The 288358-nt window shown below is 30.6% G+C and overlaps 22 protein-coding genes across 26 annotated transcripts in view; 11 read left to right on the top strand and 11 right to left on the bottom strand.

Annotated features, from left to right (window-relative positions):
• LOC129914293 (paired box pox-meso protein) overlaps positions 1-12727 on the top strand; it is a 33352-nt gene extending 20625 nt beyond the window's left edge. The window contains exon 2 of the mRNA XM_055993464.1: positions 11449-12727. Within this exon, the coding sequence (XP_055849439.1) occupies positions 11449-12242 (794 nt within the window). The 3' untranslated portion in view covers positions 12243-12727. The remainder of the gene's footprint in view (positions 1-11448) is intronic.
• Positions 12728-15670: 2943 nt separating this feature from the next.
• LOC129914295 (uncharacterized) lies at positions 15671-16284 on the top strand. The gene is made up of 2 exons (XM_055993466.1): positions 15671-15786; positions 15851-16284. The coding sequence occupies exons 1-2, from the start codon at positions 15774-15776 to the stop codon at positions 16129-16131; spliced, it is 294 nt and encodes a 97-aa protein (XP_055849441.1). The 5' UTR covers positions 15671-15773; the 3' UTR covers positions 16132-16284.
• Positions 16285-19144: 2860 nt separating this feature from the next.
• On the bottom strand, positions 19145-23760 carry LOC129914294 (high affinity copper uptake protein 1). The gene is made up of 2 exons (XM_055993465.1): positions 23328-23760; positions 19145-20170 (listed from the first exon to the last, which is right to left on the bottom strand). Exons 1-2 carry the CDS (start codon positions 23448-23450, stop codon positions 19712-19714), a joined length of 582 nt encoding a protein of 193 aa, XP_055849440.1. The 5' UTR covers positions 23451-23760; the 3' UTR covers positions 19145-19711.
• Positions 23761-29145: 5385 nt separating this feature from the next.
• LOC129916597 (uncharacterized) lies at positions 29146-30024 on the bottom strand. The gene is made up of 2 exons (XM_055996626.1): positions 29711-30024; positions 29146-29655 (listed from the first exon to the last, which is right to left on the bottom strand). Exons 1-2 carry the CDS (start codon positions 29889-29891, stop codon positions 29162-29164), a joined length of 675 nt encoding a protein of 224 aa, XP_055852601.1. The 5' UTR covers positions 29892-30024; the 3' UTR covers positions 29146-29161.
• A 5915-nt stretch (positions 30025-35939) lies between these two features.
• Positions 35940-41609, top strand: LOC129916142 (STAM-binding protein). The gene is made up of 6 exons (XM_055995938.1): positions 35940-36233; positions 36328-36852; positions 39497-39809; positions 41138-41250; positions 41318-41420; positions 41486-41609. Exons 1-6 carry the CDS (start codon positions 36118-36120, stop codon positions 41546-41548), a joined length of 1233 nt encoding a protein of 410 aa, XP_055851913.1. The 5' UTR covers positions 35940-36117; the 3' UTR covers positions 41549-41609.
• A 4703-nt stretch (positions 41610-46312) lies between these two features.
• On the top strand, positions 46313-89212 carry LOC129913156 (calcium-binding mitochondrial carrier protein Aralar1). 2 transcript variants are annotated; one of them, XM_055991696.1, is made up of 13 exons: positions 46313-46917; positions 74021-74173; positions 75362-75524; positions 77202-77293; positions 77358-77552; positions 77612-77835; positions 78468-78634; positions 78702-78820; positions 78880-79050; positions 79228-79306; positions 87718-87874; positions 87936-88138; positions 88205-89212. In XM_055991696.1, exons 1-13 carry the CDS (start codon positions 46861-46863, stop codon positions 88471-88473), a joined length of 2049 nt encoding a protein of 682 aa, XP_055847671.1. In that variant the 5' UTR covers positions 46313-46860; the 3' UTR covers positions 88474-89212. The 2 variants fall into 2 exon arrangements, with proteins under 2 accessions (XP_055847671.1, XP_055847672.1); XM_055991697.1 differs by lacking the exon at positions 46313-46917 and adding an exon at positions 67120-67695.
• A 123-nt stretch (positions 89213-89335) lies between these two features.
• On the top strand, positions 89336-103009 carry LOC129913157 (uncharacterized). Its single transcript, XM_055991698.1, has 5 exons — positions 89336-89953; positions 102076-102224; positions 102308-102444; positions 102582-102781; positions 102844-103009. Exons 1-5 carry the CDS (start codon positions 89852-89854, stop codon positions 102985-102987), a joined length of 732 nt encoding a protein of 243 aa, XP_055847673.1. The 5' UTR covers positions 89336-89851; the 3' UTR covers positions 102988-103009.
• A 3096-nt stretch (positions 103010-106105) lies between these two features.
• Positions 106106-165320, top strand: LOC129915440 (corticotropin-releasing factor-binding protein). Its single transcript, XM_055994982.1, has 7 exons — positions 106106-106681; positions 143967-144033; positions 163801-164003; positions 164068-164174; positions 164242-164360; positions 164418-164578; positions 164634-165320. The coding sequence occupies exons 1-7, from the start codon at positions 106631-106633 to the stop codon at positions 164871-164873; spliced, it is 948 nt and encodes a 315-aa protein (XP_055850957.1). The 5' UTR covers positions 106106-106630; the 3' UTR covers positions 164874-165320.
• A 9061-nt stretch (positions 165321-174381) lies between these two features.
• On the bottom strand, positions 174382-177960 carry LOC129915619 (sphingomyelin phosphodiesterase-like). The gene is made up of 8 exons (XM_055995239.1): positions 177819-177960; positions 176531-176682; positions 176295-176471; positions 175667-176235; positions 175047-175599; positions 174810-174992; positions 174598-174747; positions 174382-174527 (listed from the first exon to the last, which is right to left on the bottom strand). Exons 1-8 carry the CDS (start codon positions 177928-177930, stop codon positions 174396-174398), a joined length of 2028 nt encoding a protein of 675 aa, XP_055851214.1. The 5' UTR covers positions 177931-177960; the 3' UTR covers positions 174382-174395.
• A 476-nt stretch (positions 177961-178436) lies between these two features.
• Positions 178437-189984, bottom strand: LOC129916124 (sphingomyelin phosphodiesterase). Of its 2 annotated transcripts, none has more exons than XM_055995918.1 (7): positions 189832-189984; positions 184007-184341; positions 183377-183945; positions 182777-183317; positions 182530-182712; positions 182310-182459; positions 178437-178626 (listed from the first exon to the last, which is right to left on the bottom strand). In XM_055995918.1, the coding sequence occupies exons 1-7, from the start codon at positions 189911-189913 to the stop codon at positions 178489-178491; spliced, it is 1998 nt and encodes a 665-aa protein (XP_055851893.1). In that variant the 5' UTR covers positions 189914-189984; the 3' UTR covers positions 178437-178488. The 2 variants fall into 2 exon arrangements, with proteins under 2 accessions (XP_055851893.1, XP_055851892.1); XM_055995917.1 differs by lacking the exon at positions 189832-189984 and adding an exon at positions 187727-187895.
• A 3705-nt stretch (positions 189985-193689) lies between these two features.
• LOC129915885 (RING finger protein 37) lies at positions 193690-195660 on the top strand. The gene has a single exon (XM_055995583.1). It carries the CDS (start codon positions 193925-193927, stop codon positions 195206-195208), a length of 1284 nt encoding a protein of 427 aa, XP_055851558.1. The 5' UTR covers positions 193690-193924; the 3' UTR covers positions 195209-195660.
• Positions 195661-199557: 3897 nt separating this feature from the next.
• On the top strand, positions 199558-200154 carry LOC129914591 (uncharacterized). The gene has a single exon (XM_055993910.1). It carries the CDS (start codon positions 199562-199564, stop codon positions 200090-200092), a length of 531 nt encoding a protein of 176 aa, XP_055849885.1. The 5' UTR covers positions 199558-199561; the 3' UTR covers positions 200093-200154.
• LOC129914592 (28S ribosomal protein S18c, mitochondrial) lies at positions 200112-200763 on the bottom strand. The gene is made up of 2 exons (XM_055993911.1): positions 200607-200763; positions 200112-200553 (listed from the first exon to the last, which is right to left on the bottom strand). Exons 1-2 carry the CDS (start codon positions 200638-200640, stop codon positions 200159-200161), a joined length of 429 nt encoding a protein of 142 aa, XP_055849886.1. The 5' UTR covers positions 200641-200763; the 3' UTR covers positions 200112-200158.
• Positions 200764-205584: 4821 nt separating this feature from the next.
• On the bottom strand, positions 205585-208032 carry LOC129915870 (probable cytochrome P450 304a1). The gene is made up of 6 exons (XM_055995567.1): positions 207939-208032; positions 207606-207857; positions 206383-206949; positions 206021-206319; positions 205824-205968; positions 205585-205766 (listed from the first exon to the last, which is right to left on the bottom strand). The coding sequence occupies exons 1-6, from the start codon at positions 208030-208032 to the stop codon at positions 205585-205587; spliced, it is 1539 nt and encodes a 512-aa protein (XP_055851542.1).
• A 631-nt stretch (positions 208033-208663) lies between these two features.
• On the bottom strand, positions 208664-213844 carry LOC129914887 (probable cytochrome P450 304a1). Its single transcript, XM_055994334.1, has 6 exons — positions 213745-213844; positions 213406-213657; positions 209466-210032; positions 209108-209406; positions 208909-209053; positions 208664-208845 (listed from the first exon to the last, which is right to left on the bottom strand). The coding sequence occupies exons 1-6, from the start codon at positions 213842-213844 to the stop codon at positions 208664-208666; spliced, it is 1545 nt and encodes a 514-aa protein (XP_055850309.1).
• Positions 213845-216881: 3037 nt separating this feature from the next.
• On the bottom strand, positions 216882-220592 carry LOC129916257 (probable cytochrome P450 304a1). Its single transcript, XM_055996106.1, has 6 exons — positions 220280-220592; positions 219958-220209; positions 217839-218405; positions 217469-217767; positions 217264-217408; positions 216882-217197 (listed from the first exon to the last, which is right to left on the bottom strand). Exons 1-6 carry the CDS (start codon positions 220377-220379, stop codon positions 217016-217018), a joined length of 1545 nt encoding a protein of 514 aa, XP_055852081.1. The 5' UTR covers positions 220380-220592; the 3' UTR covers positions 216882-217015.
• Positions 220593-221037: 445 nt separating this feature from the next.
• On the bottom strand, positions 221038-223857 carry LOC129914886 (probable cytochrome P450 304a1). Its single transcript, XM_055994333.1, has 5 exons — positions 223632-223857; positions 221930-222534; positions 221575-221873; positions 221366-221510; positions 221038-221293 (listed from the first exon to the last, which is right to left on the bottom strand). The coding sequence occupies exons 1-5, from the start codon at positions 223847-223849 to the stop codon at positions 221112-221114; spliced, it is 1449 nt and encodes a 482-aa protein (XP_055850308.1). The 5' UTR covers positions 223850-223857; the 3' UTR covers positions 221038-221111.
• An 11000-nt stretch (positions 223858-234857) lies between these two features.
• LOC129915705 (chorion peroxidase) lies at positions 234858-237543 on the top strand. Its single transcript, XM_055995359.1, has 2 exons — positions 234858-236334; positions 236393-237543. The coding sequence occupies exons 1-2, from the start codon at positions 234990-234992 to the stop codon at positions 237436-237438; spliced, it is 2391 nt and encodes a 796-aa protein (XP_055851334.1). The 5' UTR covers positions 234858-234989; the 3' UTR covers positions 237439-237543.
• Positions 237544-240141: 2598 nt separating this feature from the next.
• LOC129915947 (signal peptidase complex catalytic subunit SEC11A) lies at positions 240142-245191 on the bottom strand. The gene is made up of 4 exons (XM_055995674.1): positions 244936-245191; positions 244543-244802; positions 240321-240498; positions 240142-240254 (listed from the first exon to the last, which is right to left on the bottom strand). The coding sequence occupies exons 1-4, from the start codon at positions 245002-245004 to the stop codon at positions 240204-240206; spliced, it is 558 nt and encodes a 185-aa protein (XP_055851649.1). The 5' UTR covers positions 245005-245191; the 3' UTR covers positions 240142-240203.
• Positions 245192-246425: 1234 nt separating this feature from the next.
• On the top strand, positions 246426-252037 carry LOC129914885 (uncharacterized). The gene is made up of 8 exons (XM_055994332.1): positions 246426-246770; positions 246836-247072; positions 247126-247286; positions 247633-247909; positions 250847-251041; positions 251104-251421; positions 251473-251616; positions 251685-252037. The coding sequence occupies exons 1-8, from the start codon at positions 246561-246563 to the stop codon at positions 251805-251807; spliced, it is 1665 nt and encodes a 554-aa protein (XP_055850307.1). The 5' UTR covers positions 246426-246560; the 3' UTR covers positions 251808-252037.
• Positions 252038-257079: 5042 nt separating this feature from the next.
• Positions 257080-258341, bottom strand: LOC129914667 (uncharacterized). 2 transcript variants are annotated; one of them, XM_055993997.1, is made up of 4 exons: positions 258158-258341; positions 257878-258083; positions 257647-257817; positions 257080-257590 (listed from the first exon to the last, which is right to left on the bottom strand). In XM_055993997.1, exons 1-4 carry the CDS (start codon positions 258192-258194, stop codon positions 257177-257179), a joined length of 828 nt encoding a protein of 275 aa, XP_055849972.1. In that variant the 5' UTR covers positions 258195-258341; the 3' UTR covers positions 257080-257176. The 2 variants fall into 2 exon arrangements, with proteins under 2 accessions (XP_055849972.1, XP_055849973.1); XM_055993998.1 differs by having other exon boundaries at positions 257650-257817; positions 258158-258338.
• Positions 258342-276768: 18427 nt separating this feature from the next.
• LOC129915639 (parkin coregulated gene protein homolog) lies at positions 276769-287982 on the top strand. 2 transcript variants are annotated; one of them, XM_055995276.1, is made up of 6 exons: positions 276769-276982; positions 277070-277140; positions 281389-281580; positions 281721-281799; positions 287470-287581; positions 287635-287982. In XM_055995276.1, the coding sequence occupies exons 1-6, from the start codon at positions 276923-276925 to the stop codon at positions 287895-287897; spliced, it is 777 nt and encodes a 258-aa protein (XP_055851251.1). In that variant the 5' UTR covers positions 276769-276922; the 3' UTR covers positions 287898-287982. The 2 variants fall into 2 exon arrangements, with proteins under 2 accessions (XP_055851251.1, XP_055851252.1); XM_055995277.1 differs by having other exon boundaries at positions 276772-276982; positions 287665-287982.
• The last annotated feature ends 376 nt before the right edge of the window (positions 287983-288358 follow it).

Genomic DNA, 288358 nt, shown 5'->3' with positions numbered 1-288358 from the left:
CTTAAATTTTTAAGACTTTTTATATAGAAATTTGAAAAAAAAAAATAAAATTCGTTTAAAAAAAAAAAAATAAAATAAAATCTGAAATTAAGTTGCCCTCCAAAACAAGTATGCAGTTTTGATTGATATATTAAGATGCATTTTTAGAAAAAAAATTTTAAAAATCGTTAGAGCCGTTTTTTAAAAAACTAATTTTTTATAAATAATTTTTTGGAAAAAAAGTTTTAAAATAATATTGGTATGCCATTCTTTAGAAATCACTAATCAACATCTAAAAACAAAATTTCAAAAAAATTCAATGTCCCGTTTTCGAAAATTTGATTTTTCAAAAAAAAATTTTCAAAATTTTTTTAAAAATCCAAAAATTATTTTTTTCAAAATCTTATTTTTGGTTTATATTAAAATTATATAAATGCTTCTTCACAAAAAGTTTGGTTGAAATCGAATAAGCAGTTTCGAAAATAATCGGATTTGAAAAAAACGGTTCTATGGCCGGTACCGTTAATAATGATTTTCAAAAAAAATTTTTTCATTAGAAGATAGACCTTAGCTCAAAACTAACATTTGAATTTTTTAAACAAAATCGTTAGAGCCGTTTTTGAGATATTTCAATTTTACTTAAATCGGTATATGACAAGTACCGTTATTTTTGGTCCAAAAAAATTAATTCCAAAAACCCCTCTAGAGAGTCGCCAAATAACGCTACATACCAAGTTTGGCATTAATCAGTCCATCCGTTTAGGCTGTAGGTCCTTATACAGACAGACAGACAGACAGACTGACAGACAGACTGACAGACAGACTGACAGACAGACTGACAGACAGACTGACAGACAGACAGACAGACAGACGGACTTCCGGGACCCACTTTTTTGGCATTGTCTACCATCGTAATGTCATGGAAAAATGTTATCTCAACTTTTTTTTTTTTGTACGAATGCATAACTTGATATATAGTACATATAGGTACTATATATCAAGTTATGCAAGTAAAAATACTGAAAATATTATGTGTAGAAGTGATAGTGACATCAAATTGTGAATAAACTTGTTACAAATTTGAAACAATATCCATTCAACACTTATTTGTTTGTTAAAATTCGATCACTTTTATTTGATATTTATTAATCGATTTTAACAAACATTTACCAAGATTACAATAAAGTATATCTTAAATAAAATGCACGACTGGGTCGCACGTACTTGCTCTTGTAGTTCAAAGCATCTTTATCTTAAATATCTATTGGAAATTTAAGATTTTGTGAAGAAAAAAAAAAAATAAAAACAAAAAAAAAAATCGAAAGTTAAAAAAAATCAATTTTTTAAAAATTGTTTGAAAAACTTTTTTTTTTAATTTTTTTTTACATTTTACACTTCAATACCTATGATGTCTGTAAATTTTGAAAAAATTGACTTATGCTTTGATGAAATATATGGACTTAAAAAACATGTCAATTTTTGAAAAACGGCAACGCCATATTTCCGCTCTTGGCATTTTTTGAGAAAAACTAAAAACGCAGTTTTGTTGGAATCAATAAGAGTACTGTGCACACCAAATTTAAACGAAATCGTTAGAGCCGTTTTCGAGAAATTTGAAATACCTCGAAAACGTTATATGGGAGATATGCGTTAAATTGGAGATATTAAAAAAATAAAAAAAACGGACCTAGGGAATTACGTAAAAATCATCTGTACCAAGTTTCAAGCAAATCCATCCACCCGTTTAGGCCTTAGCTCGATGTACAGATGGACGCACAGACGCACAGACCGACGGACGGCATGACGAAAACCACTTTTTTGATATTCTCCATCATCGTAATGTTGGTTTTGATTAAAACCTCGATTTTTTTTTTCTACACGAAACCAATACTTGACCTATAGAGCAAGTAAAAACGTAAATGTGATTTTTGAAAGTAGTTACAGTTAAATTTTAACGATTTAAATAATTAAACAATTTGGTTGATTTGAGTTAAAGTTCAAGTTAAATAATTTAAGAAAAGAATTTAAGAAAACAATTAAGATTACAACAATTAAAACAAAATTTTAACCAATTTAATTGAGGCTATGAGAGCAATAGTGGCGTAACCGGTTTTTTTTTCAAAAATGAGTTTTTCATAAGAACTTGGTCTCTTAATATATCTACTTTATTACAAAAATAGATTTATGCAGCTAGATACACTCAGAACTAGATGGCACTCAAAAAAGTGTTGTTTTGAAAAACCCTGTATCTTAAATCACTCGTAGCTCAAAACTTCCTCTTTGTGGCTTACGCCACTATTGTTCTCATAGCCTCAATTAAAGAATTAAGAAGTCCTAACGCGTATAGATTACAGTTGCCAAAATCTTAATCTATTCAACTAGTATGCATACCTTCAAGATCATCGCGACCCAAGTTGGAAAAACTATATCCATTAAAATTTAAAAGGAATCTTAGTAAATTTTTTAAAAATATTTAAAATTGAAATAGATCTTTTTTAGAAATTTCTCAGCTCTTTTTATTGATATGTACAAGAATAACCGAAAATTTTTGTCAATTTTCAAAACGGTATCGAACGGTATTAAACGGTAATCGAAAATGCAGTTTTATTACAATCATTAAAGGTCACTTAATGCACTTTTTTTTTTAAATTGTACTAAAAGAGTTGGATGTCTAGTTTTAGGACAAATAATAACAATTAGCTATATTAAACAATATATTTTTACAAAAACTCATAACTTCATCAGATAGATTTATGCATACCACATATAAGAATCAAAAGAAAACAAGAAAAAAACACAAGAAAAACAATTACAATTCGTTCCACAAGTAAATGAGTGACTGTTTGATGTAAACGCGCCCTAGTCCCGGAATAATAAGTCAGTTTAAACGGTCCGTACAAATCCTATTTTAATTTTCTTTTTCAATTTAATGCATTGTGCTTGAGCACAACAAACTATGTATCTACTATGTATTATGTTTGTTTTAGGAGCATACATCTGATCTGCATTTCTCGTGAAATCTAAAAATTTCATTGGAGTCGCGCCCTCATATTACTCAAGTCCACAGAATGGGATGTCAACGATAGCAAAAGACAGCAGAGTGACGTTGTGCGGCGGCAACATTTCTTTTTTTTTTCTCATACCAGAAATAACATATTTTGTGGGTTGTTCTGCTGTTTAATTTGTATACATATTTTTAAAAATCTTATTGTGATCTTGTTTTGATAGGTATGACTGAATGAAAACATATGATAGACACAAAATATAAAAAAAAAATCTCACACTCGGAACTTTTTTTTTTGGCTTACAAGGAATTAATCTTTTTTGATTGATCATCAAAAAATGTCTCTAGACGCTTCCTTATCATGGTTATTTGTTTGGTTGTTTGTTTAGATGCTTAGAAATGATGGCCACACGCATTCAGAATTTGACATTTTGTCTTTAAAAATTTAGTATTTGAGTGGCGCTATCTACCATTTATAACTGTTTTGTTCGTTCTTGTTGATTCTCATCATTTCGAGGGATGGGTTTTTAGGGAAAACGAGTTTTAAATTTTGTCAAGGGTATTTTCAAAGTATTAGTATAAGTATGAAATTTTATTTGAAAAGTCAGAAGCATTATACATAGCTTTTCAATTCTTTGCATAATTCATTATTTTTTTTAGACTTAAAGTGACTTTGTCACCAACAAGTGTCAAGAGTTTTTTCCTGCCTCTATCACAACTATATTTTATTTAACCAGAAAATGTGGTGAAGAATTCTTCAAAAGACTTTAAAAGTATAAAAGTAAAACACGCATACCATTCGAAACAAAAAATATATATGTCACATGAACAAATTGCCAGTGACATGCTTTCTATAGCAAAAAGAACATTCAGCCATCCGAACAAAACGCGAACCTATCAACTGTGGCATTTGTGCACTTTTTGTTTATTTATGTAACATTCACGTCACTAAGTTGTACAAATGAATTGCCGCCTATGGCGAATACTTGACATTTTTTTCTTAAACAAAAAAAAATAATAAAAAAGCATGAGACATCAGTGTTCCTTGTGGTTTCTTCATCCTAGACACTTCTATATTTTAGAGTAAGAGTTTTTGTTTAAGTTGGCGCTTGAACTGTCTACCATTCGATCTTCGAAACGTCATGAATAATTTTTGCCAACATGACTAGGAAAATATATAATTAATTTTTCATGTTTAAGAGTTCTTTCGGGTGGGCAACATAGCACTCGAGTAGCTGGTGTACAAAATATGAAACGAAGAGTAGATTTCTTGTACGATCAATGTCAACTTCATGTTGACATCCAAATCATGTTCGCACATTGTGCGGTATAAGCACTACATGAATCCTAACTGCGTCTTGGTGGCATGTATCGTTACCAGAAAACAAACAAAATTTAGTTTGTCGTCTGACATTAATCAAAATAAGTTGACATATTTTTTGACTTGTATAATCTAGTGATCGTTAATTTGAGAAGATTGACTCTTTGTTTAGAAGTAAATATGTTGTTATGAGTTAAACGCTTAAATAATATAAATGTGTTTTTAAGTGATTTCGTTTGATATTCAACCACACTTCAACTACGTGTTATAAAAGTAGTGAAAGAAGATAATCCTTATTCAAATGATTTGATTTGATCTGTGTCGGATTTTTCAATATCTAAGCTTTTGACCGAAAGTTTTGCAAGTTTATCAAGTGAGGATAGCAGTGCAGTGGTATCCTGTAATCCATTGAAAGCAAACGCGCACTCTATAGTCACCGAAGGGACACTTGTACAGTGATTTTTTTGTTTTCCTTAAAAAAAAATTAGACATAATTCCACATAAAATAATTTTTAACGTCAAGTTAATTTTTTTTTTGAAAGTGTTTTACCAATAATGTTTTGTTAAGTTTAGTGTTCTTAACACTATATAATGAAATGTCATTCTTAAAAGTATAAACGTGACTATTAAAGGGAAAAAAATATTTGAATTTGGATCACTGTGGTGTATGCGTAATATTTAGTTCAGTATGAAAATTTAAGAAATTAATATACATTTTATACCCTAGAACGCTTACAAAAAAGGTGGATTGCTCTAAAAGAAACGAAATTATAGGTATTTCTATTGGGTGCAAAGTTGCAAAAATAAAATGAAATATTGATCGACACATAAAAACAAAGTTTTAACAAAATTCATTGATCAGTTTTCAAAAAAATTATTTTTCAAAAGAAAAAAAAACACTAAAGGGCCACTTAAAGGTTTTAAAAAAAAATTTCATTGAGAGGATTGTTTTTGTGTCACGTGTTGTACGAAAAAAGAAGTAATTTTGATGTAGGGTTGTTCTTATTAGCTCAGGGAAATTAGTCAAAATATGGGCATGAAATCGCATTTTTCGCGGGACAAAATTTTTTTCATGGAATGTGTTCGGGTGGTTGTCCTTATCATAAAAGTCAATTTGTTGGGATAATTGGAGGTTGGGAACAGCCGCCATCTTGGAAAAGAGATTGGTATCGTTTTTAATGAATAGCTCCATTGTTATTCATTTTAACAAAAACTGACAAAGGTAAGACTTATTAACAATAAAATTATCTAAAAAATCATATACAAAACAATTCCGTGAGTTGATTAAATAAAATTTTATAGTTGGTCAAAGTGCGTGTTTGTATCGCAAGGTTGGGGCAAAATGATATTTGTTCATATATCTGACGAACTTTTGATTTGTTTGGATAATTCTTCAAAAATGAACTATAGTATTTATAATTATCTATAAAATGAGACCACAATCGTTATTGTGACCATCATATTGTAGAAGTAATCTAACTCCGAAACTCTCCATGTACTAGTCAAAAGTGAGAAAAAAGCTAGTTTTTTGCAAGTAGGCCGAGCAAATTTTGGGAGTAGAGGTACAACCAAAATATAAGTACGCAGTTTTGCAGCCATACGCGTCTTAATATCGATTTCAAATGTCTGACAACTCTAATTTTGTGCTTTATACGGTTTTCGGGGGGGTTAAATAACTTAAGTTTTCCACTTAATGTGAATGGGCTAAATTTATACTTTTTGAAATTATAAATATACAAGCTGGTGCTTTATTATTTTTCCTAAATCTGGAGATCTCAATCTCTGCGATCGGGTTAATAGAACTCACGATATAAGCTTTTTTAACTAACCATATCACGCTTTTCAATTCAAATAAACAAACAAAATCTAAACAAAAAAGCCTCTAAAACATAATCGCATCAACGGCTTATATCTTGAGTTCTATTGGTCACATCCTCAAGATTGGGGTGTCTAGATTTAGGAAAAATAATAAAGCACCAGCTTGTATATTTATAATTTCAAAAAGTATAAATTTAGCCCATTCACATTAAGTGGAAAACTTAATTTATTTAACCCCCCGAAAACCGTATAAAGCACAAAATTAGAGTTGTCAGACATTTGAAATCGATATTAAGACGCGTATGGCTGCAAAACTGCGTACTTATATTTTGGTTGTACCTCTACTCCCAAAATTTGCTCGGCCTACTTGCAAAAAACTAGCTTTTTTCTCACTTTTGACTAGTACATGGAGAGTTTCGGAGTTAGATTACTTCTACAATATAATGGTCACAATAACGATTGTGGTCTCATTTTATAGATAATTATAAATACTATAGTTCATTTTTGAAGAATTATCCAAACAAATCAAAAGTTCGTCAGATATATGAACAAATATCATTTTGCCCCAACCTTGCGATACAAACACGCACTTTGACCAACTATAAAATTTTATTTAATCAACTCACGGAATTGTTATGTATATGATTTTTTAGATAATTTTATTGTTAATAAGTCTTACCTTTGTCAGTTTTTGTTAAAATGAATAACAATGGAGCTATTCATTAAAAACGATACCAATCTCTTTTCCAAGATGGCGGCTGTTCCCAACCTCCAATTATCCCAACAAATTGACTTTACCATCCGAACACATTCCATGAAAAAAATTTTGTCCCGCGAAAAATGCGATTTAATTTACTAATTTCCCTGGGCTATATCAAGTTTCTGCCAGTTTATTCAAATTTGTATTTAAATTCTTTTGTTTCTGATCCAAAATATTCTTATCTTGTAAGTAATATTTTTTATATTGAAACAATTAGTGTATCATGGATCCGACAATGTTTTGTTTCTAATTACTCAACAAGACAAGAGTTTTTTTTAAAACAATTTGAAACAAATTCTTAAAACCTATGTTGTTATAAGAGTTAAACATTACTTTGAATAAAAGAGAGTAAAGATTTGTAATCTCACAGTTTTTTCTTTATATTCTTATTTTTCTTCTCTGTTTTTTTCACTTTTTTCCGTGTACTAAACATTGACAGGTAAAAAATTTAAATCTGGGATACATTTTTTTTTGTTAGAATTTTATATGGGACCTAGATCTTTTTTGATCTGCAAACTATAGACTTTAAGAACCAAACCAATTATAGATTGCAAATATTAAGAATCATATGCTTAGTATATCCAAAATAGAAATGTTTGCATTATTTTTTCGAGGTTCACTATCTCATTTGCATTAGTATAGTTTTAGAGGTACTTTTGTCGTTTTTTATTGGATTTGAAAAAGTAACGGCATAGTTATGTTGGATGTTTCCATTTAGAAAAAAAATTATTTTTCTCACATTTTGTTTCCTGAATTCAAGCTCAGATATCTTAAAAATTACAAGACAGATTTTGAAAGTATTCTGATCATATAACACAACACAATACCATCTTTTTTTTTATATCAATCCTAAGCTGCATAATGCAATATTTATTGACAATAAACTTCGACATGCACTATTTCCAACTGCACCTAATTAAACACGTCAATATTCAAACCTTTAATTAAAGTGTTTTAGTTTTTTTTTTTCTTCTTCTGAGTCATTCCTACTCAGTTCAAAAGCAGCTATCGATATCCGATTTCATTTTTACATAGAAAATGTTCCGCGTATTATTATTCGATTAGTTCCACACACTTGTCAGTAATAAACTTGGAATTGTTGATTTTAATAACCAAACTCTAAAAGGCAATGTGTGGAAGCAAAAATAATGAGTGGTGTTTCGAACAAAGAGAAAAAATAAATAAGTTTAAAAAAAAAAAATCACACATTGTTCAAACGTGAGAAATAAGAAGAAGTTGCGTCCGTGACTAAGATGCATTGTAATAGCAAGTGGCCCTTTAACAATGTTCAATAGTTCTTACAGTGTTATATGCATATAGAGATGTGTAACAAGTTGTAGTAAAAGGTATAGTACAAGCTCATGAATGAGAGACCTTAGTACGCGTCATGTTATTGTTTTGTTTTATTTTTGTTTAACCATGCCAGATGGATAGAATTAGAGTATCTGGATCAAGAAAATAAACTATTTTGTATATTTGTATGCATATTTTGAGAAATTTACGAGATAGCTTCTGTTTGCATCTACAGAATTATGCTCGATGACTTGTGAAACAATAGAAAAAAATCAAACAAAATGTTGTGGTTTAGTGATTTATTTTACTTGGTGACAAATTCAGTTGTGACACAGAGACAGAAATCTTTGAAGTTACCAGCACCCCCAACAACCAACATCGTAATCGGCGGAGCGATCCAAGGACTTGGGAGTCTAGTGAACAATGCTTTGGAAAAATTGAATTTCACTATTTCCCTATTGTGAGTTCCTGGCTTTTTTTTTGGATAATTTTTGAAGTGATGGACAGCTAGTATAAATGTAAAATCTCTTCGGCTGAAACTTTCAAGAAAATTTTAAAATTCTAGGCGAACAAAAATATTTCGGGAATTTCCACTTGAAACTCTCAATATATGTATGGCTGAATAAAAAAAATTAAAAAAAACTAAAACTATTGAACCACATAAAAGTGACACCGGCGAAAATATACGTTATGAATGAGTTGTGGTATTACAGTCGCCTTACATGATTGTTTATGCGATAGCCAAAAATCCCTGCAAAGGACTTTTTTGCTACTAGTAACCAAAATTGTAAAAAATAAAATGCACGACTGGGTCGCACGTACTTGCTCTTGTAGTTCACAGTATCCTTATCTTAAATATCTATTGGAAATTTAAGATTTTGTAGAAAAAAAATCAAAAAAAAAAAAAAAAAAAAGTTTAAAAAATAAATTAAAATTTTTTTTTTTTCAAAAATGTTTTTAAAAATATTTTTTTTTAACATTTTATACTTAATGATCTCTGTAAATTTTAAATAAAATAACTCATGCTTTGATGAAATATTATGAACTTAAAAAATATGTCAATTTTTGAAAAACGGCAACGCCATATTTGATCAAAATCGTTAGAGCGGTTTTCGAGAAATTTGCAATACCTCGAAAGCGTTATATGGGAGGTATGCGTTAAAATGGAGATATTAAAAAAATAAAAAAAACGGGTCTAGGGAATTACGTAAAAATCATCTGTACCAAGTTTCAAGCAAATCCATCCATCCGTTTAGGCCCTAGCTCGATGTACAGATGGACGCACAGACCGACGGATGGCATGACGAAAACCACTTTTTTGATCTTCTCCATCATCGTAATGTTGGTTTTAATTAAAACCTCGATATTTTTTTTCTACACGAAACCAATACTTGCCCTATAGAGCAAGTAAAAATGCTATTTGTACTAGTTTTGTTTGTTTATATTGTTATATCATTTGGGCCAAAATACTATTTAGTGCCTAAAAAATTGTTCCTTTGGACAGTGAATTTTGAAAAAAAAAAATATGGACATTTTTGTCAATATATTTTCATATATTTTAGTTGACATAGAATTGTTATGCTTTAATCTATTATAAAATAACATTTGCACCGATATGTTTGAAATGATATTTCTATATTTATGACCAGTTTAAACAGAAAGTGATCAAAACCAAAAATTCTGCGTTACTTCACTGCAAATTTCAGTTGTATTTGTAAAATCATATAATTAAGCTCTCTGTTATTCCTGTTTGACACTATAGGAACAACGTAAGTCTTCTATGAAGTTAAATCACAGAAAAATTAATTTCAACTAAATATTCTTAATAGTTTATTACCAAAAATCAGCTTTAAAACTTTAAATACCACTGCGTTACCAAGATAACCCACAATGTTACCGTGATTTTTAAACAATTCGATCCAAATTTGGGTTTCAAACTTGTAAAAGAAAATAATGTTAATTTTATAACTCAATTATAGTTTTTCTACTAATTTGTAATTTTTCTTCAAGAAAAATGAAATTCAAAAAAGGGACATTTTTTTAGGCACTAAACAGTATTTTGGCCCATTTTTTATTTACGAGGCTGAAGAAATATTTTTAAATTTTTGATTTGTATTTGAAAGGTGTTTTTTGTGTTTATTTTTTAACATTGACGACTGATGAACATTTTTTTTAATTATTGAGTGCAAATGTTTATTTAATTTGGATTAGAGTTTGTTAGCAACTTGGCCAAAGGTGTAATTCACATATTTTGCACGTTTTCCAACATACACTAGGGCGTATACGTATTATTTTTTTTCTTTATCTTTTTTTAACCGCATAATGCAAGAATAGGGGAGAAGAAGACGTTTCATCCAATTAAAAAATTTAGATTCATGTAATCATTAAAACTAATTTTAAAGAATTTAATTATGCTGAATGTAATGAGACCCCAAACGACCACTCTAAAAAGATGAATATTTTTTGAGTAGGGGTAAGCTTAAACAAACACTGTACCTCTTAGAATTAAGAATGCCGTAAAAGATAAAAATATTCGGCTTTTCCATAGTTATCGGTCAATCTTCTTCAGTTGCAAGTTAGATGATATTTAAGGAAGTGCTAAGAGCAGTGCGAAGAGAGATACATTTTTGATTCCCGGGGTAAATTATAAAATTTTTCCGGGGTAAATTGTAACTTGATTTTATGGGTGAAATATGGTTTGTTGATTTCATTAAAAAAATAGATTTCTTTGTAACCTATCATTATTTTGAAATAGTTAAAGTATCTTATTTGGGGAGGGTTACCTCTATTATTAGATTCAAATTGCAACCTTAGCTTGAAACCGTAGGATGAGGTCATTATCCGATAGAATCATAGCCCTATATGAATTTGTTTAACGAAACTTAATTAAGAAGTTGATTTTTGATAAAATTAAAAATTGATATTAAAGTATTTCTCTTATTTAAAATTGAGAAGTAACAACAACCAAACGCAAAAATCTAACAATAACAAAAAAAAAAATGCAAATCAACACAATAAGTTTGAACTTTGCACGTTTGTGCATTTCTGCTATTATGACGTAACTTCCTCATCTATTTCACATCCGTGATTCCTAGAATCATCATGCCATACTCTGTTCTAACAATCGGAAACAAAGATCATTTATACAAACTATGTTAGACATGTGCGCTTGTTTAACATGTTGCTAAACTAATTATAAACAAAACCACTCACTCTCTATGGACTTCTATTAATTTACTTTTGTTTTCTTTTTTTTTGTTTCTTTCATTGCAGAAAATCAGTGCCCTCAATATGGTGAGGTCAACCAGCTGGGTGGAGTGTTTGTGAATGGACGTCCCTTGCCGAACAATATACGATTGCAAATAGTAGAATTGGCCAGACGGGGAACTAGACCCTGTGATATTTCTCGTCATCTACGAGTCAGTCATGGTTGTGTGTCGAAGATTCTTGCACGATATCATGAAACTGGATCGATTTTACCTGGAGCTATTGGAGGCTCGAAGCCGAGGGTGACAACCCCAAAAGTTGTCAACTATATTCGAGATTTGAAGCAACGTGATCCGGGTATTTTTGCATGGGAAATACGTGATCGTCTACTGAGCGAAGGTGTTTGTGATAAGACCAATGTGCCAAGTGTGAGTTCGATTTCGAGAATTCTTCGAAACAAATTAGGTTCGATGCCACATCATTCGCCGACAACGCCATCAGCGGCACACCATCATCATCACACGCACCTGTACAATTCGCTCTATCAAAGCTACCCGCCTTATGCCATGAGATCGGTGCCCTGTAATTCTCCATCCCCACCTCAAGGTCAACTTAGGCCCTCACACTGTTGGCCATCATCACATTCTGTCCAGGATATTCTTGCCCATCAAGCTCAAGCGGCCAATAATGCCTTGAGAAACAGTTGCAATGGGAATGTAGGTGCTCTTCCAGCCATGCCAACGGCCGGATCACCCGTAGCAACGCATCTTGGCGTAGACGAAACCAACTACTACATGTACATCCAAAATGCAAGTATGATGCATCATGGCGGAATGATGACGACTGCGACGGGATTGTGAAGAAGTTAAATCATGTTTAAATTTAGATTAAATATTATTATTTTTTTGTTTTCCATAATTATTAATAAATTCGGTATATAAAATAGGATAAGAGTAATATATTTTTTTTTAGACTTTAAGTTGATAAAGGAATTATTTTGAGTATTGGTTCCGTTTAAGTTATTTCCTTAATGTGCAAGTTTTTTTTTAAACAAAAAAAAAGTATTATGTTGAGAATTTTGTTTTTAATAGGGAAAATGTACATTATAATTAAGAATAAATAAATAAATAATAATAAATAAATAGACATTACACTAAGATTAAGGTAAACCTTCTTTTTGTTTATTGGTTAAAAAAAAAATACCAACAGTGAAGCATTGAAAATACGTAATATTATAAATTATTAAATATGCCCACATCTAATGTGAATTTATTATTTTAAGGACCTATTTGCAAAAACTTTACCTATCAGATATGAGAAATAAAATGTTTACATGAAATTTATATTGATTTTGTTGTTTTTATAATAGCTGCGTTCCTTTGGAAATATTTATCTACTTTTTAGTACTTAAAACTACTTTGATCTACTTTGCTATACTGAAAAAGTAGTTCAAAGCAGCTTTAAGTACTAAAAAGTAGAAAAATATTTCCAAAGGAACGCAGCTAATATGATTTCTAAAACTAATGGAACTTTTAAAAGAAACAAGTACAAGTTCATAAAGTTCGTAATGTCACGCCTCATTGTTATCTAGTGTTCGATTTTTTTGAAAACTTGCCTATAGTAGGTACCTTTATCGCATTACTCGGCAAAACTACTCAAATTCTTAAAACACTTATTTTCCAATCAAAATAAATAATATACACTAACCCAAAAAACTAAAGGAGTGAAAAAAATTCGTTATTTTCCTAGTGAATTTCGATAAGGCTGCGTCGTATAGTGATTAAAATAAAATGCACGACTGGAGTCGCACGTACTTGCTCTTGCAGTTTAAACACTTTTATGTTAGTTTACTTTTAGATTTTAAGAGCTGCCTCTATATAAAATTAAAGAAATTTTTTTGATAGGAAGAGCCGACATTTAGGGAACAATTTTGTTAAATGAAAAAAAATGTTTTTTTATTTGACTTTTTTTTTGAAAAAAAAAAATAAAAATGCAGTCTTATTGCAATTGCTTTGAATACTACGTTTGCAAAGTTTAATCAAAATCGTTAGAGCCTTTTTCGAGTTATTTGGTATAATTTGAAAAATTTGTATGGGAGGTACACTTTTCTGAATTTTTTTGAGAAAAACTAAAAATGCAGTTTTGTTGCAATCGCTTTAAATATTACGTCTGCAAAGTTTAATCAAAATCGTTAGAGCCGTTTTCGAGTTATTTGGTTTGAATTGAAAAATTTGTATGGGAGGTACACTTTCTAATCGAGATATAAAAAAAAAAACAACTTTCAGAATTCTATAAAAATCATCTGTACCAAATTTGAAGAAAATCCGTCCACCCGTTTAGGCTGTGGAAATGTGTACAGATGTGTACAGATGGTTTTATTTTCCTTCATTTGTTCTGGTTATGAATTTTAGAAACAATATTTATTGAGCTTAATTTTTTTTACTCTTTGACGTTTTTTTTTTAGACTGCAATTAAGTTATCAAATCAAAAACCCTACTTTTGATTTAAACTTTTAATACCTCAACAACGTAATATTTTATAGAAAATTCTGAGAATATCTTCAAATAAAATGTAACGGGTGTGACTTTCTAACATCAAACCAGTTACATCTTATTTGAAGATATTCTCAGACAGCACAATAGTTAGAATACTTTTATAATTAGAAACAATGAAGCAAATTAATATACGAAGTGTTAATTTAGGTATTAAAATATGTACTTAATTTAGTTAATAGGTAAATAAATAAGAGTGAAAACATATGCCCAAAATATGCTCTCATGGAATTACCCTAACCTAAAACAAAGAAAAATTAAAAGTTTTCAAAAAATAGTAAAATTTTGAAGTAAAAAAAAAAAAACATTCCATATAATCCAGTCAAATAAGGGTTTGACCTCGGAATGAATGCTAATAGAAATTTTTTTGCTCAATACCTACGTTTTGGAATTCTATAACATACCTCAAAAGTTTAGAAAAATCTCATGTCCGCAAGTCACGATTTTCAAGGTCAAAGCGCGAAATGTAGATTTTCAAAATTAGCAAAAATAGACGATGGCATTATATACACATATGGTACATGATATCAAATAATTTTTTAATGCTGATTGCAAAAAAATCTAAAATCAAGGCAATCTGAAAAAAGTTATACCTGTTTTTCATCTGTCAACCCATATTATTATAACAGTTGCAAACTTACTACCGAAAAACCCTTAAAAGTTATGGTATCGGAACCAAATTTTGCATGAAGGTTTTGATATCCAATTTCATTAAGAATCAAAACAATGCAAAAAACATTCATATCTATGAAAAAATGGTATTTTTTGAGAAAAGGGGAAATTTTGGGATATGCACTAAAAATCATCCTGGTACAATCTTGGAATTAGTGCTAATAGGCTAATGTTTTTGTTTCTATCTTTGTTTGGATATTCTACAACTTATTTAAAAAATCTAAAAAAATCTCATGTCCGCAAGTTCTAACAAATGCTTAAAATCTTACGAAAAGTTAATGAATTAGTTCAAATTTGATATCAGATATCAGACAATATTTCAAATTCTAAAATTTGAATCAGATTAGTCCAACAACAACAAAAGCCAGGATCTCTCTTTGTTATTGTAACGCTAACAAATACAATGATCTAGGCTGGATCACGGGAATAATAAAACACAGCTATTATAAGAAAGTCGAATCTTAATGAGATCTATTCTTAAAGTTATTCAAATTTTTTTTTAAATCAATTTTTAAAAATCTTATCGAGATATACTTTTTCTGAAATTAAATATCGATTTAGTTTTTAGACACTCCCAATTGAAGGATAAACAATGGATGTAACTAAAGCAGGAACGGAATTATCTTGCTGATTCTTACTGTGATAATCTGTCCACTATCGTATCACTCAAAATATTTCCACTAAATGAAATGACTTAAAGTCTAGTTGTACTTATAAAATCATTTTTCAGGAAATGACGAAGTAAGTAACGAAGATACAACCATTCTTGTCTAATTGCAACTGATGTAAACTCTCCGCTATTGCATGTATTACAAAAATCATTAAATAAGTTGTAAAATGAAATGTACCACTCAAGGTTTTGTTTTAATTAAAATATAATAATTGCCTTGCAAGTAATCAGTAAACATCAACAGAGTCTTAAATAAATATATCTATTTATAAGTAATAAATTGATTCATTTGGATTCGATATTATCAGTTGTTTTTTTCAAGTGCATCAGGGGTTTACGCGCTAATGTTATCATTTTATAAGGAAATTGGTTATTACAAGAGGTGTTTCAATGATAAAACGTTTAATCAATTTTACTATAAATTGTGACTCTCTTCAATTATTGTCATCTTTATAAAGTTGAAACCAATCTGTGCAGTAATAACAGAGCTTACTATAATGAAATTCATTGGTAAAAAATATTTGTGTCCTTAAATTTTTTTATTAAATTAATTTGTTTTGTTTTCAATCTGTAGTTGTTAGCGCTTTCTTGTTAGTCTTGGCAGTAAGCTCGCTGGCTGCACCTTCGGGTAATGGTCAACCGGGATGTGCTACAAGCCAGGAAATTGAAACTGTATTATACAGGAATCTTTGGGATCCAACTGCCTACTGGAAGTGTACAGAACTTAAAGTACCTGCTTCAGCTGGAAGATGTCCAGATGAAGAAGCATTCCAGGATAGTGTTAAAAAGTGTGTTCCATGGGACCAATGGACTTGGGAACCTCTTAAAGCTCCACCAAGTGTACCAAAAGCTTAAAGAAAAAAAAAACGTTAATGATCTTTATACAAAAATTGAGGTTTCATTTTAAATAAATTTTAGTTGAGCATTTAATACATTATAATTATAAAATCTCCTTTAATATCCATATCCATATTTTTAATAAAGATGAAATTTTTTAACTAAATTCAATTTAATGTTTTTTTTGTGTAATCCGTTCTGCTCATGTATTGAAAAAGTACATGGTGCAAAAATGTTTCCAGGTTTTAAATTTATTAACGCAATTTGTTTAAATACTCGACCCCGTCAAATCTGTCTGGCTATGTAGTAAACCTTTCTAGAACTTTCTAGGTGATTTTGAATAAATAAGGAGTAACTAAAAGTAAAGTAAACAAACAGAAAAATTTTAATTTTTCATATTATGATTTCAAATTCTCATTAATACAGTCAAATAAGGTGAAAAAAGGGGTAAACCTCGGAATGAATACTAATAGATTTTTTGGCATCAGCACTAAAAATTCCTCTAAGTCATGTACCATATGTGTATATAATACCATTGTCTATTGCTAATTTTGAAAATCTCCATTTCGCGCTTTGACCTTGAAAATCGCGACTTGCGGACATGAGATTTTTCTATAGATTTTTGAGTTTTGAGGCATGTTATAGAAAGCCAAAACGAAGCTATTGAGCAAAAAAAATTTCTATTAGCATTCAATCCGAGGTGAAACCCTTATTTGACTGGATTACATCTGTTTTCGATAGGTAACAATTTCCAGAGTATGTTTTTTATTTTAAACTTAACTTTGGAGTGTCGAGAACAAAACGACATACGAATTTAAAAAAAGGTGAAAATTGATTGTACCCCCTTTTGAAAAGTCTCTCCTCAATAAGAATAAATTAATAAAATTGAATTGAGTACAGAAACCCCAAAAAACGATCATCAAATAAGTTTCACTTTTCGAAAGAATACATTTAGGCGTTTTTGTTTTTTTTTTTCGTTAAAATTAATTTTTTAGTTGAAAGGAAATGGTTTGAAAGAACGAATTAGGTTAAAAATATTATTTTTTCGATTCATATAATTTTGAAAGATTAAAAGCTTTCGAGAAGTAAAACATATAAACTTGAAGATAGGTTTAATTCTGTACAAGAAATGTTTCAAACATTTTTTAAGGGCAAGTATTATTTTCATGTAACAAATCGAGGTTTTAATCAAAACCAACATTTTGCCGATGGAGGAATGTGGTTTTTGTCATGACGTCCGTCGTCTTCGGTCTGTGCGTCCGTCTAAACACATTTCCACTGCTTAAACGTGTAACGGATTTTCTTCAAATTTGCTACAGATGATTTTTATACAGTGGTTGCAAAATAATTAGAAACAGCCTCATTAGTTTACAAAATGTCATTTTTTTCTTAAGTTCAAAAAAAAAAAAAAAACAAAATAAAACGTCCTTCAAATATTTATATATATTAAAAACATATGTAGGTACATACATTTTCGAATTATTTTTCCACCACTGTATACAGTAATTTGAATACCTCTTCCTTTTTGGAAGTCGGTAAAAATATCTCGTGTAAACAAATGTTTGAGTAACAAAAATTAAAACATTCATCTCGGTAGTAATTTACTAAAAACAAAAAATGGGAAATATCATCAAGTCTCAATTTGACAACGAGTAAAATTTCTAAGAGTACGAATGTAGCTCAACAAACTAGTATGGAATTTAAAAAAATATGCACAGTGAGACCGGGACTACCTGTAGACAGAAAGACTCATAGGGAGGCCAAAAAAACACGACCCCATCAATGGAAGATTGTGTTTTGGTACTGTATACAGTCGGCATTTTTTCAAAATTTCGGTGGATCTTAAAAGCGATCTACATATGTATGTAGATTTACAGGAAAAGTAAAAGGAAAGTAATCACGTCAAGATGATTAAGAAAAAGGCTCGTGAAAGACCTACAAAACTTATTTATCTGGACCTGCAGCTCGACGACACCTGTATCCACGTAGAAAAACCTGTCTGAGTCAAAGGATGGTATGCAAAAAAACTTTTTAGAATATTTTCTTGAGATCTAGTAATACATATATGGAGTCCAAAACAACGGTTAACAGGAAAACTATAAGAAATAATTTCGAAACGTTCTGTTGTCACATTCTCCAACGTAATTTGTTTAGTTCTTAATGGAGCTGTTTCCTGGATAATGCTGTGTTTTTTTGCGGGTTGGTGATGAATGACCAAAACCCATAATCCCAAAGAGAAAATCCCCAAAGCCAAAATCCCCAAGACAAGCCTGGGTATAGACAAAATCTCCAGGAAAAAATCTCAAAAAAAAAAATCTCCGAGCGAAAATCCCAAAATTTCAGATGCGCAAGTTGAGTATCAAGCAATCAAATCGCGCGCGCGATTTGATTGCTTGATACACAACTTGCGCATCTGAAATTTTGGAAAGACCTATTTTTACTCATATTTAATTGTATGCTGTGATAACTTGCCTCAAAAGATTATGCTTAGTTCAACTCGCTGTATAATTCCAGTATATTAGAATCATTGTTAAGGCACACGAATGGTAGGTCAAACAAGGAAGGTTCAAGTCACGGTTGTTTACACAATTTATTTTTTCTATTCCATTTTAAAAGAAGAACCTTTATGATTATAAAATTGTCGTGTTTAGTTCTGATTTTACTTTGACTTAGTGTTTTTTTTTTTATCATTCTATTACGTTTTTGTTTTTGTTAATTGGAGATTTTTGGAGATTTGGAGAAAATGGGAGAAAAAATTATTTATTGGAGATTTTGTCCATTGGATGCCTTTCCCCATGGAGATTTTGTCCATTGGGTCAAAAATTTTCTGGAGATTTTATCCGATTGAGATTTTATTTTTTGGAGATAGTGTAGGTTTCCCTTTTTTTGCAGCTGTAGGTACTTTAAAAAAGTAAGTTAATGGTACCTACCCTTTATTTTCTGCAAAGATTTTTAACTTCCTTGCGGTCAGAAAGTAAATGAAATTGCATCATCTCATCTACCGTAGTTTATTAAAAAAAAAAAACATATCTTCATTAAAACAATACAAAAATTAATATATTGGTACCACTTCATACATTTTACCATGGATAGTTTAGAAATCTGTTTAAAAATAAATAACAGATCACCCTTCAATGTGTTTTTCAGTTCGATTTATGTGTCTTCCTCTCTTGACAGTGCAGTGGTATCTCATTTCAAAAGTCAACCGCTTAAACATTAATCAACCATAGCAAGAAATTTCACAGAACATACTTTTCCATGGGTGTCACATTTTTGGTGTCCTTTCAATGAACTGCTTCGTCCTTTGTATAGTAGCATATTCAAAAAGGCGTATCAAGTTGACTCCTCCTATATTCCTTTTCTGATTTTATTTTTTACAGGATAACAAGTAATTTTGACACAGAATTTAAAAATATAATATTTTTTTTGAATTTTAAATTTATTTTTACTAAAATCTACAGTAAAAGAAAAAAATTAAGGTAATTATCGTTGGTATTTGAAAAATGTACTAAACTGGCTTTAGTACCTATAAAGTTTTTTTTGAAATATAATTTGTTCTGCAAATTTTGTTAGTTTTTGCTGTCTGTTCACTTCAACGTCAATGACAACATTCAGTTTCGTAAACATCTTGTTTTATCCAACCGAATACAAAATAGCCCAATCCTAGGCCTAGAACAACTGCAAGACACAACCAGTAGTTGAATGTCATGAAGATCAACATCAAAAGATAGGATATAACAATCTGAAGAAGATTGAGTAAAGTCTGCATTATGTGAGGAGTATTAAAGATTCGTTGGCAATAGTTCAATTCGGTTCCAGCATGAAGTGGAGTATTAGAAGAGGATCCTTCGTTGGACATGCAATTTTTCGAACTCAATGCACGCTGACGATCACTTTCTTCTTTGAGTACTTTGCGCAGATGATATTCCCTGATGAATTTAATTCCTTCATAGGCGAATGCAACAGCAAATATTGCTAGTGCTGAGAAAATAAATTCGGTTAAGGTGTATGCTAGCCATTCTTTCCATAGAATTCTTTCACAATGACCACCGTGAAACTGTCAAAAAAAAAAAAAAGAAATAGGTTATAATTTTGTTTAAATTAGGATATTCAAAATTCGATTTATAAACAAGAAATTAGATGAAATTAAGAGAAATACTTATCCAGACATCTTAAGTTATGTGTAGGTATAGATTTTGAACATATTTCTATTGGTTTTGTTTTTAAACTAAAAACTGTTGCCGTTTATGATAAGATTATTCCAAGAACGCCAGTTAAACTTTGTAATAATGTAAAAGTCTACAAAAGTAGGGGTTTAATTTAGTTTAGCTGACGTAGAGGTGAATACTGAAAAATGTGATTGGTTTTAATCAGACTGCGAATGATATTTTAAATATTTAGGTAGCAAGATCATACATTATTTATTAAATTTATTTTTAAGTTAAAAACTCTTTTATCTACAAAATTATGCGGACGTGTTCGACCTGTGACATTAATAATAAATGTTTTGTACACATAATTTGTCCAACAGCGTTCCAATAACTTAACTTTAGACCTTGGAAACAAAACAATGACACAAGTTTATAGTTTACCGTGTCTTGTATTACGAAATGGAACTTAATTTTAACAAATTTTCAATTTGATAACAAGTCGTTTTATTTTCAGCAGTTAAACAATATACAGGGTGTCCCACAGTCACCGCCCCAAATGAAAACCATAAATTCCTGAGGTCGTTTTAAGTCGAAAATCCGACTTAGTTTGGCAAAGCTAAAGCCAGTTAAAGGAAAAGAGGGCAAAAATCATAAAAACCGTCTTAAACTAGAAAACGGGACGAAAGCGAGAAAATTGCCACTTAAGTTTTTCGACTTAAAATGACTTCAGCAATCTATGGTTTTCATTTGGGACGGTGACTGTGGAACACCCTGTATATTTTACTTTAAAAAAAAAACAACATTGAAATTGAACCACAGAGAATACTGCGCTTAATATTAATATCTATGCAACTCGGTGGACTAAAAAATTTGCGGTTAAAAATGACTTAATTTTGTTTTATCCTATACTCACATAGACAATGAATATACCACCTAATAGACCAAGACCAAGGGCCAACCACCGGCTGACCTAAGTCGTTTTTCAAGGTTAAATTTTAGTTTTGATTTTAACAGTAAAGTGAAGATAAGAATTTGTAAATTCATTCTTTTACCCGATGTAATGACGTAAATCTATTTTATATATTAAAGTTTGGTTTTGTGTACGTTCGCTAACCGGCCACACCGACTGACTTATTTTCTTAAATTTTTTTTTTAAATCAAAGAGACATAAGAGGAGAAGGTTTAAGGCAAAAAAAATTTAAGATTTTATAGGGTAAATAGGCTTAACACGACATTGAAAAAAGAGGCTATTTTCTAAACGGTAAGTCGTAAAGAGTTGACTTTTTTTTTAAATGATAGACAAATTTTTTCAATAGTTAAAAACGGTATTGAAAAAATTCAAAAAAATTTCAGAACCAAGATGTGAAGGTTTCTTTGCAGTCATAGACCTTCGACAAAACACTAATTACAGGTACGCAAAATTTTGCACAGAAATTTGAGTTACACCATTAGAAAGATATTAAAAAAAATTAGGGGTCTAATACGGATTTTTTTCTAGGCCCTGTATTTTGAAATAAAAATTTTTGAAAAACAACTAATTTTTAGGGAAATTTTTGAGTAGTCTTTATTTTTTTGGAATTTTTAAAAGTCTGCAAAAAATCTCAAACTTATAGGAAATATAGGTTTTAATCATGCGCATGCATGAGTATTTTGCATAGGCCACTTTTGCTAAAAGTTTAAAAGTTAATATTTTTAAACTCATTTTATGATCTTTTCAAGTTTGTATCCTCTTTTTCATTTGAAAGAGTCGAAAATTAGTCAGCTAGTATTAATATAAGTTTAAAGAAAAATCTATAACCAAGATTCATCGTTGTGCATTGTGAACATTAAATTGCAAAATGCTCTAAATAATATTAATTTATTACAGGAGACAGGATTCGCTTTTAAAATACAGACGTATCCTTTAAAACACAGTATAAATAGGACCTTAAGCTAAAGAATAATCATTTTAATTCAAAAACAAAACCGACTTTCATGGATCATGAAGTCGGTAAAAATTCAAATTAGAATTGAAAGAGTGCTATTAGTAGTTACGAAAACCACAGGTCTTTCCTTCCGTATTCTGCCACGATAGGAGTGGTAAGGTGCTATGTGCATGTCAAAGAACTTAAAGACGATATTGGTGTCAAATTAAAGGTAATATTGTAAAAATTCAAAGGTCTTCGGGGTCAAGTCCTGGCAGTTTTGTCATGCAGCCCGTTTTAAGGTTAGAAGTGCTGAACTTGAGTTTTTTGCTAAAGTCCTGTTTTTTGTTATGTTGGTACACGAGTAAAGAGTTTTGTTGGTATCAAATCAAAGGAAATGCTAAGCACCTACAAAGTATTTAAAAATTATCAAAATACGAGAAAACGTAACGTAGGTACCTAATTAATATTGGAACTATAGCAAGTGAAAAGGGGTGTTAAATGGCAGTTGTTTATTTTAAGTGTATTTAGGCAGAAACTAATAAAGGAAAAATTCGCAAGTTTTTCAATGAAAAGGAAAATGCGATGTGGATAAAAAAGAGTGAGTTTGCCTTGGAGTTAGAAGAACAGAACCTGAAAATGTTTTCTTCTTTAAACAGGTGCCTTAAAAAATGTGTCAGAATCGTCTCTTTACCTACTGATCTAATAAAGAAATAGTATAATGTGTGATAAATTCGAAAAAAAAAAATATAAATTAAAAAAAAATAATGATGTCTTTATTAACAAACATTTGTGCTACACTCGTTAAAAAAAAGAACATTAATTTCAATATTTGTTCACAACCTTCAAATTAATTAAGAGTTTACCTTAAAGTCCGTTAAAATTTAAATTTAATAAACTTTGCATCGAACAACTGTGTAAACTCGTCTCACATAAAATTAAACAAATAAAAAAATAAAATCACCGGAAGAGCATTGACACTTTCCCTTTCGTAAAAATGCGTTGAGATATTACTGTAAATAACAGATATTGTGATATACAAAAGATAAATATACCCAAACTCAAATGATAAATTCTATATCGTCCATACCAAGTCGTTTTGTTATCATTTAATGTTTAAAATGAAAATTTAAAACAAAGTAACCTCTTTTTTACTCACAGTCATTATCATTGGGCAAGTTCTAGATTCAGATGACCCACCACCACCGTGGTCATGATCCATACCGCCGTGATCCATACCATGATCCATTCCATGATCTATACCATGATCACCGTGATTCATAATTAAAATTTAATAACAAAAACAAAAAACAACAACAACAAACAAAAAATAATTTGAATTTTTTTTAGAATGGAAATTCCAAAACTACGTAAATATTTGTCGCGGTTCAAACTGCACTCCAAGCGTGTTATTTCTCGCGACTAAATTAAATTAATGTTCAGAACCTTCTATAAATATTAAATACAACATAAAATTGTGTTATCACAAACTCCAACAAAGTGTTATCGCAAATGATATGTAGGTAAGCTATAAAAATGGGAGATTCACTGTAGCGAGTGTTGTGTGTTTCTTATCACCAATTTTGGATTACTAAAAACCTCAAAATTTCGTTTTAAGGAAATAACTGTATGCATTTTTGAAAGACAGACAGAAAAACAGGTGAAAATAGATCGAGACGATTAATATATTATTTTCCCAATCAAATGCATTTGCAATCTTTGATATATATATATATATATTTTTTTATTTATATAAGTGGGTTGTTATCTATACATATAAAAAGTAAAATAAAAAAAAAAAATATGCAAGTATCGATATAAAACAAAAACAAATTTATATAAATATGGGTAATAAAGAAATTAAGCTGATGCATTATAATTTTTAACGATCGGTTATCATTCATATTGGTAGAGGTTTAAAGGTAAACTTTATTTTTTTTTTTTGTTTAGGTTTTGTTTTTGCAAACTCATTTGAGGTAGCAACTGTTGGAGTACAAAGACTTGTGTACCTAAAATACCATACGTTTTAAACAATTTTGGGCCTTCTTCAGCTTTACTTTCAATGAGAACGCTGAATATAAGACGTGTGCAAAAAAGCTTATTAAAAAATCAATTTAAAAGGTATCGGGTGCAAAATGAAATGAGACGAATTTGGAACAATATAAGGTATAATAATACTAAGAGTTAGATCAAAGCTTTCCTATGGAAAGTTCTGTTAAAGAATAAATTATTATTGTTTATAGGGTTTCATATAACTGAAGATAGAACAACTTTATCAAACGCTTAACAAGATAAATCGAAGTAATATAATATCAAGTGTAGGTGCTTAAGTTATTTCGATGGGTTATTCTTTTTTTTTTAATTATGTATGTTTCATTTATATGAATGAAGACAAATAACAATAAAAACAAAATTCTTTTTATACATACATATCTTTTAAGATCGGTTTCTAAATTAAACCATATAATCATACCAAGAGATCTGTTTGTAAAATTAAATTTGATAAGTGTGTGTTGTACGTACATACAGCTATGGACAAAGAAATAGCACACTTTTGATTTTTCTTACAAAAATTGGATTTATTTGGGACCTTTTAACTTATATATTATAATTTTTATATCAGGGCATGCATTAGCTTATGGGAATTCATAAAATTAATAATTATAAATTATTTTATTTCAATTCAATTTTTAAAAATATAATTTCTAGAGAATACCCTTTTTTCTTGTGGACAAAGAAATAGCCCACATTCCGAAAATCATAAAAATAATCATTTCTAAGCAAAAATTCTTACAATTTCCAATAAATTCAATACAACTAAGTTAGTAACTTGTTAGTAGACCACAGTTTTTCAAAGTTCTTTCGCACCTCTTTGGTAAACTTTCAACTAACGTCTGGTATCCACTTTGTGGAGTACGGCACCACGCTTCTTTGATTCTGGCCCAAAGATCGTTTGAATTTTTGAATTTCCTTTTCCCACGCTTAACCTTGACATCAATTTATAAGTTTTCTATGGGGTTAAGATTGTGAATTTGAGATGGCTAGGTGCAAACATCGATTTTTTCGTATGAAAACCTATCTTGTACTATTTCTGATGCATGTTTGGGTGATTGTCATGTATGAATATCTAATTAACTGGCGAGAAATATGGTTCCTCGGTATTCTAATGTAATATTAAGACAAAAGAATTTATCAATTTTGCCATCCACCTAACCAATGGGTCCTTACCATGCCAGGAAAATGCGCCCCAGACCATCAAATCCTATCCTCTTAGTTTCATCGTCTTGAGATAATACTTTGGCTTGTCCTTTTAACATTTTAGGCGATGGACAAATGTTTTGTCATCGGTTCCAATGCGGTTAACCTTTATTTCATCACTCCAAAAGACTCTCATTCAAAACAGCATGTTTTTATTCAGATGTTTTATAGCTAATGTTAGGTGATCTTTCATGTGTCTTTTTATATCATTGGATTTTTCTTGCTTACCTGTCTGTACAACTCAGCATCATTAAGTATCCTTCTTAAAAGTCTGCTTGACACTTTTTTCGCCGAATTCTATATTTACTTCGGGCAAAATCGTGCGAGATGACTTAAAAGGCCCACATTTGCGTTTCTTTGTGATCGCTCTATCCACTTGTATGGAAGTTTTGCGGGGAAGAAGTTAACGCAATTTAATTTCAGAGTTTAAATTTCTATTTGCTCTTTCCAAATAAATGGCTTTATCCATCATTTATTCGAAAAATTTAGAGTTTAAGCTAATTAAGAAGGATTTTTCCCTTGACTATGAGGCTCGAAAGTAATTCTCCCTTTTTTCGCAGTTTAATGATGTTTTCTGCCTATTTTTTTTTTTCAAAAATACTTGTTAATTAAATAGTAGCAATAAAATGAATGCATTTTCGTCTACAACTTTTGAACGCGGAATAAAAACTTAACGGTTAAACAAATGTGTGCTATTTCTGTGTCCACTAGCGAAAGAGACAGAAAAAGCATTATATTGCTAGTGCAAATAAATATAGAAAATAACGGTACTTTTAAGATATTTTTGTCTCCATCACTTTATTTCGATAATATACCAAAAGAAAAAAATTTATAAAAAGCATTCCTAATATCTAAAATTCGATTCGCATGATTTTTCTCAATAGTGTGCTATTTCTCTGTCCATGGCTGTAGGTATCACTTTTGGGAAAAACCTTATCGTATGACTGCATTTACACAATAAGGGGAAGAAAACCGCGAATGATAAAATATTTATCAAGCTTGAGGTTTGCAAAAAAATATACATAATATAAAAATATAAAACGTTTTATTATGACAGCATTTCAATCATTCTTTAAATATTTTTGTTTACAAAGTGGGAGAGATACCTTTTTGGGTATTGACATTGAGGTATTTGATTTAAATTTGGCTGTTTTTTTTTTGTATAAGAGTCTGGGTTTCTAACTTTACCTAAAGGTAGGTATCAGTAAAAACGCGCAATAAAAAATTATGTTTTGAATAAATGTAGGTTTTGTAGGTTTGAAGGAAATTTATTAATTTTACTGATGAAAAATCGTTAGAAAAAATCAAAATATAAATACTATAAATCGGAAATAATAAGGAAAATGTCCTATATCTCGAAAAACAGTAACATTCAGACTTAAATGCTATAAACTTTTCAAAGTTTAATATATTCCTCTCACATATTTTTCTTTTACGAGTTAAAAAAATTGTAAAAATTATTTAATTTTATTAATTTTCAAGACATCTACAAATTTCACTGATCAAATTTACCCGGGTAAAATGGCACACTGTCCAAATATACGTGATTTTAAATGCAAAATTGAGTCAAAGGGCTCCTTTTCCATTTTCTTGGAACAAGTGGTGCTTAATCCCCCCAGATCTTTCTACGAGTCATTCAAAACCCAGTTGATGTTGGTTGCTCGTCTCGTTACTGTAGTTTTTGCAACTTTGAATGTTTTTGATGCTTTTTTCCAGGTTTTTGACATAATCATGGGCTTTCCGCTCATCTCTGTACATCGTTTATATTTAGCAACTATTTTCACTTAAAAAAAATCAAAAAGTGCAAGAAAGTATAAAATAGTATGTGAAAGTAAGTATGCCATTTTACCCGAGCACTAAGTGGGCCATTTTCCCATTTTGAGTTTTTTCAATTTAATTTTTACTACAAAAAAAATAAAATCGTTTTAAACCACTTATTTCAGTTTACAGTTTACTACATGTTTACATACATTAACTTCTTTCTGAAAAATACAATGTTTTTCATACTTTTTTTTTGCAAAAAAAATTTCATAAAACTTTAACGAGTGTACTTTATGAGGTGGATAGAGACAGTTTGACCTTTTAAATTTCAAATAAAGGCTTGAAGTTTCTGAAATTTCGTATATGTTGGTTTTGCTAGATAAACTAAAGAATCGCGTTCACAAAACTTTCTAATTATTTTCGATTCTACGATTTCTAGCAAGGGGGCCATTTTACCACGGGGTGCCATTTTAGGTCACTTTCCCCTACGTTTATTGAAAATATTTTACCTTTGTTATAATTTTTTTGCTCTAAAAAAAAACGCTGTTTGTTGCATTCAAATGGCAATATCTTTTGTTTTAGCTTCAACTTTGCAAGCTTTTTGAAGCTTTTTGACTTTTTTTAAAACTACAACAACAGGGAAAGATTTTAAAATCAAAACCAGTATCAAACCACAAGAATTTCTAAAATAAAGGTAGAAACTGAGTTTTATTAAAGCTTCGAATTGTTGATTAATTTGTAGCAAAATGGCGAATGGCATTAAAAAAAATGTTTTGCTAAATAAATTTTTTCCTAACTCTTAACCAATGTTAGATTGGAAGAATTGTAAAAAAAAAAAAAACAAAAATCAATTATGAATATTAGACTGATTCAAAAAAAAATTTTTGTTTTTTTGTTCAAAGTAATACCGAAAATATTGTTGGAAATGACGAAAAAAAATACCTACTGTAAAAGTTTCAGCCCTTAATATTAACATTAAGTACCGCCGCTGCCGCATCGCAAATTTCTATTTCCCATATGTATGATTTACATGGGAAAGATTGTGTTTTTGAGTTTGGAATTTTATAACTTTTTAATGGTTCATCAAAAAAGCTAGATGTAATCATTTTCTTGTATTAAATTGAACGCTCTACAAATTTTTTTTTAAATCAGTCTAATGAATATGGTAAGCAAAATACTAGTGTAAAGTAGAGGTTTTCAGAACAAGTTACCAAATTCTGAAAGCCGGTACCTAATTTATTCCTTTGAGAGAACATCTGTGCAAACACTTGAAAGTTACAAAACGAGAAGATTGATTAACACATTAGTTACAAAGTTTCGTATTTATCATTTTGAAAAAAAATCCCACTGGGCCCCAGTAGGTAATACTCCGTACCCCACTCTCCCCTACTATTCAATTCTGAGTCTCTTACGCCCAGTTTTTCAGTGCCTGATTATGCTCGTGTCAGGATTAACCTCATAAGGTGCACAATTTTTTGACAACTCAAAGATAAGTTTATCCCGTAGTGAAAAACTGACATTGAGTAAACTCTGGGAGCAGAGTTAACTCAGGTTAACTCTTTACGAAAAACTGCCCTCCAATAAATTTATTGGACGACCGTCATTATGATGATATTTATTTTAAATTTTGAACCATTGGGTGTAGTACTTAAAAAACGATCTTAAATTGTCGTCAACAATCAAATGAAATCCGTATAGAATTGAGATGAACATAAGTTACCTAATTCTAAGAGCCCTTTAAGTGGGTATTTTATCATATTTCATTTATTGGACGACTACGTTTGGGACCTATTTTTTTTTGTCTGTTTATAAGAGCTAATGTCTAAATGGATGGGTAGATTTATTATTCCAAAATGCTTTTTTTTTTTGGTAGGTAACTAATTTTTGTAACTAAGAAAATTTATTTCTTATGGTTTTCTTTTTGGAATAATTGAAAATCAAATTAAAATAATACGAACAACATTTAAAAACATTTTAATCCTTTATATAACGAGAAAATACATTTTTTACCAATGCTTTGGGAGCTGGTTTTTTTAGAATTTCAAAAGTTTTTAAGAAAACATAAATTAACATTTGTAACACATAATACAATCCACTTATTGGGCTGTACAGACATTTCTTTGCCATAGATGTTTCTTGTCTATAAAATTCTCGTATTGATTTTCCTCCGAATAAATGCAATTTCAATTCATTTAATATTAATTGAAACCATTTTAAAAATATTTCAATTTTGTTGAAAACGTATCCAAAAGCTATGACCATTGAAAATCCAATAACCATAACCATATTAATGCCATTTCGATCGGATTCTCTTCTCGTGGAATTTCGAATGCTTCGAAAACTTCCCAAAGGACTGTGACGTGAAAAGTTTCTTGAGCCTCTAGAGACGAGGCTATCCGATGAAAGTGTATGTTTCAAGGCGAGATTTTGTGTTTCATATTCTATTTCGTCTGTTGTATTTAATAGGCCTAGAAATAAGATTTTCAAAATAAAATGTATTGTTAAATTATTTGTCGTTTTCACTGTTGCTTCGACTTCTTCTTTTGAAAAGTGAATCATCCAATGAGTTAAATTTTGGAATTGCATCGATTCCATTAGTCCTTGCAGTGGTTGGGAAAAACGATTCATCGTCTGTTTTGATAAAACTCCTCTTCCGGCTAATAGGAGTATTTTTGCGTGAGCTATCTTCAAATTCTTCTTCCATTTTTAACAATGATGAAGAAAGAAAATTTATTGAAATTGAACAAACAAAAATGTTCAAAGAAAAATTAATTTCAAATAGTCTTTCAGAAACAAAACATTCAAGGAGAGCTTAAACCCGTTTTGATTGGAGTGAGTTTAGAGTATAAAAAGCTTAAATCAATTACCTACATAAGAAGATCCTGCCATATGATAACTAATAAATGGCTTGTTTCGAGTGGGGCAGATGAAATAATTTCCGATTTGAAGTGAGAAGTTTTCGCCTCATTTGCATTTAGGAAATAATAGTCGAAACTCATTTCATGCTCTAATCGCTTTCTCTTCTTGTTCTTGCTTTTCTCGGAGCTGTTATGATCTAGAAATTTAGATGTCGAGGGGGTCATAACTGTCCCTAGTATCTGCTTCACACAAGTGATTCGCCTGGGGGGTTCGCCGGGTTGAACTCAGAAATCGTAGGTCAGTTTCCCGTATAGCGAATACAGTATAAGTAGTGAAATATACAACCATATACACTAGGGTGGGTAAAAAAAATCGAAATTCTTTTTTTTGATTTGTTACTCCGAAAAATCGATTGCTAGACCCCTCTAGAATATACACACCAAATATGAGCTCTTTATATTAATGGGAAGGTCCTTCGCTTGCAATTTTCCATTTTTACATCAAGCTTCTACTAAAAAAAAATATTTTTTTTATTAATTGACTTTTTAGCAAATTTCTTTTCATATTCTTGTAGGAAATTGAACGCTCTACAAAAAAGGCCTTATAAACCTTTTTTTGTTTATCTAACCGTTTAATAGATATTTGAGGTCCAAAAATCGAGAAAATCTTTAAAAATTCGTTTTTTGTTCTTAATTTTGTAACAAATTGAAAAATTACAATAATCAAACGCCCAAGACATATTCTTGTTGGATATTGATGGCTCCACAAAAAAGGTCTTGTTAACTTTTTTTATTAATCTAACCATTCTAAAGATATTCGAGGTCAAAGTTAAAAAAAATTATAAAAACATTTTTTTTTTTTTAATTTTCCAGTTCACTGAAAATTCATTATTTTCAATTAAGCAAGATATATTCTTGTAGGGGCTTAAACGTTCTACAAAAAATTCCTTGGCATCAAATTGATTGCTTTAACCGTTTAGGAGATATTCGTATCCAAATCAGCGCTGCCACCCCAGAGATAATTGAGCGCAGTATATTTCAAGAAAAAGCGTAGTAGATTGCAATATATCGCAGTAGATTTTTAAATATACAAACAACATTCAAATCACAAAAATATATTTTGCTACAACACAAATTAAATAAAATGCACGACTGCGGTCGCACGTACTTGCTCTTATGGTAAAAGAAGATCTTATCTTAAAGCTTTTTATGAAAAAATGAGGCAAAATTATGATAAGATTTAATTAAACTATTTCCCATTATGTAAAAAAGTACATAATATCTGTTTTTATAATTAATAAAACACCGTTTTTAAAGGTTTTGGTTACAAATCGAAGTAGGTATGCTTTCTGATTTCTTGTATGAAAAGGAATTTTGAGAAAAAAAATTTTGAAAATCGTTAGAGCCATTTTTTAAAAAAATAATTTTTTATATACATATAAAAACTTTCTAGCATTAAAAAAAAAGTTGGCATGCCATTTTGAAGAAATAATTAATTTACATTAAAAACAAAATTTCGAATCATTTCAAAAACCCGTTTTCAAAAAATTGATTTTTCAAAAAATAATTTTGAAATATTTTTTTAAAAATCCAAAAACGTGTTTTTTGAAAATGTTTACATTTTAATATTACGGTTAACTAAACGCTTTAGTATGAAAATTTTAGTTGAAATCGAGTTAGTCTTGTAAGAGATATTTTGAAACCAAAAAAACGGTTCTATGGCAGGTACCGTTAGTAACCTTCCAAAAAATATTTTTTTTAATCAAAAGTTGGGTCTTGTTTGTAAAATTATACACAAAATTTTTTATCAAAATCGTTAGAGCCATTTGATATAACTTGAACAATTTCTATGGGAGGTACACTTTCTACATAAGTGAGATATAAAAAAAACAAAAAAAAAACCAACTTTCAGAATTCTATAAAAATCATCTGAACCAAATTTGAATAAAATCCGTCCACCCGTTTAGGCTGTGGAAATGTGTACAGATGGACGTACAGACGCACAGACGCATAGACGCACAGACGCACAGACGCACGGACGGAATTGCGAGACCCACTTTTTCGGAATTCTCCATCATCGTAATGTTGGTTTTTATTAAAACCTTAAATTTTTTTCCGACACGAAACCCATACTTGCCCTATAGAGCAAGTAAAAATGAGCTCAACAGTAAAAAATACAAAACAGCTCTATCTTCGGTTCCACGTCGTTTCACATCATTTTGTTGGTCCGAAATCTTATTAGGTATTGCGATTTTAACTTTTCACCAGTAGCCAAAATATAACTGAGCAAAAATATGTCGGTAGCTTCTCAAATTACCTGAAAAAGAGTTAAAAATACATCTTGTTTCCCGAACATGAACAACTTTTCGGCCGGAACTCACAAGTAACAAGTGAAATTCAATTTTTCGTTTGGAATTTTGTTCACGCAAAACTCGCATTTTAATTTTTTAGTGAATACATTTAGAGTGAGTGAACGTGTCTCAGTATTTAAAATTTTGAAATGGACAACAATCAAAACTTTGGTTAGGAACTATTAAAATTGTTAAAAGGGGAGTAGATTCGTTTGGCTGCGCAGTAGATTTTCATTTGAGCTAAAACGCAGTAGATCTACTGCTAAAGGAGTAAGGTGGCAGCCCTGATCCAAATCGCAATGCATACGGGTCATAAGAAAACTATTGAAATCAGTGAGCATTGGTTTGGATACGAATATTTTCTAAACGGTTAAAGCAATCAATTTGATTCCAAGGAATTTTTTGTAGAACGTTTAAGCCCCTACAAGAATATATCTTGCTAAATTGAAAATAATGAATTTTCAGTGAACTGGAAAATTTTTAAAAAAATAAAATGTTTTTATAATTTTTTTTAACTTTGACCTCGAATATCTTTAGAATGGTTAGATTAATGAAAAATGTTAACAAGACCTTTTTTTTTGGAGCAATCAGTGCTGTGCAAAACATACATACATGGCCTGTAATTTTTTTAGATGATTGTCAAATGCATGACTTAAAATTGTGGTTCTATCCTTATTAAGTTTTAATAACTAAACACTTTTATTTGAACCCAAAAACCATAAAGGCGCGACTTTGTCCGTTGGTCCAACATGTTTTTTGACACACAAAGTTGCATATGTTTTGCACAGACAAAATAAATGATTTTTTGTTATTTTATTTTTAAAACCCATTGAAGAATTATTTTTTTTTTTTATATAAAACATTGAGAGACACAAAGTATATCCCTAGAGCATTCCCCATTATAAATTGCATTTTTCTTCTCTAAAACTTTAAACTCTAGAGCAATTCTGATCCAGATTCGAATTCAGAACGTCAACGATTAGACAAATTACATTTACATGTAATGTAATGTAGAAAAATTAAAATTTTGCTGTAAAAACATTAAAAAAGGTAAAAAAAAAAACAAAGAGATGTAAGTTTTTTATGTTAAAATCTAACTTTTTTTGCAAAATATAAAAATAAAAAAAAAAAACAAAAACTAAAAATCGTGTTTTTTCTCACTATTTTTAAGGTTATATAAAAAAATAATTTGAGTGAAACTTGTTGATCTTTCTGTTATTTATATTTACGTTTTTTTCGATAGGAGGTCTAATTTTTACAGAAATCGTAAAAAACACGATTTAGAACACCCATCACACTTTTTTGGCCCTAACAATTTCGCTTCAGAATTTTGAATCTTAGGCCGTGTGTGAATTGCGTTAAATAGTTAACACCGTTTAAAATTTTTGACACTATTGAGGTGAATAAAAAAATTTCAGCTGTTAAAAATTTATTGGGCTCTGGGACCTGTGCCCATATTCTGTAACTTTTATCACTGGCGATAAAATATTTAGTCTAAGAGCCGGGAGCAGATTTCTTGCGTGAGAGGTAACCGATTCATATGAATGTCAGAGGTAGTCTGGGTCATAAACAAAAAATACCAAGACTGGAAACTCGGCGGTCAACTGACGTTTGCCTACAAGCTGCGCGGTGTGGTGAATGTCGTGAACCTATCGTTGTGTTCGTGTCCGATGTGTGGTGAATGTCGTGAATCTATAAATGTGTGCGTGTTAACGTCATTTATCAACGTGGTGGCTTTCACATATATTCACAGACAGCACTGTCCACAAAAGGGTTTTGGGGGGAAAGACGTACGAAATTTTCCAGTCTTGGTATTTTTTGTTTATGGTCTGGGTCATGGTGATGACGAATAGTCTGCATTTATTTGGGGCGTTGTCGAGAAAAAGCGCATCAAAAGTACCATTTTTCTGAAAATCGATTTAGTGAGGGTAACCACTTAAAATTTATAGATAACCAACGCCACATACTCACTGATAACAAATATACCAATGGCAGACATTTTAAGTGCGGCCAAACCCCCGGCAGACTGACCCGAAAATGCGTTTTTTTTGCGTTTTTAGACTTTGGGGTAACCAACTAAAATTAATCGCATCCAGTAGCGGTGGACTCCCTGATAACAAAAATACCCATGGCAGACATTTTAAGTGGGGCCAAACCCTCGACAGACGGTTTCAAAAATGAAGTTTTTCTGAAAATTGATTCATTTAGGGTAACCACTTGAAATCAGTCGCATCCTGTAGCGGTGGACTCCCTGTTAACGAAAACACCCATGGCAGACATTTTTAGTGCGGCCAAACCCCCGGCAGACGGTCCCGAAAATGCAGTTTTTCTGAAAACTGATTTATTTAGGGTATCCACTTAAAGCTAGTCGCATCCTGTAGCGGTGGACTCCCTGATGACAAAAATACCCATGGCAGACATTTTAAGTGCGGCCAAACCCCCGGTAGACGCTCCCGAAAATGAAGTTTTTCTGAAAATTTATTTATTTTACTTTTTCACATAACTCGCGTATTATTGGACCTAGCAGAAAAAATTGTATAGCAATCTTAAAGATAATTTAATTTCCTACAGAATATGTTAAATAAATTTTTTTCGATTAAACCTTCGGTTTAAGAGTTAGGGTGGTTTTTTTGAAGCAAGTCAAAGGGTGATTTTCTTATTTTCGTCATATCTCTTTTATTTGAGGTTTTCTTAAAATTAATTTGAAGTAAAAGTTGCAGATCTTTTTATTACCTTCATTTATTACTTTAACGGTTTTTCGATTTGACAGACCGTTTTCGATCTTTAGGAAAAAAACTTCAAAAAGATTGCTATTTTTTACACACCAACAACCTTCACCTCAAGAAGAACCCCAACAAAAACAAAAACAACCAGAGTTAGAACAGCCTAAGCACAAATACAACTTGCAGAGCCGATCTAACCAATTATAACATTTTACGGCATGGCAGTTTCCCGGTGAACACGCTCAATGAAACTTGATGCGAAACGTTCGAAGTGAGTACAAAAGTACTTTCTTTGTTAAAAAAACTCGGCTAATCCGAGAATATTAAAATTATGTCTGTAAGAAACCGTGCAAGCCTTAAAAGTTATATTGTTCCATAATTGTTTTCGATTATTTTTTCAATATGATAACTTTGTTATGGTTTTATCTTTTGTGTTTTATTTTCCAGTTTCAGAAACTCTACTTACGTTTATTTTTTTTTCCACTGAGTTTTCGTATCCAATTATTTGTCTTATTGAAAATAGGAGCAGAATTTGGATTCCCATCATACTAATAAAGTTATTAGTTGCTTAAATTGTTACAGTTACCGTAAATAATTGTTATCGTTACCTATTCTCTGAAAGCATTTCCGTTTCCTGTAAAAAAGTAACGATTTTTTACTTATTGTTACAAACTCAACATTTCAAATTTAAAACTCACCATTAAACTCAACTCACCATATCTAATACACAAACCAATTCACCACCATCTCCCCCATAACTCCGAAATCACTTCGATTCTCGGACTATATTAACAAAACAAAACGTCAAAACCACTTGTGTCATCCATCATTTTTGTTTTGAATCAATCAGCTGTCTTCGAGGTCAAAGAAAGAAAAAAAAAATCGTAAAAAATAGTAAAATCCACACTGAAAAATTCAAAGGAGAAAAAAAATCATAACTCCTTTGCATTCATTAAAAATCTAATCAAAAACCGAGAACACAAAAAAAAAACCCAATCATGTCTAAAGTAGCCAACTACATGGGCATGAGCATAGTCGAGCCACAAGCTCGAATAAAACATTTGGCCAACTATGGTAACATGATCGAAGTTGATCCAAATATGCCTGTACAACGGTGAGTCACAAGAAAAAAAACTCTTCCAAATTCTATAGAAATTAACCTTGAGGAGAATTCTATTATTATTCCATTTTTGTACACTATTTTGTAGTTATTTTCGTTCAGGGACAGAAATCCTTCGAATGGCCAATGTCTATCTTACCGAAGGCAATCACGAAAATGCTTATATACTTTATATTAAATTCATGACCTTGTTCATTGAGAAAATCCGCACTCATCCGGATTATAATAGTGTGCCTGCTGCTGTCAAGCAACCAATTCGGGTGAAACTTAAAGAAATCATTCCCGTCACTGAAAAACTCAAAGACAAGTTACTTGTTCGTTATCAAAAAGAATATGAACAATTTCTGGCCAATAAGGAGGCCGAGAAGGCCCGCGAATTGGAAAGAGAAAAACAACGTTTGCAACAGGAGCAAAAAGACAAATCGAATAGAGGAGGCAGCATGCCGATGGGTTTGCAAGTGCAAATAAACAGTAAAGTGCAACCGAGTGCACCTGATTTGAGTTTATTGGATCAAGTGGTGTATCCTAATGATTTTCCAAGCGGAACTGGTGGCAGATCGAATCTCCCTTCATCGGGATTACTCTTACCAGATTCTGATAAGAAACCAGTCAAGTAAGTAAAATTGAGTAGTTTTTGTTACAGAAACCAAAATATACTTTTCTATAATTTTTTGTATGCTGAGCTCGAATCCGAAGTCAGATAAATTCTGTCACATCACGTTTCTGAGATATTCCCGTTCGAAAATCGAAATTGCCGCTTTTTACCAGTTTTCGAGGTTATTTCTTAGCGTTTGGTTAATTCCTGAACTTGTAGCGGTTTCTAAAAGAACTATTTTTTGCCTTTCTAAATCCGTTTTAATATTTTTAATATCTCTTTTCCTCTTCGAGAAATCTTTAGTCGAAATCAACGTGTTTGGTATATCTCAAATTCTTTTCCAATCGCTTTCAAATTTTGACACAACGTCTCATTTACATTCCTGTATTTTTAAACATTGTTTTAACAAGCAAAAAGTTATAACTTTCTGACTAGTAGGTCTTTAGTACAACTACCTGTCACGGTCACGCTTTTCTGCATCTCACCGCGATTCACCAATTTTGCCAATATAAAAACTTACGGAATTGTAAATGGAAAGTTGTGTCAAAATTTGAAAGCAAATGGTAAATAACTTTTCGAGATTTGCTATTAAAAGCAAACGCACATGAAATATACGAAACACGTTGATTTCAACTTAAAATTTCTCGAAGAAATTAATGAGATATTAAAAAGATTAAAACGGATTCAGAAAGACAAAAATTTGTTCTTTTAGAAACCGTTACAAATTTAATTCAAGAAAATAACCAAACGCTAAGACATAACCTCGAAAACTGGTAAAAAGCGGCAATTTCGATTTTCTAACAGGAATATCTGAAAAACGTGATGTGACAGAATTTTTCTGACTTCGGATTCGAGCTCTGCATACAAAAACCTATAGAAAAGTATATTTTGGTTTCTGTAACAAAAAAAAGTTTAATTTTGTTGACCAGTGTTATTAGGAAACAGCTCCGATTTCGATGATCTTTTTTTTCAAACGTTGGTAATTAAAAATACTTTTACCTCTATAGATTAATTATTGTTTTTTTTTTAATTAAAATTAATATTTTACAAACCCAATTTTGTCCCTTAAATTTCTGCACTAAATGATACCAAAAAAATTTCTAGGTAAAGCCTAGTACGCAGCTGAAGCGAAACGAAATTTTCAATACAAAATTTCGTTAACGAAATCTTGAACAAAATTTAATTTGTTTTGTTTTTGCTTTAAAACTTATTTTCTGATGGTTTTTCTTGATTTTTTTTATTTGTATTTTTATTATTTTTACCGAACTATAATATCCGATGGTATTTTTTCTTTAAAATGTTCGCTGTTGACTTTGGAGACTACAAAATTTTTTTTTTCGCTTCAGCTGCGTACTAGGCTTAATTTAAGGGAAACAAATATATAAGAGTAAGGGACAATCTTAAATCGTTTAAGCGATAGAGCATTTTTCTCAAACTGACTTCAAACAAAAAAAAAATATTTTGACATTACGGCAACACCTACAATATTTAAAAGCGAATTTTTAAAAAAGCTTATTCCTTTCTGTAAAGCTCATTCCTATCTGTAAAATTTAAATTCACTAAATTTAATGAAAAGTTAAAAAAAAAAAACGGTTCTCAAACTCAGATTTTGAAAAAAAAAATGTTATAATAAAAATTTAAAATAACTTTTTTCCAAACTTTTTCGTAATAAAATATGATTTTATTTTTAAAAATTTTTTGGTCACAGATATTATTAGTTAAATTTCGAAGAAGAAAAGGTAATTTTTATCAAAGTTTTGAAACAAAAATTAAAAATTACTTCAATTTCATTGAATTTTTTTGATAAAAACTGAATTTTTGTTTCGAAATAATGGATTTTCTCTAAGACTTTGACAAATAAAACCTTCAAACTTTCGCTATTTAACCTTCAAAAATAACAGCTGTTGAATGAAGAAAGAATAACTTTATATGTAAATGTAAATGAAAAAAAAAAATAAGTTACATAATTTGTTTTCAAAAAATTCTATTAAAAAAAGTTCTTGGAAAATGAAATACTTTTTAACTTTTTTTCATAAACATATTGATATTTCCCTTTATGAATTCAAATAAAATTTAATATGGCCAAACATTTTTTTTTTTTTAATAAATGCATATTTTATTACGAACAAATTTTAAAAACGACACGTTAAAATTTGTTCAATAATTTTTTTCAAAATTCTGAGTTTGAGGACTAGTTTTTCAAAAACGCTGCATTCAATTAACTTAATTTTAATTTTACAAATAGTAATAAGTTTTTAGGTGCTACCGTTGTGGTCAAATAATTTGTTTTTTTTTGTGTTTGAAGTCAATTTGTGAGAAAATTGCATCTATCGCTTAAACGATGGAAGACTGTCCCTCCCATTATTATTTTTACTTTAATTTTCTAAACAATCTTTTGGCATCAATTATGAAATTTCAGCAACATTTTTGAAAACAAAAATGTTCAATTAAATTTAAAAAATCAATACGGCAATAGCGGAAATTTTTAATCTAGGTATAATGGTTAAAGTATTTTCAATTACTTATGATTGAAAAAAATCATCAAAATCGTAGCCTTCGCCTGGGTTCCCTAATATTTCCATTTTATGAGCTTTGGTTATTCCACTAGAGTGTTTTATTCTTGTTTGAACTTTGTTTATCCTTTTTTTGTTTTACATTTTAGACCAATTTTCGATAGAAGCCAAAAGCCATCTAATGAATCTTCAGAATCACTTTTGGCTTCAGGCTCTTTACGGACAGTTGTCATTCCGCATAATACAATGTCACTGTTTTTGAGCTTAGCAAGTAAAAACACTGCGAATAATGTAGAGACATGTGGAATTCTAGCTGGACGGCTGGCTCATAATCGTTTGCTTATTACTCATGTTATTATACCGAAACAACAAGGAACAGCAGATAGTTGTAATACAATGAAGGAAGAGGAAATCTTCGATGTACAAGATCAACAAAATCTCATTACTTTAGGTTGGATTCATGTGAGTTTGTCTTCTATGCTTTGTAATTTTTCTTATAATCTCATATTGCATACATATATCCATTAGTAGAATCAATTGTATATTTAAAAAACTCAACAGTTCCCGTTATTGGTAAACAATGAAATATATTTTCCATTTTTTTTTTTTCATACGATAGCACCTTTTGAATTCTTGGAATAGATAAAATATAGAAAAAACAACTATTATCAACTATTCAATAGTTGAAATCCTTGTTTTGGCATTATATATTTTTAGATTCCTCTCGAACTCGATTAATGTCTGGATTGGCTTCAAATCCCTCGTCATGAATTTTACCTCGCGTTTTCCGCGAAATTTTTAATATGGAATAAAGACATTGACTGAATAGAAAAAATATTTCTAATAGTATTGTAGTAGTGCTAGGAGGAATTCATTAAAGATGTGTTTAAGACAGTTGAGCATACAAAAGCAGCTTGGGTGCGTGGTATTTTTAAAAAGTGGGACAACTGAGATCTGTTTCGTTCCTTTAAGGTTGATTTCTCAAGCTTATAAAATAAACTACAGTTTTTTAAAACTAGAATTTATAGATACTTGGCCAAAAGCATCAATGATAATTAACTTCAGTTTTATCTTCCCGTCGAAATGGCGACTTTTAAAGAACCTACTCATAAAGTCCAATTCGTGGTGGTTAATGCCTTTTGTCCTACTCTTAAATTCAAATTCAAAGATACGAATGTTTTCTAGAGCAAAACCATGTTTTGTGCATTTTCGAATTTGGACGTCGAGTAAAATGTTATAACCTTTCAATTTCTGTGGCATAGTTATTTGTTTAGTTAGAGCAGCAACTAAATTTGTATAATTTTGAAAGTTTAAAATTAACGTTCACTGTGTAACCTTTAACGGTGTATATGCAATCTTTTTAACAGATTTTTGTTGCTCAAGAAATTAGTTTTCATTGCTAAACACATGACGTAGCCAGTGGACATTCGTACTACTTCCGATTTGTAAGAATTTTTTATAACCAATTAAGAATTTATTACAGTTTTAGTTAGTACAGTTTCATCGCAATTTTGCATCAAACCCAGTTTTTTCGTTTTTTAAGTTGTTTTCTTCAACTTTCATATCATTTTATTAAACAAAAAAATAATTTAAAAAATAAACAAACTGAGTGAATTTAAAAAAAAAACTAATTTTTAAATACCAAATGAATTCAAATGAATTAAAACTTTTTCTGAGCTTTATCTATTTGTTCTTTTCTTAACCACAATAGCTCAGAAAAAGTTTTAATTCATATGAACTAATTAATAATAATAATAATTTTTTAACTATTCATTCTTCTTTATTTGCAGACTCATCCAAGTCAGACGGCTTTTCTCTCTTCGGTAGATCTTCACACTCATTGCTCCTACCAAATGATGATGCCAGAAGCTATAGCTATTGTATGTGCTCCTAAATATCAAGCGTAAGTAATATATTTTTCTTATACTTTGCATTTTTTAAGTGTTTTTATTTTAAAATTTCTTCAACAGATCTGGTTTCTTTTGCCTGACCCCAAATTATGGCTTGGATTATATTGCCCAATGCCGTCAAGCTGGGTTTCACCCCCATCCAAATGATCCTCCACTATTTATGGTCTGTTTAATTTAATTTTTATTGAACCCCATTATTACTTAATATAAACACCTTTTTAATTTTAGGATGCAACTCATATCCACGTAGATGAACATTTAAGCGTAGAATTTGTTGACCTTCGAAGATAGTCTGGTCACACTCTTCAAGATCTCTTTTAAATTTATACCAAAAACAAAAAAAAAAAAACAATGAAGGGACATTAACCATCCCTTTTCATATTTAAATGTTGTTGCTGAGCTGAAGCTAAAAACAATTAACAAAAAAAAAAAAAAACAAAAATTAAGTGCTTTATAAAGGCGGGTTCTACACCAAATATTTAGATAACAGAGTATATGGAGTGGAAAGTAGACGTGGAAATGAGCTTGAATTAGGATATTTTTTTAGAAATGCAGTTGCATTTAAATATTTTTTGTCTCTATATTTTTAGAAAAGCCTTTTGTTTCAAACATCGCATTTTATTTTAATTCTTTAGTTTCTTGTCATTTTAATAATAATTCACTTTAAGTCGTTGTATAATTTTCAACAACAAAAAAAAGACTATTTGGCATTTTATGAAATAAATATTAATTACATTATAATATACAATACATCATATTTTTATCTATACATAAATAAAAAATCAAAATATGTATGAAAAATAAAAGATGTATAGGTCGTTTCAAATCAAAAGTCCTGACTCAGAGTTTATTTTCTCCCTTCCAATAAAATTGAGAGCAAATAAACAAAAAACTCAATTTTATTGGCTCATTGCGACAAATCAACTCAAAAATAACAACAAATCATGCTTGTTTGAATGAAAGAAATGCTAGAGAAAAAAATCAACAAACGAAAAATCTGAATTTGTTTATTAATGATTTCTATGGTGACGACTCCAAAATAATTGAAAAATAAAAATAAGATATTTACTGCCCAATTATACAAATGAAAAGGATGTGAATAGAATTTTATGTTATGAATTGCTATCATACAAACTAGACATTTCTGGTCCATCTTCACCTAGTCCTATACTAATATCTTCGGCAATGTTATTCCAACTGCCTTCAAATGATAAATAATTAAATAATTGTATGTTTTTTTGTATTGTCCGCGGATATCGAGTGATGCAAGCCCAGGAGACTTGCCTCCGCTTTCTGAGGCTAACCCACTGAATCTCACAGACGCACATAGGGGTATTTGCCAATTTTACGCGGACAAAATTATTTTTCCGGTTTATCTTCATCAACAAGGTAAAAGCTTGTATTTAGTACTGGAATAAAGTGTTTTAAGTGTTGATTTCAATGAATACATTTTTCTTCCTAAACCACTTTTTGATCAAACAAAAAAGTTAAGAATGGGTCCCAATGGTTTGTTAAAACGCTTATAAATGGAGTTCTATTAATGATATCGCCAAGATAAAGGTCTTAAAATTTAGGAAAAATCATAAGGATTCAGGTTCTGTAATTCAAAAAGTTGAATCTTTAAAAAAACTTAAAATATGGATGCTGAATACAAGGTAACCATTTTTCAAAACCTAAAACCTTTAAGAAGGGCAAATGTGTCGAAGTTGCACTTAGTTGCACTTATTTTTTACAGATTCAATTAGATAAGAGTTTAACCTTTAGAAAACATTAAATTTTATCACACAATAATGTGAAATTGTATAACTTATCTCCTTACCAACACAGAAATTTACTTTTTTTACGACTAATTTATACAAAGATTTAACATAATCACTTTTTTATTTATAACGTAATACAACATTTAGATACAACATCTAGTAGACAGTTTCGTATCTCCTCATCAATATTCCATAAAAACTTTTCATCTACATCCACTTAAAAAAAAGTACTTACTTAAGCACAGTCGCTAAATTACAAAAAAAAAATTAATTTTATCTTTGGGCTGAAAACTTTGAACTCTAGACCGCTGCTGTTAGTCATCTGAAGGGATAATCAATTTTTAAACTATAAGAAAATGCTAAGCAAGTTATCTACTTTTAGTAGGATGTTGATTTTTTACGTTTGGATCAGTTTAAAATTTCGCGTTTTGTCCGCCTAAATTGACTAAATACCCCTATGTGAGACGGATCTATTAATTAAAATAGGGATATCAAGAACTGTTCTTCATTATTTTATCGTAATTTTAGAAAAAGTTCAGCTGCCTCATAAATGCTTCCTTCCAGTAAGCGAATGAGTTTTTTTTATTTTTGCTCAATTTTCCATGGGACTTTTGATTTGAAACGACCTATAGCTGATTCTATATGGAATATTTTACATACTAAAACGCTGTCGACGACGTTTTGCTGCGAAATCTTCGTAGTAAATTCTAAGTTGATTTTCGTAATAATCGACTCGTGAAAAGTCGATATAAATTTTCGAGGATATTCGACCAATTTTTTTAAAATCAAATCTGCCTTCCTTTTGAAAAATTAGACTACTCATCAGTAGAAATTTATCACTACCAACCAAATTTCCTATCTGCTCGTGCACAACACAAGATCATTTGTTGATTGTAGAGTAGGTACTAGGAACTAGGTCTCCTAATGGTCTACTCATGAGCAGTCTACCACCTTCAAAGGAAAGTGACTATTGTGACAGATGTTTCAAAAATAATGAAAATTGAAAAACAATGCATTAGAAATTAATAAAAAGATATTTATTGCAACTGAAAAAATAATATTTGCATAAAAAAAATTTTGTATAAAAAGAATGTTAATGAATATGTAAGAAAATACATATGTATGTATTTGCATTGAATAAAAAAAAATTTATTGGAAATAAAAATATTTTGCATTAAAAAAATATTTTATTGCAAATAAAAAATTTTCTTCATAAAAAAAAAATTCAATGCAAAATGCATCCATTAAATATATTTTTTTTTAATGTTCGTGGGATTTCGTGCAATTTTGACTATTTGAACCGAATTATAGTTGAAATAGCTTATGTAAGGCCAAATAGTAAAAATTGGAAGAAATTCGACGAATAATAAAAAAAAGCAATACAAATTTTATTTTCAATGCAAATATTTTCAGTCGCAATAACTTTTTTTAATGCAAATTTTTTTTTTTTTCAAAAAATATTTTTTTTTGCAAATATTTTTCAGTTCCAATAAAAATATTTTTCAGTTGCAATAAATGCAAAAAATTTTTAGTTGCAACAAATATTTTTTTAAAAATTTTTTAATGGAAAAAAATGCATTAAAAAATGATTTTTAACAACCCTGCTCCTAAAAGGAGTTTTCAAAATTGAAAAAGGAGTGAATTTTTGGATTGAATTCTTCACTACCAAAATTTTGAAGGAGTGACTAAGTGACATCTACACATTTTGTCTGCATTAGTTGCCGAATTCTTGGGTGTTTGTTTGAATTTTTGTTCTTGTGAAGAAAATTATATTTATTTACCTATAAAGTATTGAAACAAAAGTCAAAAATGAATAGAAAACATTAGGGGTATTAATGAAATGGTATAAACTCTGGTAAATGTGTCAAAATTTTTTAAGGACTTGAAATTTACCATTTTACCATGTTAACCCAGAGTTAACACTTTTGCATAAATAGCCATATTGTGTTATAAATTTTTTGTTTATTATTTATGGCGTTTTTAATTGGCAATCTGGAAAAGGGAGCTAATTGAAACCTCACATAAAAATGCAATGTTTTTTTCTAAAGTGTTACAAACATTGCATATCTGCAGGATAAAAGCTTTGCATACTTATTGGTGCAAAACATTGCATACTTGAGAGATGAAAGCATTGCATACTTACAAGAACTTCTTGGAACAGGTTTTATGAAAGCCTTCTGTCACTTGAAAATAGAAGGCTTCTTTAAAACGGTTCAAACAGTTCTTATGAAGGTCTTCTTTAACTTATATTTACAAGGCTTCTTCTAAACACTTCCATATAGCCTTAAGGAGACCTCCTTTGTTTCCAAAATGGATGATTTGCGTAAGTAAGCCTTAAACTAAACTTATACAAACTATAGCTTGCCGAATCGAAGAAAATGGACCTTATGCAAGTAAAATTGTTACTTGGGAAGGTAATTTATTCCGGAAAATGTCAAAATTTGTTTGTCAAAAAATGGGCACCAATCTGTCAAGCCGGCCTTTAATTTTTATATTTCAATCGCAGTAAACAGGAAATTTTTTTTTGTTTTAATTCATAAAATGTCTTTTTAAAAAAATTATAATTTGAAAAATAACAAATTTTCTTCGTGTTTCGTCTCGGAAAAGGGTAAATAATTGTTAAAAAATTATTTGTGTGCGTGGTTTTTCGGTTTTTGTGCGTTTTTCGTCGGTAATTTAAACAATTAAGAATTACGGTAGCTGACATTGGTCGCCAAATTGTCATGTTTTCACAATTTGGCGACCAATGTCAGTTCGGAATATATTACCTTTTTATGTGTACTGTGACACAAACACACACATGCAAAACAAACGTCTAATCACTGTCACCACCTGTCAAATTTGTTGAGAATAGATTCCAAAATTACAAGAAAAAGGAGTGATTCACTACCATAATTTTGGAAAATAACATACTTTGATACTTTGGAGATGGTAGTTTACTCATGAGCCATGCGTAGATAATCTAGTACATTTACTACTAGAAGTACTCATGCTTTTTGCAGAGTAGAGGGGAATTGCATTGATTCGTTGAAAGTGCGTTCCATTGAAAATCGCTACTAAACTACTAGTAGTACTTTGCTATACAAAAATCAACAATTCATCACTCTTTGAACACACCCACGAAATCTTTTGCATCAGCCATCCCTGTTTATTAACAATTTTTCTTTCGATGACATCTAGATCTACTGTCAACCACCATGCCCATGCCAAAAAAAAAACATGAATTTCGTATCCCCAATATCCCCAACAACAACAACCTATATATTTTCAGCAAATGAAATCAACAAATATATGACGTTCCTTCATTCCACACATCCACCGTGGGGCTTTTATTATATCTTTTTTGCTCCCCAACGAAACGACCGTATTTTCTACCTATTCTTGATTTGTCGTTTTTGCTCAACGTACAGTTCCCTCGCTCATGTTCGTCGTTCTTCGTGGATAAAATCGTGATTCATCTCTTGCCATTATTATATTGGACGCGATTCCTCCAATTCTCCCCACAACATTTAATTTTTTCGCAATAAAAAATTGTGTGGCTTACATGTTTTTCCATATTTCTCCCCAAAAATATTATCAATTTTCATTAAAATTGCAAAGAAAATTATAAATTTAAATCTTTTCTTTTGGTTTGAGTAGATTTTTATTGAATTTTTTTTTTCCAACAAGACAAAAGAATTAAAAACGTGTGCAGGAAAGTGCGATAAAACCAAGAAAACAAGAATCGGATTTCCGTAATTGGTTTTTGCAACAAAAAAAAAAGAAAGAAAGAATTGAAAAAATAAATTAGAAAAAAAGTTAGGTAAAGGTGTTGTTTTTTTTTTTCTTTGCAAAGACGTGATAATGAAAAGTGCATTTTCACCAGTTCAATGGATTTTACCCGTTGTCCAATGTCAAGAGGTGAGTTTCTGTTATAGAATATAATAAATAATTAAGCATTAGGGTCAACTAAGGGAGTTGATTTGTCTACGGCCTCCGGCAGTTAAGAGTCATCGTCATCTATCTGATATAAGTCTTGCATTAGTTTCCTTTTTCGCTTAGAACCTACTTTTTTTCTTCCATACCTTTTGTTTCATTATTTATCAACATAAAGGTACAATAATTATACGTTTGTGGTTCCCCTAAGATTCGAATTGAATCTTAGGGGAATAAATACTTCCAATATACCAACGATTTTCCTACATACGTAACCATTTCGGTATTTCAGCTTAAACATGTGGTTTGAACTTCAATAATTTATATATTCGTATTTGTTCAAAAATTGGATATACCCACATTTTTCAGAAATTACCAGTACCTTATTGTTTGAAAGAGAATACTTATCAGCGGATTAAAGAAAAATAAATTGATATGACCTTGAAACATTTTCTCATCAAGGTCAACAATGTGGCGCTTGAGAGATTCTTGATACTTACTTACTTCTGAATGAAATAAACACTAGTTTTTGTGGTTGCGGTCTAGTTTAATACGGGTTTTCATATAAACTTGCAAAGAAATTGCCACGTTAAGGAAACAACAATAATGAGTATTAAATAGGATGAGTGTTAATATACCTACAAGTTTTGAATGTACCCCAAATAAGTTCCTATGAGATAAAGAATAGAACTGGGGGGGGGGGGGGGGGGGGGGGGGAAACCCTCTGGAATTTTTTAATTTTTGCATTATTATTTTTTTCTTTTAAAAAAATTCATTTATCAACCAAAGAAACAATTTTATTGGTCTTAGCCTTGAATGGAGCCTCAAAAGACCCCAGATAGTCCCGAAACCCATGCGTTCCGAGCCTACCACTGTACAAAAACGAAAACTATAAACGCATTTATCTCGAAACACATTTTTTTCCGCGCCGTGCAACGAAACTCAAAAACTAAAGCTATCGACTTGAAATTTGAAGCAAATTACTCCTTGAATCATTGGCCATTGCATGAACCTAAACTACTTTTTAACTACTTCTTTGTAAGAAAAACACCTTTTTTTTCGTTTTTTCGTTTTTTTGATTTCTAATTTTTATTTTTCATTTTTAAAAAATAATTTTAGGTTCATGCAATTCGTATTAATATCATCTAACAGAAAAAAAAAATCCCCTTTTGATATAAGATGGTTTCCTGGACCTGTGCGTTGCACGGCGCAAACTAGAGGCTCCAACTTTGAAGGGCTCTAGAGCCGCCATTTTGTTATTTTTTGATTTGAAAAAAATTGTATCAATACTTAATAATGTCAGTAAGATCTTGTTCTTTTAAAAATTTTAATTAGTGCTTTCAGTTTTTCATAAAAAATTATTAAAAAAGCTGTCGTCCAGAGGGTTTCCCCCCTTAAAGAAACATTTAAAGGGTCCAGGGAAAATGTCACATGTTCACTTTTTGTAAAAAATAAATTAATAATGAGGTCTTGTAGTATTTACTGAGCACTATCTGATGGCTTCCTTGCTTTTATAAAACAAATTTAAGCCTTGCTGAAAAAATAAATAAATTGTGAGCTTTTAGTACTAAGTTGTATAGAGAATACAATTTTAAAATGCGTTTTTCTCGAAATGAGTTGGAATGGACTAGTGCTGTTTATCTCCTGAACCCTTCATTTGGATTAAGCTGCTGGAATATTGAATTTTAACCAAAAAAATAATTGTTTAACGTAATGCAAACTAATTTACTTGCAGTTTTAGTTTAGTTTAGTTGGTTTTTATTAAATCATTTTTTTTGTATATACAATTTAACAAAAACATATGGGCTTGGCTTTTGCCGTCTGTTAGATTGACAATTATAAAGATAAATTGAACTAATAAAAAGTAATAAAAAGTATTTAGTTTAAAATTTTTTAAAAGTTTCCACTTATAATTCTTTGTCTATATGCAAAGGCGATTTTGGAAAATCGAAAAATTTTCTTCATATCAACTTGGTTCAACACATTAAAGCAGTCTTCTTCCGTTAGAAACCTTTTTCCCAAATACATGCAATCTTGTTTCCTGTAGTATCGGGCATTTTCCAATAAAGTGCATGACATCTTCTCGCTCTTTCAAATTGCACAGTTCGCAAAGGCATGGTAAATCTTCTCTGTGTGGAACATAATTTAAATTTAAAAGTTCTCTTCTCAACCTTATCACTATGGATATTTCTTGTATGCAGTTGTTTTCATGAAAATAGTTTTTCTCTCCCAAATAATGATCTAAACGGCTGTAGATAGATCTGAAAATTGACGATTTAGCTTCTTGTCTATATTTTGAAGCATTATAGTTCATCTACATTCTGGATCAGCCTATACATCATGCTTTTCCAATTTGCTCCATTTTCGATGCTCAAGTCAATGGACTTACCACACTGCAGAGCCAATTCCAACCATTCTGCGTACCACCCTCTTCCATCTGCAACATTTTTTAAAGCTGCTTTTTTTGGTAGTCGCTCAGTAGGCATGTTCATCACTCTCAAGATATATTCTACCTGCAGTTTTAATGTTTTAATAAACAGCGGTGAAAGACTAGTTTCGACCATAAGCAAGTAGTTTGGGGCATTAGTAGGAATGTGGAATATGCGCTTGATATAAAACCTTAGGAGTTTTTCGACCTCTTCGTATTGTTTATGTCCCCGTACCTAAGCAGCATAGAACATCACTGACTCTGCTACAGCTTCAAATACTTTATACTTGCTGCTATTGGAAATGAAACGATTTCCAAAACATCCTTTCCAGACTTTCTAGACTTTGCTAATTTTTCATTAAGGTGCTTTTGCAAACTAAAACTCTGGGTAAGCAAAACACTTAAGTACTTATATTCTCCCACCACTTCAGTTCTATATTATCATAGTATCACCTCTCTTTCCCACTGCGCCTTCCTCCACCTTCCGAACTTATAGGACATTCCTTTTCCATACAGTTTGTAAAACAACGAATTTCGATCTATCAAATCAAATGCTGCCCTGAAATCCACAAAAAATGTATACAGTTTCTTGTTATGTCTTTGGAATCAGGGGCGGACTGGGAGTCAAAGGGCCTTCCGGGACTTTTAGGAAAAGGGCCACAAAATACTTACATAATTATTTACTTACTCGAAATATTTAAAAATAAAAGTTGATATGCAGAAATTGTTTTTTTACAGTGGTCGAAAAATAATTAGAAACAAGCTCTTTTTTTTTCAAAATGTATGTATGTTCTTAATATAAATAAAAAATATTAGAAATATTTTTTAACGTTTTATTAACGATCTCGTCTTTATTGCACCTTCTTTTTCTAAAATATAAGGGGTTGGTCTGTCAGGAATAATTGTTAAGGATGTTTTATCTATTTTTTCGGAACATGTGGCATTTTACGAGGACTGCAACCACACTAACCGACTATAGAAATTAGTCGGTGATAGTCCTTTTTATTAATTGTACCTACTTTTAATTAATTAATTGATATAGAAATTAGTCGGTGATAGTCCTTTTTATTAATTGTACCTACTTTTAATTAATTGACCAAGTTTGGAAAATGTAAATGCTAAAAATCATTTATTTTTTCAAATAAAAGCATTTGTTTTTAAAAGTTTTCGTGAATTTATCCAGTGCTTTTGTTTGTCATGTTAAAGCTTCACAAGAAAAAGTTTTTTGAATAATGAACCCTTTAAAATTTCAAAACTTTTAATTACATGTTAAAAGTTAAATTAAAATTTAAGATTTCACAATTTCAAAATCTTTTAAAATAAAATGATAATGTTAAAAAACAACACTTCACGATTTTCACAAAAAAAAAAAAATAATATTTTTAACAGTTACTAACAGTACCTTTTACTGAACCGGTAAATTAGGTACTTCGATAAATTAATTAAATTTTATATCATTTTTTAAATTGATATTAAAATTCTTATAAAATTAAATTAAAAATATTTTTGTGAGTTATCAGGTACATAAAAAGCTTTGATATTCTAAGCAACATTATCTATGCATTCTATTACGATTTTATAATGTTTTTTGTTCCGGGTTTTGCTCCCAGAAATATGGTCACCGTAATTATACCACAACTCGTGTTTGTTAAAAATTTGTTAAATATTTTGTATACACAGGGTGTCCCAAAAGTAATGGATCAAACGAAATATGCTGATAGGCTAACTTTAGGACTCTCAGAATTTGGTAACTTGTTCATCTCAAATTCTTACGGTTTTCGATTTAATGCAGTTTTTGCGAAATTTCGAAAAGTCCCGACTTTGCAACTGTATTTTGCTCCCTCCGCTCATAATAGATTTTTGTTTTTTACAATTCTTTCACTAAAACATTTCTTAATAATAAGAAATAATTAATAAATCAAAATATTTTTTGCTGCTAATCAATTAAGAGTTCAATATTTTTTAAAAACTTAATTTGTTACTTTTATTTCATATTTTGTCACCTAAATCTCTAATTAGGGGAGATTAGGTACTATTGAAGCAAAGGACGGTTGAAACAATACAAGTAGCTCGAGAATCGTTAGTGATACAGTACGACTTATAGGGAATCGAATGTATTTGAAATTTCAATTGTTTGTCAAAAGAGCTTTTTTTTCGGAAAATGACAGGAACTATGTGATCGAAGAGCTACCTTACGGAAAAGATATAAAATATTGTTTCACTGTATTTGTTTTTTCACAAATCGAAACTTTGTGAAAATCGAAAGCTTGGTCTTGTTCTAGCTTTTTGAACCGAATACTTTTTTTAAAATGAAAGAGAGATATACAAACAAGCTACTAGGGGGAAGAAGAAAAAACATCGTGTTTACTTTTTTGTACTTTTTTGACTTTGTGTTTTGATGTAGTTCAGGCTTAACACAACAAATAAAGTACCTTGGCACCACTGTTTTTATCGAGAGAAAGTAAAATCTGGATAATTATCTGGATTTTTCAAAAATCTATACAGATTAAGTTTTTGTTGTTTTTTGTTTTTTGCCTCGAAAGATTCATATAGGGCCCCCAAACAGAATTCGGTAGGCCTCCAAAGATCCATAGGAGGCCTTCATTGACTTAAAGGCCATAAAGATAATTCTGTGGGCCTCGAAAGATCCATATGGGGCCCACAAACAGAATTAGGTAGGCCCCTAAAGATCCATAGGAGGCCTTCCATAAACATGATTCTGTGGGCCTCGAAAGATCCATATGGGGCCCCCTGAAAATCCATAGGGGGCTAACAAACAGAATTCGGTAGGCCCCTAAAGATCCATAGGAGGCCTTCATTGACTTAAACGCCACAAACATGATTCTGTGGGCCTCGCAAGATCCATATGGGGCCCCCTGAAAATCCATAGGGGGCCCACAAACAGAATTCGGTAGGCCCATTAAGATCCATAGGAGACCCCCTGAAAATCCATAGGGGACCCACAAACAGAATTCGGTATGCCCCTAAAGATCCATAGGAGGCCTTCATTGAATTAAACGCCATAAACATGATTCTGTGGGCCTCGAAAGATCCATATGGGGCCCCCTGAAAATCCATAGGGGGCCCACAAACAGAATTCGGTAGGCCCCTAAAGATCCATAGGAGGCCTTCATTGACTTAAACGCCATAAACATGATTCTGTGGGCCTCGAAAGATCCATATGGGGCCCCCTGAAAATCCATAGGGGGCCCACAAACAGAATTCGGTAGGCCTCTAAAGATCCATAGGAGGCCTTCATTGACTTAAAGGCCACAAAGATAATTCTGTGGGCCTCGAAAGATCCATATGGGGCCCCCTGAAAATCCATAGGGGGCCCACAAACAGAATTCGGTAGGCCTCTAAAGATCCATAGGAGGCCTTCATTGACTTAAAGGCCACAAAGATAATTCTGTGGGCCTCGAAAGATCCATATGGGGCCCCCTGAAAATCCATAGGGGACCCACAAACAGAATTCGGTAGGCCCCTAAAGATCCATAGGAGGCCTTCATTGACTTAAAAGCCATAAACATGATTCTGTGGGCCTCGAAATATCCATATGGGTCCCTTTGAAAATCCATAGAGGGCCCACAAACAGAATTCGGTAGGCCCATTAAGATCCATAGGAGGCCTACGTTGACTTAAATGCCGCAAACATAATTCTGTGGGCCTCGAAACATATATAGGGGGCTCACAAACATAATTCTATAGGTCTCGAAAGATCCATAAGGGGCGCAATAGATTTATACTGACTAAAAAGGCCAGAAACCGATTTGAAGCATGACGTGAGTGAATTTAAAAATTGAATTTCAAGTGCTTTTAAGAAATGTTTTCTTGCCCGAGGGCCTACCGGGAAAAATCCAGAATGCCCGGTGGGCCAGTCCGCCCCTGTTTGGAATTCCTCCGCTATGCTTTTGAGTACAAACATTTGATCTACCTCTTCCTTGTCAGAGCAGGGGGTAGATTCTATACGAAACGAAACGAAAACGATCATTCGTTGAAAAACGAAAGAAAATTTGCGACAGATACAGAACAATTTCTTTCGTTTTTCAAGTTATATGAATCAAACCGTTCGCACAAACGAAAACGATTGTTCGTTTTCGCCATACAGAATCTCCGCCCAGGACATGTGCAGGCAAAGTGAAGAAATGAGAAAGAGTCTTAGCGCTAATACCGGTACTAGTCCTAAAGTTAGTCCTCAAATCGGTATCAACACATTACTTCACTCAAATACTAAGCTTTAAAATTGCCAATTTTATTTTGAGTACTAACTAGGACTAGCTACCTTATCAGCTAGTACGGTCATTATACCAATCGTTAATACTCAAATCCGTACCAAGTGATTACTTCATACGAGTACTAAGACTTAGTCTGCCCCTAATCTCGTAATGGGCCTAACTACATTTTTCTTACTTCTGAGTTATAGAGGGAAACACTAAGGGCGGAATTCATAGTCGCTCATGGAAATCCTTATTCATAGTCATCGCTGGAGTGTGGAGTCGAAATTTTTCTAATATCGCAATTTGCATATAAAAATGAGAAAAATCAAAATTACATTTTGAATTTTCTGACTTATTTGAAGACCTAGGCTAAAAAAATATATCAGAATAAATCAGAGACAATGCCCTAACTCCAAATATGCAAAAATAAAATCAAAATCGAAAATTTTGTAGTTAGGGCCTTTACGAGATTATCTATGGGCAGTAGTATGGATTTGAATGTTTCAAGAGATATTGAATGTTGTTGATTTTAATAATTTGTAATTGATTAGTTAAATAATTGAATAAGTATATCGTCGTTTTTAGCTGTGTTCCTTTGGCCTTAAGTATCTACTGCTAAGTACTTCTGGTTGTATTCAACTCCATTTCTTCTATTGAAAAAATGTCTTTGAATGGATTCAGAAGTACTAAAAAGTACTTTGCTGAGCCCAAAGGAACACAGCCTTTATTAATCTTTAGTCACTTTAATCATCGAAGTCTATTTAACAAATCCCACGAGTCATGTATCTTGTCTAGCTACGCCGGGTACTAGGCTGACTTAGTACTTGTGTGAAGAAAATGACCATTAGACATTTTAAACTTATTCAAATTAAAAATTCGAGGGGTAAAAGATTATGAAAAAAAAGTTGTTAAGGGATCTTTGAAGTGAGAAAACACTGAGGTATAACCCGGCGATGAGTAAGTGTATGAAGGTCGATAAGCTTTAACCGACCTTCATAAGAAAGTAGGATAAATTGATGCGGTAAAAGTAAGGAAAAACTGACATAGCAACGCTGTACTGCTACAATTCTGCAGGAGTATGTAATGTGATATGGATACCAAACTTGACTTAACGTTTTATAACTGTAGCGTGTACCTCTACCTACATCAATATTCACCAACGATTCTGAAATCATCATCAGGAGCTGTTATCTTAAACCATCTAATCAACAATCAATTGAATAGGTTAGGCAAAGCCAATTTAACAAAAAATAATGTAAAATTGTAAGTTTAAAAGAAGTGAATGACCGTATCTTTCGTGACTATTACTTCAAGAAGGCGCAATATTCAACTAAATTTGGGGTTATAAAGCCTTTTAACAACGGGCGAGCAAAACGCTTTCAGGAAGCATGCATAAAGTCTTATAGTTTAATGTCTATCCCACACATGGTCTGGGACTTCGAAATTTGATCAGACATTTTTGAACAAGATCCGGCAGGTGCAGATTCGTAAAATTAAAAAAAAATATATATATATATATTGGTGTGTTTTAAACATGCAACACATCAAATCAAAGTGCTTTTAAAGACAAATTTAAAGAGATCAAAATAAATACAAACATATAACCATTCCTACAAATTTTATGGTCTTTTTGATATACCTATTGTCGTATATTATCAGTACAATAGTTAAATTATTGAAAATTAATTAGATGCGATGGAATATTGATTAAATTTGATATAAATATATAATTAAATTTAGATCATATTTCGACAGAATTCAGTGATTATAAGTTATTTTTTTCCATATACCTACAAAGCAAAAAAAAAAATATAAACTACTCTTCGTGTTCTTCTTTTCCAATATGAATCCGTAAATAAAATAAAACCACAAAAAAAAGTTTAATAAAAACCAAATAAAAAAAAACAGACATTTGACCTCGATTGCTTTGCATGCACGTGATGCCAGGTTATTGATTAAAACAAATGCTGGCATTGAGCTGCATTGTATTGCATAGTCAATTGCCTATTCCAGTGAGAAAAGCCTACAGTGGTGGGTTTTAGCCAACCAAATATTTTTGATTTAATCTTTCATCTTAATTTTTTTATGTTTTTTTTTTGTTTTATCTTTTTTCTGTAGGAATCATCTTTAATGGTTATTAGAAAAATTTGTTTTTTTCAAATGGAACGATTTAAATACAATTTTTATCTATCGATTGAGACTTTTTTTTATAGAATAGAAATTGATAAAAATAATAAACTGTCGCATGTTTCTAGACAAATACAATCAAATAAATTCTTAATTGGCATGACTAGTGCAAATTAAAAAAAAAAAAAATGTAATAAAACAAAACTTATGAACGTGCTGGAAATAAAAGAAAAATATTTCATTCAACAGAGGACAGACTTTGTCATAGTTAGGGAACATGCAATTATTTTTTTGTTCATTTCTTTTCAAACTGATTTTTTATTTATATTTTTTTTAATATAGTCTGCAAATAGAGTTGCCGTTTAAGTAAGAATATTTTATAAAATTTGCAGGTGTTTAATCGGCTAATGTGATTTGTGATAGCTGACAGTCTCATTGGACTACCTACTTTGTTGTTGTATTTTGGGTTTTCAAAGGACACAAAAAAGTGCAAAGTGACTGTTAACTCTCACAAATGACATTATTCGGTTAAGACCCAAAATTCTGCTATATTTTGTATAGGTAAAAGTTATGGACTTAAGTCGCTTAGAAATTCAATTTATTATCAATATCTTTAATAAACAATCAAATTTCTTAAGTAAATAAAATCTTGATTAAATTTTCAAATGAAATATTTCCCAAACTCTGGCAACACTTAATCCATAAAACATGTAGTTTCATATTATATTTTTGCTTATCCCAACTTTTTTTTTTTAGTTTATTATTATTTTTTTTTGTATTGTCAAAGTCAAGGTAATTGAACTCAAATATTATAGAATGCGGCACAGTGTAGGCACCTACTTGTACAGAATGCAAAAGTTTACATAAAACGACGACACGATGTAATGCACTTGGTTCATCGATTACCTTATTGTGTTAATGGGCGTCGGCCGGCTGAATGGTTAAAATAGCAATTGGGGTGATTTCTACTTAAAAAAAAAATAAAATAAACAGGAAAATGTCATAATATTTCGTGCGTGATAATAACATGACTTAACTTTCAAGGTCGTATGAGTACAACATTTGCTATTGTTTTTTTTTTTTATAATTGTATGCATGTACAGATGAATGTCTGCATTCATAATAAATTTTTGTTTTATGTTGGCTTTTCATTTTTTTTTAAATTTATTTTGCTGGTGTCAGTACCAGTTAAAGGAAGCTGATAGGTAATTTCAGTAATTTCTTTACTACAATTAATAGCATAGTCAAATGAGACAAAAATTCTTTTCTTTACATTTACATAATTGTTCCTTGTACAAATGGAAGTATTCGTCTCTGATCTTCTCCTCCATTTCCCTTTTTTAAATCGACTTATTTCATTTCCAATAGATCAGTGTTTTCCAACCTTTTTTTTGTTTCCTTGGAAATATATTTTTTCTCCGAAAGTTATTGAGCGATCGTGAATCTCTCTCGAAATGTATTTCCAGGGAACAAAAAACATTCCTTGATAAAATTTTATTCACCGATAACCTCAAATAAATATCAGCCTTATCACCAATTCTATTGAAATCGGTACGAGTCCCGAAAAAAATCACAAAATCCATTCGTATGCCGATTTGTTTGAAATTTTCCATTACAAACGGATATTGTGACTGTTTTTTTTTCGGAATTCGTAGCTAGTTTGCTAATGGATTACGTAAAATCAAATTGCCCCTCTGGAGAACACTGGTACAGATAGAAGAAGAAAAAGTCTCAGAGCAACAAATATTCACCTCCTTTTTTTTTTTTGATGTTTTAACATTAAAGATGTAATGAATTCATACAAATTTGAATGCAACAGGCAGTTTTTTTTTGCCTAAGCTACCCGCAATATTACATGTATTACATAAACAACATGAAACTGCCGATAAAAGCAGAAGTAGAATCCAGCTGAAGATAGAATTCTTGCTATAAATTACAAATAAAAAGAGAGATGTGTTGGTAACACTTCCCAAATCAAATAAATGAATGCGATTAAGGGTAAGCTTACCAACCTTAAACCAATAATGATTTTCATGTTAGCTGACGATTTCGGACTAGGTGTTGTAGTTCATGTATGCAATTTGGAAGCAGACTTTTCAGTCAGGGTATAGTAAATGTTAATATTGCTAAATACCTGAGTGGATGGAAAGGAGGTAAAGTAATTCCTTCTGATTGTCCATCAGACAGTTACAGTGGGTGTTCTGATTTATTGACTTGTTTGAGTTTACTTCCACAGTGTTGTTTTTTAGATTGTAAAAAAAGAAGAACAACACCATGCATTCCTTTTAACGATTTTGAATTTTAGAAATTTTGTTTCCAGTCAAGTTTAATTGATGTTGGTAGGTTGAATTCAAGCCTTTGTTAAAGAATGATCAGACTGTTGAAACGTGGTATGAATATGCAATTTATAAACGCTAAACGCATCATCCAACAGTTAGTTTTATTTATACATTAAATCATTAATTAGTTAAACCTGCATTTGTATATTATTCGTATTTGAATTGAATATGTTTTTTCAAGTGAGTCTTTCTTAGAAAATTCAATGAAAAAAATTTCAAAAAAAAGTTCATCTTCATCATTCCATATTCTTACTCAAGTCAAAATTAAATAGAAAAGGAAAACTCACATAACTACTTGGCACCCAACCAAAATATTTCTTTTTTTTTTTTACAAAAATGTGTAAAGAGATAACTTTGCAACCAAATACGTGCTCTTGTAGGCCCTTATTCAATCAACATAAATGCTTTTAAAGTAGTTTCGAGGAGACTCCAGAGTGCCAAAGAATTGTGTATAGTTTCGCGAAGAGGGTACTTGAAAATTTTCATAGAAGTGCTAATTGATTGCGCTCTCGCTAGACAAGTGGAAAAGCTTAATTTTTTTTTCACGGAAATCGTCGACGTTAATGGGTAGCTACAAACTATAACCAACATAAGAGGTTAAAAAAGTTTGTTTTCATTTTGGCGGGAGGAAATAATAAGTGACAAATAAAAATGTTTTATGACAACTTTTTATTACTTTTTTTTAACTGGTTTTTGATATAAATATTGATATTTTTAAAAATGCATAAATGAACTTGGTTGTACGAAACACTTTGGTTTAAATCTTTATTTCAAAAAGTTTGAAGTGTCGAAAATATAATTTTTTTTGCGTATAGCTCACAAACCGTCAGTGTTTTTGAAAATATTTCAATGCAAGTTTTTACATTATTTAATCTTCTATAAAGAAATATATACATATTTTGTATTGATTTTTAGTTGATCTAAATAAAACTTTCTTGCTAAAATATTCTTTAAATTATTATTTCAATGATTTTTAAGCATCAGATAATTTAATGAAATGCCAATAAATAAGTGGAAATCTGATTTGATTTTTATTGTATACTAAACAACTTTTCAATTTTTTGTTATAAATTAAACAAGAGAACGATTAATTCTTATTGATATCATTTTTTATTATATCCGATTATTCATTTTTCATAAAGCTAAGTCAACGTCATTTAATTATGAGCGATAATAACGTAGCAGGAAATTATAATAAATTCAAGCAAACTCTTTCTATGTATATTGATTTAATGTATTCCAAGTTAATTTTGTCTTATGGAACTCGGTACCTATACAAAAAAAACGTTTTCATGGTCCTTGTATAAGTAATTTTTTTTTTTGCTTTGCTTAAATATCATTGTAGTGACAAATAACCGTGAATATCATTGTGAGCTGTGCAAAATTTTTAATTAAAAAAAATATGTTTTGAATTCCATTACTCTGAGTCTGACATGGAATATTTAAAATAGAACTTCACCATGCAAGCACGTCATGCTTATGCCTGACATTTATGTCTTCTTTCAACATGAAGTTCACGACAATAAATGATAAGGAGAGAACGAATATATAGAGTCCCAGTGATAGTGAGTATTAATATAGACATGTATACGGTGTACAAGTACGTTCAATGCACATTATTTACAATCAAAAATGAAAATCTATTAAAGAAATCACTTGTTGGGAACGTGATTCTAAGCTTCAAGAGTGATAAGGGACGGTACTGATATGTTCAAGGTTTTTGTTTCAATTTTTCTGTTTAGAATACAAATAAATATTTAAACCTATCTCTCTAGGTTTATCTTGTTCTGATAACTTGAATCACTTTGGTTTCATCGATTTGTGTTACGTGAACTTAACTGTATTCATTGTATATAGAAACTATAGTACTATCATGAAAGTGAATTTATTAGGTCCGCTTCCTTTAACTAGGGTGCGCTGCGGTAGCTTTATTCCAATTTTTGGAAAGTAGAATGAAGGAATAAAATACGTGTGTAAGAAAGAGAAAAATACTTTCATCTTTTTAAAAGGATAAAGAGAAAAAACCGAAATCATATGTTAGAAATTTGAATTTCGACTGCTTGGGAATAGGGAAGGAGAAATGTAAACAAAATATTGTTTGTTTACAACGCTTTGTTTATTTCTTGTTTCCTAGGTGATAGTAATTTGAGTATTTTTGAATCAAATAATTTATTTTTGCGAATTTGAATAGATTTTTGTTTTGGGACTTTTATTTGTTATATTCTAAGGCAATGTTGCAACATTTAACTTATCTTGTATTGCTTATTATTTTTTAGGTATAGTTTTTACTTTATAGTTCAAATTGATAATATAAAAACAAGTTTTAAACTGCATCATTTTGAATTATAAAGTAAATAAAGTTAAAAACTAAATAATTAAGCGTCATCGAGGCACATAAAATTCAAAGGAAGGTTATTAGTTTTTGACATAACAAAATGCTAAATATTTTTTTAAAGTTTTATGATTTTTGTCAAGTTTGTATTAATTAATAAAAACCTGAAACATTGAACAAAAATCTTAAAATAAAAAAAAAGTTAAAAACTAAATTGTATGTGTACAATGTACATACATATTTTTAATTAAAAAAATCTACTTCTCTAGAATATAATCAGTTGTAGAGCGCCCTGTAATAAGAAAGCAAAAGCTTTTGTTTTTAAGTAGTAAAGTACATAATAATATAGCATTACTCGCTTTATTAATTCATTAATGAATAAATTAGAGTTAAGTTAAATGTTGCAACATTGCGTCAGAAAATATCAAACAAAAATTCAAAAACAAAAATGTATTCAAGTTTTCAAAACAAAATATTCTATTCGGCAACAATCACCTAGGCAACAAGAAAAAAATATTTCAAAAAGAAGAATACAAACAAAAAAAAAAAAAAACATTTCCAAAGAAGAATACAATTTTAAATTTTATTTCAAACGTGATTGCCACATTAGTCAAATTGAACTAAAATATTTAAGCAGATTATTATAAACGCGAAATACATACACTTAAATACAATCATCTCATGCCAAATTCACTGCAATTATTGACGAATTTTTTCGAGACCATGTTTGAAATTTAATGTTTCATTACTTTCTAACAAGTTAAAAATGCTTCTCACTTATTAAAGAGAGAAGATTCAAACAAAATATTCTACAGAATTTACGTTTTGTTATTTTCGCTGTCAAAAAAATGAATCTAAATTAAATTCAAAAATATTAAATGTTTCTGGACATCATTATTTTGATGGAATTTTATAACTCTGTGTTTTATGAAACTTAAATATTTTTGCGATTACTATTTATCATAAGACTTTTTATATTTGTCTTGTTTAAAAAAAAAGTATTTACTATGTATTTATTTCCAAATTTTTTAATTTATTTGAAAACAAAAAATTTTTACTTATGGGCAACCATGGTTGTACGTTTTAGTTTTTTTTTTCAATTTTTAATAAACAACTTCCATTTCTAATTATGCATCTTTCTATCTCCCTCTATCTACAAAGCTAAATATGTAGTCACTTTCCCCCGAATTGAAATTTGAAATAATATTCCAATATCTTAAATAATATTCCAATATTTTGACGACTCCTTCATTATCTGATTATTCTTAGTCCCCACTCCTGCCAAAATCATTCCATGAATAGGTCCGCTCTCTTGAACCAGACGGCGCTTCAGTCGTTGGAACCCATGATAGTACTATAGTTTTTATATACAAGGCTGTATTAAATAATTTAACAAACACACATAAGATACTCTTAGGTTACCATCAAACGCAATTAAAGCCGGTTGAACTAGTTGTAATTATTTAATTGATGTTCGTATAGTAAGCAATAAAAGGTCATCGATTTTAAATCAGTTAAGTCTGTTTTAATTTTGTTTAGTAAATGTACAACTGAAGTATTACCTACAAGATAAGACCGTTTAAGGATTTTTCATTAGATTTGCAGTAGGATGTTTTTTTTTGTTGTTTTCAGTACCTAATTTCTATAATTCATCATGAATAGACTTCGAGAATAAGGTAAGACAAAACAAAAGGGTCAAACTCCGAATAATTGCTTAAATGGCAAAAGTGTTCACCCCCCTGATTGCAACCCTGATTTTTTTTAAACCTTTCGAACCCAGCGTTACTCTCATGTAACATACTTTTTTAAAATTCGTAAAAAATATTCCATTAAATACTTTTTTAAGTTTCGATGACTCAATTTAAAGTTACTGGATTAGTACAAAAAGTTAGTCAAATATCAAATTTTTAAATTTTTTTCATTGATAACACCGGCACACAAAATAAAAAAAGTGTCATGTACCAGGAACCAGACCTATCTTTAGGTCTGGATTCAGCGTGCCCGAAAACATATAGAAAGATAGGTCTGGTTCCTGGTACATGACACTTTTTTTATTTTGTGTGCCAGTGTAATTGCTAAAGTTTTTTTTTTATATATTTTTTTTTAATTTTGAAAAAAAAGATATAAAATATGTAAATGCAGAAAGTGTTTTCTTTTTTAGCTTAGAAGAAGTATTTTATTTCCTCAGTTGTCCGGCTTTTTTTAGTGGTCACAGACAGTGTATGTCACTTACATGTAACATGAGAGTAGCACATTAGTTTTGCTATTTATTATTTTGGAAAATAACTGTTTGCTATTCATATTTCTTAGTTTTAATGTTCTTAACACTATAATAATAAAAAAAATTTAAATATTGATATTGATAGTTTATGTTCGAAAGGGTTTAAAAAAAAAACTTTCTGGTTTCTCAATTATGTCTGTCTGTTTCTCTGTCTGTTTCTATTTTGAACTACAGATCAAATCACTGAGGCGATTTGCTTTAAACTTAGTAGTTTTGTAAGTGCTTTGGGAAATTTAAATTTTGTTTAGAATCAGAAGCTGCTTTAAGGATTTTGATAAAAAATTAAAACACTGTATGCTTTCGAAAATTAGCTAAAGCTGCTACTTTTGAAATAGAAACCAATATTTTTTGAACCGTTTTATCGGTCGTTATTTGTCATAAAACCGTTAATTTCTGGCTTTCTCGTTATATTAACCTTTTCACCGATTTCAATGATTTTTTAAATTTTAATTAAAATTAATAAAAATATTAAAATTGTGAATTTGCAAAAAAAAAAATACAACTATTAGATTTGTGAATTATTAATGTCTAAACACATCTGACTGTTTTCAAAAACAATTGTTCCCAAAAGTCTGCTGATTGTATTAGATATACTTATATTTTTTCGTAAAACAAAAAAAAAAAAATAAAATGCACGACTGGGTCGCACGTACTTGCTCTTGTAGTTCACAGTATCTTTATCTTAAATATCTATTGGAAATTTAAGATTTTGTTTAGTGTCGAGATAAAAAACCGAAAGTTTAAAAATTAAATTCAAATTTTTTTTTTTTCAAAAATGTTTTTAAAAATATTTTTTGTTTTTTTTTTTTATAACTTATACTTCAAAATGATGTCTGTAAATTTTTAATAAAATTGACTTATGCTGAAATGAAGTTTATGAACTTAAAAAATATGTCAATTTTTGAAAAACGGCAATGCCATATTTCCGTTTTTCGCATTTTTTGAGAAAAACTAAAAACGCAGTTTTGTTAGAATCAATAAGTCTATTACGTATACCAAATTTGATCAAAATCGTTAGAGCCGTTTTCGAGAAAGTTGCAATACCTCGAACACGTTATATAGGAGATATGCGTTAAAAAGGCGATATTAAAAAAAAAAAAAAACTGGTCTAGGGAATAGCGTAAAAAGCATCTGTACCAAGTTTCAAGCAAATCCATGCTTTCGTTTAGGCCCTAGCTCGATGTACAGATGGACGCACAGACGCACAGACGCACAGACCGACGGACGGCATGACGAAAACCACTTTTTTGATATTCTCCATCATCGTAATGTTGGTTTTGATTAAAACCTCAATTTTTTTTTCTACACGAAACCAATACATACTTGCACTATAGAGCAAGTAAAAACGAAATCTTTTAACAAGGTAGACGGTGCAGAAATATAATCGGTTTTTCTTTTTCAAAAAAAATTTATAAAATCACCAAACGTTGAGTGGTGCTTTTTGCCCTGTCTTCGTATATGCCATATCGTGGGCACAAAGCCAAAACCACGAATCTGCAAAATTGTAGTTTTGAGAAAAACGGCTTCAAAGTTTTGGAAACACATGCAATCTTATGGAAACTCGTGCAACAAAAAATGATGTTTTAGGCTTCTAGGCAACAGATGGAGGGTTGGGATTGACGCAGTGAATAGAGGGACCGATAACAAGTAAAATGACACACTAAAGTCAAAATGTACAAAAATGCAGATTTGTGGTTTTGGCGTTGTGCCGACGATATGTAGTCCCAATTTGAAGACACTGCGCTCAATTTAAAATCGCGAGATATTTTAAAAATTTGTATGAGATTTGATAGATTTCTCATTTTTAATGGTGACTTTAATTATTTACAATGGACAGTTAATTTAGACTTAAAGCAAAACATAAAAACAAAAATGTAAAGGGGCTATTTAAAAAAATACTATGTTCTGTTTTTGAGAAAAAAAAAACACATTTCTAAGATTAGTAGGTAACTGCACCGTAATTTATTTTATTAATTTATTTCATTCAAATGATCATAGTTTACATACTGTTTACTTCTAACAAAACGATTTCAAAAACTTTCTTGAAAAGTCATCAAAAATCTTTTCATTTTTGAAACCTGACTTATTTATACATTAGGAGAAAGACATACTGCCATCCGCATTTCTTATTATGTGGTTTTCTGAGTAACTTTCCATTGAAAGTGTAATCCCTCGTTGCAAGGAAATTTTCCACAAATGCAACAATTTTTAGTTCCTCAATGCATCCCTTCGTATTGAAAAAAATCTTCTTTCTCGCTTGTTTCATTTTATTGTAAGTTGTATTCATTGTGACACGTGCTACCCTTAAACTATTTCTGATACAAACTTTCATAGTGATCACTGATCTATCACGAAAACTTATAAGTTAAAACACTAACAACAATAAATACATAAATAAACAGGTTGTTAACTTGATTTTCAGATTAAAAGCTTAATTGTCCGTTACTAACTATATTTCCATATCCAATTTAAAATAACACCCCAACACCACATTAACACACCTCTTCTATTGCTAATAATTGTATAAGTTCACTTAGCACGTGAATAATTAAAATAACAAATAAAAAATAAAATTATAAATAAAATTCATATTTTTTTTTTTTTGTTCAGTTTGTTTATTCACAAACAATATAGGTACAACAAGTCTCTTGCTATTTCGAATCGCCGCCGCCGCACAGTGTGTCGTCCCCTTATGATAAATCACTTTTTTTTTGTTAAAAATTAATATTTTTGCTATTAAAATATAATTTAGAAGTGTCAACTCATATGAAAACATATTTATCTTACAAAATAACCCAGGTTATGTATTCAAAATAAGCTCCGAAACATGAGTACCTCGGAAATCGAAAATATTTTGAGGAATTTATGGGAATCTTTGAGAGTATATATTTCACGTTTGGTAATTGTTTGAAAAATTTTGTTAATGTTATTTTGTTTATTTGAGTGTTGTTGTAAAACGTATAACAAAAAAAAATTAAATTTATAAAATTATATATGAGTTATTAAAATTTCTTTGATAAATGGCCAAAAAAAAAAAAAATTTAATTTTTAAACATAATTTAAAAAAATACTTATTAAATCATATCGATAATTTTTTTATATTATTTTGCCATAGGCCTATACTTAATATTGGCAAAGTTTGGTCTGCTTCTGTTTGCGATTACCAGAGATATTCACATTTATGTGCTACGAGTCAAGTACTCAAAATAATTCATTTTTTGATAAACATCTTCAAGGGGATCACAAAAATGAAAAAATCGATGTTTTTAATAATTTTTAGCCATACACAAGTAACAAAAAGCTGTTTATGTAATTAAAAATATTTTAAATATTGTTTTCAACAAGAAAAAAATTATATTTTTCTGCATACTAGATTTTTAATATAATTACTTGACCCGGCCACGCTCTACTGTGTATTATAGCGTATTTACCAACCTCGCCGATATAAGAATTTACGAAAATGCAAATAAAACGTTATTTCAAAATTTGAAAGCGATTGACAAAAAACTATTCGAGATTTGCTATGAAACGCAAATAAACATACGATTTTTTTGTATAGAGAATATAAACAAAACAAGTTGACTTCAACTTAAGATTTCTCAAGGTAGAAAAAAGATATTGAAAAGATTTAAACGGGCTTTAAAAGAAAACATTTAGTTCTTTTAGAAACTGTCACAAATTTATTTAAAATAAATCACCACGTTCAAGAACATAACCTCAAAAACTGTTAAAAAACGACATTTCAGATTTTCTAACGGGAATATTTCGAAAACGTGATATGATAGAATTTTTCTGAGTTCGGATTCGAGATCAGCACACCAAAAACCTTACGAAAAGTATATTTTTGTTTATATATAAAAAAAAAATTAATTTTGCTCACAAGTGGCTTCTTCAATAAATGTTAATTTCATAAATTATACTAAAAAAAAAAGTAATAGGTTGTTTAATTTGTTAACTTGTAATTTTTTTTTCTATTCCTGCCATAAAAACACAAAAAAAGAAATTAAAACTCCAAAAACTTAGCTGCAAGTATTTATGATAAACTTTTGTATGGGCTCGACACACTGTGCGCCGCGACCATGGAATCAGATCATTTACCAAGTTCACAATTCACATGCGTGTCACACTTGTTTGTTTTTTTTTCTTTTTCAAAATTATACCCACTCTCTCCCACACATGCATGCATATTATTACCGTGAAATAAAAAAAAATTACAAGAGCAAATTTGTTTTTCGTAGAAAAACTTAATGAAAAGTCTTAAATAAATTTCATTATCAGTATATCTCTCTGGTTTAGTTCTAAAACAAACAAACAAAATAGAGATACATCACACTTGAATGACATAGTACTAGAAAATGTAACTTCTAGTCACTCGCGTTGCGTTCAATCCAAGGGATGGGTGTTCTATGTCTGTGTATCAAAAAAGTGTGATTACCAAGCTTTCGACTGACGACTAACGTAAACGTCTCAACTAATTCGACGCTGGATCATTTTCGACACGATTATTTTCTCAATTGCAATCAAAACAAAAGCTTTTTTTTTCATACTTTTCTCTCTAAAAAAAAATAAAAATTCTACTGTGTTCATTAGAAAATGAAGAGAAAATCAAATCAGATTTGAATCTCTGCTGGATTTAAGAACAAATTCCTCAATAATGCTTCAGTAGGGGTCTAATAATTCGCAGACAAACAACTACTACCTCGACTCTTCCTAAGATTCTATATAGCCTACATACATTTACCCCGAAATATTTTGCAAGGCCTCCGCGCGTAGATATTTTTAGATTTTCGCGTGATAAAAAGAAAATCGACGAACAAAAAATAGAAATTGTATTTATTTGTTTTACGGGTGAAAATAAACATAAAATTTATACGAGCCCACCTTTTTAGTAAATAAAAAAAATTCGACTTCCTGTGTCATCGTTATTGGTGTGTGTCAAGGATCCGGTTGTTCACTTAATGTGCATTTAAAAAAAAAACTAAAAGCAGGAAGATCATCCCATAAAACTTAAAATCATGCCGGAAAAGGATTCCAAAGAGGTATGTGTTTGTGTGCGCCCACTTATACGCTTAGTATTACAACACTTCCTCTTCCTTCGAATCTATTGAATAGCAGGGTATTTCTCTCAACAGGGGTTGGGTAGAAGGGTGATGAAAAATAAATATAATTCGCACATATTATAACATCTTTTTTTGTTGTTGTTGTTGTTGTTTTTAAAGCTTCATTTCCACTCGTGGTGTGTTTTTATCATCATAATCATAGTCAAAAGCTCCCCCACACTAGATGGTTGACTTTGAAAAAAGTCACCGGAATCGGAATACAAAAATGTAAACATGCATACATACTCATAAAACGTCTCCATAGAGATGATTATACACATACATATACTGCATTTAATATAGAAATAAAAATAAACAACAACAACAAAATGAAGAAAAAAAAAACAGTGTCTCCTGTCAGCATTCTTTCTCTGACTATTTGTCTTGTAAGAAATCCTTTCGAAGGATGTGAATTCCGCTTAGTGTGTCACGTCACGTAATAATGTGTCTGTTTGTCTGTGTGTGTATGACTGTTGTGTTGCGTTTGAATGAAATTCTGAAAATGAATAATATTTATGTCCTTTTGTTTTTCTTTATGTTTGTGTGTTTTCATTTGGAGAAAGCAAAAACAAAAAGAAAAAAAAAAAATGCAGAGGTTCTTAGAGGTCAAAAATTAAAATAGAAACATTTCTGCAGTTATTATTAATTTATTAACCTATGAAGAGGTATTTAGTCTGGTTTTTTTTTCCTTCCAGTACATTAGTTCAGGTTATGTAATAATTATGAATTTTTGTGTTGTTATAATACAATTATAACAGCTAGTGACGATGACTTATAATTGTAACGTTGTTGTTGAAAAAAATGATATAATACAGTCTAATTACTGATATTTTTCTACACGATACGTGTTTTTTGTTTATATAAATTACAGTGGTTATTTTGAAGGAGAATGATAAACTTATTTATACGATTTGTGATTAATAATACACGAAACATACATACACTTTTCGTGATGGAGACTTCGTCTCTTTTCTCAATTTGTTTACTTCCTAGAGGCAAAGCAAAAATGTCATAAAATGTGATTTGAAGGTTGTTCTGTTATTTTTATTTTTATATGAAATGTTTAATTTCATAATAATTTTTTATTTTATTTTAAATCAACAAAATAAGAATTTATAGAAATTAGTAAATTTAAAGCGATGTTATTTCTTCGGTTTTCGAGGTGGAAACGGAGCTTCTTTCGTGTCTCTTATGTTTAAAAAACAATTTTTCTAAATCTAATTTTTAAATTTTCTTTAATTCGGCACTGCTATGATTTTGATGTTCATAACTCTCCCAACTATCTGCCTTACATTCATGAAAAAATTCAAAATTGAAATTTCAGTTTTAGTCCAAGACTTGCAGCAAAATAGCGGGACCTCCAAAGCTATTGTAGTAGCATCGCATTGCTTTCAATTACTTGACCATTTCGAAAATTGATGTTTATATCAAGAACTAGATTTGATCTGATATTGTTTCTGATAATACACTTTTGGATTTTCGTCATTTTTTTTCAATCGCTGAGACAGCCTTTAATACAGTTTGATAAGAGCAACTGCTTATTACAATGTCATCTACATTTCCAAGCAGTTAAAGAGAGTGTTCTAAAATATGGTTGAAGAAATGAATTAATAGCGCATCTCCTTACTAAAACACTGTTTATGTTTTGAATAACACAGACGAGCGATTTTTCAGTCACGACTTTCACTGTCTGTTTGTTTATGTGATCCGATGCATTTGGTTTAGGTTTTTCAAAATATCGCGTTCAGTCGTTGTCGTCTGAAATATTACCTGTCAATTACGGCTATCATATGAGGCTTTAAACCCGAGGAGAAAGGGATTTAGCCGCAACAAAACCGTTACGTTGTTGTAAAGACATTTTCCTCATACGCTACAGGAACCAACTTCTTTAAAAGCTGATTGTATTGAATAACGGTTTGTGGTATGCCCTTTCGGTTGATGGCTCAGTTCTTAAAATATGAAAAAAAAAAAAAAAAATCAAATATAAAGCCTATTACAAAAACCGATCTCCAATTGGGTCACGGTGGTGGCGTATGTGGAATATTTTTTTAAATCAATAAAACAACAATTTTTTAAATATGTATTTTCATTTTCATCAACCTAATACATATTAGTATAATTAATTGGTAATACAAAATTTTAGACAAAAGCAAGAATTAGTTTTTGAACAAGGGGTATCTTTTGTTGGCAAAATAACGACAGCTAGTACTGCTTCGTTTAAATTCTGCAACCTCATATTTTACTGTTGTAATCGATAGAGAAGTCTACTTGGACAAAGAATGTTTCCTTTTCCTTTTTGGTAGTATTGTTTTCGTTAAAGTTCTTTCGAGAACCTATTTAAACAAAATTAAAACAAACAAAAAAAAAACTTATTTTTCTGAACAATTTTCCTAGACGAAAAGAACAATTGCAGAAATCAAGACTGAATACTGTAAATGAGTACATCACACTTTATGAATTAAAGAATATTTTACAACTCAAGCTTTAATCATATTCTGATTTCTGATACATAGAACAAAACTATGTGTCATTTTTATAGTTTTAATTTGAACCGTGACTGGAGAGAACTTTTTTTTTTTTTTTAATTATTCTCTTGGGTTTATACAATTGACATTTTCAAGACATTTTGTTAAGAGTTGATTGTAAAATTTATTTGCTTTTATTGCATACAATCAACTTTATTTTAGCAAATAATTGGATGAATTGTTGATTTAAGAACAAAAAAAAAACACACATTTAACATGTTTTAGTTTTTCTATTTAGGGCCAATTTTTCAACAGTCAGTTAAACAGTCAGTTAGTACTTATTCTCCTGATAGAGAAAAAATCCTTTTTTCAACAGGCAGATATAGCTTATTCCTATGAATAAAACTATCTGCTTCTTTTAGAGACGAATAAAAATTATTCTAATGAATAATATCAATAAAAATACTGTGTCAATTGTCAAAGCTGCTTTGAAATAATTTTGACAAAGAATACAGAGGAACACAAGAAAACAAAAACAATTATAAATAAAAAAGACTTTTAGTTTTGAATATTATTGAATTTGACAATTTTTTTTTTGTTATTCTGTAGAATAAATTATTTTTGATTGAAAAATTCAATGTTGTTATCCGATTGTTTATGAGCCTAATAAATTTATTCGTCGAACAGTTAACTGACTGTTTATTAGACGATGGAAAAATCGGCTCTTAAAAAAAGAAACAAATTTGTATTCAAAATCGTCGAACAAATAAATATAATTGATTCAAATTTGAATAAACAAAATAATTATGTACATAAAAATAAAAAAAATACATACATTGAATATATTTCAAATAAAGACAGTCATCAATCTATCTCGAGAGTAATCATAAGCCACCAATGTTTGTTAAAATTTCCACTTAGCCTTTAAATTCAGGAAAGTTTTACAGTTACAGTTTGCTAATTATTTGAATTTAAAAAACAAATTGAAAAATGCATGCAGAATGAAATTGATACATGTAATAGTAGTGCTGCATTTCTCGACCTAGAGCGTCAAATAGGCTTGATTTTACTCATAAGAAAGCAGTTTTAAGTTAACTTATTGACATTAAAATGTTTGTTGTGACTTTCTATAATTTTTGAACTGAGTTTCTTTAATTTCTTCATTTTCTTATGTTATGACCATAAACCATCGGTCACATGTGGTTTTAATTTAATTGTTGCCGCATGCCTCACCTTTGATTAAAAAATTGATCTATTGAAGAAGATATTAATATTCCACTTTTGCAATGGGAAATGCACCTGATATCTATAATGCCACAGAAGCCAGATTACTAAGCACTACATGAATTAAAAGCCACAACCACGAGTTGCTTACTGAATCTTATATTTTTACTATAGCGACCACAAATGTGTCAGCCTGTCAGACTGTTTTCAAATTAAAAATATGTTTGTTAATTTAACACGAAGAACGTTGGTTTAAAAATAGCAACAACAAAATTAAATAAAATGAAATACATACAACTATCAAGTGATTCTACATATTTCTTAAATTCATTTTTTCACTATTGTTGAAACAGTCACAAAATATAGTTGGAAATTTCATTTAATCTACCGCCATTGGTGGTAATGTAATTAAAAATAATTGCAATGTGTGACAGCAATGAAACTTTTTTTTATTAGAATTTTATACAATGTCATGCTTCTAAAAAGCTTTTTTTATATTTATTTGATTCAGAAAAACATGTGAAAGATACACAAACTTCATTGCTATACTTTCCACATTTTTTTTCTTTTCAAATTAAAAATATTATTTAAGGTAATTTATAACCAGCTTAGTTATTCTGATAGCAAGTTATATTAATCTAGTCATTACTGATGGAAAATAACCTCAACCTCTTATTAAGAAAAGGAACAATGACGTCGCATATAGTGACTTGCCCTTGTTTTTAACTCCGATTAAAGTGTTTTTGTTTCTTTTTTATTGTGTCAGATAAGAATAGAAATTTGCTGGGGGGCTATTTCTCAATAACAAACAAATATGTTTTTGCCTGACAACATCAGCAGACTATAAAATTCCAAGACCCTTATAAAATATAGGAAGAATTATAATCTTATCGATATAGTGTGTTGTTTTCCATTTTGTAAGCTGTTGACGTCATAGCGCTATTAAACAATTGGAGGTAAAAAAAAAAACACTTACACACATCATACTTGAAAATTATTTGTTATTAATTTTAATTGATAAATTCAATAAAATATCAACTTGACTATTTATAGAGAATTATATTAAATCGCCATGATAACACATTTTTAATAGAAAATAATGCCACCTCTATTTATTTGTTCTTATGTATCGAGTCGCTGAGCAAAACAAAACTTTTTGTCCAAATATGTAAGTGCTTCGACATGTAGCATTTTTTTTTTTGTAATTTTTAAATCAAAACAATTTGTTGCTTACAAAAAAACAAAACAGTTTGGGCTGCTTTGTCTCTTTGTTCATGATAATTTTTAATAATAAGAATGAAAATCAGCCAGAAAATTATGAATTAGTAATTAAATACAAAAACAAAAACACTTTTGTTTCTTTTTTGCTAAACACCTGCTAAATGCCAAGCCCCATTTAACATAAAAGACAATTTGGCGACAAGAGTTTTTTTTTTTTCGTTTCTTAATGTCATCTCAATTGAGTCGACAAAATCAAGAATGTTCTATTTATTTTAGCATGGTTTTGACTTTTGTTTTTATATATACAACTTTCATTATTTTTTTTTCTGATGTAATATTCTCGTGCAATAAGTTGGACACATGCCTGAAAGAAACAAAAAAACTTTTTTGTTTTTTTTTTTTAAATACTTAAGTGAAAGTGTTTAAACATTTCTATTTAAAAATAGTACGTATACGCCATACACAATTTTTTTAAATGTCATTTCTATACTATTTTCTTGCAGCTGTCATACTCAAAAATTTTATATGCAGTGAACTATCTCATTGGCAATTGAAAAAATAATTGAAAGTCTTTTATCGGAATTAAAAGACCTTTAATATAATGTTTGCAAATACACAAAAAACATGCATATTTATCACAGTTATCACAAACATTTCATAAATTTTATTATTGTGATTTTTATAATGCCGGATAAATGTTTAAACCCTTTACACCTATGTACATATATTTGTTTTTGAACAACTGAGCAATGCATGTGTGACTGTTTTTTTTTTTTTTTTGTTTTGCGAGATTCTCTTACCCCAAATGTACTTAGGCCGTGTGTGTTTTTGTTTTCATTTAATTTTCAAATTAAACGTGAACAAACAAAAAGAAAAAGCTGTTTATAAGAGTTCTATTGACAATGATTATGGCGCCGAAAACCATTTAATTTTCTGCTCAAATGAGCCGTAAATTCATAGAAATATAACAAAATAGACAATTGAATATATTTATATTTTAATGTATGAGTGGCTTTGAATAAATGAAGAATACTTGACAATTATTTCTTACGTCAACAACAAACTAATTTTTTTTGTCTTCCTAATTAAAAATGTACATTTTGTAGATAAATTAATATTTGACGGAAGTTTATGTTAAGATTTCTTGAACTCTTTCATATCAATGAATTTTGTAGGTTTGTTTTAAAAAATCAATTCATGCAATTATTTGTGAGGTATTAAAAATAACCTGCGATTTTGAATACGATTATTGTTAAAATTTCAAGTGTGATGCGTGACAATAATATGATATTTTATTGTTTAAACTAACTGCGTAAAAAATGTCTTATCATATTTTTTTTATTTTATTATTACAGGGACCGTCACATTTGAAACGTGCCAGTACAGATAAATTAAAAGAAGTCTTCCTTAAGTATGCATCACAACAAAAAGATGGCGAAGCCTACATGACCAGTGAAGATTTTGTGCGAAAATATTTGGGACTTTTTACAGATGCTGCATTTAATGATGTAAGTACCACACACACAAATAAATTACATATTAATATAAACTAAAATATTGGATTTAAACAAAAGTATTTTGATTATCCCCAATACCTACCTTAATTATAAACAAAAAATAAAATAAATAATAAACAAAATTGAGCACTAAGACCCAGTTTTTCAGCCAGTTTATTTTTTTTTTAAAGTACTGGTACTTTTTTTAAACTTGAACTTCGATTTGTATCCGTTTGCTGCATAAAAAAATCTTTTAAAATTAACTTCACGTCGTTTCAATTCCATCTGCAACGGAAAATCATTCCAAACTTCCAAAAACAAAAATACATTAATTTAATTGTTTTTCATTGATTTTTTAAGTTGTTTTTTTTTCTCTGTATATGTTTGAAAAATCTATTGAGAGAAGAAAAAAACTTATCAAATTTTGTTAGTGATACTGAAAAATATCTAAAAAAATCTTCTTAAAAAGTTTTAAGTGCATTTTAAGAAAACCGACACAAAAAAATATCCACCGCATGATAATCCCATTTAATTTTCGATTTTGTACAAATTGTAATTGTTTTAAATGCCTAACCCTCTTCTGACTTTGCTTTAAATTAATTCCAAGCATTAAAGCTTTTTCCAACAGACAAAATCTGGTTCTGGGTCTGGGTCCTACTTGCAAAATTGGTTAAAATTTAAAATAACACAAAATTGATCTTGTTTTGTAGATTAGACTTGAGTACATCAAATTCTTATAATCATTATCTTAAAAATTATTATCGAAATATCTTGTTCATTAAATTTTTGTTTTAAAAGATTATAAAACGTCATTATTTTAATCTGATTGAAACCCATTAAAAGTTAAATTTTTTGTGCATGTTGTTCACGTGTTGAATATTTTTATCATTATCATGAATATATCATAAAAATATTTTTATAACATTTATTTTCATTTTAAAATTTTACTCGATAGGTATCAAAGATTATTAACCCCATTTATTACCTCTTGATATCAATCATATAAAAAAAAAATTATATACATTTATGTACATATATTTGTATTGTATATATGATTATATTTTTAAGTTATAAGTAACCATACGGGTGCTACTGTTACTTTAAAATAATCAATATTCATATCTATTTTCTTATTAAGTAATTCTAAAATTTTTTACACTTATAAGTAATAACTTAAATATTTATTTAATATTTTTATAGGAATCCGTCAGACTGTTAGCTGGTATAGCAGACACAAGCAAAGATGGCCTTATTTCATTTGCTGAATTTCAAGCTTTTGAAGGTCTACTCTGTACTCCAGATGCTTTATACAAAACAGCATTTCAATTGTTTGATCGTAATGGCAATGGATCAGTATCTCATGGTAAGATTTCTATTTTGTTTAGATTTTCAATAAACTTATGTCATTGTCATTAATTAAAATGATTCAGTTTTTGCGGTTGTAAATATTGTGGTTGAACTGAAATTGATATCTTTCTCATTGTCTTTTAAAAAAATTTGTTTACTAATCAATATTCCTACTGTATTCTGTGTTTTTTTGTCAACTTAGATCACCGTCAGAGTTGTTTTTTTTTATATTTAAATTGTAAAGGATGATTATTTAAAGAATCTGCAAAATTGTGGTTTTGAGAAAAACTGCTTCAAAGTGTTGAAAACTCATGCAATCTTATGGAAACTTATGCAACGGAAATTGATAATTTATGCTTCTAGGCAACAGATGGAAGATTGGCATTATGCCGACGATATTATATGAGTATCTTACTTGCTCTCTTCTCTGGTAAAACAAAGAACTCCATTCAATTCGTAACTATAAACAAACTCTGGGTAAAGTTCTAAGATTCTTGTTCCTGACACGACTATTGTAATTATCTTTTATCAACAACTTTTCGGCTCTTTGCGATTCCCTTTATAATAATAATTTTCACGACCACCCATAAAGGAGCAAGGTGACTTACAACTTTCAACCATTCGTGTGTTAGTGTAATTCAATTGCAGAAATAGAACGGACCTATAATTTACAGTCGAGTCCGGACATATAAGCAGAGACGTATGTACTTTTTCATGACAGATGGTCTTTCAGCAACGACCACAGTTTCCCATATTTTTTTTTTCTAAAGAATGATTCTTTTATAATTTCTTTTCGCAAAAAAATAGGCTGGATCCTCTTTCATAATTCCAATCTATTCAAAAATATATGCAAATTAAGAGTCATTTCACTGTAAATCATTTTACCACCAAATAGCACAGAATCCTATAAGAGAGATCCAGAACGATTCTTTCCAAAAAAAAGTTTTCGTCGTGATATTATTTTTATTAAACCAGATTCAGTACCCCTGTTCTGTAATTTTATCATTGTGCCCTGATCCGTTTTAGCCTCGTCGCCGAAATACATTCAGAATCAAGCCGAAAATCGTCGAATATGTGATTATGTTTTTGAGGCAATCGTCCCAATTTTGCCAGTGGCTTTATATGAAATCAACAAGTCTAATTTCTTTTCCGGAGATAAGGTCTTACATGCTGTACCTTCCAACTATGACAAAGATCTGTTCCTTCCAAAATAGTATTGATATCTCCCAAAAAGATTCTTAACTTTTTCTTCTTCAGATAAATGTTATCCAAAAACGGTCAAATAGCGAAATTAATGCTTACACTGACACAAAGAATTCTTCCTTTGTCCTGCTCATTGACGGATTTTTGCTTAGTACAGCAGAATATCTTTCTTTCCCCAAGATGCGAATTGTCAAAGCAGATTCATACCACAGTTCTCGAACTTCGGCTCACCCTGTTTTAAAGGATTCTTAAGTTTATCAACCAGAGAATCATATGTATCAATATTGCAACCCTCCTGAATATGAAATCTTAAATCTGGTGGTTACTACATCCTTTTCCACAACAAGATATTAAAATGAATTATAGGAGACACAGTAACCTTTATAGTATCCCTTATTTGAGTTTTCATATTATAGTGAGAGTTCCTATTGATTATTATAAAATAAACCATATCTTAGCCTTAAAAATAATCGTCAATTTTCTTTTTCAGCTGAATTTGCGGAAGTGGTACAAAAAACCGAACTGCATTCTAAAATTCCTTTCAGCTTAGATGGTCAATTCATTCAACGCTACTTTGGCAGAGTAAGTTTTTTAAAACTTATTTTCAACTACAAAAACTTATCAATTTTTACCTATTTTTTGCTAGGACAAACAAAGAGTTATCAACTACATGGAATTCTCTCAACTCCTTCACGATTTCCACGAAGAATATGCAATGGAAGCATTCCGAAGCAAAGATCCAGCTGGTACTGGATACATTTCACCATTGGACTTTCAAGATATAATGGTTAAAGTGAAAAGGCATTTACTCACAGCAGATGTTAAGGACAATCTTGTTGCAGTAAGTTTAAAGAAATCCTTAAAAAACATTCATATATTGATCTTGCATTTCTTTTTTAGGTGACAGAAGGACACAAAGTTAGTTTCCCCTACTTCATGGCATTCACATCGCTTCTCAATAACATGGAATTGATCAAACGTATCTACCTGTATGCAACTCAAGGCAATCGCGTCGAACCCGTCACAAAAGATGAACTTTTATTGGCCGCACAAACAATGAGCCACATCACACCACTCGAAATTGATATCCTTTTCCAGCTTACCGGTGCACTTCATCAAACGGGGTAGGTTCCACAAAATAATCAGTTTTTATTAAAATTAAAATTTTTGTATTCAGCTCAAGAAATTGTTTTATGTTAGATTCATCTTCTATGTTCACACAACAATGCGCTGAGTGGGCTGGCTACCCGCTCTGCACACTCATAATCAATAATCAATCTATCAATTTAATTAAAAAAAAAAAAAAACACACAAAAATCGCGTTATGTCTTAAGAAGTAAATATAACCGGTCTTTTATTGTCCCGTTTTTCTGTATATTTTTACACGCGTTCTCACTCATAATAAAGGTGGTGGAGGCGTAAAAAGATTGACATCAATAGGCAAGTCTAAAATTTGTATAAAAAAAAACTGCGAGACACCCACCCTTTTTTTCCAGTAAAACCCAGTTAACCCGGAAATACTATGTTTTTTTTTTGTTAATTTTTGAAATCAAAAATCATTTTTGCGTTTGAATTGGTTGATGATATTGTTACCTGCATCTTATTATTAAGGTAAATTTTACCAAGCTTAAAACCAACTTTCGTGGATGCTTTGGTGAAATTTTCCTCCTCCATCTCTCTATCTTGCTAGAACTATCTTATCCTTAAAAATGAGATATCTTAGAATGTTTACTAATTCAATTGATCATCTATTTAGGCGCATTGTCTACGGTGATCTAAGCAATATTGCTCCAGAGCACTACACCAAACATATCACAACGCGCCTGGCTGATATCAAGGCTGTTGATAGTCCTGCTGACAGATCGGCATTCATTCAGATTCTCGAGAGCTCCTACAGGTTTACTCTTGGTTCAATTGCTGGAGGTGAGTTCAATAGAATATTTTTTGTTTAAAGTTCTTTTTCTAATTTAAATCAAATTTATATTCACAGCTGTTGGTGCAACTGTGGTTTATCCAATTGATTTGGTTAAGACGAGAATGCAAAATCAACGTACTGGTTCGTTTATTGGTGAAATTGCTTATAGAAACTCATGGGATTGCTTTAATAAGGTTTAAAATTTGATTTTATGATCTATACACTTGCTTATTTATCTACATGTGTTATTAAGGTCATTCGTCACGAAGGTGTTCTTGGTTTATATCGTGGCTTGTTACCTCAACTTATGGGAGTTGCACCTGAAAAAGCTATTAAGTTGACTGTTAACGATTTTGTTCGTGATAAGTTTACCGACAAACAAGGAGTCATTTCGAAATATGCAGAAGTTTTAGCTGGAGCATGTGTAAGTGGTTATTTGAGTCTTCTATTTTGAAAATGGTATAAAATTAAATAAGTATCACTTTTTTTTGCAAACAATTCAAGGGTTAAAAACATTTAATAAAATGTGACCAATTTCAAAATAGACTCCTCATTTGTTCATTTAACACAACTGATAACAATTTTGATATGATTTTTCTAGGCTGGCGCATCTCAAGTTGTATTTACTAATCCATTAGAAATTGTTAAGATTCGACTTCAAGTTGCCGGAGAAATCGCGGGTAAGCTTTAATTTCAGTTTATTTGTCTTATGTATTTTTACGCCTCGATTGTGGAAAAGTATTTTTTACAGGAAATCAAAAATACTTTGCTTAGTTTAAATTTAGTTTATTTTATTGATTAGAAATGTTTATCATTGAAATCACTTTCATTTAACTATGCGACTAAATTTGTAGTAAAATCTTTTTTTTTTATAATGTTATATTAAAGATCTAATAAAACCCCTGAAGAAATTGCGAATAACGACAAAACGTTGAGATAAGATAAAGTAAAGTTATTTTAGTTCTTTTAAAATATTAAATGCGTATTTTATTCCAATCCAAAGAATTGACTTTAGAATAGGGAGCTATAATTCTTTTAAGAGACAATTTTTCACTAGGAAGATAAACCCTAGTTAGCTTATTCCTATGAATAATTTTTTTGTAAATTGGCATTATTCTTCTGATACTCTAACCTGACGATTAAAAAATCAGGGTTAAACGGAACATGGTAGCATGTTAAATAAATACGATATAATATTAACACCGCTTTAGCGACCCGTTACTTTAACTCATGGATCCGATATTTTAAGATCCCCACATGTAAACATTTTACTGAACAATATACATTATGTTTTATTGAATTGTAATAAAATAAAAAAAGAGTATCTAGTGAGTAATAGAAAAAAAAATCAACTCATCAAACATAAAATAATGTTTCTAATTGTAATCTGAGTAATTCTTGCTGAAGCATTTTTTTTTTTTTCAACAAATCTTAGAAGAAGGCTTATAAGGGTTACAGTTTATTAGTGCAGGGTGGACCCTGGGCCCCGAAATAGTTTTTTTTTTGTTTTAAAATCGACATATGAAAGCCCAAGCCTCTGTTCAACTGCTTTTTATGCCATAGAAAAGTACACACCAATACATGTTCTCAATTTTGAGAAAAGTTTCATGAGTTTCAATGATCCTAACATTTTTATTTGAATGAGGTCGTCAATAAATAAATCCCGACTCTTGTGTAAAGTTATGCCTATTTTGCTTTTTAGCGTCAAATATTATTTGCACTGTCATATCTTGACGAAAATTCATAAAATTTAGTACACTGAATTGGAGTTGGGCACTTTAGTTCATTTGAGTGATCGATCACTTTAGTTCAAATCACGCTACTGAATTTTAGTTCAATTTATTTTAGGTAATCCATTCGGTTTTGTTAGAATTAAAAAACAAAATTAGTTTGTACAAACTGTATCCAAATGTAGAGCAGAAGAACTGATTTCGCTCCACAAGGAATTGGATGCAATTTCTTATGCCCTATTCTTTAAACGTCTGTCGGGCTAAAAGGGCGCTGTCGGCGTATAAGACAAGGAGACAAGGACCAAATTTTAAAATTCCCTATATAGATGGGACTTCCTTTCACCCAAAAAATATATACAAAAAAATGATAATGTAAGGTGAGCGCAAGCTATTTTGTAATGTCATATTACAACTGCTCTAGTTTGCTGTTTAGTTTGTTGAAAAAAATCTTTTTCGCTATTCGTGAACTAAATTGAGTTAATTAAATGAACTAAGTTCACTAGTTCACCAAGATGAACTAGTTCATTGAACTATTTCGTTCGCGAACTACACAAGCCTACACTGAATCATATGAGAATACAAAAAATTTAAAATCGCGATAAGAATAAGCGTTTAAATACAATTGTATTTTCAAAACAGTGTTTAAGCTAGAATACTAGCAACATTGATATTTTATGTTCACTCTAAGATTTGGGTATGCCTGTTAATATTCAATGACAAGTATTTAAAGCAAAGTCCAAAAATTGTCAAATTAGTGAAAAACACTTTTATACCTACCTTTTATTTTGCTATTTCTGGGACTTTAATATTCTTCAGTACACCAAATTTCAAGACTTTTTGTCAAGAAATCATCCTGATTTTTGACATACTACAAAAAATCGACAAGAATTAATATATTAAACTGAAATCGATTGAAAATGTAGATACCTACCTACATACTCTCATATTGTTTTCTTCTCTGGAACCAATTTTCCTTCGCAAATACTGTTCTGTTAATATCATTTTTTGTGTTGTCTCCAAGTTGTTTTATGTATGAAAATAAAAGAAAAAACATAAAAATTTTTTTTTTATTAATATTAAATTTAAATGTTTTTTATTTAATAAAATATTTAATTTTTAACAACTTATTTAGTTTTTATGATTTTAATTATTGTTTATGCGACGCGTTTCGGAAACAATGTTCCATCTTCGGGCGAATAATTACTTTGAAAGCTTTAAAGAAAGTCAAATCAGCTGGCTGAGTCATTGTTGCACATTTACTAGGTGTTAATTGAGACGACTATTGTTTATTTGGTTTTGTCTATTTTCCTTTTTTAACGCGGTGTCATATAGTCCATTCGTTGTAAATATCAATTTGTCATTTAATAATTTGTGTTGTTCGGTTTTGTTAGCTTTATATATTTCATACTCTTCCAACGCATCGAGTAGTCTCCCTTTTTTGCATATGTGCAATGGGGTTAAATTGTTATTAAAGTCTGTATAGTTATGTTTGTTCTGTATTAGATGCAAGGCGAAATTAGATTTAGTGTTAGGTGTAGGTTTATGTTCACAAAATCGTTCGTAGAATGCTCTCCCTGTTTGGCCAATGTAATAGTTGTCGCAGTCATTACACTTGATCTTATACACTCCCGAACAAGACTTTGTTTCTTTTTTTCTTTTTTGTAGAATTTGTTGAATGTTGTTGTTGGTGGTGAATGATACCTGGATGTTTATTTTATTAAATTCATTTTTAATTATTTGTGATAATATATTCGTGTATTCTATTGCTATGAATTTTCTGTCTGTTTGTATGTTGGTTTTGTGTGTGTTGTTTATTTTATTTCTTCTTTTATAAATTAGTTTATCTATTATTTGTGGGTTGAATCCATTCTGTGTTGCTATGTATTTTATGGTATTTAATTCGTCTTCATAATCAGCTTGGTCCATTGGAATATTTAGTAATCTGTTTACAAATGAGTTATATGCAGCCATTTTTTGCGTTTGGGGGTGGTGGGAGTCATTATGAATAGTAATGTCTGTTGTGGTGGGTTTCCTGAATATTTTGAATTTTAGTTTATTGTTTTGTTTTTTAATGTTTAAGTCTAAGAAATTTAAACCTTTCTCGTCTTCCATTTCTGCGGTAAATTTTATTTTAGTATTGATGTTATTTATGTATTTTTTCATTAAGTCAAGTTGTCTGTTTGTTCCATTAAAGATTATGAATGTGTCGTCTACATATCTGGAATATGCTATGATGTTATGATTTTGTGCGTTGAGGTTGGAAAGAAGATATTTGTTTTCATAGTTGTTTAGATATATGTCTGCTAGTTGGCCACTCAAAGGTGAGCCCATAGCTAGACCTTCTTCTTGTATATAGTATTCGTTGTTAAAAGTAAAATAGTTTTGTTTGAGTGTTACTTGTAATATGTTAAGTATTTCTGATATTTGTTTATTGTTCAAGGAACCATTAGTTTTCAATAAATTTGAAAGTATTTCTATTGTTTCTTTGGTGGGTATATTAGTGTACATATTTGTCACATCTAGGGAAACCATCTTAAACTGTGGTAGCATTTCTATGTTTTTAATTTTCTCTATTAATTGTAAGCTGTTATTAATACTGTGGTTATTTTTTATATGTATATTGTTTTTTATCAATTGTTGGAGTTTTTTTGCGACTTTATATGATGGGGCGGTTGTATAGTTGATAAGGGGTCTGATTGGATTTCCGTCTTTATGGATTTTTGGAAGTCCTGTGAATGATGGCGCTTTTGCATTTGGTTGTTTGAGATATGATTTTGTGGAGTTTGTAAAGAGATTGTTGCATTTATTTATTGCGTTATTGATGTCTTTAACGTATTTTTTAGTTGGGTCATCTTTAAGTTGTTTTATTTTATTGTTGGTGATGAATGTATATGTCTTTTCTATGTATTCTTGTTGATTTAAGATTACAACTGTGTTGCCTTTATCAGCCTTAGTTATTATTGCGTTATTTTGCTCTAATTTTTGTTTGATGTTTTTAATATTGATCAAATTGTTATTGGAGTTTGAGGTTCTATTTTGATTGTTGTTGGTTTGTTTTAATATATGTTTGAATTTTTTGTTGATAATAGTTCTTGTTTCATTTTGTAATTCTGTGTTTGGGATCATTTTTATTGCTGCTTCGGCGTTAGTTACTTCACGAACTAGATAGTTTTTGTTCGTTTTTTGTAAGTTAAATTTTAGTCCTTTGCTTAAAACATTTTCTTCAGAGTTTGTGAAAGTTATATTTGTTCGGTTGACGATGCGCGGGTAAAAAGTATGTTTGTTTGTTATTTCTGGTATTTGATTTTGTCGTTCTGAGAGTTTATTTATTTTTAAGGTTTGATTTCTTTCAATTTTTGTGGCTATCGTTTGAATTTGGTGTTCTATTTTTTCAATTATAGACTGTAGAGCTATTGGATGTATACTATTATATATTTGTAGATGTGTTTTGTAAATTTCTTTGTTTAGTATTACTTTTTGGCTATATATATATTTGATTTCTTCTCGTACCCATATTTCTTGGGCGGAGAGTTGTGCTTTAACTGCAGCTTTGGATGTATTTTTGATGTTAATTTGTGCGTATTTTGGTGTTATGTGCATCTTCAGACATTTTTTATTAAATTTAAGATTCATGTTAGCTTTAAGTAATTTCAATTTTGTGTTTTTATATTTAAAGACTAGTTTTGTTTGTTCAACTGATAATATCATTTTTTGTGTTGTCTCCAAGTTGTTTTATGTATGAAAATAAAAGAAAAAACATAAAAATTTTTTTTTTATTAATATTAAATTTAAATGTTTTTTATTTAATAAAATATTTAATTTTTAACAACTTATTTAGTTTTTATGATTTTAATTATTGTTGAAAATAGACAAAACCAAATAAACAATAGTCGTCTCAATTAACACCTAGTAAATGTGCAACAATGACTCAGCCAGCTGATTTGACTTTCTTTAAAGCTTTCAAAGTAATTATTCGCCCGAAGATGGAACATTGTTTCCGAAACGCGTCGCATAAACAATAATTAAAATCATAAAAACTAAATAAGTTGTTAAAAATTAAATATTTTATTAAATAAAAAACATTTAAATTTAATATTAATAAAAAAAAAATTTTTATGTTTTTTCTTTTATTTTCATACATAAAACAACTTGGAGACAACACAAAAAATGATATTATCAGTTGAACAAACAAAACTAGTCTTTAAATATAAAAACACAAAATTGAAATTACTTAAAGCTAACATGAATCTTAAATTTAATAAAAAATGTCTGAAGATGCACATAACACCAAAATACGCACAAATTAACATCAAAAATACATCCAAAGCTGCAGTTAAAGCACAACTCTCCGCCCAAGAAATATGGGTACGAGAAGAAATCAAATATATATATAGCCAAAAAGTAATACTAAACAAAGAAATTTACAAAACACATCTACAAATATATAATAGTATACATCCAATAGCTCTACAGTCTATAATTGAAAAAATAGAACACCAAATTCAAACGATAGCCACAAAAATTGAAAGAAATCAAACCTTAAAAATAAATAAACTCTCAGAACGACAAAATCAAATACCAGAAATAACAAACAAACATACTTTTTACCCGCGCATCGTCAACCGAACAAATATAACTTTCACAAACTCTGAAGAAAATGTTTTAAGCAAAGGACTAAAATTTAACTTACAAAAAACGAACAAAAACTATCTAGTTCGTGAAGTAACTAACGCCGAAGCAGCAATAAAAATGATCCCAAACACAGAATTACAAAATGAAACAAGAACTATTATCAACAAAAAATTCAAACATATATTAAAACAAACCAACAACAATCAAAATAGAACCTCAAACTCCAATAACAATTTGATCAATATTAAAAACATCAAACAAAAATTAGAGCAAAATAACGCAATAATAACTAAGGCTGATAAAGGCAACACAGTTGTAATCTTAAATCAACAAGAATACATAGAAAAGACATATACATTCATCACCAACAATAAAATAAAACAACTTAAAGATGACCCAACTAAAAAATACGTTAAAGACATCAATAACGCAATAAATAAATGCAACAATCTCTTTACAAACTCCACAAAATCATATCTCAAACAACCAAATGCAAAAGCGCCATCATTCACAGGACTTCCAAAAATCCATAAAGACGGAAATCCAATCAGACCCCTTATCAACTATACAACCGCCCCATCATATAAAGTCGCAAAAAAACTCCAACAATTGATAAAAAACAATATACATATAAAAAATAACCACAGTATTAATAACAGCTTACAATTAATAGAGAAAATTAAAAACATAGAAATGCTACCACAGTTTAAGATGGTTTCCCTAGATGTGACAAATATGTACACTAATATACCCACCAAAGAAACAATAGAAATACTTTCAAATTTATTGAAAACTAATGGTTCCTTGAACAATAAACAAATATCAGAAATACTTAACATATTACAAGTAACACTCAAACAAAACTATTTTACTTTTAACAACGAATACTATATACAAGAAGAAGGTCTAGCTATGGGCTCACCTTTGAGTGGCCTACTAGCAGACATATATCTAAACAACTATGAAAACAAATATCTTCTTTCCAACCTCAACGCACAAAATCATAACATCATAGCATATTCCAGATATGTAGACGACACATTCATAATCTTTAATGGAACAAACAGACAACTTGACTTAATGAAAAAATACATAAATAACATCAATACTAAAATAAAATTTACCGCAGAAATGGAAGACGAGAAAGGTTTAAATTTCTTAGACTTAAACATTAAAAAACAAAACAATAAACTAAAATTCAAAATATTCAGGAAACCCACCACAACAGACATTACTATTCATAATGACTCCCACCACCCCCAAACGCAAAAAATGGCTGCATATAACTCATTTGTAAACAGATTACTAAATATTCCAATGGACCAAGCTGATTATGAAGACGAATTAAATACCATAAAATACATAGCAACACAGAATGGATTCAACCCACAAATAATAGATAAACTAATTTATAAAAGAAGAAATAAAATAAACAACACACACAAAACCAACATACAAACAGACAGAAAATTCATAGCAATAGAATACACGAATATATTATCACAAATAATTAAAAATGAATTTAATAAAATAAACATCCAGGTATCATTCACCACCAACAACAACATTCAACAAATTCTACAAAAAAGAAAAAAAGAAACAAAGTCTTGTTCGGGAGTGTATAAGATCAAGTGTAATGACTGCGACAACTATTACATTGGCCAAACAGGGAGAGCATTCTACGAACGATTTTGTGAACATAAACCTACACCTAACACTAAATCTAATTTCGCCTTGCATCTAATACAGAACAAACATAACTATACAGACTTTAATAACAATTTAACCCCATTGCACATATGCAAAAAAGGGAGACTACTCGATGCGTTGGAAGAGTATGAAATATATAAAGCTAACAAAACCGAACAACACAAATTATTAAATGACAAATTGATATTTACAACGAATGGACTATATGACACCGCGTTAAAAAAGGAAAATAGACAAAACCAAATAAACAATAGTCGTCTCAATTAACACCTAGTAAATGTGCAACAATGACTCAGCCAGCTGATTTGACTTTCTTTAAAGCTTTCAAAGTAATTATTCGCCCGAAGATGGAACATTGTTTCCGAAACGCGTCGCATAAACAATAATTAAAATCATAAAAACTAAATAAGTTGTTAAAAATTAAATATTTTATTAAATAAAAAACATTTAAATTTAATATTAATAAAAAAAAAATTTTTATGTTTTTTCTTTTATTTTCTGTTCTGTTAAGTTCCCCAGTCTTTTTTAAATTGTTTACTTGTTGACATGAACTAACGACTTTCCGTTGCACAACAAGATTTCATAATTACCGATCTTCCGCTTTGATTGAACAATAGTTTGAACAATTGTGGCATATGCCACCATTTTCCTGGTGTCATTGATATCAAAAGTCTATCATATTCTGACCAAAATAAACAAAATAGAGTGGCTTCTAAACAATTTCTTGTGTTTGTCGAACAATTGATTGCAATCATGTTTATTGTATTGTATGTTAATTCACGCGGACTCACTCAATGACCAGAATCAATTTTAGAGATAGTAAGCTTTTTTCGTTCAGACTCTTTCCTAGTTTGAACAAATAATAAACATATATGAAGCCGATGTTGTTGACATTCCATTACCGCCATAATATATCAAATCTTATCAAAACCGACTACTTACTACATGGCTTTCTGGTCCCTGGAGAGACCCCTGTCTAAGATATGGTACAAAAATGTAATTTCTTATTCTATTCACAGGTGGCGCAAAAGTTCGTGCCTTATCAGTCGTTCGTGATTTAGGACTTTTTGGCTTATACAAAGGAGCTCGTGCCTGCCTTTTACGTGATGTACCGTTTTCTGCCATTTATTTTCCCACTTATGCTCACACAAAAGCTTTGTTCGCTGACGAGGATGGGTAAGATAATGTTTATGAATTTCAAAAGGATATGTCTTAATGTTAAAATTTCATTCCACAGATACAATCATCCACTTACTTTGCTTGCTGCTGGTGCCATTGCTGGTGTTCCAGCTGCATCTCTGGTTACACCTGCCGATGTCATCAAAACTCGCTTACAAGTCGTTGCTCGAACTGGACAAACTACGTACAAAGGAGTTTGGGATGCGACAAAGAAAATCATGGCCGAAGAAGGACCTCGTGCTTTTTGGAAAGGAACTGCTGGTAAGATTACTCTATATCAAGTTAAATACAAAGAAGTATCTATGATTTAATGGTTTTTATTTTCAGCTCGTGTTCTCCGATCATCACCACAATTTGGTGTAACGCTTGTCACTTATGAATTACTCCAGCGCATGTTCTTTGTCGATTTCGGTGGTTCTCAACCCACGGGCTCAGAGGTGAAGAAATCTAAAGCTATCGACGAAAGTATTCATAGACTAAATCCAGATCATATTGGCGGTTATCGTGCGGCTGTGCCCATGTTGAATGGCATTGAATCCAAATTTGGTCTTTGTTTGCCACGTTTTGGTAGACCAACACCATCCACGGGGTCGTGATTACCCAAAGAAAAATTTAAGAACGCCAGTTAAGGTTTATTTTTCAAAGAATTGTTCAGAATAACGTCTCTTTCCTTATTTTGCTAGGAAAACTTTATGAATTAATTAAGTATAAATATATTGTAGATCTAAACAAATTTACAAAAAAAAACAAAAAAAAAAAAAAATATTGAAATGATTCAACTGTTAACTCAAAAAACAAAAACAAAAAAATGGTTGAACCATAAACTTCAACAGAGATCTTTGTAGGTAATTTATTTTTTTAAAAGTTTATTTTTTCTATAATAAAATAAAAATATTCAAAGTCAAACCGTTTTGCTGCGGACCTAATAAATAATCATAAAACAAAAAATAATTGAATAACTAGATAATATTTTTATTTCTTTATTATTTTTTTTTTTTAACTGAAGAGTGTTCAATAATTTCCTTTCGAGAAATCAAATTAAAAAAAAAAAAAAACAAAATCAACGAAAGTTACACACAAAAATAAAATACACAAAGTGTACTTTCTTAGTACACGAATTTGATTATCCAACAAACTGTTAAGTTTCACAGTCAAGTGTTAAATTTTTGTTAACTTTTTTTATTTTTTGTTTGTAATTGTTGATTGTGCCTAGCATTTATTTCATTGAATTAAGTTTTAAAGATTAATTATATTAAACGAAGCAAAGAGTATGTTAAACACAAACTTGTAAATATCTAGCCGAAAAAAAAAAAAATACATTATGTTGTTCTTGTTCATTGGATTTTTATTTAAATTTTTTTATTTATTATTCTTCATTGCTTGAAAACCCTTTAAGAACTGTTTATTTTCTTTATCAAAAGTTTTAACAGAACTCGAGTTAACTTTAAGGCATGGGTTGTGTCCTGTCGCACCAAGTTGGCAATATTGGCTTCGTCAATTCGCCGCTGGGAACCAGCTGCTTGTGACTCCTGTCTTAAACTTTTTTTTTTGAAAATATTGAAACCCCAAAAATTTGTTCTTTTGATTTCTTAGAACAGAATTGTTACATCAATGAACTTGTTACGGAATTGGAAGCTTTTAGGAAGTATTGTTTAATGGTTAGTTACTACTCAAACCCAATTTGAATTTGGAATTGACAAATTCGTAAATGAGTTTTGACTAATATCGAAATAAACAATTGCTTCGAATTCAATAACCAAACTTCTCGAATCGTTTCTAAATCTGTCACTTTAACTGACAATTTTAGAGTAACTATTGTTATGCATGAACTTATTTAAACATTAGTGTCGCTTAGTATATTTGATCGTTTGTTATATCAACTTCCCTAAAATTAAATTATTTTCTGCCTGCATTTATATCCTGTAAGATCCAAGATCCCCAAAAGTGAATATTAAAGTTTTAAAAGTTTTAGGTATGTTAATAAATTCAATGGTTTATTCTATTTACACAATTCCTACTGTGACAATATTAAGCTTGGAAGATGAAATGCAGAAAAAAGCTATACAGGAAGTAACGGTAAGTATTTATTTCCTTAAATTGTTGTTCGAGAGCACACATGTGTTATGTGCGGTTCTAATATTTATGGGAAACGCAAAACAAGTTATATAACACAAATACATAGTGTATTTCAAGGTAGTTTTCGAAACGATATTGGCTTCAGCTATAATATATGTATTTTGGCCAATTTGTCCAAAAACTTTATTTCGACTTAAATTATAAATGTATATTCTGATTCCTTATTATTATTTTTGATAGCTTAATCCTGGGGCCCAATTCTGCAGGAGTGAATTCCTCTGTGTACACGAAAAAACGTGTTAATTGCCTTAAGAACAAAGCAAAGAAAAACTCACACAAAAAAACTCACTCTTGCGGAATTGGGCCCCTGGTTTGCAGTTTAGCGTGCAAAAACAAAAATTAAAGCATTTTTTTTGTGCAGTATATCCTACCATATTTAAAATTCAATATCTTCAGATAACAGTGAACAAGACTTAAATTAGATTTTTTTCTCATATAATTCGAACAAAAACATTAAATTGGATTATTTTATCCAAATCCAGTTTTCGAAGTAGAAAATAACAATTTTAACTTTTCATTTTACCTTTTAGATTTGAATGATGATCCTTGGTGTATTTTGGTGCGCGTATTACAAATATGTACTTCGATTATTGCTCTCATCCTGTTTTTTTTTTTTCGAAAAATACCGTTATGTGAACTCTCATAAAAAAGGGACAGTAACAGATAAATTAAAAATATTTGATCCTTTTTTAAACCTTGTTTTTCACGGAAGATCCGATTGTGAGATTTTGGTTTTAAATTCCTTCTTGGATATCTCTAAAAGGCCATTAATAGTCTAGCATCATTCTTGTATTCCACTTTTCATAATACCGAGGTTGTATTTCTTTCAAATCGATTAAATCTTTTTTTTTTGCTCTTCACTTACATCTAACAAGTAACAAGTTGTTGAAATGCAAACTAAGAAAAAGTTTAATGACCATCGAACATCCAATTTTGTCCAAATACTTTCCCGATATTTTTGAAGTGAGCTTTTGGAATTGCAAGGAAGTACTAATTTTAAATATAGTTTATTTCGATGTGCTTTTTTGTTCAATAAGAAAAGCTTAAAAAAAATTAAATTACAATGAAGAACTTCGAAGTCTACTAAATTTTGATAAAAAAAAAACAAGCTTAATATCTAAAGATCCTGATCCAAAGCACAGTGTGCAATTTTACATATCTAGTCGAACTTTATTAAAATTCGAAGTCTTCTGAATATAAATGTAGAATGAAAGGTTCCATACAATGAAATGTTAATAAAGAAAAAGAAAACAAAAATTAAAACTGCATGCGGCGTTTTGCAGTGTCATGAACATAAGATTAAAATAAGCAAAAATATATTTAAAGCCAGTTGATTTATTTTGAGTGAAACTAATAGTTGCGTATTTTATTATTTATCAAAGCTAGCTGGACAAAAATTTGTTTGTATTATTTTTTTGGTATTCTATTATGATGTTACCACAAGCAAAAATGTGTTGTTATGTCTTAAAATGGAAGAAAATTTTAGTTTTAAAAATGTATCCGCATGTATCCGTCGTGAAATGGTGCTAAGGACCTCGCTCAATATTCTATTTATCAGAATCCGTTAAGGGTTTTTTTTTTTTGCGGGGGCCCCCATACAATATTTTTTGTTTGTTCAGGTTTATAGGCCAAAAACCTATTTTACTTTTTTAGATTCTTCATGATAATATAAGACAAAAAGATTAAATAAAATTTTTCGATATCTCGCTTCGTTTTCGAGATATAGATAGTTTTGAGAAACAACTCCCAAAATCGATAGGTCGATGTCGGCTCTTCCCCATCTATTTTGTACATAATGGACTTGGATGCCTCATATCGAACTTATAATTAGAAAGCACTTGTAGAAATACATATTTAATATAATTAAACTGGTTTTCATAGCAAAAATTAAGTGTACTTGGAACCACGAATTTAGTTCCGCTAGATTGGCAAAATTGCACACTGTGCAGCGCCCCAAATCGAAATTAAAACCCAATTTTTTTTTTTTAAAAGAGTTTTTAATAATAAACCCCAGAATTGGATAATGGTAAGAATCGGTTGGTTGTTGTATCTGCTTTCAATTTATGCCACAGTTTTAAGCATAGTGAGAGAATATTTAACTAGACCTTATTTTGTGAAAAGTCAAGTCACTGTGGCGTATGTGTATCTTTTTTTTATAGTAAAACTTTAACAGTGCATAATTCTTAATGATGACAAGTGATAACTTAATTAAAGAAGTTTGATTGAAATTGATGAAATCTAATTAGTCCTCATTGATCAGATGCCTGCTAAAAAATTTTACTTGTGGTCAAAGCAGGGTTCCCAGGTTGAGGGGAAAATCACAATTTTTGCTTCCATTTTTTAATTCACTCCTCAAAATATTTCATTAACCCTTTCGAACCCAAGCTATGAAAATCGATACTAAAAAATGTTTTTTCGGTATTATCGGGTCAAAAACATCACAACTAAGAAATATGAATAGCAAAAAGTTATTTTCCAAAATAATAAATAGCAAAACTAATGTGTTATTCTCATGTTCAATGTAAGTAACATGTACTGCCTATGACCACCAAAAAAAGTCGGAGAACTGAGAAAATAACTTTTTATGAAACTATAATGTATGCTACTTCTTCTAAGCAAAAAAAGAAAACACTTTCTGCATTAACATTTTTTATATCTTTTTTTCAAAATTATGACCATATTTTAAAAAAAATTTTTTTGCAAAAAAAAAAATAAAATGTGAATTTCAGTCCCTTTTTCTATAGAAAAAAAATTAAAGGTATGATATTACACTAACTTTTTGTAATAATCCAGTAACTAGGCATTATTATCTTTCAATTAAGCCATCAAAACCTAAAAAATTGTTTAATTTAATATTTTTTACGAATTTTTTAAAAAATGTTACATGAGAGTAACGCTGGGTCCGAAAGGGTTAAGGGAATCTGTACTTTTTTGGGTATATCAAACGAAATTTTCAACCAGCAGCCGCGGCAGTAAAAAAAATAAAAGTAAAAATAAAAATTACTTATGGCGTTTTTAATTGGCAATCCGGAATTGTTCTTCGATTCGGAATCCCAATTGAACATTTTTTTTTTATTCCGAAGAATCTGAAGTTTGGTGTGAATGTATTGTTTGAGTTTAACATGTTTCACATATATGTGTATTCGCGCCAAATTTCATTTGTATTTGTGCTGCAAACATTTTGTACTGCTGACATTTAAATCTATGAATGTGTGAGTGATTCTGCTTCTGATTCTGTTTTTAAAACCAGAAGCGAAATTCTCTTTTTTTTTAGAATCAGAACTGTCAGTTTTGCCCAATTGAACGCATTCAGATTGCTTTTTTTTGCTTCCAGATTGCCAATTAAAAACGCCATTATACATTTTTAAGAAATCGTTGTTAAAAAAGCCTGCCTTAATCGGCATTAATACTCTATGATTTACAAAAATACATTAAATATAGAAAATAATATTAATTTTTTTATTAAATTAGCAATGATATTTTAGATTTCTCCTCAAAATCAGCCCTATCGGCAATAAAGTTTCCCTGGAAAAATTTCTCTATTTCGAAAAATCGGTATCGGCAAAACTTTTTCCATGGAAAAACTTCCTAGGAAAATATTCCCCTACAAAAATACCTATCGGGAATGAAGTTTCTCCCCCGAAGTATTTCTGTCGTTGCTTTGATAGGGAACAGATCTTTTGAAGCTAAAATGTAAGTGTTTTTCTTTCAAAATAGAGTATTAATTTGCAGCAATTTATTGTATTTGCTTATTTATCATCCTAAACAAAAAAACATAGCTTAAAAAACCACGGATGAAGAGTTGGAATTTTTAATGTCTGTGGGCGACGACTCCAGGCAAATAATGGAATAATTAGTGACTCTCATTAAAATAACAGCTAATTCCATGTCCATCTAAAGAAACACACAAAAAGCACTAATCAATTTAAAAAAAAAAAAAAGAGAACTTGAGTCGCCGCGAAATTAGTGATACTGTTTGGTACGTAATAAAAAAAAACTTATTAAATAAAAAGCAAACAATCAAAATCAACCAAATGTATATATTTTATATACTCACACTAACTATTAAACATTTTAATTGTTGTACTTTTTACTTTTTGTACCAAATACAATCAAATTAGAGCTGTCAAAATTTTCGAAGACATATGTTCGAAGGTTTTTTTGTTTTGTTAAGTTGGCTGTACTTCTTTCCCGAAAACGAAATTCCGATGGAGATTCCCGATAAGGAGAAAAATTCCCGGGAAAGAAAACCTACTCCCGGGGAAATTTCTCACGTGAGGTTGCCGATAGGGCTGAATAAAATTTATGAAGTAGTTCCATAAATTTTATTTTGACTGTTTTTTGTTTTGAGCTTCATTTTTGTTAATTTTTTTATTTACTTATGTCCATTATAAAGTTTTTATTCTTATGAATAAATTAAATACAAAATTAATATGTTTAAAAAAAGTTTTAAGTAAAAAAATAAAAAAAAAAATAAATACTTGCATTTTTTTTCTGGAAAAAAGGGGATTTTTTTTACGAAAAAGGGGAAAAATAAACGTTTTGGTGTTAAAAAAAAGGGATTTTTATTTTGAAAACCTGGGAACCCTGGGTCAAAGGTCACAAAAACTGGTTTTCGTGATTCGCGACATAACGGCAAGTTTTATCATAAAACAGCCCTATTCTGCTATTCGATTCACGTGAATCGAATGATTTCCTTCCTTTGTCATGACAAACTGGCTTTGAAAAATCTGTAATTTTCGAAAGCGAAGTGTTGCTTCCGTTTGTTTTAGAAATTCTTAAAAAAAAAATTTGCTTAAGATTAATTTTAACCTCAATTTAAACGCTTCTTATTTAAGACTTTCAAGTGAATCAAATAGCAGAATAGCGCCGAACATTTGCGATGCAAAAATTATAGATTAGGAATTATTTATAAAAAAATGTTAGGTAACACATTCTTTTTCCTGCGGGCCATCGTTTTTTAGATATAACTATTCAAAAAGTTGAAGTTTTGTTATAATGTTCATAGTCAGGTCTACTCCAACCAAATACTACCTGAGTATGCATAAGTAGGTACACTACGTATTTAGAACACTGAAGCTGAAATACAAATAACGAATAACGAACCTTCAAGGGAACAAAAAATTGCTTCGTTATAAAGAAGTTTTATAAAAAATTCGTTATATATGTAGAAGATTTATTTTTTTAACACTGCAAGTGTTTTTTTTTTTATACATATAAAGAGAATTTCATTATAAGGAACTTCGTTATAAAGAAACTAATTCGTATAGGATATTTTTAAGGGGAAGGGGAACGAAATGAAATTCGCTATAAAGAGAATTACGTTATAAGGAAGTTCGTTCTAAAGAATTTTTACTGTAATTAGTTTTGAGTGCCATTCAGTAGTGACAATGAGTGTATATTCTAAATACTTTTTAACGAAATTCGTGCTGTTTGCAGTTTTATCACAAAAATGTAAGAATATTTTTTTATTTGTGGTTAGCTTCTAAATAAAGCACGCTTTTTCGAAGCCTACTCCACTTTAACAGCCCTTTCAATAAGGTAAAAAAATGTACGTTGGATTTCTAATTTTTTGAATAAATGAAATTGAAATTTACGTTCGATACAAAAATTCAATGAAAATTTGCCCCCATTACCTTCATTTTTATGAAATGAATATTTATATACAATACGTGAAAAAAGATAAAGGTCTTTTTCTTTTATTTTCTAAGCCTACAAAACAAAATAAAATTTTCTTTAAATAAACTGATTCTTACTTAGCCTCCTGTATACTCTTACTTATACCTAATAATTTATTCCGAAAATCATAAAACCCAATAACAGATTTATGCGCACTGATACCACCTTTAAAGCTGAATATCAAAATCATTTTCATTTCAAATTCAAATTAGATTGATGCTCTTTATTTTTCATTGGAGCGTAAAATCTTCAGACTGCATACTTAACCTCTTCCCAGTTTCACTCACATTTATTGTAGCTTCAAACTTTAATCTTAAGTTCTTCTTTTTTCCTACAAACAACTCAAATCGAAATTAAACATTAAACAGCAAGTTTCGCCAACTTTGTCGGTCAGCAGGTTGTCGTAGAAGCAAAAATGCTTCTATTCTAATTGCACCCGCAAAGAAAAATAACGAGAAGATAACCATATAGCTGTGACTTGCACAGATCCATTCATGCCATACATGCTCGTTAGAGTGGTCATTGGCCATGGCCATATGGATCATGGCTAGGTCATGGCGATGCGGTTAGGTACTTAAAGCTATACGAATCTGGATGTTCTTCCAGTTCGATGGTCGACAGTGTTGTCAACACCATACCCACAATATTGGCTGGCTAACACAGAGTTAAATCAAGTTCAAAGACGACAAAGTTTCAAAGTGAAATGCATTCAATTTAAACTAAGGATACGGATCCTTAAAGCGTGTTTTTGTTTTTGAAAAAAGCTCAAAGATTTTTGTTTTTTTGAACGTTCGTTGTGATGTTTCTGAAGGGGATTATCCTCCTGGTTCTTTTGAATAATTTATGTGCGTGTAAAAGTGTGAACGACATCGACATCAACGTCGTCAACGACGACGATGACGATACTATAAACAAGGATTCATGGCTAACAAGGATACGAGCGATACGAAGTGGTGTTAAGGATTGTGTGAAGGTATATTCTGAGGAATGGAATTAAAAATTAATATGGATGTTACATATTCATTTTGAAGTTTTCGAATCATGCAGATAGATACATATATATAAGTTTATGGATGATTTAACATGTTATGTGAATTTAAGGTTGTTGCATTATACCACCATCTGCTTTAGTGAAATGTATGGGATTTGTTGCTTAAAATATCGTTGTGTAAATTTATTTAAAGACGCGAATTATTCAAATTCTTAATTGACTCCCGGAAATGACGTCATGAAATCTATATTTTTAGAAATGAAATCTGTGGAAAATTGTTTTTTTTTTTCGGAATAATTTGACAACCCACGGAATTTGGAAATAAAACGGAAATAACTGTAGATTGTCCTTGCTGTTTTAAACATTTCAAATAAGTTAGCAAAGCTTTTATATTTTAATTTACAAGTAAAACAAATTTCTTCAAAGACAAAAAGTCAATGTTAAAACGAAGCGATATACATAGGTTTATCTATGACATATTGCTATGGATCAAATCTCCTTTGAATTATGTGATTGATTGAAATTAAAGATTCTACAAAGTTACTTAATAGCTTCAAAGCACCGTATGATTTTAAATTTAGTAGTGATTAACTTCATAAATGCTATAACTTTTTCTTTTTGTTAGGTATTTACCCAATAAATGAAGCTTGTATCATAAGTACTTGAATATATTTGAGACCTGCAACCAAATCACCTTCTGACACAGTGGTTCCCGCTTTGGAACCATTGGAAAAAACTCTTAAAAACCAAATAGTACATGCGTATAGTAGTTTTGACCTACAAACTAAATATGCTATAAAATTTCTTGCACAACAAAGAATTTTTAGAGATTTTGTTGAGCCGTTTATCAAAAATTTAGTTTGTTTTTTATGAAAATGATCAAAAGATTTTCGAAAAAAAATTTTGTAGGCGAAGAAAATGGAAATATTTTTTTACACATAAAAACAAAGTTTGAAAAAAATTCTTTATCTGTTTTCTAAAAATTTTATTAAAAAAAAAAAAAATAGAGTTTTCAAAAATTATTGTTTTAAAAAATTTCTAACCTTTGACAAAATCTTAACTAAATTGTTTTTGTACATAATGTTTGTTCATACTATTGATTACGTCGTTTAATAGAAAGTCGAAGAGAAGTGTTCTATGGCAAGTACCGTAAATAACGGTGAAAATAGTTTTTTTTTACATCAAAATTATAACCATATTTACCACGGCACGGTAGGTACATAAATATTTGTATTAAAATCCGTTAGAGCCGTTTTTGAGCAAAACAAATTTTTTCATTAAACTAAACTTGCCCTTTACTCATAGTAGGTACCTATAACGCAGGTAAAAATGGCTTGAGGCATAAACAGAACAAGTTATTTACATATTAAAAATATAGCCTAACATGTGAACGCAAATAGCATAAAACGCAAAATTGATATCATCATAGTGTATGCTACGCTGTTCATTCGCCTTTTTTTTATCAGTTGGTATGTGTTCTAAGCATTTAAATTGCTTTCGCATACAGCCGAAATTTTAAAATTAAGCATACATATGTAGTATGTCAATTTGACTGCATTTGTTTAAATGGATAGTCAATCCATTTATTTTATAGTAGTAGAAAATTAGTGATGGCAACGATTCAATTTTAGGGAACTTAGAGGGTCACTATGGTGTATGCGTATTTTTGAAGTTATACTTCTTATGGGAGGGTGAGTATGAAAATTTACTTTTTGACAAGAATGTCAAAGGGATTATGACGCGATCACCCTGGGTAGCAGGGCTGTCGTTTCACCTTTAGAGAAGGCAGTACTTTAGTATTTAAAAATGCAGTACGCCGCAGTACGGCAAACATAAAACACACAACACGTTGCAAGTTACATGTTTCATGTGGCAAAATGCATGTGGCAAGTTGCATGTGGCAAGTTGTATGTGGCAAGTTGCGTGTGGCAAGTTGTATGTGGCAAGTTGCATGTGGCAAGTTGCATGTGGCAAGTTGTATGTGGCAAGCTGCGTGTGGCAAGTTGCATGTGGCAAGCTGCATGTGGCAAGTTGCATGTGGTAATTTAAATGTGGCAAGTTGCCAGGGTTGCAAAAAGCTCACATTTCAGCTCAGCTCAAATTTGAGCTAGCCCCCAACTTCCAATGCCTATATCTCGGAATTTTGAAGAAAATGAAAAAAAAAAATTTTTGATGCCAAAAGGTAGACCTACCTACATTTGGGTACAACTCTCATCCCTGTAGGTCCACGCGTTCTCAAACCGGGAGAACTTAAAAGTAAAAAAAAATAGGCACGATTCTGATAAAATAGGCATGATGTGGCGGTTTAATATGGAAGGACATTTTTTAAAAATCTGATAATGTGCAAAGCGTAGGCCCATGACACAAGCTATCATTTAGCATCACTCCCAAAAATTGCTCTCAAGAGGTTTAGCTTCCAGGAGCGTTCAAAGATTCGGGGATTTTTCGAAAAAAAATTTTACTTCAACTTTCAAAGGCGATTTTCTCGGAATTAAAAAAAAATCGAAAAACCGGATTATACCACTATCGGGTAGCTGAGAATATAAGCTTTCATATGGCACCACTCCCCTGTCTCTAGATCAAAGCGTTCCAAAGCCTATATCGCGGAATTTTGAAGAAAATGAAAAAAAAATTTTGATGCCAAAAGGTAGCGGGGACTCTAACCTACATTTGGGTACAACTCCCATCCCTGTAGGTCCACGCTTTCTCAAACCGGGAGAACTTTAAAGTAAAAAAAAATAGGCACGATTCTGATAAAATAGGCATGATGTGGCAGTTTAACATGGAAGGCGATTTTTTAAAAATCTGATAATGTGCAAAGCGTAGGCCCATGACACAAGCTATCATTTAGCATCACTCCCAAAAATTGCTCTCAAGCGGTTTAGCTTCCAGGAGCGTTCAAAGATTCGGGGATTTTTCGAAAAAAAATTTTACCCCAACTTTCAAACGCAATTTTCTCGGAATTTTGAAAAAAGTCGAAAAACCGGATTGTACCGGAATTTTTTTTTATGATAAAAAAAGAAATATTTTACTAAAAAAATAGAAATATATTTACTATTAAAAAAACCAAGAAAAAAGATCACGAAAAATTATCTGTTTTATTTTATTTATTATTTATGTGTTAAAATAATTCCATTAATAACTAGAACCAACCATCTTAAGTTATTGTGTTTTATAAAAGTTTAAAATATCTTCATATTTCATTATACTTTCCAAATAAAAATCAATGTATCCTCTCACCCATCACAGCTCAGCTCAGCTCACTTTACCTTAGCTCACCCAACAGCTCAGCTCAACCATCAGCTCAGCTCAACCATCAGCTCAGCTCACTTTATTTACTTTCGTTAACCATATACCGTACGTTCTGGACCGCACAACATGAGTAAATTTCACAGAATAAATTGAAAACTACATGGACGCAAGGAGGATGAAAGAATTAATTTATTGTTCACTTGATAAAAATGTAAAAAAACTAAGTGTGGATTAATTACTTCATAATAGAAATTAAAAATATCAAATGAAATTCATTTACATATACTGAATGAGAAGTATAACTTCAGTCGCGTGTACATGTGTACACACACTCTTTTTTTTATTGTTGAAAAAGCTTAGTAAAAATAATTGTTTTTATTATATTATTTTTATTTTTACAGTTTTATTTTTTATTAGTTACATTTGTTGACATTTTTTTTCTCGAAAATGCTCCAACGGCAATCTGGTTGTAAGGCTCCTTTTGTATGGATGTTTCATACATAGTTTGAAATTGGGTTAGGGTAAAAATTCTTCCGGGGTCAAAATTCTTTTGTCAAAGTTCTGCTTTCAAAATTCTGCTTTACAAAATTCTGCTTTACAAAATTCTGCTTTACAAAATTCAGTTCTTCAAAATTCTGTTTTTCAAAATTCTGCAAAAAATTAAAAAAAGGGTTTGGAAAATGTTAAAAAGCGAGCGCTTTTTAACATTTACATTAATGAGGTGTATTTTTCTTTAGTCAGCGCATATGCTATATAAAAAAAAAAAGAATTGGCAGAATTTTTTTGTTTAAGTATAATGCTGGCAGAAATTTGAAAAGCATTTTAAAAAGCAGAATAGAAAAAAAGCAGAATTTTCGTTAAAAATTGCTGTAAAAAATAAAGACAAATCAGGTTCAACTCAGGAGTAAGTAATTAAGAATCGCAAGTGTGATTTCAAGTAAATATAGAAATGCAATGTTTTTGTTTTGAAAAAAAATATAATTTTACAATTAGGATTATGTTGTATTCAACACAGGAAACATTCCGGAAAAATATAAAGTGTACATCTCTTTATAAAAAAAAACTAGTTAAAGCACCTAGCTTTTTATAAAAAATTGTGCTAAAAAAAGTTTTTTCGTATCACAAACGCACTAGAAATTATAACACGTCTATTTTGAGTTTAATAGTTAAATTATCACGGAAACCTCATTAGATGAACTTTAACATTGATAAAATTTGGCATGACTGATTAATTTGTCATGCAAAAGTAGATCTAAAATATTTCATATAAATCTTGAAGATAATATGAATGTATATGTGGATAAAAATAAAAATGTGTTAACAATTGGAGAGGAGTGTTCAGTGCACAAACTGCGTTGTTAAAATCATTAGTGAACAAAATATTACAATTATTGTGAAAATCACTTTTTTGTTATTACGAGCTTTAACCCAACATTTTTCAGACAAAATAGCACCATCCAATATATTAATACAGCCTATTTTGATTTAATTTTTCGGTTTAACTACCTTTTAAAAGAATTTTGTGCACAATTTAACCTGGATTTTCATTTAAGTTCAGATATACATAAATAAAGTTGTAAAAAAAATAATTGGTCACAATATTCAACTTTTTTTCATTATGTGCTACGAATGTTTAATAAACGTATCAAGTACATGATATACAGTTCGTTTTTTAATCTTGCTTAATCCAAACCATTTTTAAAGTTAACATTTATAAATAGGTAGATAATAATCAATGTTTACACACATTGGTGTTATATAACTTTATACCTAGGTATAAAAAAAAAGAACTAACCAAAAAATAACGTGATTGTTATTGGATGTAAAAGTAGGAAAAAACATCACAATAAAGCATGACCACCCATCGATAAAACAATTTGGTGACCGTCATCATCATTATATAACAGGAAATGTCCTTGAAATCAGAAAAAACATAACACATATCCCATATTTTCCTTTAATATCGATTATATTCGTGAATATTCAAATTAACCTTATCGAACATATCCTTTGTAGGCTTTCTCTGAAGGACATTATATATTTTTTTGAACTTGTTAGGTTATGTAAACCTCATTAAAATGTAAAAGTAGAAATTTTTGGTTTCCAAAAAAAACTATACTTAATTCCTTTTCTAACGCAGGCAAACAGTTATACAACATGGAAATGTGTGAAAGTCACATCACTAAAGTTATTTGACGAGATGATATCCTTAAAAGTGATTCCCATATGGCGGGGAATTCGATTAGTTCGGGTTGCCGATTACGTAGATGACAGGATGACTGATCCAAGGTGTTTTTTTTTTGCTTTTGCTAGAGATTATATATTTTTGTTTGTTTTCTATTGTTTTTTTTTTGTCCTTTAACTCTTCACAGTGATGCTGCTCAAAGGGATGTCGAAGGTTTTTTGTATCTGGATCAAATAGCGGAAAGAATGACGAAGATTCTACAAACGCATGCCCTGCAAGTTAGCCTTAAGGACATCTTTGATGGAATTGTGTTAGATGACAAAGGTGAGTAAGTTAATTCGTCTATACGAATATTGAAAGCGTTTCAGTTGGTATGCAATTTAGATTGGAGTTTCTTTTCAATGATTTTTAAAAATTGTTTTATTTTTTTATAAACTTTTTTAAATATCTTAATTTAATAGGACAATCATTCAATGTGTATGGATCTCCACGCCATAGACGTCACAGAAATAACATGATGATGGCAATGGTATTTGGTGTTACAGCTCTGGGAGCTGTTATGGTGCCGGTTGGGTTTCAGGTTTTGTCAGTTATTAGCGGAAAAGCACTCCTACTGGCTAAAATGGCTTTGCTGTTGGCTTCAATTAATGGTTTAAAAAGGGTGTGATTAAAAGCAATGGTTTACTCATTAAAGATTAAAGTTCCTCTATAAATAATTCACAGATTGCCAATAGTGGTGTTCATTATGGACTGTATCAAGTTCCACATGATCCTTATGGCTATCCGCATGGCTATTACGATCGTGGAGATGCCCAACATCCACGGAACGTTCCAAATCCTATGGCGAATCGAATTGATGATGTTTAGATTGTAAAAATAAAAAGTTAATATTAAGTATTTATTGAAATAGCATTATAATTCAATTTTATAGAATAAATTAAAACTAAATACTTGTTGGACTAACAAAAAAAAAGTGGAATATTTAATCTACTATTTGGTAGGTACTTTGGTGTTTGGTTTTACTAAAAATAAATATTAATCAGAGTCAACATTAATTACAAGTACTTAACGCCCCTAAAGGCAATAGACATCAATTAAGTTTAATAACATTATTAAAATGTTTTTCCTGTTATCCTATTTCTTTGCTCTTAAATATGCTCTACTTTTCCTTTTCCTAACTAAAATGTTTTATTCCTTCTCTCCTGCTACTACAGGATTTAAAGGAACGCAAATGTGAAATAGAGTATTGTTTTAGATAAAATTGTTTTCTTCAGTTAATTTTTTTTAAATGAAAAATATATTTCTGTGGTATTTGATTGAAACTTAAGAAAGGTGTTTTCTCATTTAAAGTTCTCAAATGCTTGTAAAACTGTTCTTGAAATTATTGGATTCAATAATGACTTCCATCTCCGATTGTTTGGTTTAAGAAGAGGTAAATCTGCCATCGACGAATTTAGTCTTCAAATATTTAGGAAGTTCATTGCAGCAAAAAAAAAAAAAAATAAAATGCACGACTGGGTCGTACGTACTTGCTCTTCTTGGAATTCAAAATGTTAAATTTTTCAAGACCTATTTAACCAATTTGGTAAATTTATATAAAAATAAAAACAAAACAAAAAAAAACATAGGTACAATTTGTTCTTCAAATGAAAAAAACAACTTTTTAAATGATATCGAGCTTCATGCAGTTTAATATCTTTTATAAAGATGCATTTTTAAAATAAAATTCAAAATCGATAGAGCCGTTTAAAAAAAAAACTAAATTTTTATAAATAATCTTTTGAGAAAAATGTTTTAAAATAAAGTTGGTATTGCATTACAAAAAAAATCAAGGTTTAGTTTTCGAAAACTTGATTTTTCAAACAAAATTCAATTTATTTTTTTAAATCCAAAAATTATTCTTGTTCAAAATTTAATTTTTGATTCATATAAAAATTATAAAATTGCTTTTTTTTAAATTTGGTTAAAATTAAGCAAATAGTTTGGGAGAAAATCAAATAAAAAAAAAAAACGGTTCTATGGGCAGTACGGTTAATAACAATTTTTTAAAAAATCTTTTTTTTTTGAAAAGGTGTACCTTGCTGCAATGAACTGCAATGAGGCGTTTTTGAGAAAATTACACTATTCCAAAATTGGTATATGACAGGTACCGTTATTTTTGGTAAAAGAAATAATTCCAAAAACTCCTCTGTACAGAATCCCAAAATTGCTACATAAAGTTTGAAGTAGATCGGCCCATTAGTTTAGTCTGTAGCTCCTGACCGACGGATATAGCTGTCAGACAAATTGCGGGTTTATTGTCCCAAGTCCGTAACAGGTAGAACCCACCGGTGGCAGGCGCTCCAGGCATAACAAAAAAAAGACAGATCAGTTTTCAAGAGTTATCAGTGACAAAAAAATGATTAATACAGTGTTAATCCAATACTGTTATTCACAATTGTATCCTCATAAGATTCCGATTAAAAAAAAATAATTAAAAACAGTTATTGCTTTATTAATTAATTTCTCAAAAACGATAAGACAATTTAGAGCAAAATAGTTCTAATTTCTTTTTTTCAAATTTTAATTTCGAAAATATAATTTTTCAAAAACTATTGTTACTAACTATTATTATTTATAAATCAAACTAAAGAAAAAGTTTTTGGCTTTACAAAAAGGAATATCACGTTATGGTTAGAGGAACCGTTTTATTGAATTTTTTTTTAAGTTGAGTCAATTTCACCACTAAAGTAGAATTAGAACATTGTAGGAAAACCACAAACAAGATATTAATGATAACATGAAGTAAATGAGGTCCAGTCAAATGCTCTGGAAACTTTGGCACTATACTCTTGTTAAGTTTGTTAAATAAATAGCCTCAGAAAATTCTGTATTCTTGATTTGTCTTTTTGTCCATAAAAAAAGAAAAAAATTTGAAATTTAGATTAGTTTTTTTTAAGAGAAAAAATTAAAAAAAAAAACTAACACTAACTGTTTTTCACTACACTACTTATTGTCATCAATTAGATATAAAAATTTTAAAACTAAAAAATGATTTGTTGTAACCTAACTTTTAAATAATATAATAAATATTATTTTATTTTTATCTTGTATTTTAAACAACAGAATTCACATGTTATGCTTTTAAATTTATTACAAAATATTGTAATAGAATAAATTGTACTTAATTGTACTTAAATTTATTCAATAATAGGTATAAATCTAAGAATTTGGTGGTCTTTTACATTTCAATACTTTTTTGCGCCAGACTTAATTTTAATCCTGTCGATTCTAACACATTTTATGTAAAATTATTTTGCTATAAATATTTTTTACAATATAACAAAATTATGTCACTGATAGAATTCACACTAAATGTTTTTCTATATAAAAAAAAAATAATACGTATACGCTACAGTGACCCAATTTTAAATATTGTTTTTTTCTTGTTTATTAGTGACGTTTCGAGTTTTTTGAATTAAGTTTCTTTATTTGACACTGTTCGGATACTTGTTTCAAAGAATGGTATTATTTCTTATTTTTTGGCTATAAAAATACAAGTAGTTGAATTTTTGTTATTGAAACAAGAAGTGCTTGCGCATTAACACTTTATTTCCGTACGAGTTGGTCACCACGACAATAACTGTCTTCCTTATCCATCATCATTTATTGTCAATTACTTTTAACCATCGTATTCTATACACAAAAAGCACATGTTCACTCAGAACTTGTGGCAAAAAGCCATAATACGAAGGCAACAAGTGCTGTAAGCAACCCAACGACCACCTTTTATATTGCCACTGCCAATTTTCATTTCTGTTTTAACTGCCTTCGAACTCCCCATTTTCATGCCCATTTCGTATGCCTCCTACACTCCATTGCCATCAGAGTCTATACACTCTTCTCGGTAAGTTGCCCTTCATGAGGAGGAAAATCTGTAAGCTTTCAGCAACGACGACGACAACCGAAAGGCATCTCGCATCTGCTATAAAAGGATACGCGCCACTGATAACGACACCATTCTGGCGATGGTCTTCCATGGTTGAATTGGTTTCTCGCAGTCGTCCTTACAAATCGGCTCTGTATAAAGTACTCGTATAGTGTTTTCGTATTATTCAGTCAATAAAATATAAAAGATTGAACCGTTTTTTATTCAAACTGTTTTTTTTTTGCTGGAAATAAAAAAAAGGATCAAAAGTCCAAGAGAATATTTATGTCACTGTGAATTTTTGTTTGTGAGTGTTTTTTTTTCTTCACTTTGAGTTAAGTGAAGAATTCCTGCCAAGAATTCAATTTTTGATGTCCTCTTTCTATTTTTGTGTCTTGGATTAGACTATTCTCCGATTGTGTAGGGGTTTTAGTATCGGCGACGGTGACAGACGTATCCGCAACGACCGGAATTAGCAATAATTACGTATCCTGTGAGTTATCTCGGTTTCGTGTGAGATTCACTTTTGGTGTAAATTTTTCGACAAAAGGATCAAAAAGTGTCAACAACCAACCAACGAACAAAAAAAAAAGGGCAAACATCATGAAGGCTGTGCTGTTTCTTTCGCTATCAATTTTAATCCTTGGTGTTAAGGTGAGTTATTGGGGCGATTACCAGAATCGTGGGTGGTCATTAATATGACCAACAATGACCTGGGCTTCTTATTATGTATATATTAATACTTAGTGACTTCCCTTAATACGAGGCAATTTTTTTCAATTACCTTACAATCGTGACAGTGTTGTTGCTGGGAAGGGTGGTGTTTATCTTAAGTATTATTTTGTGTGTGCATGCAAAGTTGTGGCATATAATATTCATGATGCTGGATTAAGAGCATTTTATTTTTTTTGTTTATCACAAAAGAACACAAAAAAGTGGGGTGTGTTGATAAAAGGATAAATTGATGTCCTGTTGTTTTCTTGTGTTCTTTTTTTTTTCTTTCTTTTGATTATAATTAGGAAATTGTTTTGAAAAGTATAATCGGAAGCGGCGGATGTGAGCAATTTGTTAATTGTTGCTTAGAAATTCTGTGTGTGCTTGGTGTTTTTTTGTGTTTTGTCTACTGATGATTACGAGACGGCATTTTTCTTTAGTGGGCTCTTGAGTTTATTGTATTTAGCGGTTGTTTTAAGTGGAAATAAAAATAAATTTGGCCGTAACCGTGCCGTAATCGTTTAGAAAAGTTTTTTTTTTTTTATTATTATATGTTTATGAAGTAGATGTAAATGGATTTTTTTTTATAAATTTGGTACAGATAATTTTGAATTTAAGTAATTTCTAAGAACCGTGTTTTTATTTTTCATCTGCTTTAGCACTTATACCTCACATATAAATAACTTGAGGAATCACAGTTATTTTCCAAAACGGCAATGAAGATTTGAATTGCATTTCATTTTTTAATAAAATGCGTTTTCAGTGTTTTTCAAAAAAAAAAATGGATAACTGAAAATCGATTTTGTTTCATCGTATACTGGACAAGCCAGCAACAAATAATATTCAAAATTTAGACAGGCACGTATTTTTTATCTACCTTATATGAGTTAATTTTACGGGCACAAGAAAACCATAAATAAATGACTATAGTTTTGTTATTATGTTATGAGAATAATCTAGCACAAGAAGTATTGATGCGCCAGAACTGTGTTTCTCTATCGGACAGTCTTTTATCTTCAAACATAGCTTAAAAATATTTAGTTATTTAATTCGCAAAGTAAATTTTTCGTACTGATCAGTATACAAATGCTCGAAATAAAAACTCATATTAAAATTTCTAGCTCCAGTGTTGCCAGAATATTTAAGAGGCAAGGAGCAGAATTTGAAAAAAATTTGGATGCATAAATCTCTCAAATTAGAGTTAGCCTCAATAGAATTAGAATTTTTCCGTGATTTTGTTCGATTGAACTCATCAGAATGTATAAGTCTGGTAAAAGAAATTGGGGGTCAAACATAGATATTAAAAAATAAACTGTCTCGGAAAATGCTCAAAAGATCTACAGTCGAAGAAGAGTACAAAAAAAAGCAACACACAAAATGTCAGAAGTCAAAGTGGAGAAAAATTGGTTATCAGAAGGCGTTCAATTTGTTTTTTTTTTTTGATATTTGATTAAAAAAACGCTTCTGAGCTTTAGAAACCCTATTTTTTTATGTTATATTCGAAGAGGATAGCTAGAACTTCTTAAGTTTGCGCGTTTACAGTCATCAGTAAAATTAGATCAGCAAATTAATGTCTCTTTGCATTTTCCAAATACAAAAACCCTCTGCCATAACCTTTTTTAAATGATAAAAAATACTTACATACATAAATAGTTTTTTTTACTCCTGAGTGTAAAATTAACGATATTTAACATAAAAAGCTTTTTTGTGAATGGACAAGTAAAATGATATTTCATCAACTAATATAAAGAAATGCTTTTTTGACAAAAAAAATATTCCTTCCTAGGTTTTTTTTGTATAATGGTTTTAATATTTCAAATATTTTCATAATTTATTAAATTTTACAAAAGACAATTTTCTCAATTTCTTTTCGGAAGTAAAAAAAGACAACTTTCGTCAAAGAACACCAATTTTTATTGTAGACCTCAACCAAAATATATAAAAGAAAAATTATAAAATTCGAAGTTTTAATATTCGGTTCCAAAAAAGTCTATTTTTAGTGACTCCACTTTTTCCGACAAGAAGAAATACAAAATTGAGCTCCTCCATTTCTACCACCGAACCAACTCTTTTAATCACTTTTATAGCACGAGCCTCAAACAAAACATTATGAGGAGAAAATTATATTTTTCTGCTTAAATATGCAATATGAAAAGAAGTATGTAAAGAGTAATTAAATCAATTGGATTAAATTTGTTTTTTATTTTAATAGGAAACGTGGTGAAACCCACGTCCACCTTCTGATTATTTCTGAAAACTTTCTTACCGGATCTGATAAAACATATGAGTGTGTACTTTATATTGTCGAAAAAAGACTTTAAACAATAATTATGTATAATCTGTATTAAATTAAAAGCATTTTTGCATGGTTGCTTTCCCAGAAAACTGTTTTTTTTTTTTTTAATTTTTTGACAGTTTAAATTTAAAAGAATTCATTTAATTTTCTAAGAAAATCATTTTATTTTAAGACTTTAAAAAAGTAAATTTATGTATGAGGAGACATTTTAATTTTAAGTGCTATTTTATAAGTACCTAAATGTAATGTAAGAAATAATGTAAGATAAATGTTTGAATTTACCAAAATCTACTTGTTTTGAGTTGGGATTCTAGAAAAAAAAAATCATGTGTGCAATTCACACGTGGTAGAAGTGAAACCTTAAAAAATGATTTTTCTCGCAAAAAAAAAAAAATAGAAAAAATCTACCTATTTGTATTCTATCACCTTCAAATCCATGTTTTTTATATGACAACCTATATAAATTTCATATCATCTGAAAGCTTATTGTCCAACCTCAAAATATATATATCGATCAGGTCTATGAGACATCTACAAAAAGAGCTAAAATTTTTTGAACTCGATCAATTTCCATCAAGAAAAGCGAAAAAACACGTATTTTTATCTTCTCACGTCATTTTTTTTCACTAACAACCTATAAAAAATTTTATACCATCTGAAAACTTATTGTCTTAGCTCAAAATATATATATCGATCAGGTCTATGAAACATCTACAAAAAGAGCTAGAATTTTTTAAACTCGATGAAATTTCATCAAAAAAAGCAAAAAAAAACATTTATTTTTATGTTCTCATGCTATTAATTCAATTTTTTTGTTTGACAACCTATAAAAAATTTTATACCATGTGCAAGCTTATTGTTTCACCTTGTATAATGATGTATAAATCTTATTTCAAAGATCTCTACAAGAGAAGTTAGAATTTTTTAAAGTCAACCATGTCGAATTTCCAGACTGAGATTACGGTACTTCCTACACTGGTAGCTGGTCATCGCCAACAGATCTCCACAGGTGTTTTGAGGTATTTTTAAATTTTTTTCAATTTAAGATTGTGTAACTTGTAGAGAACGTAACGTTATGTGTGATATATCATATAAAAGGTTATGTAATCAGCATCGTATTAAAGTTAAATAAAATTTGTATGTGCACTAGAACAAAAGATATAACGTGTGTAGGAAAAGAACATCTTTTTACCGTTATCTCCTCATTGAATATGAAATTAATTGAAATTTTGTACAATTATAATTTATTTAATTACCTATCTACAGTACAAATTTCATTCATCTATCTTTCAAAACAAAAAAGTTATAACAAGTTGAAGTCGTGTCGCGTTTTCGTTTCATCTTGTTTCAAATCACTACGATACTAAAGAAGTTTTCACTTCAAAAATGTCTAATCTGGAATCTAGAAATTATTTCCATTACAGATTCCTAAAGAGAAAAACTAATAGAAGATAAATAATTCAAAAAAAATGAAACTGAGGTCGAATTTGTTACTTTTATGGCAACTAATAATATTATCTGATACATAAAAAAAAATATTCTTTTCAAAAAAAAAAATCATACATGAATTATAGGACTTCATGTACTTTTTGTGGTTGAGCCACGTTAAATAGAATAAAGATTTTCAGAAAATATATCCTTTAGAGCACTATTTCCGGCCGACAAATGAGGATATATATGTATGTATCTGTTATTCAGAACTAAATTTATCATTCAAATTGCTGCCTTTATCCAAGTCTTACCCATCTTCATTCCCTTTCCTGTTTATTATTGCTTTTAAAAATAGTTCCCAATAAATACTTAAATGGACTAATAAAAGCTACAAAATTGCTGATTTACCACGTGCAGCTGAACCTAAAACATATTTCAATTATTGGTTATTAATTAGAGAGAAGTACGTTTTCATGTTCATGCTAAATTAGTGACAAAATATTGCCTGTGAATTTGGAAAACAAAACATTTATTGCATCGAATAAGTATTTATTTATGATAAAAGCTTACTATATACTCACGATTAACGTGGATATCGATTTTTTAAATGATACTAATTGAATCAATAAATCTCCACGTGAGTGCTTGGTACGAGGTAATTATGTTTCAATTAAATGTAATATCACAAATTTTCAACCAAAATAGAGAGACAGCCTAAAAAGTTCAACTTACTTACATTGATGGGTTTGAGTTCTGTAAATTTGTTTCAATGCTTCACGTCTTTATTAACAAAAAAAAAAATGCCTACAAATGCCTACGTTAAAGTAACTAAAACATAAGAAGACAAATAAATGAATACGTTTTAATGATTTTGTTGAATTTATTAACATACATACAACACAAATTTTTGTTATACAAATTAAAGTAAGTAAGCTGACATCTGAATGGCATTTCAAAAGGTTTAATTTGCTAAACATCTTCCTCCAAATAAATCTTGTCATGAATGACCACGCCAACATTGACTTACTTTTATATATTTTTCCTTAGTTAATTAATTCAAGGAACTTAATTAGTGATTCTCAAGTTGTTCTGCTCTTGATATTATCACCTTTAAACCTTTATTTATTCTCTTATCTCAATTTAATATTCAATAAGTAGGAACACGAGAAAGATTTTTCTCCTTTTTATATTGAATTAATATTTTTATTTTAGTGAAAGTATTGAAAGTTGAATTAAAATAGTACGATATTGTTCTATGATAGCATTTTCAATAAAACGTTATCAATAACTTGGATTTTGTAAGGACCTACTATTTCTTTGAATGCAACCTTCACGAGGAATACTAGAAAATGAATAGTGGAATAGACTGAAACTTTCTGCTCTTCATTAGCAGTCAAGTATTTTACCAAATGCAATTTTACTATCTGCATTATAAATTTTAATGGAATACCACTGAAAACATTAAGTTAAAAATTGTAAGGCGATTAAGATATGGAAGTTCCTATGAAATTTATTATAAAATTAATTTTATTTTTGTAGTCTTTAAAAAAAAGTTAGCTAGTTTTTTTTAATGTCCAGCTTTTTTCATTAGGGATTTCAAACATAACTGAAAGATACGCTAATGTTCTTTTGAAACTTTTTTAACACAGTAATTTTTGAGAATAAAAATATATCAGCCTATCTCCTGGGACATACCTACACAAAGAGTGCTTTCAATTGAGACATTACTTTACTAGAAAAGATATACATTTTTAAGACTTTTGCCATACTTAAGCCTAGAATATAAATGTTTGCATCTATACGTATTTTACTACTATTGGAGTGGATGTGTAATATTTGGTTAACATTCTTCAATTTTTCAAAAGAAATGTCACACAAGGAAAAGTTATGACATTAATTCCTATTCTCTAAGAAAAAACCTTAATAAATGGCTTTTAGAAGTTTTTCCATAAAAAAAAAAACAACAGTCGTATAAAAATTTAAAAAGATAAATGTTTGTCTTTCGCAATTGAAATTAATCAATTTATCTAAAAAACATGGATCCTTCATTTAAATCAATATTTTTTCTCAATAAAGAAGAATGAGAAATGGATATATTTTCGTAATTAGTCTTCATATTAAATTACTCCAAATCATCAAACTTAACGAGACCAATAATTAGCATTTTTAATTTTCTAAAAAAGGGTAAAGTTTATCCAATTAAGTATTGTTTTCAGCTTCATTGTCTCTTCTTGAATTTTTCATTATAAAACTTCTAGTTAATAATATAAAAAGTACATCATTAAGTAGTAAAAAGAAATCACCCTTCCCGCATTCATCTTTTATTTTATTGTCTTAAAAAAAGTAAGTAAATTCATTAAACTTTCTATGCGTGGGAGAAATATTTTTGATAAATTAATTGATATTATCAAATTATAATTTATAATGGGTGTAAGTGGAACGTTTTGCTTAGATAAATGAATTTTTATTCAAAGTCGAGTTTAGCAAGGCTAAAAATTTCCTTTGATCGCCAACGTAGTTGGGCGTTAGTTTTTCGATTCTTCATTAAATGTACTGGCACCGAGTTTTTTTTTTAGTGAAATGAACTTTTGTGCATTTTTGATTCAAATCTGTGAATCGATGATACAAAATTTCAGTCTCATAAGAATCAATATCCAAGCAACATTTACAAAAATTGAGCCGATTTCACCTTTTGAAGAACAAAATTACTTACGAGTCTACTTGTTCTAACTGTTTGGAAAAAGTAATCAATTTCAACAAATGTGACGAGATTCGAAGAGCAATTATTTGGAAACGGTTCAAGGCACAAATTATAGGAAATTTGTTTGAAGAATATTTATGGTTTTATTATTTTGTTGAAAAAGATATTTGAATTAATATTATTTAACACAAATTCGGAACCAAATGTTATGATTGAAATTTAATTTTTTAGATAAGCAGATCAAAATTAATTTATATCTTCGAAACGTGACGTCATAGATTTTTTTTGACTCTGGATTTGAATTTAAAACGCTAAAATCTATTAAAAAAGTATATTTTGGTTTACGGAAAAAAAAATTCTCAGTTTTATAGAACATTGAAACTTTTCATTATATCATGTTTTCTTATATTTACTTAAAAACATAGTTGGCAACCATATAACCCCAATATTTTCAATTTTCTTATTAAACAAAAATAGAAGAGATCTCAAAATTGTGATAAATTAAAAAAAAATGCATGAAATAGCGTAATTAGAGGTCTTAAAGTGTGTTTTACTACATTGGCATTTTTTGGACTTTGTTTTCAAATTTTTTGATTTTTTTGTAATGAATATTAATCTATGAGTCCTAAATCTTAAATCTAACTTCTTTTTGACATGATTTTAGCCCAATTTCTAGCTTATATACTGTTTTGAAAATGAAAATTCTATTTTAACGCTCATTCTTTCCGCCATTTTGGAGCCGTCATTTTGAATAAAAAAAAGTTGGCAGCCTTTTCGTATTCTCCATACTACAATCATTCAGTGTACCAAATTTCATGACTTTTCGTCCAGAAATCGCAGTGCAAATGAATTTTGAAAACGAAGAATGGCACCACTGTGCGTCTGTGCGTCTGTACGTCCATCTGTACACATTTCCACAGCCTAAACGCGTGGACGGATTTTCTTCAAATTTGGTACAGATGATTTTTATAGAATTCTGAAAGTTTGTTTTTTTTTTGTTTTCTTATATCTCACTTATAAAGTGTACCTCCCATACAAATTTTTCAAGTTATACCAAATTACTCGCAAACGGCTCTAACGATTATGATAAAAAAATTTGTGTATAATTTTACAAACAAGACCCAACTTTTGATTAAAAAAAAATATTTTTTGGAAGGTTACTAACGGTACCTGCCATAGAACGGTTTTTTTCGATTCAAAATATCTTTTACAAGAATAACCCGATTTTATTTTTAAACAAAAGTGTTTAATTAACCGTAATATTTAAATGTTAGAAAATTTTCAAAAAACACATTTTTGGATTTTTAAAAAATATTTCAAATTTTTTTTTTGAAAAATCAATTTTGTTTTTCAGTGTAAATTAATTATTTCTTCAAAATGGCATACCAACATTTTTTTATGCTAGAAAATTTTTATATATAAAAAATTAATTTTGTAAAAAACGATTTTTTCTCAAAAGTCCTTTTCCTACAAGAAATCAGATGGCATACTTCGTTTTGTGATCAAAACCTTCAAAAACGGTGTCTTATTAATTATAAAAACAGATTTTATGTAGGTACCTACTTTATTACATTATGGGAAATGGTTTAATTAAATTTAATTATAATTTCGCACCATTTTTTTATGAAAAGCTTTAAGAGAAGATCTTCTTTTACCATAAGAGTAAGTACGTGCGACCCCAGTCGTGCATTTTTTTTTTCATGGACCAACATTTTTGCGTCTTAGAAGGGTACAATTGCATCTAGCTGATGAGCCCTGAGCAAAACAAATTTGTATTATTGGTTTTGTTTCAAATAAATGTGTTATACAAGTTCACCTTGTTAAATGAGTATTTTTATTTACGACAGTATATTTTTCACAAGTTTATCCAAAATGTATTCATTTCCTTTCACACAACACAACAAAGTCTTATCTACACAAGCAAAAGCCCACATCCTTTTTGTTTTTTAACCAGCCTCAATTTGAAAAATAACCGGAGTCAAATAATATAACTTCCGCGGTTGATTGCACAAAAAGGACAGCAGAACCTTAAAGTTTGTTATTGATGCGTTCAAGCGTACATTTCTTATTTTTTTCAACCAAAACACAAAGACTATTGTGAAAAATTGTAACAAACATCCAGAATAATTCTCGGAATTTCCTGATATTTTTCCTTGGGCTTTTGGGAAGATTTTGGGGAGTAGGAACCATATTAGTTAACCAGACATCTGTTTGTCAATTATTATCTTTTAGGAGGAGCAAATGTCATCTATTTCATCAACCTTAAATCTTTTACATGGATATTTGACTGAAATATGTCAAATGTCTGTCAATTAAATTTTGTGCAGCTCCCAATTTCAAAGGAAATGAATAAAAACGAATTTTTGAAAGTTCGCCGCCCTCTATCTTTTTTAAGCTGTTATTACCGAGATTCAACCCTTTGACATAAAAGCTTAAAACATTATAGGTCAATATTTTTTGTACACTTTTTCTCTATGATCCATATAGGAAAAAAAAAACCAATTTGAAAAAAAAGGCGGGAAATGGGGGGGAGGGAGAATACCCAATTTGTACTTTGTACCTCATTTAGACTTCAACAACAAGCCCAAAGAAATCGATGCTTTTTTGTTCTTTACCCCCGAATTTTCGTCTAATTTGACTGAACTATTCACTTAAAGATTTTTATTTCTGAGATAAAGATACATTTTCACTACTTTCTTTAAAAATTTCAAACACGAAAAAAAAAATAAAATATTTACTTAAGAAGCTTTATTTAATACCGAATATTGTTAAAACCCCTTCTTGAAACTTAACAACCAACAGAATGTATTGTATTGTGAATACAAAAGCAATCACTTAAAGTGGTTGGTTATGATAATGCCTCTGACATAAGTTTGTGCCTAGAATTGTATATTTGTCTTTATTCTATACCGCACACTTGAAATGCAAGGATTAGTTCGTGTAAGTCTGTAGTTCACTTGAATTTGTTTGTGACTAAACTTAAATCCCTTTTCTTTTTATATACAACCATGTGGCATTAAGGTACTTATTTTACATTCAACCCAAAAATCTTATAACAAATCTGAGAGATATGATTATATTTTAAATAAACCCCACAGGTGTATAAAACATTATTTCAAACCAGCCAAGTCTTACTCTCATATGTACGAAGTCAATTTCCGGCAGAAAAAAAAATCCTCGCTTAATGAATTCCCACTCATCATAATTACATAAAGACCCGGCATAAAGCTTTTTCATATGTTAACTTCCATGTTCCAATTCAACATCCATTCAAATGTACGTTTTCATACAATTTATTTGCCACCAGAGAGGCAAACGTGGTTAATATTTGTGTTATTTGCATATGATTTATTTTAATCCAAGGCTTTCACTGAATTGATAGCGTGGCGCAAAGGTACGAAAATGAGATTTTTTTTTCTAAATTGATTCACATGTACCTAGTTTGATAACATATGCAGTGTATGTGCGTTGTTGCGCAGGACATATGAACAGCGAACAGCCGTTACAACAGAGGCACCTTTTTACACACAAGCAATAACAGGAAGCAATAAATAAACAAAAATATAAGAACTAAAATATTCGACTGAGTTGTATGTTTTTGCTGCAGAATGAAAGACATTGTTTGAAAAAATTAAGATACTCTAAAATTTTGTATTAGAATTAAAAATAAAATGCTTATTAAATTTTGACTGAATAATATTCTACTTTTGATTTTTTTTTTAATGAAAATTAACAGCAAAAATGTATGAGTATTGTTGAAAAATATCATTTAATTATGTCTTTGAAAATAAATTATGTAAATGAATCCTTCAAAACCATCAGAGCCTTTTAAGAAAATATATAAATTATATTTTTTGAAAATAAAACTGCCACGTTTTAGCAGTAATACAGAGAAAAAGATGTCCGTCAAGTTCTTAAAGAAGTTTAAAAGTTTAAAACTCGAAAGATCAATATGCTTGTCACGGCTGCCAAGATCGTTGAGTAAATTGTATCCAACAAAATTTAAGTGTCTATGAAGGAAAAGCCCAATATGGAAATTAAATAAAAAATTATTTTTTTTGTTCATAGTTATATCGAATATATTTTTGAAAATGAAGAAAAAAATACTGTAAAAGTTACAGCCCTTAATATTAGCTGTGTTATATTTTCCTCGTGATCCGGATCAGATCATTATTTTTATTAGCTTTACAAGAAAAGCAGGATGTTTTGTTATTGTTTCGCAAATAAATAAATGATCTGATCCGGATCATGAAGAAAATAAAACACAGCTATTAATATTAAGTACTGCCGCTTCGCAAATTTCAATTTCCCATAGATATGATTTACATGGGAAAGATTTTGTTTTTGAGTTTGTTATTTTATTATCTCTTATTATTTTTTTTTGATAAACCGCCCCGTTTCGAAGTTATTCAACTTTAAAATATAGAATGTAAATTTTTTCTTCATTTGTTCCAACCAACATAATACAAAAAATTCGAAAAGTTTACCAAATTTTTTGAAAAACCTAATAATTTCTTCAAAAAATTTGGCAAACTTTTCGAAGTTTTTGTATTATGTTGGTTTTTGGTTTCACAGATGACAGATCCTTTTATTTAACTGTCAAACTCCTAATACTATCCTATTAGAATTTTTCAATAAATTCGAGTTATTTTTTTTTTTCAACTAAAAATTATTTTTATTAATTTTTCGTATCGGTTTTTTTTAATTTAAAAAAATTGGAAGTCTAATGTAAAATCATAAATAGCCTCACATTTTGGCATTTGGTCTTTAAGCCGCAACGGAAAATCACATTTGAACTAAGAAAAACTTTTCTAAAGAATTTTCTGATTCTGAATCCAAATTGTCAAAATTGTTGTTAAATACAGTGAAAAACTTTACAGACCAAAGTACTGAGTTTACCAATAAAACATGATTTATTGAAAAAAGTTATGATTAAGATAATGTATTTTATTCAAAAGCTAGAATTATAAACATAATATTAATTTTAAAATGAAGTTATTTTAATCAATTGTTTTTGAAATACCCGATTTCAAAGTAAAAACTTGAGAAAAAAAGTTTAAAAAGCACAATTTTCACAAAGACTGTGGACTTCAATTCGAAATTGACCTACAAAGTATACTGTTTTAATTGATTTCTTATCAAATCATGAAAATCATAATGTTCGGGAAACCGACGAAGTTACGAATACCAGAGTTACGGGCGACAGAGTTACGAGCGTCAAAGTTACGCGAAACCGAAGTTACGAAAAACAAGAGTTACGAATTCTAAAGTTATGTTAAGCTATGACTTGTGATTTTTGGGTTGGCAACGATATGGAATTATGGAAATACAAACAAGAGATTAACATTTTTCTCATTGGTCAGAACTAAATGAGTAAAGCGAAAATGGGTGTTATTTAATCTTGTAAAATTTTGATTGGATAGGTAAAGATTTACATATATGGTTTTGTTTTTTGTGAGAAGATCGCAAAAACGTTGAAATAGAAAAAAGACATAAGTATACTTATGTAAGTTTGGGGGACATAATTGAAATTAACTTCTTATTTGTCTAACTAATATTGCACCTACGTATCGATATTCTCTTATTTATGTTTCCATAATTCCATATCGTTCCTCGCAATTGTTGCCAACCCAAAAATCACATGTCATAGCTTAACATAACTTTAGAATTCGTAACTCTAGTTTTTCGTAACTTCGGTTTCGCGTAACTTTGACGGCCGTAACTCTGTCGCGCGTAACTCTGTTATTCGTAACTCCGTTACCATTTCATAATGTTCCTATGCCTTCTACTTTTTGAGAAAATTGAAAAATAGACAAAAAACTTTCTTTATCGGAATCACTCGCTTATTTCAAAAACAATTGATTAAAATAACTTCATTTTAAAATTAATATTAAGTTTATAATTCTAGCTTTTGAAAAAAGTTTCAATCAAAACTGTAAGTGTTGCCGTTGTTTTTTGATAATTTTTTTTTTATTTTAAGTATTTTTTTAAAGAAAATTGCCCCTCCCACCAAAACGGGGGGACATAGACCCCCCTTCCATAGTAAACAATGATTTTATTTAACCCCTCTACAAAATCTCAAAATCAGTTCTTGGTGCTTAAGTTATCGTATTTTACCCTCAAATGTTTCTGTTTTACTTGAGTAAAACTAAAAATGCGAAAAAAAAGATAGATTAAAATGGCCATACTTCGGTTAATTTTCAATGAAAAAATTTAGTGAGTACAGAAAATTTAATCTTCTTTTTTTCTTTAGAGCAATGTTTATGTCTATCTCAACCCAAAAAAAATGTACAACTAAAAAAGCAAAAAACTCAAAAAATCGATTTTTTTTTATGATTGTTTAGACTATTTTGGTATGGAAATTTTTTTTTCAATTTTTAAAAAATATTATTCCAATAGGAAATTTAATTCTCTACAAAACGTTTTCCGTGCAATATATCAAAATTTTGCTTGGTTTACGAGATATATAGAAAAAACCAAAAAGGGGGCTTTTGTACCCCTATCTTCAGTTTCCACCCTCTCATTTAATAGCACTCCGCGGTTTTATCTTCTCTTACAACCCATTGAACGATTCCTGCAATAAAAACCCGTGAACGTCTGAGCTCCTTTCTAAACTACATAATCAATAGCCTATATGTGCCTCATTCTTGAGTAAGGGCTTCATTCTTTTTTTAACATCATTTTTTGTTTTTATTTTTTTGTTTGTTCGATAGAATTGATTTTTTAATTTTGAAATAGTAAAAACCCGCCTTAAAAAAATTGAGAAGTTTTGTTTTTTCCAATCATTTATTTAATGAAATTTTTAATAATAAATTTTCCCATTAAAAAAAATTAATTATTTTTCAAAGACAATACGTTTTCCTTAAGAAATAAACAACAACTCTAAGCGGAAATAGATTCTGTTCGCAAAATTATAAGAATTCGATTAAGCATTTGTAGGGCTTGAAGTGATTTATTTGCTTTTAATTAAAACTTAATTGTGACATGCGATTGTCAATGCAAGTCTTATTCAATAAATTACTTATACATGAGTTTACTTGCATAATGATGGTTTTACTTTCTCTCATCACAAATCATCATTAAATCACTTTTTTTAGAGCAAAGAAAAAAAAAATGATTCATTTATTTATAAAAATTATAATAAAGCCAATGAAAATAAGAAAAAATTACTTTCTTTTTTGCTTTATTAACACAACTTGAAACTCTGTTTGAACAAAAAATTTGCATGCAATTTAAAAACTTGACAGTTAATTGTGTACCTTTACACAATACTAATAATAATAAATGATGTAACTTTCTACTCCAGAACGCGGAGAGCAATTACTTTTGTAAGCAAATTCATTCATTTATTTTTTATTATTGTTTCCAACATTGCTTTGTGACGAAAGAGAGTTTTTTTTTGTTGTTGTTATAAAGTGCACTCTCTTGGTAAGGAATATTTTATCCTTTCATTACAAAACAACAATACCTCTTGTGACTTGATTTGCTTATGCTTTATAAAGATTCCACCACACAAAGAAGGAAGTTATAAATATTAAATGAAAATGAGTTCCTAAACCTTTGGCAACAAGATGTTGTTGGATTTATATAAGCAACAATACATCTTGATATTTCTGATTAGAAACATTATAATCAAGTTTAGAGGAAACCTTTGAAGATTTTATAGATTTTTTATCGGGAGTAGGTGTTTGGTGGTTTGTTGTAAAAACTTTAAAAAAGGATTTTATTTTTTCTATTTTGAAGTATGGGAGTGAAAAATAAGGCCTGTAGAAATTTGGCTATTTTGTTTTGTTTCCAAAAAATATGTTGTTTATGTTTTTCATAAGAGTTTTGATATCAATAGCATTGGATTTAGATTGCAAAAGTTTATTTTCAACTTTTTGTTTTTAATATTAAGCTTTAATCCTTAAGCTACCATAAGCTTTCTTTCGGAGTATAATAACGAAAAATGTTGGTAATGAGTTTTTAAGCTGAGATTTTCAATAGTCCACATATTGTTACTTATAAAAAAAAACTGTTCATTGAAGTTCATTGAAGCCAGGAAAACATAAAATATACTCTTAAAATAGTCAATGGTTTGCAAAACCAAAATGTGTAAAGATGTTTATACTAATTTCACTCACTTGTAAAACTAAAAAATAAAAAGTGCTTGTCCTTAAAGTTGGTTTACGGTCGATAATTCTACGTGATAACGTCATAAGAAAATAGGTTGTGTGCTTTTGTTAAAAAAATTATCTAAAAATGATTTATTTGTCAACTTTCTTGTAAAAAATTTATAAGATAATAAATATTATAGTTAAGTACTCGAACTTAAAATTAGGATTTACATTTATTTATATCTGTATGTATTGTAGCAGAACGGAATAGCTTTAAGAATCCAATCATAATTTGCAAGTAAAAGCTAAAAAAAACACTTTTTTTCGTTTTTCATTATATCAATTTTTTGATATGAAAAGCTTACAAAAAATTACACCATTAAAAAATTTAATATTTCTTCTAAAGAATAACGCCATACTTAAATTTTTAAAATGCGTAAAAAGTATAACAAAAATATATTGAAAACAATCATTTTTGATGAAAAAAGCAAAATGATCAATCTTTTTTATCTTCTCACATCATTAAATCAATTTTTTTCTATCACAACTTATAATAAATTTTATATCATATGAAAGCTTATAATTTCACCTTTCATATAATTCTTTAATCATATTTCTACGATGCCTGCAAGAAAAGTTATAATTATTTAAAGCTAACAATGTCGAAATTTTAGACTGACATTACGGTACTTCCCACCCACACTGGTGGCTGGTCATGGGCAAAAGATCTCCACGGTTTTTTTTTAGGTATTTCTCAAGTGCAATCATATTTCAGTATAGGACTCCATGCTGATTAAAGAGTAGGTAGTTGGAAAAGGCAAAGTTCAAACAACTACCACGGCTTCCCTATTCTTCCAGTTTTAAATGTAAGTGCAGTGATTAATATGACGTAACTTACAGAGGAAGAATGCAGTATACAATTAAAGAAAAGTATGAAAGTTGCTTCAAATAATTTTTCTAAGATGAATTAAATTTCTTGGCGAATCCTTAAAAAGGAATAAAAAAATAAATAACTGTCTATTTTTGAGTTTTAAAAATTATTTTTTAATAGGAACAGTTACGAAATTTCAATAAACCTCAATTTAAGAATGTGACGAAAAACCCTTTTTTTTTTAATTTAGAATTTAATTATGAGAGGACCCTGAAAAAGAAAACAACATTTAAAATTAACAAACGAACAAAAAACTGAAATGGTTTTCACAAACAAATATTACCAGTTTCGGTTTCACTTTAGAAGGCTTTTATTCCCAAAACAAGGTAAGTCAAGCGTATTCAAAGCCCATGGAATACTTTTTAATACACCACACAAATACCATTATTGCTAAGAAGGTCTGAGGGATAGAGAAAAACCTATTTGATTTATCTTTTATTTTCCTGAAAAAAAAAAGAATTACTTTAAAAGTTAAGTGTTCATCAAAGTAGAAATTCAAAACAATTATAAAAACATCCTTTTACTCTTTGTTTTGTTTTCTGTTTTAACTTGAAACTTCTTCTTTTTTTTCCATCACTAAAATGTTAAGAACCTGTTGAGAAAATTTAATATTTCCAGGTTAATTCATGCTTAATTAATCCATTTGATATCCCTTTCTTCAACTGGAAACAAAATTTTTAAGAAAATAAACGACTTTTTGACAAGAAAATATTCCAGTTAATTTCCAATTTAACAAAGCTAATTGTCATATCATTATATTGTTGTCTCTGTATCAATTTAAGGAAATTTATGCAAATGGTTTTGAAAGTTAATATACAGGATTATGATCTAAAACAAATAACAAAATAAACTCGTTAACAAATCTTTTTGAATCCTTTTAAGATTCATTATTATCAAATTTGAATTAATTTTCATCCAAACTTAGAAAAAGAAAATTTATCCTTCGGATGTTATTTAGGTGTATATTCATTAACGAGTGGGAATTAAAATAGGATTTTCATTAATAATTTTTAAATTTTAATTATGAAATATTTAATTAGTGAATGTTAATAGAAAAATTTCATGTTAAATTTTAACAACGTTTCAAAATGTAGATTTAACATATTCGATGAAAGATAGCGTAAATAATTGAGGGTCACTAAAGCGTATGTGGAATATTTTATTTTCATACGCAAATGAATGTTAAATGATTTCGCAATATGTGCTAATAGCTAATGATATCTGACAGAAGTGCGGCCAGCTAATATTTTAATCTGTTGAGTTGGTAGACTCAAACTATAACTACTTTTGATTGATATATTACTTATTTTCAATGGTCTATAATGAATTCAGGATTTGTTTTTAAATTAATTATTAATTTTTACTTGCGATATAGGTACTATAGGGCAAGTTTAGGATTCGTAAAAAAAATCGAACTCGAGATAACAATTTTACATGACATTACGATGATGGAGAATGCCAAAAAAGTGGGTCCGGCAATTCTCTGTCTGTCTGTCTGTCTGTCTGTCTGTCTGTCTGTCTGTCTGTCTGTCTGTCTGTCTGTCTGTCTGTCTCTATCTGGAGCTGCAGCCTAAACGAGTGAAGTGATTTTCTTCAAACTTGGTAGTTAGCAGTTTTTGGTGATTCCCTAGAGGGGAAATTGAAATTTTTTTTTTTATGACCAAAACTAACGGTACCTGCCATATAACGAAAATAGAAAAGTTAATTTTTTTCAAAAACGCCTCTAACGATTTTGATTAAAATTTTTGTGTGTAGTACTACACATAAGAGCCAACTTTTTAAATAAAAAAAATATTTTTTGTACCGTTATTAACGGTACCTGTCATAGAAGGGTTTTTTTCGTTTCTGAATATCTCGTACAACATTAACCCGATTTAAATGAAAATTTTTATACAAAAGTGTGTGAGTAAACATAATATTAAAATTTTAGAAAATTTTCAAAAAACGCATTTTTGGTTTTTTAAAAAAATATTTCAAAATTTTTTTTTGAAAAATCAATTTTTTGAAAACGGATCAATGAAAAATTTTGAAATTTAGTTTTTATGTGTAAATTAATTATTTCTTCAAAATGGCATAACAACTTTTTTTTTGAAAAATGTTAAAAAAATTTTTATATATAAAAAATTATTTTTTTAAAAAACGGCTCCTACAATTTTCGAAAATTTTTTTCTAAAAATACCTTTTTATACAAGAAATAAACTTTCATATTTTGTTTTTTTTTTTTTTTAAGATAATTTATAACGGAGTTTAATTAATTATAAAAACAGATTTAATTTTTTATACTACTTATGAAATTTCTTCAAAATATCAAATTTTCAATTTCTTGAATAAAAAGCTTTAACATTATATTTACTTCAAGCATAAGAGCAAGTACGTGCGACCCCACTCGTGCAATTTATTTTAAATATTTTTATTATACAAATTTTGGATAAGTTTTCAAAGGATTGAATGAAAAAATAAAAACAGACATAAACATAAAAAAATCTAATCTTATCAAGTGGTCGTTGTTGTAACGAAATACGAAATGTATGTAAAATTAATGCTCTACTTGAGTATCTAATCCGGTTGTCGACAGCATACAGTATAAGCAAGCATGTTTTGAATTAAAGTAATTAAAATATAACGAAGCTTAATCCATGTTACGAAAAATTTATATTTTCATTCTAAAATTTAAAATTTTTATATATTAAAGGAGAACTTTACATTGTTACATAAGAGGTTTTCACATTTGAATCAAAGTAAGATATATTAATGTTTCCTAGATGGGATGTTAAAATTTTATGGATCGAAATAACTGTTTCTGCGTTATTACCAAAATGGAAAAAAACCCTTTAACATTTTTGTTAAAGTTTTTGTGTGTTGTTTCAAAAAAAGGTCGTATTTTAATAATACGAAATGGGAGACATACTCTATCACCAAAAAATGTTTCAATCGTATAAAATCTCCACAAAACCCTTTCGACGAAATCCCGAGATGGAAAGTCCAATGAATTAAATCGCCAATAAACAAATTTTATTCCCAAATTCATAAGAAATTGGTAAAATCTCCAATTTAAGAGTAAGAATTAATTTCCCTTCACTCTTAAAATAGCCTTTTAAAAGGAAATGTATCATTATCACCATCATCGACTTTTAAGCAGTCCTTAGGTTCTCAGAATCAGTCTTGATTTTCGAAATTCATAAGTTGTTCTCCCTATAAACTCACAAGTTTATGTTAAATTTTCTTTTGGTTTTAATTTTAAGAAAATGTCAAAAAGTTCTTATGAAATGCTAATTACTTTCAATTCAATCGAGTATGACATTATTCCAATAATAAACTTTAAACCGCACTCTGGCCGCTGCCAATGTCGGTCGGTCGTCATCAGCTGTGGCTTCTTAGGTCAAACACTAAAGGGACACATAATAAATTTTAATAATATGCATCTCGTTCAAAGTAAATGTTTTTCTTAAATTAGCATTTAAATCACAATCTGTGTGGACTTAAAGTTTCATTTTATTCAAAATTTCATCTTTTTTTGAGTTGGGTACTTTATATACTCACTTAGATGTTTGACATGATAATCAAGATTTTTAAATTTCTTTCGTCTTTGACTTTTTAGATATTTATAAGTCTTGGTCAGAAAAAATAACTAACCGAACAAAGCTGGAGGATTTTTCTTTTCATGGTCAGAGTTGAAGAGATAGGAGGTTGTCTGGAAATGTTGACAATGATAAAAAAAAAAAAAAACAAAAATGGTTAGAGGTAATAATATTGTCGTTTGAAGATGGTTATGATTCTATTAAAGTTTGTATGTATTGTTTCAATAATTTTGAATTGATCAATTGAGGCGAATTAGACTTGAGGGCTTTTGTAGTCAAAGAACATATCGTACGTATATTTATCATATTATTGATACCTGAGCTACATAAGTTAATCAATTTTGTTTAGCAATTAACCCTATGGCATTCAAGGTTCACTGGAATCATTTATCACATGAATTAAATTGCTAACTGGAAGAGCTATTAAATTTTTTTATTATAGAAAATATAGTTTCTCTAATATAAGTTAAATTCTTAAACAGAAGAGTTTAATTCTTGGTTTTAATTAGTAAATTATTTTAAAGTATATAAAACATAAAAATGCAGATATAATAAGGTCAAGATGTGAACTCGTAAGAATTGATTTTGGAGAAAATTCTCAAGCATTAGTAACTTGAAATGATCCCCAAAAAGAAAAAAATCGAGTTAGCTGGTACTTGCATTCAGGTGAGGATTTGATTAAAACGTTTCAATGAATTTTATTTTTATTAAGTAGTTTTTTTTTTTTTTTTTTTTGACGGGAGGAAATCTTCAAAAGACACTTGGCAGTATTCGACACCAAGTAGTGTGGGACTCTTAACCACTAAAACCACCTCTTTATCAGGACCAATCTTGAGAGATCGACATCAGATTTTTCTTTCTTAACTTTGTAAAATCACTTTGGGGGAAGTTTAAACTTTTAATACTTTCCCATGTTTTTTTAGACCATAAGCTCATGAGGCTTGGTTCTTCTTAATCTCCGAACATGGTTTCTGGTATTCAAGACGGACACCATTTCAGAATTGGTATGACATTGCAGTCTCTGATTATGGGATACAGCGTATTTTTTAACAACTTCTGTAACCGTTTCTATTTGTAAGTCACGATGTAGATCGCTATTTCTTATGTACCAAGGTGCATGAACTATTCCACGAAGGACTTTGTTTTGGAATTTTTGGATGATTTCGGTATTTGTTTTCTTTGTACAGCCCCATAATTGGATACCATAGGTCCAAACAGGCTTTAGTACTTGATTATACAGCATTATTTTGTTTTGGGTTGATAAATCAGAGTTGTTACCAAGTAACCAGTACATTTTTCTATATTTCAAGTTTAGTTCTTCTCTTTTCTTTTTGATGTGCTCTTTCCACTTTAGCTTTGCATCCAAAGTCATTCCAAGGTATTTGGCCGTATTGGCGTAAGGTACAGCTTGATTATTAATGAATATTGGAATATTGTTTATCTTTTTATTTGTAAAGTTTATATGTGAAGATTTTGTTTCATTGAGTTTGATACGCCATTTTTCGGTCCAATCTCTGACTGTGTCGACGGCATTTTGCAGCTTTACTGCTGCCTTAGAGACACATTTGTCGGGTACCAAAATTGCGGTATCATCTGCAAAAGTAGCCATTATGGTGTGATTCCCAACTGGGATATCCCTTGTGTATAGTAAATACAGGGTAGGACCTAGGACACTTCCTTGTGGTACACCGGCTTCTATTTTTTCAAATCCGAATATTCTTGATCGTACCTTACTCTAAACAATCGGTCTGAGATGTACGATTTTAATATTTCATAGTACTGTCTGGGAAGATCCCTTTGCAGTTTGTACTCAAGTCCCTCATGCCAAACCTTGTCAAAGGCTTGAGCAACATCTAAGAAAATAGCTGAACATACTTGTTTTTCTTCTAATGCTTTTTCTATTACATCCGTTATTCTATGAACTTGGTCTATCGTGGAATGTTTATTTCTAAAGCCAAACTGATGATTTGGGATTAACCTTCTTTTGTTGTTGGGTATGGCTTAAAAACATTCGCAAGATGCTCCGCGAAAAGGTTAGCTTTTTCTTTTGGGTTACCGATCCATTTCCCATCTTGAGATTTCAAGGGGGAGTTTAGTAACTGCGGTCTTTTCAGGCGCTTGGCTGCTTTCCATAGCAAAAAATCGGTTGAAGCATCAGTCGTTAAATTCTTTAGGAATGTACTGAGTGAATCATTTTTGAATTTATAAATTTGTTTTTTAAGATTGTTGCTTATACGGTTAAACGTTGTTTTATCATCTGGAAATCTAGTATTTTGCCATTTTCTTCGAGCTCTTCTTTTCTCTATTATCAACTCTCTTATCTCTAAAGCATATTTTATTTCATTTTGTCTTCTATTAGAAAATGTTGGAGTACTTTCTTCAGCGGCCTGTTGCACATCAGCAAAAGTAGTAGTTAATAAATTTTTTCTTTAAAAATATTTTTTTGAAAAATGTTTCAATTAAGTTTATATACCTAAACAAAATGATTTTTTTGAACGCCTCCAACGACAAAAATTTGAAATACTTGTTTGAAGAACAGACCGTTAAAAATAAGATATTTTATAATTTTTAAAAACATTTCTTATAAAATTGATAAAAAAATTAAATTTATACTTTCTTATATACGAACAAGTAATTGCGACCCAGTCGTGCATTATATTTCATGTGAAAGGCTGTTTATTTATTAAGATCTAGCTAGATCTAGCAACAATATTACATTTAAGATTGAAACCAAAAACCTTAAGTTACAGACGGAATTTTAAGTTTTATTTGAAAGAATTTTCAATGCATTATGAAAAAGTTAATCATGCACCAAAAATACTTCCAAATAAAATTTTAACCCTTTCGGACCCAGCGTTACTCTCATGTAACATATTTTTAAAAATTCGTAAAAACTATTAAATTAAATAACTTTTTAGGTTTCGATGGCTTATTTGAAATATAATAATGCCTAGCTACTGGATTATTACAAAAAGTTGGTCAAATATCATACCTTTAATTTTTTTTATCGAAAAAGGAATTGAAATTCACATTTTTTTTTTTTTTGCAAAAAAAAAAATTTTATGTATGGTCATAATTTTGAAAAAAAGATTTAAAAAATGTTAATGCAGAAAGTGTTTAGTTTTTTGGCTTAGAAGAAGTAGTATAAATTATAGTTTCATAAAAAGTTATTTTCTCAGTTGTCCGATTTTTTTGTTGGTCATAGGCAGTGCATGTTACTTACATGTAAAATGAGAGTAACACATTAGTTTTGCTATTTATTATTTTGGAAAATAACTTTTTACTATTCATATTTCTTAGTTGTGATGTTTTCGACACGATAATACTATGAAAAAACATTTTTTAATATTGATTTTCATAGCTTGGGTTCGAAAGGGTTGAACATGATTTTATCTATTCGAGTCCATAGTTGAATCATTTATTTGCAAAACATGATAAGTCCATGATTTTTAATTTTTTAGGAGAAGAAAAAAACGTTCTAGCAAAATTTTTAAAAAATATATTCTGTAGAACTCTTGCCTAGCTACAAAATACCGTTTCGTTTTTAATTTTTGGAGCGATAGTTCAAAAGATAAAAAATAAAAACGCTTTTGGACTTATCATACTTTGAAAATAAACGGATGTGAAATTAGTTTTAAAATGGATATACAATTTTGCTTTTAGCCCCAGTCTATCAAACAATTGTATTTCAGATTAAAATACAATGACCGGACTACTTATTTAACTTTAAAGTAGCTTTAAACTTAAGATTTTCAATCATTAGTCGAATATAGCATTTACACAAAAAGAAGCTGTTGTTTATTTTCAAAAGATGATAAGTCCGGGACTTATTCTGTTTTTGATACTAAAAAAATATTTCGCTTAGCTGTAAAATCGGATATAGATGGAGTAGATACGTCATATTTTGAAAACAGACGTGGTTATCCCTGGATTACAAATTTAGTCAAAAAAAACGAATTTTGAAAAAAAGTAGACTTATCATGTTTTGAAAATAAATGATTCAGTTATAAAAAACCTTTCCAAAAATCTGAAATATTGGTGTTCGGTCTTCCTCTTCAGAAGCAACAAGTTTAATGGGTTCCTTCTGATATGATGGTTTTAAAGTTCAATTTATTTAAAGCATTTTTTATATAATTAGTAAAGTAGTTAATAGAGTAGAATTTTTTTTCGGTTTAATTTGTCGTTTTATAAATTATTTTATTTTTCTTCAAGTTTTCTCGAAATGGATAATCCATTTTGATTGTTTTTTAGCTTTTCTTCTTCTTCTCGTTTTCGAAACAAATCATTACTAAGTTATTTATTTTAAATATTTAAATACATTTTTGACTTACCTTTCATCTGCACTTCTAATTGACATAACTTAAATGTATCGAACTGAAATTAAAAAAGTCATGAAAAACCAGCTACATCGAAATAACTTCAAACGATGCCAATTTGAAAAAAAAATCTTTTTGTGTTCCCGCATCACATTTGAAATTATCCACCCTTCGATCTACCAAAATCATTCCATATGTAATGAAATTTTCGAAAACATAAATCGGAATTTTTTTTTATTCGCTATAGGAAATAAATTCAATTGACTGCTTCAATTCTCAATTTATCAAATACAATCTTGAAAATAATAAGAAAATTGGCAATTTAAATTTCCAAAAGTACCCCAATAACCTACACAAAATTTTATTTTGGGGTAGGAGTGTGATGTTTTTTTTTTTTTTGTATCAACTAACAACGATTAGATTTATTTTCCATCTTCGATGAAAATTCCAACGAGATTTCTCTTTCATGTCATTCAGATGTTAAATTAAATCAGTATCACGCAGTGAAAACATCGCGGGTCTTATAAATGGAATATCAAATTTGAGAAAGATGTTCGAAGTGCACTTCCTCTGCGGAGGTTTATACTATACCATCACGACTATCAATTTATTGAACTAAATGCATTTCCATAGTTTGCATCAAAGCAAATTTACATATTTCTAAAATGGAAGTTTAAAGCATGCAAAACCAAGGCATGCAAGGATCTTGAAAACTTTTCTAAGAGACTTAAAAGATTTCATCTTCAATGTTATGTTGAAAAATGTGTGTGTTTCAAGCTGTTTTCCGTGAATTTATCTATTATCCTTTTAAAACAGATTTCCCCAACCCTTCGCGACAAAATAACTAATGTTATATGTGCCATTGGGCAAACAATAAAAAAGACAACTAGCTTACTCAGGTGGCGCAAAAGTAAGGTGTCATTCTCGGAGGTGTTATTTTGTGCAAGGATCAAAAACCAGTTGATTGTTGAACTCATGTTTCGACACCAAAAGAATCTTAAATTGAATGGATATTTATAGGATACGCCTAGGCATTATCGTGGGGCTTGTTCCTTTGATGTAGGTTTTCATGGATTGAATTTCTTTCCACATAAATGTTTGTTAGGTTTTTTTATAGACAAGCTTTAAGTGTTAAAAGCCAAGAGGAGTGTTGGTTTCTTTTTTAATATAACCTACGATTGTGGAAACAAGACCTTATTTGTGAGTATACCTTTAACTTTATTTTTCTCAGAAATAATATTGATATGGGCCTAAATTTCAGGAACTTTGATTTAATACTTAATATTACTCTTCTTTTCTTTCCTTTTTTTTTTGATAAACTATTGTGTGACGTTGAATAAGAGGAAGAACGTGTGAACTTGTTGTTGAATCTATTTGTATCCTGTAACATAATAAATGATGTTGATTCCACGTGATTTAATTTTCCAAAAATAAACATAAAGGCTTTAGAATGAGCTTAAGTCAAACTACATTAAAGTTAACAAATAGAAGATTATTATGAGAGTCTTAAGAACATGACACAACAAAAAGGAATTAAAGAATGCTACCCTAGAGGATGACCGTTTATTGGTGCTGTGCAGTCGTTAAAGATCAGTTAAAGGATCTTAAAAACTACTTGTAACAAGGCACAGTAAAAGTAATTTTGTCAATTTTTCAGAGAAAAGGCTTGTGAAAGCTGACCCTAAGCCGGATTTACCAAACAGAGTCCGAAAAAGAAAATTACTTTAGAGTTTCTATTTAAACTCAAGACATGTGGAACAATGATAATATCTTTTCCCAGAAATCAAAGAAAAAGTCGAATTTTGCAGATGGGAGGGTTATGAAATTTAAGGTTGCAAAGAATTGTCAAGAGCCAATCGAAAAAAAATTCCAAAAATGTAGGTATTAATAAGAAATAAATAATATTTATAATATTTAATTTAAAATAAGGAAAACACTTTGGACCAAACCTGTTTCACAGTAACTTCAACAACAAAAATTTAATAAAAAAATGATGATAAAATAAATTCAAAACGAAAAATTGTTTTTAAGGCTTTAGCAGTTTCTTACAGACATAATTTTACGATATTTTCGGATAAGCCGCTTTTTTAATGAAGAAAGTACTTTTGTACTCACCCAAGTTTCATTGAGCGTGGTTTCCCGGTGACAACGCTCAATGAAACTTGATGCCCAACGTTCGGGGTGAGGCCAAAGTACTTTCTTCATTAAAAAAGCGAATTATCCGAAAATATCTTAAAATTATGAAAAATTATTGTTTTTAATTGACTTGAAATCAATTAAATTGTCCCTAAAAACGCTTCTTAAAACATTAAAAAATTTAAAACAACCTCTTTTTACTGTTCAAATTGGTTTAGTGGTTAGGCAAGAGAAAAGAAACAAAAATAAATAGCATACATAAAAAGGATTTCCTTTTTCTATAATTCTTAGAAAATGTTGTTTTATTTTGACTTTAAGGTATTGGTCTTTTCAAACAAAAAAAATGTTAAATTGATTTTTAGGGATCGGGTCAAAATTCTGACTTCAAAATTCTGCTTTTCAAAATTCTGCTTTTTCAGCGAAAATTCTGTTTTTCAAAATTCTGCTTTTTTTCTATTCTGTTTTTTAAAATACTGCTTTTTAAAATTCTGCTTTTCAAAATTCTGCCAGCATTATTTTTGAACAAAAAAATTCTGCTAATTCTGTTTTTTTTTTATATCATATGCGCTGGCTAAAGAAAAATACACCTCATTAATGTAATTCAACATTGGTACTTTCCTAAAAAATTTTATTTAAAGGTCGCAAATATTTTTTGAAATGCATATACTGACTTTCTTTAAAATAAAATATGTATACTAATTGGAACCGATGTTGTATATTCCTTTTCTTATTCAAATTTTTGAATATTCATCTTTATTTGATAAATTAATAAATTTTTAGTTATTTTCGGAAATGTTTAATAATAAAAACCTTTTCTTAATATTTTCAAATTTATTCATTTATAAAAAAAAAATTAATTCGCATTTAAAAAATGACAAATTATGTAGGTAAGTAATCAAATAAGCAGATAATTTTTCAAAAAGATGATTTTACAGAACTCTGCAAAAAAACTAAAAAAGGGTTTGGAAAATGTTAAAAAGCGCGCGCTTTTTAACATTTTCCAAACCCTTTTTTAGTTTTTTGCAGAATTTTGAAAAGTAAAATAATGAAAAGCAGAATTTTAAAAAACAGAATTTTGAAAAACAGAATTTTGAAAAGCAGAATTTTGAAAGCAGAATTTTGTAAAGCAGAATTTTGAAAGCAGAATTTTGACAAAAGAATTTTGACCCCGGCAGAATTTTGACCCCAACCCTGATTTTTACTATTACCGTGTTCCTAGGGCAAATATTGGTTACGTCTCCAAAAAAATAAACGAGGTTCTATGTAAAACCAACATTACGATGACGAATATGTTCAAGAAAGTAGTTTCCGTCTTGCCATCCGTATCATTGGGTCCCTTTTTTATATTTTTCAATATTTCCCTTCAAACAGATACCTCTTATATATATGTACATATGTCATTTTAGAGGTACTGGAATTTTCTCGAAAACGGCTCCATTAATATCGATTAAATTTAGTGAACTTATTGCTTTAAGTAAGTAATTCTAATTTTTACTTCTTCTCAAAATTACGAGTAACGGAATTACAGTGTTGCCGTTTTTTGCAAAAATTTTCTCAATTTTTAACAAAACTTTTTGGATAAAACCGAAAAAATAAGTTTGTCTGCTCTAGAATTTTTAAGGCTTTAATTTTTTTAAAACGCTTAGATAATTTGTGTAGGTGCTCTGAACTACGAGAGCAAATACGAGTATCCCATTCGTGTATTTTATTTCATCAAATATTAAGAATAGTTTAAGAAGATATTTGTCTTTTTATTTTTCTGTCGAAAAACCCTCTTCTTGACAATATTAAAAAATTGATATCGGCTTGTTTGCAGTTTTCCAATTGGTAATTGATATCAAAAGAATATAATATGTAATATGTAGATATGTACGTATGAAGTAAATTTGAATTAATTGGAATTTCCATTCGAAATGTTTTTGAACAAAATAATTGTATTACTTCAATTACTTCATAATTATTATCCCTATCCAATTATTCAGTAATTATATTTGCATCCTTAAATCAAATTAAGAAAATTTCCTGAGAATTTTCATGTTTATATCCATCAACATCTTAAAACTTAAATCTTTATCCATGCCCCCCTTTTATCCTTATCCCTCTACTCTGTGTGTCTAACAATAAATAGCAATAGGATATCCTGAATTATATTGGAATGCATTTTCTTGATAGTCTTACCACTTTATTTTCAAGTGCAGTCATTTTCATTGCAACATAATCAATAATGGCACAGGAAATGATTTAATTGAAAAACAAAAATAAAAAAAAAAAAAAAAATTGATCCAGAGGAAATTTCCGGCTTTATATTGTGCATTGTTACAGAATAAAAGAACGGAATCATTATAAATGAATTTAAAAGCAGAGTGGTGTGTATGTTTGTTGATGTAAAGAGTAAATGCAATTACCTTAAGTTGCAGGATATTGTTTGTTCATTAACAAGACGAGGTTTTTTAATTAAAGCCTTTAAGATGAACACAAAGGTGAATTTTATTTGACCTGCGGCAACGTTTAAATATCAAATATGTATTTAAGTTCCACAGGGTGGTCAATATTTGTTTGAATGGGTGTAAGTGGATTTCGATTGACCACTTCATTTGATCGAAATTTGTTTACTTTTGGAATTAATTATATTACGAGGAGTATTGGAGAAATTTACCAAAGTCCTTGTTATTTTGTAATGAAGTTTCTGTTTGAATGTAAAAAATTTCTTAAATCCTGAAAACTTTTTGGTTTCATTTTAAAAATATTTGGTTTATTCTCAATTATTTTTTTCCCAAATGAAAAACCCTGGCACAGTCCAGACAAAATCTTGTAAAAATTATTTTAAACAGAAACCGTACTGAAACTGATTTAAAATTTAAATTTCATTTAAGGAAAATAAATTACCACCCTGCACTGAAATATTTTGTAAAATGAGTTATATTTAAATTTTAATAATTAATTCAATGAAATATGAAGTGAATCTTAATAATTGTAGGAAGCAATTACAAAGGATATTAAATGCTTTGTAATATTAATAACAATCAAATGAGCAAAAGGTCATAATATCTTTTCGATTTCACTTTAATTTGTCAGTATATACTTAGTGATGTGGGCTGTAGAAGTGTTTGGAATATGAAGCTAACTATGGTCATGGCCTGGGGTAGTACTATAGAAGCGACTGAAAGCGTTGAAAAAATAATATTTTGTTTGTTATACTCTCCGCAGATGACCTTAGCGCTGATCTGTGCGTCTTTTATATAATCTGTACAGTGTACATCGAGATTCAGCACGAATTGGTGGACGAATTTGGTTGAAATTTGGTGAAGATGATTATTGTAAAATTTTTAATGTGGGTGCTGGAAAGAAGTGAGTTTTAAAATTTTTTTTTTAAATTGAAATTTCAACTGGTAGCAATAAATTTTTTACACTAGCCCAAAAAATTAAGGGAAAAAAATCGTGATTTTTTTAGTGGTTTTCGATTTTTTTAAGTGTATCTCAGTAAAAAATTACCGTATAATGACAAAACAAAAAGCATGTGAGAGCTACATTCTTCTTGTTTTATGATTTTATGACTAAATATTTTATTTCAAACGGTAAAATAGATAAATCGTTGGAACAGTTTACAAACCAAAATTTTCCAAATTTGTTTGTTTTTATTTTTTTTTTTTTTTTTAACTTTTGAGAGGAAATAAAACACCATATTTCTGCAGCTCTAAATGACTTCTAACCACAAGCAAAATAAATTTTTTTTTGAGTTTATTTGAGCATTTTATTAATTAATATCGTTTAAATTTTAGATAAACCAAGACGAAATTAAAAGTTTTCAAAAACAGTTAAATTTTGAAAAAAAATCTTTTCATACGATTTTTGAAATTTTTAAAATTTTCTTCGGTTTATCTAAAATTTAAACTATATTTATTAATAAAATGTTCAAATAAAATTAAAAAAAATTGATTTTGCTTAAAAAAATGATTAAAAGTAAGGCATTTTTTTTGGTTCCCTTAATTTTTTGGACTAGTGTATTACAAAAATGGCGTCTCTACAGTAAATCTCTGCACGTGCAAATAAAATAAATATTATTTTATTTCAAAAATATTACTGTATTTCAAAAAAAGGATCTTATGCATGTGTCCCTTAGGGGAACACCCAAAAAAAGTACGTATACACCACAGTGTACTAAATTTAATAATAAAGATGCGATTATAATGACTGAATTGTAGAAGCAAATTTTATAATAAACGTATCCAAACACCGAACACATGTTTATTATGTATATGTTATTAATTGTTTATATGATTAATATATTTAATTCTTTAATCCCATGTCTGCTACAAAAGACACTCGGAGTTAAGTGCCGAAAATAACGGCTTTTAAAATATGGTCCGCTTTTGAAAGACCTTAGCACCACTTCTGTTGTGATCGGTATCTATGAATCACTTTTTTGTTTGATAAAAAAATAAAATGCACGACTGGGGTCGCACGTACTTGCTCTTGCAGCTCAAAGCACTTTTATGTTAGTCTACTTGTAGATTTTAAAAGCTGGATCTAAATTAAAAAAAAAAATTGATATTGGGAAAGAGCCGACATTTAGGGCAAAATTATGTTAAATGAAAAAAAAATTTTTTGTTATTTGACTTTTTTGAGAAAAAAATAAAAATGCAGTTTTATTGTCACTGCTTTAAATATTACGTATACAAAGCTTAATCAAAATCGTTAGAGCCGTTTTCGAGAAATTCGTAATATCTTATTTTTTTGTATGGGAGGTATACGTTCTAAACGAGATATAAAAAACAAAAAAAAACCAACTTTCAGAATTCCATAAAAATCATCTGTACCAAATTTGAAGAAAATCCATCCACCCGTTTAGGCTGTTGAAATGTGTACAGATGGACGCACAACCACACAGACGCACAGACGTACAGACGCACGGACGGAATTGCGAGACCCACTTTTTTGGAATTCTCCATCATCGTAATGTTGGTTTTGATTAAAACCTAAATTTTTTTTTCGACACGAAAGACGAAACCAATACTTGCCCTATAGAGCAAGTAAAAATACCTTTTGGAACACACATTTAATTTCCGCAAGTAGTTTTTTGAAAATAAATATTCAAATTGATCTATATTATGAAACAAAGTAAACTTTATGACAATTTTTCAGAAGCCAGATTGCTATTATTAGTTTTTTAAATGGTTTCCTTAAATTTCTAAAAAAACGATAAACTAAACAATTAATTCCTGATGAAAAATGACAAAACAGTGCCCATAAACCTAATTGTTCTTTTTAACAAGGTACATTGACTATCCTAAAGGCTCTCTAATTGAAAATAAATTAAATCTTGTTACATAAAACCGGATATGCATCCCAATCGATAAAATTACTCATAGCTTTTAAGTTCTTGTTATTGTCATTTTAAATTGACTATGAGGGATTTATTTTATCAAATTCTTGCTTTAAAAGTTGATTTTCCATCCAACCACAAATTTTAATTACATTATATACTTTTAAAACCCACACATCCTTAAAAAAAAAAAACAGTCTCCCTTGATTGTAAAAGAATGGTCCCTAATCAAGATACCAACATGTCAGCAAGTTAAAAAAAAAATGCCAGTGAATCTTTCTAAACTTTCGCTTTTCCCATTGCTGAAAACAAGGTGTTTTTTGTCAATTTCTTTAAGAAGGGCCACCACGTTACGCATCTTAATTTTCTATTAACCTCCGCAAAGTTCTATGAAGAACCTGGTGATTGCAACAAAATTCTATTTCCTATACATGAACTCATAATATATTTTTGGTCTATAATGTGTAAGTTGGCGTAAAATCACATTATTCATTCAATTAACATCTTTTCTGGCGTTTCGCTGTCAATTTTGTGCGGCTTATGGAGGAATTTCAATTTAATATTTACGAGTAGATTGAGTTGAAAAGTTGTCAGCTTCTATAACGTTTTTGCATTTGATAATCATTTTAAGATAAAGTGGTCTAAAAAATAAGTTTTTCAATTTTTAAAGTCATATGGGAATGGCGAATGGTTTTTTTTTTCATAGAGCGTAGGAGCCAGTGGTTAAAGACTGATTAATGGCTCGAAAAACAAATGGGGGGGAATTTGATATTCTGATATGCTAAAGGACAAGGATAGCTTAGAAAAAATTAAATAAACATAGAGTGGGAATTGAATTTCTAAAGAAAAGTTATTTTTTCATTTATTCAAACACAGAGGGATAAAGTTTGTAAGAAGAAAAAGTTGATAGATATATAGTTCGTTGAACTTGTTTAAATATTTATTATGTGTTTTTCTATCACTTGGTCACATTATTTCGATGAGTTAAGTATAAAAAACATTTAAAAAACGTTTAAAGTTGCCGCTGAGATGATTTAATGGAAGAAGAAAAAATTTCGAATTTACTTGATGAATTTTATGCTTAAAGTCAAATTTCGAGTCATCTTTTCAAGCACATTGGCTGAGAATTTCCCTAATTACATTTTTAATATTTCTTATCTATTCTTAGACTTTGATATTCTGGTTATTTTAACATGTGGCTTATAATGTTTTCCAAATAAGCCCTTTATTTCAAAATACTTATTTCAAAGTTGAGTTTTTAAAATAATTTAACAAGATTAAAAATGTATGCAATAAAATGAATTTCTGGTTATAAGAAAACATATAACGTGATATTGTGGGTACATATAGCCCAGTTTTTTCTACAAATCGTTAGTCATTCATTTTTAACCGACTTCCAAAAAGAAAAGGAGGTTATCAATTACACTGGTCAACGAGGTTTTTGTTACAGACACCAAGATATACTTTTCTATAGGTTTTTTGGGTGCTGAGCTCGAATCCGAAGTCAGAACAATTCTATCACGTCACGTTTTTTGGAATAATCCCGTTAGAAAATCGAAAATGTCGCTTTTTACCAGTTTTTAAGTTTATTTCTTAGCGTTTGGTTATTTGTTTTAACTGTTTCTAAAAGAACTAAATTTTATCTTTCTAAATCCATTTAAATCTTTTAAATATCTCTTTTCTTCTTCGAGAAATCTTAAGTTGAATTCAACGTGTTTGGTAAATCTCGTGTTTTAAACGGATTTAGAAAGAAAAAATTAGTTCTTTTAGAATCCATTACAACCTCGAAAACTACTTAAAAGCGGCAGTTCCGATTTTCTAACGGGTTTATCTCAAAAACATGATCGAATTTTTCTGACTTCGGATTCGAGTTCAACACACCGAAAACCTATAGAAAAGTATACCTTGGTTTCTGTAACAAAAAAAAAAGTTTAATTTTGTTGAACAGTGTTATTTGTATGTATTTTTTTTTTTTTTTGTTACCTCATAACTTTGGACTGGGTGAACCAATTTTGATAATCCTTTTTGTGTTCGAAAGATATTGACTTTGCGGTCTCATTTTGTCCACTTCTGACAATAGTATCCATGAGAAAGTGATAAATCGAATTTCGAAGTCGGTTTTGTTTTTTTTTTTGATAAAAATGATAACACTGGTCGGCAAAAAAACAAACAAAAGTCGTGAGCAAGAACTTTGGAAGGTGATTTTAATTGATTTTAGGGTGCTGAATTCAAAATTGTTTACAGATTTATTCTATCTCGTCTAGTTTTTGAGCTACACTCATTAGTAAAAAACAGGCATTTTGTGGAACGAAATACAGGCCAGCTGATTTTTTCAAATCTGAAAGAGGGGTATTGGAAAAGCTTAATCCTTGTTTTTGGGACGGGAATCCCCTGGCAAAATCCGCCATTTTGAAAAACCCGAATATGTCTATATCTACCAAACTATTGGCTTGATCGATCGAATAAGTTACTTAACCAAAGTTGTAGATAATATAAATATCATTTACATTCAAAGTTTTTCAGCGAGGAAAACACTTTTGAGTTTATGTCGTTTTATTTTTTATTTTTTCGGTTTTTTAATTTATCTCTGGAATTTGGTTAAAAAACCATTCATTTTACGTTCGTTCATCTTAATGTAATTTTTAGCAGTAATTTATAATATTGGGATACAAATAATAGATATTTTTCTCCTCTTTGACATCTCAACCACAAATTTGTATTGCAGGCAATTTATTTTGTGCGATGTGTCTTCTTAAAACCTTAGAATTTAATTTTTCTATTAAATTTGAAAACTATGAATACTACGGACTTGCATATTTATTTTTTCAAATTGTTCCGATGAAGTTAATAAAATGATAGCATTTTTTAATATTTTGTTCGTAAAAACACAAAATTCCCCAAGAATGAGTCCATTACGTAGAAAATTTGAAACAAAATTATTCGGAACACTTTAAAATTAGCAATAAAATTCTCTTTATTTAATTCATTCAATTTAATTTAACAATTTTTTTCATTCAAAACAAGGTTCACCATGAAAAAATCACTTTCCTTTCTACTCGAATCCAAACCAGTGAAATATTAAAAATATTAATATTTTAAATATACAAAACTTTTTAAATAATAAAGAAAAACATTCTCTTGAATATTTTATGGGATTTCATTTATAATCCAATGATTAGAACTCTAAAATACCATATGAAAAGGAGAATTCAATGTGTGTTCAGGTGCATTGTGTATGTTGTGTGGTTTCAACAATTAAAATTTAACACCGACAGAACAGAGGTCGTTCCGGAATTTAAAGTTTTGGAAACAACTTCAAAGGTTACTCTGCAACGCAACGTTTAATTATTATTTTTGCTACAAAAACCATTTTCGGTTGGATTTTCTCGAATTAACAAGTCTGTGTGGTAGGAACTTTCAACTCAAATTAAGTTAGAGTCATTAATTTGACTTATATTTCTAAAAGAAAACTTTTACGTTTGCTATTTTAGTACCTAATCTAAAAGCGAATTATTTATTTATATCGTATTATGTGAATAGCATGATTTAAATAAGACACAATATACAAATTTAAAAATTCGTATCGTAGGTTTTCTGATTCCAGGGTGTTATTTGGAGTTATTCTTTCAAATCTGAAAACGTGTCACAGTCAACAATAAAATCGTCTACAAAATAATAAACGCCTTAAGAATTACAAAAGTGGCCAATAACCGACAAATTTCAACAACTGTTAATTCTCCAATTTTATCCTGGATTTGTGTGCCATTAAGGAAGTAGGCTCTGATATCTTCAAGAAATGAAAAGAAAGAGTTTCATTTGCAGTCATAGGTTGATTTACCATAAAAGCTGGAGGGATAAAATTTCAATTTATGCCTCTCCTCATGTATTAAAAACTCGCATCATAAATGAAACTGGCAGAAAAAGTTATGTGAGAAAGTTCCTGAGAATAAAAATAAAAAATACTTTTTCCAATGACTACAATTTAAATAAATTTGTAACAAACTCAAAAGGTTTCCAATAAACAAAAATTTTGGAGAAATATCATATCATTTGAGTGTATAAACTTGAATTGATACACAGATTCCATGTTTTTTTTTTTTATTCCGAAAAGTCATCTCCCGCTAGCTCTCTGAAAGTTATGAGTTTTAGTTACAGAAATTCATTTCAATTTGAAGCCAATAAAGAATTTCTCAGTTTTTTTTTCGTAAATTTTCAGAAATAGGTAGGTAAAACGTTCTAAATAAGAAGAAAATTTTAAATTTACAAAAAAAATTTCCAAAAGTTACATTATAATGATTTGTTATAACAAGAACAGCAATATTATACCTTAAAATAGGCAATGGGTTGGTTATTTTATTTTTTGTTTTTATTTTTTCAATGTGCTAAGTTGACGAGGACCTCGTGGCTCTTAGTAAAAAATATTCAAGATGAAAATTGTCTCGGTTTCATCTTTCATTAAATAGTCAAAACTAGCGAAACGTTGAAAAATAATGAAATTTTAGCCTTTTTATCAATTTAACTGCAAGTGTTGGATAAAGAACTATAGTTTGATTAAATTTAATTTTTGCAGCTGTTTTTCCTTAAAGGAGAAAAATCATAAAAAAAAAAAGGGAAATCGTTAAATTGTTAGATATCTGTTTTACTTTAATCCTCCGTCAAAATTAGGACAGTTTCAAAGCTTTGGTGCTTTGGAGTACGATTTTTACAAATGTTACGTTATAGTAAAATATTACTTTGCATTAACTTTGAGTTACTAGTACACAAAATTGTTTTAGAAGGTCCTTCACGTACTACCCAATTATTGTTAAAGATCCTTTATTAAATTAGGTAGGGGAAAGGTGCGAACAGTGAGACACCTTTCTTTTAAGTTGGTATATCTTGGCTATAGCTTAACCAAACTTTAAATGCAGGTTAAGGCATATTTTATCGTAATGTTGCAATAAAAGTTGAAGTTAAAGAATGAATGAGAGCATCACATTAGACTACAATGTAGAAAAAGTCAAAACGTCTCACTGTTTGCAAGGGGTGCGATCAGTGAGACTTACGGATAAAACCAAAACAAATTAACGGAATCGTCAAATAATTAAGTAACAAGTATATAATTAATTAATTTATGTTAGTTTAGCCCATTTCTTCAAAAAAGTTCCAAAAAAAGACGAAAAACAAACGAAAGAAAAAACACCACCAAATCATATTGAAATCATGTTAAAAGCATAGATTTTTTTAAATCTATTTCTCACTGTTTGCTTTTTAAGGGGGGAGGGATTTCCCTATTACACCTTTTTCACTATTTTTTTATGAAAAACTGAAAGCACTCATTGAAATTTGGAAAAAGATAAGATATTACTGATATTATCAAGAATTGAAAAAAAAAATTTTGAAATGAAAAAATAACAAAATGGCGGCTCTGGAGCCTTTCAAAGTTGACGCCTCTAGTTTGCGCCGTGCAATGTAACTCAAAAACTAATGAAGCTATCGACTTGAAATTTGAAGCAAATTGCTCCTTAAATCATTGGCCACAACATGAACCTAAAAGTATATTTTTTTTAACTACTTCTTTGTAAAAAAAACATGTTTTTTTTTTTCGTTTTTTTGATTTCTAATTTTTATTTTTCATTTAAAAAAAATAAATTTAGGTTCATGCAATGCGTACTAATATCATCTTTTTGATTTAAGATGATTTCCTGGACCTGTACCTAATATTACCTACAGTAGAATTAGAAATTTTGGAGTAAGGTCTAAAAAATTAATATCAATTCTTTGCCGCCGGGTACAAAGGGGTTAGGTCACAAAATTGCACTTTCCGGGTTTCGATGAAATAAGAATAACCTCTTTTTTCTCTTTTATTTGGTATCAAAAACATAAATTTAGAACAACTCTTTTCTATAAAAATAAGAGCATCAATGCTCAAAAGTTCATCGATTAGCTCAACTTCACATTTTGAGGCAAACTATCAATAATGACTTAACCCCTTTGTACCCGGCGGCAAAGAATTGATATTAATTTTTTAGACCTTACTCCAAAATTTCTAATTGGACTGTAATATTAGCCTTTTTTTAACATCTTTCTACCTGCATGGAATTTAATAGTGGTCTCTGGTTTTACCAACATTTTGTAACCAAATGCAAGAGTTTAGAAATGCATCATAACTCATTTATTATTCATTACACAACGACTGCAAAAGCTTATGAAAATCTCAATACATGTCTAAAAACAAACTCATACACATCCGTATGCATAAATCCCCAATAAATTGTGCATTTGGTAATTGAAAGTCACATTTTAAATTTAAATAAGTTATAACTCTCCACACAGAACCTACTCAATACTTCACGTTCTACGCAAAAAATTACTTTATACTTTATGACGTGTAATTGCAAAAATCAAAATAAAAAAATAATTTTTAATTCTTTGCAGGCATGGTCACCAATGAAAAGTCCATTTGATGTTTTTCCTGAAGGATACAAAGTCCATACGATTTCAGGTAAGAAAAAAAAATTAAATATATTTTAATCCGTATCCAACCATACCTAAAGTACCTCCATATAGCACAAGCAGAGATAAATTTTTAACCGCACAGATACACGCACATACAAATTGGAATTTAATTTTTTTTAAAATAAAAAATACAAAATGCAGCCATGTATGCATTCAACAAGAGGAAAAAATAAAACACCCTCTCGGGACACATGACGGTAATTTTATAGAAAACAATGTGCGTGACACGGTTTTAAATTGGATTTAAGTTTTTGCAACTCTTGTGCATCCTTATGCATTGCATTGGAGTTTTAAAGAGAAGCTTGCAACTTTGCCACTTTTCGTTTTGAGTGGCAAACAATGATAAAGAATTCATCGAAACTATATTTACTTGTTCATAAATGTATATTTTATTGGAGAAATAATTGAAGTAGAAACTTAGGAAAACGATTGTTGTAAGTTTGCTGCTGTTTAAATAGCTTCATTATTGTTAAGTGAATGCATTTGTGGGAATATTTCCTTCCATTAGGAGGGAGACTTTTGAACTATCAAACAGTTATGAGTATAATTATCATTAAGTCGGATGACATTGGAAAGGTTTCATTAAAATATGTAATATTTAGAAATGAGTGGCACATTGGCACATGTTTCCTCTTATACACGTACAAGTACATTACAACTCGAATAAAACTTTAATTTATGAAGAATTAACTTTTTAATTAAATATGGACAAAGGGACAATATACTGATTAAAAACATATTCGTTAAAGGTTGAATTTCTGATATGTTGGGAAGGAACGTGAACACCCACCCAACAATCCGCTTTTGCATTTGAATAATTAAAATGTTTAAATTCAGAAATATATTTTCGTCTGGCATTATAAACTTTCATGGACCTATTTCAAGTTAAAATATGGGTATAGATAATTTAGCAACACATACGAATTCACTTCACAAGCATTTAACTATGTCCTTTATTTTTAGTGTTTATTTAGAAATCTACTGAGAGATTCATGGATTCGATTGAGGTTACTTTTATTTATTTTTGGTACAAATTTAACTAAAAGCTATGTTTTTAAAATATGTATACAGTATATTAGTATGTATATCATTTTTTCGCGCCTTTATTTATGTTCAATAATCGGGCATGTATTTCTTTGAACATGATAAGACAGTCAGACGACATGTGACGTTAGCCGAACGGCACCACTCGTCACAGAAACGACTTCCGCACAAAACCATTTTGTCAAATTCTAACGCAACTAACAATTTTGCCTCTGTAAAGCTTTAAAAGCTGAAACACAATCACGCTTTGCCGTCGATTTTGACAACTGCGAAAAGTTCAACTATAGGAAATCTGTGTATCCTCACACAATGACGCTTTTCTTACGTACGCTTTTTTTGACAAACGTAAGGAAACGTAAGAAAGCGAGCAAAAGTTCAACCAGACTGAACTTTTGCTCGCTTTCTGACATTTAACAGACATAGTTACAGTCACCCACATTATTATTGCGCCAAATGTGAATAAAAAAAAATAAATTATTGCAAAACTACGTGTGTTTTTTAATTTCTCTATATAGATTTTGCACAAAAAAACGACATCGGGATATTTTAAATCAAAACAATTTACGTATTAAAAACAAAAAAAAATTAATGATGTTTTAGACTAAGTTTTATTGTTAAAAACAATATATTTTGATTGGTTTTGTTTTTATAACTATAGGATTAAAGAATAAACAAATTTCTATGCATTTTTTAAACACACTAATATCCTTTTTCATTTTTCCACAATTTAATCAAGATAGAGACTTGGCCCAATAATTTTGTGAGTGACTGTGTTTTTTTATTTGACAGCAGATTTTATGTTGCAATCAGCTGTTCAAAGTCAAAGTGACAGAAGCGCGCTTTGAGGATTTCTCAACGTAACGCAACGAAGCGACGCTCTAAAGCGTGATTGTGTTTCAGCTTTAAAGCTGAAACACAATCACGCTTTGCCGTCGATTTTGACAACTGCGAAAAGTTCAACTATAGAAAATCTGTGTATCCTCACACAATGACGCTTTTCTTACGTACGCTTTTTTTGACAAACGTAAGGAAACGTAAGAAAGCGAGCAAAAGTTCAACCAGACTGAACTTTTGCTCGCTTTCTGACATTTAACAGACATAGTTACAGTCACCCACATTATTATTGCGCCAAATGTGAATAAAAAAAAATAAATTATTGCAAAACTACGTGTGTTTTTTAATTTCTCTATATAGATTTTGCACAAAAAAACGACATCGGGATATTTTAAATCAAAACAATTTACGTATTAAAAACAAAAAAAAATTAATGATGTTTTAGACTGAGTTTTATTGTTAAAAACAATATATTTTGATTGGTTTTGTTTTTATAACTATAGGATTAAAGAATAAACAAATTTCTATGCATTTTTTAAACACATTAATATCCTTTTTCATTTTTCCACAATTAAATCAAGATAAAGACTTGGCCCAATAATTTTGTGAGTGACTGTGTTTTTTTTATTTGACAGCAGATTTTATGTTGCAATCAGCTGTTCAAAGTCAAAGTGACAGAAGCGCGCTTTGAGGATTTCTCAACGTAACGCAACGAAGCGACGCCCTGAAGCGTGATTGTGTTTCAGCTTTTATAGAAGCAAATTCGTTGAGTGGAAATGCCGCAAAAGGTCACTAAAAGATTTGTTCCATCTTGAGGAATTCAAAATAAATTTAAAAAAAATATATATTGAGCAGATCCAAAACGTCATAGTAAGATATTTTATCAAAGACTCATCGACTACCCGACTAACAATTTTACTTCTGTAAAGCTTAATACATGCTTCTTTTGCTTCTATAAAGCTTTATAGAAGCAAAATTGTTAGTTGGGTATTTCACAAAAACAAAAGTGCAATGGCCTGAAGTGCGTTCTTTTCACCGATGTTAACAATAGTTAACAACGAAGAAAAAAAATAACAAAAATAATAAAAAATTATTAAAATTATTCTTATTTTAAGTGGAGTGATTGAATATAATTCAATATAAGTTCAAGTGACCTCAACTCCAAAAATTTATAAAGCGTCTTAGTAAGGGTACGACAGATCTAACTGACTAGCCCACTGTCGTACCTGGGCGAAACGCTTTATAAATTTTTGGACTTGAGGTCACTTAAACTTATATTGAACAATAGTTAACTTTCATCGTTCCTAAATGAGAAATAAGTTACGAAATATAACACTGTGACGTCACAAAATTGTTTCTAAATTCAATGTTAAAGTGTCAAATAGTTACAATTTGTAACTTTTTCCAACTCAGCTTCTGGACTTGAGTTTCAATGTTAATCTGTCAAACACTACTAAATGCGGAAGAGAGGGGAAGATGTGAGAAGAGAATTTTTTGTTTGTTTACATAAATTTAAAATTATTTAATGCATATTTTTGTTTCAATTTGCTTAGAATTCAATTTAAAAGAATTATTTCAGTACCAAATTAATTCTTTCTTGTTTATTCATTCATAAAATTGATCTCAAAAATGTTTGTTTTGACAGATCAACAAAATGTAACACTAGTCGTTCCTAAATAAAAGATGAAATTTTCTAACAAAATCTAACAAAAACAATTTTTTTGATACAACAACCAAAGTTTACTTTATTTAATAAAAGAACGGGCCACTGTTATTAGAGTTGTGGCAACCCATTTACAATGTTCCCATTTTACAATGAGAAATTTATTTTAAAGATACAAATTGAACATTTACTCTTGGAAACAAACCTTATCCAAAAAAATTATTAAAAATTATGACCCTGAACTTTGCCGACAATTTAACTGCTGGTCTTTGGACTTCTGCCACTGCCGTAAAACTCAACTGATTTTCAAAAACTTAACGTCAATCGCTTCGTCTTAATAAATACTCGATACGCCATTTTTTAGTTTTTTTTTTATTTACCGTTTTTACGAAGTTTTGGCCAAAAGAGCCAAAATGCTCAAAAAAAATGTCGTCTAAAACTTCAGACCTCTGCCACTGCCGTAAAACTCAACTGTTTTGAAAAAACTTAACGGCAATCGCTTCGTCTCAACAAATACTCGATACGCCATTTTTTAGTTTTTTTTTGTTTACAGGTTTTACGAAGTTTTGGCCAAAAGAGTCAGAAATTCCCAAAAAAAATATCGTCTAAAACTTCAGACCTCTGCCACTGCCGTAAAACTCAACTGTTTTTCAAAAACTTAACGGCAATCGCTTCGTCTCAACAAATACTCGATACGCCATTTTTTAGTTTTTTTTTATTTACCGTTTTTACGAAGTTTTGGCCAAAAGAGCCAAAATGATCAAAAAAAAATGTCGTCTAAAACTTCAGACCTCTGCCACTGCCGTAAAACTCAACTGTTTTTCAAAAACTTAACGGCAATCGCTTCGTCTCAACAAATACTCGGTACGCCATTTTTTAGTTTTTTTTTATTTACCGTTTTTACGAAGTTTTGGCCAAAAGAGCCAAAATGCTCAAAAAAAAATGTCGTCTAAAACTTCAGACCTCTGCCACTGCCGTAAAACTCAACTGTTTTTCAAAAACTTAACGGCAGTCGCTTCGTCTCAACAAATACTCGATACGCCATTTTTTAGTTTTTTTTCATTTACCGTTTTTACGAAGTTTTGGCCAAAAGAGCCAAAATGCTCAAAAAAAAATGTCGTCTAAAACTTCAGACCTCTGCCACTGCCGTAAAACTCAATTGTTTTTCAAAAACTTAACAACAATCGCTTTGTCTCAACAAATACTCGATACGCCATTTTTTAGTTTTTTTTTATTTGCCGTTTTACGAAGTTTTGGCCAAAAGAGCCAAAATGCTCAAAAAAACGTCGTCTAAAACTTCAAACCTCTGCCACTGCCGTAAAACTCAACTGTTTTTCAAAAACTTAACGGCAGTCGCTTCGTCTCAACAAATACTCGATACGCCATTTTTTAGTTTTTTTTCATTTACCGTTTTTACGAAGTTTTGGCCAAAAGAGCCAAAATGCTCAAAAAAAAAAATGTCGTCTAAATCTTTAGACCTCTGCCACTGCCGTAAAACTCAATTGTTTTTCAAAAACTTAACGACAATCGCTTCGTCTCAACAAATACTCGATACGCCATTTTTTAGTTTTTTTTTATTTACCGTTTTTACGAAGTTTTGGCCAAAAGAGCCAAAATGCTCAAAAAAAAATGTCGTCTAAAACTTCAGACCTCTGCCACTGCCGTAAAACTCAACTGTTTTGAAAAAACTTAACGGCAGTCGCTTCGTCTCAACAAATACTCGATACGCCATTTTTTAGTTTTTTTTCATTTACCGTTTTTACGAAGTTTTGGCCAAAAGAGCCAAAATGCTCAAAAAAAAAATGTCGTCTAAAACTTCAGACCTCTGCCACTGCCGTAAAACTCAATTGTTTTTCAAAAACTTAACGACAATCGCTTCGTCTCAACAAATACTCGATACGCCATTTTTTAGTTTTTTTTTTATTTACCGTTTTTACGAAGTTTTGGCCAAAAGAGCCAAAATGCTCAAAAAAAATGTCGTCTAAAACTTCAGACCTCTGCCACTGCCGTAAAACTCAACTGTTTTTCAAAAACTTAACGGCAATCGCTTCGTCTCAACAAATACTCGATACGCCATTTTTTAGTTTTTTTTCATTTACCGTTTTTACGAAGTTTTGGCCAAAAGAGCCAAAATGATCAAAAAAAAATGTCGTCTAAAACTTCAAACCTCTGCCACTGCCGTAAAACTCAACTGTTTTTCAAAAACTTAACGGCAATCGCTTCGTCTCAACAAATACTCGGTACGCCATTTTTTAGTTTTTTTTTTATTTACCGTTTTTACGAAGTTTTGGCCAAAAGAGCCAAAATGCTCAAAAAAATGTCGTCTAAAACTTCAAACCTCAGCCGGCAGGAATTTGTTTAAGTGAGTGCTCTCTGTATGGGTTTTTAGTTTTTGATATGGTTTAACTTTTTCTGCTTCTTTTGTTTTATGCGTCCATTTTTTTGCATAAATTGCAGATTACCCAATCTGTTCGTCTTCCGATCTCTCCCTGACCACAAACCAAACATCTACCATGTACATTTAATGATTTTTTGACGCACTCAAACTGTAATGTTTTTTTCAAAGAATCAGGCCAAAACTTCGTAAAAACGGCAAATAAAAAAAAAACTAAAAAATGGCGTATGGCGTAAGTTTTTGAAAAACAGTTGAGTTTTACGGCAGTGGCAGAGGTTTGAAGTTTTAGACGACGTTTTTTTGAGCATTTTGGCTCTTTTGGCCAAAACTTCGTAAAAACGGTAAATGAAAAAAAACTAAAAAATGGCGTATCGAGTATTTGTTGAGACGAAGCGATTGCCGTTAAGTTTTTGAAAAACAGTTGAGTTTTACGGCAGTGGCAGAGGTTTGAAGTTTTAGACGACGTTTTTTTGAGCATTTTGGCTCTTTTGGCCAAAACTTCGTAAAACGGCAAATAAAAAAAAACTAAAAAATGGCGTATCGAGTATTTGTTGAGACGAAGCGATTGTCGTTAAGTTTTTGAAAAACAATTGAGTTTTACGGCAGTGGCAGAGGTCTGAAGTTTTAGACGACATTTTTTTTTGAGCATTTTGGCTCTTTTGGCCAAAACTTCGTAAAAACGGTAAATGAAAAAAAACTAAAAAATGGCGTATCGAGTATTTGTTGAGACGAAGCGACTGCCGTTAAGTTTTTGAAAAACAGTTGAGTTTTACGGCAGTGGCAGAGGTCTGAAGTTTTAGACGACATTTTTTTTGAGCATTTTGGCTCTTTTGGCCAAAACTTCGTAAAAACGGTAAATAAAAAAAAAACTAAAAAATGGCGTATCGAGTATTTGTTGAGACGAAGCGATTGTCGTTAAGTTTTTGAAAAACAATTGAGTTTTACGGCAGTGGCAGAGGTCTGAAGATTTAGACGACATTTTTTTTTTTTGAGCATTTTGGCTCTTTTGGCCAAAACTTCGTAAAAATGGTAAATGAAAAAAAACTAAAAAATGGCGTATCGAGTATTTGTTGAGACGAAGCGACTGCCGTTAAGTTTTTGAAAAACAGTTGAGTTTTACGGCAGTGGCAGAGGTCTGAAGTTTTAGACGACATTTTTTTTGAGCATTTTGGCTCTTTTGGCCAAAACTTCGTAAAAACGGTAAATAAAAAAAAAACTAAAAAATGGCGTACCGAGTATTTGTTGAGACGAAGCGATTGCCGTTAAGTTTTTGAAAAACAGTTGAGTTTTACGGCAGTGGCAGAGGTTTGAAGTTTTAGACGACGTTTTTTTGAGCATTTTGGCTCTTTTGGCCAAAACTTCGTAAAAACGGCAAATAAGAAAAAACTAAAAAATGGCGTATCGAGTATTTGTTGAGACGAAGCGATTGCAGTTAAGTTTTTGAAAAACAGTTGAGTTTTACGGCAGTGGCAGAAGTCTGAAGTTTTAGACGATATTTTTTTTGGGAATTTCTGACTCTTTTGGCCAAAACTTCGTAAAACCTGTAAACAAAAAAAAACTAAAAAATGGCGTATCGAGTATTTGTTGAGACGAAGCGATTGCCGTTAAGTTTTTTCAAAACAGTTGAGTTTTACGGCAGTGGCAGAGGTCTGAAGTTTTAGACGACATTTTTTTTGAGCATTTTGGCTCTTTTGGCCAAAACTTCGTAAAAACGGTAAATAAAAAAAAAACTAAAAAATGGCGTATCGAGTATTTGTTGAGACGAAGCGATTGCCGTTAAGTTTTTGAAAAACAGTTGAGTTTTACGGCAGTGGCAGAGGTCTGAAGTTTTAGACGACATTTTTTTAGGGAATTTCTGACTCTTTTGGCCAAAACTTCGTAAAACCTGTAAACAAAAAAAAACTAAAAAATGGCGTATCGAGTATTCATTCAGGCGAAGCGATTGACGTTAAGTTTTTGAAAATCAGTTGAGTTTTACGGCAGTGGCAGAAGTCCAAAGACCAGCAGTTAAATTGTCGGCAAAGTTCAGGGTCATTAAAAATTGGTAACTGTTTTCGTTTATTCGTCGAATTCCTTAAAATAGCTAATGAAAGGCCAAAGACCAAATAGTCAAAAACCTAAAAAATTTGACTATTATGGAAAAAATATTTAATGAAACATTTTGCATTGTTTTTTTTTTTAACGCAAAATTTTTCTTTTTGTAATAACATTTTTTTAATGCAATTTTTTTCATTGCTATAAAGATATTATTTTCAATGCAGATGTTTTTATTGGTTTTTTTTTTTTTAGTTGCAATAAATATTTTTTTAATTTGTAATGGAAGTAAGAAATGAGTTTTTAGAACCCTGCCAAACAAACATTTTATAAATAGGAGGCATAGACGTCTTCCTATTTCAATGGAAAAGGTACAGTTAATTTTCCCAATTACATATACATATAATATGGGGAGGCAAAATTATGACAAAATTGTCCGACTTATGATCTCACTATTTTCTTAAATTTTTATAGAGATAGTTTAAATCAAGTATTTAGAATAATTGAAAGCCATACATTTTTCACAAAAACATACCTGACTACCGGCAAGAAAATTATAGTAGGTATTTCTATATTCCAGTGTCAGATTTGACTCAAAAACTTGACACAGAAAGAACCAAGAACATACAAAGTTGTAAATTATTTACAGCTATTTTCACTACCTACATACATAAATATTAACAATTTTTTTAAATAAATTAAATAATCTTAAAACCTCTTAATTAAATTAGCTGAGCAACTCGTGTGTTAATATGTCTTTTGCCTGAGCATCTCTATTAATTGAGCAGCATTTGAGTCCTGAACCTGATTTGAAACATTATTCAATGGTCATCGTTCAAAATATAAGGTCACAAAGATTAAATGCCTCATTCCTTTTCAGAGAGCCCAATCATTACGTATAATAATGTTTATATATATTTTTTTTCTTGTATCCTTGTGTTCCACAAAGCACCTGTTACGCCTCATATATGAAAATAAATATAGATAAATCATATCGAGGTGAACTTTCCTTATTCTTGCATTCCTTCCTCAATCACATTACACAACACAAACAATATGTCAGATGTGTTGAGTACCGATATATCTAAAAATAAATCCCTCTTCAAAATAAATTGATAACTTTCAATCATATTTTTTTGTATAGTAGATGTAGATCCATACAAACAAAAAATACTTCAGCTCTAGGACTCTTTACAACATCAATATAACACTTCAAAAATATTGTTGAATGTCAACAAATATAATAAGATTCTTAGTTCCTTAGTTTAAATCAAATTATAGGAAACTTTTCTTCCAAATAACTATACACTCATTCTAAAGTTATTGTAACAAAACTATTTTTATATTTGTGTGAATATTACTTTTTTTTTCTAAGAAAGACATACCTATTTCTTTGAACATCAAGTTTCGCGAAATCTTTATCAAACACCAATAAAATTATGGGTACGGTTGGGTCGCATAAAATTGTCAAATTGATGTTGATGCTATAAGCATAAAAGCTTTCAATACAATAGTTATTTTGAAATATTGAGACATTTTGGATTCCGAAGAGTTCAAGAAATTTTCTGGATAAACAAAAGTTTTCGCTTGAAAATTGTTTGCTTTTTAAACATTTTTGACCCTTAAACAACCAAACATACTAGCTAAGTAGGTACTGAGCTACCAATAAAACACGGCTAATATGATTCTAGAAACAAGATTACTATCATGAACAAGATAAGATACTTAAGGTTTTTCACTCAGGATGAGTGGTGTTTTTTCATTCTCACTATAAACTTAAAAGATTACTTCTTTTTGCTCAAGGTGGGAATCGCCTGATTAAACCGGAAGTGCACTTCTGAAACTTTAAATTGAAATACAGAATGAGTGAATGGAGCTGCAAAATTAATTTTTACACAACAAGTTAGCATTTAATTGGCTACAATTTTCGACATCATTTATTATTTTCCTATTTTCATTTGTTAACTTCATCCTCATTTTAGCGGAATTTTTAATAACAAAAAAACTGTTGAGACTTTAAAAACCAAATTTATAGAATTGAAAAGCATTTATAGAGCTACAAATTTGGAGGTCAGCCAAACCTATTATTTTTAATAATCTCAAATTTTGTGCACTTACTTCAGACTTATTTTGACGAAAAGTTCAATAACTCAAAAAATCTTTGAGCTACAAATTCATACCTACAATTAATGATATTAATTTCTTTTGATCCGTCAAAGTAAGGTGTTAATCAATGACTATATGGGCTTATACAAGGTGTCCCTGAATGAGATAATAGTATTTTGAGGGATGATTCTTGGGTATATTATAAGAACAAAATTGTACTACAGTAACTCTCTATCTGCAAAATTGATACTCTTTAGCGATGATTAAGGAAAACGCTTACTTTGGTATGCCTTTACTCATGTTAATGTTAATTATAATTTTTGACTTTGGGCCAGATTTTCTGCGATAAATGTGTAATAAACATGTGTTTTATAAAAGAGATGGCACATTTTTGGGCCCAGTGTGTGCACTAACGAAATTGGTATCAAATGAAAGGTGACGATAAGCACATTACTTGGGTAAAATATTTTCAAATTTGTTAGTGGGGAAATTATAACTCCTAGAGAATAATGATGTACTAGAAAAAGAAAGATTAATATATATCCAATCTATAAAATTTTGCAAGTCGCCCCACAAGACCAAACAATACGCAAACTAAGATTTGTACTTGTGGGATAAACCCCTCTTCAAAACTGCATTCAAACTTAGCTGACGTCATAACTTTTTTCGGATTTTTCCTAATTGACTGAACTATAGTTTTTATTCTTATTAATTAATAGGCATATTTCAGAGCGTTTTTGTGTGTTTTGCTTATTATAAGGTTTTTGTATGATTTATAGAACTGTTTTATATATATAATTAAAGGTAACACATTAAGCTATGTAATAATTGCAAGAAAAAGTACACGTCACCACTGAATATTTTGGTATTTCGTTGTGCCAAAGGCCTCGCTTAAAAAAATCACCTTTTGAGAAGTAAATAACTTATACCTACATATGTATAATTTTTTTAACTTAGAAAAAGATTTTTGATACAATTTATAGACCAGAGAAATACCCTTCATTTTACCAATACCAATATTATATCTGTACATCCATTATTACGCATTCTAAGATTAATTGTTCGAAAAAATAGCTGAAATCTTGATTTTGAAATCCGAAACTTCAAACTCAAATATCTCCAAAACCCCACCAAAATATTTTACCCACGTTATGTCACGTTTCATTTGATAACAATTTCGTTAGTGCGATTGCGCACTAGACTGATTCAAAAAAAAAATTTATTTTTTTTTTGTTCAAAGCATTGTTGAAAATATTGTTGGAAATGACGAAAAAAAAATACTGTAAAAGTTTCAACCCTTAATGTTAACATTTAGTACCGCCGCGCCGCATCGCAAATTTCTATTTCCCATACGATTTGTATGGGAAAGATTGTGTATTTGTGTTTAGAATTTTTTATCTTTTTAATGGTTCATCAAAAAGGCTAGATTTAATCATTTTCTTGTATAAAATTGAACGCTCTACAAAATTGCATTTATAAAATTTAAAAAAAAACGGACGCGAAAAATTAATTAAAATAATTTTTAGTTGAAAAAATGAATAATTCGAATTTACTGAAGAAATCTAATATGATAGTATTAGGGGTTTGAGAGTTATATAAAAGGATCTGTGAAACCAAAACACAACATAGAATACAAATATTCGAAAATTTTGTCAAATTTTTTGAAAAACCTAAAAATTTCGTCAAAAAATCGGAAAAAAATGAGAAAAAATTACTTTTTATATTTTAAAGTTGAATAACTTCGAAACGCGGGGGTAAATAAAAAAAATTAAGAAAAGCTTTTTTGTAGAGCGGACAATTTTATAAAAGAAAATGATTTTGTCAAGACTTTTGGATGAACCATTAAAAAGATAAAAAATTCTAAACACAAATACACAATCTTTCCCATACAAATCGTATGGGAAATAGAAATTTGCGATGCGGCGGTACTAAATGTTAACATTAAGGGCTGAAACTTTTACAGTATTTTTTTTTCGTCATTTCCAACAATATTTTCAACAATGCTTTGAACAAAAAAAAAAATTTTTTTTTTGAATCAGTCTAATGCGCACACTGGGCCCAAGCTCCATAGAAAAATGTGCCATCTCCTTTATACTTATCAAGAAATCAATAATGAACATAAAAGTTATTATTAATTAACAAGTTTGCCAGAAAAACTCATTGATTTAATGATATTTAGGAAAACCTGCACCAGGTAAAATCTTTATCTTGTATAGCTCTGAGGTTGTTGGGTCAGACGAATGACGCATCATTTGCTTTAAGAATGAACACTCTACCTCTTCTTCACGCCATTGTAGCTGAATATTGACCTCATTATGGCAACTGTTGAAGTTCATTTTCAGGATAGAATATACGATATCTTCCATGTTTTGCAGTTGATCGGCTAAAATATTCACCCTATTGCGATTTAAAACTATTAATTGATAGTTGATAAAAATAAAATTTCTATAACTATCTTATAACTTAATTAACAAAGAATGATGCCAAATTAAAATGTAATCGGACAATTCCATTACAGAGTTGACCAGCTTTCTTTTAATTATTGTTGCCTTTTTTTTATTTTAATAAGACAAAAGTTACAATATTATATGGACGAGATTTGAAAAAAAAAGAAGGCCATCCAGGTAGTATTACGCAGCCCATTGTAATATTGATCTTAAACATTTTTCTTAAGCACCAAATCAACACTGGTCTTCAAGAGGTAGCAAATATTAATAAAATTTAGTGCATTTTATATTAAAAGCGTTAAACAACATCTGCCTAACAAAGTCTATTCAGCTTCCTTGAAACCGTTTCCAAATCAGCAATTAAAACAAAAAACATTCCTATTTATTTTTGAAGCCATATAAAATACCCTTAAAGAAATGATTTATAAACATTTAAAGAGAGTGAAAAGAAGAAGAAAATAACACAGAATCTCCGCTGCAGATATTTTCAATTGAAACTTTTTCTTTTGTTCGGTAGGGCTAAAACTTTTTGTAGCCAAACACAAAACTCGTGAAAGAAACTCTTTTGAATAGAAACCCATTCATAAAGAATAATTTCAAATCGCATATCAAAAGTCAGTCTGTACGTGCACAGAATTCATTCTTCGCACCCTCTGTAATGATATTTTCTCAAAATTGACCCCAATGACACTTTGAAAAAGTTTTATTTTTTATTTCAAAGAAACGAGAGTAAGAGGTGAGAGTGTATAACCATCATCCATTCTAAATTTTACTCTGCACTGGACAAACTAAAGTTTAGACTCTTCCAAACCCATTGAAAGGTTTTCTTTTCTTTTTTTTTTTAATTACAAGAAACTTAGAGTCGAAGTGATAAAAAGGATTTTATTAGCCTTATTTCTCTTTGGTGTAGATTTGATTGTGGATTATTATTATCACAGCAGGACAAAAATTAATCATCAAGGACTAAGTGGATGTTTTGTGTTTAATGACTATTTGAGTCACGTAGTTAATCTTTTGATTAATACTTTTGTGGTGCTTTATAATGTTTTGAAGGACAAAAATGTTTGTCCACTAGACGCCATTTGGCTGCCTTTATTCCAGACAGACACAGCTTTGGCATTGATATGCCTTTTGTAGTGAATTTGATGTTTGTTTTTCAATTATTTTTAATCTTCAATAAAACATCAATTAGCTACTTGTTTTTTTCTGTTTGAATGAATAGAGAGATGTTGAGATAATTTGATGTTTGAGATAAAAGCTCTGAGTTAAGTTTTGTGGTCAATATTAATGGATGCCTTTTGTTCTTCAGTTGGAAGATAAAAATAAATGTTATTTTATTTACAAAACATTTGCATAAACGTGCGTGTTAAACAGAATCATCTCTAGCCAGGAAAAGGTTTCTATTTCTGTATGCTTAGTAAAAAAGATGCCTCTTATAGCCTAAGTTTAAACATTCAAAAGGAAAAGAAATACACTCTTTTTTATTGGTTTGAATATCGTTTTTTTTTATAGAAATTGAATAAGTTGATATAATAATAAAATTTGCATATTTCCTTGAAGAACATGATGACTTTAGAAGAATATAAAAGGAAAATATTGATGTTTTTAGAATTTTTAAAGATGTAAGGTAAACAAAATAGAGCTAAAAGTTACTTTTGTTTGTACAAACCCGGCATGGGATGAATTGGATCTTGTGTGGAAAATACTATGTTTTCCTATGGCTATTTGGGGTAACATTTATCGTATGAACATTTATGTTAATATTACATTTACTTTTCGCTCGATTTTTCAGCATGGTTTACTGCTTTGCTGAATGATACGTTACTAAGTAAATTTAAAATAAAAATTAATTTCAATTTTAAAGACAAGATGATGTTAAACTGACATTTGAAACGATAATTGGGAATTTAATTTGCTAAACAAATTTATTCGAAAAAGAATGTTAAAAGAATAACTTTGATGAGGAAAAAATTATTTTATTTTTGCTGTTGTGGATGAAGAGCATTTCAAGGCACCTAACCAACGCTTTTGAAGTATGTATTTATTTTTATTTTTAAGTTCTATTTTTATATGCTATGATTCTATTATGTCAACGTTGAAGTAAAATTAGTTCATACACTCACGCATCTTTTGAGAATTTCAATATTTTTATTGATATATTGTTAATACTTAAAAATTTCAAAGGAGAAAAAGTAGAGAAAAAATAAATGATTTGGATGAGAAAGTCCTTCTTTATTTCTTTTTTCACGATGGCATTTTTGTTGATTCCATGATTGCAAAGGTTATTCATGATGATATTTTTTCTTCACACTCAATGAATTTGAAATGAAGCACGATTTTGAATCACATCACATCATCGGGTTAGCAGATATTGTAGCTTTGACTTTCGAAGTGTTGAGATATGTACATATATGTAAGTAGGACAAGGATCTGCAACATTTCAAAAAAAAAAAAAAAATGCGAACTTTCTCGTTTAACTTCTTACTATGGTACAATTTTAATTTTTAAAATTTAAAAAATTCATTTTTAAAACTACTTAAATTTTGACTTCCAAACAAAGTATTTTTATTTTTAATTTCCCAAAAACAATGTTTACACGTAAAATTTAAAAACAAAGTTGTCATTTTTACAAAATCTTAATAAACATAAGCTTTAGACAAAATAGGCCTCAAATTCAAAATAGTACAAGTTCTGGCTGAAGGACTCTATACAACTTCTAAAGAATATCTATGATAATTGAGACATTGAAAGTATAGCTTATAAAATAATAATTGCAATCGCAATGACGAGGTGGTTTCAGTGCGGTAATTTGCGAATCCTACCTGATTTGATCCCAAAGACTACTAAGCATAAGTTATAAGTAGAAGGTGAAAAAGAATAATGGATTAAAAAAAACTCACAAAATGTCGATTTCTGTGAAAAACGAGCTTTCTTCAGTGGCTTTCCGATTTTTATCTTTTCATTGCCGAATAAAATTAAATGCAAGACTGGGTCGCACAATCTTGTTCTTGGGTATAAAGTTGCTAAATTGTTTTAGAGTTTTAAATAGAAATTTAGAAAATTTATGTAGAAAAAAAATACGTTTTTCAAAGGTAAACATCTGAAAACAAATTGATATGTATGCAATTTAATTTCTTTTATTAAAATGAATTTTCTTAAAAAAAACTTATTTGTTTTTAATGATTAAAACATTAAATGAATGGTAGAAATTTTTTGTAGAAATTACTTATCAACATCTAAAACTAAAATTTCAAAAAAATCAATGTCCCGTTTTCGAAAACTTGATTTTTCAAAAAAAAAAATTTCAATTTTTTTGTTTAAATCCAAAAATTATTTTTTTCAAAATGTTATTTCTGATTTATATTAAAATTATAATGCTGTAGAATAAAAAAAATTCGTTGAAATTGAATAAGTAGTTTGGCAAAATATACAGATTTGACAAAATAAAAACGGTTCTATGGAAGGTACCGTTAATAATGATTTTCGAAAAAAAAATCCACGAAAATATAGACGTTGTCTGAAAATTAGCATTTGAATTTTTTAAACAAAATCGTTTGAGCCGTTTTTGAGAAATTAAACTTTTCCGAAATGTGTATATACATAACAGGTACCGTTATTTTTCCTCAAAAAAAAAAAAAATATTTCCAAATCCCCTCTGGAAAGTCTCTAAACAATGCTACATACCAAGTTTGGATGTAAATCAGTCCATTTAGGCTGTAGCTCCTTATACAGACAGACAGACGGATTTCCGGGACCCACTTTTTTTGCATTCTCTATCATCGTAATGTCATACCTGATTGTCAGCTCAACTTTTTTGTTTGCACGAATGCATAACTTATTATATAGCAGATACCTATATCGCAAGTAAAAAAGTATCAGAGTCAGTGGCGTAGATAGGGGGGGGGGGGGGGGTCAGGGGGATATATCTCCCCCATTGGGATCGATAATTGTGCAGTATAAACAGTCATGAATAAATAAGTTGAAGAAGCGCACTTTGAAAAAAACGCTATGGATTTCGAGTTTTTGATTAGCTTAAAGGTTATAAATATGGTTTAGTTTACCAACTTTCGTTGCCATTAAGTCGGTGTTTCAAAGAGAGAATTTAGACTTGGTCCAAGCAATGGAGCTCGCTAAAGATTTAAGGGATCAACTAAAAATTAAACGGGCAGAAGACGACTCATTTTCGAAAGTTTTTTGTATATGGGAAAAATTAGCTGAAATTCTTGACATAGGCGTTAAACATAAGAGAATAGTGAAGCGACAAAAGAATCGTTCGAACCCTTCGGTTCAAAGTACATTAAAGAATATTTTCGTGTTACTGTTCTCAATCTTTTTCTCGATTTCTATGTAATGGGCAGGGATAGGATGTTGTGGAATTTGCCTTTTTTTCTTGCTTAATCGTACGACATTATAGATTAAAAACAAACACGTTTCACGTCCCCCTAGTGCTAAATATATGTATTTTATTTTGCCTTTTTTTTGCCTTTTCTTTCGTTATTGCCTTTTTTGCCTTTTCTCTTGTTATTGCCTTTTTTTTGTCTTTTCCTGTTTTTTTTATCTTTTTAGCGTCTTAAAGGTAATGCCTACACACAAAACACTCAAACATACAAACAAAACAAACAAAAAGCTAACTTACTCAGTATATTACTTGCTCAATATATCTATTCTATATTAAAAATTCACTAATTACCCCACACAAACGAAATTCGAATGAAAAGATCTACCTATGCAACTTGTTTGTCTGCTATTGCTACCATTTATTGTCTTCTACGTTCTACACAACCGACACGTATTAGAGTTCAAAAGCTTACTTACTCAATTTACAATACTCGATTTGAAGAAGTTCTCCAGATTTTGGACATAATCAAGAGAGATTTGGAAGCTGCGAAAGGGGCAGTCGCAAAAGATGTTTTTGAGAAATACAGATCAATTTTTTTTTGGCAATTAAGGGACTCGAAAGAGTTGAACAAATAAATTGCGTAATACATACATTGGAACACAAATCCAGGGGTCGAACTACGGCCAACGTACGTTAACGTATTGACGCTTTATGTCTCTATCATTTTCTTCTAATTAAATAGAGAAAGAAATAGTCAAAACGTTAACGAACGTATGCCGTAGTTTGACCCCAGAGCTCCCGGCAAATGTTGAAGTGGGCGATGTCGAGTTCTTTAATTGGGGTCCAGTCGTCTCTACAGATGTAGAGAGATATTTTAGCTCCTTTAGAGCACTCTTAAGGGACAATCGCAGGCGCTTGTTAACTGAAAATTTAAAAAAACTCATGATTGTTCAAAATTACTGCAATTAATTTTTATATTTCATTCTTTTCTCAATAAATGCCTTTTTATGCCTTGGAGAAAAATGTACAAACCATGAAAACACACACAGAGAAAAATATGACCCGCTAAAAACTAACAGATTGCCATATTGTTTTACCGTCCATACATTTCATAAGGAAATCTTATTAAAAACAACGATTAATAAGGTTTTTTTAAGGAGATTTCTTATTATTTTTATAGAGAAAATCTTATTAAAATTTGACTGAAAAGTTGATTTTTTTTGCAACTTAGCACTAGAAAAAAAATCGCGATCAATATTTTCATGGCAGGTTGGTTGAGGTGGTAAGGTGGGCGACTAATGATTTAAAGTCTCCAGTTCGATTCCCAGCCTGGTCATCGTGTTTTTTATTTTTTTGCAGATTTTAAAACAATAAGGAAAACCCGATTGTTTTAATAAGGTTTCCTTCTTGGATGAAAACCAAAGAGAAATCTAATTGTTTTTGTTCTATTTTATGTGGTCTATTTTTCTCTGTGCACTAGAAGGGTTTCCGGTTCTTTCTAAGGATTCTTCGTCTGAAATAGACAAAGCAGCTAAAAAATTTAATGAAACTGTTGAGTTTTACCAAAAACTAGACCACATAAAATAGAACAAAAACAACAAGACTTCCTTATAGTTTTTATTATTATTTAAACAATCGGGATTTCCTAATTGTTTTACCGACTTCCGAAAAGGAGGAGTTATTCAATTCGTCTGTACTTTTTTTTGTGTTTGTCACCTCATAACTTTGGACCGAGTGAACCAATTTTGATAATTCTTTTTGTAGGTATTGAAAAGCTTGTGCCTGTTCAGTACTATTAGAAAAACCATAAAACCCAGTTTTGATCCATGGAAGTCGGTTTTGTTTTTTTAATAAAAAAAAATACGATCATGTACGGGATCACCTATTCCAACTTACTATAGAAATATTGGTCACAATTTTTGTTCTAGTGCCAAGTTGGAAAAAATATGAAATTTTTACAAAAAATTTTTAAAGATTTTGTACATGAAAATAATAAGAAATCTCTATGGAAAAACCTTATTAATTGTTGATATTAATAAGGTTTCTTCATAAAACAGTTCAATAAGGAAATCTGTTGGTATTTAGATGGTCCTGGTCATATTTTTCTCTGTGTGAAGAATTAAAAACTCAGAAAAGATATTTGATCAGAAGGAAAATTACTTCCTCTATGAACTCATTGAAAGCGCTCGAAAGCTGCACCGAAAAAAGTTGTCCTGGTATCTATATTTTATTAAAGATATTAGCTACACTGCTGGTTTCTACGTCAACTACCGAAAGAACTTTCTCCAATTTAAAGAGAATAAAAACAATACAAAGAAGCATTATTAAAACTTAAAAAAAAAATTTGCGAACTAGATCTATCCCCCCCCCCCCCCTTAGCAAAAAGCTATCTACGCCACTGATCAGAGTATCATGAGTATGAGAACGCAGAGATTTAAAAGAAAAGTCCAAAACACTCCACTCCTTTACCTTTATGTACATAACAAAAATTGTACATGATTTAAAGGTGATTTATGAAGTAAATTTGAAGGTGTCAGTAAATCACAAACGTAAAACGTAGTAAATTCCTCCAAAATAATAAAATTGCCATTTTTAATTTCTTGTTTATTATTGTACTATTATTTAAAACAGGTTTCCCTTTATGTTGTAGAAAAACATTGCATATAAATTGAAATATAACTTAATTTTAATGAATACACAAACGTGTTAAAAAATCAAAATTGCTGTATTTCGACGGACATAGAAAGTTTTTGAAGTTGTGGCAATTTGTCAGAAGGGTTAGTTCGTAAAAGAAATGAAGAAAGCTAAACGTTTTTACTTTTAAAATTTTCTTTGCTTTTATAATTACCTAAAAACAAATCTAATCATCATTATATCGCTTTACCTTTTAGATTGCATGCACGTTGCATCGGAACCTGGCGACTATGTATTCAAGAAGATCCCTCATTTGATTCCTCACAAAGAACCCGACATATTAGATGTTGGTGATTCTATGTCAGTTTGTGGCTTATATGTGATTGGAGAGCCTGATACTATAATTGAAATAACAATGAAATACTATGACGTTAACTGTGAAACAGGAGGATTAATGGCGGTAAGTTTTTCAAAAAAATGTTCAATTTCTCCAAAAAAAATCACATTAATATCATCCAAAAAAGTTTGTGGACGGTTGGGAGCTAAATGGAGAATACTTCCCAGGAATTCAAGACCACCATAAGTCACGGAATGATCGTATAGTTGAATTTTGCAATAATTACAATCAATGGCAAGTAACCTCATAAATTCATGAAAATTATAAAACTAATTTTACAAATTTTGTTTCTTAAATATAGGCCTCCAATAAGCAATAAGAAATTTTTCCGGTCAAGTCAAAATGCTGCTCTGTTGCAGTACAGAATTCCTACCCGTGGGTCATTTATAGCTAATGTCCGTTTTCATAAAATTACTCAACGTATGAATAAAAAATGACAATTCAAAATATCAATTATTTTAATCATATTACTTGTAGCTTGCAATATTCTTGTCCATGATACTGCTGCCATCTATCAACTAAGTAACTTTGGCCATCAAAGAAACTGTACACTTTCAGCCCTTTTTCCAGCTGTGGTAGCTCTAGGCAACTTGAAAATTGGTGGCAAAAGTACTCTGAAGGAGAAAGTTAACTATGAGGTAGGAGAACCTTTTTTTTATAACACAACCAAAAATAAATTTTTTACTCCCATAGTGCGCCATGGATGACAGACTTCAAATTGGTGGAACCTCAGGTCTAGATTCAAGTGGACTAGAATTATCAAGTGAAGTTTGTGGCTATTCAGATGAACGTGGTCCTGAACAGGCAATTTTCTGTGGCATAACCACAGTTCGTCTTTTGTCAACTGGAAAATATCAAAATCTAGCAGTGGTTGCGCTACGAAAAGCTGACGAAAATGATTTGGAAATAGCCACTTTAGTTTGCCCATTATAATTTAATTAAATTTATAAACTTTTAAACATCCATCGACAAAACTTATACGATTTTATTTATTTTAAATATTCTTATACCATAAATTATTATTTCACTATAAGATCTATTAATGTACTTATACTTATAACTTTATTGCCATTTATTACCAAAATTCTAAAAAAAAAAAAAATGAAAACAAGAAATATCCAAAAAATGAACCCCAAAAAGTAGTGATAAAATCAAAACAAACATTATTTACATCCAAGAAAATGTCTCATAGTTTAGAAAAAAAAAAAAATAAAACAAACATACTCTCCAATGTGTAAATACCAATTCATAAATAATTGAAATAAAAAATTTGAAAGCAAAAAAATCATTATTTGATGTTAAAATACTTTTTCGAGTATAATAAATGTTAAAATAATCAAAATAATTTATTGAATAAAATAACAAAATTAGACATCTAAATATGACTTTTTCAATACATTAATTTTATTTTTAATCTTTTAGCTTTTGATTAACTATTCAACGATTTTCATATGTGGACTAAAAATTTTTTCAAAATAGCAAAAAAATACAAAATTATTATATTTCCATCTTTTCTTCAATTGAGAAAGCAATTTTATGAAGTCTCCTTCTACGGCCTAAGCAAAATCCATCGCTAATTAATTCTGTTATGTCAAAGCTCATTACAACAATTTTTTATAGCTAAATTAGAGTTAAAAAAAAAAGGTTCAAACTGCTGTGATAACAACATGCTAATAATTTCAATTTAGATACAATACAAGTCGTTTCACCAGCTATCCCTTTATAATAATGAAACGAAGTGAGAAGATTGACCTTTTCCCTTCATCAGTAAATCTTTAAAGATGAATATCATCTTTCTTTTGAGGTTGTTTTTTTTTCTGCAATGAGTTTCGACGAAAATCTTAGGGACAAGAATCTCACTCAACGAAAAAAACAAAACATTAAAGAAAAGTATTGCCTTAATAAAATCTAATTAAACCCTAAGTTAATGGATATGATGGTTACATTTTAATATACAAATTCTTGTTAATAATAAGCCTCTACCAAAGTTTATTTTGCAGATCTAATTTCAGAGAAATCATCTTTATTTAACTCACCGTGTCGTTGTAATAAAGGAGTGGTAATTTGAAAGAAAATATTTCTCAAAAAAGACAGACAAACTCAATAAATTTATGATTGCATATTTTGTTAAGTGGGAGTAACATTCCCTATGGTTACATGATTTTAAGGCAGATATCAAAATATAGTTTTAAGATTTTGCAAGAAATAAACAAATATATAATTGTGGGTATATTCAAATCTCAAAGGCATTATACCTTTGACCAGCTATAAATAAATTTTATTATATAAATTTCGGAGACATAATGGAATTTTTAATTACAAATTTCAAAAGATTCAAAATTCTAGCAGTTTTCTTGATTTGTAAATCCTATAAAGGATTCTATGGAAATAGGTTTTCAATATTCTTTGTTCATTAAAGGGACAGGGACAAACAAAAGCGAAATACATTCAACGGCGTATACAAGGGGGGGGTCACGGGGTCATGACCCCCCCCCCCCCCCCAAGAACTCAGAACTTAAAAAAGAGTTTGTTATGTGATACTGAAATCTCTTGAGTAAGATTATTTTCAAAATGTTGAAGTTTTAGAACATGAACGAAAATTAAAAGTAAAAAAAATTTTTGGTATTCAAACAAACTATTTTACCATATTATTTTGGGGATGTGGTCATATTTTTAGCGAACGCTATGCTGGATTGGGATTATTTTGATTCGTTCGATAATATTAGTTGAGCTGTGCTGTAGAATTTTGTATGGAAACAAAATCCGGATAAGTATTATATTCAAAGCTTTTTAAAAGAAATTGAATCTGGTAGGTACACAAAAATAATATCTTAAGGGCAAGACACTGCTTACCAGCAAATAAAAGAAGCAGCCATATCTTCTATTTTTTTATATGATGAAGTGAATAAAATATGTTTTAAATAGGGAAGCTTTCTGTGGCCTTGCTGTGTAGAGGTCAATTCTGTTGATAAAATTCGTCATCGGCAAAATGTTAAAGAAGGATATCATTTCTCAAATCATTTTAGTTTTTTGCAATGTTCCAGTTCAATACATTCGTCTGATAAAATTTGGTGAATTTTGTTTGCTTACAGAATATAACAGTATTTTGTACATACTAAATTTGCTAGATCTGTTGCATTTTTTGAATCAACTATGGATTTGTTAATCATCAATGGCCAGCCAATTATAGAAGCAATGTAAGCAACCTTACCTAAGGCAATTTAAATATTATTATTAGATATCACTTAGGGCTAATTTTTTGAATAGTTAGATAAACCTAAGTTAGAGCTTATTCCTAGGAATAAAAGTTTTTTTTTTATAGTGACATTTATTCTTCTGATAGTCTATCTGACGATTGAAAAAGCAGGGCTTAATCTAATAAATACAACTAAATGTTTTTGCGTTTGCCTGAGGTTAGGAAGACTTTTAATTCAAAAGTTAAAAACTGTTATTAAGTAAAAACGATTTTTATTTTAACTTTCTGGGCTAGCGGAAAACAATGAACAGTTGGTTTAAGGCAAATTATTCAATCGAAGTACTCGTACAGTACATTTTATTTTTAGGAGAGGATAGCCTCAATTGGTCAAAATTAAAGCCTAGTACGCTGCTGATAAGAAACGAAAAATCCCATACAAAAATGAAACAACGAAATGGTAACCCGAAAATTTCGTTCAACTTTTCGTTCTGTAGTACGCTGTTTGGCACAACGAAATTGAAAGTCTAAACTTCTTTTTCGCACACAAACAATTGCCGGGGACATTCATTGTGTGTGGAAAAATGACATTTTGAGTTTTTTTGTTTGTTTTTGTTGTTCATTTTGTCATTGCATGTCTTTCTGCGATGCGTGTTTGCTTTTTTTTTCATTTATGTTTTGCAATTTTTGAGTATGTTTCGGTCCAGTTTTCGCAAGCATTTCGTTGTCCTCGTGGAAACCGACGAAAAATTTCGTTTCACATCAGCAGCGTTCTAGGCTTTAAGGCTTAACGCTAAACTTAAACGAATCTCATAACGTTTTTGTTTGGTTACTTTTAGAACTACATTCGGAACTTTTCGATTCGAAATGCAAGACGCACAAATTTTAATGTTTAATAATTCAAAAAGCCCATTTTCAGGTTTATGCCTGCTATCAAAACTTTTGAAAAAAAAAATTGGCATGACCCCCCCCAAGAAGCAAACCTGTATACGCCCCTGAATACATTTAGCCTTTCTAAGTTTATAGATATAACTGTTAAGTGTATAGAATATAAATTTATATAAAGAACACTCACTTCTATTTATTGAAAATCTGAATTAATGTACCACTTTAAACACTATTTAAACATTATACATTATGAAGATAGCATATGAAAAATTTTCAAACTTTATGCTGTTGTGTTCTTTGCAGTGCTTTTCTCACAATCGAGTTTTTGAATTACTGACGTCCCCTTTTTTTTGTATTAAGAAAATTTAGAAAACTTCAATATGAACTGTTATTAACTCTTATTTTTTTAAACAAAATAAGCATTACCATTAGATGATAATGAACTTTCAGAATAGAGTTCACTTATAAAAATAGCCTAGTCATCTTCGGTGATAAGGACTAAGGAGTTCATGAAAAAGTAGGCAGTGATCATGGCTATAAAATGAATTAAAAAATATGACAATCATAATAATAAGTAAAAAGACCTTTAAAGAATTAGAATTTGACTGTAACGGTCTGCTGTATTTACCTACTCAATCAAATACGAAAGAATTACACCGCTAAGGTGATAGAAAATATAATAAGGAAAAGATTGCATTTTAATTTTCTTCTGTAGGATCTACGTAGCGTAGATATTCGTTTTAGAACCAAAAAATCCCAAAAAAATTGTATGAATAAAATTATTCAGGTGGTTCTAATTTGGTACCAAATGCTTTTTATATAAGCCCTATTAATAGCTATATGAAATGAAAATAGACAGTGCCTCTTCGCGCAAGGTCAAATGACTGGAATATTAAGGTGAAAGTTGTATAGTAGCCTTGTGCTTATAAAAAATCAGGTACTACAAATGCTGGTACTAGTTAAGTTTGTTCATTATAAATAAATTAGAAATTCTCTAATTTTTAATGATTTTATTAATTTTTTTTTTCATTTCTAAGATCTTTGAACCCCGTATTTAAATCTACGGCTCTGCAACTTTAATATTTTGAAATTAAAATTCAGTACATTAAAATTAATTAAACGAAAGACTTCTTATACTCATACAATATTATTATTTATTAATAAAATTAACGTTTTCGGGAATTACAATTCCCATCGTCAGATTATTTGCAAAATCTAAAATTATTTAAATAAATTTTTGTCGTTAAATTCTAAACATAATTTTTTTTTTTTTTTTTTTAAATTTTCAAAATAATTTAAAAAAAGTAATAAACTAAAAATATCTTAAAGTAAAAGTGAATAAATGCATCTAGAATTTTTTCTCAAATATTTGTTTGGTCGAAAGTGGTACTAAAAATTTGTGTAATAAAGATCGGTCGAATGTTTTATTTTTGTTCATATTTTTTGTTCTATTGATGTAAATTTCTTCATACGCATCTAATAATTTAGGTTTATTAATTTGTTTTAACAAACGAAAGCCAGCTATAACATGGTTATTATGTATCATATGGTCAGCAGGAGTGGACTCGTTTAATGTTTTAGAGTAAATTGACTTGTAGTGTTCTGACCAGAGCCGGTTTTAGGGGGGGGCAGCCTGGGCCATCGCCCAGGGGCGCAAGAATTGAGGGGCGCCGCAGGCGCCCCGAACTTTTACAAAAGTTATATAAATAACGAAGTCTTTCCAATCGATGTTTTATTTTTTTTACATTCACAAAGGCGCCCCAATTTGTTTCTATTTTACATTTTCAACGGCGCTCGTATTGTTTGTCCTAAACTTTTTGAAGAATGAAGGCGCCCCCCAATTTTGGGTTAATTTATTTGGCTTCCGGAAGGACAATGGTGTCCAAAATCTTCTTTCATCTTTGAAGAACAAGGCGCCCCAATTTCTTTTGAAAGACTAAAGCAATCCTAATATTCCTCCAACCAATTTAATTTTTACAAAGGTGCCCCTATAGTAATGAATAAGGAAAGAGAAGGGAGACGGACAGAATCCCGAAATTAAAAATCCAGAAAGCCCAAAATCCAGAAAACCCTAAATTCCGAAAACCCAAAAACACAAAATCCCGAAAACCCACAATCCCAAAATCCCGAAATCCCGAAAACCCAAAATCCAGAAATGCCAAAATTCACAGCTTCTCCATTTCTCATAAAAACTACGTTTGTGTGTGAGAATAAAAAAATAGGTCTGTTCGTTGTTCCCCCCTCCAGGGCACTCTAAGCCATTTCAATTAACTGTGAAAAAATCAGAGTTTCTCGGGTTTTCATTTTACATCGAACACCTCAGAGCTTTAGTTTCATCAGCGAACATCGAACACAGAGGAAATAACTTTGGTTGAAAAAGGAGCTACAAAAAACGCTTGACAACGAATTCGGAGCGACCCAGAGTGCCCTAGAGCTCACAACGAACAAACCTTATACTTATAAAGGTATGTTGTTTTCGATTGGCCGTCCGGAAGCGCCTGGAATCATTAAGAAGCGTGCTGCAAGTTTTTTATTCTCCTAGTGAAAAAAACAAAACACAATATTTGATTTTTCACCAATACAGATATTAAATTTTAGAATTGGGTGGAAGCGATTCAAAGTTTTTTATTGGATTTCAGAATGAGTGAATCATTGAGTGATTCCAATCGAAAACGACATTAATGTACCTAGTTGAAAAAGTTTTTGAAAAAATATTGTTCAAATAAGACCAACTGTACCTAATCTTTAAATGTGTTTAAACAAAAAAGTCAGAGATAAAGGTAGTCTTGTCAATTGAGCCTAAATGACATGAATAATTAATTTTTTTTTTTAAGTTAACCTTTTTAAGTTAATACACTGCACATTTTTAATAAATGCATTAACAAGTATATGAGAGGTAAGACATAATCTGCTATTGCTTTTTTTCGTGATTTTGAAAAATTGTTTTTAGATGAATTTTTTTTTAGAGGCGCCACTTGCAATCTTGCCCAGGGGCGCCGGTAGTGCTTAAACCGGCACTGGTTCTGACCATCTAGTCTTTACCGATCTTCTTGTCTGACCAATGTACACTTCATCACAATTTTGACAAATAACCGAATATATTCCTGATTTTTCAATAGTTTCTGTTTTATCTTTAATTGTTCCAATAAGATTTTTTACTTTATTCCTTGATGAATTTGGAGCCAATTTAATAAAATATTTTTTGAATATTTTTCCTAAAGAATAAGTTAATCCCTCAACGAATGAACTACTTATGTATATAAACGGGTTATCGATAGATGGATTTAATGATGTTAAATTTTTTAAATCTTTTTTAACTTTATGTTTTTTTAATAAAGAATTTACTATGTTTTTATTGTATCCATTAACTTCAGCTATTCGATAAATATTTTTAACTTCATTTTTATAATTTTGTTCACTTAGGGGAATTTGAATAGCACGATAGCAAAATGAATTTAGAGCTGCAAATTTAGTTTGTTTAGGATGATACGAATTTGATGTAATGCATCTATCAGTACTTGTAGATTTTCTATAAATATCGAATTCAACATGATTTTCTATTCTTTTTACCATAATATCTAAAAATGGTAAACAAAAGTCAATTTCTTTTTCAAAAGTAAATTTTATAATTCCCGGCATTACGTTATTTAAGAAATTTAGAAATATGTGTAGTTTGTCTTTATGAATTATTATGTAAGTGTCATCTACATATCTTATCCATAATATTGGAAAGTCTGAAAAATTCTTTTTTACATTTGTTTCAAAATCAGCCATGAAACAATTAGCAGCAAAAGCAGCAAGAGGGTTACCCATTGCTAAACCACTTATTTGTTCGTAGACATTATTATTAAATTGTATATAATTCTTTGAGAAACATAAATGTACTAGATGCATGTACTCACTTACCTTTAAATCATTAAGTGTATTTAAACTTTTCAGCCAATTTTCAATGGATTTTTCAGCTTCTATAACTGGTATGCTGTTATACATATTGTCTATATCAATAGAGGCTTGAATGTAGTCTTCTGGTATGGTAATATTTCTTGTTTAGCGATAAAACAAGAAATATTACCATACCAGAAGACTACATTCAAGCCTCTATTGATATAGACAATATGTATAACAGCATACCAGTTATAGAAGCTGAAAAATCCATTGAAAATTGGCTGAAAAGTTTAAATACACTTAATGATTTAAAGGTAAGTGAGTACATGCATCTAGTACATTTATGTTTCTCAAAGAATTATATACAATTTAATAATAATGTCTACGAACAAATAAGTGGTTTAGCAATGGGTAACCCTCTTGCTGCTTTTGCTGCTAATTGTTTCATGGCTGATTTTGAAACAAATGTAAAAAAGAATTTTTCAGACTTTCCAATATTATGGATAAGATATGTAGATGACACTTACATAATAATTCATAAAGACAAACTACACATATTTCTAAATTTCTTAAATAACGTAATGCCGGGAATTATAAAATTTACTTTTGAAAAAGAAATTGACTTTTGTTTACCATTTTTAGATATTATGGTAAAAAGAATAGAAAATCATGTTGAATTCGATATTTATAGAAAATCTACAAGTACTGATAGATGCATTACATCAAATTCGTATCATCCTAAACAAACTAAATTTGCAGCTCTAAATTCATTTTGCTATCGTGCTATTCAAATTCCCCTAAGTGAACAAAATTATAAAAATGAAGTTAAAAATATTTATCGAATAGCTGAAGTTAATGGATACAATAAAAACATAGTAAATTCTTTATTAAAAAAACATAAAGTTAAAAAAGATTTAAAAAATTTAACATCATTAAATCCATCTATCGATAACCCGTTTACATACATAAGTAGTTCATTCGTTGAGGGATTAACTTATTCTTTAGGAAAAATATTCAAAAAATATTTTATTAAATTGGCTCCAAATTCATCAAGGAATAAAGTAAAAAATCTTATTGGAACAATTAAAGATAAAACAGAAACTATTGAAAAATCAGGAATATATTCGGTTATTTGTCAAAATTGTGATGAAGTGTACATTGGTCAGACAAGAAGATCGGTAAAGACTAGATGGTCAGAACACTACAAGTCAATTTACTCTAAAACATTAAACGAGTCCACTCCTGCTGACCATATGATACATAATAACCATGTTATAGCTGGCTTTCGTTTGTTAAAACAAATTAATAAACCTAAATTATTAGATGCGTATGAAGAAATTTACATCAATAGAACAAAAAATATGAACAAAAATAAAACATTCGACCGATCTTTATTACACAAATTTTTAGTACCACTTTCGACCAAACAAATATTTGAGAAAAAATTCTAGATGCATTTATTCACTTTTACTTTAAGATATTTTTAGTTTATTACTTTTTTTAAATTATTTTGAAAATTAAAAAAAAAAAAAAAATTATGTTTAGAATTTAACGACAAAAATTTATTTAAATAATTTTAGATTTTGCAAATAATCTGACGATGGGAATTGTAATTCCCGAAAACGTTAATTATTAATAAATAATAATATTGTATGAGTATAAGAAGTCTTTCGTTTAATTAATTTTATTGAGACTCATACAGTTCCAGCACGTAAATTTTTTACGTATAATTAATTCAGTACATTGTCAAAAAAAAACAATTTATTTCATTGGTTTTTAAATTAGAGGAAACTTAGCGGGTCACTGTGGTGTATGTGGAACATTTTTTTATGGAAAAATGTTAATGCAAATATTGTTCTATTCTGTGTTCTTTCCAATAGCTTACTTAGCTTATGCGAGGACAAGAAAACCATTTTATAGTCTGTAGGAAAAATTATTTAAGGTGATCGATAAATGGATTTAAATTTTTATTCATTTATCGGTTACCACCACAGAACATGATTCGTGGTACCATTTGGTACATATCCGCTGATCCGTTTTGACTCTTTCAACGCTCACATCGTTTTGTTTTTTTTTTTAGCTACTAGAGCCCATGGGGCGGTTTTGCTCCCTTCCGACCTTTATTGATATTCTGGAATTTTTTTTTGAAATTAAATCTTTAGAATTCATTTCCTCTCAAAAAATACTCTTGAATATCCACCTTTTATTATATAAAAAAATAAGTTAAAAATTTCAACTATTTCACTGTTAAAAGTGCAACTTACTTTTCACGCGAACGATAACGATTTGTTAAAAAATCACAAAACTTACTTTAACATTTCGGCGTTCCAACCGAACTTGCTCATACTTTCAAATATGGTCGATCATACCAAAAGCCAATTATTTTATATTGCAAGTGTTGCCAATTTTATTTTATTTTCATACAATATAACACAAAAATGGTCTTGCTCTCATAGGTGGTCTTACCTACCCTACTAAAAAATTATAAATTAAAATAGAATTTTCGTTCCGAAATAAATGAAAAGAAGAGTCGTTATCTTCAGTGCAACAGCTAACGCACCACCATCAGCTGTAACACAAACGCAACTGCCATCTATTCCACTATTTTGTTCAGCATCAAGCTGAAATTATTAAAAAAAAAAAAATCAACAAATTAGACGCATTTTGCTCCAAATTCAACTTTTGACTTACATTCTCTTGTAACTTTGATTGGAGCATCTCACATCTTTCAGTTTGTGTATTATCACTTCTTGCCAAGCGACATATTAAACTTTTTAATGATTCGGAACTGCAACCTGCTTTTATCATTGGATCACTTTTAACAACAAATTTACACCAATACTGTAAATAGAACAATTTTTCACACAAATTTTGGTTAGTTCAGAAAAGTATTCCATATTAACCTTTCTTAGCAGAGAAGGGGTTTCAGCAAACTTTGTCAATAGTCCATCTACCGAAGCTGGACTCAAATCTGTCATATTAAATTCATCAGACATTTTATATTCAAGTTCCCATTTCGGACTTTCTTCAGGTTTAAGGTTTGCTTTTGTCAAATTAAAGAACCATGTTTCTTGGTCAACAACTTGCTAGAATAATAAATCAGCAAAGATAAGAAAACTAGCAAAAAAATTAACACTTACGAAAGATGTTGGCTCCACTTGATAGATCTTGTAATTTGGATTCTTTGATTCTTTGTTTGAATTGTAAGTTGTCAAACTGCCTCCATTCCATGCAACATTCACAGGAGTAGTTTTATTAGCATAGTAAACACTAAACTCATCATAATGAGTATGTCCATTAAAGATCCCACTGATCGTGTTGCTGAATCGCTCAACAATTCTGTTGAATTCTCGGGACCAAACACTCCAACAGCTTGTAACTCCAGATGGGATATGTGCCAATATATGAACATGCTCACCATCTTTTTCAGCTTGCAAGAGAATATCATGAAGCCATTGGAGTTGTTCGGATGGATATGAGCCGTCATATAGAATCCAAAAGTTCAAAGTGTAACAATCGTTGTTGTTCAAGGCAACAACTCTGAAACCTTTACGAGAGCTTACAGTATAGTATCCACCTTTCTTGATAGTTTCTAGGGCCGATGCTGGCAACCAGCTAGACCACAAGTCTGCGTGTAGATCATAAAGCCATTGAGTGCTGACTTGATCGTCAGTTACATTTGGTGGTGCAAAACTTTTAATTATAAGAAATAACTTTTGTAACCTTTAAGAGCTATCTTGAAGAACAATATCTAACTTACCCATGAGATGGATGGCTATCATGGTTTCCTATTGTCGGATAGACAGGGATATCTCCAAAAGTTGCCTTAAGTTCTTGATAAACTTTCTTCAAACTTTCCAAGTTCTTATTCTTTGATCCTAACCACGAAGCATGATCTACAACATCACCTGTCGTGTAAACATAATCGATCTTTTCGTGATTCTTCTTAATTTGTTTCAATGCGTCAGCAATTGCATGCCAAGGAATATCACATTGGCGATAATCACCCCAGTAACCAGCAGCTTTTTCTGTATTTTCCGAAACATTTTTATGAAGTTGACAACATAATGCTTCGTCACATTCAGCTAAGGCACCAACTTGATAAAGTGGATCGTAGTGAATATCAGTGACATGGACAATATTCAAGTCATTGTTTCCCTTTGATGGAATTTCTTTTTTTGGGCCTTCTGCTGGAAGTTTTTTAGAGTCGATAAAGATCTTCCAATCGTAGTTGTCGTCCTTGACTTTGCAAATACCTGCTTGCAAAAAGACTCCACAAAATGAACGGGAATCAATTTTGCTTTGTTGAACTAAGAACTTAGCAGTTGGCTATATGAAAGAATACAATTTTTATTGATACGATGACAATGTTATGATTCCTTTCTTACGTAGTAAATGTTGATGATTCCTTCACAAGTTTCGTTAGTTTCAATCTCAAATCGTTGGCATAATTCAATCATAGTGTTCTTGAGGGCAGAATCCCCTAAGCCAGCCAATTCACCTCCTTCTCGGACCATGCGAATTAATACTCGGGTTGCGGCTCGACATGTTGTACACTGATAAACCTTTTCAAATGTGTTAGTGAATTGAATATAAGGAAGATATATTTTGATTTATTAGGTACCTGAGTAAGTGCAGAATGTTGTTCGATTTCAGAAGTAAAAATTCCTTTGGTAAATGATGATAAAAACTTGGAAAGTTGCTTCAAATTTTGTGATTCAACTCCAGTTTTCATGAAAGTAATGTATTCTTCTTCGAAATTGTTTACAATGGGATCTGTAGAACAAATGAGAACGTTTTATAACACCGTCCATTTAATGTCTTTAGATTATCTATCATTTAGATTTAGAATTTAGAATTTTTCGTGAAGGGGTGTTTTTTTTTTAAGGAGGAAGTAAAATCTGTAATGGGTACCAGAGTAAAAATATCTATGTGTCATAGAATTTTCGAGATAAAAACGCATTTTGATGTTTTTGTATCAAATTAAAATTATATATTCAATTTTTTGGAACATTGGAATTTTTTATTAACTATTTAAATTTTTTTTTGTGCATGACTTAAAACATAGTCAGCAACGGAAAATTCATAGGAAAGTTGGTTTAATTAATTTCAATATGACAATATTAATGAAATTGAAAAATTAAAGCTCATGCAGTATGTTTTATCATTTTGGCACATTTCAATCTAATTTTTAAAAAAAAATATATTGAACAGTTACAAGTTAATAAAAGCTCAATGAAGTACTTGATTTTGTTAAGAAATGGTCATGCAAAATATTTTTGACCACTTGACCAGAACCAAAATATACTTTTCTGAAGGTTTCCGAAGTCAGAAAAGTTTGAATGGCATTCGATTTTGAAATATTACCGTTAAAAAATGCTAAGAAACTTTATTTTTGCTGTTTTCGAGGTTTAGTTTTTAGGTGAAGTAATTCATTATAAACAAAATGTTGTAACGGTGCCTATTAAAACTTATTCTTCCAAAAGCCTATTCTTTTGAAAACATTTTAAATCTTTCCGATATATCTTTTACTAAATAATCTGGAAAAAAACTGGTGACTATAAGTAAATTTCAACAATGTCATACGTGTCCATTTTGATACGTGTAACATAAGAACCTTTCGTATCACGAAAGTAACATAAAAACATTACGAAAGTAAAACGGTTAAAAGAGAAAAGGTTAATTTTTGTATAACCCTCTGTTATCCAAAGTGCATAGTTTTTATGAAGTTGAAAGTATCATTAAAAACGTGTATTCCAACGCAAAGTGATTTATTATACCTAATTAATAAAATTATTCCTAACAAAAAAATTTCCAAAACTTAATAAATTGTTATCACCGAAAATTTTCAAGTTAAATGGTATTATCCCTAGGTTAGTATTTACCACTAAATTTGTATGATATCAACTCACCAGATAAAGTCGAAAGAAGTACATTGTTGGAATAATTTGTATATTCTGGTATATTTAAAGACGCCCAACTGCCAACAAAAAGTGTACTCAATACTATAATAATCCACGACATTTTGAACTTTACCAACAACTGAGATGTTGGCCTCACAATTAACTCCAATAAACTAAATCGTTTCCTTTATTGTTCTAAATTGTTAAATTTGATAAAACGTTTGAACCATTTAATCTAATTCTTTACGATTACAAATTTCTATAAAAGAGTTAACCACAGCTGGTTTAAATGTATACAGATTGTTAATTGGATTTACCCACTCAAGTAAAGCTGAATAAAGAATTCAATGAGATTTATTATCAAAATGACCGATATCCTACATGATAAAAGTAATACGTTGATTGGTTTATCATTATTCATGATTTATTGTTAGCATGACTACCGAAAATTGTGTTCACATTTTCTTCCAGTATATACTAGTAAATTTCCATTTAATTTAATAAAATAATTATTTTTATTAATAAAAACTCTATGTTTCAATTATTTTATTACTTTATGTAATTTTATATTTATTTAAAACTATATTATATTTATTTAAAATTATTATATTATTTATATACATATACACATATCTTAACTTATTTTTATATTCACAGAAATAAGATTGTTCATTTTTATCTAAACTAAAAACTTCAATCCAAAGTAAATGGACAAAATGGTTGTTATGTTGAAAATAATCAGTGAGGCAGCACCTCCACCCCCACCACCACTACCGCCACCTCCTTCACCCGGACCTTCTTCAATTTCTTTATCGAGCTGAAAAAAATTAAATTAAAAAACAATTAAGTATTAACATTATCTTAGATTATAAAAATAAATAATGTATATTATCAAATGAAAACCAATCTATTAACTTTGATAGAAAGTACCTATACTTAAATACTTATACTCTGACAACTATTGAATTGATGATAAACGCAAATTACACTGGTCAACAAGGTTTTTGCCACAAGAACCAAAATATACCTCGAACCTCGAAAACAGCCAAAATCACGTTTTTTAGCATTTTATAACGGTAATATTTCAAAAACGGAGGCCAATCAAATTTTTCTGACTTCTGATTCGGATTCAGCACCCCAAAAACTACTAGGAAAGTATAATTTGGTTCTTGTGACAGAAAAAAAGTTAAATTTTGCTGACCAGTGTTATTGTGAATGCGATTATAAAATCCAATAAAAATGTTAAAAAATCATTCATGGTCATTAATTTCGAATTTCAACCAAATGCTTTTTAAATGATAATACAGTTGCGATTTTACCATTTCTGTCTAAAGTTTTGGAGAAAATTGTCCATATTCAAATATCGTCCCATCTTCAACGTTATGGTTTACTTTGCAGACACCAGTCAGGCTTTCGTAAACAAAACAGTTGTACTACAGCGATGCCAACTGAGGCATAATTATGCCTTTTAGGCATAATTTTATTAGCTTAGGCATTGAGGCTTATTTTTTGACAAAAAGGCATAATTTTTTCAATCCACTCTTGATTTATGTTTTAAAAATTTCTTATAATTTTTAAATATTTTGATAAAAAAAAAACTTAAAATTAATATATTACATATATTTTAAATACAAGTTGTTCGAAATTTTATTTACAGAATTCGTTTTTACCATTTAACCATTTACCATTTGGTAGTGTTTAATTTTTCGAAGAATTTGTGCACACTTATCAATTTTACTAGAAAAGAATATGCAAAAAGCGATTTTGTTGCTATAAAAAGGTCTAAAACGCTTGCAAATATTCTTATTGGTGAAAAAAAACTGGTCGCTAATTTCTAAATTCTAAGAAAATTTTTAAGAAATCTAAATTGAGGCATAATTTATTTGAAAAGCCAAATTTTTTTCAAGTGAGGCATAATTTTGAGTGAATGATGGCCTAGACCCAAGTGGTTTTTCACAAGTTTATCTTGGAAACTCAAAAATAGATTTTGTTAATAAGGCTAAGAACCTTGGTATTTGGCTAAGTAATAACTTAAAATGGGATCTCCATGATCGTGTTACTGTTGGAAAAATCTACGGATTCTTACGAAACTTATACATACTTATCGCAATATTATACTCTAACCAAAACTAGGTTACTGTTAGTGAAATCGCTTATAGTACCAATCACAACATTCGGATCTAAAGTTACAATGTATTGCGATGCTGACTCTAGAAGAAAACTTAATGTAGCCTTTAATAATGTTACTCGATATGTGTATATGGTTTGAAGCGTCATGATCATATTTCGCCTTACAAAAGTAATATTCTGGGATTAACATTTGATCAACATTTGAACTACTGCGCGATAAAATATCTTCATAAAATTATGACTTCAGGAAAACCTGAGCATTTATATGATAAATTAACGTTTTCTAATAATTTCACCGCGTGCTTATTGTGTAACAACTGAGCGACAATTTTTTGTTCACACTGTTCGCTTATGGAACTCTCTTCCTCTTGGGGTGAGAAGGCTTTGTTCTGGTGCTGGTTTTGATTTGGCTCTTTTCAATTACTTGACTTGCAACAATTATAGGCTACTTAAAACAATAATTAATTAATTAAATTTGTGTTTTTATTGTTAAACGTTTCTTAATTTGTTTTCTTTAGTTGTTTTTTTTTTTAATTATTTAACTCTTATACTGTAAATTAAATCAACCAAATTGTTTATTTATTTAAATCAATTAAATTTAACTGTAACTACTTATAAATTCACATTTACGTTATTTAAGATTCTATTTTATTGTAATCTTTGTAAATGTTAGTTAAATCGATTAATAAAATATAAAATATCAAAATATCAAATACAGTTCTTGACAAAATTAACGGAACTCCGACAAAAAGTGATATAATATTTGGTGTTCTTTTATTTTTTAATCATTTAATAGGTTGCTTGCTCTTTCTAATGCTCATTTTACCTCCACTTTAAAAATATTTTTCCCTTTAACAGATTTTGGCTTCGTTCGGTTTTTTATGCTCGCCAAGTAGCAAAATCAAAAATAACAAAAACCGGGTGCACTACTCGTGGAGAATTTCAACTAACTTAGACGAAAATTTGAAATTTAAATGCTGCTACGAAGCATTTAGTTTTATGAAAATAAATCTTGGTATATTCTCAGATCTACTCCATATGCAAGATTAAGAATAGGTAGATGGTACAATTGTGGGATCTCCTTCTACAATGATTTTTTTTTTTGAGAATTAAGTAGTTTTCGAAATGTTCGGTCTTTAAAATGGTCGGTTTTCGAAAAGTATATAATATATAAGGGCAACCTTATCGCCTTTTATTTAATGTCAGCCAGACATTAAAAATTTGATTAAAAAAAAAAATATTTTTGTTCTAAATTTAGTTTAGGGAATAAATCGATTTGAAAAATTGAAATCAGGAATAGGGAGAAGCGCAGAGAGGGAATACGAAAATTTGTACAAAAATGATTTATTCGAAAAATTATAAAAGCTTTTATTTTCCTCCCAAATCTTTTTCAAGTTTTGAATAAAAAAATCAGATAATGTGGAAATACGGGACAATCACGAGACATATTACAAATTACGAGAAACTTATACGTCCCGGGTTTCTTAAATAAAAACCCGGGACAAGCTATAGAAATACGGGACAGTCCCGGGTAAAACGGGACGGATGGTCACGATGATTCGTAAAAAAAATCGTTAAATTTTTGTTTAATTTTTTAAGAAAAATAACATTCAGACCTTAGATGAGAAATTTTTTTTTAATTTCAATCCAATACAGAATTTTGTTACATTAAATAAGTAATAGAAAAATTCTGAATTTGGATTTGAATTCAGTGAATCAGAAATTTTTTGAGATTAATTAGTAATCCTTCATCGGAAACCGAAATTTTATATTACATAAAATATGGCAAGTCCTGTCATTTAAAATTTAAAATATGATAATTATGCATATGGGCAAATAAATCACAAATGAAGAAATTACAGGCAGCTTAAGAGCAACCACAAAGAAACCAATGCCGATATGGTCAAGTAGAAATTATTGACATTGAATTGAGTTTTTTTTTTGCTAATTTAATACACTTAAAAACATTACTTTATTAATTTATTTATTTTCTTCCTTATCATGGTTTTTTTTTAAGTTTTTGTTTTTAATTTTTATATTATAACTGGGAATAAAGATAACGAATATAGATTTGTGTCAACAAGTGAATACATACATTATTTTGCTATGAAAGCAGCAACATTTTATGTATTTATTAGGTCGAAATAAAATTTTAATAATATTTTCATTGGTGCTTCAGAATGTATTAAAATTTTACAATAGCCCATATATGTATATCAAGAAATCACAAAACCTGGTAACCATTTAAAATACATACAGGTAGTATATACTGAATTTACTACCCACCCTTAATATGTGTTATACTTTAAGTACTTGTACTTACTCCTCTACTTTATCTTTAAAACCAATTAAATAAATTTAACAACTTACTGCTTCCTGAAGTTTAGTTGTCAGCATTTCACATCTTTCTGTTTGAGTGTTGTCACCTCTTGCCATAGAACAGAGAATATCCTTTAAACATTCATGATCACATTTCTTATTTACCAAATTGTCACTTTGTACTAAAAAGATTTTTCGATACTGCAAATAAAAATAAAAAAAAAAACAAACAAGATAAAATCCAACTCTTCCAAAAAGTCCTTGCACTAACCTTTCTTAATAAATTAGGACTTTCGGCGAATTTCGTCAAAAGTTCATCTAAAGAAGCTGGACTAAGATCTTTCATACTAAATTCTTGAGTCATCTTATATTCAAGTTTCCATTTAGGACTTTCATCTGGTTTTAAATTGGCTTCAGTGAGATTAAAATACCAAGCTTCTTGTTCCACCACTTGCTATAAAGAACACAAAAAAACTGTTATATTTTATTGGAAATTGAAAACCCACTGTTATACTCACATAAGTAGTCGGTTCAACTTGATATATTTTATAATTTGGATTCTTATTTGTATAAGTTGTCAAACTGCCACCATTAAATCCAACATTTATTGGTATTGTTCCATTGAAATAATACAAACTCAATTCATCTTGATGTGTGTGTGCAGTAAAAATAGCACTTATGGTTTTGTGAAAACGCTCAACTATTCTTCCAAATTCACGTGAACAAACATTCCAATAACCTTTAGTTCCCGTTGGTATATGTCCCAAAATGTGAACATGTTCGTTATCCTTTTCAGCTTGCAAAAGGACATCATGAAGCCAATTCATCTGCTCTGTTAAGTAATTGCCATCGTACAAAATCCACCAATTTAAATTAGCACAGTCATTATTATTTAGGGCAATAATTCTGAATCCAGATTTTGGACTTAAGGTATAGTAACCACCTTTTTTAATGGTTTCTTTAGTAGAACCTGGTAGCCAAATTGACCATAAATCAGCTAAAAGATCATAAAGCCACTGAGTTGTCATCTCACTATCAGTAATACTTGGAGGGGCAAAACTGTAAAATTAAACTTCAATAACTGTTATATTTCTCCAGTGTTATAATCAGAATCTTACACATTTAATGGATGACTTTCATGGTTGCCAACCAAAGGATATACAGGAATATCACCAAAAGTATCCTTCAACAGCTGATTCACCTTTTTCAATGAATCTGAATTTTTCTCTCGTGACGTCATCCAGACAGTGTGATCAACTATATCACCTGTGTTATAAATATAATCGATGTTGGGATGATTTTTCTTGATTTGATTCAACGAATCAACGAGTGTATGCCAAGGAGTATCACAATTACGATAATCACCCCAGTGACCTGCAGCTTTCTGGGTACCTTCGGTTGTGTTTTTATAACGCTGACAACACTGTGGTTCATCACAGCCAGCTAACGATCCAACCTCATACAAAGGATCATAATGAACATCGGTTACTTGAAGAATATTCAAGTCATTAGTTCCCTTTGGGGGAATTTCCAATTTTGGTCCTTCAACAGCGGGACCATTTGAGTCTATTTTCAGTGTCCAATTGAAACTTTCATCACGAACTTTACAAAAAGTTGACCGCATAAATGTTCCACAGAATGATCTAGAATCGGCAGTTGTGTTTTGAGCTATAAATTTGGCAATTGGCTACAATATTTTGGAATTTTAATATTTATGACTTTAGTGTTTTTAAATTTATGATTCTTACGTAATTTAAATTTATAAATCCTTCACATACTTCCACGGTATAGATTTTAAGACGCTGGCAGATGTCAACCATTGTTGCCTTTACTTTCTCATCTGACTCAGGACTAGCATATTCACCTTCTCCACGAAACATTCGTATAACAGTGTTGACAGCAGCACGGCAAGCGGTGCATGAGAAAATCTTATCAGTTTTTGATAGGTATTCAATTTCGAGGGTAGTTATTTCGGTTGTGTGAGATTCAGCTAGTTGTCGAGTTATGTTCTTGAACTCTTCAGTTTCAATACCAGTCTTCATGTATTTGACGTATTCATTTTCAAAAATTGCAGCAACATCATCTGAGAAATATTAGAAGGAAATGGATTAGATGGAATAGAACTGATAAGAACCAGCGGAAACTTATTAAAACCGTATTTATAAGGACACTCACATGCAATAACAAAAAAAATTTAAAAAGCATTTTTTGGTTTTACTGCTGACGCAATTTCGGTTTTTGAAACCCATTCAGAAAATTCAATACAGAAGAACTGAAAACATGTATTCATAAACATCATAACTAAAATATAGAACTGGATCGGACGTACTTGGTCTTACGGTAAAAATAGCTCTTATCTTAAAGCTTTTATTAAAACATTTCCGATACCTATAAAATCTGTTTTTATAATAATTAATGAACACCATTTTTAATGATTTTGATCTCAAAAAAAGGAATAGCCATCTGATTTCTTGAATGAAAAGGAATTTTTAGAAAAAAAAATTGAAAATCGTTAGAGTCGTTTATAAAAAAATTATTTTTTTGTATATAAAACATTATTATTATATTCTAATATTATTCATGCCATTTTGAAGAAATGGCATACTAAATTTTTTTAAATATCTGGGGTCTATGATAAATAACGAAGGTACTTGTGATGACGATATCAATCATCGCGTAAGCGTAGGGTGGATGAAGTGGCGGGAAAATTCTGCCATCTTCTGTGATCGAAAAATGCCCCCTAAGCTGAAAGGAAGACTCTACACCGCAGTTGTGCGTCCAGCACTCACATACGGTTCACAATGTTGGACAATGTACAAAAAGTATGAGAGTAAGTTAACGGCAGCTGAGATGAAGATGCTTCGTATGACAGCAGGAGTAACAAAGCTTGATAGAATTAGAAGTACGAAGATCCGAGGAAGCCTTCATGTTAAAAACACCATCTCCCAAAAAATTGAACACGACCGACTCAGTTGGTATTGCCATGTTCAAAGGAGAGATCCTGAGAACCCCGTCAAAAAAGCAATATCATACAACGTTCCAACACGAAATAGAAAGAAAGGTAGGCCTAAAAACTCCTGGTACAAGCAAATGCAAAACCACCAGCATTCAGTTGGCCTTAGAAATGGAACAATACAAAACCGGGAGGCTTGCCGCCGATTTCTGAGGTCAACCCGGCGAACCCCACAGGCGGATCACTAGTGTGAAGCAGTTACGTGGGATAGTTATGATCCCCTCGACATCGAGATCATAACAGCGCCGAGAAAAAGGAAGAAGAAGGCACACTAAATTTTTTCAAAAAATTGATTTTTCAAAAAAAAATTTAATATTTTTTGAAAATCCAAAAATGCGTTTTTGAAAATTTTCTAAAATTTTAATATTACCTTTACTTAAACGCTTTTGTATAAAATTTGTTGAAATAGGGTTAGTCGTGTACGAGATATTCAGAAATAAAAAAAAAAACGTTCTTTAGCGGGTACCGTTAATAACGGTACAAAAAATAATGTTTCTAATTCAAAAGTTGGCTCTTATGTGTAATACTACACACACAAAATTTAATCAATTTTTTGAAAAAATTTAACTTTTTTGTTTCCGTTATATATGACAGGTACCGTTAGTTTTGGTCCTTAAAAAAAATTTCAATTTGTCGTCTGGGGATTCACCCAAAACTATTTACTACCAAGCTTAGAAGAAAATCGCTCCAGTAGTTTAGGCTGTAACTCGAGGTACTTACAGACGGACAGACAGACATAATTGTTATCTCGAGATCGATTTTTGTAACCAATTGTCATCTCACTATCAGTAATTAAGTTTGATGTATTTAATTTTTGGATTTTTCATTTGGTTACATTTTGTTTTCTTAATTGTGTACAGCTATAAGATTGTTTGATAAAGTTATCGAACATTTACTTCAGCTTTTAATTTGGTACTACAATGGCATTTTTTTTTTAAACATTCCGTCCGAAACCGTCAAAATTAAAACATTATGCAAACCTATGCAGATGGTAAATATTTGAAATTAAAGAATCATACTCGCAATATTCATTTGACTATTTAAAGATTTCAAATGAAAAATCGTAACAGGGTCACCCGATTTAGATTTGTATCTTTCAAGGCTAAAACATAGGTAGTCAAGTGTAACATATTGATTTATCTAGCAACAAGTACGTACCTACATATGTACTTGATAATGTACAGATATATAAATCTGATACCACGGGAACGAATTCCTACAGAGTGTAAATGAGTATGAGTTATCATAAAATTGCCCGCTCAGATCTTAATCTTAATAAAGGTTTTCAAAGATCATATAGTAAATCCTTTTGTTAACCATAAAGTTTCGATATGCAAGAAAAGGAAAGTGCGATTGAATTACGGACACCGACCAATTTCTGTCTTTCGTTGAGGCATATTCATACTTGTTGTTTAACTTCACCTGGATTTTATGCAATGCAATTCAAATAGGATAAACTTGACTTTTTCTTTCTTTTTCTTTTTCGAACAAAAAAAAATTACCGAACCTTCTACTTTTATTCCGCCAACAAAACTGAAAGATATTGTTCACGAATCACAGTTCATCACTTGATAACAATTGAGTGCCAAAGTCAATCATGAGCTATCGTAGTGAGTAAGTTATTTGATTGAAAAATCATTTTTATCAAACAAACTTAACACGTGGGAATAAAAATGTGCGTTAAACTAATCTGATCTGATAGTGTTTTTGCGTGAGTAGACAGACGTCTAATAAATTACATTAAAGCAGGTGTACAGCGTACTTCATATAATTTAAACTTTCTTTGCAAAAAATATAATACAAAATATTATTTAAGTAATCTTTATCCATGATAGATTAATATCGTTTGTATACATAACTATCTAAACACTCCTTAATCTCGTTATAGAGTCAGATTTCTGTCTTTATGCAATATTTGGGAGTATTTGATCTCAGAAAAGTTCCAGTGGTCCAGGAAGTGTGCCAATTAAACAAATTTAATTTAATTTAATTTCACATTCGGTTACTAAAAATTGAACATATTTATGTAAACTTAGCTTCAAAGTCGCGAGTGAAAGACAAAATAAGTAAGAACCACTTGATCTTTCGGAGGGAACAGTCCCAGAAAAAGAATTAATCGTAGATGACAAAGGTACTCGTAAATATTCTTTTACGTTAATCCCAAAACCGACAAACATCATTTCAATGTCGTTTTGACGGATGTTACCACTATGCATTTGTAGATTTAATATTTTTACTAAAAATGTGTTGATCCGCCTTTAAATATGGCACTTTGAACTTTTAAGAACTCATCGGTCAACGATTTTATATCCCAAAACACTAATTAAAGCTTCGGCTGTATACCATTTTAAAGATATACCATAATGTTTTAATGTTACAATCCATAAAAGAAATGTTCAACTGAATATTGAAAAACTTCTTATCACTCAAGTTTGCTCGTTGTTAAAACACTCACCGCACATATCCGAAAGAGCTGCATCACTTTCTTTCACTGAGATGTTATTACTTTTTTGAATTGGTAAATTTAAGGCAAAACTGCTGCCAATTAGAAAACTAAAAGCTGTTATCCAAATCATTTTAGTTTTCTGTTATCCGAAATAGAAACGATTTAAATTCGTAAATGGTCACCGAACAACTACTTTTATTTCATGGGAATGTTTACATTTTATACTGTTTGATTGATTTTTTTTTTAATTTTATTTTATATTTTAATCTATTTGGATAATCTTTATAGTAGGCAAGTTTAAAAAAATTCTTAATTACGTTAACAACAAATGTACAAAGCATGAATATAGAGAGAGAGAGTGTGATATCCTCTCATCGTAAAAATTACTTAAAATAAGATTAAATTTATTGAAAAATTGCTATAGAAATAAAACCGATTATTGATTTTATCAAAGAATTTTACAACTACAATTTAGATTATAACCGAAATAAAAAAAAATTATTTTGTACAAGATCAACTAACTGTTGGTATTTATTAAATGTGAAGCAAAGCAGATAGTTAATTTTACTTAGGTATGGAAACAATTTTATATTCTTACACTTATAAAACTATAGAATAGAGAATTTAAGTTCACAATTTATTTATCATCTTCTTATAAGGTACTTGCAAGTTATGAAATAGCGAATTTAAAAAATATCATCTAGATTTATTATTATCGTTTCGTAGACACTCAAGACTATTGATTATAATCAAATTTATAATTCAAATTTTGTTGGTCACTCTGGCGTATGAGTAACATTTTTTCGTTAACTTCCATATAAATATATATACGGGATGTTTAAGTGAATATTCGCTTTATTCTCAGATTTCGATCACTTTCACTGGTAGCGGTAAAATAAGATAAATATACCCAAGTAACAATTTTACTTGCATAAGGTCCATTTTGTTCGATTCCACAAACTATAGTTTGTACATATACGTTTAGTTTAAGGCTTACTTACGCAAGTCATCCATTTTGGAAAGAAAGGAGGTCTCCTTAAGGCTATCTAGAAATGTTAAGAAGAAGACTTGTAAATATCAGTTAAAGAAGACCTTTATAAGACCTGTTTGAACCGTTCTAAAGAAGCCTTGTATTTTCAAGTGACAGAAGGCCTCTATAAGACCTGTTCCAAGAGGTTTTTGTAAGTATGCAAAGTTTTTATCCTATAGATATGCAATGTTTGTAACGCATTAGGAAAAAACATTGCATTTCAATGTGAGGTTTCAATTAGCTTCCAATTTTCCACTCATCTTTAATATTCGAGCATGGTCTACTGGTAAGGTGCTGGCTTGGTATGCAGAGGTACGTGGGATCGATTCCTGGCCGGGCCTTGTGATGAAAATAAAAAAATGTGTTCGTTTTCAATTAAAATAATATTCTCATCATTTCAGAACAACAGAAAAAGCAGTGGAATTTCCAAGAAAGGAAAAGAAACAAAATAGGAAAAAATTAAAATAAATAAAATAATATGTAGAAAATGCATAAATTCAAAATTTTCTACAACACCTTCAACAACTTCTATAAGGCCTTATTATAACATCCTACGCAAGTAATCCGGTTTGTGCATTAGATAAACCCTCTGCAGGAAGACCTCCGTAAGGCCATTTTAAGCTGTTTGTCACAAGCTATTAGCTTGTGGATTACCTGTGAAGGAAAGTCCTATGCAATTTCGGTAAAATGCGCCAAAATGATTTGCATAAGACCTGTCCTTCTTGTTATGAAAGCCAAAAAATAGCTTGCATTGACCCTTATGAAAGCTAAATTGTTACTTGGGTAATGCACGATTTAGTACCACTAGTTTTGATGCAAAGCCAATAATGTGACTTAGCCAAGCCAAATAAAGTTATATTATTTCTTTTTAATAAGATCTGTAAGCCAGTCTACAAGATATATGACACCATCGTCCTTAGTTGGTCTCAAACCCAGAACTTTAAGCTTTTAAGTTTATTAATGCAAGGCACTTTATACTACGCAAAGAAAAATTATATATAATTTACTTCCAATTTATTTTACACCTATAGCACCGCCACAACTTAAGTTATAGGTTTATCATTTAAAAAAAAAACTTACAAACCTGAGTAATTGGAAGAATTTTCCACAAATCGAATGTTAATAAAAGCGAATACAAACACAAAATATTTATAAATAACTTTCATTTTCAGAAATGAGAGCTATTTTAAGATTATCAAGTCTTCCACGTCTTGCAAATGACTTGAATTAATTTGAAACACCTGAAATGATATGTATAATCTTCGCTGTGAATCTTAAGTTTTATCAGTCTAATTATTGCATTTTGTAGATAAAACTTTACAACGCAACTTAAGTGAATTTGTACATTTTGAACCTAAAGCGCTTCAGACACTTTACAAAAGTAATTATGAGTACTTTTTTTTACTGCAAGCAAGATAAGAGGAGGAAGCATCAGTAATAAAAAAAGTTAGAAGATAGTTGAAGAAAATATTTCGAAAAGATAGCAAAATGATAAAAGACTTCCCTGTACCTTCGGGCTTTTTAAGATTATTGATAAGATATATGACCGAACGCTTAAAAAGATCCCAGCTCCCAGGCCAACTAGTTCAAACTGACCACAAAAAGCAGGCAGCGTCCTAAAAATTAAGCATTCTTACGCTATCTAATCACTTTTCTATCAAATGGTTCCTTTTTTTTTCTTTTTCTAACCCACTATGACTTCTTTACTCTTATTGAACATTATTCCTGTATTGCTACCATATCTTATTTGTGAGTTTTTTTCTCGTCTTCAAATAATTTTTTTAAATTAATTCAATAAGTAGGTAATAAGCCAGAAAAAAACTTTTTGGAGGATAACTTGAAAAATTTCTTCAAAACTACCAAATTCCACAATTTTATTGTCTTCGAAGCGTATTAGATTTGGTATCTATGTGGACTTTGATCATCAAAATGTCGTTTGCCAATTCGGTGGTTCACTCGGGTGTATGAGTAATCTTTAGTGCAGTTTATTTAAATTTGAAGGTTTTAATTTTTTTACTTGTCTGCTGACCCCGGTTAAGTTTAAAGAATGAAGCTTTAAGAGGTGTGAATTATTTTGAAAGACGGAGCATTCGTAAAGTTGATATTTTAAATTAAATATTCACTAAATTCATAAATGTTTATTTTATTGCTAAATACCCAAAACTTTGATTTTTTTTTTAAAAGCCCAAAAATTTATTCACTCTCCAATAAATTTAAAGTCGCCATTTAAAAAAATGAAATCTGTACCTATGCGATTGGACATTTTTTAATTTCATTTAAAGCTGCCATTTAAAGCCTAGTACGCATCTGAAGCGCCGAACGTCTCCAAAGACAACAGCGAACATGTTAACAAAAAAATACCATCGAGTATTATTTCAAAATCAAAATAAAAAAAAAAACAAATAAAAAAATTCAAGAAAAAATATCAAAAAATTAGTCTGAGAACAAAAACAAAAAAATTAAATTTCGTTCAAGATTTCGTTGTGCTATATTTTAAATTTTGCACAGGTAAAGCAGTAGGTACACGTAGTTAATGCTGTAGCAGTGGGTGCACAATTTTGTCGAGAGGACAAAAAGAAAAGATAAAGCGAAAAATGTATATTTTAATTGCTAGATGAATGGCAAGTGGCCATAAAAGAGTAATATCTACCCTATTTACACGACTGACAACTTTTGTCTGTAATTTTGTCATACAACTGTCAAAAATGTTTTTGCCATAATACTGGCAAAGAATGGGCGGGCTCATTCTTTCATGGCGTCCTTTCATTATTAAAAAAAATGACAGAGTGTTTTATAAAAAAGAAAACCAATGTCGAAAATACTGGGAAGTTGTCAGAGCTCTCTAAACCGGTCATAAATGTGTTATTCCTTCTGTAGTTTTTAAAAAAAGAGTAAATGGCATAGTTGTTGTCATAAGGTCTGTTTTATTATTGCCTAAAACAGACATATTTCTATTTGTCTATTTAAAAGAAAGACTCAAATTCCTTTTTTTAAGAAAGAAATATTTCTATTTTTGTCAAAAATAAAGTACAAAACTACACTATTCAAGAGTACCCAAACAAGAATTGGGCTTAAATTGTTGAAAAAAGTAGAAATATTTCTGTTTTAGGCAGTACCCAAACAGACCTATTATAACTGGCAAGTTTAAACTCCTGTAAACGTGGCATTAGGTGTGTTTTTTATTACAACCGGTCTTAACTGGACAAAAAAAAACGCAGTCTGGGCTAAGCAATTTACATGTTAAATACAACAACACCTTAGCCCCTTGGGCTTTGTTGTTTAGCCCGGAGATTTCTCTGGGCTTAACTTTTTGAAGAGTTTTAAATCTGCGCTGCCAAACCAATTTTTTCATAAATTGTTTAGAATTTGTTTAAAAACGTGAAAACTCACGTTTGGAAGGACAAAATGTATTAAAATAGTTTTGCTAGCATACATTGTTGTATCTCTTTGTAAAACATACATGAAAAATACAAGAAAATGACGAAAGCGAAAAATATGACAACTCTAAATTTTTGTTGTGTCTGCTGTTTTCGGAACATTCAATATACAGTGCTGCCAAGATTTCAGGTTAAGCCCCGAGGCGTTTTTTTTTTGGCCAGTTAAGACCGGTTAAGACCAATAGTTTAAACACCTATTATGTGTTTAAACTATTGTACCGAACAGAAAAAACTGATATAAATGTGTTATAATATTTGGTGTTGCCTCCGCTCCCTACTAACAATTTTGCTTTTATAATGCTTTACAGAAGCAACAATTGCATCTGTAAAGCTTTATAGAACCAAAATTTTTTGTCGGGCTAGCAAAACCAAATAGAGACTCCCAAGTAACAATTTAGCTTTCATAAGGGTCAATGCAAGCTATTTTTTGACTTGTTTAAGAAGAAGGACAGGTCTTATGCAAATCATTTTGGAGCACATTACCGAATTTCCCCAAGGCCTTCCTCCACAGGCAATCCACAAGCTAATAGCTTGTGACGAACAGCGTAAAACGACCTTATGCAGGCCTTTTTACAAAACAATGAAACATTTTAGGGAAGCTATAGCTTCGCTAAGGAAACTATCATTTGCATTGGATGTTATAATAAGGCCTTATGGAGGTTGTTATAAGATGTTGAAATTGAATAAAAAAAAAGATTTTATTGATTTTTTTTTTCTTTTAATTTTTTTTCTATTTTGTTTTTTCTTCTTTTTTGGCCATGTCAATGCTTTTCCTGTGGTTCTGAAATGGGAAGAATTTTTTTTAATTGAAAAAGAACACATTTTTTTTTAATTTCACAAATGGCCCCGCCATTTACAAACATTGCATATCTGCAGGATAAAAGCTTTGCATACTTATTGGTGAAAAACATTGCATACTTGAGAGATGAAAACATTGCATACTTACAAGAACCTCTTGGAACAGGTCTTATGAAAGCCTTCTGTCACTTGAAAATAGAAGGCTTCTTTAGAACGGTTCAAACAGGTCTTATAAAGGTCTTCTTTAACTTCTATTTACAAGGCTTCTTCTAAACACTTCCAGATAACCTTAAGGAGACCTGCTTTTTTTCCAAAATGGATAATTTGCGTAAGTAAGCCTTAAACTAAAAGTATACAAACTATAGCTTGCCGAATCGAAGAAAATGGACCTTATGCAAGTAAAATTCTTAATTGGGCTCTGCCCTAAACTTGATTATTAATTATATTATTAAAACTGAGAATGTATTAATCTAGTTTATTTCAATGAGGTTATAATTTATTCCTTAAAATATCTAGATTTCCATTGTTTGTAAAAACCACTTAAAATCACTCAGTATAACACATTTCAAACCTAAGTGCAATCGTACATTTAAATTACCAAAGACTCAAACCACTTTCCACAATCATCATATCACTCACCTTTAAACAAAATTGTCACCTCTCCTACTGTCAAATATAATTTTTTTTTTCCTGCCACCAAGAGAAACGTCAAAAGTCAAAACACTCTATACGAAAAAAAACGCCATCCATAGCCATATTTCTCTTCGCCCCTGTGGGTTTAATTGTTTTTTAAGCTGCTAGCTGTGATTTTTTTCCGTTCTTTTTCCTTGTCTTTTATCACACACAAATCTAAAGAAAAAAGAAAAAAAAAGTCGAGCGACGCCATTGTAACATCATCATATATTATAAATTAAAATTTATTCAATATAAAATCCAGCAACAATGAGCTTGATAAATTTTCTCAACTCAAAACTCAAACCATCTGTAGAAAGTGAAGCTATTTGCGAAGATGCCTACTCCATTTCCAACTTAATTGCAGACGATTTGCAACAACTCAATCGAGGATTCATGGCATTCAATGTTACCAAACCACCGGTAGACATTTTCTTTGAATTCCCCAAAGCCATTGATTTGAAAATTATCAAAATCTGGAACACAATTGGTTCAATGAAATCGACAGCATTCGAAATTCATGGTAAGATTGATGGGGTCTATGAGCGTGTTGGTTATGTTAGGGATTTGCGTGGCGAATCGGTTACATTTTGCTATCAAAGTGACTATTCCAGTCGAAATAGTAGTCAGCAATGTGAAAAAGCCTTTTTCTTTAAGACAGCAAGTAAGATTCTGTCAAATTGCACTTGTATCAAAGTGACAATCAAGTCGACACAACGTTGTCCACCAGTTTTGCAAAAAATCCAAATTTGGGGATTGCCTGCAAAGAGTCTCGAAAAAGCCGATCGAGAGTTGGTAAAGACCATCTGGAATGAGGTCATTAATCCACCAGGTACACGAGAACGTGAAAAGGGACAACGTTCGCCATCGAGGAATTTCCCGGAACTCTGTGAGTCATCACAGTTGCGAGTTCCAGAGGAATTCCTCGATGCTATTACATGGGAACTGATGGTCTTCCCGACTGTGTTGCCATCGGGAAAGGTCGTTGACCAATCGACAATTGACAGACACTCGGAGGTCGAAGCCAAGTGGGGTCGTTTGCCTTCGGACCCTTTTACGGGTTTGGAATTCTCGTCACATCGCAAGGCTATTCTCGATCTGGCTTTGAAGGCACGCATTGAGAAGTTCCTTATGGAGAATTCGGAACACTTTAAGACTGTTCCGAGGACATTGGGGAGTAGTCGGGTGCGTCGGAGCAAAAACCGACACGCTTCGTCATTCGCCAGCGATAGAGATCCATCTATAATGCCTTGCAAACGACAAAAACTCGAAGACTCGCTGTATAGACCGACCATGCCTCATCCTACAACTCTCACCTCGAATGTAGACACAGCCATAAGCATGGCTTTACAGAGGATTACTCGATTCACAACCAAGCCGGCGGAGATTAAGCGGACTACCTGCATCGGCTGCAAGTCGGAAGATTACTCGTATGAGATTCAAACGTGCAAGCATTTGGTGTGTCGTGTGTGCCTTGTGCACTTGACTCGTGAACAAATGTGCACATGTAAGACTAGTTTTAGATCGTCAGATGTGGAACGACATCATAAGTAAGAAGGAGGCAGCAGCCAACAACGCGCACCCACAAGAGGAGACCAGAAATTATTGAGAGGAAGATGATAAAGCGTGTGCCTGTGGCGTTCTAGGAAATAATTTATAATTTTCTTTTTTTTTAATTTTATTTTGTTTGTTTAAGTTTTTTTTTTTGTCTCCATGTAGACCATGAGCTCTTGTCTAGTAATGTATCTATCTATTATTATTATCTACCTATATATCTCTCTTCTTATATATACTATATGGACTCATGTGTATGACGTTATAAAAATTACAACTTACAAACCAACCAGGTATTCTTACACACACACATACTACTAGTAACTGTTAAGCGATCATTTATTAACCAAGAAGTTAGTCAATAGATTATAATAATATAGATTCATAATAAAAATTATATATATTATATTGGGAATTAATGTTAAAACAAAAATTTAACCTAAATTAAAAGTAAATTAATAAAAAAAAAAAACAAAATTTTCTGCTTTTGCGAAGTACTAGTTTGATTTTTCTTTTTACTGCTTTTTTGTTCATTGAATTTTTGTATTTGATTTTGAAGTTGAAGGGCGGTAATGAATAAAGTTATTCACATTTTGAGCCATAATGCGGAAGAAAATCTCAAGGTTGGTATAGTCATTCGAAGTAATTTATGTCATAAGGAGTGCTTGCTTTGATGATCGTCATGGTTTTATGGTAATTCGGAAGCATTGATCCTACAAAAAGTATTTAAAAGGTGAGATTTAACAATTCAATGGCAGTTGTGTATGGTATTGAATTGTTTTTTTTTTTTTGTATAAAGAATTTGAGTTCAAGGTGAAAGCGAATTTAATATTTTGTACAATATTGTTAAGGTTTCTGAAATATCAGAGAATTACGACCACAAAGCATTAAATAGTGAAGCAAAATAATTTTGTAAGAAGGGTGAAATTGGGTGAGGTGATAGTTGAATTTCGTTTTTTCATTAGACCATTATTTGCTTTTTGTGTAAAGTCATCACTTAAAAAATATGTAAATAAGCAAATTATCAGATTTTGTCTAAGCTTTATTTATGGCGTTTTCGATTGGCAGTCCGGAAGCGTCCGGAATCATTCTGAAAGCGTTTTATTCGTACAAAACTGACAGTTTTGTGTGAATAAATTTTTTTCAGAATGATTCCGGACGCTTCCGGACTGCCAATCGAAAACGCCATTAGTTAAACACATTTCTTAAAATGGATTGAAAAATCAGTCACAAAAGTGTCGATTTTTGAATTTCAACAATCGTCGTCTTCGGTGGTTGGAAAAAGTGTGTTTGCCGAACACTAGGCACCAAAAATGCCGTTATACTTATTGTATAGATTTAAACCTAGGTGAAATCCGCTAACGCAATAGTTGATTAGTAAAAAACGATAATTTTGATCTAAAAATCGTCGATTTTCATTATCGATCGAATTTCATCCCAAAGACCTTGAAAATCTTATTTTATGGATAGGTTTTCGGGATATGATTTTTCAAAGTTTTTTGTCGTTGGACTAATCTGGACAGAAGAACCGGCACCCAAAAGCTGAATAAATTTCTGGATCACTTCAGACGTAAAAATTGCAATTTATCAAAACATTTTTTTTTATAAATCAATTTTATAAAAGTAATTTTTTACAAAAAAAAAATTCAAAATCTTTCAAGTCTTCGTTGTCTTAAATTTTATAAATGTGTAGTACATTTCCACAAAGATAGCAAGATGCTTTTGTTCACAATCTATGGCATTTATTTATTTAAACTAATTTTGTATCAGAAACCATTAAACCACTCAATGCAGGAAATACTTTCAAAAATAATAAAATATTAAACAAATTCAAACAAAGAGTAAATCTACTTTCATTTAACATATTTTTAAATTAGAAAATAGCAGGATTTAGGATATCCTATACCATACGAGTTATTTTTAATTATATAGATTAATTTAAATAAAATACAAAATTGCTTATTGCCAATATTGCAAAATGTGAAAAAGGAAAAATGTTTAAAAAGTTCAAAAACAGTAGATTTTAAAGGTCCTTATTTTATCCAATTTTAGCCGTATTCAATTTTCATTATCATCATGTTAAAAGATAAAGTATCTTAATATTAAGTTTGTGTTTGTGATAATTCTTTATAATTTTATAATTCAAGTAGTTAAATTGGGCTTTTTTGGTCAATTTGGTTTGTTTATGTAAATAAAAATTTAAAACATAAATTTTTGTCCCGATATGTTTCGCTGGAGTTTCTCAGCACCTTCAGGGCGCTTTATTATTACGTCTACATAAAATAATAATTCTTTAATTTGTTTTAATTTTAAAATTAGGATATTTTTGACTTACATTATTTTTTTATTTTTATTGCTCTTTTAAACTTTTGAAAAAAATTTTATATATTTTTTAAAATATATAATAGGTGTGTTTTTTTGTTTATCTATATAGATTTTGTGCAAAAAAAACGACATCGGGATTTTTGAAATCCATGCAAACATTTGGCACCACTGTACATATACTTTGGCAGCTGTCTGTCAAAAATGTTGCTTTTGTTTTTTTTTATTATTTTAACTCCGAAGTGGGAAGGCCATTACATCCATGTTGGTTGCAAACAAAAATTTTCATATGGCCATGGCATCCATGTTGGATTCAAAAAAATTGTTTTTTCACAAAAAACCAAAAATTATCTGTATATTCTTAGCTACATTTTAAGACCATGACCATTAACATTAGTTGCGTCGTTCTTGTGTTATAAGCGTTTAAAGGTAGCCATATTGAATTTTTTTTTTCGATTTTTTAAAAATCAAATGTGAAAACTTTTTTATTTTTATTTCTAATTTTTCGAAAAAAACTTTGGTAATTTTATATACATATCTGTTCAACAATCTTATCAGGATCCATTTAAGACTTTTATCTGAAAAGTGCATTGCGTATATCTCGAGATATTAACATTTTAATGCAACCATGTCAAACTAATTTTTGATTATTTTTTTCTATGAGAGTTTTTTTCAAACCTCGTTTTCTCCGCTTTTTTTTTTTTTGTTAATATTTTCAGATATTTTTGTATGAACACAACAAACAAAGTATCTTGGCACTACTGTTTTTATCGAGAGAAAGTAAAATGTGGATAATTATCTGGATTTTTCAAAAATCTATACAGATAAAGTTTTTGTTGTTTTTAACACGTAAATTGTTTTGATTTCAAAAATCTCGATGTCGTTTTTTTGCACAAAATCTATATAGATAAACAAAAAAACACACCTAATGTAGTTAAATTTTGATTAAAAACAGAAAACAGTGTTTGACTTTTAAGTATTCTCGAAATTCTTTTTAGCTTTAAACCATAAAACCATTACTTGTTCTATATGACTCAATCCACTTTAAGTTCCTGTTTTTGTTTGTGTTTTCTTCTTTGTTGTTCAATATTGAGTTTTGTTGTTCAATATCCAACATATTTTGAAAACTCCATTATGCCATTGTTCAATATCCAAAATGATTTCTCTTTGATTTTAATTCATAACTAATTCAAAATAATAGAAAAACAATTTCTATTAATTGTTTTAAAAATAAAATTGTCAAGGGTTGCAGAAAAAAACCATTTAAAAACAAAAATTTTCTGATATCAACTAAAACTTTCATTCTGAACTTTTAAAATCGATTTACCAAAATTTTGAAAAATTGACATTGAACAAGCATCCAAGCGACGATGTTCAATATCTCTAAATGCTCAAATCATAAAAAGAAACTATTAAAAACAAAAAGTGACATTTTTTTCCCTTCCTTTGAATAGTTTTTCTTAAGTTTTTTGTTACAATAATTTAATATTTTGAATTTTTAAAAGGATCCATTTCGATAGGAAATTTAATCATCCATAAAAAGTTACTTAATAAAAATTGATTGAAAAATTGAATTGAAATATTACAATATTCTGCAAAAAATTATGTTACAGATAAAAACTGGAAAATGTTAAAAAGCTTTCGAATTTTTAAAATACAAATAAATAAAATAAAATAATATGATTTTACAAAATTCTGCAAAAAATTATGTTACAGATAAAAACTGGAAAATAAAAATATTGAAAAGCAGAATTTTGAAAGTAGAATTAATAAAAATAGAATTTCGTACCCGGCAGAATTTTTACAACTCGAAAACGCAGAAATTACAAAAAGAGTATCAAGGCCCAATAGAACAGCATATTTATTTAAAAATTTCAAAAATGGTTATACAATTTTTTATTATTACTGTACAAGAGACGAATTCCACAATACTTTCGATCCACATTCCACAACAGCTGACTTAAAAATGTCATTCCGCTGGTTGTTTTTAAAAAGAAATTTCAAAAAATATATTTGTTTCCAATAAATATAATGGATAATAACATAGAATTACAAACTCCAAAAAACAAACTGCGAAGCTTAGGACTCAGAAGAAACACACCAAAAGCAAACATTCCCAAAACACCTCTAAGTGATATTAAAATAAATTATAAATCTCTTCAAAGTGAAACCGAAGTTTCTTCACCCATCACTCCAAAACTGAGGCAAACTCTATCCTCCACTGCTAGCTCAACAAATTGTCTACCATATCGTTTATCTTTGAGTCGGGGAGCTCGTGAAAAATACAAAAAGAAAAAATTAGAGTTTGCCGCCAATCAACTTGCTTTAGATGTGCAAAATACATCTGAATTAAAGCAAGAAGAAACAACGAAGGAAAAACAACTCCAACGACATCGCAAACATCAAGAAAAAGTTAAAGAGCTGGAAAGTGTGATAGCTGTTTGGAAAGAAGCTTTCAAGACTTCCCTCGAAGAGCTATCTTCAAAGATAGAACCAAAAATGGAAACAGAAGACTTGATAGCCCGTCTAGGAATTCCACCTGACATGATTGACTACACATGAATTTACCAACAAAATAAACTTTAATTTATTTTATTTATGAAATATATTTTGTTAATTGTTAATCTTTTAGTATTTATGTGGTCTAACTGGCCTTTCGGGGTCAAACAGTTTTGGATCTTTAATAAAGTCTAGATCCTTGTGATAGTATGGCATCATTGCACAATTTTGTGCATGAATAATAGCCTTTTCAACTTGTTCCTGTTTGGCATAACACAATCCAGTAATGTGTCGGCCGTAAATACGACCAGTATAAGGACTTTGGAACTGAGAAAGTAATTTCACATTCTTATAGTTGGGGGTAATGTCATGTCGACAAAGGATGCATTTTTGTTTCTCCTTTTCATAGGGATTTGGTATGTCTATGGGATCATCGGCATTGTGTGTAGCTTCGGTGGAAAATTGATGTTTGGGGGTTACGTAGAGTGATCGTGTTGCAGTGGATAATTTAAGACTGCCAGTTGCTAAAACATTAATAATATATCAAATAACTTTATTATGTAAATTAATAAAATACCTTTTTGAGCAATTGTTACTCCAAATCGCAGCATTTTAATAAATTATTGAAATAATTTTGCTACTAGAGAAATGTTAAAAATATTTTATTTTTCTCATAAGAAAGTGACAGATGTCACGGCGAATAAGCGAAAATGAAATCATTCAGTGATATTTAGATGTTGATAGCGAAAAGGGCAGCAGTCAGCATGATGTGGTTGCGTAACTTAAATATTTTTCAAATTTTAAGGTACTATATGCACCTTTTTAAAGTCGGTGAAATTTTAAAGATGGGAAATTTTCTCTTCAAAAAGAATTAAACCTGTGTTCCTTTAATTCTTTTTAAAGAAAAGTCTCTATTTTCGAGGAAAACCAGTGGCATAAAATTTTTACTTGCGATATAGATAGGTATAATCAAGTTATGCATTCGTAAAAAAAAAGTTGAGATAACAATTATTTTCCATGATATTACGACCCAAGTAACAATTTTAGTTATAGTTTGTATACGTTTAGTTTAAGGCTTACTTACGCAAATCATCCATTTTGGAAAGAAAGGAGGTCTCCTCAAGGCTATCTGGAAGTGTTTAGAAGAAGCCTTGTAAAAATAAGTTAAAGAAGACCTTTATAAGACCTGTTTGAACCGTTCTAAAGAAGCCTTCTATTTTCAAGTGACAGATGGCTTTCATAAGACCTGTTCCAAGAGGTTCTTGTAAGTATGCAATGTTTTCATCTCTCAAGTATGCAATGTTTTTCACCAATAAGTATGCAAAGCGTTTATCCTGCAGATATGCAATTTTTGTAACGCTTTAGAAAAAAAAAACATTGCATTTTTATGTGAGGTTTCAATTAGCTCCCTTTTTTCCACTCATCTTTAATATTCGAGTATGGTCTACTGGTAAGGTGCTGGCTTGGTATGCAGAGGTACATGGGATCGATTCCTGGCCGGGCCATGTGATGAAAATAAAAATGCAGTGGAATTTCCAAAAAAGGAAAAGAAACAAAATAGGAAAAAATTAAAATAAATAAAATAATATATAGAAAATATAAAACAGAAAAAATCAAAAGAAAATAAAAAAAATGAAATAAGTTCAATTAATTCTTTTTTTTTATGCATTTTCTACAACATTTTCTACAACACCTACAACAACTTCTAAGGCCTTATTATTTATTATTTATTTATTTATTTATTTATTTAACCAATCTACGAATTTACATTCAACAGATTTTGAAACAAAAAAATTTTAATAACAATAGTCTTATAAATAGATACACATTTTACAAACTCGTATATAATATATATATAAAAAAAAAATTTAAATAAAAATAAATTAGTTAAGCAAAGTTAATAATCGACTTTTGAATAAGCTTCTAGACATAGATATATCCAAATTAGAATAATACTCATTAAATAAGTTGCAACTTGAAGAAATCGGTTCGCGCTGTCCGTAAAGCGTATGATGAGAATCAATTGCCAGAAGCGGTCTGGGTCTTAAAGAAGTAGAAGGAGCATACAGATTGATGCAGTTAAGTAAACTCTCACAATCAATAGTTGAAGTCAAAATATCGCGAATGAACATGATACTATACATTTTTCTTCTCATATCTAGGGACTGTATTCCAAGTAATAGACATTTTGAATAATAAGAATGATGAAACCCTTCTACATTATCTTCAAAAACATTTCGAAGAGCAAATCTGAGAAATTTTTTCTGAACGTTTTCAATTCTCTTTTTATTAAATTCAGTTGTAGAGCTCCAGACAACACAGTTATATTCAAGAACAGGACGCACAATACTGCAATATAAAGATTTAATTGTATATGGATCTTTGAAGTCAAAGGAATTTCTCTTTATGAATCCAAGTAAGGAATTTGCTCTGGACACAATGGAATTAATGTGTAAATTAAATCTAAATTTCGAATCGAATATGACACCCAAATCTTTGAAATCTTCTACTATTTGTAACGGCAGATTATTGAATGAGTATCTTGGAATAATATTCAACATAGTCCTGTTGAAGGAAATACAAGCACACTTATCCATATTTAATAACAAATCGTTTGATTTGCACCAATCGACAAAAGAATTCAGATCATTTTGAAGCAAGTAATCCGGTTTTTGCATTAGATAAACCCTCTGCAGGAAGACCTCCGTAAGGCCATTTTAAACTGTTTGTCACAAGCTATTAGCTTGTGGATTACCTGTGAAGGAAGGTCCTATGCAATTTCGGTAAAATGCGCCAAAATGATTTGCATAAGACCTGTCCTTCTTGTTATGAAAGCCAAAAAATAACTTGCATTGACCCTTATGAATGTTAAATTGTTACTTGGGGATGATAGAGAATGCCAAAAAAGTGGGTCCCAAGAGTCTGTCTGTCTGTAAACGAAGTTACAGCCTAAACAGATGGTATGTAGCGGTATTTGGCGACTCTTCAAATGGGTTTATGGAATGAATTTTTTTTTTGACCAAAAATAACGGTACTTGTCATATACCGATTTTAGTAAAGTTGAAATTTCTCGAAAACGGCTCCAACGATTTTGTTAAAAAAAATTCAAGTGTAAGTTTTGAGACAAAAGGTCTATCTTTTAATGAAAAAAAAACTTTTTTTTGAAAATCATTATTAACGGTACCTGACATAGAACCGTTTTTTTTTTTTTAATCTAATGTCTAATTTAATGTCAAGAAAATTTTTTGTATAAAATAATTTATATAATTTTAATATAAGCTTAAAATAAAATTTTGAAAAACTAATTTTTGGATTTAAAAAAAAAAAATCAAAATTTTTGTTTGAAAAATGAAATTTTCGAAAACCGGACATTGATTTTGTTTTAAATTTTGGTTTGAGATGTTGATGAGTGATTTCTACCATATGGCATTCTCATTTTATTTAAAAACTTTTTTTCCAAAAAATCATTTATAAAATATTAGTTTTTAAAAAAACGGCTCTAACGATTTTGAAATTCGTTTTTCTATATGCATTTTAATAAAACAAATTGCAAAATTGCTTCCTTGTTTTGGAGGGCAATTTGATTTCAGATATTGTTTTAATATTTTGAAAAACGATTTGTATGTTTTTTTTTTTTTGTTTATTTTATTTTTGTTGTTTTTTTTTACCTAAAATAATTAGGTACATTTACTAGTTGTCAAAATAAAAAGTCCTAAAAATTCTAGCAACTTGAACCCTAAGAGCAAGTTCGTGTGACCCAGTAGTGTATTCTATTTTTCAGGGTGTTGCTCAAAAAAATAAATAAGCAATTATTATTATAATTACCTAATTATTATTAGTTGTTCAAAATGTTTAACTAATTTTTCGTTGAAACAAAAATCAATTATTTTGGTCTATTAGCATATTTCGATTAAACTATTACTTTTGGGATACTGTATAAAAAAACGATTCTAAATGAAAAAACGATTTACCATCTATTTTTTTCATTTTTAGTGTTTTTTTTATATAATTTAAGCTCCCATACAAATTTTTCGAAAAAAATTTAGCAGAGCTAAAATTTATCTAAGCATCTCATTGATAACTTTTAGGTATGGGAGCTAAAATTATTCTCGAATCTGCATACCACGGCCTTAGTTAGTAACTGGTACCAGTTTCGCTATTTACTATCTACAAAAACTTAAACGTCTTAATTACCCGTTTTTTACTATTCACGTGAGTCTGAAACCAACAATTGGTTCCTATTCTGGTTGTTTGTCGGTAGGGAGAAAAATAAGAGATAGAGAGATGGAGTTACAGAATAAACAAACAAATATCAACGAAAAAGAGATGAATATAGAAACCTTTTTCTATTTTGATCCAGATCGTTTTATTATGTAATCATGAACATGATATACCTACAACGAGTACCAAAACCACTTTATCATAAATACCACATTAAATTCCATATTGATTTTTATTATTTTTATCGGCTCTAATTATATTATATATTATATTATTATTCTATAATATTGTACTACATAAACTATAAATTAAAAGTAAAAAGCAAACACACTAGGGGAAAGTGGCCTAAAATGGCACCCCAAGGTAAAATGGCCCCCTTGCTAGAAATCGTAGAATCGAAAATAATTAGAAAGTTTTATGAACGCGATTCTTTAGTTTATCTGGCAAAACCAACATATACGAAATTTCAGGAACTTCAAGCCATTATTTGAAATTTGACAGGCCAAACAGTCTCTATCCACATCAAAAAGTACACTCGTTAAAATTTTGTGAAATTTTTTTTGCAAAAGAAAAGTATAAAAAACATTGTATTTTCGAAAAAGAAGTTATTGTGTGTACCTACGCATGAAGTATTTCTTAATAATGTACTGAAATAAGTTGGTTTAAAACGATTTTAAATTTTTTGGTGTAAAAATTAAATTGAAAAAACTCAAAATGGGCAAAATGGCATACTTAGTGCTCGGGTAAAATGGCATACCTATTTCACATGTCATTTTAAATTTTTTTTCACATTTTCATTTTTTTAAAGTGAAAATAGTTGCTATTTATGAACGATGCACAGAGAGGAAGTCCTGGACTGAGGAAAGCCCTTGATTCTGTCAAAAACCTGGAAAAAAGCATCCAAAACACTCAAAGTTGCAAAAACTACAAAAACGAGACGAGCAACCAACATGAACTGGGTTTTGAATGACTCGATGAAAGATCTGGGGGGATTAAGCACCACTTGTTCCAAGAAAATGGAAAAGAAGCCCGTTTGACTCAATTTTGCATTTAAAATCACGTAAGTTTGGACAGTGTGCCATTTTACCCGGGTAAATTTGATCAGTGAAATTTGTAGACGTCTTGAAAATTAAAAAAATTAAATACTTTTTGGAACTTTTTCAACTCGAAAATGAAAAAAATGTGAGAGTAATATATTAAACTTTGAAAAGTATATAGCATTTAAGTTTGAATGCTACTGTTTTTCGAGATATAGGACATTTTCCTTAGGGGGGCCATTTTAGGCCACCTTCCCCTACCTTCTGAAGAAATCATTGGCAAACTAGAGGTTGCCCTTATCTGGATTCCAAGTTGATCCAATAGTCGGGAGGTGCAATAATTAAACCGGTAACATTTTTCGACATATCTGGTAGATTCTCTCCAGGAGCTAGAACTACATTGAAGTTTTGACAAATAGATGATAGTAAAAGAAATAGCATATTCCTCGCAAATGTTTCACCCGCACAAAGTCTTTTTCCTATATGAAAAAAAAAGACATAAGAATTCAAAATTTAAATGAAATATATAAGTATACCTGCACCAAATGGAAATGAAACATCATTCTTTAGACACAATTTTCCTGTTTCATCTAAGAATCTTTCAGGCCTAAAGTTTTCAGGGTCATTCCACACCCTTTTATCACTATGATAGGCAAACAGACTAGGAAACATAATTGTACCCTGGAAAAAACTCATAAATGTTAAGCAATTTTTAATAAAAGGTTCTTTATACCTTTTCAACATGATATCCCAAAAACTCAGTATCATACAAGGCAACATGTGGGACATCAGAAGGTACCAAAGTTTCCATTCGTAGTCCCTCTCTTATGGTTGCTTCGGTATAGTGAAGATTTTGTCGGTCATCTAAACATGGCAGTCTTCCAGAGCCAACATACTCATCGATTTCCTTTTGAATCCTTTTCAGTACATCCGGTTTCATTAGCAACCATTGGAAAATAAGTGACATTTGCGTGCCGATTGCAGTGAATGCAGGAAAAGAAAAATCGATCAAGCTAAGAACAAATTGGTCATCTAAAAAAAAAATAAAATACTTCAAAATGCTTGGAAATGGATAGATTTAAAATGGTTACCAACATAAATAACCTGTTTCCTTGTTGTTTTCCACTTGTTCTTTCTGCATTTCTTTTAGGTATAAATCTACAAAATTTCTTTCATAACTTTCATCAAAAGTTTTTATATACTTTCCTATCATAGTCTCGAAGAAATTGTATAAAAATTTATTAGATTCCATTATCGGACGATAACAGCTCTTTTCGGGGAAAAAATGTCTTATCCATGGAATGATACTAAACATTTTTCCATAATGATCAGCTTTTCTCTGCAGTTCCATTCCATAGAATCCAACTTTTAGGAGAACATTCTGTTCAGCTCTAGGAATTCTTTCATTAAACATAACATAGAAAATAGAATTTGCGGTACAGCAACTAAATGCTAAAGGACATAATAATTGTCCTTTTTGAGCAATAATTTTTTCATGATCAAATTTCGGTCCATTTTTAATGACATCAATTAAATCTAATATTTCTTCATGAATAACAGTCTCTAAGGCTTGAAAACGGCGCCCAAATCCAAAATCACGCATGTATCGTAGTATAAACCGGCGTTGTTCTTTCCATACTGGTCCATCCTGGAAGAAGATACCTAAAAACAAAGAAAGAACTTAAAGTTATTGGCGCAAAACTTTAAACGATTTAGTAAATTGCTTAAGCCATTTTAGTAATTTACTAAGTTAAAATATCAGTTTGCTTTTTGACAGTAACTTACTAAAATGGATTAAGCATTTTACTAAATCGTTTAAAATTTAGCGGCATTATTTTTTTTTAATAATACAATTGGTGTCGTTATAAGTAATAAGCATTAAGCAATTAATAGACTTGTGGTTCTATTTAAGATGATTTGTTAAGAAAAATCATCTCTTTGGTATTATAGGTATGGGCCAAAACCATGGAGGTGGGAAATTTTGAGGTTGGAATTATTTAAAATTTAGCTTTGCTTAATAATAAAAACCTCATGCTCAAGATACGGTATTATGTACCTTTTACCGGTTCATGAACGAACAGAGTACAAAAACGTTTAGATCTCTTCAAATAGCACAAATTTAAATAATGCATTGTCATATTAAGAATTAAGATGTAGAAAACTTTTAATAAATTAAATATGACTTGATTTCATATTTCTATAAAAAATGTCAAATTCATGCCTAGACCACAAATTAAGTTTTTGATAAAAAATTTGTATATGCCAGTCATACTTTAAGAGGATTCTGAATTCTGATTAAAAATACCAAAGCAACCTACCTTTTCTATTGTGATTAGGATCTCTCATCCGGGCTAAATACAAATCAGGTCTTCCATCAAAAGCTCTGTTATAAAGTATTTCCCTTACTCCTTCGGCATTATGAACAACATAAGCTAAGTTATTGCCAATATAAATGCTTATTATATCTGATTTATAAAATTTGCTGAGCCAAAGTGCTCCTTTGTGAAGCCATTTACCACCAGCCATCATCAAAAATAGATAACTTCCGAAAATTGGTAATCGTGGTGGACCTTGTATTTTAATAACAAAACCAATAAATAATAATTTGAAAATTTAAATTTAATACAATTTTGTTGTTGTTATTTACTTACCTGGGGGACATCCTTTAGGCCTTTTTATTCCAAAAGAATAAGAAATGTACAAGAACAAAATTGTTAAGGCGATCAAAAGAATTGAAGTAATCATTTCAAGTGATTTAAATAAACTGTGTGGAGTGTGAATTCTTTTGTTCAAATGATATTTATAATCTCAACAAAATAAAAAGAAGCCCATAAAAGAAGGTTAAGACATCAATTACAATCTGGTATTGTTCATCACGCATAAAGTCTGATTTAAATATTTCTTGGATTTATATTATATTGCCCGGAAGAAAATTTTATTCGCAGAATCGATGAATTATGAAAGATGATAAGGAATACCAGACATAGGCACAAATCGTTATTTTGTACTTTGTTTATTTACAATTTATTGAACTTATTGCACACAAAGCGAGATTGTTTGTAATGGATTTTATTATTTAATTTTATTTTAACATAATAATGAACAGGTTATTTGCCTGCTAGAATTTAAGGGTGAATTTCATTTCATCATACAATTGTTTTAAACAAGATTTTTGCTATGAAATATTGGTTAAGAGTTTTCAACATCCAAAAACAATATTTGGAAGTATTGATTGCATTAAATGATTCGTATTTTTTTGAAAGATCTTATCGTATAAATGAGATATGGATTTTTTCAAAACCTTGATGTTGACATTTAAAACTTAGAATGCAAAAACAATGCAGTTTTTAAAATTAAATTAAAATATAAAATCAAATTATCTAGCCTCCATGGTTAGCCAAAAATCGGGTGGCGTAATAATTAATCCATTGTTGTTTTTGGACATATCTGGGGGTGATTCACCAGGAGATAGTTTTATATTGAAGTTCTGACAGAGTGAAGCAAATAACAAGAATAGCATATTTCTAGCAAAAGTTTCACCAGCACAAAGTCTCTTTCCTAAATGCAAATGTAGAAAAAGTCAAAATTCCATTTTTTATAAATTATGAAATCAAATTTTACCTGCACCAAATGGCAATGAGACATCCGATTTTAAACATAATTTCCCATTTTCGTCTAAAAATCGTTCTGGTCTAAAGTTTTCTGGATCGTTCCACACTCTCTTGTCCGAATGATATGCATAAAGGCTTGGTATCATAATAGTTCCCTAATAAAACACATTAAAAATATTATATTCCAAAAGCCTTTTGTAAGAAATAACCTTTTTAATCTCATATCCGAAAAATTCGGTATCTTCCATTGCAACATGAGGAATATCGGAAGGCACTAACGTTTCCATTCGTAATCCTTCTCGTATAGTAGCTTCAGTATAGTGAAGATTTTTTCGATCATCTAGGCAAGGTAGTCTTCCAGATCCAACATATTCGTCAATTTCAGTTTGAACTTTTTTCAAAACATCAGGCCTCAATAGCATCCATTGGATAATAAGAGACATTTGGACACCGATCGCAGTGAAGGCGGGAAATGAAAAATCAATTAAGCTAAGAACAAACTGATCGTCTGGAAATATTTCAAAAATAAGTTACATCTGAATAAAAATATTTTAAATCCAATCTTACATAAATAAGATGTTTGAAGATTTCCTTCCACTTGTTCTTTACGCATTTGTTGAACATACAAGTCCACAAAATTTCTTTCTGAGCCTTCTTCGTATGTTTTCATATATTTTTGAATCCATCTTTCAAAGAATTCGTAGACAAATTTATTCGACTCATAAATTGGACGATATGAACTCATTTCTGGGAAAATATGCCGAATCCATGGTATAATGCTAAGCATTTTGCCGTAATCATCACTATTTCTTTGAAATTGTAATCCATTCTTTCCCAGGTCAATCAGACTTTTTTGCTCTGCACGTGGAACAGATTCATTAAACATCACATATAATATGCAATTTGCTGTGCAAGGAGCAAATACCAAAGGGAACAAAATTTTTCCATTTTTTGCAATAGCTTGTTCATGGTCAAACTTAGGACCATTTTTGATTAAATCTATGAGATCTTTAATTTCTTCATTAATAACTAGTTCTAGATCTTGAAAGCGTCGACCAAATCCAAAGTCACGCAGAAAGCGAAGTATAAAGCGACGTTGTTCTTTCCAGATTGGTCCATCTTGGAAGAAAATACCTTAAAAGATGATTTGAACATTTAAAATAAAGTAGGTAACTTTTAAATATAATACAATAACACAAATATGTTGTAACGGGTGTGACTTTCTAACGTCACACCCGTCACATTTTTTTTAAAAACTTTTATCGATGAAGAATTTAATATTCTTTAATTTTGGGATAGGTACTTTAATTTTCTATATGCGAGTAGCTTTTCAAGAAAACAGGGCTAAAATGTATTTTGTTGTAAAATTATTTTTGAACCTCAAAAGTTATGCGAAACTCAGAAGCCGCTGCAAAAAGCTTATACGATTCTTTTTATAGGTGTGCAATCCAAAGTCCAGAGTAAATTAAAATCATTTGCCTGTATTGGTCGGTGCAGGGAAATAATTTCATGGGAATCTGCTCCACATGGGAATTTATTCCACTTCAAGTGGGAATCTAATACACTTTTTGAAGTGGAATAAATTCTCACCGTATAAGGGAATTTATTACACCTATTTTTTTGTGGAATTATTACCCACCAAAAATCTGAAAAATAGATAAATTTCTGAATATTTTGAGAGCCATATTTGAATTCATGTTAATCAATACTTTATGTATACGGAAATAGAAGGTTTAGTTTTACCAAAATATTTTATTTAAAAAAAACGACGTTGTATTCTTTTTCAAAACAAACGATTAAATAGTTTTTCCTTCAACTGAAATATTAACAAATGTTTATATAATTCCAATTCTTCAAAAAATACGTTTTCTCTCAAGTTGGTCTTATTAAAGTTTGACATTTGGACATACATTTGCCGGGACATTTGAGTTTGTATGTGTTTAATAACATACCTACTGATATTTAATAGAAACACAAATGTACATTTATGTATATTGTATATGTCATATAATCCGGCAAACGCGAAGCGTAAAAAAATTTGCTCACATGAGAATCTACTCAAATTTCACAACCGAAACGCGAAACGGAAAAAATTTTGACCACGGGAGAATCAATTTTGAGGTGTGAAAATAAAAATTCGCGCGAATTTTTATTTTCACACCTCAAAATTGATTCTCCCGTGGTCAAAATTTTTTCCGCTTCGCGTTTCGGTTGTGAAATTTGAGTAGATTCTCATGTGAGCAAATTTTTTTACGCTTCGCTTTCAACCAATTATTACAAGAAGGATTGATATGTTTTTGATCATTAAGTTCTCATTATTTGTCCGCTTTGTTTGTAAGATATTTATTCAAATCACGCGAACTGAAATCTATGAGACTTGAAAGAAATCTTCTTCCTCTTTTCAGTAAACTATTGTTTTGCTATGAAAGAGCTCTACTTTTCTAGGCATGAAAATGGTTTATAAATTTCTGACTATTTGAAACAATTTTCTAAGGTGAAAAATCAACTAAGCTTATAATTTTCATTCAAAATTACATACGATATTTGTACCTTAAGATACTATCTTTTTCCGCAAAATCCAGCTTTTCTCCAGATTGCACATACAATACAAACATAAAGTAGAATCATTCTCCAAAGTGACAAGGAATAAATCATCAAATTTGAAGGTGAATTTATTTCCCAATAAAAAGTGTAATAAATTCTCACTCGAGGCGGGAATTTATTCCACTTCAAAAAGTGGAACAGATTCCCACATGAGGTGGAATAAATTCCCATGTGGAGCAGATTCCCGTGGAATTATTTCCCTGCACCGTATTGGTCGAAGGTACACCCTCATCTGTCTAATTTTACTGGGCTATTTAATTTTGGTTTCGAAAACAATAATTGAATCAATCACAAAATTAGCTAAATGACTAAATGTTGAATGTTTTATTACATTCTGCACGGTTAAGTAAATAAATTAATTAAGGGAACTATGTTGAAAACAAATAGGAACAAGGAAAGGTTAATTATAATTTATTATTAAATAAACACGATGCAAAGTTTAATGAATTAACCAGTTGACTGGTTGATGTATTGCAAAAGGCTAGCCTTATAGTTTTATTATCAGTACTTCACATATCTAATATGTATATTTTTATTGGGGTTAATGTTCCCACGAGTCTTCAATTTTTGTATATTTATTTATTTATTAGGTATCATTTATTGCTCAGCTACAAACAACAAGTTTTAGATCATCAAAATTTATTGATAAGCTAAAATTTATCTTACCAAATTAAAATTTGAAACAAAATTGGTATGGCACGTGGATATAAAAGATAAAAGATATTAATTTTTATTTGCGATAGGTACAGAAATAGTTTTTGACCCGTTCAAATCAAATGAAAAATAATTGTAACGGTAGCAATTGAATCGTTTATTTTCAAAACATGATAAGTCCATTTTCAATATTTTCAATATTTTTTAAACCCACAAAAAGGATGATTTTATTTATTCTTATGTATTCAAATCTTGATTTACATATATTCTTTGGTAGATAAGAGTAATATTTGCATTTGCAGAAAATATGTAGCAACAAAACTTTTTTTGAGCAAATGGGCTTATTACCTATGTTTTGAAAATAAACGATTCAATTAAAATGTACATACTCGTAACTTTATTTCATTGTTTCCAAAAACTTCACTAAACAGTGCATACTTAGATCTAGTGATATTAAAATTCATGAATATACTGAATATACTGATTTGTAAAACTGTATGTAAAAGTTCCGTAACACCCCCAAAATCTGGTTCTAGCGCCAAAAAAACAAATTTTCACTTGTTGAAAAAACTACATGCTGTTTTAAAAATATATTCTTAAAAGTATTTATTACCAAACATAACGAGGTATATTTTATGAAAATCGGTTGAGAATTGACTGCGAACAAAATTTGAAACGATTACCTACATTTAAAACAGAAATTGCATATACAACTACCAACCAATTTAGGGTTAAACGAAACTTGTTTGTTAGTATTCTTTCCACAACAGTAAATAAAATCTAACATTGTTGAAAATTTGACGAAATTAGACTTTTTGCAATGGATGAATGCCAAAAAAACAACTGTTTTTTGGGCCTAAGACCACATATTGGGGGTGTCTTTGAATTTTTACACACCGTTTTGCAATCGGTTCCACAAAGCTCTGCAAAAAGTGATAGATCTCCGCTAGTTTATATCTTTTGACCCTCTTTTGTCACACACACTGTACTAATTTTACTATATAGCAGAAGGATTTTGACTTTCAACGAACGTTTAACTTTGAATAACGCGCACTTTGCAAGAAGTAAACTCGGAAATATTATCTGTATTCGTATTGTTTAACCAAACCATATATAAAAATATAACAGAACTAGCAATTCTTAAGGCAATACAAAAACAGAACATCTTTACAACAAATTGCATAGAAGCAATAATAAATATTTTTTTAAAAACCCATAGCAACTTGATTTAATGTTTTTAGTAGTTCACCTTTCTTATTGTGATTTGGGTCCCTCATACGAGCAAGAAATATGTCCACGCGTCCATCATATGCACTATTGTTAAGAATTTCCTTAACTCCTTCAGGGCTATGAACAACATAAGTTAGGGCATCTCCAATATATAAACTAATAACATCAGATTTATAGATTTTGCTTAATAAAAGTGCTCCCTTGTGAAGCCACTTTCCTCCAGCCAACATCAAAAATAGATAACTTCCAAAAATAGGTATCCGCGGAGGACCTTAAAAACAAATTAAAAAAAAAAAAAACACAAAACACTTAAAATATGAAACAAAAACAAAAATTAATATTCTTTTTGGAGATTTACCAGGAGCACATTTTTCAGGTCGTTTAAATGCATATCGATATGAAAAATAAAATAGTATGGTCGCTAAAGCGGTTACTAGAAATGTCGTTATCGTGATCATTGCTATTCAAGAGATTTTAATTAACTGGTTCGCTTTTTAATGCAAACTGACCGAAGTACCTTAAAGGATCATCTTATCAACGAAATTAAATGAAAATTGATTAATTGAGGCAAGCCTTTATTTATTATTGCCAATTCAAGAACAATCGTATGAATGATTTTTAATGTTCGATAATTTTTTTAAAATACCATAAAGGAGTAATGGAAATAGATTTATTTCTTGAGTTTCGACCTAAATTTATTTTATTACGCGTTTTAGCTGATAACTTATTTCATATTATTATGTACCTACACTGCACGCCACTTAAATAGGGACATAAAATTTCTTTGCAATTAAAGCAATTGGTACTTAAGAGAAGTGTAATGAAATATTATTTTTTAATTTCTTACATCCCAAAAATTATTTTTACTACATTTATTATGTAATAGTATTTTTTTTTTTAAAATATGATTATTGCGCGTAGTAATGCCTGAAAGTATGGCCCAAAACCTTCATAACTTTTAGATGAAGGTTCAAATGAAATCATCATTTGCACTTGTTGTAGGTTAAATAGTTGTCTCTATTCAAGTGAAGCAAAGTGTACAAAAAAGGAAATAGATATTTTATAGCACAATTATAAAAGTCAAAATTTGCGAAAGCTTAAAAAAAATACCCATTTTGGCTTTTTGTATAGTGGCTTTTGAAGAGGGGGAAAGAGGGTGCAGTTGGAAGTTACTTTGACCGAAATATTGGTTAAAGTGCAATTAAAGACTTCAGAGAATTTTTCTGTTTTGTATACCTATACATATGTAAGTAATGACCAATAATTTCTTTTGTGGGTTTTATTTTAATAAAACCAAAAGCCGAAAGCACATTTTTGGGAGTGGAGGTACAGCAAAATTCTATGAACGCTGATTTATTGGCCTCTCCCCTATGCATCGTAATGTTGTTATCAAAAGTGCAATTTTTACAACTTGTGCAAAAGAAATGTTGAATTACTTTAATATTAATCAATATAAGAAATGGTGTGTCACTGAAAGCCACGATCTTAAACCCGACCAATAGAACTCAAGATATAGGTAAACCTTTTTTTTTTAAAGAACCATAGGTACCGATAGAGCGGGTCCACTTTATAATCGATCTAAAATTGAAAGTGTAAGATGACTACAAGTAGTAAAAAAAAACTTCTTCTTCCCGTCCGCATCCTGACACGATTGTGCCTTGACACCAATATTCATTTTTAGCTCTATGAGATGCACAACGCAATTTACCACGCTAATACTGCCAGGATGCATGTGGTTTTTGTACTACTAAAAGTCATCTTTTATTTCTAATTGAAAATTTTCTTTAGCTTGGTGAGTAAAGCGTTTTTTCGCCGCTCTATGGATATCGCTCTAGCTATTCAATACTAAGGGATAGTTAGACCAGTGTCGAAGCTGAAACCTACAAAGATGTATTAATATAAATTAGTATTTTGTACAGTGCTATTGCTATTATTTTATATTTAAAGTTTAAGATTAGAAACATAAATTTTTCAGTAGGTAAAAAATGACACTTAAATTTTATCTAAAAGTATCAAGACTTCTTGAGAAAACATTTCACAAGATTTTCCCAACAAAAATAAAAAATGAATGATCAGTTTAATTTGTATGAAGTATTTTCTATTAAATTAACCTTTCAGAAGTCTGAAAAGGAAACAATTTAAAGGTTAAATTTATGTAAAGACTATTCATTAGATCGATGATCGATCCCAATCCTCACTCTGTTGCTAAGGAGCCTAAACTATGAATTTCCGTTGCACGAGTTCCCATAAGATTGCATGAGTTTCCAAAACTTTAAAGACGTTTTTCTCAAAACTACAATTTTGCAGATTCGTGGTTTTGGCTTTGTGGCCACGATTTTATTTTTATAGGATCCTACCTCAAAACAAAAGTAATTTAAGTAAATTCAATCAAAAAACGTTTTGAGTTTAAGTGTGATAGCCACTTATATGAAAATTCGCTTTAAATAGAAATATCTTCACAAAATTGTGTCTAAGTGAGGAAGCAATACTAAAATTATATTTTAATATCTGGGTCACACAAACATGCTCAAACTGAAAAAAAAGCAAATACACAACTTTATTTCTTATTTTTTTTTTATAAAAACATTTTTTGAAAATGAAATTGTTTTCATATTTCTAACAATTTTTTATCAACACCTTATAAAAAACATTTTAAAAAAATCAAATTAAAAATTTTTCAAAAAAAAATTTACTTGAAAAAAGTGAAAAAATAGTAGATGGAATTTAACAAAAAAAAAGTTAGGCTTGTTTTTTTTATCAATATCGTTAGATTTGTTTTTAAAGAAAATTACAATACCGCGAAAATTTGATATCCGTTCGAAGCTAAATTATAAAAAAAAACAAAAATGATGATTTGGAATTTTGTTTTGACACGAAACCAAAACTTGCTTATGGATGAAGTAAAAATTAAATTCAGACAAGAGTGTGAATTTTAAATTTATAAATATACCTACTCTTTAAATTGAAGCAGTGAAGAAAAAGTCGTAAATTCAGTTACTGCAATTTTCAAAAATAAAAATTCAAAAATAATTCAATTCATTTTCAAAAAAAAAATGTACTTATTTTGTATTCAAAAATAAAAAAAATGCTTTTTTTGTTACGTCACTTAATGTATTCATTTTTATGGTCTTAACAAATGAGCCTGAACAGTTTTTAACTTTCGATAAAGTTACTACATATGTACATAATATCAACAGATATATACAGTTATCAGGGGTCGAATTACGGCACACGATTACGATCATATTATTTCTGTCTCTATTTAATTATTCATCATTTATCATCCTTCATTCGAATTGAATTTTGTGACTTTATATACTTACCTACATTAATTGTTCAAAACATATTGTACATATAATAAAAAAAACAATACGGGATCATTTTAAAAATGTAATAATTTATATTCATGGAAAAATAAAAATATTTTATATCATATGATATGTTGCATTCTTACATTTTAGTTTTGAGGGAAATTCGAATTATAAGAGGTAGAACTTTGAGAAAGTTGATTGCATTTTATTTTTAATCACTTTCATGTCTACAAATAAATGCACTTACGAGTACGTATTAATTTTGTATGCTTAAATATAAAAAAAACTTTAAGAACTCTATAATTAAAATGTATAACACTATCTTGGCTCCATTGTTACCCAGAAATCAGGTGGTGTTATAATAAATCCACTGTTATTTTTGGACATATCTGGTGGTTGTTCTCCGGGTGAAAGGATGATATTGAAGTTTTGGCAGAGTGAAGCAAATAAAAGGAATAGCAAATTTCTAGCAAATGTTTCACCAGGACAAACTCGTTTTCCTAAATAAAACGAAAAAAAAAAACCGTTGAGATTTAACATTATTGAAAGAATGAAATTATTTATACCTGCACTAAATGGTAAAGAAACATCAGACTTTAAAGACAATTTCCCATTTTTGTCCAAAAATCGTTCTGGCATAAAATTCTCTGGATCATTCCATACTCTCTTATCATAATGATATGCATAAAGACTAGGAACCATGATAGTACCCTATAAAACAGAACATTAAAACAATTCAAAAGTATTTCAGAAAATATAAATTGTAATTACCTTTTTAATCTGATATCCTAGAAATTCTGTATCTTGCGTAGCTTGATGTGGAACATCAGATGGCACTAATGTTTCCATTCGTAATCCCTCCCTAATAGTCGCTTCAGTGTAATGCAAATTTTTGCGATCGTCGAGACATGGTAGCCTTCCGCTGCCCACATATTCGTCAATTTCAATTTGCACTTTTTTCAAAACATCAGGCCTTAAAAGCATCCATTGGAATATGAGAGATATTTGAGATGACATTCCAGTAAATGCAGGTATTGAAAAATCAATTAAACTAACCACAAGCTGATCGTCTTGACATGATAAAAAGTTAAACAAAAATAAGTTTTATATTTAAATCAAATTATCTTAAATTTAAACTTACATAAATAAGTTGTGTTAAGATTTCCCTCCATTTGCTCCTTATGCATTTGTTTCAGGTACAAATCAACAAAATTTCTTTCTGAGTCTTCATCATAGGTTTTCATATATTTTCCAATCCAAGTGTCGAAAAATTCATGAAGAAACGTATTTGCCTCCAAATTTGCCCGATATGAACTCATTTCTGGGAATAAATGACGAATCCATGGTACAATGCCGAGCAATTTTCCATAATCATCGTTGTGCCTTTGGAATATCAGCCCATTCTTTCCGAGTTCAAATACTCTATCTTGCTCTGCACGTGGAATGCGTTCATTAAAAATCACATGAAACATGCAATTGCCAATAAAAGGAGAAAAAGCCAACGGCAAGAATATTTTTCCATTTTTTACAACTGCTTTTTCATGCTCATATTTGGGACCATTCTTGATCAAATCAATGAAGTCTTTGATTTCTTCGTTAATAACAAGCTCCAGTTCTTGAAAGCGACGACCAAAACCAAAATCACGAAGGTATCGAATAATAAATCGGCGTTGTTCTTTCCAAATGGGTCCTTCTTGGAAGAAAATACCTAAAAATATGTTTCAAATATTAATTAATCCAGGCAACAAATATTTTTCCTTTCTTTTAGGAACAAGAAATTCAAATCATTTTATTCAATGAATCTATGAAGCTGTTATAAAACCAACAACTGAACTAATTATGAAGAAATAAATAGTACGAAAAATTAATACTTAAATATACCTAACATGGCCTCAAAATATCATGTCAATAAAAATATTTTTAATTTAAAAAAATATTACTCATACCCAGTTACTATCACATTTGATTTGATCACAGATTGCTTCCAGTCTGGGATTTATGATTAATTTTCAATGCCCTTTCACAATCAAATTTATAGCACTTTAGTGGGCAGTATTGGAGACTTAAGTGTTACTTCCCTTGTTTATACATATTTATTTATTTATTTAAGCTTACAAAGTAAGTATCGATTCTCAAATTCAATCTTACGCAAAATTTAAGCTTGAAGAATAAAATGATAATTGTGTAACTTTTAAATTCTACGCAATAATTTTATTGTACTTTAACCATTAGCCTCGCCATTTCCTCGTACCTATACATATATGTATAATAAAATCATATGTTCCCCTATTTATGTATTTAGGTACTTACACGTATATTAAAAATTAATCTTTGGAAAAAATAATAAAAAAATAAAAATTCAATGATTAAATCAATAAACCTTTCTAGGGCATCTTATTAAAATTATAAGCGAACGTTTAAGTATTTGCGTACAATCAAATAATCATACATATTTTATAACACTCATATCCGAAGTTTTTTTTTCCAATTATAGTTATAATTAGAAAAGATAACATCAAAAGCAAATCGAAATCCTAGGTTGATTTAAATTATGATAAAACTAATATTAGCGAAAAGAACTAAACGGTTAGCTATAATCATGTTTCAAAGATCTAACTCGTTGCCTTTAATGCAGTCAAATAAGGTGAAAAAAGTGGTAAACCTTGGAATGAATGCTAATAAAAATCATGCATCATATGTGTATATAATACCATTGTCTATTATAATAGCTAATTGCTAATTCTGAAAATCTCCATTTCGCGCTTTGACCTTGAAAATCACGACTTGCGGACATAGATTTTTCTAAACTTTTGAGGTATGTTATAGAATGTCAAAACAAAGGTATTGAGCAAAAAAAAATCCTATTACCATTCATTCCGAGGTTAAACCCTTATTTGACTGGATTACTTAGATATAAAAGTATACAGGGTGATTTAGGAGTAATGTGCCAAAAAGCTGGAGCGTGTAGGTTGGGTCGAGACAAGAGAAAAATCGTATGGGAGGGGGTTCTATTACCCCGTTTCGCAAGGAGGGGCAAGTTTCTAAAAAATTGACTTCATTTGAAAACAAAAATTATTAAAAAAAGACGGTTGCATCTACAATGACGCGCTATACTTTTTTGTAAAGTACCGGGCACCGGGCTCCCAAAAAACAGTAAGAAAAATTCTCAGGTCAGTTTTGGGGCGTTATCAATGAAAAAAAAAAAGAATAATTCTGGGTATCTAAAGAAATCTAAATTAAATAAATTTAAGCAAATTTACCTCTCTTATTATGATTTGGGTCCCTTAGTAGGGCAAGAAACGATTCAGCTCGTCCATCGTATGCACTGTTATTAAGTATTTCCTTTACACCTTCAGGGCAATGAACAACATAAGTTAATGCGCTTCCAATATATAAACTTATAACATCCGAATTATAAATTTTACTTAATAAAAGAGCTCCTTTGTGAAGCCATTTGCTATCAGCCATCAGTAAAAATAAATAACTTCCGAAAATAGGTATCCGAGGTGGACCTTAAAATGGAAAAAAAAAAATTACTAACACTTTAAATATTTAAACAAATTTAGATTTAGGCTTTCTTACCAGGGGCACATTTTTCAGGTCTCTTAAAAGCATACCGATATGACATATAAAAAAGTATGGAAGTTATAAGAATAACCAGAATTGTCGTTATCGTGATCATTGCTTTGCAAACGATTGAAATCAACTGCGTCTATTTTCAAAACAAAAAGGTACCAGAACCTCTTTTAAGGACCATTTTATTATCAAATTTAAAATAAAACATTGTAGGTATTTATTGATAAGGAGCGGCAGATCTTTATTTTAAACGATTTATAAACATGTAAACATTTATCTTTAAAATGCTATTAAGTGGGCGTTCCGTGTGAAAAATGATTTGTTTACCTGTTTATAGACCCGAATTTGTATTATAATTACCTTCTTGCTGATAATTATTTTTAAAAATTATTTTTGTTTCAATTGATACAATATTACTTTTTAACTGATAACCTTTTTTTTGAGATTATGAAATTAATCTTTCTTGTTATGATATATATAAATTCAGCTAATAATCTTGCGTTTTTAAAGTTGTCACCTTTTTTGTTGTATTTTAAACAAATAAATCATCAAGCTAGTAATAAGTGTCTCGTGTCAAATTAGAAAATTTTAATTATTGTTATTATTGTACAGGGTGTTTCATATGTAATGGTCCAAACGAAATAATGCAGAAAGACCAGCTTTTTTATAGAAAAAATTGAAATTATTAATGTGTGGCAAAATGGCGGGAAAAATAAAATATTAATAATTTTCATACAGTTTAGAAATACCATTAAAGGTAAAATATAGTTTATTAATACAGTATTTGTACTAATTTTCTTTAACATTTGTCAAAAGTTATAAGATAGCATAGGTAACGCTATCTGGGTTCCATCGTTAGCCAAAAATCAGGTGGTGTTATAATAAATCCACTGTTGTTTTTTGACAGATCTGGCGGTGATTCTTTTGGTGAAAGTTTGATATTAAAGTTCTGACAGAGTGAAGCAAACAGGAGAAAAAGCATATTTCTAGCAAATGTTTCACCAGCACACATTCGTTTTCCTACATATGTATATAGAAATAATGGGCCATAATTATTCCAAACTATAAAAAAAAACAACAAATTATTTATACCTGCACCAAAAGGCAAGGAAACATCAGATTTTAAACATAATTTTCCATTTTTGTCTAAAAATCGTTCTGGTCTAAAATTTTCAGGATCAGTCCAAACCCTCGTGTCAGAGTTATATGCATAAAGGCTTGGAATCATAATAGTACCCTAAATAATTTTAAAGCAAATAAATTTATCAAATTTTTGTGGAAAGAAAAACAAATAAAATTACTTTTTGTATTTGGTATCCAAAAAATTCGGTATCTTCCAGGGCTACATGGGGAACATCAGATGGCAACAATGTTTCCATTCGTAGTCCCTCTCGAATAGTTGCTTCAGTGTAGTTAAGCTTGTGACGATCATCTAGACATGGCAGTCTTCCACACCCCACATATTCGTCAATTTCCATTTGAACTTTTTTCAAAACATCCGGTCTTAATAGTATCCATTGAAAAATTAATGATAATTGAGCACTAATTCCAGTGAATGCAGGAATTGAGAAATCAATTAAACTAATCACAAGCTGATCATCTTCAAATGACGATATTAAAAATTTAGTTTTACTGATAACAAAACTTTAAACTTACATAAAAAAGACGCCTGAAGATTTCCCTCCATTTGTTTTTTGTGCATTTGTTCAAAATACACATCAACAAAATTTCTTTCCACACCTTTTTCGTATGTTTTCATATATTTATCAATTAAATTTTTAAAAAATCCATAAATAAATTTATTTGATTCAAAAATTTGTCGATATGAACTCATTTCGGGGAAAAAATAGCGAATCCATGGTATAATACTGAGTAATTTTCCGTAATCATCGTTGTTTCTTTGGGTTGTCAGTCCATTTTTTCCAAGTTCAAACAGACATTTTTGCCCTGCACGTGGAATGCATTCATTGAACATCACATATAATATGCTATTTGCATTCGAAGCAGACAAAATTAAAGGCAGTAAAATTTTTCCATCTCTCACGACTTCTTTTTCATGATCAAATTTGGGACCATTTTTGATTAAATCAATGAGATCTTTGATTTCTTCATTAATAACTAGTTCTAGTTCTTGAAAGCGTCGACCAAATCCATAATCACGTAGGTGGCGAAGAATAAAGCGACGCTGTTCTTTCCAAATGGGCCCGTCTTGGAAGAAAATACCTAAAACAAAAGTTTGAAACATAAAACAAATTTTAAACAGTTAAATGTTTTTGTTAAACAAATCATTTAAGAAAATAATACAAGAATTAAAACATTCGATCTATTAAAAAAAAAAAATATTTCATCTTCGTCTGAAACCAATATTAAAAAAAAGAATACAAAAAATATCACTCATACGCCCGAGTGTCTTTGTTTTTAATTTGTGTGTAACAATGATATTACACTTCATGTCAGCTGAATAAGCACACATTTTAAGGTTTCTATTCTATACTGGTTTTTATTTAACAGAAATAACTTCACTGTTATTATTGATCGGCTAATGTGGATTGCACAATCAAAAGACCCTTAGAGTTCAAAAGTTTCAGATAGGATTGATGTTTTATTTTATTATGTTTTTGTTATTGTTATTGAACTTTAAACAATACCCTTAATACTTAATCATTTATATGGATTATCATATTTAAAAATTAACCATCAGCAGCAATTATAACAAACAAAGTTGTACTGGGGGTTTTTATTTTTGAAAATAATTAAATCAAGTAGTCAAATCTAGGGCAATTTCATCTATTTAATTAGCAAATATTGAAGTATTGGCTTGTTGTAATCTAAATTTATGGCATGCTTCATGATAGTGTTAGATACTCATAAAAAAACTTTGCGACTGTTACTTCCGACGTTTTTTATCAATTATATTTTTGGTACAGATACGACCAAAAATAAATCGGAACTATGGATTAGCAATATTTTTATGCTGATAAAACTAATATCTACCGAATGACTATTTAAGAGATATAATAAAATAATTGCGCTGATAGTTATAATTCACAATAGTGGGTGAAAGTAAATTAATTTTTTCCGAGGGAATCTTTTTCACGTGAAATTCACAATAGGATTCACATGAATAAAATTCTATTCGGAAAAAAATCAAATGTAACAAATTCAGGTGAAATGCAAAAAAATAAATCAACATGTTTTTTTAACTTAAATTTTAGCGACGAACAACATTTGTAATGTATTTATTATAAAAGTTAGTTCTATTTGGGTGAAACTCCCTTCTAAAATTCCGAGCGAAAAAAATTATATCGAGTGAAAAGTTTTCAACGTGAAGATCAATAAAAAATTGTATTTTAAAAACAACTTACCCTTCTTATTATGATTAGGATCCCTCATACGAATAACAAACAAGTCCGTTCTACCATCATAAGCACTATTGTTAAGTATTTCTTTTACTCCTTCAGGACAATGAACAACATAAGCTAAGTTGTTCCCGATATATAAGCTTATTACATCCGAATTATAAATTTTACTTAATAAAAGTGCTCCTTTGTGAAGCCACTTTCCACCAGCCATCATTAAAAATAAATAACTTCCAAAAATAGGTATCCAAGGTGGACCTTCAAAAAAAGAAAAATAAGTCTCCAAATATTTGAACAAATTCTAAAAAACACTGATTCAGAATTTAAGATTTTTACCAGGAGGACATTTTGCAGGTCTTTTGAAAGAGTATCGATATGATATACACAAAAATATGAAAGCTATAATGGTAACAAGAAATGTCGTTACCGTCAACATTGCTTTTCAAATAATAGAAACTAACTGCTCCTATTTCCAATGGAAGAGGTACATTTTAAGGATCATTTTATCATCAAAATGAAGATAATACATTTATTGATTTGCTAATGTTGGTCTATATTTTTGGCTATTGCAGAACAAAATATGAAATATCGTAAAGGTGAAGGAGTCATATGCCAATACATAAAATTAATTAAATGCCTTTTTGCTGATAACTTTGTGGCAAATAATATTATTTTTATTCAATTTTAATACTTATCTAATCCATATTCTGAGTTTTATATTCAGTTGTGTTTAAGCCAAGAGTTTTCAAATCCAATTGATCAATACAATGATTTACGGTAGAAAATTTAATTAATTTTATATTTTACCATTCAATCTATTTACCTTTTTACACGCAGATTTTTTATTGTTTTGTGTTAATATTAAAGCATATGGTTAAGATGAAAATGGCAGTTTTCGACTCGAAGAAGCACCCCTGGTCTGTTAAATTTAGATCTTAGAGGATATAATATATGGAATGCTTGTGCTGTTCCGTGAAGCTTTTATAGAGGGCTCTAGTTTCTTTAAGTTTTTCGATGAGTGCATGCCTCCATTTTATTTTCATTTGATGGCTGTCATCAACAAGCGTGTTTATTTAACGAAGGCAGCGACCCCTATCCATGCATATGGTGTTACAATGTATTAGGTACAGGAACAAGCACTCCATATAATATATCCTCTAAGATTTAGATACAAACATTTGCATTGACCTTGATCTTTTCTTCTTCTGTTTTTAGACTGACCATGTGACCATTTTTATTTATGATCGTCACTGAGGCAGAGGCTGGTAGTACCAGCCCTATTCTGCTATTCGATTCACGTGAATCGAAAATTTCCTCCCTTTGTCAAATCAAAGTGGCTCTGAAAAAACTGCAAATTTCTAAAACAAAGCATTGTTTCAGTCTTTTTAAGAAATTCTTAAGAAAAAAGAAAGTTGTTTAAGTTTAATTTTAACCCCCATTTAAACGCTTCTTATTTTAGACTTTCACGTGAATCGAATAGCAGAATAGGTCCGTAATGTCTTCAATTTGACTGCTTTACCTGAAGAACTGTGGAATTAGGAAAATAATTTATTAATAAAAAAAAATCTTATTCAATTTTTTAAACTTTGTTTTTATACATTCCATTTATATTTTCTTTTTATTAACATACCAAAAAATTTTGAATAGGTACAATGTTCATACATATATACATTATGTACATGTGTATAAATTATTTGTAAGGAACTGGTTTAAGGACTAAAAAAAATTAAAAAATTCTTTTTTACACAAGAAATTGTATGTCATACTTCGTTTGGAGTTCAAAACTAATTAAAGAGATGTTTTTTTGGAATTTTAAAAATAAATTTTATATTATTTTCAATTTTAATTCAATTTCTTATAAAATAAAATTAAAAATATTCTTGTTTTTAAATTTTTTTAAAAATTTTAGTACTTTTAACATAAAAACCATGTAAGACTTAGACTAGTCTAATAAAAACAAAAATAAATACAAAAATTATTATTTCTTGACAAAATAAATTGCACGACTGGGGTCGCACGTACTTGCTCTTATGCTTAAAGTAACTATAATGTTAAAGCTTTTTATTCAAGAAATTTAAAATTTGATATTTTGAAGAAATTTCATAAGTAGTATAAAAAAATTAAATCTGTTTTTATAATTAATTAAACTCCATTTTAAATTATCTTAAAAAAAAAAACAAATATGCCATTTTATTTCTTGTATAAAAAGGTATTTTTAGAAAAAAAATTTCGAAAATTGTAGGAGCCGTTTTTTAAAAAAATAATTTTTTATGTATAAAAATTTTTTAACATTTTTCAAAAAAAAGTTGGTATGCCATTTTGAAGAAATAATTAATTTACATATAAAAACTAAATTTCAAAATTTTTCATTGATCCGTTTTCAAAAAATTGATTTTTCAAAAAAAAATTTTGAAATATTTTTTAAAAATCCAAAAATGGGTTTTTTGAAAATTTTCTAAATTCTTAATATTATCTTTACTTACACACGTTTGTATAAAAATTTTCATTTAAATCGGGTTAATGTTGTACGAGATATTCAGAAACGAAAAAACCCGTTCTATGACAGGTACCATTAATAACTGTACAAAAAATATTTTTTTTATTTTAAAAGTTGGCTCTTATGTGTAGTACTACACACAAAAATTTAAATCAAAATCGTTAGAGCCGTTTTTGAAAAAAATTAACTTTTCTATTTCCGTTATATGGCAAGTACCGTTAGTTTTGGTCATAAAAAAAAAATTTCAATTTCCCCTCTAGGGAATCACCAAAAACTGCTAACTACCAAGTTTGAAGAAAATCACTTCACTCGTTTAGGCTGCAGCTCCAGATAGAGACAGACACACAGACAGACAGACAGACAGACAGACAGACAGAATTGCCGGACCCACTTTTTTGGCATTCGCCATCATCGTAATGTCATGTAAAATTGTTATCTCGAGTTCGATTTTTTTTACGAATCCTAAACTTGCCCTATAGTACCTATATCGCAAGTAAAAATCAATTAAAAGTAAAAATATTTTGCATCAAAGAAAAAAGTTATTGTAAATAAAATACGTTCTGCATTGTTAAACAAATTTAACTCAAAATGTGAGCATTAATTTTTTTATTTAATTTAATATTAGTTGAAATAGCTATTATGTTTGGTCAAATGGTCAAAATTGTAAGAAACTCAATGAAACATTACAGACAGAAAGGTACACTTCTTATACTTATTTTATTTTCAACGATTAACGTTTTCGGGAATAACAATACCATCTTCAGATTGTATAGCAAAAATTAAAAATGATAAGAAGTGTACCTTTCTGTCATTAATATTGAAACTCATACAGTTCCTGAACGTATTTTGTACGTAAAAATAAAATTAATATGCACACATTTTGCACTGATTTTGTTTTTTCAATGCAGACAATTTTTACTTGCGATATAGGTAATAGGTACTATATATCAAGTTATGCATTCGTACAATAAAAAAAAGTTGAGATAGCATTTTTCCATGACATTACGATGGTAGAGAATGCCAAAAACGGATGGACCGATTAATGTCAAACTTGGTATGTAGCGTTACTTGGAGACTCTCCAGAGGGGTTTTGGGAATTAATTTTTTTGGACCAAAAATAACGATACCTGTCATATAAAAATTTCGGAAAAGTTTAATTTCTCGAAAATGGCTCCAACGATTTTGTAAAAAAAATTCAAATGTAAGTTTTAACACAAGGTCGATCTTAAAATGAAAAAAGTTTTTTTTGAAAATCATTATTAACGGTACCTGCCATAGAACCATTTTTTTCAAATCCGATTATCTCCGATACTGCTTACTCGATTTCAACGAAACTTTTTGTGAAGAAGCATTTATATAATATAAATATAAAACAAAAGTAAAATTTCCAAAAAAAATTTTTTTTGAAAAATCAAATTTTTGAAAACGGGACATTGATTTTTTTTGAAATTTTGTTTTCAGACGTTGATTAAGGATTTCTACAAAATGGCATACCAATTTTATTTTAAAACTTTTTTTCAAAAACGGCTCTAACGATTTTGAAATTTTTTTTTCTAAAAATGCATCTTAATATATCAACCAAAACTGCATACTTGTTTTGGAGGGCAATTTGATTTCAGATTTTATTTTATTAAAAAAAAAACCAATTTTATTTTTTTTATTACCTACATATATAGAATGTACCTACATTTCCAAATTTCTATATAAAAAGTCTTAAAAATTTAAGCAACTTTAACTCTAAGAGCAAGTTCGTGCGACCTAGTCCTGTATTTTATTTTATTTGCAATAACTCTTTTTTTACTGCAAAATATTATTTTTTTCAATAAACTTTTTTAATGGATTTTTTTTTCCAATAAATATGTATTTCGTTTTTGTTTTCATTTTTAGGTAATGGAATGCATTAAAAAGAAAATGATTGCTTTACAGACCTGTGCGAGGTGCGACCTAGTCGTGCATTATATTTATTTTTCTTTGTTTTAATTATTCGCATTGCTCTATAAAACAATAAAACTTTAGTCCTAATAACAAAAAGGTTATTTTTTTAATAAAAATTACTATATAGGAATTCTGTCTAACTCCTGTACTATTGCCACTTGTGTTCAAGTCGTGTTTCGAATCATAACCTTTCCTTGTGATAGGTAGGAATACAATACACATCTACTCATATTGAAAGTAAAATACTGTAACGATGAATTACTGAACTACTTTTAAGATAAAAGTCTGAACACACTACCTACTCCTGCAAAGGTAGAAATGTGAACGGACCTTTAGTAATTAAGAAAAATATCTCATTGAACACATCTAAAAATATCCCACTGAACACATCTAAAAATATCTCACTGAACACATCTCAAAATATCCCACACTGAACACATCTCAAAATATCCCCACTAGACTGGAAGTATGAAGTGCCCTTCCTGGAAAGGAAGTTTCGAGAGACAGGGACGAGAGCCTTCGAGGACGTTCTCGAGTCTCGAGATTCCGGTATAAAAGGCAGCGTAGACACCGACCGGAGACAGTTTAATCTTGAAAGTGAAAGAGTACAGTACAAAGTGAAATAAAGTGTTGCGAATTGTTAGTAGTAAATAAAGTGATTTAAAAGTGTGTTTGTTTGAGCGAATAATAAAAGTAAATTGAGTTGAAATAAAGTGTGTTCTTATTTGAACGGAAATATAAGTGGAAATTAAATAAGTTTTATTGTGAACCCGGAATAAAACATTACATTGGTGTCAGAAAAGTGGAATAAAACTTATTTATTTGTGCGAATCAGATAATTTCGCGAATAAAATAAAAAGTGCGCGAGTGAACAACAGAGTGTTCTCGAACAAATGGAAAAACAACGTACCGAGCAAAAGAGTGAACAACAGAATCTTCTCGAAAAATTAGATGAACAGAAAAACATCATCCAAGGTAAGCTTGACGCGATCGAGAACAAGTTCGTTGCTATTGATGCTTCCATCAAATGCGTTGAAAAGCAATCTCAAGAAAAGTTCGAGAAAGTTGAAGAAAAACTCGAGAAAGTAGAAGGAAAGTTCGAGAAAGTGGATGACAAGTTTGAAAAAATGGAAGTTAAAATGCAAAGTATTACTGAGGAACTTGACAAGGTTCGGAAAATTAAGATTCGAGAAAGTTCTGGTGAGTACCCAAAGAAGAAGGAAATGCATCCACCAACATTTGATGGACAAAGTTCTTGGTCGATCTACAAGAAACAGTTTGAGGCAGCTGCAACAACAAATGGCTGGGATGACGAAGACAAATGTATAGCGCTGACTCTTGCTCTTAGAGGTCCTGCTGCTGAGTTGTTACAAACGTTACCACCAGAAAAGAATGGTAACTTTAACGCTCTTGTCCAGGTCATTGAAAAACGCTTTGGAGATGGCCATATGCAGGAAGTCTTCCGCGTCCAACTCAATACAAGAGTCCAGAAAAGAGGAGAAACTCTGCAACAACTTCAAGCAGATATTGAAAGGTTGGCTCATCTGGCATATCCGACAGCAGGAGACGACATTATCAATCAGTTTGCGACAGAAGCCTTTGTACGTGCTGTATCTGATATAAATCTTCAGCGAGCAATTCGAACAGCTGGAAAACGTTCCCTTCCTGAAGCATTAGCGTTTGCACTGACTATGGAAGCAGCAGAACAGGCTTCTCAAGGCGTTCATCGGGTAAGAGAAGTTGCAGTGGAGGAATGCTCTTGTCAAAAACTCGCGTTCCAAAGAAACCAGCGAGACGGAGCTGTTCGATGCTGGAACTGTAACAAGACAGGACATCTCCAGCGGCAGTGCAGATTGCCACCAAGAAGAACTGCTTGCGAACACTGTGGAAACAGGAATATTGCCCAACAACAGGTAAGCGATACAACTAACACTCATGCTCATCTTGTTTCCCATTCGGGAAACGAGTAAGGACCAACTTCGAGGGGCAGAAGCTGGTTTCTGGTATCGATGGCCCCAGAACCACAATTCAAGTCTCACAGAGTAAACGAGACAACAAAAGTCTGACAGTGGAGGCGACCATAAACAACAAACAACACGTGGCTACAATTGACACCGGTGCCACCGCCTCTATTGTACGAAGAGACTTGGTGAAGATGACATGGCTACATAACACCAACAGCTACCGTCTGAAGACAGCCACAGGAGAAGCAGCAAGGGTGTACGGTGAAGTTCGTCTTACGATCCGTATGGCAGAACTAGAGTTTTCGCATGTGTTTTTGGTGGCAGATATATGTGACGAGTGCATCATTGGAATCGACTTCATGAAGGACCATGAAATCATTTTGGGTATAGGTAATCAAGTCCTGAAATACAGAAATGTGGAGATCCCAATGGTCTATGGCAACGAAAATTCAACAACAATTAGAACTGTCATCAAAGAAGACATGTGCCTGCCTCCTTCTTCAGAAGTTTTTGTGTGGACGAAACTAAAGGGGAATATTGGAAGCCATCGATACCTCATGGTTGAGCCAGAAGTTAAACAAAGTTCCCAAAACATCATCATCGGGAAGACTCTTGTGGCACCAAAGAACAACATGGTACCTGTACGCATACTTAACATCAAACCGTACCCAATCAAGCTTAAGAAAGGAGAAGTTGTTGGGCAATGTGAATCTGTGGCCGCAATAACTAAGATCAACGAGGTGGATACACAGATGACTATGAACTCGGAGAAACTAAAGAAACAAATTCTCAAATCAGACAACTTGAGTCAACATCAGCTTAATGTTGCGGGAAGTCTTCTTCACGAATATGCTGATATTTTCTCTTCACCGAGCGGGCAATACGGCCGGACACAACTGGTGCAGCATAGAATCGATACAGGAGATGCTAGGCCGATTCGTCAACCAGCAAGACGTCTCCCGTTGGCCAAACAAGGTGAAGTTGAAGAAATGATAACAACAATGAAGAAAGACGGGCTAATCGAAAATTCCAAAAGCCCTTGGGCATCACCGGTAGTTCTCGTCAAAAAGAAGGATGGAAGCACTCGATTTTGTGTCGACTACCGCAGGCTGAATGATGTGACGAAGAAAGACAGCTACCCACTGCCAAGAATCAGCGATACTCTAGATGCAATGGAAGGAGCACAATGGTTTTCGACTTTGGATTTGAAGAGTGGCTACTGGCAGGTAGAAATCCATCCAGAAGATCGGGAGAAGACGGCTTTCTCCACAGGAAATGGTCTGTGGCAGTTTAATGTCATGCCGTTTGGGCTATGCAATGCCCCAGCTACTTTTGAGCGCTTAATGGAGTGCGTTTTAAATGGATTAACCTGGAAATCTTGCCTAGTCTATTTGGATGATGTCATCGTTTACGGGAAAACATTTGATGACCATTGTGAAAACCTAAAGGCTGTATTCCAAAGGCTACGAGAAGCACATCTTAAGTTGAATCCAAAGAAATGTGCACTTTTCAAGACCGAGGTTAAATATTTGGGGCATATCATCTCATCCCAAGGAGTGAAGACTGATCCTGAAAAGGTTGACACTGTGAAGAACTGGCCAAGTGGCCAACCCCTCAGGACAAGCATCAACTTCGGAGTTTCCTCGGTCTGGCAACGTACTATCGACGATTTGTGAAGGATTTTGCGAGAATCGCCAAAAGCTTGCACCAACTTACGGAGAAGGGTAAACCCTTTAAATGGTCAGGTGAGTGTGAGAAAAGCTTTCAGGAACTGAAGCTGCGGTTATGTGAAGCTCCTGTGCTGGCCTATCCGACTCCAGGCAAACAATTCATCATTGACGCAGATGCAAGTAATGTTGGAGTTGGTGCTGTTTTATCGCAAGTTCATGACGGAGAAGAAAAGGTCGTTGCCTATTTCAGCAAGGTACTCTCGAAACAAGAAAGAAACTATTGCGTGACCAGAAGGGAACTTCTAGCTCTGGTATTGGCAACAAAGCACTTCCATAAGTACATCTATGGACAGAAGTTCCTTCTTCGCACAGATCATGGTGCACTAAATTGGCTTTTGAACTTCAAAAATCCAGAGGGTCAAGTAGCAAGATGGATCGAGATACTTCAGACGTATCAATGTCAGATTCAACATCGAAGAGGAAAACTGCATTCAAATGCAGACGCATTATCTCGACGCCCGTGCAAGCAAGACTGCAAACATTGCACACGACTAGAAGAAAAGGAAGTTGTCGCTGTTAGAAGAACGAGAGCTGATCCCATTTGCGGCTGGAGTAATGAAGAACTCAGAATGGCCCAACAGGAAGATTCGGACATCGAACCCATCCTTGCATGGAAGGAACATCAAGAGAAACCAGAATGGGCCGACATCTCCGACCGAAGCCCCACTCTAAAAGCATATTGGGCACAATGGGACTCACTTCATGTGCAAGAAGGGCTACTCAGGCGTAAGTGGGAATCCGCAGATGGTAAATCCTATGTAATGCAGCTAGTCGTACCTCAGTCAAAGGTAAATGATGTTCTCCGAGAGATGCACGGTGGAACTTCTGGAGGCCATTTAGGCATCAACAAGACGCTGGAAAAGCTACGACAGCAATTCTACTGGTTACGTATGAGAGAAGACGTTGAAAAGTGGTGCCGAAAATGTGATACTTGTGCCGCTAGCAAAGGACCAGCTAGAAAAATCCAAAGCAAGATGCAGCAGTACAATGTGGGTGCACCTTTTGAGAGAATTGCAATAGACGTAGCAGGTCCTTTTCCCGAAACCAACAACGGAAATCGATACATCCTTGTAGTGATGGACTACTTCAGCAAATGGCCTGAGGCATTTGCCATTCCAAACCAGGAAACCAAAACAGTTGTGGATAAGATTGTCTTTCATTGGGTGAGCAGGTTCGGAGTACCCATGGAACTTCATTCCGACCAAGGAAGGAACTTCGAATCTAAGATTTTTCAAGAGGTTTGCTCACTCCTTGGCATCAAGAAGACGCGAACAACACCGCTTCATCCACAATCTGATGGGATGGTTGAGCGATTTAACAGGACACTTAAGGAACACCTGTCAAAAGTAGTCAATGATAATCAACGAGACTGGGACCGACATATTCCATTATTCTTGATGGCTTATAGAAGTGCAACACATAGTTCTACTGGACATACACCATCGGAAGTCCTATTTGGCTCAACAATACGTCTGCCAAGTGAGATAAAATTTGGAAGTGTTCCAAACGAGCCACATGAAATGGATGAGTACGTAGATAACCTGAAAGGAACACTGGCTGACATTCACCAACGGACAAGGACAAATATAAAAGCGTCTAGTGACAGGATGAAAACAAGATATGACGCACGAGCGACAGCAACAGGGTTTCAAGCAGGAGAACTTGTGTGGTTTTACAATCCCCACCGACAAAAGGGGCTATCACCGAAGCTACAACAAAACTGGGAAGGCCCTTACACAGTAATAACCAGAATTAACGACGTGGTTTACCGTATACAAAGAGGGGTAAGAGGCAAACTTAAGGTAGTTCATTGTGACCGTTTACATCGTTATAATGGTGATAGAAGCAATGGAGTTGTTCGGGACGAACAATCCTAAGAGGGGGGCAATGTAACGATGAATTACTGAACTACTTTTAAGATAAAAGTCTGAACACACTACCTACTCCTGCAAAGGTAGAAATGTGAACGGACCTTTAGTAATTAAGAAAAATATCTCATTGAACACATCTAAAAATATCCCACTGAACACATCTAAAAATATCTCACTGAACACATCTCAAAATATCCCACACTGAACACATCTCAAAATATCCCCACTAGACTGGAAGTATGAAGTGCCCTTCCTGGAAAGGAAGTTTCGAGAGACAGGGACGAGAGCCTTCGAGGACGTTCTCGAGTCTCGAGATTCCGGTATAAAAGGCAGCGTAGACACCGACCGGAGACAGTTTAATCTTGAAAGTGAAAGAGTACAGTACAAAGTGAAATAAAGTGTTGCGAATTGTTAGTAGTAAATAAAGTGATTTAAAAGTGTGTTTGTTTGAGCGAATAATAAAAGTAAATTGAGTTGAAATAAAGTGTGTTCTTATTTGAACGGAAATATAAGTGGAAATTAAATAAGTTTTATTGTGAACCCGGAATAAAACATTACAATACATAATAATTTTAAAGTTTACAAAGAACGGGGGATTATTTCAAATTTAAGAGAGAATACAAGAGAGACTACGAAGAAATTAAAATAAAACTAGGTTTTGAGTTCAATGTGAGTTTATTGTAAATTATATGTATTTTACAAATCTCATAATGTAAAATATGTGGGTATTTGCCTACATGGTTAAAAATATAAAAACAAAAATTTAACTTTGTTTTGTTACACTTCATTAAAAAAAAAAATATTTGTTGTTTTTTTTTTTGCATGATTACTAAATCTAATTTATATAATTAGCAATTCTGATTTTATTTTATTCAAATAGGGCAAATTTTATTTGTAAATTGTGACTTTCACTATAAAGCTATTATTATTAAAGATATGTATCAACATGCTTAAAAAGACTAGAACTCTTTGGCTATAATTTGAAGCTAATACATTCTTAACCTTTCAAATTCTATTAACATAAACGATACTTACCTAATTAAAACAAAAATACATGGACTCTACTGTTAAACCACACAAAACAAAGCCTTTCGACTTGCGAGTAGCATTAATGAATTAAAAGTGGGAACGCTGGCAATTAAGCTTTAATCTAGCATAACTGCATGAAAAAAAAGTTCTCCATATCTTTAATAGCCGTTATAATTTCTTGCCGCTAGATTTTTCTATGATCAGTTAAATTTTTTTATTCAAGTCAAAGTCGGTTAGGAATAAAGAACACTCATGCTTTAATCTAATCGCAAGAAATATATTTTTAATTAATCAACTTTTATTCATACGTTTAAAAAAATTACGCTCCATTATGGAGTCCAGTGCTTTGTCTTTATTATATTTTGCTGTAATTGTGTCTCAGTTTTCGTATTTCATTTCTCCTTATTCTCTTTCTGGTTATCGATCAGTTGAAGAAACTCATCAAGACAATGACAATGGTGGGAATCATAAATCATCACCCATGTTGTCTACCGAATGTGATCCCTGTCCCGTAGGGATCGATTGTGTACCACAAATTCAATGTCCAGCTCATGTTCTTATGGAAAATCATGAAAAACCACAAATTTGTGATTTGTCGGGTGGGAAATTTGGATTTTGTTGTGTAACGGGACAAAACCATACAATGCAAAAGGAAGCCAAACTACGTTTTCTTGGTTTTCCTACTTTGACCGAGGACATTCTAGAGAAAGCTCGTGCAAAATTCGCTAAATTAATGCAAAATGCAGTCGGTACAGCTGTGCAAAGAGGTCATCCAGACTTTTTGCATAACATCGTCTTCCATTCGAATCCACAGGAAGATATTGAAGGTTTTCACATTTCTGCATCAGCCATGCAAGAAGTTATTACGTCACAGATATTCCGTGAAATCGAACATATTCCAGTTGAAGACTTTGAAACTAATAACATCGACGTGGATTTTGGCTCGTCACCAATGAGTCAGCATTGCTCGGAACCACCAGTTTGCCATAATATCCATTCAAAGTATAGAACTTTAGATGGAACTTGTAATAATCCCATTCCACATCGATCAATGTGGGGAGCTGCTGGACAGCCAATGGAAAGATTATTACCACCTGCCTATGAGGACGGTGTTTGGCTACCACGAACACGAGGTGTCGATGGTTCACCTTTAATGGGAACTCGGGAAATTTCACGAACTTTACTCTTGGACACAAATAGACCTCATCCGAAGCATAATCTTTTGGTAATGCAATTCGGTCAATTTCTAGCTCATGACGTCACTCAGTCAGCTTCTGTTCGTTTGGAAAATGGTGAAGCTATTGAGTGCTGTAGTCCAGATGGTTCTGGGGCATTGCCACCACATCAGAGTCATTTTGCTTGCATGCCAATTCCAGTAGAGCCACATGATGAATTCTATTCCCATTTCAATCAGCGTTGTATAAATTTCGTTCGTCTATCACTCGCTCCAAATTCTCATTGTAAAATGGGCTATGCAAAGCAGAGGAGTAAGGTGACTCATTTCGTAGATGGATCTCCAGTGTATGGTTCGAATATACCATCGGCAAAGGTTTTGCGCACATTTCGAGGTGGAAAACTTCGTATGTTTGATGATTTTGGAAGAGATTTGCTTCCTTTGACCAAAGAAAAGGAGGCATGTGCTAGCAATGAGCATGGAAACGTTTGTTTTAAATCAGGTAAATGTGCCTTTTCTCTAGAATCCGTTTGAATTCTTCTAACAACTTTCATTTCCAGGTGATGGAAGGACTAATCAAATAATTTCCTTGGTGGCCATACACATTTTGTTTGCCAGAGAACACAATCGCCTTGCAGATGCCTTAGCCCAATTGAATCCTAAGCTTAACGATGAAGCAATCTATCAGGAAGCTCGTAGAATAGTGATTGCAGAAATACAACATATTGTCTACAATGAATATCTGCCAATTGTGGTTGGTCCTAAGCAAATGCAACGTTTTCGTATAGCCACCACACATCAAGGCTTTGCAACTGGCTACAGCCCGGAAGTGAATCCAGCGGTAACTAATGAATTCACAGGAGCAGCGTTCCGATTTGGTCATTCCACAGTTGATGGAAAGTTTCATGTGCACTCGGATAATGGTGTCGATGAGATAATTGATATTCCAGATGTTATGTTTAATCCAGCCCGTTTGCGTAAAAGATCGTTCTTAGATGGAATTATCAATACAATGTTGGAACAACCTATGCAAAAAGTAGATGGATCTATTACACATGGTCTTAGCCGATTTCTGTTTCGTGGAGCAAATCCATTCGGTTTGGACTTGGCTGCTTTGAATATTCAACGCGGACGAGATCATGCTCTAAGAAGTTACAACAGTTACCTTCATGTGAGTGGACAAAGGACCATTCATAGTTTCAGTCAATTTCCATCAGATGTTGCTCGAAAACTATCTCAGGTTTATCGTCATCCTGATGATATCGATTTATGGGTTGGTGGTCTATTAGAACCACATGCCCATGAAGCTTTAGTTGGATCTACATTCAGTGATATAATTGCAGATCAATTTTCCAGATTGAAACATGGTGATCGTTATTTTTATGAATACGATTCACATATAAATCCTGGAGCATTTACCGCGGCTCAACTTAATGAAATTCGAAAATCATCATTTGCTCGAATTATATGTGATAATGCCGATCATATTGGAGTATTTGAAGTGTCGCGGGCTGCATTTGTAAGGCCAGATTTTACTGGTAATCATAAAATTCCATGCAATAGCAATGGGATTCCTAGTATGGATTTAAATGCATGGAGATTTTAGTCTACTTGTTTATATATATGTGTATTTTATTGTATAATGTGTTTTTTTAATAGTCATGGCTAAGAAAATAAAGTTAAAATTCGTATTATAAAATTAAAAAAAGAACTGTTATTGTTTTTTTCTTAACTAAAGATTGATGGTAAGTTATCAATCAACTTCATATGAATATTAAGTTTAGGATTTCAGACCAAGAAGAATGAAATTCGAAGTCAGTCGAATCAACACTTTCAGCATAAATTGGGACAAAGAAGCACTTCAAAAATGGTAGTGTTATGTTTTATGTAGGTCAAAAACTAGTAGATGTGTGGGTTATTTTGGCCGATACCAATATCGTAGGTGCAATATATAGACTCATTTAAAGATTTAGTTACATTTTTATTTAAGGGATACATTTCAATCTCTTGAATTTAAATACGTTTGGAAGAAATCTGCTGGTTTTTTTAATAATTGCTATAACTGCCCTCTATAAATAGTTGGCAGAAAGAACTTAAAACGATTGCATTTTGTTGCACCCCACCCGGGATCGCACTTTGAAGGCTTGTTCTCACAAACCTCAATCTTAAAAATAGTATTTAATGCATTTAGGTTCTGTTTTTGAAGGACCACTCGATTATTTAAATTCATTTTCGTTAATTCAAGAGCTTTTAACTTTTTTTAACAATGTTGCTTAAATAGTTTTGATATTTGATACATTGTTATGTCAATGATATGTATCTCAGAATTGTCGTTTATTTTAAAATAAACTGAAAGCCTTTTTTTCATTTATAACGACTCATTTAACAGAAGATTTTTTTGTTGTATTAAGGTATTAACTTTTTTTTCTAACTAGTTTCCATTAAATGAATGGTTGGAATCCGAAAGTATAAGAACTAGAACATCTAATTTTTTCTCAATAGATGTTATTGATAATACATAAATTATTATTTTTAGTCGGCGATAATCTTACTGTTTAGCTAACCGGGTCACTATGGCGTATATATAACTTGTTTTAATTGAAAAATCCAATGACAAATTATAAATCAGGCTAGTTGTCCTTTGTTGGCCAATCTCTGTACTTTGAGAACAATGAGAGCTATAATGGTTTACTGCTTTTCACATATTTTTTGAAAGGATTATTCTAATGATATTCCGTATTATAATGTAAGTAGTTGTTCCCTGAAAAATATATTTTCATATAACAAATATTATATACTGCTTTACAAAAAACTCTCACTGCCTCAAATGGTTTCAATATTGGTCATGCGAAGTTTTAGATATGGGATGCAGCAGTAAATGACGTAGATTTTCGTGACAAAACAAAAATATAATGTTTATATGTAATAAAATTGTTTCATTTCTTCTCTATTTTGTGTGTTATTATTTTGAAAATTTGCTATTAATTTCTTGCAATTTCAAAGTACTCAAATTTTATCAAAATCAATATTTTCGAAATAAAAATATTCGAAAAAACTAAATTATTAGGCTACCCGGCCTAACCTCTATAATTTTCGATATTGTCGTTTTATTTTTTAAAATTAAGATATTTTTTTGTGCACGAAAATCTTAAGGATTGTTTTAAAAGTGAATTGTTTTCCTAGATTTTGGTTGTTCGAGATTTTAGCAGTTCTAGATTTAATGTATTCGATGTTTTGGTTTTCGAGATTTATGGTATTCGAGATTTTGACTTCGATAAACTGTCTTTCAAGATTTTGCTGTCAAGATTTTGGATTTCGAGACCCTTGTTTGTTATTTCAGTGTTTCGAGAAAAACAAAAAATTCAGTTTTAATGCAATTTATTTTTTATAATTGGCATTACGTGTGTAAAGTTTAATCAAAATCGAGAATATTGCAATACCACGAAAAAAACAGTGCAATTGAGTACAGAAGTTAATAACGGTGCACTTGTAGACAACTTGGAGCAGTGTCAAAAGAACATCTCTAAAAAAGAGAGAAGCATTTGAAGAATTTTGTTATAATGTAAACAAAAAGCATGCAAATATGAATGTCCAATGATTAATTTATTTAAAGACATTTATCAATAAAAAAGCAATTGATTCTTGAGTATGCTTACCGTTTGTTATTCCAATCTCAGAGGTGCAATTTTCTTCTTTACCACAACTCTCCCACTTTACTGCTGAACCTTAAGTCTCTACATGTTGGTTTCGCGTTTTTACCTTAGGTATTACTCCTTAATTTAAACTCAATGTTTTTCAAAGGGTTTTAAGGTCTCCATCTTCTCAGATGTTCCTGCTTCTGATATCATGTAAATTTTCTTCATTTTAAGGAATCCGGTGGTGCAATAGTTTAAGCCATAATGAAGTTATGACTTCAGGCAAATTATTCATCAGTAAGAGGCATAAATACTGTTCAATGTGCAAATACCTTCGAATACCTTTATCTCAGCTATATAAACCGACATAAACTTGATTTACAAGCCCTCTAAAAATTCATTCAATTCAACTAATTGTCACTTTACTTGGAAACTAGTATTTTAAATAAAAAGATATTTAGTTTTTCTTTTTGTTTTGATTTTTTTTTTTTTTTTAATAAAGAAATAAGTTAATCCAAAAAGTTCTTCGAAATCGGATTGACTTACAAAAAAATTGCAATTCGCTTTTTTGTTTCATATTATTTTTTTCCTAAGAACGTTTAAAAACTAAAAAAAAAAAATGCATTAACCATAGTTTAGTTGCTGCTCTTCTGAAATTCTCCACAAAATGCTTGTTGTTTTTATCTGTTTTCTCTTTTACTTAAAGTTAAGCAAGGCTGGAAATGTTGTGACTTATTTATTCTCGATGGAGAAGAACAAATATCGCCAGAATGGAGAGAATTGCCCACTGAAAATGAACAAAAACCCAAAATAAGTTTCAAATTGAAAATAAATAAAATAAAACCGTTTTTACCTTAACTTTAGGATATTCATTCATAAATATTGTAATGATGCCAACGTAAGGAAGGAAACCTCTAGCTCGCCCAACAATGTCCTTTTTCGTAAGCCAAAGCTGTCCTGGTGCATAAAGTCCTCTATCATCGACGTTATTATTGTCACCTTTGGTTAAGAATTTAACTGATCCATCGCTCCTAAAAGATATTAATATTAACAAGAATTCTCAGAGTTAACCAGGTCTTATAGTGGAGTAACTTAAGCAAATTATAAGGGAACCCGGCCGAATAGCTCTGATTTTGATGATCTTTTTTTTCAAACGTCGGTAATTAAAAATTTAAAGTCTATAGGTTAAAAATTGCAGATGTTGCCGTAACAAAACCATTTTTTTTTTTTTTTTTGCTTAAATTTCATAAAATAAATGATACCAAAAGGTTTCTTAGGTAATTTAAGAAAAAAAAAATATAGGTATGGGAGTAAAAGGTGAGATAAAGATAAATGCAATTTTCTTACAAACTGACTTCAAACACAAAAAAATATTTTGAACACAACGGCAACACCTACAATATTTTCATACACGTTTTAAAAAAGCCAGAATTTCTTTATATTTAAATATTGAACTTAAAAAAAAAACAAGTTAATTTTTATTTTCAAAACTTCTATTAAAAAAAGTTCTTCGAAAATGAAATACTTTTTAATTTTTTCATAAACTGTAATACATATTGACATTTCCTTTTATAATTTCAAATCATAATACCTAAATGTGGCCAAACAAATTTGAAAAATAAATGCATTTTATATTACAAAAAAGTTTTAAAAAGGACATGAGATTATTAAATGCCGTATTTCCAATTTCCAACATGGTTTCATAAGTGGTCGATCAACAACCACAAATTTGGCTTGTTTTTCACATCATTGCTTCAACGCAGTGGAAAAACGATCTCAAATGGACGTGGTTTATACTGATCTTGTCAAAGCTTTTAGTAAGGCCAATCACGTTATTTTAATAAAAAAAAATAAAAACTATATGTATGATTTTGATGGCAGCCTGCTAAGCTGGATCAGATCCTATCTTACGGGTAGGAAACAAATTGTAAAGATTGGTGACATGGAATCTGGACCGATTTCGGTTCACTCTGATGTTCCTGAAGGAAGTCATATGGGTCTCCTCTTGTTCGTTTTATTAATTAATTATTTTCTATCAGTTTTATCAACAACTGAATGTTTAATTTTTGCTGATGATATCAAAATTTTTAAAATAATAAAAAACTATAATGGTTGTGTTGCATTTCAGCAAGACATAATTAATTTTGAAGTTTGGTGCGAAAAATATGACCTTGACCTTAATTTGTCTAAGTGTTCAGTAATATCTTACAATCACTTATTAAACGCTATAATTTTTGATTATTTTCTTAAAGATTACAAATTGTTAAGAGTACACCAGGTTAAAGACCTAGGCGTAGTTTTTGATAAGCTCAACTTTAATTCACACGTTTCTTACATTGTTTCAAAAGCCAATTCAATATTAGGTTTCCTTAAACGGAATTCTACTGATTTTAAGGATCCGTACACATTAAAAGCCATTTCGCGACCTCAGAACAACAAGGTTCTAACCGACAATTTTGAAAAAAATGAGTTATATATCAAATCTAGGTAAAATCGTGGTGCTCTTTCGATTCCCGCTATCTATTTTGCTCTATCTCTTTCCGTTTCGAAGATAAGCTGGGCTACAGAGTTCTATCTGCACAATTTTCATTTGAGATTTAAACAATAAGGTTCTAACTTCCACTTAGAACTTTGTTTCACAAAATATCCAGAGATACAGAGTTCTATCTGCCTCTTTTTTGATTTGATTTGAGAGCAATAGGGTTCTAACTTCAAACAACGTTGCAGTTAGAACTTTGTTACATGTTTAGACGAAAAAATTGAATGCTGAGCAACTAGACTTTGTTTATTATTTTGAAATAGAATTTATTCTCAAAAATATAAATAATTGCTGTAATCCACCACTCTTAAACAAAAAGAAATAAATTATTTAAATCTTTTTATTTCAACGCATTCCAAGTCTTCAATATCGAACAACTAAGGTCACATGAACAAAAACTGTACATAGAACCTTATTGTTCTAAATTTAACTGTCTTATCGTTGAGCAACGAAGTCCTATACGGTTTTTTAAAGTCAAATTTAAGGGTTAAAAATGTGTTTTTATTAGTTTTTTAAGCTAAAATCTTGAAGATTTTCTATAAACTCATCGAATTGTAAACAAAAAATCAAACTTTTCATACACAGTGACGGTATAAAGGTGTTTGAATATTCAGAAGCGTTTTTCTCAAAACACACTTAGGTGTACTTAGAACCCTGTTGTTCTAAGGTCGCGATTTATTGTTCTCTTGTACGACCATTATTGGAGTATTGTTCAGTCATTTGGTGTCCCGATACGGAAAAAACTTATAATAAGAATTGAAAATATTCAAAAGAATTTTTTGAGATTTGCTTTAAGAAATTTCGGAACAAATGCTTATGTAAACCTTGATTATAACTCCAGATGTTTATTGGTGGGAATGCAAACTCTTGAATCAAGACATAGAATATTTAGTGTTTTGTTCGTTAGCGATATTCTTTCAAATGATATAAACTGTGATTTTTTGCTATCTTTAATTAATATTTACGCGCCAAGTCGGCCTTTGAGAACGAGAAATTTTATATTTGAAAATCCTCACTCTACAAACTATGGACAGCGCGAACCTATTTCTCATAGTTGTAAATTTTTTAATATGTACTATCATTATCTAGATATATTTTTATGAAGAAATCAATTTAAAAATTCTTTACTTATGTTATTACACAATAACTTTTTATAAAAAAGGCTCTCACTTATGTACATAATATTAAATATTAATATAAAGATGAAATTGTAAATATTTTAGATTAAGCAAATCTGTAGATTTAAATATCGTAGATTAAATAAAATAAATCAATAAAGTTTTGTCAATAATTTTTTTTTTTTTTTTCAAAATCTGAGTTTAATGGCGTTTTCGATTGGCTCTCCGGAAGCGTCCGGAAGCATTCAGAAGACTTCTGAAAGTGTTTTATTCACAAAAACATGACAGCTCAAATGCTTCTCATAAGTAAAATTCTCTTCTCGATTTCAAATCAGAATCGACTCAAAATCACTAATACATAGAAATTTATGTCGTTTTCGATTGGCCGTCCGGAAGCGTCCGGAACCATTCAGAAGCCTTCTGAATGTGTTTTATTCGCACAAAAATGACAGAAAGAAGGCTTCTCAGAAGAGAAATTCTCTTCTCGATTTAAAATCAGAAGCACTAATACATGAACACAAAAATGTCAACAAAAAAAGACTCAATCATTCTTTTTTTGTTGTCATTCAAAAATTTATTATTTAATGAAATTAAAATTAATTAGAAAATTTAAATGGGTACCTTATTGCAATGGAATATTTTTTTAACCATTTTCTTCTTCATCGTCGTCTTTAGATTTATAATTTTCCATAATTTTTTTGGTTGGAAAAAAAAAAAATTTATTTGACATTTTTGAAATTTCACAAACACAAGCAACAAAAACAGAATTGAGTGGAAGCGATTCAAACTGTTTTATTGGGTTTCAGAATGAGTGAATTCTTGAGTGAAACCAATCGAAAACGACATTAATGTCAAACAAAATTTTCTCGTTCAAAATTAAATAATTTTTATTTGATTATTCACTAACACCGATAAAAAATTTCAGAATTGAGTGGAAACGATTCAAACTGTTTTATTGGATTTCAAAATGAGTGAATCCTTGAGTGAATCCAATCGAAAACGACATAACTAACATTTTTTCAAAAACCTTTTTTTCATCTTACTTAATTTTAATTTTACAAATATGAATAAGTTTCTAGCTTTTTAAAAATGTATATTTAAATATTGTAGGTGTTGCCGTTGTGTTCAAATATCAATTTGTGAGAATATTGCATTTATCGCCTAAACGATGGAAGATTGCCTAGCCCTAGACAATCTTTTGGCATTAGTAAATTTATGAAATTTAAGCAAAATTTTCGAAAAATTAATTGAAAAATTTGAATTTTCAATAAATCAAAACGGCCACAGCGGCAATTTTTAATCTATAGACCTTAAAGTATTTTTAATTACCGATGTTTGAAAAAAAAAGATCATCAAAATCAGAGCTGTTTTCTAATATTACCATTATTTGAGCTTTAGTTAGTCTATTATTAGCTTACTTTTCATGTAACTTAATAACTCGATGAACAATTGGAATATCTCTTCCTTCAACCTTGAATACAACAATCTCACCAACACGAACTGGTTCCTCTTTGTAATTTGTCAAGAATAATAAGTCACCGCGATGGAAAGCCGGTTCCATACTGCCACTAAGTACAACAACAATTGGAGATTCGCTGCCAGTCACAACCATCAAACCCTTCCAGATCATCAATGCCGATGATACGATCATGGCAAAGCTAAGGATTTGATAAAGACTCTGGAAGTGAACAAAATTGTGAACATTTTTGTTTACGTAGACAAGTCAGCGAAGGGTGACACCAAAAGAATAGGTGTAGAGTAGATTCTCATATAGAATGAAAATGCATCGTGTACGTGTTTGTAGTACTTACTTGGCGTTTGTTCATTCTGTTGAAATCCTTCATCATTTCATCGAATTTTAATAATTCTGGTAAACCCATTTTGAAATATTATTTTATTTTGCTCAATATCCTAAACTACAGTTTCTAATAATTGGATTTTTTTTTATTTAAAAGCAAACAAAAAAAACGAGGAATATATTTTTTTTGTGTGTGATTTTCCTGAGGTGGCTTTTTTTCGGATTCGTTGACAACTTTCTGCCGCTTCTACCACGTCAGTTGAATGAATGTATTCAGAGAATGAAAAGTGTGCGATGGGAAGCGATGTTGGTTTTGTTTGCTGTTGTTTGAAAAGAGTGTGTTCGAAGAGGATGTAATTTTAATGATTGGCCAAAGTTATGGCATGTTCACAACATGAGTACGAAAAGTATTTTGATAAAAGTATTTTCTGTTTTTTTTTATTTCTTTTTCTTTTGCGGTGTTTGAGTATGAGAGTTTACTTTTTGACTAGAAATGTCAAAATGATTGACAAGTAGCACCATCTAGTGATCATACTTGTAAAACAGTTTTTTTTTATGGTGTGAACCTTCTAAGTGAATTTCTGTGTCAAGAAATAACTTCAATCGCGTGTACATATAACATACTCTTTTTTTGTAAAAAAAAAAATAGTCCACATAAGAGCGTCGACGTTCAGGAGTGAATTTCGTCCGTCCGTTCAGGTATAAACTTTTGCTCATACAAAACCTGTTGGTGGTATTTGTATGCCTGCTGCACAATAGCCCCGTTCCATTGGATGTGGTAGTTTACTCATGAGTAGATCCAGTACTAAAATTAACAAATGATCTTCTACTCGAGGAGATAGGAATGTGTAGTTGTTGTACTAGATTTCTACTCACGAGTAAACTACCACCTCCAATAAAACAGGGCTAATGGCGCTTTCACCTCAGCTTCGCCTATTATTGTACTAGTTTTACGGGCTCTTCAAAATGACAGATTGAAGCTTTGTTCCTGAACTGCGAATTTCGACAATTTTAACGTCATATTCATACAATTAAAGTAGTAATAGCCTTTTTCATGGTGAGAAAGAGATATCAAAGAGAGGCAAGAAATTTAAAACTCATTTAAAATCTTCGGACTCACATAGCTGTCAAAATGAGTCTGTGACGTGACGCCAATGTGAACACTGTCTTGATCTTGTTGATAATTTTTTCTTACCAAAACTTATGTAGGTATAACAAATCCAAACGTCAATCGCTAGCAAAAGTTGAAATATTTGGACTTAAGTTTCGAGGTCGCGTAACAACTGGAAAATTGTGGTTGCAAAAAAATCGTCATTAATTTGAAAAAAAAAAACAAAAGACATGAAGTGTGAGCTCTGCCTCAGCTCAATGGAACCTTTCCAATACATTTATCAGAATTGGCATCACTGCACTGGAATGATGTTGTCACTTGTCAATTTTTGACGTTTTATTATTCCGCATGTAAACAACTTTTCGGTTCTTTTCTACAAAAACAGAGTGAATAAACTTCCTTTTGTTTTTTTTATGCAAAAATATTATAAATTTATTTATTTGAAATACTAAAATTCTACTACTAAATATAATTTTCACTTTAGAATTATAACACAAATCGGATATCCAACCAAAAACACAATAACAATGGATAACAAAATATCTTTTGCAAAAGACCTCATCAAATCCTCATCCGTTCCAGAATTAACCATCGATCTAGACAATACTCCAATAGAATCTGATAATTTTGATGAATATCGAAAAATACTTGATATACAACTTCCTATGTTATTCGATTTTATTCAACAAAATGAAGAGCTTCTTTTATCAAAAGAATACAATGATGATATTTTGGAGGTAATTTTTTTCATATTTCCTGATTAATTTCGGTTCTAATTATGCGGGTTTTTCTCTTAAAATAGATCAAAGCTAAACTACTTATGCTAACTACAGAAATAACAGCGCACAATACTTTGTACAAAATACGAAATGAACAATTCCTCCGAGTTTTTAATGATTTTATACAAAAAAACTTTTACAAAATCCTCGATGATTCAGAAGTCGAGGAATATGTACTTAAACATTATACGCAATACTTAAAAGCCGACAATTGGAAACGACACATAGGAACTGTTCATGGTTTTAGTAGGTTCCTAGAGGTAAATTTGGGAATTCTCTGTTCTTTACTTAATTATAGAATATTCATTTTTAGTTGAAAGTTTCTAATGGACGTCAACTGCCAACTAAATGGTCAAGTTTTTCTCTTTCTGTGGGACTAACTATCCGCGAATGCCATTTACCAGCTTACAAAGAGTTAAGCACACAAATATTCCAGACAATAATAACTTATTCGGTAAGAAATTATTTATTAGGGTGGGTCGAAAAAATCGAAATTCTTTTTTTAATTTTATAGTCCGAAAAAACGATTGCTAGACACCTCTAGAATATATAGCATTCGCACTTTTATTTAAACTTAACACAAATGATTTAACCTTTTCACAAATATACTTCACCTTTTAGCAAATATATTTCACCTTTAAGCAAATATAATTAAACAAAAAGCAAATCAATTAAACCCAAAAGCAAATATAATTAAACTAAAGCAAACTATTTAAACTTTTAGCAAATCTATTTAAACTAATCGCAAAGTGATTGTTTTGGGAGTGTTCTTGTTTCTTTTGTATATAAATGACTTCAAAAAATGTTTGAAATATTGCAGCATGAAACTTTTTGCGGATGATAGTCTGATTTATATTTGTGGTAAAAATAGTGAAGATATGTGTGAGAAATTGAATGATGACTTAAAAAGAATTGATGTATGGCTGAAAATGAACAAGCTTAAAGTGAATGTAACGAAAACTAAATATATGAAGTTTGGAATGAATGAAGATATTGATGTGAAAATGGATAGTGAGTCTTTAATTTGTGTTGAAAGCATTAAGTATTTGGGTTGTGTCATAGATAGAAAGTTGAATCTAAAAGAACATGCTAGTCATGTATGTGCAAAAATCTCAAAGAAAAATTATTTTTTAAGCAGAATACGTAAACACTTAACATTCAATGCTGCGATTCTCATTTATAACGCGATAATTTTGCCACACTTTAATTATGGTTCAACCTTATTATATGGTTCGAATGCAGACGTGAAACTAAGACTTCAAAGACTGCAAAATAAAGGTATGAGAATAATCCTAAGAATGAATGTATATACTCCAATTCGTGTTTTACTTGAATGCTTGTGTTGGATGAATGTGAAGCAGAAATTGACGTTTGACGCTATGATTTTTATTTTTAAAATACGAATTGGTATGTTACCGGATTATTTATCGGACGGATTAGTGGAAGTGTCCGCAGTTCAGCCTTATAGTTTGAGAAATGCTACCAACATCAGACCACAGCGTTGTAGGTTAAGTAATACCCAAAGTTCAGTCTTCTATGATGGCATTAACTATTTTAATAACTTACCAAGTGGAGTGAAGAGTGAAAATAATTTAAATGCATTCAAAAAAAAATTGTGTGAATTTATTAAAATTGATATAAACTAGTACAAATAATACACGTAAGATCATAAGTATATGAAATATTAACAATTTATAGTATATTTAAAAGTTTTTAACTAATCTCGTTTTTAATTGCCTCTTCTAATAATTACCTTTTCTAGAAAAAGCTTTTGGTATCGAGCTATGAAGAAGGGATGAGGATTTTGTAGCTGTCCGTAGCACTAAAATCAACGAAACATCCCAAAAACCACAATAAGACCCTATAAACAAAATCCCAGTTTACGTAATTTTTTGTTGGGTGGGACATCCACTATTTATTTGCACAGAAAACCACAGAAAAAAGCATTTAATGTTTTTTATTTCCGAAAAAGTTATGTTGGAAAAAATTAAAACTAACATACTTAAACTCTTATAGTATAGCTTATTAAAGAAAAAAAGACACTTTCAAAAAATACACATGACAAGTTCTAAGTAAGATTAACATGGACCATAACTTTGTTGCAGTTATTGAAGTAAAATTGATAAAAGTAGATCGCCCTAGCAATGTTATTGACATTATTCTACTTATTCCAATGCCAGCAAACTAGCTAACGTTGTTAAAAAAATATTATCACTATCATTTTTCATTTTAAAGGTGAAATAAATTTGTGTTTTGGTTAAATAGATTTGCTAAAAGTTTAAATAGTTTGCTTTAGTTTAATTATATTTGCTTTTGGGTTTAATTGATTTGCTTTTAGTTTAATTATATTTGCTAAAAGGTGAAATATATTTGCTAAAAGGTGAAATATATTTGTGAAAGGTGAAACTAATTTGTGTTTAGTTTAAATAAAAGTGCGAATGCTATACTCACCAAATATGAGCTCTTTATATTTTTACATCAATCTTCTACTAAAATTTTTTATAATTTTTAAGTTTCAGAATAATTCTTAATTTGTTATGAAATAAAAAACGATCTTGATATTTTCATATAATTTCGATAGATGCAATTTTCTCACAAATTGACTTCAAACACAAAAAAAAAAAAATATTTGAACACAACGGCAACACCTTCAATATTAAAACATACATTTTTAAAGAGCTTGGAACTTATTACTATTTGTAAAATTAAAATAAAGTTAATTGAATGCAACGTTTTTCAAAAAGTGGTCCTCAAACTCAAAATTTGGAAAAAAAATGTATTAACAAAAATTTAACATGTGGTTTTTCGTAATAAAATATTCATTTATCTTTAATTTTTTCTTACCATATTAATTTTTATTTGAATTCATAAAAGAAAATATTAATATGTATTACAGTTTATAAAAAAAATTAAAAAGTATTTCATTTTCGAAGAACTTTTTTTAATAGAAGCTTTTGAAAAAAAATATAGGTACTTATTTTTTTTTTTCAAAGCTCAACATTTTTAAATATTAAGTTATTTTTTCTTCATTCAACCGCCATTATTGTTGAAGGTTAAATAGCGAAAGTTGCCAAAGTCTTATTATTTTGATACAAAAATTCTGTTGTTATCAAAAAAGTCCAATGAAATTGAAGTAATTTTTAATTTTTGTTGAAAACTGTTATATTTATTACCTTTTCCTCTTCGATATTTAACTAATAATATTTATGGCCAAAAAATTAAAAATATCGAAAAAGAGAAGATCGAAAATACAACAAGTAAATTTCTTATTTAAAGTTTTATAGTTTTATTTTAACAACTTCAACAACAATAATCATTTTTTTTATAAATCGGCTTTTTGGCAAATTTCTTTACACATTATTGCAGAAAAATTGAACGCTCTACTCTTTTCGTTTACCTAATTTGTAGTTTGAAAGATATTTGAGGTCCAAAAATTGAGAAAATCTTTAAAAATTCGTTTTTTGTTCTTAATTTTTAACAAATTGAAAAATTATAATATTCAAACGGGCAAGACATATTCTTGTAGGCAATATATTGCTCCACAAAAAAGGTCTTATTTCTATTTTTGATTAACCTTACCATTTGAAAGATATTCGAGGTCAAAGTTAAAAAAAAAATTTTTTTACTTTTCAAAATTTTCTAATTCACTGAAAAATCATTATTATCAAGTAAGTAAGACAAACAAGTCCTTGGCATCAAATTCGTTGCTTTAACCGTTTAGAAGATATTCGTATCCAATTCCCGTTTGACTATTATAATTTTTCAATTTGTTAAAAAATAAAGAACAAAAAACGATTTTTTTAAAGATTTTCTCGATTTTTAAAAATCAAAATATCTTTCAAACGAGTAGATAAACAAAAAAAAGTGTACAAGTGTTCAATTTCCTACAAGAATGTGTAAAGAAATTTGCTAAAAAGTCGATTTATAAAAAAAAATAATTTTTTTTTACCTTCCTATTAATATAAAGAGCAATATTTTTTTAAAGAGTATAAAATTTAAAAAAAAAAATCGATTTTTTTGACCTACTCTATTATTTATCCTCATCCTCTTATTTGATTTGTTATTCTTCTAAGGATCCAAAAGAAATCAAAGAACTGAATATCCCAGATGTCATCTTCGATGCTGTTCTCAATTCCTTGCGAACAGTAGACTCAATAGATGGAACTTATGCTATTTGGAAATGTCTATGCGACTGTTTAGATTTCAAAGAAGACGTTGATTCCTATAATGTATGAATTTGCCTTGACCATAATAATTGAAACCACCTAAAGTTGCGATTTCTTTGTTACAGTGGGACGTGACTGATGAAATGATGGAAAACCTATTGGGTAGTTTAAAACATGCCAACAATTCCGACATTGTCATTTGTCTTTTTTCGTTTATACCGAAAATTCTTACCCGTTTCACTGCGAATCGCAAAGAAATTGAAGAATTTCTAGCTCGTGATTATGACTCATTGTCCGAGGAAGATTTTTGTAAATTCCGAAAGGAATGTAGTAAAATCAATTCATGTGCCTCATACCGGTGGGCGCTGTACATAGTCAAATTATTTGTAGCAGAATCATATAAACTTCTCGAGAGTCCCAAAATGTGTGAGAAAATGCTTCAGGTAAGATGGTATAATTAATGCATTTAGAATCTCATTTCTATTTTTTTTTAGCAATTCCATATTTGTTATCTCACTTGTTTATACACAATAACCGTTGAAGTTATGAATATAAATTTGTTAAAATTTTTTGAACAATATTCTAACATTCTGGTTGAAGCTATTGCTACACACCATGGAACTCGAAGAATAAGAGAGGTGGGGAAAATGTTTTTTTTTAAATCTTAGATTGAGTAGTTAATTAATTGTTTTTTTTTTTTTTACAGCTCGTGGTACAAATCTATCAAACATTTATTGATCATTTGGAAAAGTCTGATTTAGAAGATGTTACTAAAGATTTTCAACCATACCATAAAGCATTTAAGCAATTTGTTGAAGAACCTTTTTAGTTTGTAATTTTGTAAAGTAATCAAGAATGCAAAACAAAAAATAATAAAAAAATATTTTCGTCAGGAAGCTACAAGCTATCTGGTATAAAAGTTGTTGAAGAAAAAAAAATTCAAAGTTGAATAAATTACTCCCATTAGTGGGTTTTCTACGTTGTGTTTTTAAATTTCGACATCAAGTATAAATAAAGAAGGACAACGCATTATAATCACGAACAGAGGGTTTTTCAGAGAAATAAGATTGTTAACTGGGAATTTGCCATTGTCAGGTAAGCAATAAAATGTAAATGAAGCAATGTTTTGATGTTACATATTGGGCTACAACTCACTTTACTAATTTTTTTTATTTCAGTACAAATTGTAAAATAAATAACATGATATGTTTCAAGAAATCTACTTGTCTGAAGCATTATAATTTTTAGAAATTTGCATAGAACGTATGTTTTTTAATTTTAAATTTGAATCGCTGTAAGTCATTTTTCGTGTTTTTCTTCAATATCACCCATTTCTGTAAAAAATGCAGAAATACAAAAAAGTATGCAACATTCTTTGAAATTGTGTATGTGTATAGGATCTAAACGAAAACTTACCATTTGAGCATTCATTCTTGTTATTCTCTTCTTTTGATTCGAGAATTTCACTATTGTTAATGATGATATCATCTTCATTCCTTTCATCGATAACTGACTGTACGTAAGACTTTTCAACTAAAATTTCATTTTGCAAACTTTCCAAATCTTCTTGTAATTTCTTTCTTCTATTTTCAAGGTCTAACAGTTTTGATTGTTCATTTTGTAAAGAATTGCATGCATCTTCGAATTTCTTCAATGCCAATTCAAGTTCTGGAGAATGATCACTGGTACCAATATTCATTATATAAAAATATGTGTATGGTTGTAAATGTTATAAAAAAATAGTAATTAAGTTTGAATTTTCTCGGGCAACTTTTGATCAGTCTCCTGTATGAATTTTTAAACTAAGAAAAATTGTTTGGAACAGGTTTCTTAACAAAGCAAAAACCTTTAATGTCTGTGACATACTGATGGCATAGATACCATGGAATAAAGTTCTACCACATGTGTGTCAGGGAACACCATGCTGATTCCAGACGAAAACCAGGGTAGTTAGTTATTTCTCTTAGAAGTTCTTAGCAGTGACTTCGCTTTTATTAAGCATTTCGTCGATTTCTGGGCACTTTATTTTCTTCTTGTCAAAATGAGTCTTTTATTTAAATAAATCAAACCGGAAATTCTAGTTCTCTTGAAGAGCCACAATCGATAAAGTCAATTAGTTAAGAACCTACTCTTTCTTCATTTGAATTCATGATGAAAATCTAACAATTCTTACAGTGGTTTCCTAAGTCCATTTCTTCAGTCATATTATTTTTCCAAGTTCCAAAGATAGTGGGTTGTATACAAAATAAAATGCACAACTTGGTGGCAGTGGCACGAACTTGCTCTTAGAGTTCAAGTTGTGCTAGAATTTTTTATATAGAAATTTAGTAAATGTAAATATTGTAGGTACAAAACAAAACAAAAAATTAAAAAAAAAACAAAAAATCATTTTTCAAAGGAATAAACAACATCTGAAATCAAATTGCCCTCCAAAAGAAGTATGCAATTATATTTGTTTTATTAAGACGCATTTTTAGAGTAAAAAAAATTCAAAATCGTTAGAGACGTTTTTTAAAAAATTAATTGTTTATAAATAATTGTTTTGGAAAAAAAAGTTTAAAATAACATTGGTAGATATGCCAATTTGAAGAAATCACTAATCAACATCTAAAACCAAAATTTCAAAAAAAATGAGTCCAGTTTTCGAAAATTTGATTTTTCAAAAAAAAAAAAATCAAATGTTTTTAAAATCCAAAAATTAATTTTTTCAAAATTTTATTTTTGGCTTACAATTAAAATAATATAAATGCTTTTTAACAAAAAGTTTCGTTGAAATTGAATTAGTAGTTTCGGAGAATATCGGATTTAAAAAAAAGCAATTCTATGGCAGGTACTAACGGTATACTAATGATTTAAAAAAAAAATTATTGAAAGAAACACCTTGTCTTTAAACTTATGTACATTTGTACGTTGGAGCCGTTTTCGAGAAATTGCAACTTTACTAAAATCGGTATATAACAAGTAAGGTTATTTTGGTCCAAAAATTAACGCTTCATACCAAGTTTGACATCAATCGGTCCATCCGTTTAGGTTGTATCTTCGTTTACAGAAAGACAGGCGGACTTTCGGGACCCACTTTTTTTTGTTAATTTTTTTTTGTATATTTTCTCAACTTACTGAACCGAAATACAAAACATTCGAAATAAATTTTTCCAGCAAAACTTTATAAACGCTTGTAATTATAAAATCGGAATAGTATAAAATCACCCCCCCTATGTTAAAAAATGAAAATATCAAAAAACTAGAGCTCCTAGAAAGCAATCAGTATAATTTTTAGGCTCAGTGTACCCAAATGCATCAGGTTCGACAAACAGTTAAAATAAGCATTACTTTAAAATTAGTACGAAATTACTCCCAAAGCCAAAATGTGGAAAACTTAAATATTTAAAAAAAAATAGAGCTCCAAGAAATAAATGAATGTGATTTTTAGGCTTACTGACCCCAAATACATTAGGTAAATTTAATATACATTTTTCTGTAAAATTTTAATAAACTCTCAAAATAAGGGAAACTTAAAAATTAATCAACCCTATCGTGAGTTTCACGTGGAATGTTTTCTATCGGGAATATTTTTGTTCGCCCGGAATTTAAAAAGCTATCATGAGTTTCACCCGAAGGGAATTTACGTTTTCCGCTTAACTAGTTTCTTGTTCGGCACCAACATTTTAGTGAGAGAACTGTCGAATACCTCGCAAATTAAATGGGGCCCTATTTTATAAAACGATTATCGTTGAAACTACTTCGTTTTCGTTGAAATGCGACTACGTATTACGATAATCGTTTTACTTCAACGATACTCGTTAATCTTTACGACTGCCATTTACCTATCGTTTTCGTTTAGCTGTCATATTATTGCGTTTGCTGGTAGAATTCATGTGAGCCTCAAAAAAATATTTTTTTTTTGTTTAGTTTGGCCAAACGACTTTCTCGTTTTACATAATCGCTCTTTGTCGTGACTATCGTTTACTTTAGTATCGTTGACTTGCCGCTCGTTTCGTATTACGTAATAGACCCCCAGATAGAATCTTTTGTCAATACAAAGAAATAATACGCTCATTGAGATCTTTCATCTGATGTGTGTCTCAATGTGTTACACCAATGAGCCACGTCCCATACAAGTGTTCTAAAAACCGAAAAATGCATTGCGTCATGGGTGAAAACTAGTGATCGAATAGCCCAATTGAACTTCCAACACAGTTTTGTAATGTTTTTGAAACAATTTAATCGAGCGCCTAGTCAAAATGTAGGGTGTTTTCATAAACGTCGGAAATCTGCGTCTGTCCAATCGTCTTTCTGCTTTGCTGCATTAATGAACACACCAATTCTGCAGAATGTTTGCAGGCCTGCGTTGGTACAATTTTCAGCAGTCACTGAGTGTTCATAAACGTCAGAAAAAAAATTTTTTTTAAATTACCACAGAATGAGTTTTGTTTAAGCAAAAAAATATTTCTTTTTCAGTCCCCGAAAATATTGTTTTTAATAACACGAAAAATTTGTAAACCGTGTTACATTAGGGTGGCTAAAAAAAATATTTTCTTCTAAAAAAAAATAATAAAAACACCGAGTAGTTCACATTTAAAACAAGTTATCTATGGAAAAAATATTTTTAATTAGGGTGTTCAAGAAAGTTTTTTTATGCGTTTGAAAAAAAAAAATGATTTTTAGTGCACAGAAAGTTTGTTAAGTGTGTTTTTGCTATAGAAATATTAAATTCATGCGGAATTAATTAAATTGAATTTGGTTGAATTCCAAGCGTAAATGTTAAATATACCATTTTTCTGAGCCCCCTTATTTCTGAGCTACCCCAATTTTACATTATATTTCATAAACCATGTTTTACAAACTTTCTCTGCAGTGAAAAATAATTTTTTTTGTAATTAATTAAAAAAAAAAAAAAAATTTGAACCACCCTAATGGAAATTTTCTTTTCTTCGATAATTTGGTCAAAACAATATCCACGTTGATTTTTTTGGAATTCTTCAAGCAACTGTGGAAGATAACATTTTTTAGAGCCACCCTAATACGAAAAAAAATTAATATAAACTCATTATCTCAAAAAACACGATTTAGAAATTTTCTGTGTCATTAAAATTTAAATTTTTCGAAAAATGCAAAAAGAAACATTTTTTGCACCACCCTAATTAATATGTTTGCTTTTCATTTTTTTAACAATATTTACATTTATTAACAAGAAAAAATCGAATCAAGAGTCAAATAAATTTCTTCTTGAGTTCTGCAGCAATAAAATTTTGGCTGCGCAATCTGCCCGATGTTGACGACATACTGACGTTTATGAACAGCAGAACTGCAGTTGGACTAAGTTAGTCCGATCGCAGATCTGACTTTATGAACACGACTAACGCAGGCCTAAGTTAGGCAGACGTTTATGAAAACACCCGTATACTTTTCTGAATTTTATTACATACATTTTTGAACATAAAATGCATCACTGCACTTTCCCTGCACGAGGTACAGACTTGTGCCCATACAAAAAAATAGTACACTCATCGAGACCTTTCATTTGATGTATGTTACAAGGTGTTACACCGATGGGCCACGTCCCATACAAAATTGCCGTCTCCTTTAATATACATTTTTCTGTTAAATTTTAATAATCTCTCAAAATAAGAAGATTTAAAAATTAATCAGCCCTATCGTGAGTTTTCCATCAGGAATATTTTGTTCGCCCGGAATTTAAAAAACTACCATGAGTTTTAGCCGAAGGGAATTTACATTTTCCGCTAAACTAGTTTTTTTTTTTGGCACCAACATTTTAGTGAGAGAAGAGCTATCGAATACCTGATACCTCGCAAATTACCTGGAAAAAAAGTTGTAAATACAAGGAGATGTCTGATCGTGAACAACTTTTCGCCCCGAACTCACAATAGGGAAAAAGTGAAATTCCATTTTTCCGGGTGGAATCTTGTTCACGTGAAACTCAGAATAGAGCTGAATATAAACGTTCCCCAAATATGAAAAATTTAATATTTCAAAAACTAGAGCTGCTAGAATGAAACCAATATAATTTTATAGCATACTGAGCCCAAATCCTTTTTATATGAATTAAAAATAGGTATAAATAATAAATAAAAAATTGGGTATTAAAAAGGTACTTATTTAATGTTTTCTTATTACATTATTATACAAAATAATCAACTTTTCCAATGCTTAAAATAATATAATTAATTATTCTTAATATTAATTTGCATCATTCTTCATTTGATCTATTTCCAGCTTCAACTTATGCGCCTGCATTATCATTAATTTCCTCTGAATGTCCAGACACATGGTTTGCTTTTCAAAATAATCAGCCTTCTTATTGAAATACCTTGTTTCGGCATGAAGTTTCCTAGCTTCCAGATTACTCAAGTCAACTTTTTTGCCATTATTCGAATTGAATTCATATTCATCTTCGAATTGGTCATCTTGTGAATCTTCCATAACCGCGTCATTCATTTGTAATTCATAATAATTGGTTTTTCTTCCTGGTTCACTTGAATCCTCATCAAAATTGTCCATATCATCACCGGCCGGTTCAATTGAAACCAATTTAATTGTTTCATTTGAACTTTTTGGTTTGTTTGATTTTATCAATCGTTTTCTTTTTCTTTCCTGAGAAGCAAATAATTATTTAAAAATAGTTGAATTAAAAAGATAAAATAATTTACTACAGGAACATAAACTGATGATCGAAAATTAGTCAAACGTGGGTCCGTACTTGTGGTTGATGTATTGCCAGATGCAGCAGCGATTTCATCGCCTTTTATCAATTCATCGAAAACTTTGTAATATTCCCATCTAATTTGTTTATTTGAATTTGTTTGTTTTCTTTCTTTTACCTGGTTTATAAGGAATAAAATTCATTTAGAAAAGAAAGTTAAAAATAAAATTAAACTCACTTGATAATAAGTTGATTTTAAATTACGAAATTTCTTGTCCAATTGTTCAAATCCAATTTCATAGCCAACCTCACGAAATTTATCCGAAATTCGAATCCACAATTCTTTTTTCCTTATCTTTGGGTCACGGAATTCGTCTTTCATTGCAACATAACTGTTAATTAGAAGCCAATTTGCTGAATGGGTCCATTTAAATTCGGTATTTTCTAAAATCAAAACAAAAAGGATATTTTTTATAGAAATTAATTATTGAAAGTTGAAGTTGTAATTTTATACGCACGAAATGTTGGTTCAGTAACAATAAATTGGTTAGACATTGAATAGTTTTATTTATTTTACTTTATTAACTTGTGTATTTTAAATAATTTAATGTAAAATTTAGTAAATATAAAATCATTCAGATAATTTTTAGCAATTCAACAATTCAGTTTTTTTCTAGCTGCTGGAAAAAAGCGCAAATCGCTGACTTTTTTTTTGACAGTTCAATGAAAAGAACAAAAAAATTATATAAAAGAGACAGCATTCATTTCCAGATTCATTCCAGAATACTTCCATGTTGGAAAATTTGTGACAGAAGATAATTAGGTTTGTTCAATGATGGTTGTTTCTGGGCGCACTTAACAAAAATAAAACTTCTGATGCATTGAGCTCGTTAATGGTCAAAACAGACGTGCAGTTTTTTCCCTGCAGCAAAATAAAATAACACGGGCTCTTATGGGAGAAAAATCTGCATGCAGCGCAGAGCTGCATCATGTTTCTATTTCTAAATTCCATGCCAAGTTTCAACAAAAATACAAAATACTTGCTATTGGCATCCCAACTAACAATTTTGCTTCTATAAAGCTTTATAGAAGCAAAAGAAGCATGTATAAAATTGTTTTTTACTGTACTGTGGACAAAGAAGCAAATATATAGGCCAAAAATAAATAATTTTCTAAAATACAAAGATGCGTTTTTAATTTAATATGAACTTAAAGAAGCAAAACAAAGAAGGTATAATAAATCAAATAAGGTCAGTTCAAATTTCAACTTAAATTTTTTTTAAAACAAAACTTTTTTTTAAACAAAAATTTAAAATAAAATTTTCAAAGCAAAATTTGCTATGCTATTCTTAAGAAATTAATATTCAAAACGTAAAAACAAAATTAAAAAAAAAATTACTATCAACCCGTTATCAAAAAATTGATTCAAAAAAAAAAAAAAATTTTTTTATATCCAAAAACTAATATTTTGAATTTTTTTCATAATTTTAAAGCCTAAAGCCTAGTACGCAGCTGAAGCAAAACGAAATTTTCCATACAAAATTTCGTTAACGAAATCTTGAACGAAATTAAATTTGTATTGTTTTTGCTTTTAAATTTTTTTCTGATGTAGCATGTTAAGCAATAAATACCATCCGGCGACAGTTTTCGGTCCACAGAATTAAAAACAATGATGCAAAAAGCTTATTTTTTGAGTTAAAAAACAATTTCTGTAGTTTTTTTTTTTTCAAAAACACATGGCGCTACAAAGAAGTTTTTTTTTACTTTTGTAAATTTCCCACTTTTTACAAAAAGTGGCCGATGTATTATGCCTTAAGCAAGGCTTCCAAAACGTTTGTTACCTATATCGCAAGTAAACAATGGTTAAAATAACACACTTACGAACCACAAGTGTTGCCTTTGCAACAAAAATGATGAATTAAATAAATCTCTAATTTTTACTGACTTCCAAAAAGGAGGAGGTATTCAATTCGTCTGTAGTTTTGTAAGTTTGTTACATCATAACTTTGAACTGAGTGAACCAATTTTGATAATTCTTTTTGTATTGGAAAGCTGGGGCCTGCAGTGTGGTCCCATTTTAATTCGTTCAGTTCTGGCTATAGAAACTATGAGAAAAACCATTAAACCAAGTTTTGATCCATGGAAGTCGGTTTTGTGTTCTTTGATAAAAATGATTATTGGTTAGAGCCTAGTGAAAGCAGCTGAAATTTTCTATACAAAAAAAGCACAACGAAAAGTCAAAATAATAGAAATACAAACCATAAAATTAAAGAAAAAACACCAGAAAATTAGTGTTGCCAGAGAATATTAGAATATTAAGAAGTCTTTCAGCCAAACATCGCCAATTTCAAAAATTGTTCTTAATAACTCATAAGATGTATTTTGTACCATTTTTTTAAGTTTTTTTCCAAAAATTTTTTTTTTTCAAACTATAAATTAAATTAGATTTATGATAATATAAACAAAAACTATAAGGTTTAATGGAATAAACGCATTTTTATCATCATGATAAATAATATTTAGAGTACTAACTGTGCTTAATTTTCCTCGTGATCCAGATTTTCTCACTGTTCGCACTGTTAGCACCTTTCTCCTACACTTTTTTTCCTTTAAGCTTAGTACTCAGACTCAGCTGACGCAAAACAAAATTTTCCATACAAAAATTGCACAACGAAATCTTCTGTTTCTGTTTTAAAATTTATTTTCTGCAGTGTTGCCAGGACCGGCTATTTATAGCCAAACCGGCTCCTTCAAGTTTTATCCGGATCCTTCAAATTCTGATTTCCGATCTATCAAAATTTGGCTCTTTAAGTTTTCAATATGGCGATTTTTGGCTCTTTCAAAACAATCCCCGTCATCGAGTTCCTATAAAAATTTGTTTGAGCTCATCAATAAATTAATTTTATTAGAACACCGATTTTTAGTTTAAAAACATTTTAAGATCTTCCTCTACTCGTTGGCTGTCTATTTTAACACAATACTTAGAACTAACAAAACATTTTGAAGGCAAGCACAGTAATAATAGTTTGGGTCAAAACGTTTATATTTCCCCTTCTGCGTTTAATTTTTTTCCAATTGAATTTAAGTTGTCCATTTCCGGTGTGTAAGCCCATCAGGCCCAGTGAAGAAGTTTTTTTTTTCTACAAATTTCTTATTTACCGTGTGGTGCTGCACCCCTTATGTGAATTAACAAGATAAATTATTTTTAGTATTAGTAAGTTTTTGATAAATCATCACTACCCTATCCAACCCCCTTCCAACAGCCCACGTATCTACTAAGGCCACGTTAAAAAACAATAGGGGCGATCTTAAAAGACCTTAAACCTGCAACTGAGGGAGAAAATCAGATATCAACCACCTATTCAAGAATTAATTTTTCTGATCTTTTTATAAATAATGTTATTTAAGTGTAAGTTATTTTCCCTTAAAACAGTTCTCCATTTTAAAAGCAACAAACTCCAAAGTTAAACTTTAAAATAAAAGTGTTATGATTGCCCATTATGAAGGCAACGTTGAAAGCAAAAACTAATTCTACTAATCTAAAAACAATCTTCCAATGAGATGAAAGACGATATTGCTATAAAACCCCATTCAGGATACACAACCGATGTCAAACTAATCTATTCACTATTAATTTGCAAAATTGTGTACAGTATATGGCATGGCATTCCCCATAGTCGCGCACAGTCTGTCACGTCTCACGTGCGGAGTATAATTTTTTATCGTCTTTGGTTGGTGTCGGGCAAGATATATATACTTTGATCAACATAGTTTGAGCGTTTTAAGTGAGTTTTTCTTTGTTTTAATGAAATCACATAAAAGACATCAATCTGTGGCACACCATAACTTAAACGCAATTTGTGTTCAGAAGAAGGACAACAACTTTAAAAATTTTCCAACTTTCTCAAATGAATTTTCTAAACTTATACAGGGTGACTCTGAAAATGTTACACTAATTAAAAAAAAAAAAAAATTATAAGACAAAGTGAACGAGGATTCCATGACGAATTGATATTCACTTTTATTCGATGAGCACATGTTTTCGATTTCGAAAACTTGAAAGTATTTGGAACGCAATATCTCAGTAACCAAATGGCCCAAAGAAATGATCTTAGGCTCCAATTATAGAATATTTTAGTAGATTCAAGGCCAAGAAACATAATTTTTCACTAAATTATCTTTAAGATCTGAAAACGAAAGACTGTAAAATTCCCACATTTTTGCACTTTTGACAATGCATTGTCCGAAATTCGAAGTCGAAAGCTTAGGATATTAAATTGGCCTCTATAAAAATCAGACCCACTGGATTTGAAGCACTATTTCTTCTTTTTAGGTTAGATAAGGTTATTAAACTTTTTTTTTTTTTTGCTTAAATATGAATTTGAACTTCGAAAAGAGTCATTAATCTCCCCACATCAATTCTACGAAACACCCTATTCGATTATAGTTGGGAAAATAACATCATCGGTGGTTGGTTTTCTTGATGGTCGGTACTACCTACGTGTCTCATGAGACTAATTGCAAAAATTATAAAACTTATCCCGCAAGGAGACACTTTTTTTCTGTGTGGTTCGAAAGAAAAGGGTCCACATTCTCCCACATTACCCATAGGAACTTGTCAGCGATAGAAAATTTTGGAATGCAAGAAAAGTACGAACACAAAAAAAAAAAATACTCTTATTTCTACAGAGTCATTTTTACTTAATTATGAAAGTTTGTAAAGTTAAGCTGGGCTGGACATAAGAAGTGTAAATTTTCTCAAAGACTAACGGTGACAACGATGTCCTCGAATTCATACTTACAAAGTAACTACTCGTATATAAGCATACTTCTATCTACAATTTCTATCTACCATTTACCACCAACATAGTATTATATATACAAACTTCCATGCAGCATTAACTTTTTGCTATAAAAGTTAAATTGTTATAGTTCTGGTATACTACCTACTACTGTATAGTAGAGAGTGCATCATTATACTTTATGTCTGTGGGGATGCATCAACAGTTATGACTGGCGTCTGGAAACGTTTTGTTTTGCTAATGTATGCAGGTTTAATTTTAACTTTTGACACTTGAGGGATTCTATAGTGAATTCTAAAATCGTTTCAAGCTGACACTCAAGGCAATTTAAGTGTGGTGGTATTGTTTTGGGTAAAAGTATTTGAAGTTAATGTTTTTAAAGATACTTCTTGTGAAGGGTTCTCCAATGTAAAATTCATACTTTATTTCAAGGAATTTAGGGATTTAAATTTTTAGTTTGGGCGCGTACTTCAGAATAAATTAACTTAGTATTTTGAAAAAATTGATTGTTTTCTTTGATTAAAAGTGTTAGTTTTCTAAATATGAGAGTGCATAAATATCACTTTACTTTTGGAATAAACCCGAGTAAAAATGGAATTCCACCGCACCACTTTTTGACCGCCATTGCACCACGTCCACACCATTATCAGAAAATACTATTGCGCCGCACAACCGCTGCACCACGTCCGCACCATTTTAAAAATTTCTAAACTACCACACCACCACTGCACCACGTCCGCACCATTTCATTTTGAAAAAAAAAAACAAAAAAAATTAAAATATATGAAAAAAATTCGCTCCTTCTCCGCCGCATCAAGACTGCACCACGTCCGCACCATTTCGTTTTGAATGAAAAATTCGGTGCACCACCGCCGCACCACGTCTGAACAATGATCAAAAATTCTTTTCTCGTACTTATACAAATGTTTAAGTCGTCTTCAAAATTATTTTGACTTAAAGCCTAGTACGCTGCTGAAGCGAAACGAAAAATTTTGAAGTCTCCAAAGTCAACAGCGAACATGTTAACAAAAAAATACCATCGGGTATTATAGCAAAGTAAAAATAATAAAAGTACAAATGAAAAAATTCAAGAAAAAACATCAGAAAATAAGTTTAAAAGCAAAATCAAAACAAATTTAATTTCGTTCAAGATTTCGTTGACGAAATTTTGTATGGAAAATTTCGTTTCGCATCAGCAGCGTACTAGGCTTAAGCAACAAATTGCCAGTTCGTACAAACATGACTTGGTGGTCGAGTGGTTAAGGCGTTGGACTTCTAATTGAAAGTGTTCTGCGTACTCGGGTTCGAATCTTCTTCTCGTCGGTAGTTTTTTTTTATTTTTCAACTATCCAAAATTATGTATCATGGTGCAGCGAATTTTTCATACAAAATTAAATGGTGCGGTCGTGGTGCAGACGTGGTTAGGCCGTGGTGCGCCGATATTTCCGCCAAACGGCGGTATTGCACCTGTGGTGCGGCGGTCAAAATTGTATTTATTTTTTCTTTAAAAATTCAATTTCTATTTTTACTCGGGTCTTTTACTCACTTTTTGGACTCATCCATCACCTTTCATTTATTATCTTTTACACGACACCAACATTTCCCCTTACGTAGATGAAGTTAAAATAACAGTGGTCGAATTACAGCATACGATTAAGATCATTCGTTAACGTTTTTACTATTTGTGTCTCTATTTAATTAGTAGAAAAAGATAGGGACACATAGCAACCATACGTTAACGAACGTATGCCGTAATTCGACCCCAGTTTAGATTTTCTTATTAAATTTTACATTTGAGAACTTTTTAAAATCATGAATTTTTTAAAAGTTTCAAAAGTACCTACTAACAAAAGTTGCAATAAAATTGGAATAGTAATACTTAAAAATCCAATTGCGAAAAAAAGGTTAAGTATACACCCGAGTGACCAAAGTTACTTTTTTAAATTTTAAATAAAAATAAGCAGAAATATTTTCAATGTCATATCTCCCGCATAAAAAAATTCAATATTAACATAAGAACCCTCTAAGTTCAAGGTTCACAATTAATTTTATGTTGAATTAAAAATTTATATCAACGATATAGAAAGTGAACTTTCTTCTGCTGGTTTAATTCTCTTCTCCTCTTCTAATTGTAAAAATTAAAATAGTTTTCAAACGACATCCTTTTTCATAATGTTGATTTAGTATACTTATTATACATACTAAGGTCCAATTTATTCACACTCCATTAAATTTAAAGTCGCCATTAAAAAAGGGAAATTTTAAAATTTGTATGCGATTTGACAGTTTTATAATTTTTAATGGAGCCTTTAAAAATAATGGAGAGTGAATAAATTGGGCCTAAGAGTCTATTTATATGTAAAAATATAAAACGCATTCATTAACTTCTGTCCATTGTTAAATAATCCGTCCCTATTTAAAGAAGAAGCCTACCAACACACACGCATGGCATGCCAACCAACAAGACCAACCAACGATCGTGTGTGTTTCCTCATTCCTCCCTCCCTCTCTTCTTTTTAGTCACATCAAGATCGCACAATAAAGAGGACGTTCGGTCCCATTGGAAATATAAACATTCGTTTTTCATTTATTATTAAATTACTTTACAGATATATTACAGTCCACTCTAGAGTTATTGTTCACGGTCCTTCGACGCCTAATACTGTGCTTCGCGCCTTAAGTAAATAGATATATAATTTAATTACTAAAGCGGTAGTGACTGTGAAACCACTAAAGGGTTAAAAAAAAAAAGCAAAACAAAAAAATCCCTCTCGCGTTCCTAAAAAAAAAAAAAAAAAGAAAGCAAAATACACAGAACAAAATTATCGACAGATTTTGTTTTTAAGGAATGTATGTGCGAATATGAAATAGACGAGAACACAATAAAATAAATAATCAATAGTGAGTTACTTGTGCTTGTCATTGCTAAAGCAATGACAGGACAAACAAAATTGCTTACCAAAAATGACGAACACAAAGAAGATTGTGTCTTGTGTGTAGCAGATAGAAGTTACGGTACCACATATTTAGTTGCGGGTCCATATTAAGACAGCTGTAGAAAATTCTTGAAGCTGAAATTCTTCTTCAAGTGCATTTCCATGAAGAATGTATGTAAGTAATACATACCCAAGTAACAATTTTACTTGCATAAGGTCCATTTTCTTCGATTCGGCAAGCTATAGTTTGTATAAGTTTAGTTTAAGGCTTACTTACGCAAATCATCCATTTTGGAAAAAAAGGAGGTCTCCTTAAGGTTATCTGGAAGTGTTAAGAAGAAGCCTTGTAAATAGAAGTTAAAGAAGACCTTTATAAGACCTGTTTGAACCGTTCTAAAGAAGCCTTCTATTTACAAGTGACAGAAGGCTTTCATAAGACCTGTTCCAAGAGGTTCTTGTAAGTATGCAATGTTTTCATCTCTCAAGTATGCAATGTTTTTCACCAATAAGTATGCAAAGCTTTTATCCTGCAGATATGCAATGTTTGTAACACTTTAGAAAAAAACATTGCATTTTTATGTGAGGTTTCAATTAGCTCCCTTTTTGCCACTCATCTTTAATATTCGAGTATGGTCTACTGGTAAGGTGCTGGTTTGGTATGCAGAGGTACGTGGGATCGATTCCTGGCGGGGCCATTTGTGAAATTAAAAAAAAAAAATGTGTTCTTTTTCAATTAAAATAAAATTCTTCCCATTTCAGAACGACAGGAAAAGCATTAACATGGCCAAAAAAGAAGAAAAAACAAAATAGAACAAAATTAAAAGAAAAAAAAATCAATAAAATCTTTTTTTTTATTCATAAATTCAACATCTTCAACAACCTCCATAAGGCCTTACTATAACATCCAATGCAAATGATAGCTTCCTTAGCGAAGCTATAGCTTCCCTAAAATGTTTCATTGTTTTGTAAAAAGGCCTTCATAAGGTCGTTTTACGCTGTTCGTCACAAGCTATTAGCTTGTGGATTGCCTGTGGAGGAAGGTCTTGGGGAAATTCGGTAATGTGCGCCAAAATGATTTGCATAAGACTTGTCCTTCTTCTTAAACAAGTCAAAAAATAGCTTGCATTGACCCTTATGAAAGCTAAATTGTTACTTGGGATACCTACGTATCAATTATTCAAATTCACCATTTTCATATTTTATTCTATTGAAACTACATTATGAAATATCAATACCCCACGATTTACAAAACACTATACTTCTTAAAAATACACTTCAGCATTTACACATTATATTTTGTTATGTAACTACAAATGTTGCTCTAACATCATAAACAAGTGTTATTACATATTTGCTTGATTTTGCGAATATTAAAAAAAAAAAAACATTTTCACTTATGCACAAGCTTTAAAAAAAAAAAAAAAATAAGAAATTCCTTTTGCACAAATATCTAAGTACCTATGTATCTAATTCATTCATAGTGCATTTTATATGTTTATTGCGATCAATTTTACTTTTCAATAGACACAACTTAGACACATATTGTTTCGTATGAAATCATTAATCACAATAAATCTTACATATTATGTACCTACATAACATATTTGGCAATTATTATAATGTAATTCATATTTTTCTTTTATGTATCCGCTTAAGATTGAAAATTTTTAATTACACACTTAAGCAATTTCTGCATTTAACAAACCCATTCAAAAAACAGATTCATCTTAGGTACCTATATACATGAATGATTTTCCCAATAAGATTTCCAATTAACAAAACAGTAGATCAGTATAAATTGGATATACTATCTACATACCTACGTATAAAAAAAAAACAACGCAAAACAAGACACATTGATCTGTGGTGTACGAATGCCGCCACAAGTTATCTATCTATTTGTACTGCTATCCTTCATTTATTGTTTCGCTATTTATTGTTTATGTGACCAACTTGGTGGTGCAACTGTTGGAATAGATACCCCGTTAGGTCGTTTTTGTTTTTGTCGGTAATTTAGCGATGCATTGCTTGTCGCGTGTCACTCGAGTACACATTAGGTAGACAGGACCCTTTTTGTTTTATTGCTGTTTTCGTTGAAATCGCGAAATGTTTTTATGGCGCGGGTAGGGAGATTTGTGTAAATTTGTTTTGGTATGATATCAAACCATCCAATGCACAGAATCGTTCGGATTTCTTTTTCGAAACCAAAATGATTTTGGTTACTTTCATGTTCTCGCACCGTTAGAGTTTCAGATATTTTGATAGCTCTTTTCAGTCTATTGGGTCCATCCAAATTTCTTTAGTGATGAGTTTGGGTAGTTATCTACATGAGCACCAAGTGAGAACATACAACTCTACACACAAATATGCGATGAGATAGAAATAAAGTACCTATCTACCTATGAATCAATATATCAAATCAAAAAAAAAAACTAAGGTATAGTAAATATCCACTGCAACAGATAACAATTTGGACCAAAGACATAAATGTAGCTACAACTTGTACTATCTCTTTGTCTATGTAGGCACCTAAATTGTCCAGTTGTGTCAGGCTTGGCACATATATAAAAGAAAGAGAAAATAATAAAAGAACAAATCTACATTCTACATACCTACATACCTACATATTAAGAAAAATAAAAAGATTCATTTTTTTGTAAATTTCAATTAATTTAAATTTCAATTTTCACATACATATTAGAATATCATTTTACGGAGGTATAAGTATGACCCGCCAAACTATTTCCAAGAAAATATAGATAGGGGTCTTACACCAATAGTGTAAAAAATCCATTTATTCGAGAATCTACCTACGCGCTACGCATTTATCTATTTGTTTTGCAAATGTATGTAGCCCAACTCGTTTTTTGTGCGAACAATTTCTTTTCCTTTGTTTTAGGGTTTTTGTTGTAACAAATCTATGCAGCTGTTGAGAAAGAAAATCCGTTAGGTCATCTTTATTTGCGTAGGCAGGAAGAGAGTTTTGTTTCGTCAGTAATAAAGGGTTGGTTGTGTCGCATGTCACTCGAGTACATATTAGGTAGGTATTGGTACCCTTTTTAATTTTATGGCTGTTTTTCGTTCAAATCGCGAATTGCTTTTATGGTGCAGGTAGGAAGATTTGTTTTCTTTTAGTTATGGGACTGTGTACTTACAGGAGTGCAAAGTAACAACAAAGGTACATTCATCTCCACACACATGCTATGCGATGAGATGATCGTGTACCTATACAAAATACATACAAAAGGAGAAAAACATACGTAGTTACATTCCACATTGTCAAGAAATAATTTAAATTCTAATTGTCGCACATTGGGATTTGGCATTTCATGTATGAGCTGCCAAATTATAAGCGAGTAAATAGAGGAAGGGGAAGCAGTAAGAATGTATCTACCTATTTGCTCGAGAATCTAGGTATACAAAATGTTTGTTTTTTTTTTTTTTTTTTGTGGGAACAATTTCTTTTTCTTTTTTTTTTAGGGTTTGTTGTTGTTGAATATACCTATGTAGCTGTTGATATAGAAAATTCCGTTAGGTCATTTTTATTGTCGCTTTTTGTAGCAAATAATTTTCTTGTAATCGGTCAAGTAGGCAGGCATACATTTGGTTGCACGTGTTTTATGGTGTAGAAAGGTTTTAGACTAAATTAGGAATTGTTTTGCGATCGTTTAGTTTTATTTTCGCGCTGCTTTGTTTAGAAAAATGTTGTCATTTATCTGTGAGTCTGAGGTTTAGATCTGACAGGGTTGAATTGAATTGTTTTGGCTTTTTGGGGTGGTTGGTAGGATAATTATCTTCCTTCTTGTTTGGGTCGGAGTGAGACCTTGGATTGTTGTTATGCAAATTACTCATTCCACAAATTAATTTAAACAAAAGCGCTTTTCATTTTATAAGAAAAACTCTTTAAAGCTTTTCATTTAAGCTCGGAACTTTATGAATGATATACCTATTCATTTCGTTCTTTTGAAGTAATGTATATACGTACACAACGTAAGCGTTTATATTCCTACTATTTTTAAAATTACAAAAAGGAGATAGAGCAGCTGAATTACCTATGTACCTATATAAAAATCAAAACAAAACGAATGCATTTGTTCTAACATCAAATAATACAACAAAAAAAAAAAGAAAACAAAACAAAAAGGGCAAAACCAATTCAATTTTAATACATAGGTATATTATTTGAATTCATAAAACACTAAACAATGCAAATAATATAAAACAATGCTATTGAGACAACAAAATATTTAAAAACCAACAAAAACAATATACAGGTCCATTTAAGGTTCACTCCCACCCAAACTAAAATTACAATTACATTTCACTCTTGGTTCATTTGTTTTCTTAGAATACATTTCATGTGTTAATTTGTCTACCAGGTATTTTATTGACTTTTATACTTTTATGCTTTTCTCAGTCGATTTTGAGTGTACGTTCGCAGGATGAATCGTTTGTTCTTGAGACAAAATTCATCCCAGCGTACATTCTTCCAGATAAGCAGTTACCCACAAAGGGTAACCTTTTCGCGTTCAAAATTTGAGACAATTTACCTTACAAATATTTTGAGTTGTCATTCAAAATATTACATACGAGTAGATAATAGGTTAGGAGCATCGAATTGTACGTTGAGCTTAAAGCTACATAAAGGTAAATGACAACTGCCATATTTCAACACCTAAAACCGTTTCTTGACCTAACTAAAGGTTTGTCCCACACTTATGCACTTAAACACAATTGAACTCAATTCAATTAATTTTTCATTAAAAAAAACTCACATTTTGTCAAAAAGGACTATTATTTGAAACATAATAACATAATAACAAGAGGATTTGCCTACGTAGAACTAGGCGTGTCTTGAAGGAAAGTTGTTGCCCACAAAAGGTGAACTTTCGATTTCTTATATTGAGTGTGCGTTCTTACAAAACGCACATTCTTGCAGACAAGTTGTTACAAACGATAACCTTTTATTTCTTATATATTTTCAATTTTGAGTGTACGTTCACAGGATGGATCATTTGTTCATGAGACAAAGTTCATCCCAGCGTACATTCTTGCAGGAAAGCAGATCACCTACACAGGGTGTCCTTTTCTGAAATCCATTTTGAGTGTGCGTTCGAAGGATGAATCATTTGTTCAGGAGACAAAGTTCATCCCAGCGTACATTCTTGCAGGAAAGCAGATCACCTACACAGGGTGTCCTTTTCTGAAATCCATTTTGAGTGTGCGTTCGAAGGATGAATCATTTGTTCATGAGACAAAGTTCATCCCAGCGTACATTCTTGCAGGAAAGCAGATCACCTACACAGGGTGTCCTTTTCTGAAATCCATTTTGAGTGTGCGTTCGAAGGATGAATCATTTGTTCAGGAGACAAAGTTCATCCCAGCGTACATTCTTGCAGGAAAGCAGATCACCTACACAGGGTGTCCTTTTCTGAAATCCATTTTGAGTGTGCGTTCGAAGGATGAATCATTTGTTCATGAGACAAAGTTCATCCCAGCGTACATTCTTGCAGGAAAGCAGATCACCTACACAGGGTGTCCTTTTCTGAAATCCATTTTGAGTGTGCGTTCGAAGGATGGATCATTTGTTCATGAGACAAAGTTCATCCCAGCGTACATTCTTGCAGGAAAGCAGATCACCTACACAGGGTGTCCTTTTCTGAAATCCATTTTGAGTGTGCGTTCGAAGGATGAATCATTTGTTCAGGAGACAAAGTTCATCCCAGCGTACATTCTTGCAGGAAAGCAGATCACCTACACAGGGTGTCCTTTTCTGAAATCCATTTTGAGTGTGCGTTCGAAGGATGAATCATTTGTTCATGAGACAAAGTTCATCCCAGCGTACATTCTTGCAGGAAAGCAGATCACCTACACAGGGTGTCCTTTTCTGAAATCCATTTTGAGTGTGCGTTCGAAGGATGGATCATTTGTTCATGAGACAAAGTTCATCCCAGCGTACATTCTTGCAGGAAAGCAGATCACCTACACAGGGTGTCCTTTTCTGAAATCCATTTTGAGTGTGCGTTCGAAGGATGAATCATTTGTTCAGGAGACAAAGTTCATCCCAGCGTACATTCTTGCAGGAAAGCAGATCACCTACACAGGGTGTCCTTTTCTGAAATCCATTTTGAGTGTGCGTTCGAAGGATGGATCATTTGTTCATGAGACAAAGTTCATCCCAGCGTACATTCTTGCAGGAAAGCAGATCACCTACACAGGGTGTCCTTTTCTGAAATCCATTTTGAGTGTGCGTTCGAAGGATGGATCATTTGTTCATGAGACAAAGTTCATCCCAGCGTACATTCTTGCAGGAAAGCAGATCACCTACACAGGGTGTCCTTTTCTGAAATCCATTTTGAGTGTGCGTTCGAAGGATGAATCATTTGTTCAGGAGACAAAGTTCATCCCAGCGTACATTCTTGCAGGAAAGCAGATCACCTACACAGGGTGTCCTTTTCTGAAATCCATTTTGAGTGTGCGTTCGAAGGATGAATCATTTGTTCATGAGACAAAGTTCATCCCAGCGTACATTCTTGCAGGAAAGCAGATCACCTACACAGGGTGTCCTTTTCTGAAATCCATTTTGAGTGTGCGTTCGAAGGATGGATCATTTGTTCATGAGACAAAGTTCATCCCAGCGTACATTCTTGCAGGAAAGCAGATCACCTACACAGGGTGTCCTTTTCTGAAATCCATTTTGAGTGTGCGTTCGAAGGATGGATCATTTGTTCATGAGACAAAGTTCATCCCAGCGTACATTCTTGCAGGAAAGCAGATCACCTACACAGGGTGTCCTTTTCTGAAATCCATTTTGAGTGTGCGTTCGAAGGATGAATCATTTGTTCATGAGACAAAGTTCATCCCAGCGTACATTCTTGCAGGAAAGCAGATCACCTACACAGGGTGTCCTTTTCTGAAATCCATTTTGAGTGTGCGTTCGAAGGATGGATCATTTGTTCATGAGACAAAGTTCATCCCAGCGTACATTCTTGCAGGAAAGCAGATCACCTACACAGGGTGTCCTTTTCTGAAATCCATTTTGAGTGTGCGTTCGAAGGATGAATCATTTGTTCAGGAGACAAAGTTCATCCCAGCGTACATTCTTGCAGGAAAGCAGATCACCTACACAGGGTGTCCTTTTCTCAAATCCTATTTTGAGTGTACGTTCGCAGGATGAATCATTTTGTTCTTGAGACAAAATTCATCCCAGCGTATATTCTTCCCAAAACGGAAAGCAGAATGCCTTCGAAGGGCATCCTTTTCACAATCCCATTTTGAGTGTGCGTTCGCGGGATGAATCATTTGTTCATGAGACAAATTCATCCCGGCGTACATTCTAACATGAAACCGAGATGAAGCATTTGTTCAAGAGACAATATTCAACCGAAAAACATCAGTTGATATCAAATATTCACCAATACAAAACACTCCAAACACATTTGTACATAACAAAAACAAAGTTTTTCATTCACACATATGCAAAAATCTGTTCAATTAGTTAATTTCAAATAACAGCAATTAACCTAGGAAGCAGAGTCATAGAGCAAGCTTAATAAACAAAATTAAGCAAACCAAGCAAATCAAATAATAGACAAAATCAAAGACTATCATGCAGAACAAAAATGCAAGGTACTGTATGTGCTTTGGGGTGTCTTTGTTAATTTACGAAAAAAAAGGCACTAATGTACATATGTACCTATATATGTAATATGATAGACTTATAGTGCGGCAGCAATAAATTTATCTCTATTTTAACTGTGTAAAAAAAAAAACAAAAAATTACAAAAATAAATACGCAAAAAATTCAACAACCAGCAACTGCCTTGAAACCTTTTAACCTTTTAATCTTTAAACCTTTTATTTTGAGTGTGCGTTCTTACAAAACGCACATTCTTCCAGTAAAGCAGATTGCCTACGAAGGGCATCCTTTTCGCAGTTCGATATTGAGTGTGCGTTAGCAGGGTGAATCATTTGTTCTTGAGACAAAATTCATCCCAGCGTACATTCTTTCATGAAGACAGAATGAATCGTTTGTTCAAGAGACAAAGTTCAATTCGGAACCATCAGTTCATATTATAAAACAAAATATTAAATACTCAAAACATACATATTTCAAACATTTGCATAAAAACATACATATATATTCCTTGAAGTAGGAAGCATGTCTAAATATTATGTTTATTTTCTTTTCTTTCCGAGAATTTCCAACAAGAGAAGTGTCTGGGAACACTAACACCAATCAATTCTCTTGATTCTGTAGAATCAAAGTGGGCAGGGACAGCAGAGCGGCCACTGCAACATCAACAACAACACATTAAACCTCCAGCTATAAACCACATTACCTTGCAACAGTTTATGACTGCGTTTAACTCCCACAGCAACCACAAAATCTTCAACAGGTTATTATGAATCCAACACCAGCTGCTACTCAGTTCCCGGCACAACAACAACAGTCGTTACAAAGTACTGTAGAAACTCCAGTAAGGCAAGAACTTCAACAACAACAGCAGCAACAGCAGCAATTGCTGCAACAAAAACAACCTGTTTCACAACAAACCTTTGTGATTCAGCCTCATACACCGGGTATTCGACAGCAACGACATCAGCCTATTATACAACAAAACCATCACCAACAATAAACTGTAATACTGCCAACGTCCCCCCAACCATCTGTTATCATTCAACAACAACCCTCTGCGAATGTTATAAATGCGCCTACTGTTGTCCAGCAGGTTGGAGAATCACAACAAGTTCAACACACACAAAAACTCTCCAAATACAACCACAACAACAAAACAGTATCCACAAGTTCCACAACAGCCACTTACGCAAAAACAGCATACAAGTACGCAACAAGTTTTCCACTCTCAACAACAGCAAGTTTTGACTCCAAATCAGTTTTTGCAAACAAAGCAACAACACCGCCCTATAAACAACAGAATCCACAAATTTCCCAACAACAACAGCAATCACAACAGGTAGTGCAACAGCCTCCAAAACAGGTGCAACCGCATGAACATCAAACAAAATTCTGAAACACCTCATCAGTTGCCAGCATTAACCAAAAACAGCAAATAGAAATGCAAAGTTTTCAACACCAAAAAATTTAAAAAAAATTTAACTACCCAAAATGTTCATTGTTCCGCAAACATCACGGAAAAAACAATACAAGCCCTGAATATGGGAATCCATATATTACACAGTAAAACCAGCAAGATGAAGAACGATCTCCTCAGTCACTGTGATCACTTCATTACATAATACCCGAATCGACTTGGTTTTTTCATTGGCATATACAAGCAGGGGCGCCAATGTTTTCCCAATGTCCATGAGCAAATGCTATTCGGAAGAAGCCCCAACGAAGAACCAAACGATCAAAAATCAGCATTTATTAAACCGAAGGTTTAAAGTGGGCAGGATGTTAAATAATCCGTCCCTATTTAAAGAAGAAGCCTACCAACACACACGCATGGCATGCCAACCAACAAGACCAACCAACGATCGTGTGTGTTTCCTCATTCCTCCCTCCCTCTCTTCTTTTTAGTCACATCAAGATCGCACAATAAAGAGGACGTTCGGTCCCATTGGAAATATAAACATTCGTTTTTCATTTATTATTAAATTACTTTACAGATATATTACAGTCCACTCTAGAGTTATTGTTCATCCATAATATAACTTTAAAGTCCAACTTAATTAGGATTTATTTGTTTGCCAATTAAAACGTTATGGAGTGAAATTTAATTACGGCAAAGAAAAACACAAAAAACTAAAAGTAAATTTACACCCAGAGGTTGACCTGATTCCCTTGATCTTGGGTAGCATAGTCATTATAACAGAGAAGCACTAGGATTCTTTTTTTTTTTTCTTTTTTACTAACTTAAACTTCCACTCCAAATAACTTCCATTGTTTTTCAGTTTATTATAGTGCAAATAAAACTCAACTGCCAGTGTTGCCACCCACTACTACTTCTAGAGGTACACTGGCTTTGAGCATTGGAAAAACAATTAAAAAAGGGGCAGAGAAAATAGCTTGCAATTCTGAATTTTTAATTTGCTGGATATTGTTTTTGGGTATAGAAGGATATCACTTCACATACTAAATGAGGATGGCAATAAAGTAAACTGTATACGTATAGTAGTCTAGGAGCTGGAAATTTTTATCCAGGAGTTGACCAAGCTTTCAAAGGTATTAGAAAAACGAGGGGGCAATGTCATCAAAAACGGAACGGACTATCCAAAAATTTTATTTAGCCATTTTTGAGAATCATGGGAACACTTCAAACCTCGCAAGTTGGCGACCACATTACGATATATTTTCGGTGGATTAATGCGATAAGCTTAAAATTCCAAGTTCATTTCCAAGCGAAGGGTTCAAACCACGTTAAGAGCTTGTTTAAATTTTATGAACCTCCAAGAGCTCTTTTGTGGGAAATAAATCTATTTTAATTGGATTGGAATGATATATGTAGAACAACGTTAAGGCCTTTGGTATAAGAACCTTTTTGGTCTTGATTGAGTTTAGCCTCTCCTTCTTTGATCTCAATCATATATATTTTCCTGGTAGCTATATCCTCTTAAATAGGAATAATTTATGTGTCTTTTGTGTGTGTCTCATCTACAAAGGTTTCATCATTGGACAAAGTATAATTAGATATTTTATGAGAGAGAGATGTGAGTGCTATTTACCAAACTGGACAAAAAGACATGCAATCTACACCGACCATTACGATTGTATTCCCGGTAACGTCCTATTACAAACGCAAAAACATGCGAAGAGGTATACTAGAGATGGTTTTAGGTACCTACTTCCACAATAAATTGAAACGTTAATTAAACTCTGTAATTTAATTCCCAAACTGACGGACAACGACGGACGAACGACGACACCCTTTGGATTCCTGGATTCGTTAGTATATCTTTTATTGTGTTGGTTTGATGCGCCATTGTATGCTGTCAAAAGTTCCTCTACAGTATTCGGAGTGTCCTTTAGCATGTCTGCTGTCCAATGCCAGCATTCGTTTGTTGGCGTAAATTTTCACATGAATAACAAAATACATTCTCTCGCATAAAATAATTTCTGCTGATTTGTCACTTTTTGTTGTGTGCAGCGCGCATCAAACTGTGCGCCATTATAATAAGCGGCAAACGCGCGAAGGTCCTTTGCATGAATATAAAGCGCCCTCATTGTGCGAGAATACAAAACACACTTTCTGCTGCTGTGCGCTTTAACTGCTGCTATTATTTATTCAAGTCTGTGCGAGCGCGCATAAAATTATTATGATGATGATGAACTAATTAATGCGTAATGTAATTTTTTTGGTCGCTTGCACGGAGAAAGTATATAGTTTGTTTTATTTTTTTTTGTTTTATGTGAGCGACGAAAATTTTGTCGCAAATTAATTGAAAGAATACAACAAAAAAAAAAAATAAAACTTAAAACAAATTTACGTATTCTCTGAATTAAAATTCCAAAAAACTTTTGTTGGGAAAAAGTTCGTGTGCGATAAATTGTATCGTTTCTGCGCCCGGGTGACCCAATATTATGATGGGAAAACATATTCCAGGAAAGGATCTACGCCATTGCTTTGGCAAGGAAAATGTGGCAAGTTTATTACTGCAGATGTTATATTGCTTCTAATGATGCAAGGAAATATAACTAGAAATTCATTTTATTCATGTATACATACAGGAACCGCGTGTTGTACCGCCATTTTCATATCAAGCTTTGCAGTTGAATACCAAAGTGAAGGAACCACCGAGGTAAGTTTTTGTATATACTCGAATTTGTTTAAGCAAAAAGATTGAAGAATTTTATGCTCACGAAAACTTTTATGTCCAAGAAGAATTATTATGAGGGAGGATTATAAGTTTGTATAATTTTGAAACTACAAAATGCTTCTCATGTGTATGCATCAAAAAGATGAAAAAAAAAAACTCTCTTGAATATTTTGAAGCACAAGATAGATAATTAATTTGTTTGTTGTAATGTTTTAGGGATGGAATAGGGGTTAGAAGCTTTAAAATTTCTTTTTTAAGTTTATAAGTAGGGTGTTTAAACGGTTTATTTGTGTCGGGATTTAATTTTTAGATTGAGCATACTTAAGTCATTAGATAGATGAAAAGTGTACAAAATTGTTATATTTTAAAACTTTTAAAGCGAAGGCCTTAAACTTAATACATACATTAGAGTGGAGCGTTTTCTTTCAAGTTTCTTTCACATTCCTATGGACTAATCTTAAATATTTTTGGTTATTCCAGTAATGGGTAAACAAGAACCAGTGAAAGATGCACGTTTTTTTACGGAAGTCAACATGTAGTGAGTTAATTTCTTACCCAACTGAATTGATTAGTTCTTTTCAATTCATTTCATACTTTAGCTTTTGCCTAAAGCTTTGTGGTCAATGAAATTATTCCGAACACTTAAGAGCTATGGAGGACTCTAATTGAGGTTTTGTTTCAATACTTAAATCACTAAAGCGGTATACTTTGGTATACCTTGACCCCTTTTAAAAGAAATAGCTTACTATAAGTGAAGACTTTGTTTGTAATTAAATTCTTTGACATTTTACATTTAAATTGAAAATTCATAAATTCAAAAGCAAAATCCAAAGTGCCAAATCAGTTAAACATATTTTATGATATTTCTTGGCTTTTTTTTTAATTAGCACAATTTTGACATCTTTTTCATAAACAAATTGATTATTTTCGAGTTATATTACTAACAACGAGGGTTTTAAAAATATATAATAAAAAAAAATGTAAACAAACTTCTATTGCAACAAAAAAATTGCTTTTTATTGCAATATTTGCATTAAAAAAAATATTTTGCATTAAAAATAATGTTATTGCAATTGAAAAAAATTGCATTGAAAATAAAATTTTTATTGAAAAAAAATTGCATTTAAAATAAATAAAAGAGTTGAGCAGCGAACTTTGTTTTTTAGTGAAAAATTGTTCAGTACAAAATTAGACACAATTCATATTAAATAAACTAATGGCCGATTTCATAAACTTTTAAAATTTTAAATGACGTGTTTTGTATGAAACAAACGTCATTTTAGGATGTAAAATCCTAATAAACATTTAAAAAACTTTATGAAGTTGGCCATCAAAAAAAACACTTTTTTTTAACTATTAAATATGATTTTCTATACCTTAATTAATATATATTATTATCTGAGGTTTTTGTCTCAAGAACCAAAATATACTTTTCTGAAGGTTTTTGGGTTGCTGAATCCTAAGTCAGCAAAACTTGATTGGCCTCCGTTCTTGAGATATTACCGTTATAAAAGGCAATAAACGTCACTTTGACTGTTTTCAAGGTTATGTTTTTATGCGAGGTAATTCATTACAAAGAAATTTCCGACGATGCCAGTTCCCTTCTCCCAAAATCCTTAAAACTTTCCGATATCTCTTTTATTAAACGAGATATCTTAAGATTAAGTAGCCCTTTGGCTCGAAAACAGCACTGGTCAACTAAATTAAACTTTTTTTTGGCACAAGAACCAATATATACTTTGCTGAAAGTTTTTTGTGTGCGTTAGAAAGTGCAAAATAAGATTTTTTTTGTAATATTTAAAAAAACGAAGTTAATAGAATATTTATTATTTCGGATTTGAGTTTACCAATCCTCAAACCAACAGATAAATATATTTCTGTTCTTGTGACAAAAATAACTACACCAAAGAAAAGTTAAGCTTTTCTTATGTGAAGGTAGTTTCCGCGAATTAAGTTCACTGTACCTATCAATATTTCACAGCAATGACCTCCTGTCTGTCTAATATTATAATTTTTGCAATTTTATAATATAGCAACTCAAATGTTAGAATAGAAAAATCTATTGGAGAGTAGGTAGGGGACAGAGTGGTAAGACGGGGTGGTGGGGTAAAATGGGGTACCTATAGCAAATTTCACAGTTCCAATTGATTAATCACGCTCGTTCATTCATCGTTCGATGCGCTGCCATTATACTTGTTAGTCGCCCGATGGTTGGTGTTTTCCAGCAAATTGCTTGTCTTATTTTCTTCTGGTTTGACACGTGACTGTGGGTTATGTTTAATAACGTTAGCTGGTGAGTTGTTGCGGTGATTGAAGCTTTAATTGATCTACAAAATAAGGTAAACATTGTGTTTCCTTAAGAATGTTGGCTGTTTTTTTGTTTTTCTTTTTTTTTACATAAAATGGCTCTGCAGGCAAGATGGGGTACCCAATACCCCATCTTGCCCCCAATGAGAATTATTTAGTTGTTATTTGTTTTCCGTAAAAATGAGAATTCAAAAAAGAATAGCCCATCAACGAAAACAGCAAAACGAAGAAGAGTCTGATAATTTTGAGATGAAAGTGAAGAAAATGAAGACAAATTATATTCCATTTCCATTGAAAAGTGGATATTCTGCTCATAATGTTCAAAATAGGTTCATAAAAGCTGTGCAGGAATAGATGATGGTGATGACGAAGTCACCGATATCTGCTAGCTCTGCCAGCTCAAATAATCATCATTCTCTGTGATCATTATAATCACCCCATGTTATCTCAGTGGGGTACGACATCTTACCCGCACCATGTGGCAAGACGGGGCGAAACACCTTCTTTTCTATTTTAATTTTTTTTTCTCTTATATGTGTTAACCTACCAAATGTTCCTAATAGCACCAGATATTAGAATAACAATAATAAGTTGTTAATTAAAAAATAAATTTGATTGCTTCACAATGTAAATTTCTATATTGTTAACGTTTCAAGCTAAAGTACCCCATCTTGCCCCCCCTTTCCCTAATTGAAATAAAACTGATATATTTTTGATAGAAAGAGATTCAAAGTCAGATTAAATTCTTCAAAGCTTTCATTTCATGTTACTAGAAGAGAATATTAACATATTTTTTCTTTAATTAAACCAAGTTCTTAATAATATTTAAAATAAAACTCGTCTAGATAATTCTAAAAAAAAACTAAGATATAATGTCAGTTCTGTTTAAAGTTCTGAATTTTTTTTATTCCCATTCAAGACAAAATTTCAAAACAGTGGTTTGTCTGCGATATGTCTGACATATGAAATGGAATGTATACGAGTATGTATATTTTATGTGTGGTAATTCAAGGTATGCGGAACCTTATAAAACAAAAGTGCCCTCAGCATCTGACTGAGCTACGGAATTCCTTTGTATAATATATGTCTCCGGTTGGCTGAACATATATAAAACAACTTTCAAACATAAAATAATAAAGAGAATCTTATTTAACCTCATACGCAACAGAAGAATCAGAAGAGTCCTTTTAACTTAATTAGTTAAAGATTTTCGAAATTACTCGTAACCATCGTATACAACATATATGTATAATATAAATGTACATTGGTATCTTCTTTTACTCATTATACATATGTTCTATCTCAACCTGCCACAAACGTTCATATGTTATTCTCCTGTGTGCGTTATTTCTTTGTAGCTTAACAAAGGACTCAACATTTACAAACCTTAATTAATGAGCTCACAACAATAACTTTTCTATTTCCATTGGATTTCAACGAAAATTCTTTTGCTATATGACGCTTGACTTAATATCTCATTCCAATCCATATAAAGTTCAATAATAACATTTCCAATTAAGTTGATTGGAATCGAAAAACCAACTCGATATATACATATGTGTTGGTACTAACAAAAACCAAACAAACCAAGCAAAAGCACTTAATATCCATATTTTTGTAGATACAACACAAAAACACATTATACAAGCCTGAATGGCAATGTTAAGGGTGCCCCATAATAAACTCTACTACTCTACTAGAACACAACATGACAATGCCACTTCAGTAATTTCATAGCAAGGGCCTTAATTCCACAACTTATCCCTTGCAAATCTTTGTGTAATTTTTCTAATTAAAAGTAAAAGAGGAAAAACCACAGCAATAATGGAATACAATACCCTTATGGTCTTTTACAACTTGTATACTATACTATCCATAACCTTAACCATATAACACAGTCCTTTCTCTTCTCTTTTTATACAGGATCTATATATTTTCGCCCAGGCCAGCCAAGCGGACATTCTTTCGGACATACTTCGAAAGGGGCGATATTCCTGTGTGCAGTATTGGAATGCCCATAAAGCTCAATAACCCCAAAAAACAATTTCCTATTAAGTGGGACTGTGATCCAGACAAATTGGACTACTGTTACTATTTGCCAATATTTGTTGATGGGTATTGTGTGTTATTGTTTTGTGTAGTAGTGTAACATCCTTTTAGAGATGGATTTTCTTTTCTTGTCTTGTCATCTCTGGCTTATTGATTGGCTGTAATTTCTGATTTATGTATGTTTTTTTTTGTTTGTTTTGTTCTAGATTATCGGAATACGATTCACAATTGCGACATATTGCACAATATGCTGCAATGGATTTGATATTGCGTGGACGTACAAAGGTATTTATTACTTTCATAAAAAAAAATTTATTAAACTCGTTTAAAACCGAAGCAGCAAATTCAGAAGGAAGAAAAACCACACACTAAAGTGGGGTTTGTTCTCAATTTGAAAGCCTTAAGTCCCCAAAGGACTTATTTCCCTGCAACACAAGCATACATACATTTATGATTTGATAAAAACTCATCGACTGGTGTACCAAAGTTAAAGTCAAGTCAGTGATTAGTTTTTTTTTTTATTTTTGTTCCTTTATAGAGTCACTATGGCGTATGCGTAACATTTTTTGGATGCAGTTCTTATATACTTGAAGTATTATTCGTTTTCGAAAAATTTTTCAAACATAAATAAATATTGATTTTCTTTTTAAATTAAAGCCTAATATGCAGCTGAAGTAAAACGAAAAATTTTGAAGTCTCCAAAGTCAACAGCGAACATATTAACGAAATACCATCGGGTATTATAGCAGAGTAAAAATAAAAAAATTCAAGAAAAAACATCAAAACATGAGTTTTAAAGAAAAGCAAATTTAATTTCATTCAAGATTTCGTCATCGAATCTTTGTTTGGAAAATTTTGTTTCGCTTCAGCTGCGTACTAGGCTTAAATAATAATTTCTTTTTTGAAATTGCTTCTAAATTTAAAATTTGAGTTTGTTAAAGGTTTCTAAACCATTTTTTTTAAACCCGTTATGTGGTTTATGAGCAAGTCAAAAATAGAAAAAAGGTTCTAGAGGAGGTACCGTTAGTAACGGTTTAAAAAAAGTTTTTCTTATTTCAAAAGGAGAACCGTATTTGCCACAGTACATTGTATCTAGAAATTTTTAGCTTTTCAAAAGCACTCACCCTTTAAAAATAATATACATAAAACAAAAGGTGTTACTGAAATATATATGTACATATGTAATAATAAGCTAATTTCCAGCAGAAAATGTGATAGCATATAAACTAAATTGCAATTATGCAAAAGCCCAATTTTTGAAAAGCAGAGTCCGAAAAACGACAATTTTATCAAAAACAAAAAAAAAATTTTTTTTCTGAAGAAAAAATTGGTGCAATTACATAATCTAAAAAATTTTCTCTGGACCACTTTTCGAAAGAACCAACCGCTTACAAATATAATACGAAAAAAAAATCATGTTCGAAATTATAAATTTATTAAATAGAAATATGTACCTTCTTACTCAATATCTTTTGTCGCAGACACGAAACTGTGTCAATTTTCAGTTTTTTGCCCAGCATGGAGAAAAAGTCCACATAAAAACAAGCAGATTCTGTATTAAATTAAACGGATTTCTGCATTGTTTTTTTTTGTCAAGATGACTTTCGTCTTAAATTCAGCGGACAGATTTTCTTAATTTCTTAAATGTGAAAATTAAAAATAAATCTACTTAATTTAAGAGGAAAATCATTTTATTTTTATCTGGAAATATTTTAATAACAAAAAAATGGCAGCCACGGGATAGATCCCTCAACTGTTGGGTCACTAGGCAAATGCTTTAACTGTTTCTATGATAAACTGCAACTAAAGCAGAAGTTCGACTATAATTTTTAACTTTTGTCGATTTTTTAAAGAAGGAAATTAATATTCAAATTAAATTTAACAATTTAATCGAATTCCATTTATTTTAAACAAAAATCGTGTTGCTTTAACAGTGTGGGATTTAAAGTGGGCATTATCTTATTTTAAGGTGACCTTCTTTTTCTCTGTGAGGTTGAGGTTTTTAAAAATGTTCCTTTAAATCTCGAGATGGTTCAGCTTCGCTCATAACTTAAGACTGATATGAAGGAGGTGCAACGAAATTTTCTAAAAATTAACTTATTATTATTACACTGGTTTACAAGGGTTTTGTTGCCGAAACAAAAATATACTTTTCTGAAGGTTTTTGGTGTGCTGAACTCGAATCCGAAGTCAGAAACAACTAATCAGCTCCCGTTTTTGAGATATTACCGTTAGAAAATGCAAAAATACGTTTTTTTGAATTCTTCGGACCTTATTCTTTTGTATAAAGAAAATTGTTTGAGCATATTTAGTAACGGTTTTTATAAGAACTATTTTCCATCTTTCGACACCTGTTTAAATCTTTTCAATATCTTTTATATTGCCCGAGATATCTCAAACTGAAGTAAGTGGGTTTGGCTTCATATATCATAAAGAAGATAATGACGATATAAAATTTATAAAAATACCAAACAACTGAGGATATCTCGGGCAGTAAAAAAGATATCGGAAAAATTTAAACAGATTTAAAAAGGTGGTAAATAGTTCTTATAAAAACCGTTACTAAATATGCTCAAACAATTTTCCTTATATAAAAGAATAAGGTCCGAAGTACTGCATTTTCTAACGGTAATATTTCAAAAACGGGAGCTGATTAATTTTTTTGACTTCAGATTCGAGTTCAGCACACCGAAAACCTTCAAAAAAGTATATTTTTGTTTCGGCAACAAAAAAAAAGTTTAATTTTTCACTACTTACAAGCTCACTATTGATGAATAATTAAATTAAGTTTTGCGTTTGTCCTTGTTTTTTAATTAAACATTAACTTTTATGTAAATATGAAGACTTGAAAATTTTCCACACGCACTATAATTAAAAAAAAAAGTAAACCAAGTGCAATTATGAAAACCTACATACATCAAATATTAAACACATTTACTTATACATGCATTTTACATTAATATATACCCAAGGCTGATACTACAGAAACTTTATGAAATTATGTATATTATCTTCAACATCTGCCACAAATACAAATTTTATCAACCCTATAAAGATTGCTTAAAAGTCTATAAGCGCACTATAGCTTTAGCCAAAAAAGAAAGCTGGGAGGAATACTGTCATTCCATAGAAGATATTAAGGATTCCGCCAGGTTAAGCAAGGTTTTATCGAAAGAACATTCTAACCCCTCGTTTCTTAAAAAGCCTGACGGATCCTGGACAATATCCCCAGCTGAATCCTTGGAATTACTAATGACTACTCACTTTCCGGGGTGTGTAGATAACACCTCTGTAGTGAACATAAATCCCACCTTGCTATCAGTTACGACAGAGCGAGTAAACTCCTTGATAACAAGAGAAAATATAGCTTGGGCTATTAATACTTTCTCTCCGTATAAATCCCCAGGCCCTGATGGTATTCTGCCTATTATGCTGCAAAATCAGCAAGAGATAGCAGTTCCATGGCTTGAAAAAATCTTTAAAGGCTGCCTTCTTCTTAATCATGTGCCAAAGTCTTGGAGACAAGTTAGCGTGGTTTTCATACCAAAAGTGGGCAAAAGAGGACATGAATCCGCGAAGGATTTCCGGCCAATAAGTTTAACATCTTTTTTACTTAAAACCTTAGAAAGAATCTTGGAAACTCATATTAGAGACATTTTCAAAAGATGTCCCTTAGCTAGTTCGCAGCACGCTTATATGAGGGGCAAATCTACGGAAACAGCCCTCCATGAAGTTGTTAGAACAATTGAGAACTCGATCCACTTTAAAGAATATACCCTAGCTACCTTCTTAGATGTAGAGGGAGCTTTTAACAATGTCCTAACCGAATCTATTCTCGAGGCCCTAGTGACTTTTGAAGTAGAAGACTACATCAGAAGTTGGATTATTTCAATGCTAAAAGAGAGAAGAATTCAAGCAAGTTTAGGAAATTCAAACTGTTTTAAATGTGTCAACAGGGGTACGCCTCAGGGTGGCGTTCTCTCCCCCCTTCTATGGCTCCTTGTTATGAATAATATCCTCGTGAAGCTTGAGAGAAGTGGAGTGAAGACAGTGGCATATGCGGATGATCTGGTTGTACTTGTATCAGGAAAATTTTTACCCGTGATCAGCGAGATCACTGACACGGCTTTGAGAAAAGTTAGCAACTGGGCTACAAGCTGTGGCCTAGGAGTTAATCAAAGTAAAACGGAACTGATGCTTTTTACAACTAAAACCAAAATCCCTGTCTTCCCTCTACCTCAGCTCAACGGCCAAATCTTATCACTCTCTTCTAGCGCAAAATATTTAGGTGTAATTTTGGACACTAAACTGAGCTGGAAGCTAAATATAGAAGAGCGGGTTAAGAAGGCGAGCATTGCTTTCTATGCCTGTAGTAAAACCTTTGGGAAAAAATGGGGTCTTAAATCAAAAATGATTCTATGGACTTACACAGCGGTGGTACGACCCATTCTTACTTACGGCGCCATTGTTTGGTGGCCTGCACTAAATAAAGCATATAACATCAACAAACTTAAGAAAATTCAAAGAACAGCAAGCGTAGGGACAACTGGAGCCCTCCGGTCGTGCCCTACTGAGGCTCTAAATGTTCTCTTGCACCTTTTACCCATAGACCTTCATATAAAATACCAGGTTTCTTGTAGCGTTTTAAGGCTAAAAGAAACGGGCTGTTGGAAGGCAAAACCCTTTGGTCACAGTGACACAGCAAATTTAATACCATCGGATATGCTTCTGACACCCACGGACTACTGCACTCCTATTTTGAATACTGTAATGAATTGCAAGGTCAGCTTCCCGTCTAGATCAGACTGGGAAGATGGCATTGTGACGAGAGACTTCGACACCTGCATTTTCACTGATGGCTCAAAAATGGATTGTGGGGTCGGTGCGGGTGTCTATTATGAATCCCTCAATATCTCAAAATCCTTTCGACTACCAAACTTTGCCAGTGTATTCCAAGCGGAATTGCTGGCAATTAAAGAAGCTTGCAAATTACTTAGCCTATATCCAAACCAAAACCAAAGCATAGCTATATTAACAGATAGCCAGGCAGCTATAAAAGCAATTGCTTCGGTCACGACATCCTCCAAATTAGTTCAGCAGTGCAGAGAGGAACTCTCATTGCTGAGTGGAAGCCTCACAATCACTCTCATCTGGATCCCAGGTCACAGTGGTTTTGAAGGCAATGAAAAGGCGGATGAACTGGCCAGGCAAGGATCGGCCCTTCATGAGTCTCTAGCAGAAATAGTTAACATCCCCATGGGAGTCATGAAGGGCGATATCTTCTCAAAATACCTAACAAAAGCCAACAATAGGTGGCACAACTTGACTAGCTGCGTCATATCCAGAAAAATCTGGCCCACCTATAATAAATCCAAATCATATGACCTAATCTCTAGACCCAGAAAAGAAATTAGCAGGATCGTTGCGGTATGTACGGGACATTGGCCGATAGGAGAACACGCAGCAAAGCTAGGTATTCCTTACAACACCTTTTGTCGCAGTTGTTTGAATCAGCAAGAAAAAGAAACGGTATTCCACTTCCTTTGCCAATGTCCTGCCCTTGCTAGAAGCAGAATGCTCTCTCTGGGCAGTGAATTTTTCAACGATATAAATAACATCTCAGAATTAAAGATCAAAGACTTGATCTCATTCCTCAATGCAACGAAGTGGTTTTAGGCTAGCCTAAACACTCGTATGTATTGAAATCACTTTATTCCAATTAACCCATTTATAACTCATAGGTTTCACAAGTTTTGGTATCAAAACGGCGCATTTTGCGCTACTTGGGTCATCAAGCTAGGATGCTTATGACCGCCATCTCTACCTACCTATGTATATTATATATGCAAAAGAAAATTTTCAATTTAAAACCATCTCAATCTTAATACAAAATAAAAAAAAAATAGCAGCAATTAAATATCGCACCCTTTATATACATATTTTCATTCCCCATAGATCCTGGCTGTATTACCAAAGCTCATTCTACCCCTGAAGCGAGCATTCAACACAAGAGTTAAAAGAATCATCATTGGTGCACTCAAGGTCCTTCAAATGATGGTAATTGTAGGTAATTAACAAGCACGCATATCATCCTTCTTAGAATTTGCATAATTGTATAAGCCGCCATCAAATGGCAAACATGTCAAATAGGTCCTTGTGTTGGACAAGCACTTGTGCCCTACTTTCGTCAGTTGCTGCCAGTGTGTAACTTGTACAAGCAAATCAACGTTAACCTCGGTGATGGTATTGATCCTGACCGTGATGTGCGAATTGGTGACGTCATCGAGGACACTTTACAAGCACTCGAGAGATGTGGCGGCCCTGATGCTTATATAAACATCAAATACATGATACCTACCTACGAGAGTTGCATGATGAACTAAATTGGAATAGAATAGAACCATCTGATGTTAGTTACCAGGTTTTGCAAGCAATTAAATAAAATCTAGTTTTTTATTTCATCTTAAATTTTATGTGTGTCCTCTTTTTTTTAATGTGGAGCCTTTCTTGTGCTGGTTCCTTCCCCAATCTCAAAAGGCACGGGGAAATTAAAAACTAACTAAACTCTCCGTTTTAGGTATTTGGCCATAAATTCGAGGATTTATGCGGCAGCTAGGAGATAATAACAGAAGAGCAATGCCGACCACCCGAATATTAACTGGATGGGGCTAGGATACCAACACAAAGTACAGAGAGTGCCAGTGGCAAGGGATCTGTGAATCCTGGATTGCTTTTGTGCTTCTCTCTTTCCACATTCATTGTCGAAGTTGGTTCGGGTAAATGTGTGGAATTTATCTACGACAAATAATTCCACTTTCGAGGGTCCAATAAATTATTTTGTTTG

Source organism: Episyrphus balteatus, chromosome 3 (assembly GCF_945859705.1).
Source record: "Episyrphus balteatus chromosome 3, idEpiBalt1.1, whole genome shotgun sequence".
Taxonomy (NCBI): domain Eukaryota; kingdom Metazoa; phylum Arthropoda; class Insecta; order Diptera; family Syrphidae; genus Episyrphus; species Episyrphus balteatus.
This window is presented reverse-complemented; position numbering and strand designations above follow the sequence as displayed.

Bases quoted from the DNA above. Each gene is read 5' to 3' on its own strand.
- LOC129915870 (XM_055995567.1), bottom strand. From the start codon at position 208,032: ATGATTACTTCAATTCTTTTGATCGCCTTAACAATTTTGTTCTTGTAC. The intron at 206,950-207,605 runs GTAGGTTGCTTT...CTTTGTTTTTAG, and splicing joins TCCTAATCACAATAGAAAAG to GTATCTTCTTCCAGGATGGA. The intron at 205,767-205,823 runs GTATACTTATAT...TTTTTCATATAG, and splicing joins TTCATTTCCATTTGGTGCAG to GAAAAAGACTTTGTGCGGGT.
- LOC129915885 (XM_055995583.1), top strand. From the start codon at position 193,925: ATGAGCTTGATAAATTTTCTCAACTCAAAACTCAAACCATCTGTAGAA.
- LOC129915619 (XM_055995239.1), bottom strand. From the start codon at position 177,930: ATGTCGTGGATTATTATAGTATTGAGTACACTTTTTGTTGGCAGTTGG. The intron at 176,236-176,294 runs GTAAGAAAGGAA...TCTTTCATATAG, and splicing joins GAATCATCAACATTTACTAC to CCAACTGCTAAGTTCTTAGT. The intron at 174,748-174,809 runs GTTAATATGGAA...TTCTATTTACAG, and splicing joins CCCCTTCTCTGCTAAGAAAG to TATTGGTGTAAATTTGTTGT.
- LOC129916124 (XM_055995917.1), bottom strand. From the start codon at position 187,847: ATGATTTGGATAACAGCTTTTAGTTTTCTAATTGGCAGCAGTTTTGCC. The intron at 183,318-183,376 runs GTAAGATTCTGA...TTAATTTTACAG, and splicing joins GAAAGTCATCCATTAAATGT to TTTTGCCCCTCCAAGTATTA. The intron at 178,627-182,309 runs GTAAGTTGTTAA...AATTTTTTTCAG, and splicing joins CAACTAAACTTCAGGAAGCA to CTCGATAAAGAAATTGAAGA.
- LOC129915639 (XM_055995276.1), top strand. From the start codon at position 276,923: ATGATGGGAAAACATATTCCAGGAAAGGATCTACGCCATTGCTTTGGC. The intron at 277,141-281,388 runs GTAAGTTTTTGT...CTTTTTATACAG, and splicing joins AAAGTGAAGGAACCACCGAG to GATCTATATATTTTCGCCCA. The intron at 287,582-287,634 runs GTAATTAACAAG...TAATTGTATAAG, and splicing joins TCAAATGATGGTAATTGTAG to CCGCCATCAAATGGCAAACA.
- LOC129914667 (XM_055993997.1), bottom strand. From the start codon at position 258,194: ATGTCTAACCAATTTATTGTTACTGAACCAACATTTC. The intron at 257,818-257,877 runs GTGAGTTTAATT...CTTATAAACCAG, and splicing joins TAAAATCAACTTATTATCAA to GTAAAAGAAAGAAAACAAAC. The intron at 257,591-257,646 runs GTAAATTATTTT...TTTGCTTCTCAG, and splicing joins CATCAGTTTATGTTCCTGTA to GAAAGAAAAAGAAAACGATT.
- LOC129914886 (XM_055994333.1), bottom strand. From the start codon at position 223,849: ATGATGGCTGGTGGAAAGTGGCTTCACAAAGGAGCACTTTTATTAAGT. The intron at 222,535-223,631 runs GTTTTTAAAATA...AAACATTTAACT, and splicing joins CATAATAAGAAGGGTAAGTT to GTTTAAAATTTGTTTTATGT. The intron at 221,511-221,574 runs GTAATTTTATTT...AAAATTATTTAG, and splicing joins TTGGATACCAAATACAAAAA to GGTACTATTATGATTCCAAG.
- LOC129915440 (XM_055994982.1), top strand. From the start codon at position 106,631: ATGAAGGCTGTGCTGTTTCTTTCGCTATCAATTTTAATCCTTGGTGTT. The intron at 164,004-164,067 runs GTAAGTTTTTCA...CATCCAAAAAAG, and splicing joins AAACAGGAGGATTAATGGCG to TTTGTGGACGGTTGGGAGCT. The intron at 164,175-164,241 runs GCAAGTAACCTC...TCTTAAATATAG, and splicing joins TGCAATAATTACAATCAATG to GCCTCCAATAAGCAATAAGA.
- LOC129913156 (XM_055991696.1), top strand. From the start codon at position 46,861: ATGAAAAGTGCATTTTCACCAGTTCAATGGATTTTACCCGTTGTCCAA. The intron at 78,821-78,879 runs GTTTAAAATTTG...TGTGTTATTAAG, and splicing joins CATGGGATTGCTTTAATAAG to GTCATTCGTCACGAAGGTGT. The intron at 87,875-87,935 runs GTAAGATAATGT...TTCATTCCACAG, and splicing joins TTGTTCGCTGACGAGGATGG to ATACAATCATCCACTTACTT.
- LOC129913157 (XM_055991698.1), top strand. From the start codon at position 89,852: ATGTTAATAAATTCAATGGTTTATTCTATTTACACAATTCCTACTGTG. The intron at 89,954-102,075 runs GTAAGTATTTAT...TTTCTAACGCAG, and splicing joins AAGCTATACAGGAAGTAACG to GCAAACAGTTATACAACATG. The intron at 102,782-102,843 runs GTGTGATTAAAA...AATAATTCACAG, and splicing joins CAATTAATGGTTTAAAAAGG to ATTGCCAATAGTGGTGTTCA.
- LOC129914591 (XM_055993910.1), top strand. From the start codon at position 199,562: ATGGATAATAACATAGAATTACAAACTCCAAAAAACAAACTGCGAAGC.
- LOC129914294 (XM_055993465.1), bottom strand. From the start codon at position 23,450: ATGAATCACGGTGATCATGGTATAGATCATGGAATGGATCATGGTATG. The intron at 20,171-23,327 runs GTGAGTAAAAAA...TTTTTTTGACAG, and splicing joins CTTGCCCAATGATAATGACT to TTTCACGGTGGTCATTGTGA.
- LOC129915705 (XM_055995359.1), top strand. From the start codon at position 234,990: ATGGAGTCCAGTGCTTTGTCTTTATTATATTTTGCTGTAATTGTGTCT. The intron at 236,335-236,392 runs GTAAATGTGCCT...TTTCATTTCCAG, and splicing joins AAACGTTTGTTTTAAATCAG to GTGATGGAAGGACTAATCAA.
- LOC129914887 (XM_055994334.1), bottom strand. From the start codon at position 213,844: ATGATCACGATAACGACATTTCTAGTAACCGCTTTAGCGACCATACTA. The intron at 209,054-209,107 runs GTTATTTCTTAC...GTGTTTTATTAG, and splicing joins TCGGATATGAGATTAAAAAG to GGAACTATTATGATACCAAG. The intron at 208,846-208,908 runs GTAAAATTTGAT...ATTTGCATTTAG, and splicing joins CTCATTGCCATTTGGTGCAG to GAAAGAGACTTTGTGCTGGT.
- LOC129915947 (XM_055995674.1), bottom strand. From the start codon at position 245,004: ATGGGTTTACCAGAATTATTAAAATTCGATGAAATGATGAAGGATTTC. The intron at 244,803-244,935 runs GTAAGTACTACA...GTTCACTTCCAG, and splicing joins ACAGAATGAACAAACGCCAA to AGTCTTTATCAAATCCTTAG. The intron at 240,255-240,320 runs GTAAAAACGGTT...GTTCATTTTCAG, and splicing joins ATGAATATCCTAAAGTTAAG to TGGGCAATTCTCTCCATTCT.
- LOC129916597 (XM_055996626.1), bottom strand. From the start codon at position 29,891: ATGGAAGAAGAATTTGAAGATAGCTCACGCAAAAATACTCCTATTAGC. The intron at 29,656-29,710 runs GTGAAAACGACA...TCTTATTTCTAG, and splicing joins AAGAAGAAGTCGAAGCAACA to GCCTATTAAATACAACAGAC.
- LOC129916142 (XM_055995938.1), top strand. From the start codon at position 36,118: ATGTCTAAAGTAGCCAACTACATGGGCATGAGCATAGTCGAGCCACAA. The intron at 39,810-41,137 runs GTGAGTTTGTCT...CTTTATTTGCAG, and splicing joins TTACTTTAGGTTGGATTCAT to ACTCATCCAAGTCAGACGGC. The intron at 41,251-41,317 runs GTAAGTAATATA...TTTCTTCAACAG, and splicing joins TGTGCTCCTAAATATCAAGC to ATCTGGTTTCTTTTGCCTGA.
- LOC129914885 (XM_055994332.1), top strand. From the start codon at position 246,561: ATGGATAACAAAATATCTTTTGCAAAAGACCTCATCAAATCCTCATCC. The intron at 247,287-247,632 runs GTGGGTCGAAAA...GAAATATTGCAG, and splicing joins GTAAGAAATTATTTATTAGG to CATGAAACTTTTTGCGGATG. The intron at 251,617-251,684 runs GTGGGGAAAATG...TTTTTTTTACAG, and splicing joins GAACTCGAAGAATAAGAGAG to CTCGTGGTACAAATCTATCA.
- LOC129916257 (XM_055996106.1), bottom strand. From the start codon at position 220,379: ATGATCACGATAACGACAATTCTGGTTATTCTTATAACTTCCATACTT. The intron at 220,210-220,279 runs GTAAGAAAGCCT...TTCCATTTTAAG, and splicing joins ACCTGAAAAATGTGCCCCTG to GTCCACCTCGGATACCTATT. The intron at 217,768-217,838 runs GTAAGTTTAAAT...TATCATGTCAAG, and splicing joins TCTTAACACAACTTATTTAT to ACGATCAGCTTGTGGTTAGT.
- LOC129914592 (XM_055993911.1), bottom strand. From the start codon at position 200,640: ATGCTGCGATTTGGAGTAACAATTGCTCAAAAAG. The intron at 200,554-200,606 runs GTATTTTATTAA...TTAATGTTTTAG, and splicing joins AGTAACAATTGCTCAAAAAG to CAACTGGCAGTCTTAAATTA.